Below are 288,358 nucleotides of genomic sequence, written 5' to 3'. Positions count from 1 at the left end.
ATGATCTGCTAAACCAGAAAGCATTCTCAGAACTGTTTTTGTGCATAATGTTTTTGCAGAAGCAATCTCATTATCTTGGCCTAGTGGCTGGGTGATCCAGTTTGACTGGTTTGATTCACAATCGAATAGAACAAAAGAGGTCACCTAAGGCATGGAGTTATGTAGCCCTTGGCTGCATTCAGTGGGAATCTAACACATGTCAGTCAACACACATAAAAGTTGCTGGTGAACGCAGCAGGTCAGGCAGCATCTATTGGAAGAGTACAGTCGACGTCTTGGGCCGAGACCCTTCGTCAGGACCCTTCGTCAGCATCTATAGGAAGAGGTACAGTCAACATTTTGGACCGAGATCCTTCGTCAGGATGAATGGTCTCGGCCTGAAACGTTGACTGTACCTTTTCCTATAGATGCTGTGTTCACCAGCAACTTTTGTGTGTGTTGCTTGAAATTCCAGCATCTGCAGAATTCCTGTTGTTTGTGTTTTTACATGTCAGTCAGATGAGCTTGAGCCAATGGGATTGAAATGCTACATTTGAACTGATAAGGAAAGAGTATAAGAGGGGCTTTAGATGCAAAGGGTGAGAACTCCGGAGGCTGACTATTGCAAGGAAGAACCCCATGGCAGAGGCTAAGAGAAAAAGGATTGATCGTTGTTCGACAGGAAATCCCCTATTTTGGTGTTATAAATTGGAGAAGTTGTCTGAGTGAGCATTGGTACAGAAGGAACAGAAGAATTCATTTTTAGTTGTTGGCATGTTGTTTGTACAGAGACAATGAGGTGAAAACTTCAATTAATTAAGAGTTGTGTAGTGAATTGCCTAACCTAGATCAGTTGATGATTGTTTAATACTACCTGATTTGCAGAATTGCTCCAGAATTTTGTGTGCGTTGCTCAAGTTTTCAAGCACCTCCCGAATCACTTGTGTTTAAAATGTGTTTGGGATATTTTTGCGTATTCATGTAGTTACTTTAATGGAGATGCTAGCTTAAGTTTGTAAAGCCACAGCTTTATTAATTGCTTGACTTAATTAATGAAGAAAAATGGCATGTACAATGGTTAAAAAAAATCAGACTAAGAATTTGCAGCTTGGTCTAATTGACATGAAAGAACAGCCTGTGTTCCAGCTTTTAATCTCTTTTGCATATGCTCTACAGGGCACTTTGATAATGTGAGGATAATGCACCCACAGAATATATAAATGTATGCAAATATAAATGCCTATTCTGCTTATGAATTCTTTGCTGGCAGTGCTATCTACAGCTGCAGTTATAACAAACATTAATTTCAATAATGTGGCTTTGGGCTGTGCAGAAAGAGGGTTTGTTAATGTTGAATGATAAAGGTGAATTCATCTTAGTCTGAGCATGTAATAGATAAAACTTTTAACAATGTGTGTAGCAAAGACTAAAATTCAAGAATGAAAAATGAGATTTGTACAAATTTCTAACTATTATTTGCTTAGATATTCGATCAATTAGCATCTAGTTACCATGGGAAAACAGCATGGAATTGTTTTGATCTGGAATTGATCATGCTAGTGATCATATCTGGGTGAAATTGCAGCATGTTACTCAAGTGCCATTCGTGGTTATTTGCACAAAGACTTCCTGGCTCAGGAGAACACCAAATGATGTCAATCCATGGGGCTCAAGGCCATGTTGAAATTCAACTATCTGTGCTCTTCCTGGAGGATGCGAGTGACTGCAGCAGATCTCTGTCAATTTGCTTCACAGCAGTGCTTTGGAGTGGTCAGCAGCCATGGTGAGATGCCATCTCTGTTGGTTTCAGTAAGCAGAAAGTTTTGACGTACATGTGATAAATAACTCGGAATTTTTCCTCAACAGTGAAGGTTTCCATTCCCTCACATGGCTATGGCTACTCCAAAGGATTTCCTTGTGGCCAGTGCCAGTTTTCTGGGAAGCATGCATGCTGGAAGCACACATCAGTGGGAAGTTCTCACTTGCTGGATATTTCCAGCAGCCTGCACTGCCCGAAGTGTTGGATCATAGGGACATGGGTTCCCCTCTACCCCTGTGGCTGATATGGCAATGCATTCTTTCATCTTTCAAATTGAATGGAGATACAGCATGAGCCATGCAAATGTAAGAATTGTTTTAGGGAGCCCCATTCATTCTCAAAAAATAAAATCCCCTTGTCTGCATCAGTTAGTGTGGCCTGCAGTGTGTGCCAGCAGGGTACAGAGACTACATCATGATGTGTTGCTTGTGGAAAGAAGTTTTGCTAGACTGCCCTCTGTGATCTGCTGCTTATCAACACATAGCTTGTGAGGATAAAAAATGACTTGCCATTGCGTGACTGAACAGGGTTTCTCACACCTAGGGGAAGCAATTGTGACCACTCTCTGCCAGGTTCTTCTTATGCTGGTACCACTGTGTCTCCTGCTCCTTCCTCTTTCCTAGCAGACTGGATCTTCCTGATGGCATTTATCTCAGTGATAAAAATAGAACACACGAAGAGTGCATCACAGTATGCATCCTTTGTCCCATAATGCTGTGTTGACCTTTTAACCTACTCCATGACTAATCAAACCCTTCCTTTCTGCATAGCCCATAACCCACCATTTTTCTTACGTTCATGTGCCTATGTAAGAGCTCTTAAATGTCTCTAATTTATCAACCTCTACCATCTCCCCCACCAATCCATCCCAGTGTAAAAAAATACCTTTGACATCTCCCCTAAACTTCACTCAGCTTAAAAGGATGTCCTTTGATTTTAGCCATTTGTTTCCTGGGGAAGATACACTGGCTGTCCACTCTATCTCTGACTCTTATAATCTTATACACCTCTATCATCTCACCGCTCATCTTCTTCTCTCCAAACAGAAAAGCTCTAGCTTGCTCAACCTTTTCTCTTAAGGTAGGATCTCTAATCCAGGAAGCAGTGTCCCGCAAATCTCCTCTGCACCCTCGCTAAAGCTTCCATATCCTTCCTATAATGAAGCGACCGGAACTGAACACATACTCCAAGTGTGTTCTAACCAACCTTCTTAACCACCTAATCAAATTGTGTGGTAACTTTGAGGGATTTATGGATCTATGGACCGTCATTGATTGGAGTACTGTGCCGGGCAATGGGAGCATTTTCGCACAGGTCCAACAAAGAGCTTGGAAAAAGTAGCAAGTCTTTTTGACGGGAGTCGTTGGTTGGAGTACTGCACAGACGCAACAGGAGTGTTCACGCACAGGTCCGACAAAGATTTTCAACAGGAAACCCAGTCTCTATAAAAGAGAGGTACTACCTAGCAGAGCAGTCATCATGGGAGCAGTTATCATCAGAGTAGTCTGAGGTAGGGTAGGAGGTTTTGGCTCAAACAGGGCTTCGGCGAGAACAGGAGGAGGCTAAATAAGTTCGTTCTTTACTATTTATTCAACTCTAGAGAGAATGGGGTATGCCTACAGAGCTAGCGTTCTGTTCTGGGTGTCAGATGTGGAATTTCCAGGAGACTCCCAGGTACACCAGCACCAGGTGCATCCAGATACAGCTCCTTAGGGACCATGTTAATGAACTGGAATCAGTTTGTTACTGAAAGTGAGACAGTGATGGACAGGAGATACAAGGAGGTAGCCACCCTAAGGCTACAGGAGGCAGATGAATAGGTGACTGTCAGGAGAGGGAAGAGGGAATGTCAGATAGTGGAGATCACCCCTGTGGCCATCCCCCTCAACAATAAATACTCCATTTTGAGTACAATTGGGTGGGATAACCTATCTGGGGGAAGCAACAGTGGCACTGAGTCTGGCCCTGTGGCTCAGAAGGGTAGGGAACTGAAGAGGAGGGCAGCAGTTATATGGGACTCTATAGTCAGGGGGACCGATAGGCGATTCTGTAGATGCAAAAAGGAAACACGGATAGTGGTTTACCTCCCAGGCAAAAAATAATACAGGAAGGAAGTTTGGAAGGAAGTTGAGAAGCAGGACCTCAAGGGTAATAATCTCAGGATTACTGCCTGTGCCAGTCAACATAGGAGTAAAATAAGGTGACAGATAAATGTGCGGCAGAAGAATTGGGGCAGCAGGCAGGGATTCAGATTTCTGGATAATTGGGACCTGTACAAAAGGGACGGGTTACATTTGAATCCAAGGGGGACCAATATTCTTGCAGGCAAATTTACTAGAGCTGTTGGGAGTGGTTTAAATTAATATGGCAGGGGAATGGGAACCAGGATGATAGAGCTGAGAATGAACAGCAGATTTATAAATAGATGATAGGTGTAACATGAATGTATGGAAGGACAGGCCAATGATTGGGTACAAATGTAGACAGAGCAAAGAGTTAAATTAGGGAGAGATAGCCTGTGGTATGTCAAATGCTGGATGAACAATGCTGTCTTTGGAGCACTGCGAGTCTGTGTCTTCAGTGTTGCTTTGCTCACGCTTGAGTGCTTGGTGGCATGTGCCGGTGCTTTTATTTTGCCGGTGTGGGGGCAAGGGAATTGTTGCTTGCTGCTGATTATGTGCAGGAGGGAGGGGAGTTGGGTGGGGGACCTTGGGGTTCTAACATTTAACTATCATTCATTCTTTGGGGCACTCTTCTGTTTTTGTGGATGGCTGTGAAGAAAAGGCATTTCAGGATGTATGTGGTATACATTTCTCTGACATTAAATGTACCTTTGAAACCTTTGAATCCTATATGGTAGCAGCAATGAGTGGGAAGTTGGATAATTGGGAAGCTTTTAAAATCCAACAAAAGGCAACTAAAAAAAAGATATAAGAAGGGAAAAGATGAACTATGAGGGCAGAGTAGCCAATAATATAAAGCAGGATACCAAAAGCTTTTTCAGCTATATAAGGAGTAAAAGGGAGGTGAGAGTGTAATGGAGGATTAATTTAACAGGTAATGGGCATCTGTCCTCACCAGAAGACACTAGCAGTGTGCCAGAGGTCTGTGAGTGCCAGGGAACAGGAGTGAGTGTTATTGCTATTATGAAGGAAAAAGTGCTAGGGAAACTCAAAGGTCTAAAGGTGGATAAGTCACTTGGCCCAGATGGACTACATCCCAGAGTCCTGAGAGAGGTTGCTGAAGAAATAACAGATGCATTACTCATGATCTTTCAAGAATCATTTGATTTTGGCATGGTTCCGGAGGACTGGAATTTTGCAAATGCCACTCCACTCTTTAAGAAGGAAAGAAGGCAAAAGAAAAGAAATTGTAGGCCAGTTAACATAACCTCAGCATTTGGGAAATTGTTGGAGTCTATTATTAAGAATGAGGTTTCAAGGTACTTGGAAAGTACTGATAAAATAAGTCAAAGTCAGCATGGTTTCTGTAAAAGCAAATCTTGCCTGACATATCTGTTAGAGTTCAATGAGGATATAACAAGCAGGGTGAACAAAGGAGAGGTAGTGGATGTCATTTACTTGGATTTCCAGAAGTCATTTTATAAGGTGCCACACATGAGGCTGCTTAACAAGATAAAATCCTATGATGTTACAGGAATGATACTGGCAAGTGAAGTGGAATGGCTGACAGAGGCAGCAAGCGGAAATAAAAGAGACCTTTTCTGGTTGCTTGCCACTGACTGGTAGTGTTCCTCAGGGATCAGTATTGAGACCACCGTTTTTCACATTGTTTATCAATGATTTGGATAATGAAAGTCTGTGGAAGATACGAAGATAGGTGGAGGGATAGGTAGTGCTGAAGAAACAATGCAGTTGCAGCAGGACTTAGACAAATTGGAAGAATGGGCCAAAAAGTGGTAAAGTGTTTGATAATGCATTTTGGTAAAAGGAACAATAATGCGGAGTATTATCTAAATGGGAAGAAAATTCAAACATCAGAGATGCAGTGGGACTTCGGCGTCCTCATGCAAGACTCCCAGAAGGTTAACTTGCAGGTTGAGACTCTGCTAAAGAAGGCAAATGCAGTGTTTTTATTTATTTCAAGGGGAATAGAATATAAAAGCAATGAGAAAATGCTGAGCCTTTAAAAGACACTAGTCAGGCCACACAACAGTTTTGGGATCTATATCTCAGAAAAGATGCATTGTCATTGGAGAGTCCAGAGGATGTTCATGAGGATGATTCCAGGAATGAAGGGGTTAACATATGAGGAGCGTTTGGCAGCTTTGTGCCTGTACTCACTGGAATTTAGAAAAACGCATGGGGATCTCATTGAAACCTACCAAATGTTGAAAGGAGTCGATAGGGTGGATGCGGAGAGGATGTTTTCTCTGTTGGGGGTATCCAGAACTCAACATCTGCATGCCACTTTGGCTGAACAGAGGAGCACTTTTAGTGATAGACTAAGACAACTGCGCTACTCCAAAGAGTGCTATATGAGATCATTCTTATCCTCGGCCATCAGGCTCTATAATGAGACAGCCTACAGCCAGGGAAGTGATGACCCCTTCCTGTTTGAGGCAACTTATTTTTTACTCTTTCTTAATTCTCTTCTAATATTTATATATTTGTATATTTGTAGCACTTGTAATGCTACTGTGATACTGTAATTTCCTTTGGGATCAAGGAAGTATCTGTTTATCTACCTATCTAATTAGTTAGACATGGCCTACCACCGACAAAGCCACGTTGACTATCCCTAATCAGGCCCTGTCTATCCAAATACTTACAAATCCTCTCCCTCACTTATGTATCTTTTGTCTTTTAATGGATAAACCTTTAAAAAAACATCAAATATAATAGATAAGAAACATCAATATACGTAATGTAATTGACAAGAGGGAAAAAAATTAAAAGGGATCTGAGAAGTAACTTTTTAATACAGAAGGTAATGAGTTGATGGAAGATGTTGCCAGAGGAAATGGTTGAGGCTGGTAGTTTAGTATCATTTAAGAAACCCTTAATGGCTTGTCATATGAAGACTGTTTGATTGCTCTGGGCCTATATTCACTAGAATTCTGAAGAATGAAGGTGACCTCATTGAAACCTATCGAATGGTTTAAGGCCTCAATAGAGTGGATGTGGAGAGGATGTTTCCTATCATGGGAGAGTCTACAGTCAAAGGATGCAAGCTTAGAATAGATGGGCGTCCTTTTTGAACAGAGATGAGGAGGAATTTCTTTAACCAGAGAATCTGTGGAATTCTTTACCATAGGCAGCTGTACAGACCAAGTCCTTATTTATACTTAAGGAAGAAGTTGATAGATTCTTGATTGGTCATAGCATGAAGGGATGTGGAGATAAAGCAGGAGCTGGGGCTGAGAGGAAGACTGTGCCTAGTGGAATGGCACAGGGATTGGAGGAACTTAGCAGTCCAGGCAACATCTATGGAAAAGAGTAAACAGTTGACATTTCAGGTCAAGACCCTTCATCAGGCCTCAACATTTTGTGGCTTAGGGTTTCCAGCATCTGCAGGTTTTCTCATGTTTGTGCCACAGGGATTGGTGCTTGGTGCTGGCTCTTTTCTCTGCTTAATCTTTGCAATGGTGTTTGTCGCCTATCCTGATGATTTGGTTGATAACATAGTAAACTGGATCAGCAAATTTGCAGAAGACACCAAGACGGGAGTAATGAACAGTGAGGAGGACTAATGAAGTCTGCAGCGGTCTCTGGACCAGCTGGAAAAAAGGGCTGGAAAATGGCATATGGAATTCAGCGCAGACAAGTGTGAGTTGTTGCGCCAGGACAAACCAGGGTAGGTCTTACACAGTGAACAGTAAAGCACTGAGATGTGCAGTAGTCAGAGGAATATGGGAGTACAGATCCATAGTTCCTTGAAAATGCTGTTACAAGTAGATATGGTCCTGAAGAGAGCTTTTGTCCTTCATAAATCAGAGTATTGAGTACAGGAGTTGGTATGTTATGTTGAAGCTGTATCAGACGTTGGTGAGGCTAAATTTGGGGTATTGTGTGCAGACCATGGGAGGGTTATGAAGGGTTATAATTCAGTTATGAATTGATGGGAATCGGCAGAATAAGAGTTCAGCATGGACTAGATGGACTGAAGGGCTTGTTTCCGTGCTGTATTACCCTATGATTCTATGTTAAACTTCCCGGCAAACTGAATTTTGTGAAAAACTGAAGTCCATCCACAGTTACAGAATCTATAGAGAATGGATGTGATAAGGTAAAGCTTTGGACCTCGATACAGTGAAATTTCATGCCTTACTTATTTCACAGAAATTACTGAATGACATCCAGGCATTACTTGAAGTTCAAACAACCTCCCAGGAGAATAAAACCCTTGTACACCAGAGAGTGCCAAAAAAGCATGCATAGATGAAATTGACTTTACATTGGAATTTTATAGATTATTACTGTAGTTTTTTTTTCTTCAGTCGTACAGCTGCGATTAGTTATAAACAGGTGGTAGACTTTGATAAGAGAGCAGTCTAGCACAGCTGGGCTATGAAGAAAATGAATCGATTAAAAGTGCTTGGCAAAACATTTTTCTGTAATAGGTGGTAAGAGATACAATGACACTTTATAACACTAATCTTTTGTTCGTTTTAAATGAGGAATCTGAATGGCTCTACATTAATTACTTACATGGAAAGGAAAAGATGGTGCAATAATGATTTAGTTAACCAAGCATTGCCTCCTTGCACTGGCATACACTATTTTGTTATTGTCTGCAAAGGTCACTGAGCAGAGAACTTCATGGTACCCTGCAGTCTGCAGATTTTAACAAAAATCATAATCTGTGTTTATTTACAGTGAAGTGAAGTGCAGAGCTCCCGTGTCATGTTCCCTGTGTACTATTTGCCTGCTGGAGATTGTGGCAGTCGTAAACACCAGTGGAGGAAAGAGGCAGAGAATAAAAGCATTTGTGAAATAACAGATAAGGGATAATGCACTGACTTGTGTAAAATGCATTGGCTGTCCCAACTCTTCATCATTCATGTACTGGCAACACAATCTGTAAATAATCACAAGATAAATTTGTAGGAGAAAGCGTGGAGGAGTGATTCATGAGAATAGATACACTCCTTTACTCATTTGTAGTGTGATTAAACATGCACACCTTACATTCACATTTATAATGTAATGTTATTAGTTCAAATTATTCATACTTTGAGCATGACCCTATTCTCATCCCATGGCTGCCATGAGGTTTTGTAGTCACAAGGTTCCCAGTGATTTCTGGGTCTCAAATTCACAACCATTTTTCATGGCAAGACCACTCTAATAGTCTTTAAAACTCACAATTATCAAAGGCCTTTTCAACTATTTCTAATTTTTTGAAGCAGTGTTCAGGGGGAGGAGTAATGAGTGCTCCTCGCCAGGAGTAAAATATATAGTACAATTTATGCCCTTACAAATGAGAGGAACAACACTGATATTGAGTTGAGGAGAAATACATGATTCATTGGTGAGCTAAGCATGGTATTGATATTGCAATATTTACCATCCTGAATGTGGCTAAATCATTAGGTTCAGACTGAATATTTCCCAGGCTTTTGAAAGAATCAAGGAAGGAAATAGCAGAGAACCTGACTATTATTTCTCAGTCTTCCCAAGCTATGAAGGTGGTGTCTGAGGATTGAAGGACCATTAATTTTATACCAGTTTTTTTTAAAGGGCTGAATAAATAAGGTAAACACAGATTCATTAAGTTAACTGCTTTGGTGGGTAAGTTATTGGAATCAATTCTGAGGGACAGTATAAATTTTCAGTTAGAAAGGTATTGATTGATCAGGGGCAATCACCATGGATTGTTGAGGAAAGGTCATGTTTGACTCATGAATCACTTCTTGAAGAGGTGTCGAAGTATGTTGATGAGAACAGTGCGTTTGATGTCATTTACATGGACTTTAGCAAAGTTTCTTATCAAGTTTATAATAATGAGTTAGGCATAATATCAGTGGCGGTGCCAGAGGGTTTTTCTTGCTGGTGCTACAGTGGGGCTGAACTATTCAGTGATAGTGCTGAGGGATGTACTGTATGGTAATATGTATTCGCAAGGTCAGACACGTGGCGTTCAAAAGTCAGTTTTAAGCATTATGTGCCTACTATAAATGCCTCTGTTGATTCACAAGCAACAGCAATTGATAGATATAATATAGAAGTGAACTGTGACAGTGTCAACAGCATCGGAGACAACCCGGGCTACACAGAGCGTAAACAAACAAACCAGCAGAGCATCCGACCCACAGCGCACAACGTGAATCACGCACCAATCCCACAATCAGCGTCAAATGCGTGCTTTTCAACTGAAAAACACAACACTAACCCACAATGTCCACTGCTATTCGCATTATATAGACAGACAATGCCAAAAGATACACCGTTATTAAAGTCAAATAAGGCAAACAAAAGATGCAAGGCTTTACCAGGAGTTGGACAAATCGTACTCTGACCATGCAATACCTCAATTAATTCGGCTACTGAATTTGAAACAAAAATCAACAGAATCACCACTTGGAAGTCTAAGCAAAACCAGTAGGCTTAATAGCAGTAAATGTAATATTTTAGGATTTGCAGGAAACATAAGGACTATGGGGTATCCACCACAAAATAATAATAATAATAATTTAGTATTGGCCCAAATTTTTAAAAAAATCAACTGCACTCACCGTTGATGTTTGCAGAGAAGCACAATTCATCTGTTGGCGAAAGCATCAATAATTTTCTGGATGTCAAGTGCTTTGGTCCTCCAGCTGTCTATGGCCAACAGGGCCAAGTTGCTGTTCCAAGCATCGCTGCTGCTATTCCTTAGGTAGTTTTTGAGGTGTCTGGGGCAAGAGAAACTCCGTTTGCATGAGGCAGATGTCACAGGTAGAGTCAGTGTCAGTGATATGCAGATTAGTTTGTATAAATCTATAAATGCATCACGATAGGGTCTCATTAGAGCTAGAAATTCCACTGTGTCATTCACTGTCTGTCCTTGTTTTTCTTTTGTTTCCAGCAGATGCCGAACCGGATGTAGCTCTGCAGTCAGGTTCACTTCAGTCACTCCATAGTATTGGGCCATTGGCCAAAAACAATTCTTGTCTAGGAAGAAATTTTGTTTGGGACTCAATGCTGAGACTCCAGTCAGAACACTCCCAGTCTCAACTGAGATCTGACTTTTCATTTTAGTCAGAAGTCTGTCTATAACCAAATAGAAAGAGTGCTTGCGAAGGTCATCAGAGGATGTGATAGGTGTGCGTTCAGTTTGGTCCTCAACAACAAATTCATGTAGGTGGCAGGATGGTTAGGCCTGTCTCCGTTCATGAGGTCTGCTCTGTATACCGGCCTTGATGCACAGGTCCCTAGCTGTTGCCTAAATTTCACTCCATGATTCCTCTCCCTGTTTTGCTGAGATAATAGACTGAGCCAAGTCCACAGCGGATGAAAGCCCCAAACTGGGAGATTGTAGCTGGTCTGACACGAACATTGGTGACTTGGAATAAATCCTCAGAGTGAGAAGTAAAGCAAACTGCTTCTCAATCAGTCCATTTACAGTTCTGGCCTCCGCCTTCCTCCGTGCATTTGGTTGACCCATAATATCCTGTAGTGATTTCCTTATAGCCCACAAAGCTGTATACTGCCATGCCCAGTGTGTATTTGACAACTTCTTCAACTCCACGGGCTGTGCAGTTGATTCCAGTTCTCTCTGTTTCTTCATGAAAAGATCGTGGCCAACAGAGTTTGTAAAGAAGTTGTAAAGCAGTTGCACAGTTTCAAAAAACTTACCAGCCCGCTTGTTGTAATTTGCTCACAACATCCACTAAAACAAGGTTGAGTCTGTGAGCATGGCAGTGTAGATATAAGGCCTGCGGGACCTCTTTCCTGAACCACTCTTGTATCCCGTTATTGCACCCGGACATCACTGCCGCCCCATCATAACACTGACCTATACTTGTGTTCTTATCAATAACACACTGGGCGAGTGTCTATTCAATGCTTTTAAGGAGCGACTCTGCGTCCAACCCTTCTGCTGGAGTGAAGTGCAAGAATTCTTCAAGCACTGTTTTGTTATTCAAATACTGCACCACCACTGATATTTACTCCTTTTTACTCAAGTCTTGGCAAAATGTCCAGCCTCCTTGATTTCTGCACTTATTTGATGTCTGCCCATATCTGGCATAATACCCATAATTTCATTTTGGATATCGTGATGGGCGTTTTTTTCGCATTTCCAGGATTGTCCTTTTTTTTTTAGCTACAGTCTTATCAAACCGTCCAATTACACCGAGCAGCTCAACAAAGTTTCCCCAGATACATCATCCTCCTGGTGTCCTCGCTGGGCAATGCCTTGGCATGCAGTATAGCATAGAGACTCATTCACTGCTCTCATATACTCACGATTTTCTTGGACAATCTTTGCCTGTCCTTCGTCAAGCATATTTCCCAATCTTGAGCCGTCTTGTTTTCTCAATCTGAATTCGGCCCGTGCCTACATAGCAAACTGATGAGCTGCACTTACATGGTGGGTTTTGAAAGCTGTTGTAGCTTTCCGCCAGTTGCGGTAACCAGTGACAGTGAAGGTAGACTCAGAATGGAACCCACATCCTTCACACAGGAAATGCCTGCATGTGAAGCAGAATGTAATATCTTTCGTGATCGAATATTCCAGCCAGTCAAACCAACCAGGAATAAAACTCCTTTGCTGATTGCCAAACTGTTCCGAGCAACAAAGGGTACTTTTTCAATGCTGGCCGACAGGGTCCTTCCTCAGGCTGCTGGCTAACATTGCTAACAGTATTCCCACTAGCACTAAGAGCAGCTTCATCCATGTTCTCTTCCGAATCCCGCTCCATTTCTTGTTCCTCTACTTCGCCCTCACACTCCTTCGATGAACTGCTGTTGTCCTCATCCCCACTTACTTCTTTTTGCATGTCTCTTTCATTTAAGACAGGCTCAGGCTGGGACACCACGGATTCCTCTGGATGAGGTCTTTTTCTCGCTAAAAATTGATCCATTTTTCATGCCAGCCTAAATAATGCACGTGCCAGGCCCACGCTAGCTTGTAAAAGCACAATGTGTGTGTGTGGCATCTGTTAGTCTCGCAAGACCATGGATCTACGCCTGGATCCTGCACAATGTATGTATACTATCAATCTCCCGCGTGAGTGAGAGTGAGTGATATCACCACCTTAAGTGATCTTACATCAGCTTAACTGATCTGAGGACAGCAACGGCAAGGCATTGACAACAAACGAATAAGCAGAAGTGTGGAGTGGATCTGGCCTTAGGCCAGCACAGAGTTTATAACTTTATTGCTGCGTGTGTGCTATGGTAATTGGGGGCGCTGTTTCACTAGATCAACTGGAGAAACACGCTGTATTCAAAACTATACAGAGAAAGCAAAGCAGCTGCAATTTTTATGTCAAATTTCAGTTAATTTCTTGGTGGTGCTATGGTAGTGCTATTGTATTTTCTGCTGGTGCTATAGCACCAGCTAGCACCACCTCAGTGCCGCCCCTGCATAATATCAATGGGATCCACAAGAAAGTGGCAAATCAGATCCAAAATTGGGTCCATAGCAGAAGCAAAGGGTATTTTTGTGACTAGAAGAATGATTTGTTAAAAGTCAGTACTTGGTCTCTCACTTTATTATTGTAATTATTAATGATTTAGATATACATACATGGGCCATGGAAATAAAGGTTTGCAGATAATACAAAAAGTGCCCATTGGTTGACAGAATGGTAGGGATCATTGGGCTGGTTAGTTGGGTAGAAAAGTGGTAAATGTGATTTAATACTGAGAGATATGATGCAATTGGGGAGGTACAAGGGAACAACAAAAGGTACTGAGAAGTGTGGAGAAACAACTAGAACTTAAATATAACAGGACAGTTAGATATAGTGGATAAAAAAGTGAGCTGGATGCTTATCTTTAGTGGAATATGAGTTGGTTTAAGTGCAAGGAAGTAGTGCTAGTATTGTATACAACATTAGATAGGGCATAGTTTAAGGACTGTGTGCAGTTTTGAACACCATATTAGATGACAAATATAATTTCCCTGAAAATGATGTAGAAGAGATTCATGAGCATATTGAGCAGTGCTGGAAAAATAATATTATAAGGAATAAAGAAAAACATCTTCCAACAAACTACTCAGGGTTACTCCTTTCTAATTTCACAGCAAGATCCACAGCAATTTCCTACTTAGCATGTTTGAGGTTTTGAGGCAACTGACAAAGAGCCACATCTCAAATCTGATGACTGGGCCCAGGCTTCATTCTTCAGTGGAGTTACTGTGCTGCCATCAACTGTATTAAACAGATGCATGATAGACCTGTTTGCTCAAAGAAACGATGGAAGACAATGTCTGCAATTGATGCCAAAGGAGAGAAGAAGCTCAGTCTATGCACAGTGTTGTGACCAATTGACCTGCCTACTCAATACTTTTGGAATTGAATGAGCCCATAGAGATTCACTGATAGCAATGATTGCCGCAGGAAAAGACCAAAATAAAGTTTTAGTTTGTGACAACCATTTATTTCTTACTAACAAGCCCTCGGTCTTATCCGTTTTGTCCCTTGTGTGGTCCAGTTTCTAACTATCTAGTGAAGAAAAGACAGCCATGCATTCATTAGGTTAGCTTTCCACTGTTTGTGTCATTCAAGAAGACAAGGATTTTATGAGGGGTGATGCCGGAGTAATGGACTGTATACAGTGAAAATAGATGGCGCTTGTGTTGATCCAGGGAGGGCGAAAAGATTCAACTGATGTTTCTGTTTATCAGGTAGCTGCAAAACTGAAGAGGCCCCAGAAGAGTAAAATGGGTGGAGGTGGGAGATTAGAAGGGGGTAAGGGTGGGTAGGGGTCTTAGCAGTGGAACAAAAATGTTTCTAGTCACATAATTCCAAAATTTTTAACAAGAGTTCAAATGCCAATGTGGAAGTTGGAGAATTTAAATTTAATTACTTTAAACAATCTGGAGCACAACGGAGCTATCAGTAAGTGCTCTGCGAAGCTACCAAAATGCTCCTAAAATTTATATCGTTCATTAAGAGCCACCTACCTGCTGTTCATAAAGAAATTAGGTCAAGTATGACAGCAATGTGGTTAACAGCTGTGAAATAAAGGTCTGTTCAGGCATAAAATTAAAACCAAATCTGACCATAGCCAAAATGAATGCAATCTAACCCCAGCCATTTCATAGCCAACCTGTCTATAACCAGTCCCAACTCAACAACATAATCGCTGGCATTCAGAGTCCAACTTAACCATGGTCCATCTCACCCCACTTGAGCATGTCCAATCCATACCTAACCAGACAACAACTGTTTTGAACCCGACATGAGTTTGGCCAATCCTAGTCCAATTACTTCTATTTCTTGTTTACCTAACCTGAGGGCATGTTCGGATTATACACCTGGACATTGATATTGAATCCACATCTGAAAAAAGACACTTGCACCTGGGCAATGGTCTCCATTTGTAAAATTGTCTATAATAAACCCCACTGCTGGTACTGAATTAAGCATTAAATTGATGTACAGTGTCTAATCCCTGGCCCAGTGTTCGGCTAATAAAACCACCATGTGCTGACATTGGGCTAAACTAACTTGGGTACAGTATTGAGCTGGCATGGCATAGCCCCACTACAACTCAAGTATTAAGATGGAACATAACACAGCCTGACCCACACGTAGCTCGTATACAATAGAAACAGCTCAGTTAGCCAGGCCCACTCTGAAATAATCCAAGAGCAACATGAGATAGATGAAAATTCTGATATTCCATCGGATGACTATATCCCAGGAGTGGGTAATGGGCTGGAATGATGTGAATGTTAGTAATCACTCTGAAACCTAAATCAAAAGATGTCTGTAGATAGTCTGGGAGAAGGCCCAAGGGCTTCCATGCTTAATTTGGTGTAACTCGACCATAGTAGAATGATAGAGATCATGAAAGTGTTAACATGTAATGGTGCACAATTGCAATGTTCTGCCCATTTAACATGAGTGCTTACCTCTTATGCATTTTAGTCTTTTTTTTTTCATACAGTCAGAGAAAGAAACAGCCTTGGGCAGGCCTTTTGGCCAACCAGGACTGCACTGACCATCAGGCACCCATTTGTATTTATCCTACCCTGGCCCAGTTTATTCTTCCTGCATCCCGGCAGATTCTGTCACTCATAAATCACCAACCTGGAGATTGTTTGGAGGTACAAGGGAACAGCAGCACCAGAAGGAAACCTACAAGGTCACTCAGAGAATGTGCAAACTCCAAACAAATAGCAACAGATGTCAGAATTGAAGTCAGGTCACTGAAAATGTGAGGCAGCAACTGGGTGTGCCACTGAGTCAAGTGTTTTCTTTATCTTCTCTTGACTTTTAATAATGGTTGGCAGTTGAACTGAAAGGTGCATTAGCACCACCAACTGGACTGAAGTGTGGTGTAGAGCGGTGATCCCCAACCTCCGGGCTGCGACCGATACCGGGCCGCAAAACACGCAAGCTAATTAATTAGGTGCCGCCCGGCGTGTAAATGTTGGCCCAGGTCAGAGGAGATTGCCACATAAGAGTCGGCTGGGGTAATATACTGTGTCCGGTGCTGCTGATGCAACCTTCTATATATTGGCGAGACTCGACACCAACTGGGAGATTATTTCGCTGAACATCTACGCTCTGTCCGCCAGAGAAAGCAGGATCTCCCAGTGGCCACACATTTTAATTCCACATCCCATTCCCATTCTGATATGTCTGTCCACAGCCTCCTCTACAGTAAAGGTGAAGCCACACTCAAGTTGGAGGAACAACACTTTATATTCCGTCTGGGTAGCCTCCAATCCGATGGCATGAACATTAACTTCTCAAACTTCCGCTAATACCCCACCTCCCCCTCGTACCCCAGCCGTTATTTATTTATTTATATACACACATTCTTTTTCTCTCTCTCCTTTTTCTTCCTCTGTCCCTCTCACTATACCTCTTGCCCATCCCCTGGGCTTCCCCCCCCCCCGCCTTTTCTTTCTCCCTGGGCCTCCTGTCCCATGATCCTCTCATATCCCTTTTGCCAATCACCTGCCCAGCTCTTGGCTCTATCCCTCCCCCTCCTGTCTTCTCCTATCATTTTGGATCTCCCACTCCCCCTCCCACTTTCATATCTCTTACTAGCTCTTCTTTCAGTTAGTCCTGACGAAGGGTCTCAGCCCAAAACGTCGACTGTACCTCTTCCTGGAGATGCTGTCTGGCCTGCTGCGTTCACCAGTAATTTTTATGTGTGTTGCAAGATATATGAATAATTAAGTTTGGTAGGCCCAATTCTAAGCCATGTCAAACTAATTCCTTCCCTTCTTATTTTACTCCCTTCTCCCATAAACCCAGCACTCTGTACAGGTGTCTCCCCTTTTGTCCATTTAACCACAAGTATTGCCATACCCCCTAATTCTTAACTGTTACCCCCTTTCTTTAATTCCTGCACATTGAACATCTCTCTTAACCTAACCTTGGGGTTACGGATGACATATCTCTCTGTAACTGGTTGATCAAGATGGACAGCTGGATACTCAACGGACAGACTACAGTGGATATAGAAAGTTGCTCACTCATGTCAAGTTCAAGTTTAATTGCCGTTCAACCATACATGATACGCATGAATACAACCAAACAAAACAGTGTTACTCTGGGGCCAAGGTGAAAAACACAGTACCAACAGTCACACACAGCACGAAGCACATAGAAGACTGAAAGCACATGTAAGATACCAATAAAATGCAGTCACATGTAAAATATGGTCCAAGACCCTAAGGCTATGGAACATTACAGGATTCTGCAGTCGAACACAATACAACCTGTCTTTTGTTGAGTGAACATTGGCGGGCAGCACCGACCGCAGCTTAGACACTGTGCCACACTGCCTCCAGTAGAGTGCAATGTCTCTGATGCCTCTCTCTTGGGTGGCTGGAAATAGGTGACACCGCCGCTTGGGACCTAGTCCTTGGTATAACTGAGACCTCACAGTTCCCCCACCATCTGCCCTTGCCATCCGTCAACAAATCAACGAATCGGTCTTGTACGCCATGCAGTCTGATTAGGTACTTGTGCTTGTGCTCATTCTTTCCCAGAACAATCACTCATGTGAAACTGATATGGTGACTGTTACAATGATTCCTGAAAGCCACATATGACCTCATTGAGGGTCAGTGTTGATCGCTATAATGGCTGCTTGTGGGTATCATTAAACCTGGCAATGACCACATATTGGAACTGAACCCCGATCTTATCATTAAGCACACTGAGAAGGATGCAGCTCCTCTATCTTTAAAACCTCAATGGTTGAATCTATTATTGATCCATAAGACCAGATAGAAACAGAATTAGGCTATTTGACCTGTTGAGTCTGTTCAACCAATTGATGATTTCAATAATAAAAAAAATATTTTTATTACAAATAAATAAACTTGATTTATTATACCTCTCAAACCCATTCTCCTGCCTTCTCCCAAACAAGAGAAAATCTGCAGGTGCTTGAAATCTGAGCAATACACACAAAATGCTGGAGGAATTCAGCAGGCCAGGCAGCATCAATGAAAAATTGTACAGTCAACTTCAGCAGAACTTAGTCAAAGGGTTTCAGCCTGAAATGTCGACTGTAGTTTTTTCCATAGATGCTGCCTAGCCTGCTGAGTTCCTTCAGCATTTTGTGTGTGTTGCTCTTGCCTTCTCTCTGTAACTTCTAGTGTCTTTTCAAATCAAGGGCCTATTAACCTGTGCTTTCTATCAACCTCTACAGTGATCTAAATTAATTACAAATAAAGGCATCTGTTAGTCTTGCGGGACCATGGATCTGCGCCTGGAAAGCCTTCACTCTCCAGGGCGCAGGCTTGGGCAAGGTTGTATAGAAGACTGGCAGTTGCCCATGCTGCAAGTCTCCCCTCTTCACGACACCGAGGTTGTCCAAGGGAAGGGTAAGGGCTGATACAGCTTGGCACCAATGTCGGTGCAGAGCACTGTGCGGTTAGGTGCCTTGCTCAAGGACACAACACACTGCCTCAGCTGGGGCTCAAACTCACGACCTTCAGGTTGCTAGTTGAGTGCCTTAGCCAAATATAAAACACAAAATAATTGGTTGCATAAGTAATCACCCCCTTTAATAAGACACACCAAACCATCACTGGTGCAGTCAATTGGTTTTGGAAATCACATAATTAGTTAAATGGAGATCACCTGTGTGTAGTTAGAGTGTATCAATTGATGTGTAGTAAAGATACACCTTCATTTGGAAGGTCCAACTGCTAATGAGTTACATTCCTTGCATAAACTACACCTAGAGGAGAAAAGAACATTCCAAGAATCTCCGTGAAAAGCACAAGCCAGGAGATGAATACAAGAAAATTCCCTATTCACTGAATGTTCCCTGGAATACAGTTACGTCAATCATCAAGAAATGGAAAGAATATGTCACGGCTGTAAATCTGCCTAGAGCAGGTCATCCTCAAAAACTGAGTGACTGTGCAAGAAGGGGACTAGTGAGGGAAACCATTAAGAGACCTGGTCACAAGCTTCATGTATGGTTGAGGCAGTTACAAGTTTCATTGGCTGAGAAGGGAGAGACTGTGCATACAACTGTTGCCTGCATGTTTCATCAGTCACAGCTTTAAGAGAAAGCCATTGTTGAAAAAGATTCACATGGAATCTCAGCTGGAGTTTGCCAGAAGGCATGTGGGAGACTCTGAAGTCAGCTGGAAGAAGGTTCTATGGTCTCCTGAAACCAAAATTGAGCTTTATGGCTGTCAGACTAAGTGCCATGTTTGGTGTAAGTCAAACACTGTACATCATTGAAAACACACTGTCCCGACCGTGAAACATAGTGATGGCTGCATCATACTGTGGGGATGCTTCACTACCCTGGAAGGCTTGTGAAGGTGGAAGGTAAAATGAATACAGCAAAGTACAGGGAAATACTGAAGGAAAACCTGATGAGGTCTGCAAGAGAAATGCAACTTGGGAGAAGGTTTGTTTTCCAGGAGGGCAATGACCCCAAGCATAAAGCCAAAGCTATACAGGAATGATTTAAAAAGTGCAAAGTCAGAGTGGGCAAGTCAGAGTCCAGACCTCAATCCAACTGAGAATTTGTGGCAGGACTTGAAAAGGGCTGATCACTCATGATCCCCATGCAGTCTGATAAAGCTTCAGCAGTTTTATAAAGAAGAATGGAGAAAAATTGTAGTGTCTGGATGTGTAAAGCTGGTAGAGATCTATCCTCACAGACTCAAGGCTGTAATTGCTGCCAAAGGTGCATTTACTAAGTACTGACTTGAAGGGGAAGAATAATTATGCAATCAATTATTTTGTGTTTAATAGTTGTAATAAATTTAGACAAATTTGTAGAAATGTGTTTTCACTTTGACACGAGTCTTTTCTGTGGATCAGAAAAGCCAAATTAAATCCACTGTGATTCAATGTTGTAAAACAACTAAACATGAAACTTCCAGTGGGGGGGGGGGGGGTGAATACTTTTTATAGGCACTGTAGGGGACAACAAGGCTTTGTTTCCAGATGAGCTCAATGTCTTTTCTTTTCAATATTTTTAAATTAATTTTCTACATAAGAGAATACAGTGTTCAAGAAAAAAGAAATATGTCAAATACATTATACTGAATCGCACATACAAGTTCCTTACACTATATTCATACAAATTAATTAATTTATAATATTGAAATATAGTAAATTTATTACATTGAAAAAAATCTAGCCCACTACCAAGACCTAAGCTGATTAATAAAGAAGAAAAAAGAAAAAAACATATATTAGCCATAATCTGTGCTTTAACAGCAAATCAAAGGTTTTGAAAATAGTTCAGAAAAGGTGCCCACAATGTTTGAAAGTCTTGATTAGATTCAGAAATTGAACACTGAACCTTCTCTAAATTTCATTATCATTTTCAAAATCTTTTTTATTAGTTATTATTAAAGATCAACAAAAAATACACTAAGGTAATTAAGTCATGATCTGAGACAACAATCTCTTTAGATTCACAAGATCAAACTAGTGGAATAATTTGGCTATCAATAAAAAAGTAATCAATTCTGGAATATGTCTGATGGACATGAGAGAAAAATCAATATTCCCTGTCTACTGGATGAAAAAAATGCCAAACATCAACAATACCACATTTCATTAGAAAAGATTTAATAAACACAGCTGATTTATTTGGTATCACTAGTTTAGAAGATGAATGATCTAAAGGTGGATCTAGACAACATTTAAGATCTCCTCCCATCACCAATGAGTACAGACTCAGATTTGGCAAAAATGGAAAAAAAAATGTGCAAACAAGCCTGGGTCATCTATATTCGGAGCATACACGTTGGCAAATACCATTAATTTGTTATCTAGCTTCCCTGATACTATAACAAAACACCCATTAGTATCAGAAATTACTTTACGTTGAACAAAGGAAACTTTATTATCTATAAGCATCGAAACTTCTCTGGCTTTGGCCTGAAACGAAGAATGGAAATGAGATTCTCTCCATCGATTAAAAAGGTGTGAATTGTCACATTTACGTACATGAGTTTCTTAAAGAAGAACAATTGGTACCTTAAGTTTTTTAATATAGGCAAAAATCTTATTTCTTTTCACAGGGTGACTTAGCCCTTTCACGTTAAAACTAAGTAAATTAATACTTTGATCCATTTTAAAACTATTTATAAGAAAGGTTAAAGTAACAGTCAGAGGAATGTATATTAAACTCAAACAATAAACCTTGAGATATGGTGACTAGGCAACAGGGTTGACTAAATTTCCAAATCAGCTTCAAGAGAAAAGAACACCCTATCCCCCTCCTTCCTCCCAAAGAGAGAAAATTGGCCGAAAGGCAGCTGACGCCTACCTCCACTAATATCATCCCCCCAGAAAAGCCTGCTGGAACTGCTCCAAACAATTCAAGGTTGATTGCTGTTCCAACCAAGACAAAGCAAAATGCAGTAAAAAATAAGGTTATACAGTTTTACCAAACAAAAGAAGCAATTATTCATACTGAAAAATATTAAACAGTTACATTTCTAAGTCTAAAAATTTCTAAGCCTCTTCGTTCTGAAGAAACCATTTCTTTGAGCCATCTTGCATTGCAATTCTCAGCTGAGCCGGATAGCGAAGAGAAGGCTTGAAGTTTTTGCTATAAAGGTCCACCATAACTTTTTTAAACTTAACACGTTCTTCCATAACTTCCGATGAGAAATCTTCAACAATATGAATCCTCTGACCCTTGTGGTCAATCATACCTTTCCGACGGGATTCACGAATCAAAAGGTCCTTTATTTGAAATTCATGCAAGCATATAATGACGATCTTGGTCTTGATTCTGAAGTCAATCTCTAAATAGCTGATCTGTGAACTCGATCAATCAAAGGTAATGACTGTATAATATCAAGGAATAATTCTATCAGAAGGTTTGCAAAGAATTCCTTTGGATTATCTCCTTCTGTTCACCCTTTAAGTCCCAAGATTCATAAGTTGTTTCTCCTACTTCTATTTTCCAAATCAATAATCTTCTGTCTCAGTTTTCCATTGGATTTGGATTGTTTTTCATACAGCTTTTGCAGATCATCAGTTCTCTTATCCAATATCATTATAATCTCTTCATGCTCTTTTATCCTCTTATCATGCTCGATTAAAGTTTCTTGAATAACATCCAGTTTTGTACCTATTTGTCTAACTTCAAAGCTGATTTGTTGTGAATCGGCTGACGCTTCTTTTCTGAACTGATGAAACTCCTCAGTAAGCTTTTGCGAGTCTGTAGAAAGCTTTTGAAGCAAGCCCATAATAGATTCCAAAGCTTCTTCGTTGGTTGCCATTGTAAGATAACAACAAGTTTAACAGTAATATTTCAAAAGGTTGGAGACAAAAAAAGAAGTAAACTAGGAACACTGGGAAAGACCTGTTACCCCATCAGCGACCATCAGGCAAGTCTCAATGTCTTTTATGGTTGCTTTGACCAACAAAACATGGAGAAATCTTCATGAATTCCCACAGCTTACAAGAACACTGTGATTTCAGTCCCTGAGGCTTATGTAAGAGCATCCTCCAGGAGGGTGAGCCATAGGAAAGCATCCAGCCCAGATGGGGTAACTGGCCAATTACTAAAGACCTGCACTGATCAATTGGCTGGAATGTTCACTGATATCTTTAAATGCTCACTTTGGCAGCTTGAGGTACCCATCTGCTTCAAACAGGCTTCAATTATACTGGCACCTATGAAGAACGTGGTAACCTGCCTAAATACCTATCATCCTTTACACTTATTTCCACTGTGATGAAGTGCTTTGAGAGTTTGCTGCTGAAACATGTTAACTCCTGCCCGAGAAGAAACATGCATGTGCTCTAATTTACCTACCATCACAACAGGTCAACAGCAGATGTCATTGAATTAGCTCTTCACTTACCCTGGAACATGTGGACAGTGAAGATGCATACATCAGGCTGCTCTTTCTCCACTGCAGGTTTGGCATTCAATACTATCAATCCCTCAAAACTAATCAGTAAGCTTCAAAAGCCCTGGTTAAAATACCTCTTTTTGCAACTGGATCCTCAATTTTCTCACTTGAAGACCCCAGTCAGCTCAGATTGACCAAAACATCTCCTCCACAATCTCCATCAGCACAGGTGCACCACAAGGCTGTGTGCTTAGCCTCTTGCTGTACTTGCTTTACATTTACGACTGTGTGGCTAAGCACAGCTCCACTACCATATTCAAGTTTGCTGATGACACCACTGTTGTAGGCGGAATCAAAGGTGGTGATGAATCAGCATACTTGAGAAGATGATTTGTAACCCCCTTTGATTCTGCCTATAACAGTGTTGTCACTGGTTCATTCACAGCTTTAGGTTTGGGAACGTACAGCAGGTTTTTATAGACACACACTCATCCGCACAGCTTTTAATGAAGTTGGTAGCAAATGCCGATACTCATCCAGATTTGAAGATGAATCTCTGAACATAGTCCAGTTCACCAAGTCAGATCAGTGTTATAAGTGCTCCTGTACTTCCCTTTCTGGTTCTCACTACTGGTGCTGCAGTCTTCAGTCTCCATCTATACTCATGGAGTAGAAGGACAAAGCTCAGCATGCTCTTTGCAGCCCAAAAGCCATCTCACATCCATTTTCCCTACCATCACAACAGGTCAACAGTGGATGCCATTTCACTGGCTCTTTACTCAACCCTAGAAAATCTGAGGGAAGATATATACATTAGGATGCTTCTTATTGACTACAAACTTGCATTGAACACTGTCATCCCCTCGAAACTAATCTCTAATATCTACGCCCTGGGCCTCAGCATCTCCTTGTGCATCTGAATCCTTGATTTCCTCACTTACAGACTTCAATCAGTTCTCCTCTATAATTAACATCAGCACAGGAGCAACACAAGGCTGTGCTTATATCCTTCTTCTACTCTCTTTGCGCTTATGACCCTATGGCTAAGCATAGCTCCAGTGCCATTTAAGTTTGCTGATGACACCGCTAATGATAACATCTCCACCTTGCTGACAATCAACACTGGCGCTCCACAGGGATGTGTGCTTAGCCCACTGCTCTACTCTCTCTATACCCAATACTGTGTGGCTAGGCATAACTCAGATGGCATCTATAAACTTGCTGATGATACAACCATTGTTTGCAGAATTTCAGACAGTGAAGGAAGGGTGTACAGGAGTGAGCTATATCAGCTACTTGAGTGGTGTCATAGCAACAGCCTTGCACTCAACATCAGCCAGACCAAAGAGCTGATTCTGGACTTCAGCAAGGATAAACTGAAGGAACATGAACTGATCCTCATAGGAGGATCAGAAGTGGAGAGAGTGAGCAGTTTCAAGTTCCTGGGCGTTAAGGTCTCTGAAGAACTAACCTGGTCCCAAAATATCGATGTAGCTATAAAGAAGACAAGCCAGCAGCTATATTTCATTAGAAGTTTGAAGAGATTTGGTTTGTCACCTAAAACACTCAAACTTCAATGGATGTACCTTGGAGAAAATTCTGACAGGCTGCATCACTGTCTGGTATGGGGGTGCGGGTGGTGCCTCCTGCACAGGACCAAAAGAAGCTACAAAAAGTTGTAAAAGTAGTCAGCTCCTTCTTGGGTACGAGCCTCCGTATTATTCAAGACATCTTCAAGGAGTGGTTCCTCAGAAAGGCAGTGTCCATTATTAAGGACCCCCATCACCCAAGGACATGCTCTCTTCTCTTCTGATGTCAACAAGACCAAGGAACTGATTATGGACTTTAGGAGAGGCAAACCAGAGGTCCATGAGCCAGTCCTCATTGGAGGATCAGGGGTAGAATGGGTTAGCAACTTTAAATTCATGTGTGTTTCTTTTTCAGAGGACCTGTCCTGGACCCAGCATGTATGTGCTTTTGTGAAGAAAGCATGGCCACGCCTGTTCTCCCTGAGGAATCTGCAGAAACTCTCCGGAAACACCAATGGCTTTGTACGGAAAATCCTACAAAAGGCTATGGATTCAGCCCAGCTCATCATGGGTGAAGTCCTCCTAACCATTGAGCACATCTACTTGAAACGCTGTCTTATGAAAGCAGCATCCAGCATCTGAAATACCCACCACCCAGGTCATATTCTCTTCTCGCAGTTGCCATCAGGAAGAAGACACAAGAGCCTCAGGACTCACACCACCAGGTTCAAGAACAGTTACTACCCTTTAACAATCAGGCTCTTGAATTAAAGGGGACAACTACATTCACTTGCCCTATCACTGAAATGTTCCTATAAACAATGATCTCACATTAAGAACTCTTTATCTTATTATCTCATGTTCTCATTATCTATTACTATCTATTTATATTTGCATTTCCACAGTTTGTTTCCTTTTGCACCTGGTTGATCTTTCATTGATCCTGTTATAGTGACTAATCTATTGATTTGCTGAGGATGCCATGAGAAAATGAATCTCAGGGTAGTATGTGGTGACATATCTGTACTTTGATGATAAAGTTACTTTGAACTTTGAATTTATTTCTTTTTCTGGGTTGTGCTTTCATGTAAGTTTAGTGGCGTGTACTTCTTATCTGAATTGCATATGCTTGCGCGGAGTACTGAATCCTGTTTTCAATGATAAAAGTATATCTTTAGATGTTTTATCTAACTGTTGTGTAAATTTTTATGTCTGTTATTCCTCTTCCTCCTTCTGTCCTAAGTAGTGTTAATCTAAGCGTGCTCAAGCGCATAGTGTTATAAAAAAATTGTCATTTCAATTTTTTTTTAATTTCCCAGATTGGTTTCAGACCAAGGTATTATGCCAAAAGAATATGTTAAAATGGTTGTAGCAAGTGTGCTTATTGCCTTTGTTATATTTTTACTATTGAGCTCTATTTGGTAGATTTTCTTAAGCCTTAAAGTAAATTCAGTCGAAAGTTTTCCCTTTATTGCGAATAATCCATTTTATTTGCTTGATGATGTCCCAGATACTTACATGTTTCACATTCATCCATTGGTTGTATTGTATCCTGCTGCTCTGTTTTCTATTCTATTAACTCTATTGCACTTTTCTTTATGTTTAATGTTCTACACTTAGCTAGTCCAAAGTTCATGTTTATATCCTTAGAAAATTGTTCTACTATTTGAATTAATTGATTTAGCTTTACTGATGAAAGAGCATAAAATTTCAAATCATCCATATTTAGAAGGTGTGTCAAGTTGTCATTTGTTTTGTTGTTTCTGATTTGGTAACCAATTTTCATCGGACTCTGTAAATTAGAGAGTGGGTTTAAATCTAGTCAAAACCATAGTAGGCTTAGAAAGCCACCCTGCAAAACGCCTTGGTTTATTTTGATAAAGATGGTTGTTCTTTATTGGTTGTTAATAGGTATGGTGATTATAGTATGCCAATGCTTCATCAGGTTTTGAAGGAACTTCACAAGTATTGGGTGTAGTTTATATATATATATATATATATATATATATATAAAACTTCTATTAACCATGAGTGTGTGACAGAGTCAAATGCTTTTTGGCAGTTAATATAACATGAAAGAGTTCTGCTTTTCTGCCAGGCTTGACTTAGAATTATAGAATCCATCATCAGTTGTTTTTTATATTGTTTCATAAATTTATTGCATCCTTTCTTCTCTTCTGTAAGTATATTGTAGTGATCTAAGTGAGTGGTGATTAGCTGTGAGATGCAAGATGTTACAATTTTATGTATAGTTTGAGAACAAGTAATAAGCTGATATATTTTTTTCCTTTAGGTAATAGATACATTTTACCTTCTTTCAAAAATTCAGTCTTTTTCAGGATTTTTAGGAAAATTGTTGATATGTATTAACAGGTAGAGACGACAGCAAGTAAATTTTTAACAACTATGAATATTATCACTGCCAGTACTTTTACAGTTGTGGGTATTTTTTATAATAACTTTTAGCATATCCATTGGAGCTTCAGGCATTTGCATTTTTTCAATTGTGTGAGTGTGTTCTTTTTCCTTCCTAATCCATCTTGTTTCTTGATTGTGTAACACCCTGTCTGACCAAATATTAGACCAAAAATTCATTATCTCTGTGTTTCTTGATAAGTCTATGCTAAGATTAGTGGCATTTCATCATGTCAAATTTATTTTCAATGATCTATATAAAACATTTTGCATTGTGTCTGAACTGATAATTCAGTTTTCTTTGTTTGGTGCATTTCATGTACTATATCTATTTAGTCTGGCTTTGTATTTTCTTAGCTTTTCTCTTTAACTTTCTAGCTCTGGTTATCCATTTTATACTCCATTAGGCAGGCTACTTCTGCTCTTAAAGTTTCAATTGTGTTTCTAAATCTCTTCTGCCCTTTTTTTTCTCTTTTTATTACTCAGTTTTAGATTTCTACTAATGTGTGCCTCTGTTTTGAAGCCATTGCACTACACTGCTGCTAATGCTGCACAGTATGTTACTGTGTGTAGTTCTTCAGATGTTTCAAGTTTTCCTAACTATTATGGTAGTATAATATTGTTGAGAGTATTAAGAATTGTGTCAAATTTTGATGACATATTTTATTCTGGTATGCAGGGTCTTCTTGTTGGATCAATACCCATTTATTCTGAAGGTGTGGGGTCTTAAATATTAGGACTTGCTTTCTGTAATGCAGTGTTTTCATCAGCATCCTGCAAAGGCTCTAAACCTGAGCTTTTGCTGTTACTGTCAGGTTTGTGGAACAGTTGAAGTTGTGGTACTTTCATTAGTGCTTTGATGGGTTTCATCTTCATTATTTCCTTTCATAGCATTGCAGTGGTCTCTAGGTTGGTTTCTTTCTACTTTTGTGCAACATTATGTTTTATTTGGTTTAACATGTTTATCAGGATTAAGTTTTTTTTACTATCGCTCTACGTTGATCTGCAATTTGATGTGCATTTACTAGCATGAAGGATTATTGTGCTATAAACTAGTGATGAAGTTTGTTCCATTTAGCTGTTATGTCAGTCTTAAGTTCTGTTACTTGATAATATACTTATTGCAGTTGTTCTAATGACCATTTCATGTGTGTCCTTCTCTTAATGGCTTGAGTGCTCTCAGCTGTAAGTGGACTGATCCTCTGAGAAACCCTTGCAGCACTCGCAGCCTGTTGTGATGGTGGGCTACTTTAAATGCTAGCTGTATCCTTTTTTGCATTTCCTGGTGCCTGCCTGCCTATTCAGCAGTGCACCACTAATAGCTTGCTTACTTTCACACACAGCACTTGCTCCAGGCATGGCCTAATGATCTACAGGCAATGGCCATATGACTCTATTCAACAGCCATCTCCCCATTTCTAAAGTATTACGTTTTATACCCACAGTCAGGTTTTGGTTTCAGTCTGAGTAGAGCACCACCCAATCTGGGTACAAACGTGCCTGAATTTGTTTCTGTTTTGGTGGACAGGTGGTATTTTATTTCCCACCTGCCCTGCATATCTGTGCATCTTTTCCCAATCCACCGTCTCGGGATGAACATGCTCAATGAGGGACTGGAAACCCCTCACAGGTTATTATTATTATTATTATTCTTTTTTGTATTTGCACAGTTTGTTGTCTTCTGCACACTGGTTGCTTGCCTGTCCTATTGGGAGTGGTCTTTCATTGACTTTATTGTGTTTCTTGTATTTACTATGAATACCTGCAAGAAAATGCACTTCAGAGTTGTATGTAGTGATATTCATCTTCTTTGATAAAAAGTTTACTTTGAACTTTGATTAATTGCACCTCTGGGCATCTATCCTCTGCTGTTAACTCACTCCTACAATGATAGTGAATTTTGGAATATTATACCTGGAAATAGTCTTCTTCCTTCTAGAAGAGGTCCTTCATGCGGACCACCACCTTGTCATAGGGTTTGGAGGCTTGCATGCCTCAATAACCTGGAGAGCTATGTAGGCTGCAGTCAGGGCCTTGTGCTTTGGCTCTCTTAGAAGCATCACCCATGCCAAATAGGTCAAAGGGTAAAGACCAGATGAAGAGTTGTCCACCGGTCCTCCAGGTTCAGGGATTCACCTCAGGGCTAATGGCCCTGACTGGTCAAAAAACAATTGTTACAGAAACAGTAATGAAAAATTCTCCTATACAGACAGAGATGGAGGATCTTTATCACTGCTCTAAACACCAGTGGAATAAAGGGCAGTAAGTCAGTAAGTTCTTGAAGAGGTCCGCTTTCTTGTTTTCACAACAGTTATGTTGTTAATTCATTTCTTTCACAGCAGCAAAAGCTACACATGTACTGCACACTGTCATTGGCTCCTTCTAATGAATTGCACATTTAGAAACAAAATTGCTGCTATGTTAGCAACAGTCAATTTCAAATATAGGCATTTTTTCCATCTTAAGCAAATTGTGAATTTTAATCTCAAGGTGCTTCTGATTGTGCCAACTTTAATGATTGATACCCATTCTGAATATCACCAGTCATTACATCAAATACATGGGAGTATAATTCACATTCGTGAAGCTATTGGCACAAACTGGTTTAGAATTATGAATAATGCACCCTATGATTGAAGAAGACAGCTGTGGAAAAGGAGAGAAAAGAAAGTAACAATGGCTATTATTTTAATATTTAGCCATATTTTAACGCCATTATTGATTAGTTTTAACATTTGTAAGAATTAAACATTGCTTGCCACAACTACTAAACATCTGGCTTTATAATTTAAAATGGTTCTGTTTTGATTAACCCTTTGTTCTATTGTTTCATTTTATCTATTAATAGAAAGTAATTAAAGTAGACAGAATGGCGAGGAGAAATGTTTAAACTAGTCATGAATTCATTAAAATAAACTTAGAGACACCCAAGTGTATAATTTAAATTGCTTGGATTATTTGCTAGCTTTCGCCAGAAACTGAAAAGATTTATTTAGGTTCAACAATAGAGACAAACTTATGACACGTAACTGAATGGAACATTTCTTTAATTCGGGTAAATTAAAATACTTGAATCTCACACTTCATCAATATTCCACTTAATTTTATTAAGTGGATTGAAATAATTACAATACACTTAGTCTTGAAATAAATTTAACACCAAAACAGCTTAAAGGCAGAACAAAATGCTGTGTAGTTTCAGGTAATGTGATAGATGTTAATATAGCTTTGGAGTAAAATTGACCTGGGTTTACTTGTGCCAGGGGCTAAAACATTCCACGCAGAAGTCTTTGGTAGCTGTTGGGCTCACGTAGTAGAAGAGGATAAGTAATGCGCCTCTTGACATATTGGCATCAGCCTGACAGGAAGCCTTGGGAGGGTGTGTGGAGTGAGTGCCAGTGAATGAGAGGTTAGCAGGTGGTGTAAAAACTCAGAATCTCAGCAATTATGAAATGATTGAGCACTCCATAAAAAGGGTGTTATTTATTGTGTTTGAACCGTAAAGATGCCTGATTGGTTCCAAAATGGCATCTGAATCCTGTGCGTTATGTTTGTATTTTCAGTCACACCAGATGGCACATTGTTAAGTGCAGCGATATGCAGAGCAGGCTGGCAACAATGCCAATCAGCATGCAATGCTGATATGATACTGGCACTGCAATGGTGGTTGGACATCAACTCTCCAGCCAGCACTATTTCTTTATGATGGACAACAGAGCTCATTTAGAAACCTCAAGGACCCACTGTCCAAACCAATCAGAACTAGTTAAAAAAGATGAGCACCTTTTAATTGGTTCTATTGATTCTTGCAATGATTCTCTAAGTATTTTGCCACAGGGTTATTTAAATGGCTGAAGTTTCGCACAGTCATATGCAAATGACCTCAGCAAGAAGTGGATCACAAGTAGCCACCTCTGTGATGCTTTGAAGACTTCCCCTGTTTTGCTTTACCTATCAAAATTCAGTTTAGATATCCATCAGGCATCTTGGATAATGGAGTATATGTTTCCGAAGTTGGATGGTACAAACTTTAAGCTCGGAACAAGAAAGAAAAATATGCACTTGATCTTGACCTCCCATCACTTCTCAGGATTTGGCTTCTTCTTGAGATCTGCAGCTCTACTCTGGCCTCTCAGATCCTGTGAAGGTCTAGCTGAATCAGATGGCAGTGACTATGCGCCCTTAAAATTTCCTTTGGCTTATTGTTCAGATTTATATCATTGAACCCTTTCCTAGGGTGCTCCTTTGTTCATAACAAACAATCATACAGGAAGCTTTGATGCATGATCCACACTTTTTGATGTTTATCTATATGATCCCTTCCACATTTCATTGCATCCCTTTCCATCCAAAATGCCCACTGTTTCATCCATGATCCCACGGTCAGACCATTGTGTGCTCTCAATCTATCCACAGCCAAATCCCCGGGACCTGACAGGGTGTTCCCTCGGACCTTGAAGGAGACTAGTGTTGAAATTGCAGGGGCCCTGGCCGAAATATTTAAAATGTCGCTGTCTACAGGTGAGGTGCCGGAGGATTGGAGAGTGGCTCATGTTGTTCCGTTGTTTAAAAAAGGATCGAAAAGTAATCCGGGAAATTATAGGCCAGTAAGTTTAACGTCGGTAATAGGTAAGTTATTGGAGGGAGTACTAAGAGACAGAATCTACAAGCATTTGGATAGACAGGGACTTATTAAGGAGATTCAACATGGCTTTGTGTGTGGTAGGTCATGTTTGACCAATCTATTGGAGTTTTTCGAGGAGGTTACCAGGAAAGTGGATGAAGGGAAGGCAGTGGATATTGTCTACATGGACTTCAGTAAGGCCTTTGACAAGGTCCTGCATGGGAGGTTAGTTAGGAAAATTCAGTCGCTAGGTATACATGGAGAGGTGGTAAATTGGATTAGACATTGGCTCGATGGAAGAAGCCAGAGAGCGGTGGTAGAGAATTGCTTCTCTGAGTGGAGGCCTGTGACTGGTGGTATGCCACAGGGATCAATGCTGGGTCCATTGTTATTTGTCATCTATATCAATGATCTGGATGATAATGTGGTAAATTGAATCAGCAAGTTTGCTGATGATACAAAGATTGGAGGTGTAGTAGACAGTGAGGAAGGTTTTCAGACCCTGCAGAGGGACCAGCTGGAAAAATGGGCTAAAAAATGGCAGATGGAGTTTAATACTGAGAAGTGTGAGGTATTGCACGTTGGAAGGACAAACCAACGTAGAACATACAGGGTAAATGGTAAGGCACTGAGGAGTGCAGTGGAACAGAGGGATCTGGGAATACAGATACAAAATTCCCTAAAAGTGGCATCACAGGTAGATAGGGTCGTAAAGAGAGCTTTTGGTACATTGGCCTTTATTAATCAAAGTATTGAGTATAAGAGCTGGAATGTTCTGACGAGGTTGTATAAGGCATTGGTGAGGCCGAATCTGGAGTATTGTGTTCAGTTTTGGTCACCAAGTTACAGGAAGGATATAAATAAGGTTGAAAGAGTGCAGAGAAGGTTTACAAGGATGTTGCCGGGACTTGAGAAACTCAGTTACAGAGAAAGGTTGAATAGGTTGGGACTTTATTCCCTGGAGCGTAGAAAATGAGGGGAGATTTGATAGAGGTATATAAAATTATGATATAGATAAAGTGAATGCAAGCAGGCTTTTTCCACTGAGGCAAGGGGAGAAAAAAACCAGAGGACATGGGTTAAGGGTGAGGGGGGAAAAGTTTAAAGGGAACATTGGGGGGGGGCTTCTTCACACAGAGAGTGTTGGGAGTATGGAATGAGCTGCCAGACGAGGTGGTAAATGCGGGTTATTTTTTAACATTTAAGAATAAATTGGACAGATACATGGATGGGAGGTGTATGGAGGGATATGGTCCGTGTGCAGGTCAGTGGGACTAGGCAGAAAATGGTTCGGCACAGCCAAGAAGGGCCAAAAGGCCTGTTTCTGTGCTGTAGTTTCTATGGTTTCTATGGCTCATGCAGCCCACCTTCCCCACCATCATGACCTAATGAGATGACCTTAGGTATCAAATGAAAACACAGGTACATAAACCTGGTCAATAATCTCAATTTACTAAACTTAGAATATTGTATATTATTTCAGGGCAGCAGTAATCCCTGCCCTCCGAGGAAGGCAAGCATACCAAATGTCCTTTTTTCATTACCCTGTCCACTTGCATCACCACATTCAGGGAGCTATAGATTTGCACTCTGAGGTTTCTCTATCTATCAACTTTCCCAAATGGTTGCAACTATCTTTTCAATATGGCCTAAGAGTTTGACCTATCAGACTGCATTACCTCACACTTGTCTGGATTAAAAATTCTATCTGCTTCCTCTTTGCCCAACATTCCAAGTGACCTATGTCCCACTGTATCCTTGGAAAATTGATGTCTACACCAATTTTTGCACTAACCTCAAACTTACTAATTATACTCCCTATATTTTCATCCATGCCATTTACATACATAACAAACAACTCTGGTCTAGGCACCAATCCCTGTGGTACACCATTTATTATAGATTCCCATCAGAAAAAAATGCATATACAACACTATCCTCTGCTACCTATCAAATTTATTCTGCATCCAGTTTGCCAATATACCTTGAATTTCTCATCCCTTAAGCTTCTGCATCAGCCTACCATGAGAGACCTGGTTAAAAGCCTTACTAAAGTTGCTTTAAATCACATACGTCTCTCTGCCCATGTCATTTAGTTTACAATTACCTCCTCAAAATACAATTATGTCTTTGATGGTCTGGCCCGTGCCATGTAGCTCTAAGGCTGTGTTAGTAGCTGGTTCCTCTAGCAGTGCTGAGGCCATGTTAATGTTATCATGAGCCATTCTGGTAGGTCCCCTAAACAGGAACACTACAATCCATAAACATTCTGTCTCCACAGTCCTTCAAAAGCAGGAACAGAAAGAAGAATGATGAGGGTGTGTAGGAAGGTGGTACATATATGGTATTTTGTAGACCAAATAACAACAACCTCTCTTTGGATTTGGTTCAGGCCAAAGACCCAATTTTTAAGGGGGACTTCTGGCAGCTAGTGATAGGCCTGGTGACCACACACCCAGTATGTGCCATTAACAGAATTTTGACGGTCACTTGTGCTATAGATATTGCACGTACTATTAACCAAGTCTAGTCCTATCCTTGATGGTTACAGTAACATACTATCCCCGTGAAGCAGCTTCAGAGCAGGGGAGAAGTGTGCAATCGTTGTAGGTAGGTTGATACTATTCTTCAAAACAGTTGCATTAGCAAGAGTTATTCCCATGGACAGTGAAATCCCTTCTTCCTTTATAGTTCCAGTTTTGTTATCAAAGTAAAACACAAAATCAAACTCACAACTTAGGAGGTTTTGGCTGCCCTGGCAATTCATCTTCCAGAAGCATAGGCCCTCTCTGCTGTTCGTCCATCATTGACGTCGATGAGGACCTCGACACCATTATGATGGTGTCGAGACTAGCACGTGATTTGGATTTAAGTGAGGGAGAGTTGCGCAGCGTCAGCCTCACTCTCTCTTCCCAATTCCTATCTGGATCCAGTGGCAAGACAGAGTCTAGAAGGCTGGAGATGGGACTAGGTGCAGTGGATGACCAGGACGTCTTCTGTGTCTTGTCCTGCTCTACATGTTCCACGACGCTTGCAGAGACTGCCTTCTTGACCATTGGACCTTCCATTGGTCTCGTCCGCTCAATCCACCGGAGTCTGTCTTCACATGCTGGGATAGACAACTCCCTATCTCACCGAGAGTTTGAGACCCGTCGGCTACCCTCACCTGGTTTAGCCAGCTTGTCGAAGCCATTGCCCGGGGTGTGGTTGCTGTTGCATGCAAACAGCTACGGGGAGCCACAGGTGAGAGCTGAGTGCCAGGTGGGGACCAAAGGTGGACTAACCGCCCTGAAAAGGACGTGACATGTCCCCCCACCAGAGGTGCTACCCCTCCCTGACACCCCATACCCCCCAGGCCCTCTCTACAGCTCACCCAACAACCTGACTGGTTAGTACATGATGTATACCCATAATTAAGGCAAAGTATTAGGAGTATTAGCATCATGAGATACTTCTGCACTTCAGCAGAAAATAGATGCCCAGGTTACCCAAAACTTATAATGTATAACGATTGCTTAAAGTGACAAACAACAAAAATCAAGAGTTCAGTCCATCAGTCCTTATCATCAAGGTTCTTCTAGCTACCTGTCCCCTGGTCTGGTGGCACTGCTGGCTTAACCTGCAAGCCGTTTATTCACGTTGACTTTCCTTGGACCTTTAAAGGGGTCAGCAACACTTGGAATAGACCTTCCCAGTGGGGGTTCAGGCAGTTCTTTCATCAGCAGGCCCAATCTCCCAGCTGGCACTCTGTAGCCAGCACGAGATTCCAGGCTTCAAGTACCTGTTGATAGGAACCTTTAAGAGATTATTATAGTGCTGCACAATACTGCAACATGCTCTCACTCATAACATGGATCGCCTTCTGTTCATTTAAAAAGGGCGGTGATTGGCATGCATATGAGACGTCCCAATGCTATCTCATGCGAAGATAGGCCTGTTGTGCAGTTGGAACATAGCATGTTGTCACTAGGGACAGCGGAGGTGCCTCTGGCCACTATAACTTGATCTTGTCATGCAAGTTAGCAAACTGTTTTTCAGCGCTCTTTTCTGTCCTTCAGCTGCTTGAAAAATTGAGGGTGGTAAGGGCAGGTGAAACGGTATTTACACTACCAGGCTTTTGTCAACTCCTCTATAACTTTACTGATAAAGTGAGAATTTTTTTCAAAAATCCCAGACCTAGGAATAAATTATCATAATAAACAAATTAGAAACAGCTACAGCATCATTTCACTGAGTTGGGAAAGCTTTTACCCATGGGTGTAACAAATACAAAAAGAAGTACATAATCACAACCCATAAGGGTAACTGCATCAAGTGCATTTGGAGATGCAGAAATGAATTCCAGGGGAGGTCCCAGCAGCAAGTACCGGTAGTACTGACAGGATTATGTATTTGGCAAATATTACAGTTGCTGCTATTTTTCCTGCTGTGGTCAAAATTCAATTATACCCATCACACTTTATAGTCCATAAAGTCTATTCAGCCACTGACCATAATGTTGTAATTGTACTAGTTCATCAAAAGAATTTGTAAAGTATTGGCAGCCTGATCACACTGGAGTGCTAGATGGTCATAAAGATCTGCTCTTGCTGCCTTAGCAAAGGAGTCAGGTCGTTTGTTCCCTCTGGTTATTTCATCTTTGCTGTTAGTATGAGCCGCATAGTTTATAACATCAATTGCAGTAAGTAATTGAAAAGCAGGAAAAGGTTTATAGTTAATTCACTGTGTTTTATCAGAGTTCTGAAGGGGTGAGAAACCCATACACTTTCCATAATTATGAGAAGGTCTGCAGATGCTGAAAATCCAAACCAATGCATGCAAAATGCTGGAGGAACACAGCAGGTCAGACAGCATCCATGGAAATGAATAAACCATTGGTTTCAGGCCGAGACCCTTCTCCAGGACTGCGAGGTAAGGGAGAAGAGGTTTCCATAATTGTCCATTGTCATGTGTTACTCATAAGTCATAACGAGGATCACCAGCTACAAGGATGCAAGCTTTTGTTAAGGTGAAAAGGTTCAGCTGCTTGAGCAGAATAGGAGGGAAGATAGCTGTGTTGCTTCAGCTGCTATATGCGGTGCACACACCATATATCCACGAGGACTGTTTCCATTCTCAGCTCGGGAAGAAAAGCCTAAGCAGAACATGGCAAAATGTCTCAATGATATCATCCAATAGCACTTAAATCGCCACAGTAATGAAGTGTTTTGAGAGATTGGTGATGAAACACAACAACTTCTTCAGGGTTTTTGATTTACTTTTTAGCTGGTTCAGCCCAACATAGTGAGTCAAAGGGCCTGTTCCTGTGCTGTACTGTCCTATGTTCGATGTCCTAATTCCTGCCCGAGAAGCGAATTGGAAGATTAGAGATAGAGAGGGTTAACGACTTTCAATTTCTAGATGTTACCATTTTGGAGGACCTGTCTTTGACAAACTTCTGTAGATGTGTGCTGGAGAGTCTATTGACGAGCTGCATCACTGCCTGGTATGGAAACACCAATGCCCTCAGGACTCACTTCACAAGGTTCAGACACCGTTATTACCCCTCAACCATCGTGCCCTTGAACCATAGGAGATAGCTTCACTTGCTCCATTATTGAAATGATCCCACAACCTATGGACTCACTTTCAAATACTCTTCATCTCATGTTCTTGATCTTTATTCCTTATTTATTTATTATCACTTCTTTTTGTATTAGCACAATTTGCACAGTGGTTGAACACCCAAGTTGGTGCAGTCTCTCACTGATTCTATTATGGTTATTATTCTATTCTGGATTTATTAAGTAGGCCAACAAGAAAATGAACCTCAGGATTGTATATGGTGACATGCATTTACTTGGATAATAAATCTACTTCGAATTGCGAAAAGCCAAATAGAATGACATACAGCATTACATCATTTTACAATGGGCAGAATTAAAATTGTACAAGTTCTTAAGTACAGTTTGAGAAAGAATTATTTAAAGTAAACTGTGTTGTCTATGGTGCTGGTGAGAGTAGAGGCAGGAACTGTTAGCAAAGTTGCTTTGGCACCAAGTGCATTTTCGAGCCCAGTAACCAGGCCATCCACAAATAAAACATACCCATCCCTAGGGTTACCCCTATTGTGTCCACCATCCCACTTCCATGGTTGTTAACATGAATCAAAGAACTATAACATCATACATTTAGAATAGCATTATCCAAATTATATCTATGCTGTTCTAGACAAGAATAATACCAGTCACAATTGGGTCACATGAGCCATATGTGTATAAAGCAGGTATCCTTCACATACATGAGGAGTAAAATCTCCTCAAGTTAAGTGTTATATTAATGTAATGTAATGTTAAATCTGAGGTTTACAGTGAAATTTTAAGAAGTTAATCTGGTAATGATTAGCCAAAATTTGGTCGCTGTCAATTTACTTAAATATAAGACAAAGTAATAAGTTAAAATAACAAATGTGAAAGTTTGCAGATGTTGGAAAATCAAGTAACACCTACGAAATGCTGAAGGAACTCAGAAGGCCAGGCAGCATGTATGGAAAAGAGTAAACAGTCAATGTATCATGCCAATACCTTTCTTCAGGACTGGAGGAAAAGATGAGAAGTCAATGTAAAAAGTTGGGAGCAGGGGAGGAAGAAGTACAAGGTAGTAGGTGATAGGTGGAACCAGGAGAGGGGAAGGAGGTGAAGTAAAGAGCTGGTTGGTGGAAGAGATAATGGGCTGGAGAAGGGGGAATCTGACAGGAGGTAACAGAAGGCCATAGAAGGGAGAGACAGGGGTGGAGCACCAGAGCAAGGTGATGGGCAGGTAAGGAGACAAGTTGAGGGGAGAACTGGGAATGGAGAATGGTGAAGGTGTGGATGGAGGGGGGAGAGCAATTACCAGAAGTTCAAGAAACCGGTGTTCAGACCATCAGGTCCGAGGCTATCCAAACGGAATACAAGGTGTTGCTCCTCCAACCTGAGTGTGGCCTCATCGCGGCAGTAGAGGAGGCCATAGACTGACATATCGGAATGGGAATGGGAAGTTGAATTAAAATGGGTGGTTACTGGGAGATCCCACTTTTTCTGGAGGAGGGAACATAGGTGCTTGGCGAAATAGTCTCCCAATCTACATCAGGTCTCACCGATATACAGGAGGCCATGCTGGGAGCACCAGACACAGTACATGACCCCAACAGACTCACAGGTGTAGTGTCGCCTCACTGGGAAGGTCAGTTTGGGGCCCTGAATGGTAGTGAGGGAGGGATGAATGGACAAGGGAGTGACATAAGCGATGATACCTGCATAAAACAGAAAGTGGGAGGAGGGAAAGATGTGCTTGGTGATAGGATCCTGTTGGAGGTGGCAAAAGTTACGGAGAAATAACATTCAAATTGTATAGGACAGCTATCACAATACTTTTAAAACAATGTACAATATTGTCTAGAGGCTGTAGTGGAGCAGCTGGGAAGTCTCACACAGGCATTGCCCTCATTCCCCTTAACAGCTTTAATCCTTTGATGTCACTGCTTTTGGCAATATCGTAAAACACTTGCAATTTTACTTAACTCTTTCATCTCACACAAGTAACAATATATGTTTTCTATTATCCTAGGTTGCAATTTATTTACAATAAGATTTATTAAGATGGGTGTTGCCACTTCCAGAGTTAATCTGGATCACTTTTGAAAACATTTATGCACGTGTTCGACAGATTCATTAACATCATTGTCTTTTGTACAACACTGTGTATCTTGTGCCAATCCTGCAGTGTGAGCAGAATATTTTCATTGAACTCCAACTTGATCAGTTCTAGTATATTTAAATCAACACATCATTCATCCCGTCTGAAACTCCCTGCCTCCTGTTTCCCGGAGTGCTATTGGGAACCATCACCCGAGGCAAGGCACTGGCTGATACCAGCCTCACCAAGTACCGAAGAGGCGCAACTTGGCATGGGCCTTGTTGAAACCATGCCTGGGGAAGATGGGTACAGCAGGTTATAATCATCTATTCATCTTCAGACTCTGGTGCCAATTGTATTTTTTTGAAATAGTGAGGTAGACATTACTATCTTTTCTTTCTGTGTCTTTTCCTTCAACTTCTATTCCCTTTGTCTGCTTTTTCTTTTACAAGATTCATTTAACTATTTTTGCATTTCTCATCTATATTGAGCAAACAGAGTCTTCTCACAGTTTCTTACTTTAACAATATATCTGCAGACACTCACTTAGTCCATTCTACACATACAGTATCATTGATGCTTTCTGGTCCACGCTACTGGAGTCCACAGATGTGGACAAGACACACACACACACACACACACACACCCCGGGCCACAGCAGATTGTTCCTATATTGCCTGTGGGATCCAACCCAGACCAGAGCACCCTTTTAATAACATGATCGGGAGGAATCAGACCCGGACCGTGGCACCTTGTTTTTTTATGCTGCAGCTTTTCTATGGCGGTGATAAAGCTGTTACCATAACTTGACTACTCCACACAGGATAAAATTTGCATTCCAACAGCAGATTTTGCCAATTGTTCAAATATGAGCAGCCTAGGATTTAGGAATGAACAGCTGCAAGGGCTGAGTTCCTTTCTCCTGTATAACAAGGTCAAGGGCTAGCCATTGCAATGGAACCTCCAAATAAATGCCGTCGCCGATAACTGGACCCACACACATTTACAACTCAGTGATACTTTATTTTACTTGTGCACAAGGAGACAGCCAGGTTACCACACAGCTCTGAAGCCAAGATGGAAAAATGTTATTTTTACACTGAATTGACTTATCAGAAACAGATATTGACCATTTGGTAAACTGTGCATGTTTGAATTCCTATTTGCAAGATTGCCATTCACAATAAAAGAGTTAAAAGTCCATAGAAACTACAAACTAACAACTAGTGAAGCGCTGAAGATAGTAAAGCAATTATGCCTTAGTTTTGGGTCTATTTGGCATCCTTTTGCTACATTCCTGCCTTGTCTGTCTCTGGCAACACCTACTGTGTAAAGGGATGTTACACATGCTCATCAAAGACTTTTCTAGAAAAGTTCTCAGTTCAGAGACCCCACTTGTCTGGGTTGACTACAACTGCACCTGGCTATCCTTGCTTGAATGTTGTCTTTAACTCTTGCCTCAACTGAGCATAAGTCTTCTCCCTCAGGATTTTCTCCAACAACTTCCTTATAACCAGTGTAAAGCTCACTGTCTTGCAATTTCCACACTCATTAGATTAGATTAGATTATGAGGACATGCAGTCGTCTTTTATTGTCATTTAGTAATGCATGCATTAAGAAATGCTACAATGTTCCTCCAGTGTGATATCACAGAAACACAAGACAGACCAAGACTAAAAAACTGACAAAAAACACATAAATATGACATATAGTTACAACAGTGCAAAGCAATACCATAATTTGATAGCAGACCATGGGCACGGTAAAAAAAAGTCTCAAAGTCTCTCGAAAGTCCCAACATCTCACGCAGATGGTAGAAGGAAGAAAACTCTCCCTGCCATGAGCTTTCAGTGCCGCAAACTTGCTGATGCAGCATCCTGGAAGCACCTGACCACAGTCCGAATCTCAGTCCGTCCAAAAACTTCGAGCCTCCAACCAGCCTTCCGACACCGAGCACCATCGCTACCGAGCGCATCGACCCCAACCCCAGCCGCCAGCAACAGGCAAAGCTGAGGATTTGGGGCCTTCCCCTCCAGAGATTCTCGATTGCACAGCAGCAGCGGTAGCGAGCCGGGCATTCCAGAAGTTTCTCCAGATGTTCCTCCGTGCTTCTCACATCCGTCTCCATCAAATCAGGATTGTGCATGGCCCCTATTTAACAATTACGATATCATTTCACTGGAGAGGCCGCGTGCTCTGCGTCCCGCTGCCACCTTCTCCTCCCTCCCTCTATTGCATGTCCAATAGCAGAACCTTGAAACTGGCATTGTTTTTCTAGCTCTGACATGGCAGGTAGGCAGAGGAAAACATTCAAGAATGTGCTGAAAATGCTACTGAAGAAATATTTTTGTCATGGTTCCAACCATTAATTCCCCATATTCTTCTAATTCCCTTTGACTGCAGCACACCTGTTTCTCATCTAGACCTGCAGCATAAATATCCCGGCCTTGCATCCACTCATCACCAGATCTTTGTTTCAGTCAGTGTGGTAATTCACGTTCCTGGCCGCTTAGGATTGTGTATTCTAAGTTTTACTTCAGTACTGAGGTTTACCTGTGTAACTCTGTCTCTCCATGTCAAGGTAAGTATTGCCTGCCATTTGCCTTTCCATTTGCCGCTCCGTGTCAAGATAAGTATTGCCTGCTGCCTGTTTCCTGTTTGCCGTTCAGCTTTCACCACACTCACACCCTTGTCTGCATCCTAACTCTATCTCCAGTGTCCTGCATTTGGGTTTACCTGTTCTCTGCAACAGTTCTATCCTTACTGGCTCCTGGAAATCCCTGGCTGTGACCAATCAGAATAGAGAAGGAGCAATCAGAATGTTATTTGGAACCTTAAAGCCACACATTGGGGGCATACAGAGGCCCATGTAAATGACAGAAAAAATTATCAGCAGCTCTGATAAGTTCCCATCTTCCTGCCTCATCATTGGAAAAATCATTGGTTCCAATATCATCTTCATTAGCTACTTCAAAATGCACAAAACCAGAATGGAAAGATGTCATCTTTGATTCTGAAGGAGTGCTGGAGGAGAAAGAGGGGTGAGGAGGTGGAGGGGGGTGAAGAGATAGTCATAGCGTATAGACATAAAACATATAGAAGTACAGACATTTTTTCGGCATCTATAAATTGACATTGGATTGAAATGCACCAAAATATTGCAGTAATCTTGCAAGCTGAATTCCAGTCTGATTAGCACTGTTCAGTCATTTGAATTCCAGTAGGTGTCAGGCTTCTGCACATGCTGAAGTCAGCATTGAATTTCTGACTGCCAAATTTTAATAGGTTTTTTGATTGCCTCCAAATGTCGGAGATCTTTAAAAACGATTAAATGTAATGTCAACTTTGATAGGAGGCTAAGCTCTGCTGCAGCTCTGCTCTGTGTCAAAGGCTATTAAACATTCTAGAAATGGTGCTTCTGCACTGCACCATCTGAGGCCTGCTTGATGCCAAGACCTTCTACCAGATTTGTAGATGTAGAGGACCCATGAATTCAGTGCAAGTAGGTGCAAGAGCGTGGACATAGTAGACTGCCATACTGGGCAACGGGTAAGATTAAGGACTCCAGACAGTATGCACCCAATTTAGGTGTATATTATTTAGTTTCATCCTTGAATTATTTACATCTTTGTCCTAGTTACAAGCAAGGGAACCTGTAATTCTACATGTAATTATTTCACTTACTGCAAAATAAATGCTTTACAAATGTAGTTCAATACATAGACATTATTATTCATGTATCAACATATTACATTATAGGAATCCAAAAAATACTTTTCAATCTTTGTGATGCGGGACTAATTGGTGCATCTTGAGGACAATAGTACAATCACAAAGAGAATGTGCAGTCTCCATACAGATGACAGTTGAAGTCAGGTTCAAATTCAGTTCTTGGAGGCTAAGGCATTAACCATCTTATCATACCTTAAAGAAGTAATTAAATTTGAGGGAAAGGCATTTCCCTTTGAAATAAATGAACAAACATTTATTCAAAGAAAAATGCATGTTGTCCACTTAAAGACTGTGATAGTTAGGATATTAAATAGAAAGATTTACAACCATGCCATAACCAGAGTAGCATCTGCAGGTCTTTGTTGGTAAATTGAGATTTACTTAATTATTGTTGTGCATTTTTTTTATGCTTGCTGCAGCTGAAAGAATCAACCTTTTGATATTTATTAGACCAGTTAACTGGCTCATTAACTGCATGAGAAATGCTAAAGGTTCATTATTTCAGATGCAAGATGATTGACTACATTTTTGTTCTAAAATCAAACTCATGTTCTTCAGAGTTACATATTTCAAAGCTAAGGATTCTGACATTAACAGGTCATTAACTATGATGAAAAGTGGCTATTTCATCCATCTAATAAGAAAATGAAAATCTGCTCCTGTATATTCATTACATTTTTACAGATCTCCCATTGCTCTTCCTTCCACCACTACACACATATGCCTTTGCTCAATTTTCTATAAGTAATGTGAAACAGATCCCATTGACACCTGACATTTTGTCCCAAGTGACTTTACTATTTCAATGCTCTTTTACTACTTTTTCTATGACCTATGAATTGCAGTTTCATAGCTGACTCACACTTTCAAATATTCATGCAAACTTTCATGGAAGAATTATCAACTTATCTCCCAAACCATCACACCAGAGAACATTATACAAAAAATTCCCATGAACATAGACTGAAAAGGGAAAGAGTAATAAATTATCCAAAAATAGGTACCAAAGGCGGTCTATGGATGTGGTTGTTCTATTCAATAAAGAAACTACATCAATTGTGGGTTAATGGGGAGTAGTTATAAGGACATTAAACTTCTTAGTCTGTGTAATTTGTTGTGAACAGTGAAGTGGTGGGATATGCTCAACAAAAAAATAAGAAAAATGGAGCCAAGATGACGATGGCCATTTCTCAATGTTACAATCAGATAGATGGTACAGGAACCTGAAGATCCACACTTCGAGGTTCAACAATAGTTTCTTCCTCACTGCCATTATAATATTGAACCAACCTGAAAAACATTAACACTACTTCTGATAATATTCTCTTCTTCCAAATTTCTACAGATGTACCGTGGAGAGCATTCTAACTGGCTGCGTCACTGTCTTGTATGGGGGAGGGGTGGTGTGGGGGGTGCTACTGAACAGGATCAAAATAAGGTTCAGAGACTTGCAGACTTACTCAGCTCCATCATGGGAACTAGCCTTCATAATATCCAGGATATCTTCAAAAAGTGATGCCTCTAAAAAGGCAACATCCGTTATTAAGGACCCGCATCACTCCAGAACGTGCCCTCTTCTCATTACTACTATCAGGAAGGAGGTACAGGAGCCTGAAGGCACACACTTAATAATTCAGGAACAGCTTCTTCCCCTCTGCCGTCTGATTTCTGAATGGATATTGAACCATGAACACTACCTCACTACTTTTTAATTTTAATTTTTACACTATATTATATAAATATAATATATACTTAAATTAAATGTTTTGTATATACACATATATACGCACTTACTGCAATTCACATTATTTTCCTCTATTATTAAGTATTACATTGTACTGCTGCCACAAAGACGACAACATTTCATGACATATGCAGGTGATTCTAATTCTGATTCCTTTCTCTCTCGATCTTGTTCTAGTACTATTATTTTTATTTTGTGCATACAAGTTTTATGTAATTTATATTAACTTAAGTTCATGTTTACCTTTGTTTGTCCTTGTCTTGTAATGTACAGTGCTGCCACTGCTGCAAAGAGCTAATTTTCATGGCATGTATGTTTGTCAATGACAATGATAAGTCTGAGCTTGAATTTAGATGGGAAGCACCTTCCATGGTTGGTCTGAAGTATGCATGGTGAAGACTGCACCACCATGATTTGAGCAGGATCTGGCAGCAGATCAAAGAAACTTCGGCTTTGAAACACCATTGGAAAATGGGACAGCTTTTAAAGCCCCCCACTCAGCTTTGCCAACCGTAAAATCTGTGAGAGTTCTTGTGTCTCTGAATATCTCTGTCTTTCACAAACAATTAAAGCACAATTACAAATCAAATAAATATGTCCTTAAGTTAGTATTCTTCCCCAAAAATATAATGTAAAATACAATAAAATAGCCTAAAATGCTTATATATAACTAAAATGTTTAAACTAAACAAAATCAAAATAATCTTTTAAAAAAGAAACTTGTCTTCTCTTTTGATTTGTATTCACGGCCTTCCAGTCCCCAGTAAAATCAATAGAATCCCAGATCCTAGTTCAGGTTTAAGCTAATACAAGGTCTGAGTGTTGACTCCCCAGTGCAAGAGGTGTGTATTCTCAGTAAAGCTTGATTTCCAATCTAGGCTCCATGGGGATTCCAGCAGCAAAGTTCCAACTCTGCTTGTGTAGTACATTCCATCACCATGATTCTGTTAAAAATCTACCCCCATGTCCCAGTGTAGTGTAAGATTTAACAAGACTGAAGTTGAATACATTTTTAACAGTTAAGCCAGAAAGGGGAATTTGATTAACGAGTCATGCCAGCAACCAGTGGTGTTCTGATGAAAACTGTTCATCCATGGAGTACTAATGAATGTTTTACATTGTCTCACATTCAGCCCTTGAGGGTTGAAGTCATTTTGTGCCAACCTTTATACTCCTTTATACTCCTGTTTTTGACTGAAGAAACTGACTCATTTTCAGCTGGGACATCAGGGAATCCGTTCAATAACGATGGCACTAAAGCAAGGATATCTGCTGCCAATTTGCAACATCAGGATCTGAGTTCCAATGCCTAGGAATGTTACCAGTCTTGTCAATAGTTATTCCCTGGATAATCCTAGCTTGGTATTACAAAACCACTCACTGAGGTGCCCACAAATGTATCAAATGACTTTTGATTCATGGAGAACCAATAAATGTTGCCTCTCTTTTCATTAAAAGTGAAATAAGCATGCGGCATGTAATGTGGTAGGATGTTAGGTGTTTGAGTGGGGTAAGCCAAAGGCTTACCTAGATGTTAATGTGTTTAGTCCTACCAATTGGATGTAACTTGATGTGGAGAACAGCCTTTTCTGTTATAGGTTTCCTGAAGTTTCTCTTTCATGCCTCCTCTGTTAATTATCTGTGTATAGCAACTGATTGTCACAAACAATCACTTCTCTCTCAAAGCCTTCCCGAAATTTGAACAGATCAATTAAACTCTCCTCTCAATAGTCTCTGCTCATATGAAAAAGAATATACAGTGGATGTCAGTTAACTGGGCCATCAGTTAATCGGAGCAGTAGCTTACTGGGAACAACTCTTAAAACTGTGCTGAAAGTGAACAGTTTTTAAATAACTTCAGTTGCGCATGCACTGGTCTTCAAAAAGCAGTGATTTTTGTCACTGATAGATAGCAAGAAATAAGCAGTAATATAATATGGAACTGTTTTGCTCGCTGCGGTTTCAAGCTTTCAGGTTTAGAGATGCCAGCAATGGGTCAGAATGAAAATGAAATGATTTCACTACTTCAGTAACTTGGGACCTACAAAGAATTTCAAAGTATCAACAACCACCTCGAATACTGCAATGACAATGAAGACTTGGATAGTGCAATTGTTGAAAGCATTGTATGAAGACAGTCCATTATCTGCACTAGGTGTCTGTGCTGATTTTGTTCATTTACAGTCAATCAAAATAACGCAGCAACGTACACTGGATGAATTCCTCCATCAATTACAATTAGGAGCAACAGTTTTATAGTACTGTTGTAGTATTGTTAGTGTTCTGATTTGTTCTGTAATTCATTTAAATACAGAATTTGTTACTCAGTGAAATGGTAGCTTGTCTTTTCTTTAAATATATGTTTTTAACTATTTTCGTGAAACTTCAGCCAACTGGGACAGGCACTTAGTTTGACCAAAATGTACTGGTTCTGATCTGTCCCAGTTAACCAGAATCCACTGCATTATGAGATTTTGTTAATAATAAAAATAAACTGAAGGGCTATGTGGGAGGAAAGGGTTGAGATTTTGAAGTAGGTTGAAAGGCCAGCACTATATCACCAACTGAAGGCCTTATACTGTGCTGTACTGTTCTATGTTTAATGATCTAACTTTAACAGTTTATTCCTGACATCATTCTGGCACAACACTGCTCTCTTCCTGTCTCCAATGCCTTCCTTGTAAAGGGTTATGGAGAGCTGCAGGCAATACTAATTGTGACCAAACCAATGTCTTTGCACCAATTCAAATGTATTTCTTTTGTAGTAAATTATATTATGACACATTCACTGATTATGTCACATTAAATTTTGATGGGATATATATTAGAAAAAATTACAGTGCTAAGAATTGCAAAGAACTTGCAGCAAGGAAACATGCCTCTTGGCTAGAATGGGATGAATATATTAATAATGTACAAGCACTTTGTATAAATGAATGGGCCATCTTATGAGCCTGTATTTTTGATAGCAAGCCTCAATTTTTGATCATGAAAATTAAAGATTCAGACTGGCATTGCAAATACATTTAAAATATTTCATATTTTCTTACTAATGTGTCAGCTGTGGGTTAGATGTTAAAATGGAATGCTTACAGACTTGGGCCCTACTTCAGAGGTCTGAACAGAAAGTTTTAGCATACACTACAGTGAAACATTGAGAGAATCCTGTACCATCTTGTTGATGCCATCTTGCAAGGAGATGTTACATTATTGTCTAAGTGGATGCATATTTTCACAATGTTATTTTGAAGATATGCGTAAAAGTTATCCCCGTGTCTTTTCCCTCAGCCAACATCAGAGATAACAGAGTACATAGGGAAGACCACACACCACACACCTGTTTGGGAATGTGGAACACGTGTGCAGCAATAATGGAGATCAAAGTCTAATGAACTTAATTGAGGCCAAAGCAGATTTCTTATTCCATTCTCATAAGTATCCTGGCCCACGTCCCAAAGGAGAGCCATCTGATCATCTAGGTGACTTTAACGCTAGAGTGGGAAGGGATACAATCATCTGGTGAAGTGTGATCAGCATTCAAGGAGTAAAGAAGACCAACTCGAATAACATACCATTCCTTTCAAAGTGGTTGCAATATTACCCCATCAGAATAAACACTGTTTCACAGAGCAGCATTGCTCAGGAGCAGGCCCTTCAGCCCACGATCTTGTGCCTAAGTGAATCCCTTCTGTCTACACATCGTTCATATTTCTCCATTCTCTGCACATTCCTGTGCCCATCTAAGAATCTCTTAGACATCTCTGTTGTACTATTTTATCTACCTCAAATACCACCCCGGCAGTGCATTCCAGACACTATCACTCTGTGTGAAAACCCTGCCCCTCTCATCTCATTTAAACTTAGGCTCCTCACCTTAAATGTATGGGGGGGGGCAAGATACTGACTGTTTATCTGTGTGTCTCCTACTCCTATGAACTGGCGCATCTCAGGAGTGTGTGCTTAGCCCACTGCTCTACTCTCTATGTACACATGACTGTGTGGTTAGGCATAGCTCAAATACCATTTATAAATTTGCTGACGATACAACCATTGTTGGTGGAATCTCAGGTGGTGACGAGAGGGTGTACAGGAGTGAGATATGCCAACTAGTAGAGTGGTGCCGCAGCTACAACCTGGCACTCAACGTCAGTAAGACAAAAGAGCTCATTGTGGACTTCAGGAAGGGTAAGATGAAGGAAAAAATTCCAATCCTCATAAAAGAAACAGAAGTAGAGAGAGTGAGCAACCTCAAGTTCCTTGGTGTCAAGATCTCTCTGAGGATTTATAATCTGGTCCCAACATATTGATGTATGCGCTAGGGTCCATGTACATAATATCAAGACAACAGCTATACTTTATTAGGAGTTTCAAGAGATTCAGCATGTCAACAAATACACTCAAAAACTTCTATAGTTGTACTGTGGAGAGCATTCTGACAGGCTGCATCACTGTCTGGTATGGAGGGGCTACTGCACAGGACTGAAAGAAGCTGCAGAGGGTTATAAATTTAGTCGGCTCCATCTTGGGCACTTGCCTACAAAGTACCCAGGACATCTTCAAAGCGCAGTGTCTCAGAAAGGCAGCGTCCATTATTAAGGACCTCCAGCACCCAGGCCATGCCCTTTTCTCACTATTACCATCAGGTAGGAGGTACAGAAGCCTGAAGGCACACACTCAGTGATTCAGGAACAGCTTCTTCCCCTCTGCTATCCAATTCCTGAATGGACATTAAAACTTTGGACACAACCTCACTTTTTTAAAAAAATATACAGTATCTCTGTTTTTGCACATTTTTAAAAACTCTTCAATATATGTAATTGATTTTCTTGTTTATTTATTATTATTATGTTTTATTTTACTTATTTTTTTTCTCTCTGCTGGATTAGGTATTGTATTGAACTGCTGCTGCTAAGTTAACAAATCTCACGTCACACATCGGTGATAATAAAACTGACTCTGATCCTGATCCTGACTTCTGTCAGATTTCACTACTTCAGAGAGAAAAAAATGAAAGTTTGTCCAAACTTTCCTTATAGCACATGCTTTGTAACCCAGGCAGCATTGTGATAAACATATTTTGCACTCTGTCCAAAGCCTCCATATCCTCCCTATAATGGAGTGATCAGAACGAATGCAAAACTGAAGATGCAGCCCAACTAGAATTTTATAAACCTACAACACAACTTCCTGAACTCAGTGCTTCAGCCAATAAAGGCAACCATGCCATTGGAACCACAGCAACAGTCTCTTGAATGCAGCTATGTACCTGGGCCCCAAGATCCCTCTGCATTCACTGTGTCCTGCCCCTTTTCATTTATCATTATGTTGATCCGAAAGCACAACATCTCACATATGGCTGGATATTCCATTCTATCCTTTGGCAAACCGCTACAGTATCCACAATATTAGCAATCTTTGTATCATTAGTGAATTACTAACTCACCAAGTCATTTTATATCTATCACAGTTGGCAGAGGTCCCAGTACAGGTCACTGCAGAACACCACCAGCTACTGTTCTTCAGACAGAGTAAGTCTCATCATCTGCTACCCTCTGTCTACCTTCATGGGCAAGCCAGTTCTGAATCCAGACAACCTAGGTATTGTTGATCCTGTGCATCTTAATTTTCTGGATGAACTTACAATCAAGGGAGCTCTCAAATACTTTACTAGAGTCCATGTACATAATATTCACAGTTCTATCTTCGTTGATCATCTTTGTCATTTCCTCAAAAATTTCCATTGACTTAGTAAGTCATGACTTGACCTGCATAAGAACACATTGACTGATAAGCTCATGGTTTTCCAAATGCTCATAAATCCTATCCCTAAGAATCTTCTCCAAAGGTTTCCCTTCACTGATGTAAGATTCATTGGTCTATAGTCTCCAGGCTAATTCCAACCTCCCTTCTTGAACAACAGAACCGCATTTAACTGCTTTTCCATCCTCTGGGATCTTATCTGTGACAAAGAGGACTTGAATGTCTTGATCATGGCCCCAGCAATTTCATTTCTTGCCTCTCTCAATAGCCTGGGGTATTTTTCACATTGCCCTGGGGACTCGTCTACCTTAAAATGTTTCAAGAGAACTAACACTACCTTTTTCTTTACCTCAAAATGCCCTAGCATATTATTATGCTCCATACTGATCTCTCTCCATGTCCTTATCTTTGGTAAGTAGAACATAGAACATGGAACATAGAATAGTACAGCACAGTACAGGCCCTTCGGCCCACAATGTTGTGCCGACCCTCAAACCCAGCCTCCCACATAAGCCCTCAACTTAAATTCCTCCATATACTTGTCTAGTAGTCTCTTAAACTTCACTAGTGTATCTGCCTCCACCACTGACTCAGGCAGTGCATTCCACGCACCAACCACTCTCTGAGTAAAAAACCTTCCTCTAATATCCCCCTTGAACTTCCCACCCCTTACCTTAAAGCCATGTCCTCTTGTATTGAGCATTGGTGCTCTGGAGAAGAGGCGCTGGCTATCCACTCCATCTATTCTTATTATCTTGTACACCTCTATCAAGTCTCCTCTCATCCTCCTTCTCTCCAAAGAATAAAGCCCTAGCTCCCTTAATCTCTGATCATAATGCATACTCTCTAAACCAGGCAGCATCCTGGTAAATTTCCTCTGTACCCTATCCAATGCTTCCACATCCTTCCTATAGTGAGGCAACCAGAACTGGACTCAGTACTCCAAGTGTGGCCTAACCAGAGTTCTTATAGAGCTGCATCATTACATCGCGACTCTTAAACTCTATCCCTCGACTTATGAAAGCTAACACTCCATAAGCTTTCTTAACTACCCTATCCATCTGTGAGGCAACTTTCAGGGATCTGTGGACATGTACCCCCAGATCCCTCTGCTCCTCCACACTACCAAGTACCCTGCCATTTACTTTGTACTCTGACTTGGAGTTTGTCCTTCCAAAGTGTACCACCTCACACTTCTCAGGGTTGGACTCCATCTGCCACTTCTCAGCCCACTTCTGCATCTTATCAATGTCTCTCTGCAATCTTTGACAATCCTCTACACTATCTACAACACCACCAACCTTTGTGTCATCTGCAAACTTGCCAACCCACCCTTCTACCCCTACATCCAGGTCACTAATAAAAATCACGAAAGGTAGAGGTCCCAGAACAGATCCTTGTGGGACACCACTAGTCACAACCCTCCAATCAGAATGTACTCCCTTCACCACGACCCTCTGCTTTCTGCAGTCAAGCCAATTCTGAATCCACCTGGCCAAACTTCCCTGGATCCCATGCCTTCTGACTTTCTGAATAAGCCTACCGTGTGGAACTTTGTCAAATGCCTTACTAAAATCCATATAGATCACATCCACTACGCTACCCTCATCTATATGCCTGGTCACATCCTCAAAGAAATCTATCAGGCTTGTTAAACAGGATCTGCCCTTCACAAAGCCATGCTGACTGTCCCTGATCAGACCATGATTCTCTAAATGCCCAGAAATCCTATCTCTAAGAATCTTTTCCAACAGCTTTCCCACCACAGATGTAAGGCTCACTGGTCTATAATTACTCGGACTATCCCTGCTACTTTTTTTGAACAAGGAAACAACATTCGCCTCCCTCCAATCCTCTGGTACCATTCCTGTGGACAACGAGGACATAAAGATCCTGGCCAGAGGCTCAGCAATCTCTTCCCTCGCCTCATGGAGCAGCCTGGGGAATATTCCGTCAGGCCCTGGGGACTTATCCGTCCTAATGTATTTTAACAACTCCAACACCTCCTCTCTCTTAATATTAACATGCTCCAGAGCATCAACCTCATTCATATTGTCTTCACCATCATCAAGTTCCTTCTCATTGGTGAATACCGAAGAGAAGTATTCATTGAGGACCTCGCTCACTTCCACAGCCTCCAGGCACATCTTCCCACCTTTATCTCTAATCGGTCCTACCTTCACTCCTGTCATCCTTTTTTTCTTCACATAATTGAAGAATGCCTTGGGGTTTTCCTTTACCCTACTCGCCAAGGCCTTCTCATGCCCCCTTCTTGCTCTTCTCAGTCCCTTCTTTCTTTCTTTTTCAATCTTTTTATTAATTTCAAAATATAGAAACAAAACACAGCTATAGTTCAAATAGTAGGAGATATATTGTTACACTTAAAAAAAGTAATTGCAAAACCAAGTAGTGTAAATTAACAAATTTCCCAAACATGCAGAACTAACCACGGATAATACAAAGCAAAAAAAAACTGAAAAAAAAATCATGAAAAAGAAAAAAAAACAAAAAAAAACAAACCCCATCCCCAAAGAAAAACAAAATTAATTAGCCTCTTCTTAAGCTCCTTTCTTGCTTCCCTATATTCCTCATTAGACCCATCTGATCCTTGCTTCCTAAACCTCATGTATGCTGCCTTCTTCCACCTGACTAGATTTTCCACATCACTTGTCACCCATGGTTCCTTCACCCTACCATTCTTTATCTTCCTCACCGGGATAAATTTATCCCTAACATCCTGCAAGAGATCCCTAAACATCAACCACATGTCCATAGTACATTTCCCTGCAAAAACATCATCCCAATTCACACCCGCAAGTTCTAGCCTTATAGCCTCATAATTTGCCCTTCCCCAATTAAAAATTTTCCTGTCCTCTCTGATCCTATCCTTTTCCATGATAATGCTAAAAGCCAGGGAGCGGTGGTCACTGTCCCCCAGATGCTCAGCCACTGAGGGATCTGTGACCTGACCTGGTTCATTACCTAGTACTAGATCTAGGGTATGGCATTTTCCCTAGTCGGCCTGTCCACATACTGTGATAGGAATCCATCCCGGACACACTTAACAAACTCTGCCCCATTTAAACCCCTGGAACTAATCAGGTGCCAATCAATATTAGGGAAGTTAAAGTCACCCATGATAACAACCCTGTTATTTTTGCACCTTTCCAAAATCTGCGTCCCAATCTGCTCCTCTGTATCTCTGCTGCTACCAGGGGGCCTATAGAATACCCCCAGTAGAGTAACTGCTCCCTTCCTGTTCCTGACTTCCACCCATACTGACTCAAAAGAGGATCCTACTACATTACCCACCCTTTCTGTAGCTGTAATAGTATCCCTGACCAGTAATGCCACCCCTCCTCCCATTTTTCCGCCCTCTCTATCCCTTTTAAAGCACTGAAATCCAGGAATATTGAGAATCCATTCCTGCCCTGGTGCCAGCCAAGTCTCTGTAATGGCCACTACATCATAATTCCATGTATGTATCCAAGCTCTCAGTTCATCACCTTTGTTCCTGATGCTTCTTGCATTGAGGTACACACATTTCAGCCCTTCTACCTTACTGTCTTTACACCGTTTATTCTGCTTCTCTTTCCTCAAACCCTCTCTATATGTTAGATCTGGCTTTACTCCATGCACTTCTTTCACTGCTCTATCGCTCTGGGTCCCATCTCCCTTGCAAATTAGCTTAAACCCTCTCGAACCATGCTAGCAAACCTAGCAAATACTGATGCAAAGTTCTCATTTGGGACCTCGCCCAGTCTGCATTCAAGTAAATGTTTTTTCTTTATCCATGAGTGATCCAATCCTCCCTCCAGTTACTCTTTTGGTATTGACATATGTATAGATGCCTTCTGATGTCAATGGTTCAATCTAGAGATATAGGAGTTGGAGCAGGAACTAGATGAAATCTGAACCATTCAAGAGGCTGAAGGGATGCAGGTCACAGGAAACTGGGTGACAGTCAGGAAGGGGTAAAGGATCCAGTATATAGTACCCTTGTGGCTATCCCCCTCAACAACAGATATATTACATTAGATACCGTTGGGAGGGGATGAAACAAAAGAAGAATGTCACAGCAGTCGGGTCTCTGGCTCTGTGGCACAAAAGGGATGATGGAGGAAAGGTGCATGCTGTGGTGATAGGGAATTTGTTAGCTAGGGGAACAGAAAGGAGGTTCCGTGGGCGAGAACGAGATTCCCGAATGATATCTTGCCTCCCAAGCGCCAGAGTCTGAGCCATCTTGGATCGAGTCTTCAGTATTCTCAAATGGGAGGGTGAATAGGTATGAACATGGGTAGGACAAGTGACAAGGTTCTATACAGAGAATTCAGGGTGTTAGGTGGTAAGTTAAAGGGCAGGATCTCCAGGGTTATGATCTCAAGATTGCTACCCATGCTACGTCCTAGTGAGGCCAGAACTAGGAAAATTATACAGTCTAACATGTGGCTAAGGAGTTGGTGTAGGAGGGAGGGCATTAGATTTTTAGATCATTTGGCATTAGGCTCGCTTCCAGGGAAAGTGAGACCTGTATAGAAGGGATAGTTTGCACCTGAACTAGAGGGGAAGTAATATTCTAGCAGGAAAGTTTGCCAATGCTGCAAGATGGGGTTTAAACTAGAGATACAGTGGGATGGGAACCAGTGTACCAGAACATTTAGTGGTGAGGTTGTGGAGATAGATGTTGTTAATCCTCAGACAAAGTCAGGAATCAAAAGGTTGAGTATGGTGCGACTAGACTCCCGAGCTGTGTATATTTCAATGCAAGAAGTAGGATGAGCTCAGGGCATGGATCAAAACCTGGAATTATGGCATTGTAGCCATTAGTGAGACTTGGTTGCAGGAAAGGTAGAATTGGCAGCTCAATATTCCAGGGTTCCATTGTTTTACATGTGATAGAGTGGGACGGATTAAAGGAGGAAGGTTGGCGTTACTAGTCAGAGAAAATATCATTGCAGTGTTGTGTCAGTACAGACTGGAGAACTTGTCTAGTGAGGCATTTTAGGTGGAACTGAGAAATAAGAAAGATATGACCACATTAATGGGGCAATATTACAGACCACCCAAAAGCCTTAGGGACTTAGGGGAACACATTTGTAAAGAGATCACATACTGTTGCAAGAAATATAAGATTTTTATAGTCAGTAATTTTAACTTTCCTCATCTTGACTGGGAATTCCATTCTGTAAAAGGACTAGATGGGATTGAGTTTGTCAAATTTGTGCAGTATAGAGTGTGTAATACTGGATCTGCTATTAGGGAATAAAACAGTGTAGATGACAGAAGTTTGTGTAGGGGAATACTTTGCATCTAATGATCATAATTCCCTTAGTTTCAAAGTAAATATGCAAAAGCATAGGTCTAGTCTGTGGGTTCAGATTCTAAATTGGAGAAAGGCCAATTTTGATGACATCAGGAATTATCTGGCAATAGTGGATTGGGACAGGCTGCTTACTGGTAAAAGTGTACTTGGTAAATGGGAGGCCTTCAAAAGCAAAATTTTCAGAGTACAAAGCTTGTATGTGCCTGTCATAATAAAAGGCAGAAAGCAAAGATAGCAAGTAAACAGCCTTTATTTTCAAGAGATATTAAGGCCCTGGTTAAAAGACTAAAGGAGGTGCATAGCAGGTATAGACAGGTAGGAACAAATAAGGTGCTTATGGAGTACAAGAAATGTAAGAGAATACTTAAGAAATAAATCAGGAGGGCTAAAAGAAGGCATGAAGTTGCTCTAGTGGTCAAGGTGAAAGAGAATCCTAAGGGGATCTACAGGCATGTTAAGAGCAAAAGGATTGCAAGGGGCAACAATGGTCCACTGGATGGTCAGAAGGATAATTCGTGTGGAGCCAAAACAGATGGAGAGATCTTAATTTTTTTTTGCATCAGTATTTACTCAGGAGACAGACACAGAATCTTTAGAAGTGAGGCAAACGCATCACCTTCACAGACAATGTACAGATTCCAGTGGTGTTGGTGTTTGCTGTTCTGAGGAAAATCGGGGTGGATAAATCCCCAGAGCCTGACAAGGTGTTCCTTCAGACTCTATGGGAGGCAAGTGCAGAAATTCCTGGGGCCCAAACAGAGATATTTAAATTATCCTATCCTTAACAATTGGAAAAATACCCGAGGATTAGAGGATCACCAAAGCTTTTCCACTGTTTAAAAAAGGCTCTAAACATAAACGAGGCAATTAAGGCTAGTGGGTCTGACATAAGTTGCGGGAAAGTTATTGGAAGGTATTCTAAAGGACCAGATGTACAAGTATTTTGATAGACATGAGCTGATTAAGGACAGTCAGCATGGCTTTGTGCATGGTAGATCATGTTTCATCAATCTTACAGAGTTTTTTGAGGAAGTTACCAGGAAAGTGGATGAAGGCAAGGCAGTGGACGTTCTCTCCATGGACTTTTGCAAGGTCTTTGACAAGGTTCCATATGGGAGGTTGGTCAAGAAGGTTCAGTTGTTTGGCATTTAAGATGAGGTGGTAAATTGGATTAGACATTGGCTTTGTGGGAGAAGCCAGAGAGTGGTAGTAGATGGTTGCCTCCGACTGGAGGCCTGTGACTAGTGGAGTGCCGCAGGGATCAGAGCTGGATCCATTGATGTTTCTCGTCAATGTTAATGATAATACGTGCAATTGGATCAACATATTTGTGTATGACACCAAGACTGGGGCTGTAGTGGAGTGTGAGGAAGGGCATCGTGGCTTGCACAGGGATCTGCATCAGCTGGAACAATAAGCTAAAAAATGGCAGATAGAATTTAATGCAGACAAATGCGAGGTTTTGCAATTCGGTAAGACCAACCAGAGTAAGTCTTACAGAGTGAATAGTAGAGCACTGAGAAGAGTGGTAGAACAAAGGGATCATGGAATACAGGACCATAATTCATTGAAAGTGGTGTCACAGGTAGATAGGGTTGTAAAGAAAGATTTTGGCTCATTGGTCTTCATAAATCAATGTATTGAGTAGAGGAGAAGATAAGATGTTGTGTTGAATATGTATAAGACATTGGTGAGGCCTAATTTGGAATATTGTGTGCAGTTTTGGTCACCTACCTACAGGAAAGATATAAACAAGGTTGAAAGAGTACAGAGAAAACTTGCAAAGATGTTGTTGGGTCTGGAGGATCTGTGTTATGAGAAAAGATTGAATAGGTTAGGACTCTATTCCTTAGCATGTAGAAGATTCAGAGGACATTTGATAGAGGTATACAAAATTATGAGAGGCATAGATAAGGTAAATGCAAGCTGGCTTTTTCCACTGAGGTGGGATTTCAACCAGAGATCATCAGTTATGGGTAAAAGGTGAAATGTTTAAGGGGAACATGAGGGGAAACTTCTTCACTCACAGGGTCATGAGAGTGTGGAATAAAAAAACCAGCACAAGGGTGGTACATGCAAGCTCAATTTCAACATTTAAGAGATGTTTCAATAGGTACCTGAATGGTGGGTGTATGGAGGGCTATGGAGACTGTACAGGTCAATGGGAGTAGGCAGTTTAAGTAGTTTTATCATGGTCTAGATGGGCCAAAGGACCTGCTTCAGTGCTGTACTTCTCTCTGACTCCATGAAAGCTAATGTGCTAAATGCCTTTTTCACCACCATGCCTATCTACAATGGCACCTTCAATAAATTCTACACTTGTACTCCTTGGTCATTGATTCTAATATAATTCCTAGTGCCCTACCATTCATTGCAAATATCCTACATTGCTTTGACTTTCCTATATTTCACTTTTACCTCTATTAAAATCCATTTGGCACTCCTTGTCCACTTCCCTAAGTGATCATCATCCTGCTGTAAGTTACACTAACCTTTTTCACTATCAATAAAACCTTCTAATTCCATGCCATCTGCAAATTTACTGATCAAGCCTTGTGTATTCACATCCATATAATTTATATGAGTAATAAAGAGAGTCCCAATACCAACCCCTACTGCATTCCACTAGACACCAGCTTCCATCCAGAGAAACAACCTTTAACCAACACCCTCTGCTTCCTACTTCCAAACAAATATTAAATCTAACTATCTAGCTCTCCCTGTGTATTATAGATTCTAACTAATCTTCCAGACCATCCTCTCATACAGTACCTTGTTGAAGGTCTTGAAGAAGTCCAAATAGACAGCATCAATTGCCCTCTCTTCATCTATCTTTCTGGTTACCTCTTCAAAATACCCTAAAAGATTCAGCAAGCACAACTTCCCATGCATAAAGCTATGACAATGCCTTCTAATCAGACTGTCTATCCAAATGTTGGTAAATCCTGTCCCTCAGAATTCTCTCCAGTAACTTCCCCGCAACTGATGTCATGCTGACCAAGCTGTAGATCTCATGTTTGTGCATGCTTTGCATCTTAAAAGATGTTAAAATATCAGCCACTTTCCACACTTCTGGAACTTTATCAGTGGCTAACAATGAAGTAAATGTATCTGCAACGGCCACGGCAATTTGACCTCTATCTTCCCATTAAGTCTCAGGATGTAGTTGATTAAGCCCTGGAGATTTATTCATCTTAATGTGTTGTACTGATGCAAATACCTCCTGCTGGTAATATGAAATTCCTCCAGAATATCTTCCCTTGTTTCCCTTATTGTTTGAGTAACTATGCTTATCTCCTCAGTAAAAACCAAGGAGAAATAGTCAATTAAAATCTCAGCCATCTCCTTGTACATATGTAGTCTTGCTGATCTCCAAGGGCACCTACCCACTCCCCAGCTATCCCTTTATTATTATAGCTATAGAATCTCTTGGGACTTTCCTTATCTATCAGATCCATCTCATACCCTCTCTTTGCTCTCCTGATATCACTCTTAAGAGTATTCTTAATCTTTTTATAGTTATCAAGGGATTCACTCGACTCTGACGTCCTAAACTAAAAAACATTTCCTTCTTTTTCTTGACTAGAGCCTCAATATGTATCAAGTTTTCCAAAATTTTACCCTTCATCCAAACAGGAACATGCTTCTCCTGCACTTTTGTTAACTCATCATAAAATACATACATTTCTAGGTTTAAAAATTTTCAAACAGTATGTGAAGAGTGCAGGTATATGTGATATTGAGATAATGGATCAGCCACAATGGTATAATAATCTCAAAGTGTCATGGTGTGTTCCTACTCTGGTTTTAGAGGTTTTTATATTTTTATATTAATGGCACTGGTGATATTTTGAGACTTGACTGGGATGCTTCAGAACTTTCTGTGTGTCTACTTCTATAGTCCATAGAGTATGCTTCATTTTATCTCCTAAAGAGCAGCAGCCACACTGAAAATACAAAAACGAAGAGATGCTCAGCCTCTGGGAATAAAGAGAAAATTGCAATTACATTCCCTGTGGTAGATAGTAGGAGATTTCTCGACAATTCATAATCATACATCATCTATTTTCTTGAAATTGGTCATTATAATGGAGCCTTTGTTGTCTCCTGTCATCCTGTCCTCTTCTTGGATGAGGAAGATGAAGTATTCTCAAATGGACATGCTGTTACCTTCTGAACGAAGGTTACTCGCCTTCCCTGAGTGTTCTGTTTTCTTATACTTAAACTATCAAAGTGTTCTGTCCTTATCGTCACTACAATGAACATCTTAGCAGCTGAATGCTAGTGGGAAAAATCAGTGGAGGAGAGTATCAGGACAAGCTGAAGAAAAATGTAAGGAGTAGCACCAACCACTATGCATATCCCTTCTCCAGCCCACATACCCCACAACTCCAATAGCTGAGAGTGAGAGTGAAGAGTCCTCAAATTTGGACGAGTTCAGAAATATATTATCATTCCGTGCTAGCTCCTGACTACATTTAAATTCTAACCTTGATCAATAGGTCCAAAATGAACCTCCCTCAATACAGAATGGGTTCAAGCAAAACTGTGATATTACTCTACCTCTCACTTCAATCTTTTGCATTGGATTGTTGCACATTTTTCCAGTCACTTCACTGATGTGAAATTAATCCATAGAATGATTAGAAACTGTTCAGTCTTTTCTGTTTCTATTCCAGAATTGGATCATCCAAACAGACAACAGGTTGCAGCATGAGGATCAAACAGTCAGTCCTCATTGTTTCTGTACCTGAAGTATCCAGAAGAACGGGTTTTACTCAAATCATTCAGAAGACAATAGACTTCTATCATTCAGGTAACCTTGACCAGAGTTGATCAAAATCCATGGCAAGAGCTTAGAAAAGGTGAATCACTTTCAATAGCTTGGGAGCTGCATCTCAGTGAGGGCAGACATCAAGATGGAATTCACCACTGACTTCAGCATGTCGAAGCAGCCTCTGAGCTGTTGAGGAAAAGAGCATGCAGCATCATGCTTATGGTCTGCCAGAAACAATGTAGTGCTGGCTAAGGTCCTGCATGGCGGCAGCTATCAAGGTCTCATCAAAATCTTCCAAATCCAACAGTAATGTACGCAAGCCAATGTCAGCGCCCTCCTGCAACTCAAAAAGTGCAAGAGGAACTCAGCATGTCAGGTAGCTTCTATGGAAGGAAATGGACAGTTGATATCTTGTGTCAAGACCCTTCATCTGAACTCAAGAGTCCAGAAATGCCAACAGTCCGTTTCCCTCCATAGATGCTGCCTGACTCACTGAGCTGCTCTACTGCCTTGTGTGTTGCTCCAGACTCCAGGCAAAATAGACCCTTGTGTCACCAGCATCTGCTGTCTGGCCAAATTCCCGAATGTCAAGGCTTTGATCATGTTCAACCAGCTCTGAAGGGTGTGCCACATTGTTCACATTTCTGATATCAGACTGCTGAAATAAACATACCATGCTCCATCATGGCAAGGGTTTTTCCAGGAGAAAGGTCTTCCGGACACGTTTCCTTCAATCAACCACTGTACAAGTTAATTTATTATCTCCAACCCCATGATCCTTCTATTTTTGTCAATGTTTTTATGACCCTTTATCCAATACATTTTGAAAATCCACTGGTACTCAGTTTCTACTCATTGTATCCATAATGATATTCCATTTGAAGTCTCAAGCTTGATTTCTCATCAATACCCCAGCCAACTGGCATCTTACTGCATTGTAAACCTTAATATAAAGTGAAGTATTAGAGTAAAGGCAGGCTGAAAGTTCCAGAACAATGTATACAGCAAGATATGACAAATTGCTCATTTTCCTGATGATGATTGGTATAGAATCTAAGAGTGTGGTCCATAATCCTGTTGCTTATTTATGTGGCAACGTTCAGTTACAATACTTGGTTTTATCATTAGGTTTCTTCCTCCAATCAGTAGAGGATATCATGTCCCTGTTTCCCTCTCCAGTTTCCAGCATGATAGCCAATAACTACTGAATGTTCAAACAAATGAGGTGCGATAATTTTCAAGTCCATATTCCAGTAATTTCTAGAGTAGTTAATTATTGATAACTATTCCTCAGACTCTTGATAGATCCTGCCTGCCATCTAATTTTCAGCAACTTTGTGAATTTCCTTGAGACCATGATTATGGCATCCAATATTAGGCCATTGTTTTCCAAGTATTTCTGATCTCATTTCATCTCCAGATTCTCCCCCGACAGCGTTCCGACTCACCACACTCCTACCATAACTCCTCAGTAAGATCCACAAGCAGAATTGTCATGTTAGTCACTTAGTTTCGGTTTTGTCCATGAAGTCAATATTTAAAAATTTGATTCTCTTTTCTTTCCTTGTCCACTTTACATACATTGGCATTATATCTGACAAACTTCCTCACTTTGTAGCAGTGCACTGGAGGAACTTGGTAGGTAAGTCAGCAACAACGTGCGATTAGGTTGAAGTCTGTCATCTGATCTAGGTCACTATCCGACACATTGAGTTCCTCCAGTGCCTTTGTGTGTTGTTCCAGATTTCCAGCATCAGCTGTCTCTTTCATCTGAACTTCATCACTTTAGCATTTTCTTGGCACATATGACCCCAATTTCATCATGGATGTTCAATCCTTCTGCATGTCCATTCTCCAATATGATAGGCTGAGGGGCATTTGCCTTTTGGAAATGAAAGAGACCATAGATGGTAGAATCTTGAGCATAAAACAAACTGTGGGAAGAACTCAATGGGCCAGACAGCATCTGTGGAGGAGATGGACAGTTGTCATTTTTCGGTTAAGGACCTTCATCTGAACTGAAAGAGTCGAGGGGTACAAAGAAACATGCGGGAGGGTGGAACATGAGCTGGCGAGCAGTAGGTGGTGAGTCTGGGTGAACAGATGGTTGAAGACCTGGAAAGCTGTAGAAATCATAGAGCAGAAGCAGTGGCCAAGGGTCTCACAAAATTCCCATCAAAGAGAGGAGGAAAACTTCCTTAAAGTGAGCATGCCTAGAAGAGACTTTGCAAAGTAGTAGTTAATGAGGACAGAGCACATGACAGCTACTGGAATATGGAGTAATCAAACAAACTCAAGGAACTCAATGGGCGAGGCAGCATCTATGAAGGGAACTGGATGACTGATGTTTCAGATTTGTTTTTTCCCTTGAATAGAAGGCCTACCAAATCCTAACCATCACTACCCTGTCCTGACTAGTTGGATGATACTGATGAAAGGTCATTGATCTGAAATATTTACCGTTTCTCCCTCCATAGATGCTGCCTTATCGGTAGGTTAGTTAGGACATTATTTTATGCAACAAGACTTAGTTAAAAGACGTGTTCTCATTGATGCCTTATTGCATCTCTTCTTGAGCGCTCAGACTTAGAGTCACTTAGAAGATTGAAATGTAATTTGTATATGACTGCCGAAACCAATTCAGGACTTCAGCAGCCTCCCTGGGAAGCCAACAAACAGAAATCACCATGTATCTTTTGAAGCAACCAGGATGAAAGAAAGAGGTGGATGGGTCATCATCGTGAGAGCTTTCACAGAAGCTGAATGGTTTTGATGATAAGCACTAGCAGGTAATTCATGTCAGAGGCAAATTTGATGTCCTATCACATACTGAGTGCAGAGACAGGCTGCTTCACTCACCACAGTTGTTATGAACAGATTGATAAAGCAAGCTAACTCCTCTCTGTCAGTTGCACAGGCAGCAGGAGAATGTAAGCACAGTTACATTCACTTCTGGAGAGTTGAGATTATGAAGTAAGGTATTTCAAAAGTGCACTACAATCTGTATTGATGATTTTTAATTTATACATCCAATGGATAAAGGAAGGGAGTGGATTCAATTTTAATTTTACATAATAGCTGATATTACTCTCCACTGATGCTCATAAAGTTTACTTCTCATCAGCATACATTGATTCTCTCTCGCCTATTGCATACCCGTCATAGTATAGTACGTCATCAGTTTAATTTTCTAAATGCAGGGATAATGTGACAGGACACCCCGGAAGAACTGACAGTAGATAAAAGCAATATTAATCACAAATTTTATCCCAAAACCCAACTGTTCCTGCAGCTAAAAGTGATAGGTATGCCTTAAGTGATTAAGCAGTTAATTTTAATGAACGCATAATGACTCTGATGCAGAAAGTATATCCATTGTTCTGGCAGTACAAATGTATAAGGTTTGTTTCCTTCTCATTCTTCTGATCAGGAAGCAAATGTGGATCTATCTAAGGGAAGGGGACACAATTCATTGGCTTGCCAACCCACTTGAGTTCAGCTGTAAATTGTGAGTAGAAAGGAACATAGGCCTTTTCCTGTGCTGCATTGCTCTATCATGAGTGCAATGACCATAATGCCAATCCAAGCTAATCTCATTTAGCTGCATGTGGTCCATAATCCTTGATTCTCTACTTCTTTGTGCATCCTTCTAAGTGTCTCTTAAGAATCGTTGTTGTATTGCTTCTACCATCTCATTGCAAATAAGTAATTTAGACCTGTGTGATGTCCTGAGCTTAAACTTCTGCCCATAATTTATCGAAAATTCACAAAAGTGACTTGAATCAAAAGTTTTAAGTAAATTTTATTATCAAAGTACATATACCTCCATATACAACCCTGAGATTCATTTTTTGTGGCCATACTCAACAACTTATAGAGTAGTAACTATAACAGGATTAATGAAGGACTGACCAGTGTGCAGACGACAACAAACTGTGGACATGCAAATATGAATAATTAGCAATAAATAACAAAAGCATGAGATGAAGAGTCCTTGAAAGTGAATTTATTGATTGTGGGAACATTTTAATGATGGGTCAAGTGAAATTGAGTGTAGTTATCCCCCTTTGTTCAAGAGCCTGATGGTTGAGGGGTAGCAACTGTTCTTGAACCTGGATTCCTGAGGCTCCTGTACCTTCTACCTGTTGGCAGTATCAAGAAGAGAGCATGACTTGGGTGGTGGGGATCCCTGATGACGAATGCTGCTTTCCTATGACAACATTTCATGTAGATGTGCTTAATGGTTGGGAGGACTTTACCCATGATGTACTGGGCCAAATCCAATAGTTTTTGTAGGCTTTTCTGTTCAAGGGTATCAGTGTTACATATCAGACTGTGATGCAGCCAGCCAATATAACTTCCACTACACATCTATAGAAGTCTGTTGAAGATTTAGATGACATGCTGAATCTCTGCAAACTCCTAAGGAAGTCGAGCTGCTGCCATGCTTTCTTCATAATTGTACTTACATACTGGCCCAGGAGGATGGCTCTGAAAGAATAACACCTAGGAATTTAAAGCTGATCCTGGGATTTTAAAGACAAATGATTGTGTTTCATTGTTGTATCAGGCTGTAAACTATTACTTTAAGGATTTCAGTACTACTGCCTTGGTGAACTTCCTTTGGGAAATTACCCCCAAAATACTTTTTAAATCAAAAATGAAGAGATTTGTTTTGAATATATAAGAAGGCTACAGTATAAATCTCTCAGCAGAGCTTTTTCAATAATATGATATTTGTAATAAAGGAGAAGAAGGTGAGGACCGGCAGGAAAACAAGAGGTGAGGTCACATACAGCCTTTATGAACACGGAGATCCCCTTACGAATAAGTAGCACTTGTGCAGAGAACAAGGAACAGATGAGCTAAATGACCTGTCAATAGAAAATACAGGACAAAGCTGATATGTGATATGTGAGATCTTGCATTTAGGAGCAACTGGAAAATCAAAAGACTACATAATAAATGATTGGATACTAAATATGGAGGAACAGATAGAGTTGGAACTCTTGTCCATAGATCCCTGAAGTTAGCTGGACAGGTAGATACAATGCAATACAGGCAGTGCAAGGATGTCTCCAGCTCCTGATTCACTCTCTCAGTTAGGCCGTTAAGTTGGGAGTGGAAACGAGAGGAGAGGCTGGCTACGGCTCCCACAAGAGAACAGAAGGCTTTTCAAAAATGGATGACAGTTCACGTCCCTCGAGCAGACACTGTGTTCTGAGGGAAGCTGAAAATCTGCTGGACCATGAGAGTGCTAATGTGAGCTTAGGGAGAGCAATAAAGTAGGCTGTCATGGAGAATCGGCATAGTAGTTTAGTGGTTAGTAAACACTTTCTTAATACCAGCAACCACGGTTCAATTCCTGTTGCTACCTATAAGGAGTTTGTATGTTCTCCCTGTGATTGTGTGGGATTCCTCCCACAGTCCGAAGTCATACCAGTTGGCAGGCTAATTGGTCATTGTAAGTTGTCCTGTGATTAGTCCAGGATTAAATCAGGGGTTGCTGGGCAGTGTGGCTCGAAGGTCCGGAAGGGCTTATTCCACACTGTATCTCAATAAATAAAAAATAAGTGCAGGGGTAGAACTTGCCACCCTTCTAGATCACAAAACAAAAGAATCCAGCCCCTGCTGGTGAGGTTGACAGACAGATAAACCGTCCAGATGAACTCGAGGGGGAGCAATATCCTTGCGGGTAGGTTTGCTAGCATGGTTCGGGAGGGTTTAAACTAATTTGCAAGGGAGATGGGACCCAGCGCGATAGAGCAGTGAAAGAAGTGCATGGAGTAAAGCCAGATCTAACACATAGAGAGGCTTTGAGGAAAGAGAAGCAGAATAAACGGTGTAAAGACAGTAAGGTAGAAGGGCTGAAATGTGTGTACCTCAGTGCAAGAAGCATCAGGAACAAAGGTGATGAACTGAGAACTTGGATACATACATGGAATTATGATGTAGTGGCCATTACAGAGACTTGGCTGGCACCAGGGCAGGAATGGATTCTCAATATTCCTGGATTTCAGTGCTTTAAAAGGGATAGAGAGGGCGGAAAAATGGGAGGAGGAGTGGCATTACTGGTCAGGGATACTATTACAGCTACAGAAAGGGTGGGTAATGTAGCAGGATCCTATTTTGAGTCAATATGGGTGGAAGTCAGGAACAGGAAGGGAGCAGTTACTCTGCTGGGGGTATTCTATAGGCCCCCTGGTAGCAGCAGAGATACAGAGGAGCAGATTGGGAGGCAGATTTTGGAAAGGTGCAAAAATAACAGGGTTGTTATCCTGGGTGACTTTAACTTTCCTAATATTGATTGGCACCTGATTAGTTCCAAGGGTTTAGATGGGCAGATTTTGTTAAGTGTGGCAAGGACTAATTCCTGTCACAGTATGTGGAGAGGCCGACTGGGGGGAATGCCATACTAGATCTAATACTAGGTAATGAACCAGGTCAGGTCACAGATCTCTCAGTGGCTGAGAATCTGGGGGACAGTGACCACCGCTTCCTGGCCTTTAACATTATCATGGAAAAGGATAGAATCAGAGAGGACATGAAAATTTTTAATTGGGGAAGGGCAAGTTATGAGGCTATAAGGCTAGAACTTGCGGGTGTGAATTGGGATGATGTTTTTGCAGGGAAATATACTATGGACATGTGGTCGATGTTTAGAGATCTCTTGCAGGATGTTAGGGATAAATTTGTCCTGGTGAGGAAGATAAAGAATGGTAGAGTGAAGGAACCATGAGTGACAAGTGAGGTGGAAAATCTAGTCAGGTGGAAGAAGGCAGCATACATGAGGTTTAGGAAGCAAGGATCAAATGGGTCTATTGAGGAATATAGGGAAGCAAGAAAGGAGCTTAAGAAGGGGCTGAGAAGAGGAAGAAGGGGGCATGAGAAGGCCTTGGCGAGTAGGGTAAAGGAAAACCCCAAGGCATTCTTCAATTATGTGAAGAAAAAAAGGATGACAGAAATGAAGGTAGGATCGATTAGAGATAAAGGTGGGAAGATGTGCCTGGAGGCTGTGGAAGTGAGTGAGGTCCTCAATGAATACATCTCTTTGGTATTCACCAATGAGAAGGAACTTGATGATGGTGAGGACAATATGAATGAGGTTGATGTTCTGGAGCATGTTGATATTAAGGGAGAGGAAGTGTTGGAGTTGTTAAAATATATTAGGACGGATAAGTCCCCGGGGCCTGACGGAATATTCCCCAGGCTGCTCCACGAGCGGAGGGAAGAGATTGCTGAGCCTTTGGCTAGGATCTTTATGTCCTCATTGTCCATGGGAATGGTGCTGGAGGATTGGAGGGAAGCGAATGTTGTCCCCTTGTTCAAAAAAGGTAGTAGGGATAGTCCGGGTAATTATAGACCAGTGAGCCTTACGTCTCTGGTGGGAAAGCTGTTGGAAAAGATTCTTAGAGATAGGATCTCTGGGCATTTAGAGAATCATGGTCTGATCAGGGACAGTCAGCATGGCTTTGTGAAGGGCAGATCATGTCTAACAAGCCTGATAGAGTTCTTTGAGGAGGTGACCAGGCATATGGATGAGGGTAGTGCAGTGGATGTGATCTATATGGATTTTGGTAAAGCATTTGACAAGGTTCCACACGATAGGCTTATTCAGAAAGTCAGAAGGCATGGGATCCAGGGAAGTTTGGCCAGGTGGATTCAGAATTGGCTTGCCTGCAGAAGGCAGAAGGTCGTGGTGGAGGGAGTACATTCAGATTGGAGGATTGTGACTAGTGGTGTCCCACAAGGATCTGTTCTGGAACCTCTACTTTTCATGATTTTTATTAATGACCTGGATGTGGGGGTAGAAGGGTGGGTTGGCAAGTTTGCAGATGGCACAAATGTTGGTGGTGTTGTAGATAGTGTAGAGGATTGTCAAAGATTGCAGAGAGACATTGATAGGATTCAGAAGTGGGCTGAGAAGTGGCAGATGGAGTTCAACCCGGAGAAGTGTGAGGTGGTACACTTTGGAAGGACAAACTCCAAGTCAGAGTACAAAGTAAATGGCAGGATACTTGGTAGTGTGGAGGAGCCGAGGGATTGGGGGTACATGTCCACAGATCCCTGAAAGTTGCCTCACAAATGGATAGGGTAATTAAGAAAGCTTATGGGGTGTTAGTTTTCGTAAGTCGAGGGATAGAGTTTAAGAGTCGCGATGTAATGATGCAGCTCTATAAAAATTCTGGTTAGGCCACACTTGGAGTACTGTGTCCAGTTCTGGTTGCCTCACTATAGGAAGGATGTGGAAGCATTGGATAGGGTACAGAGGAGATTTACCAGGATGCTGCCTGGTTTAGAGGTAATGCATTATGATCAGAGATTAAGGGAGCTAGGGCTTTACTCTTTGGAGAGAAGGAGGATGAGAGGAGACATGATAGAGGCGTACAAGATAATAAGAGGAATAGATAGAGTGGATAGCCAATGCCTCTTCCCCAGGGCACCACAGCTCAATACAAGAGGACATGGCTTTAAGGTAAAGGGTGGGACGTTCAAGGGGGATATTAGAGGAAGGTTTTTTATTCAGAGAGTGGTTGGTGCGTGGAATGCACTGCCTGAGTCAGTGGTGGAGGCAGGTACACTAGTGAAGTTTAAGAGGCTACTAGACAGGTATATGGAGGAATTTAAGTTGGGGGCTTACATGGGAGGCAGGGTTTGAGGGTCGGCACGACATTGTGGGCCGAAGGGCCTGTACTTTGCTGTACTTTTCTATGTTCTATTAACCCCAAGTCTAACACCTCCTTGATGTACTCTTTCAGGATGAGATATTGAAAAGAGCCAGACCCAGGGAGGATTAGTATCGGGTAGGAAGTTAATAATGCAGTTGTATGTCCAGTGTGGAGGCAGGGAGGTGGCTTGTTTTTGCTGAAGAACTTAAATAGATCAGCATATTCAGCCTGAATGCCAGACAGGTCCACACTAGCAGAAGGCATAGGAGGGGATACACTGATAGGAACTTGAGCTGGATTCAGGCAGGTAGACAGGGATCCCAGTTCTCACACTTTAGCGACTAATCAATCCATGGGTTTGGTCGGGATAGCCAAGGAAGGCCAAGCACCAACAGCAGTTCAGGTAAGTCAACCAGATAGAAGAGCTGTTCCCTATGATTGCCTTCTAGCACAAGTTGGACAGGTTTTTTGGAAAGGCGGACTTTGCTAGTGCCCAGAAGCCAACCGTGCAGAGCCTTGATGTTGATATTCTTTCTCAGTTGCTGAGTCAGAACCAGAAAGATATCCATGAGGTTCCCATTTGCCATAGAGTCAATAAATATGTGCGATCTCAACTTCAAGGTAGCTGGGAGGATTACAAAATTAGGAAAGAATTGTTGCAGCAAGAACCGACCCGTCGGAACTCATCCTTCTTGCTGACGGGTATCCTCTTTTAAGGGGAACTTGGGATATAAAGCCCGGAATTGTCCAGGATCACCACAATAGAGGCAGGAACCTGTTCTCCTGGACTGATCTCATTCCTCCTGAGGTAGGTCCATGCATCCCACCTGCAGTGGCTCTTCATTGGACTGCGTACTGGGTGATGCAGAAGAGGATGCAGATAGATGGAGATCTAAGGGGTAGGAAGCTTGGGGCAGTCTTTCTCCATGCCTCTCAGTTTGAATGGATAGATTAATCAGGTCACCCAGGTTGTCCGGCTCATCACATACTACGGTCTCATGCTCGACCTTTGCGCTCAATCCCTGCTGGTAAAAAGTGGTGAGGGATCTCTCATTCCACCCAACATCCACCACAAGTGAGCTGAGTTTTACTGCACAGTCCGTCACAGTCCTTCTACTTGGTGCAGGTCTAAGAGTTAGCTGGCAGCCTCCTGACTCCACAATGGAAGATCAGTAACTCTTTTGAACTCAATAACAAATTGCTGAAATGACTGGGCTGTGGGTGAACCTTGTACCTATAAAGCATTTGAACTGGCTGAGTTGTGTTCCACCTAAGAAATTCACCATCATGCTAGTTTATGCACATCATCACCAAATGGACCAGACTGGGCTTGGAAAGTCAGCTGACACTGGGTAATAAAATTCCCGCAACCGGAGTATCTGACTGGTCGAGAAATACTTGGTTCTGCCCCAGACTCAGTTACCGGAGTCAAGGTATTAGTGGCGAAGATTGATGGAGAGGCTGAAGAGAAGGATCTGGGAGCGACATTGACATGGTTAAAGATTGCTAAACACCTGCAGGTAGAGCAGTAATGACTGTCACCCAATTCTGGCTGTTGGTTGTAAGCTGCTGAATCACGACTGTGAGAGCAGTAATCACTGCCACCTGTCTGTGGAGAGTGGCTGAACCAGAACCAGCACTGTAAGGGCTGACACCCGTTCCTTCAGCTGGAACTGCGCTCGCACTCTGAAAGTAGCTGTCGTATTGCTTGAGAAATGGTGGCCTACCCAGCCTCTACTGACATTGATTTCTTCTCTTCAGGAGAGAGAAAAACCAAAGGTCCATGAGCCAGTAATCATTGGAGGTTCAGAGGTAGAGAGGATCAGTAACTTTAAATTGCTGGGTGTCACTATCTTAGAGGACCTGTCCTGGCCCATCATATAAATATTATTGCAAAGAAAACATCTCTACTTCCTCAGGAGTCTGCGGAGATTAAGCATGTCATCAAAAACTCTGGCAAACCTCTATAGATGTGTGGTGGAAGGTGTGCTGACTGGCTGCATTACAACCTGGTATGGAAACACTAATGCCTTTAAGCGGAAAATCCTACAAAAGGTAGTGGATTCAACCCAGTACATCAAGGGTAAAGCCCTCCCAACCACTGAGCACATCTACATGAAACATTGCTGTTGAAAAGCAACATCCATCATCAAAGATCCTCACCACCTAGGCTATGCTCTTTTCTAACTGCTGCCATCAGGTAGAAGGTACAGGTGCCTCAGGACTCACACCACCAGGTCAAGAACAGTTACTACCCCTCAACCATCAGGCTCTTGAACAAAAGGGGATAGCTATGCTCATTTAAGGATGCTGTTATATTGTTATTTCATGCTCATTATTTATTGTATATATTTATATCTGCATTTCACAGTTTGTTTACAGTTTACACTTGCCAATTACTGTTCTATAGATTTGCTAAGTATGCCTGCAGAAAGGAAATCTCAGGGTTGTATGTGGTGACATGCATTTACTCTGATAATAATTTTTTTTAGTTTTCAATATTGGAAAGGTTTCAGTAAGAATCCCCCTTAATCTTCTCAACTCCAGTAGGTACAGGCCCAGAGCAATCAGAAGCTCCTCACACATTATTACACTATTCACTCCTGGATCATTCACCTGAAATGCTTCTAGATCTTCTCCAATGTCAGCACATCCTTTCTTAGAAAAAGGAGCCTATAAGTGCTCGTAATGCTCCAAATGCAGTCTGGCAAATGCCTCATAAAGCTCCAACATTGCAGCCTTGTTTTTATAGTCTTGTCCCCTCAAAAGGAACGCTAATATTGCATTTGCTTTGCCTACCACTGACTCGACCTGCTAGTTAACCTTTAGGGAATCCTGCACGAATCTCATTGCAGCTCTGACTTCTTTGTTTAGCAAATAGTCCATGCCCTTATTCCTTCCACCAAAGTCCATGACCACATAGTTCCCTACACTGACTTCCATCTGCTCCTTCTTTCCACATTCTCCTATTCCGAATCCTGCAGACTCCATGCTTCCTCAACCCATCTTTGTACCATCTGCATCAATTTCATCATTGGTACATAACATGAAATGAAATGGTACCAACAATGATCTCTGCAGAATACCACCAATCACCAGCAGCCAAGTAGAAAAGACTCCTTTTATTCCCACACCTACAGTGGAATTCCAAAACATTTTGATTTGCAATGTAGTATCTCAGTTAAATTGTTAAACAGCAGTATGAATACTGTAATTCTACTAGATTATTTCAAATTTAGCCATTTTGATAGTGGTCTCCTCTTGCAATTTTATTAAAAGTTCAGAAAATTATTACATTTTATGGAGTAGATAGAAGCTGAGAGACCATTGGAGTGGAACTACTCTATGGAACAAGTGGAAAAAAGTTTAATCCATGTTATCTCCACTCCAGTAGCAAGGGTTCTCCAGTCTCAATCATTGAGCTTCTGTGCACATTTGGAACTTGTGCATACATGTGTTTGAAGACCAAGCTGAGACATTATCAATTTCTTTACTGATGTGAGAAAATGTGCTTTACACTGATCATCTGCAAAGCCAAGGTTGTCTACCAATCCTGGGAATAAACGTCCCAGATGAGATCATGTTCCATATCACAAGAATCACTTCTCATTAAAATCACGTATTGACGGTAGCATTCACTGCAGCTTCAGTGCATCAACATACCATTTGGCCTCCTGCCGAAATGAGTTCCTGAAGATCAAAGTTCAAAATAAATTTATTATTGAAGTACATATATGTCACCATATATAACCCTGAGATCTGTTTTCTTGCAGACATACTCTCAATCTCTAATTTATAATAATACTCATGGATTTTTAGAGAGCAGTGATCCTTTTCCTACATCAGGTACCCCAAAGCACTGAAGGAGGCACAGCATCAGAGTCTCAGTCAGGTTTAATGTCAAAGGTATATGTTGTGAACCTCGTTGTTTTGTAGCAACAATGCATTATAATACATAATAATAAGAAATACAGATAGATAGACAGATAGATAGATAGATAGATATACTTTATTGATCCCGATGGAAATTGGGTTTTGTTACAGTCGCACCAACCAAGAATAGAGCATAAATATAGCAATACAAAAACCACAAACAATCAAACAACAAAATGCAAACTATGCCAGATGGAAAAAAGTCCAGGACCAGTCTATTGGCTCAGGGTGTCTGACCCTCCACGGGAGGAGCTGCAAAGTTCGATGGTCACAGGCAGGAACGACCTCCCCTGCCGCCCAGAGCTGAATCTCGGTGGAATGTGGCCAAAGTCCAACAGTAAAAAGTTCAATATCCGGTCTACAAACACGTTTCTCGATCGTAATATGACCCGGATTTCACCATCTGTTGTTAACCAGAACAGTAAGCACCCAACTCCTTTACGCTTACCGCTGTCAGTGCACTTCCGGTCAGCCGGAACGGTCTGGAAGCCGTCCATGGAGAAGTTTTGATCGGATATGTCCTCATGTAGCCCCGTTCCAGTGAAACACATAACATTGCACTCCCGAAATGTTCTCTAAATACAGATTAAAAATGAAATTAAATTATTGCAAAAAGAGAGCACATGGATTCACTTTCAATTCAGAAATCTGATGGCAGAGAGGAAAAAGCTGTTCCTGAAACGTTGATTGTGTATCTTCAGGCTCCTGTACTTCCTCCTTGATGATAGCAAAGAGGAGAGGTCTTGTCTTGGGTGACAGAAGCAACGCCTTTATAGGGGTCCCCGATGCAGGGGAGGCAAGTGCCATGATGGAACTGGCTGAGTTTACTACCTCCTGCAGCTTTTTCCCCCTGTCCTGTGTCATGACCCCTACATACCAAATGGTGATACCGCCAGTGTTGGCCTTGCAAACTGCTGCAAGTCTATCTGATGGCTGGCAAATTGGTTTTGTGTTTCTAAAAGAAACATAGCTTATGGTTTGAGGCAACAAAGAGAGGCTAGAATGGCATATATTTAGTTACAGTGCTATGGCCTTCTTTTCAAATATGTCAGGAAAACTATCTGCTGCACTCTTTATGATGTTTGCATTGAGGACCCATCAAAGCAAGATATTTTAATGTTTGCTGGAGTGTGATTAGAGGCGCAAACTTTAGCCAGTAGCAAAGTTATCAAATAATAGATATTTGCTACAAAAAATGATCTCCTTATCACATTGGCCTTGTTTATTTATAGCTCTCATATTCCAGTATGAACAAAACTATAAGTGATGTAAACAGTTAATAGTAAATTAACACTGAAGCCACCAAATAAATAAAGGATTTTGAATGAGTAGAAAGCAATGGCTTATCTGACACTTTCCATTGAATGCATTGTTTTTAATTCCTCAGAAAATGCAGCCAAACCATCTGGACCTGATGTTATGCAGAAGAGAAACTACAATGGAAATTCTGATTAATTCTGATTCAGGATTTAAAGCTGCATAATTAACTGCCGTCTTATTAATTGAACACATTTCCAGTTTGTTATAATAGTACATTGCTTCTGCATATTCATCTATATTTCTAAGGTGAGAATAATTGGGAGCTTTTTTAAAAATTGTGCAATATACTATCTTATACATAAACAAATAAATAAATACATCAAGAACTAATTTAAACTCTCTCTATTAGATGCTACTCAGCTACTAGATATGGGTTACAGGAAATAATATAACAGATAATGACCACAGTTCATGTTAAGGAGAATGCCACTTAGAAAATATCAATTGCTTCCTATATTAGAACCTCCCAAGCTGCATCAATTTAATAATATTGGGATTTACACAATTATTACCAGAAAGTCATTATTCACTTCAGACTATACTTACTGCCACACAAATGAAGCTCCCAATCTGGTGGAATTAACGCTGCTATTTCCTAACCTCAATCAAGACCATCTGCTACATTATAGATCATTCTCTACTTCAACATTTAACCGTAACCCAGCTGCAGCTAAGCAGATTTGTGTACTTTTTAACAGATGTTTTAATATAAGCAATGTAGCTGGTGAACAGAAAAAGGATTTCTCTTGTAGATCTATGTTCTTTGTGCATAATCTCACTCTGCTCCCAAACTGAAAAACATTGCCAATGTATGTTCATAATGTCTGCAGATTCCAAATTGGTTTGCAGCATAAACACACACTTGCTGGTTATTTATCCTCATTTTGATTGCACATTTTTCTCCACCAAGCAAAATGGAACAAAAGCATAAGAATATAAGGCTGCAAAAATACCATTTAATTCAGAAGCTCATTCCACAACCACATTAAAACAACCAGCTGAGTAAGATTTTGATTTTTAAGTGATGCTAAGTAGATATTCCTTTATTTCCCTGGTTAATCGGTAATTCCAAATCTTCATCAATCTTTCAATTTAAATCTTTTTATTCCGATAATTAAGTGACATCTATTTTTGTTATTTTCCATTTTTTTTTGCCTTTTTTCCTTGCTATAATAATCCTGGTTTACTTTAAAGTGTGTTGCACACATTAAAGGTGTTATTCAAGCGCTAGTTATTGTTGTTGATGTAAACCATTTATGAAATTACATTGTAAATGTGTACCATAGGTGCAGAGCTATATCTGAATAGCAGCTCTCACTTATTGAGATTCTACACTAGGGTGCAATTTTGAATTGTTATCACTATAATATTTTATATATTTTGTTTTCCCCCTTTTCTGTGGTTTTATTAGACTATAAAGTTTAATTTCCTCTAGATACTCTATCATTGACCACCCCTTTACATTTGGGATCCGTGACGTGCATTGGAATTTAAATATAACCACATTTGAAGAGCCATATTAAATCTGCATTTTCCCTGCACTTATTGCACAGAATTACTGGAAGGACCCATATCACTGCTATTTTGCACACACTCTTGTATGGAATGAATGGTAAAAGCAGTGCGATTAAATCAGCATGAAACCTTGGTTGTCTAGACTTTTATATAATCAATACTAAAAGCTTAAAATGCAGATCCAAGATTAAGTTCATTAATGAACCAATTAGGTAAAATGAATTTATATCAGATACCATCATCGCTGTAGATTAACAAACAGATCACCCTGAGAGAAAATAGGCTATAAAGTCATTTGTAACTGCAATAACAGACAAAAACAAAAGTATTCACTGTGGACACATGGCTGCCAAGACTTCATGGCACAGAATATTTCATCATTAATCTGCCTGTGTCTCTGTTGTTGAAGACTGCATGATGGGGGCCATTCACTGTATACAGTTAGAGAGCCTCTGGAATGGTAACCAGACAAATACGGGTACATTTGATAGAAGGAGGAAATGAATGAGGAAGTGGACATTGATGATCCCTTGATTATAGTTACACTGCTTTTTGTAGGAGCCCCTAATTACAATTTTTTAAAAAATCTGAGGTCCTAGTATCTTTTACAATCCAACGTAGCTCCCAGAGAGAACTGTAGGATATTTCAAATTCTGTGCCTGGGATGGCCTCAGCTATGCCAATAGTACCCCTTGTGTAACTGAAGATCTTTTCTACCTCCTATCATGTCATGATTTCATTAAAGATGATGCTAGATATGATAGAGGCTAATCCCCAAAATGCCAAGTTACTTCCATCTGAAAAGTGTACATTTAAGCGCCAAGAACTTTGATGTCATTACAGCAGCCTGAACAAAAACTATGTTAAGTCAAAAGTTTATTTCTATAAGCTCAATACTTCTGATAAAGAATATTGAGAAATAAATAGATGTGGAGGTAGTGTCATTAAATATATTCAAGATGGACATTAACAGATATTTATATTGCAGGAAATTCACTACAGCACCTTGTGTGTCATAAGAAAATATGGTAACTTATCTATCCTGTATAGGGTTATAGTCAGTCTTGATTTTTCAACTCTTGATTCTAATAAAAATGCCTACTTGTTCATTAACTTTGTTTAGTTTTCTTTTTTAAACTGAACAAAACTAGAATTAAATATACAATCACTATCGCATTTTGGAATTCCAAAATAAACTAAAATGCCATCTCCTAGTGAAATTATAATCATAATTTAGCAAATTGAACGTGAGAATGAGATTTGTGATCAGTTCCTATGACTGGCCATTTGATTACTATGTGATGGGACATTTTGTCCCAACAGTCAGGACCTTGATTCCCAAGATAAGGACATTTTACTGACTCTGATATCAAAACTTTCCCATGATCTTACTTTTATTTCTTATCTCCACTCCTCACTAGCCTGGTCTTACCTCATCACTGTGGTGTTACACTATGAGCTTCGGCAACAGAGAAGTGTACAACATACAACACACATAAAAGTTGCTGGTGAACGCAGCAGGCCAGGCAGCATCTCTAGGAAGAGGTCAACTTACAGTTTACCTGCACATGGTAAACAAGCAGAGAAATACTTCAGGGAGAATAATCTCTAAGGCTTTTAGGAAAACAATTATTTCTGATTTTACAAGTATAATTGACAACACAACCACTTCACCCATCTGTTCATCTTAACAGTAAATCTGATTGACTCATTTTTAGCTTAATTATGTTTCTTGTATATTTTCCAAATATGATAACAATGGTTACCATAGGTCAAAGGGTATATTTGCTATTAAGGGAATTATTATACCCAGGAAGAAACAAAGCATAATTTCCCCAAGAGAGCTTTAACATCTTGTTTTTCTTGGATACAATGATGCCAAATGATGCCCAGTTATGCTTAGGATATCTACCTTGAATGGAATAGAAGTTTCATTTTCCACCTACTCACCTGCTCCCTGTTGGGGAAAGATGTACAAAAGCAGCTATTAAGTCAATTAAATACCAATTGCTCTTGCTTGAACATGTTTATCTGTTAATAAAGGCCTTTTGAAGCAACAAATGTACCTGTCCTCCTGAGATAAAGCAGAAGCGAAAGTGTTATTTGACCCCTAAATTGCTGGATTGAAAATGCTTGTTAGTCTTTGGTTCTTAATTTGGGAGAAGCTCAACAATCAATGTTATCAGGAAAATGCTGGTAAAATATCAGCTTATAAAATATATGCTTATGAAAGTATCAGCTGCAATTTTCTGTTTAAGTCATTGTAACATAATAAGTTGTGATTATTTCCCTCAGTGAGTATGTTTTCAATAGGTACATTTAATGTCAGAGAAACATATCCAATATACATCCTGAAATTCTTTTTCTTCAGAGAGATCTACAAGAACAGAGGAGTGCCCCAAAGAATGAATGACAGATTAACATTAGAACATCAAAGCCCTCTCCCATGCACAAGCAGCAACAAGGCAAAAGCACCCCCGCAACCACCAGTAAAAAAGTATCAGCGCCCTCCACGGAGCATGCAGCAAGTATGAATAAAGACACAGACTTGCCATACCCCAAAAACTACTCGTTCACCTGGTAATTCGACATTCTCTCTCTCCCTAATAATGGAAAAAGAGATGTCCTCATCTCACAGCGAGAGGGGAAACAAAACAAACAACTCACTGATTTATAATGCTAACAGTCTGTTGCATCGCTTTTTCCGAGCTCTGCACCCTGAGAGTCAGCACCAGAAAGGCACAGCTCTCAGGACACACAACCCCCAGCAGCTAACCTGCTGCTCCTGATGTTTCATGTTTTCCTGCGACATTTCATTCAGGGACACCAGCCTAGAAACAGCACAAATCCAGGGCCATGAAAATCCGGAGCCCTGAAGGCACACTCTCCTTCAAAACGTGGCTGGTTGTGAGACCCTGAGAGCAGGTCCTATTTCTACAAAGAACTGAAGTCAGAGTATAACTCCAGGTTAGGGTCTTCAAAACATGTTAGGTAAAACTGGGATACATCTTTCATGAGGTACACTTTAAAACAAGACAATGCAGAAAAGTTGGAGATGCATTGTAGTTATATCAAATTTATGAAACAGTCAGATCATACATCACTATTTTTAGTCTTTAAAATATAAATATTGACTAAATCCACATTAAGAGGCACAACTCCAACGTTCTGCATTTACCTTGCATGAGCAGCAAACTCTTCATTATGAATCTGACCTTTTCAGCGAGTAAAGGAAGTTTTCATACATTTTCAGGAAAGAATATTTGCTTGCTTACCCAATCTGACCACAGTGGTTATCGCTTAACTATCCTCAGAAATATTCCAGCAAAGAAATCAGTTCCGAATTCAATTAGGGATGGATAAATGCTAGTTTGCCACTGACATCTACATCCTGTGAATGATTAAAAATAAAGCAGCTGCTTTGCACTGATGAATAAGCAAAGATGGTATATTTTTAATTATAGTTATTGGTGCTTACATAAACCAACAGTAATCTTTGTCCAATTGATGATTGCTGGAAAGAAACCATCAGCACCTTGACTAGAAGTCTGTAATTTTTGCAGTACATGCTCCATTAAGTCCTGCTCTGACTGATCAATTATGAACATGTAGATTAAAGTATATTGGCATTTTTGTGAACTGATTAAGAAGACGGTCATATCTCAGACAGCTAAGGAAATTTCAGGAATCAGTTTCCACCATACAGTAACTGCACAGAGAACCTTCACGGATAACAGTGGAGTACTTTATATCAAAGCCTACAACTACAATCATAACCTACAAATTAGCATTTAATAGTGATATTTACCTTATTTGCAGTATTATGCATTTTGTTGAATGCACCACAGAGTAATTTCAGTACATACTCTTGATGGTGCGCACCACAGCCACAACACAGTGATAGAACACACTGTGGATACAGTACATTTTGCAAATAGTGCACACTGCAGTCATGTTGCATTTTACTGACAGAACTGACAACAGAACGATGATACACTTGTAGCAGTAAACTCTGCCTCCGATCTACTTCTGTGGCTACAGTTAGAGAAAGAGGTGTTGTCCAGTGGAAAGGTAAATACACTAAGGTAAAATTTATCTCCAAGCACCTGCATCGCAAGACAATTTCATATACTGCCCTTTACCAATTTGTACAATCATTGAATAGTTGATACCACATCTCAGAATAGGATTAATTCCAAATTCCATCAAGTGATATATCCTTCATTGCTGTCATCCACATTAATATAATTTTCCCAGATACATTTCATTCTTTATTCAAAATAATGGCCAGGTTTCTCCGTCCATGTTGAGCTCCTGCTTTCATTACTACCCAACATGCTATTTCATGGCTGATCCTGCACATCCAAAGTGAACAAATCCTCAGCAAGCACAACCTGTGTGACATCTCCGCAGCCCCATCTTTCTCAGATCCCACCGTCAGCTCCTGGGCCCTCGGAGGCTCCATCTTCCTCTCACCCCAACCCTCCCCTTTCCATTGACACACCCAGCCTCCCCCCTCCCCCCTCTGATCCCAGCTCTCATCCGTGCCGGGTCTTTACCATCCCCTCCGACTGTCGGAGGCAGAACGCTCTGTTCTCAGTAAGGGCCTCACGTTTGTCCCCCTTCGCCCACACCTCAGTGAGTTCCATGTTCGCCATGATGCGGAACTTTTCTTCCGCCGTCTCCGTCTCCGAGCCTACTTCTTTGACAAGGACTCTTCCACCCCCACCGATGACCCCTTCTCCCGTCTTCAACCCTCCTCTTCTTCATGGACACCCCGCTCTGGTCTTCTGCCTGCTCTGGATCTCTTTATCGTTAATTGCCGACGGGACATCAACCGTCTCAACTTCACCGCACCTTGTCCCCATTCCAACCTCACTCCTTCGGAACGCTCTGCTCTCCACTCCCTCCGCACTAATCCTAACCTTATTATTAAACCCGCCGATAAGGGGGGTGCTGTTGTAGTCTGGCGTACTGACCTCTACCTTGTCGAGGCACAGCGACAACTCGCGGATACCTCCTCTTATTTACCCCTCGATCGTGACCCCACTAAGGAGCACCAGGCCATTGTCTCCCACACCATCACCGACTTTATCCGCTCAGGGGATCTCCCATCCACTGCTACCAACCTTATAGTTCCCACACCCCGGACTTCCCGTTTCTACCTCCTACCCAAGATCCACAAACCTGCCTGTCCTGGCCGACCTATGGTCTCAGCTTGCTCCTGCCCCACCGAACTCGTTTCTGCATACCTTGACACGGTTTTATCACCCCTTGTTCAATCCCTTCTGACCTATGATCGTGACACTTCTCACGCTCTTAAACTTTTCGATGATTTTAAGTTCCCTGGCCCCCACCGCTTTATTTTCACCATGGATGTCCAGTCCTTATATACTTCCATCCCCCATCAGGAAGGTCTCAAAGCTCTACGCTTCTTTTTGGATTCCAGACCTAATCAGTTCCCCTTTACCACCACTCTGCTCCGTCTAGCGGAATTAGTCCTTACTCTTAATAATTTCTCCTTTGGTTCCTCCCACTTCCTCCAAACTAAAGGTGTAGCTATGGGCACCCGTATGGGTCCTAGCTATGCCTGCCTTTTTGTTGGGTTTGTGGAACAACCTATGTTCCGTGCCTATTCTGGTATCTGTCCCCCACTTTTCCTTCGCTACATCAACGACTGCATTGGCGCTGCTTCCTGCATGCATGCAGAACTCGTTGACTTTATTAACTTTGCCTCCAACTTTCACCCTGCCCTCAAGTTTACCTGGTCCATTTCCGACACCTCCCTCCCCTTTCTAGATCTTTCTGTCTCTGTCTCTGGAGACAGCTTATCCACTGATGTCTACTATAAGCCTACTGGCTCTCACAGCTATCTGGACTATTCCTCTTCTCGCCCTGTCTCTTGCAAAAACGCCATCCCCTTCTCGCAATTCCTCCGTCTTCGCCGCATCTGCTCTCAGGATGAGGCTTTTCATTCTAGGACGAGGGAGATGTCTTCCTTTTTTAAAGAAAGGGGCTTCCCTTCCTCCACTATCAACTCTGCTCTTAAACGCATCTCCCCCATTTCACGTACATCTGCTCTCACTCCATCCTCCCACCACCCCACTAGGAATAGGGTTCCCCTGGTCCTCACCTACCACCCCACCAGCCTCCGGGTCCAACATATTATTCTCCGTAACTTCCGCCACCTCCAACGGGATCCCACCACTAAGCACATCTTTCCCTCCCCTCCTCTCTCTGCATTCCGCAGGGATCGCTCCCTACACAACTCCCTTGTCCATTCGTCCCTCCCATCCCTCCCCACTGATCTCCCTCCTGGCACATATCCGTGTAAGCGGAACAAGTGCTACACATGCCCTTACACTTCCTCCCTTACCACCATTCAGGGCCCCAAACAGTCCTTCCAGGTGAGGCAACACTTCACCTGTGAGTCAACTGGGGTGATATACTGTGTCCGGTGCTCCCGATGTGGCCTTTTATATATTGGCGAGACCCGATGCAGACTGGGAGACCGCTTTGCTGAACATCTACGCTCTGTCCGCCAGAGAAAGCTGGATCTCCCAGTGGCCACACATTTTAATTCCACATCCCATTCCCATTCTGACGTGTCTATCCACGGCCTCCTCTACTGTAAAGATGAAGCCACAGTCAGGTTGGAGGAACAACACCTTATATTCCGTCTGGGTAGCCTCCAACCTGATGGCATGAACATCGACTTCTCTAACTTCCGCTAAGGCCGCACCTCCCCCTCGTACCCCATCTGTTACTTATTTTTATGCACACATTCTTTCTCTCACTCTCCTTTTTCTCCCACTGTCCCTCTGAATATACCTCTTGCCCATCCTCTGGGCCCCCCCCCCCACCTTGTCTTTCTTCCCGGACCTCCTGTCCCATGATCCTCTCGTATCCCTTTTGCCTATCACCTGTCCAGCTCTTGGCTCCATCCCTCCCCCTCCTGTCTTCTCCTATCATTTTGGATCTCCTCCTCCCCCTCCAACTTTCAAATCTCTTACTAACTCTTCCTTCAGTTAGTCCTGACGAAGGGTCTCGGCCTGAAACATCGACTGTACCTCTTCCTAGAGATGCTGCCTGGCCTGCTGCGTTCACCAGCAACTTTGATGTGTGTTGCTTGACATCTCAAAGGACATTTGTAGGTTGGGAGGGTGAGTGGGAGCTGGGCAAAAAAAATATAAACTGCCCAGAAAATAATTGAGCATAATGACGGCCAGCTAAGCCCAAACATCAAGTACTTCCAATATGCAAAAATAAACCTCAGAAAATAATAAAATATATTCAAACTAATGAAAAGTTTAGAATCAGAACAGGTACTGAAATTACATTTGCTTCCACTGTTGTTTCTCTCCTTTCAAATGAATGAAAGTGCTATTGCTGTGTTAGGTGAGGCCTGGTGCAGATTTTCCAGGTGGGTGAGAAATTCTCTCAAATTCTGACTCTGTTTAAGCTCCTCGAGGAATCCAAATTGGCAAAACACATTTGAAAAAATCTGTGAGAAATAATAGCAATTTTGGGACTTCTGCACAGATGTCTTGAAGTTGTGGTTAGGTAGTGAAAAGACAGCATTAGCATAGGTACTTCAATACTAAGCTTTTGCTTCACTTTCTGTGTCTGAAACAACCTCCCGTTTCATCACCTTTTTTTTATCACTTCCTCCTTTGAAGACAAAGCAAGAACTTCTATTCAGACAGTCTGTGAACATCCAAAGTGTTATCTGACTTACTGTAAATTCAGCTTGGTATGACAATTGTTCTAAACGTGACAATAGGAAACTGCAGAGTTGTGGATGCAGCTTAACACATCACAGAAACCAGCCTCCCTTCTGTGGACTCTACTTATTCCTCTTGCTGCCTCAATAAAGTAGCCAGCATAATCAATGACCCCACCCACCCTGGACATTCGCTCTTATCCCCTCTTCCATTGGGCAGAAGATAAAAAGTCAGAAAGCTCATACCACCAGGTTCAAGAACGCCATGTACCTCACTGTTAAAAGATATTGAATGGTATCCTAGTCTTCATAATCCACTTCATCATGAACTTGCATCTATATTTTAAGTGCACCACAATTGGTCCGCAGTGGTTACAATTTATTCTGCATTGTTATTGTCTTAACTTGTTCTACCTTATCCACTATCTAATAATCTGATCCACATGTAAGAGAAGCTTCTCATTGTATCTTGGTACATGTGGCAATGATAAGCTAATTCCAATTCCAATTCCAATTCCAATTCCATGCCAGGATTCTAGGGATAAGGTTAACCACTAATGGCTGATCTATTTATCCTTTTATATAGAACATGGAACAGTACAGCACAGTACAGACACTTCGACCATGATGTTCCAACTTCTTAACCTACTCCACAGTCTATCTAATCTTTGGCTCCTACATATCCCATAATACTCCATTTTTACCTTTCATCCATGTGCCCTTAATGTATCACCCTCATCCACAACCCCCAGCAAGGCATTCCAGACACTTACCAGTGACATTTCCCCTAAACTTTCCTCCACTCAGCTTCAAAGGATGACCTTTGGTATTAACCATTGCTACCATGGGAAAAAAGGTGTTATGTGAACTCTACCTATGCATCTCATAATCTTATATATCTTCATCAAGTCACCACTTTGATCCTCCTTTGATCCAAAGAAAAATGCCCTTGCTTACTCAACCTTTTCTCCTAAGACAGGTTTCCTGATCCAGGCAGCATCTTGGTAAGTTTTCTCTGTACTCTCTCTAATGCTTTCACATAGTTTCTATAATGCAGTGAGCAGAAATGAATACAATATCCAAGTGTGGTCTAACCAGAGCCTTATAAAGATGCAACATTGCATCATGGGTCTTAAAATCAATTCCCTGACTAGTGAAGGCCAAAACACCATATGCCTTTTTAACCACCCTATCAACTTTGAGGTGTCTATTGACTGGGGTGTCAAGATCCCTCTGTTTCTACACACTGCTAAAAATCTTCCAATCCTTCCATTAACCTTGTACCTTGCCTGCAGGTTTGACCTGTCAAAGTGAATCACCTCACACATTTCTAGATTGAACTCCAACTTCTTCCTCAGCTTATCTCTGTACCCTGTCTATGTCCCGTCGTGGCCTTCAGCAATCATCATGTCATCTGCAGATTTACTAGCACAGCCTTCCACTTCCTCATCCAAGTCATTTATAAAAATTACAAAGAGCAGAGGTCCCAGAACATATCCATATAGAACATCTCTAGCCTCCAGGCAGAATATGTTCTATCTAATACCATCCTCTGAGTTCTATTGGTTAATAAGTTCTGCATCCACACTGCCAGGTTTCCATGGATTCCATGCGATATGACTTTCTGAATGAGCCGTCCCATGGGAAACCATGCCAAACACCTTGATAAATCCATTAACTTGCATACGCTGATCTACTTTCATCAATCTGTTGTGCTACTTTCTCAAAAAAAAGTCATTAATGTTCGTAAAGCATACCCTACTCTTCACAAAACCATACTGACTATCCCTAATAAGACTGTGCCTTTCCAAATACTCATAAATATTGTCCCCAAGAATCCCTTCCATTAGTTTGCCCACCAATGATATAAGACTCGCAGGTCTATGATTCCCACTTCACCTATAGCCAGTGAGGATGAAAAGATCATCTTCAAAGTCCCAGCAATCTCTTCTCTCACTTCCTGTAGTAAACAGGTGTATTTCCATCCAGCCCTGGGGACTTAACTATCCTATTGTTTTTTGATTGATCTAACATTGCCTCTACATGCTCCAGCAAAATAGTCTGTTCTATGCTGATGTCACATTCATCAATGTCCCTCTCACTGGTGAACCACTGATGCAAAGTATTCGGTAAGGAATTCCCCTACTCTCTCCAATTTCAGATACATGCCTATTCCTTTATCTCTGAGCCATGCTGTCTTTACTCCTGTCATCCTCCTATTCTTTATGTCTGTGTAGAACTCTGTGGGATTTTCCTTAATCCTACTCGCCAAGGTCTTCTCATGTCTCTTTCTAGCTCTCTTAAGTCCATCCTTCTTTTCCTCCCTGGCTACCTTCTAACTCTCAGGAGCACTTACTGGTCATGTTTCCTAAACCTAAAGTATGCATCCCTTTTCTTCTTCACTAAAAGTTCTATCTCTTGTATCAACCATGATTCCTTCACCCTACCATCCTTCCCCTGCCTCAATGGGACAACCTATCCAGTACTCTATGCATGATGCTTTCAACACAACCTCCACATTTCTGTGAAAACATCTGCTCCCAATTTACACACCAATAGGCCTGTCTAATACTCGCGTAACTTGTTCTCCCCTAGTTAAATATCTACTTATAATGTCTGTTCCTATCCTTGTCCATGGCTATGCCAAAGGACAAGGAGTTATGATCACCATCTCCAAAATGCTTCCCCACTGAGATATCTGTCATATAACATGATTCATTGTCTAGTATCAGATCCAGTATGGCCTCCCCTCTAGTTGCCCTGTCTACATATTGTGTCAGGAATCCTTTTTGAACACACCTAAGGAATTCTGCCCACCCAAACATTTTGTACGAAGGAAGTGCCAATCAATAATTGGGAAAATAAAGTCACATGCCAACAATCCTATTATATTTGCACCTTTCCAAAATCTGCCTACCAATCCGCTCCTCGGTGTCCTTGTTGCTATAGGGGTGGGGGATTATATAATGCTCCCAGAGTGATTGCACCCTTCCTGTTTCTGACTTCCACTCACATTGACTCAGTAGGCAATCCCTCCACAACATCCTCCCTTTCTGTAGCTATGATACTATCTCTAATTAGCAACAAATCTTTCCGATGAAGGGTCTCGGCCTGAAATGTCCATTGATGCTGCCTGACCTGCTGAGTTCCTCCAGCATATTGTGTGTGTGTTGCTTTGGATTTCCAACATCTGAAGATTTTCTTGTGTTTGTGATCTCTGATTAGCAATTAGCCTTCCCTCTCTTTTAACATCCTCCCTATCTCTCCTCAGTCATCTAAACCCCTGAACATCAAGCAGCTAACCTACCCTTGAGACAGTCATCACTCAGAAGTGGCCATAACTTTGTAATTCCATGTACTGATCCATTCTGTAAGTTCATCACCTTTGTTCCTGATACTTCTTGCATTGCAATCCCTCTGCTGTTTATTGTATAGTGATATATTTTTAAGGGGACTTTCTTTTCGGCTATCAACTCTATTCAGAGAACCTAGCTAGCTGGGTCTCCTTTAACATGCTTCCTTGCCAACTCGTTTTTTTTTTCCCTCTTACAGTGACAACTTCCATCGTTTCCAGGCTCATAATGGTTTCCTGACAACATCACCACTCCACCAACCTGCTCTGATCACCCATCCCCCTCCCACCAATCCTTCAATTCAACCTTCCCACATCCAATAATCACCTAATCACTGACCCCACCGGACAGTTGATTACAGTCGTCTCCTGATTCACTCACCGCCCTGATTGGCAATCACAGCTTCCGCCACCATAGATCACCGGCACCCATTCCTTATCCCAGTCTACTTTCCAAACTATCTGCATCTTGGGTTTCTTACAACAGTGACTTCTTGGGTTCTTTTACATGATGGTCACTGGGGCAGCGTGCAAATGAAAGGAATTTCTTATCATCTCAGACGATAATGAAGTGCTTTGCAGAGTATCAATGTCCAAAACAGTTGTGCTCTCTACTGATGCCAAGGAAATTCTAAGTAGCAAAATATCAGTCATTGAAAGTTCTCTTATTTTCTCTTAAGTATCTGTTAAGTTAGCAAAACTAGCTAAACAAATTAACCTCTGTAACAAGTACATTAGCAAATGGAAGACACTTACAATGAACACCAATTTATTTCATAATATAAAATTGCAATTATGTACTACTGACATGGTTATTCAATGATTCACTAATATTATAGGCTTTGTAAAAGATAGCAATTCTAAAGGATATTGACCCAATAATGACATGATTATACTGTTAGAATAAAATACACTGAAAAATTAAGAAAAACATTAGCATTATTTGTATTCATTTATGACTATTTACCATTAAACAAAATGTCTTGAATTTGTTTTTGTACAAAAAAGCACCACAGCAAACCTTTTCGTTAAAAAAAACACAGCTGGGGTGATCAGAGGCTTAAGCTGCATCATTCAACATAAATACATTATTGTACAACAAATATTTTTTCATGGAGAAACACAAAAAGCCAATAAAACATGAATAATAGTCCAGCATCAGCAAATTTCAGGAAGACCAAGGGGTGGTGTTCATTAATCATTTTTACTGTGTGCTTTCACAGAGATCCCAGTACAAGTCCCTTTTAAAACTAAAATCATTTGTCCCCTCATTGTCTCATGGACATGTTTGTGAAGGAGCGTGAGGGGAAATCATAATGGAACTGTACAAAGGGTCAAAAATTACATAAGAGCATTAAGGTCTAATCTATTAATCTACTTTTATTGGGCTAAATAGCTGGATGATTTGTTATTCTTATGAAATTATGGTTTGTCAGGTATTAACATATCAGTAATAGGATTTTTTTGCTTATTGCTTATAAGCAATTCTGTATAAGCTGAATAAAATCATCTCAGTCTGTTCATGATTCAATTGTTTGCTGTATTCAATATAGAGCAATTCAGATATAGATGAGTGAAGAAGATGATTTGAGATAGAGACCCATGGGATAGATAGATTGTGCTCAACATGCCAGCCTGAAGTTTCATTTCTTACCATCAAGATTTAATGGAAGCATTTGCACTTCAGAAGGGAAGGAAATAGGTGGAGAATCTTAGCAATTTCCAGTTAAGTGGTGAGTTAGAAATAGGAGGTATGTGTTAAAGATTATCATTAAAAGTAACAGTAGAGATATTAGAATACTTATATTTTACATGCAGTGCAGGTACTGAGCCAAGGAAAGCCTCACTATACACAGTCACAGGTGGAATGGATGAAATGACAACTCATATACTGTGAATTTCTATCAAAATATGAAATTAATGATTATCGGAGAAACTTAGTAACCTCCTGAGGTTTACAGAATGCTGTACACGCTACACAGTTGAATTGAGTTTTTTTTTGTGAATAATGAACTCACAAAGTTATGCAGGATAGAAACAGGCCCTTCATGCCAACAGGTTCACATTGACTGCAGCATTCTCCCTGCTCGTCCCAATTGCGTGCATTAGACCATATCCCTTCCATGGACCTATCCAGATGCCTCTTAAATGTTGCAATTGAATGCACCTTAACTCCTTCCTCTGGCAGCTCATTCCAAATATTCACTATGCTCTGTGTAAAGAGGATACACCTCAGATATCTTTTAAGTCTCTCTCCTCTTTCCTTGCATCTGTGTCCTATAATTTTGGTCTCCTCAAACCTTACCCATACCTCTTACGATTGGTTAAACTTTCATGAGGTCACTCCCTCATTCTCCTTCACTCCAGTGAATAAAGATCATGTGTGGCTAACCTCTCCCTAGTCCAGATAGCATGCTCATAAATCTCACCCGCACCCTCTCCTGCTTGAAAATGTCTTTCCTACAACAGGGTAACCAGAACTGTACATAATACTCCAAGTGCAGTCTCACCATCTACTTATATAACTACAACATAATGGCGATGCTCTTAAACTCAGTTGAAGCCAGCACACTGAATGCTTTCTTCACCACTTTGTCTACCTGTGTGACGGAGCACTCGTATTTCCAGGTCCCTCTGTTCCACAACTCTTGCTAGTGCCCTCCACTTCTCTGTATAAGTTCTACCATGGTTTGTTTGTGTTTCAGTGTCACCAGCTTCCCTATCAAAAAGACGACTTAATTTAGTATCAACAAACCTGCTATTTCTGCCACTGTACATTCACATCTAATGAAACACAGACAGTCCCAGCACTGACTCCTGGTACACCCCACCTGTCACGAGCCTCCAGCTGGAGAATCGACCATCAACCATCACCCTATCATTGAGCCATTCTGAAACCATTCTTCCACCTCTTCTAATTTTCCAGATCAGCCTGTCATGCGGAACCGTGTTAATGGCCTTACTAAAGTCCTTCACAATAACAAATATGTACCCCAGGCTACTGTGGGAGGCGAGGGAGGAGATTACTGAGCCTCTACTATGATCTTTGCATCATCAATGGGAATGGGAGAGATTCCAGAGGATTAGAGGGTTGCGGATGTTGTTCCCTCATTCAAGAAAGGAGGTAGAGATAGCCAAGGAAATTATAGACCGGTGAGTCTTACTTCAGTGGTTAGTAAGTTGATGGAGAAGATCCTGAGAGGCAGGATTTATGAACATTTGGAGAGGCATGATATGATTAGGAATAGTCAGTATGGCTTTGTCAAAGGCAGGTTGTGCCTTATGAGCCTGATTGAATTTTTTGAGAATGTGACTAAACACGTTGATGAATGTAGAGCAGTAGATGTAGTGTATATGGATTTCAGCAAGGCATTTGATAAGGTACCCCATGCCAGCCTTATTGAGAAAGAAAGGAGGTATGGGATCCAAGGGGACATTACATTGTGGATCCAGAACTGGCTTGCCCACAGAAGGCAAAGAGTGGTTGTAGATGGGTCATATTCTGCATGGAGATCAGTGACCAGTGGTGTGTCTCAGGGATCTGTTCTGGGACCCCTGCTCATCGTGATTTTTATAAATGACCTGGGTGAGGAAGTGGAGGGATGGGTAAGTAAATTTGCTGATGACACAAAGGTTGGGGGTGTTGTGAATAGTGTGGAGGGCTGTCAGAGGTTACAGCAGGACATTGATAGGATGTAAAACTGGGCTGAGAAGTGGCAGGTGGCGTTCAACTCAGATAATTGTGAGGTGGTTCATTTTGGTAGGTCAAATATGATAGCAGAATATAGTACTAATGGCCCTTGGCAGTGTGAAGGATCAGAAGGATCTTGGGGTCCGAGTCCATAGAACACTCAAAGCTGCTGTGCAGGTTGACTCTGTGGTTAAGAAGGCATACGGTGCATTGACCTTCATTAATCGTGGAATTGAATTTTGGAGCTGAGTGATAATGTTGCAGCTATATAGGACCCTGGTCAGGCCCCACTTGGAGTACTGTACTCAGTTCTGGTCACCTCACTGCAGGAAGGATGTGGAAACCATAGAAAGGGTGCAGAGGAAATTTACAAGGATGTTGCCTGGATTGGGGAGCATGCCTCATGAGAATAGGTTGAGTGAACTCGGCCTTTTCTCCTAGGAGTGATGGAGGATGACAGGTGACTTGATAGAGGTGTATAAAATGATGAGAGGCGTTGATCATGTGGATAATCAGAGGCTTTCTCCCAGGGCTGAAATGTCTAGCACAAGAAGGCACAGTCTTAAGGTGCTTGGAAATAGGTACAGAGAGATGTCAGTGGTAAATTTTTTTACGCAGAGAGTGTCAAGTGCGCGGAATGGGCTGCCAGCGGCGGTGGTGGAGACGGATGCGATAGGGTCTTATAAGAGACTCCTGGATAGGTACATGGAGCTTAGAAAAATAGAGGGCTATGGGTAACCCTAGGTAATTTCGAAGGTAAGGACATGTTCGGCACAGCTTTGTGGGCTGAAGGGCCTGTATTGCGCTGTAGGTTTTCTATATTTCTAACAAATAATGTGTCAAATGCATACTGACCTAGCCTAAAATATTGGATGCTGAAGATAGTTATTGTATCAAGGAAATTTTTCAGGTACTTACAAGCACATTTGGGCAATGAAATAGAATACAGTGTGGTGCTACTGGAATAGGTTTGGGCAATAAAATATAAACTATACTAGGATATAATAATCTCTGCTGAAATAATGGAATGCAGTGCTGAGTAGAGCCTGATTTTGTCCACTGATGCCAAAAGCATGTGGTGGCCAGACCATCTGGCCTTAGGCATTTTTGATTCTTCTGAATACTTTACTTGAATACTAAATGGATGAACACCAGCACAGTTACTGGATTTGGTTATGAATTCAACTTCAGCTTTCTTGTTGGATAGCTTTTTTGAAAAGTTGCACTGAACATTTCAGACTACAAAGTTTTGTTTGTCAGATGCTATATTCACTTTTAATCTGACTGAAGCAAATGAAAGGTCAATCGTAATTCTCTTTTTTCCTATTACCAATACTTTCGTTATATGTGAATGGGACATTGACTCTGCCATGTATAAAATCCCTCACATCAGAATGGAATCATAACCCTGTTAAGGAACAGAGATCACTAAAATTCCCCTTCAAACATCTTCACCGTGCATGTGGAGCTAGTCTGCATTTCATAAGGGTATAATCCCCAGAATTACGGTCTTTTCTTCTAGACTTGTTAAAACCATCTTGCCATCTCCTCCATCTTATCTCCTCCATCTCCATCTCCTCCACCATGCTTGGTTTTCCTTTCCACCATTTGGTCTACCCATAATGTAGTGATACTCTTAAAAAGTTTTCCTTATCAGAGACTGTTCCAATTTCCTTCAAATCTAACATCAACAGCTACTCATATAAAGCAATCCACCCTTACAAACTATCACTCCACTCAACTTCCTTCATGCTTCCAAATTCCTTGAGAATGTTGCATTCTGTCACCCAGCCCCAAATTCTTGAATTAATTAATAATAATAATTATAAGTTTATTTTTACAACACCATCCATACATTACGGTGTAGGCTCAAAGAGCTCTACTTAGATGGTAAAGATAAATCAATATAATCATAAAAATATGAGACAAAATTAAAAATCTTAAGTAAAAATAAAGCATTATATGGAATAGAATGTAATTAGCCTTTATGGTCTCAATATTTACTTGTCAGATTTACTTTGTTTATATCCCCAACAGTAATTTAATTCTCTGTAGCTTTAGTAATATGAGTTCATTTGTATCTGTGGCACCTCTGTCAGCCTAATTTGAGTCTTTTATCTGCATTTCTTTCTTCACTGGATTTATAGAGAATAACAATGTCTATTCTTTGTAATTCAATGTATAAAACATTCAGAAACTAATGCTGAAATCATTGCAGAACAATAACATAAAATGCTTGATGGTAGGTAATAGCATTTATAGAAACACATTTGTGGCATTGCATGTGTAAATCGAGTCATTCAGGGCCTGGTAATATTCGATGTACTGAAGTGAAACCAGAATCAGAGAGCATATCAAGTCGGATGGAAGAGCTGAGTTACACTGTCTGCTTTGTATTCCTCTTTGGCTGGGGAAATATCTGGCCTTTAAGTACAGTTGCTGTCAAGCTGTTGATTCATTAATATTACGAAAAAGGGTTTTTGTTACTTTAGAAACCTTTTAAACTTTACTTTATATTAAACTATAGTTATACTATATGGATATTATCACAGGTGACAAGAATGATTCAGATTAGCATCCATCAATTCAAAGGGCATACAATACAATTCTTTAAAATATACGTTTCCAAGTTTCACAAACCACATCACATCTCAGTGATTCTTTTTCTATAGAATTTAAACCCGCAACAAATTAATATACCACCATATGGGCAATATATTTAATCTCATCCACATTACGCAATTTGCCAGTTTCTTTCCTCAAAAACATCTGTGAACCTAATTAACGTTGTTAGATCAATAAAGCAATAACGCCTGTGTTCAGCTTTGCAGGTCTCATAACTACCACCATTTGGGAATGAGAATTGACAGCTCTTCTCTTGAGTTACTGCATTTATTATTGGATAGACGCTCTATGACAAGGAAAAATAAAAAGATGAGAAGTCTAGATGACCTGATATTTGCACTTGAAGAATGACCCATGGTAGTGGTATATCGCATAGCCAATGACAAAGGTCTAAAAGAGACAAGGCCCTGCAGATTTATGAAGCAAAGTAAAATCTGGTAAGGCTGGAGATAACATACTTGCATGGGTAAAGAATAGGGTGAAAGGCAGGAAGGGTAAAAGAGGGTATTTTTCATGTTGAGAACCAATGATTAGTGGGGTACTGTAGGGTTTTGGAGTATAAAAGCAGGGAAGACTGAATGTAATATATAAGGTACTAGTAAGATTCCACCACCAAGCATATCTTTCCCTCCTCCCTAGGGCATTTTCCACTTGTGCAGTGATCACTCCTTACACGACTCCCTTGTTCACTTGTCCCTTCCCACTGATCTCCCTCCTGGTGCTTATCCTTGCAAGCGGAGCAAGTGCCACACCTGCCATTACACCTCCTCTCGCACTATCAATCAGGGTCCCAAACAGTCCTTCCAGGTGAGGCAACACCTTACCAGTAGTTGGGGTCATCTCCTGTATCTGATGCTTCCTGTGTGGCCTCCTATATATTGGTGAGAACCAATGTAGGTTGGAAGACTGCTTTGTCAAACAGCTGCACTCCTATCCGACAAGTCAATCCATGGCCTCCTCTACTGCTGCAACGAGGCCACAATCAGGTTGGAGGAGCAACACCAATATTCACTTGAGTTGCTGTATTTATTATTGGATGGATACTCTATGACAAAGAGAAATAGAAAGAGGAGAAACCTAGACAACCTGATATTTACACTTGAAGAATGACCCATGATAGTGGTATATCGCAGTGCCAATACCTGATGGCATTAACATCAATTTCTCAAACTTCCAGTAATTGCTCCTCCTTCACCATTCCCCATTCCTGTGTCCCACTCTCACCTTATCTCCTTACCTGTCCATCACCTCCATCTGGTGCTTCTCCTCTTTCCCTTTCTTCCATGATTTTCTGTACTCTCCTATAAAATTCCCCCTTCTCCAGCCTTTATCTCTTTCACGATTTAACTTACCTGCTCTTTACTTAACACCCCCCCCCCAACACTTCCCCTCTCCTGGATTCATCTATCACCTCCCACTTTGTACTTCTTTCTCCCCTCCCGCCACCTTCTTTTCCTGGCTTCTCCTCTTTCTTTCCAATCCTGATGAAGGTTCTTGGCCTGAAACATTGTCTGTTTACTCCTTTCCTTAGATGCTGTCTGGCCTGCTGAGTTTCTCCGGCATTTTTTCTGTGTTGCTTTTGATTTCCAGTATCTGCAGATTTTCTCATGTTTGTGATACTAGTGAGAAAATATCTAGAGTACTGTGAATTATTTTGTTGTGCAGATATTACTTCATTGCAGGAGTTTCAGAGAAGTCTCAATAGCAACATACTGGATGTAGAGGAACTGTCCTTTATGGAAAGGTTAAACAGATTAGGATTCACTTAGAAAGAGGTTCAGTCAACGTTTCGGGCCGAGACCCTTCATCAGGACTAACTGAAAGGGTCTTGGCCCAAAACGTTGACTGTACCTCTTCCTAGAGATGCTGCCTGGCCTGCCGCGTTCACCAGCAACTTTTATGGGTGTTGCTTGAAATTCCAGCATCTGCAGATTTCCTCGTGTTTGAGGATTCACTTAGGTTTAGAAGAAAAGGAAACTTCTTACGGAAATATTTAAGTTTTCTAACAGCTAAGCACAGTAAGTGCTTTCCCACATTACCTCTCATGGGATAATCCCAAAGCAGAGGTGTGGTTTTACAATGGGGGGGGGTGATGTAGGATGCCCATTTAAGACTGACATGAAAGGACTTCTCTTAGAGAACTGTGAGCCTTTGAAACTCCTTGCCACAGAATGTTGTGGGATAGCCAAGACTGAAATAGATGTCTAATTGGAAAATGAATCATAGGAGAAAAAAATAGGAAAGTGGACTTAAGTAAGGTCAAAGCAGCCATGGTAATAAATGATAGAGGAGGCTCAAGGGAAAGAATGTCAAAAAACACAGGATAGGATGTTAATACCTCATGTGGCAATGGGTCGTGAGCACTTGCTTACGACGGTCTTGATGTTGGGAATGGCACAGGGTTGTCACACAAGGTTTTCAAGTGGGCATCCTCCTTCCTCGATGTTTCACAGATTAGCCCATTACATCTCCGGAGGGCTCGACGATGACTTCTGGCATCCCAGAGTCACCCCCTCCCTCCCCCATTGTGTCCCCCAATTTCTTGAAGCGATCTTGGAGCCCAGAAGAGGTCATTTTGCTTGATCTAAAGCCACTGACTGCTTCTTTTTACCATCTCTGATGTGGCTCTGATATTTTGCCGTAGAGTCTGACCATTGATCCCTAGCTCCTTCAGAAATTTGACGGTGGATATGGCTATAAAACCCCTACAACCCAACTCCTTGGGACAAGCTTTGTTTTTCCAGCTCCATTGCTGAGCTTCAGCTGCCATCATTCCCACAATGTTGATTGAGAGGTTGCAGATCCTGGGCCTCTGTACCTCCCTCCGCAATTAGATCCTCAGCTTCCTAACCGGAAGACCACAGTCTGTGCGGATTGGCGATAACATAACCTCCTCGCTGACGATCAACACTGGCACACCTCAGGGGTGTCTGCTTAGCCCACTGCTCTACTCTCTGTATACATATTGCTCTATGGCTAGGCTTCGCTCAAATGCCATCTATAAGTTTGCTGACAATACAGTCATTGTTGGTAGAATCTCAGGTGGTGACGAGAGGGTGCACAGGAGTGAGATATGCCAACTAGTGGAGTGGTGCCGCAGCAACAACCTGGCACTCAACGTCAGCAAGACAAAAGAGCTGACTGCGGACTTCAGGAAGGGTAAGACAACGGAACACATGCCAATCCTCATAAAGGGATCAGAAGTGGAGAGAGAGAGAGCAGATTCAAGTTCCTGGATGGCAAGCTCTCTGATGATCTAACCTGATCCCAACATATCAATGCAGTTATAAAGAAGGCAAAACAGTGGCTATACTTTTTTAGGAGTTTGAAGAGATTTAGCATGTCAACAAATACACTCAAAAACTTTTATAGATGTACCGCAGAGAGCATTCTGACAGGTTGCATCATGTCTGGTATAGAGGGGCTACTGCACAGGACCAAAAGAAGCTGCAGAAGGTGGTAAATCCAGTCAGTTCCATCTTGGGTACTAGGTCACAAAGTACCCAAGACATCTTCAGGGAGTGGTGTCTCAGAAAAGCAGCGTCCATTCTTAAGGACCTTCAGCACCCAGGCATGCCCTTTTCTCACTTTGACTTTCAGGTAGGAGATACAGAAGCCTGAAGGCACACATTCAACGATTCAGGAACAGCTTCTTCCCCTCTGCTATCTGATTCCTATATGGACATTGAATCTTTGGACGCTACCACAGTTTTTAAAAAAATTATACAATATTTCTGTTTTTGCACATTTTTAAAATCTATTCAATATACGTAATTGATTTACTTGTTCATTTATTATTATTATAATTGTTTTATCTTACTTATTATTATTTTATTTCTCTGTTAGATTTTGCATTGAACTGCTGCTACTAAGTTAACAAATTTCACGTCACATGCCGGTGATAATAAACTTGATTCTGATTCTGATAGATCTTCATAGCAAAGCCATTTCCACTCATATGCTTTGGCCACTGAATCCTCACACGGGACTATAAGTTCCACAATGTAGATAACCTGTAATGAATTGGACCAGAGAACCAAGTCTGGCCTAAGGCTGCTGGTAGCAATTTCCAGTGGAAAGGCAAGTTGTTTATTGATATCACTAGCATTTTTCAGTCTCAGGTCCTGTTTCTGGCTTTGGAGGGAGAATAATTGGTCTTTTCGCTCCCTCCCCGATGAATGCTAATGGTTCCTATCCTCGTGGTCCTGATTGCCACTGCCAGACTCCTCAAGGCCTGGTTGTGATGCTTTGTATGAGGCTGGATTTGTAGCTTGCAAGGGTATGCTTGAGGGTTCCTGGAATTGGGCACAGGACGTAAGTTGGGTCCTCACTGAACCACTGGTGGAGGTTTTTTTTGTGAGGGAAGCATATCAAATGTAGTTCTGATGAGAAAGCCAAGTCTGTTTGCTTCCATCTCCCATATGTTCTTCCAGCTGATTTTTCTCCTCTCACTGCTTTCCTACCACATACTGCTTAGCTAGGGAGACAGACTTCACACTTCTGTTTGACTCTTCTTGTTGCCGTACTTCTTCGACAACCATTTTTCTTTGTTCTGGAAATTTAGCCTTGTGCCAGGTGGGTTCACTTGCTGCCTGACCAAAGCCTCCCCTGCCCAGTTGGACTTGCCCCAAAACGTCTCTATGCCTAAGGGCTGCTGTTGCTTGCTGCACTACATCAGCAGAGGTCCATTTCTGCTCAGTTGATGATGTCTGTGCAGCATAACTGATGGTCTTGTCATGACAGCCTTTGAGTGTCATCTGTGGACGTACCTTAGAACACTTGAATTCCTCTGTAAGGCCAGTGATAGGTAGTTCAAGGACTCCTTCACCATAGAGACTGATGTTACTGAGCCGCCTTGGGACACCAAGCTACTTCTTTACGAACGACATGATGGTTCCCTCAAACTTCTTCATGGTTGCGAGTGGCACCCCATAGACAGTGAGTGATCACATCACCCGGGGTAGGAGTTCAAACTGTAAGCACCAGAGCTTCAGCTTTCCAGGCAACATGGTCTTGTCGATGTTATCCAGGCCACTGGCAATGTGTTGATTTAGTTGCCACACCTGCTCTTTGACTGTGAGGTTGGCATTGTACCATCAACCTCGGCTTTTGACAGGCTACTCAGACACTGTTGTAATTGGGTCATCACCGATAAAGAACTTTATGTCTATCAGCATTCCCTTGACTATGGAGATGCTTCGTAACTTGCTGGGTTTGATTTTCATTCTGGTCTGCTTGATATTTTCCTGCAGCTTTCCAAGTAGTCATGGTGCATGCTGTAGTAGTGGTCATTGTTTTTATATTGTCCATGTACGCCCCAATGGGGGGGAAGACAAAATCCATCATGTGTCCCTTCACTGCCTACCACCCATATTGAAGCCCTGATATTGACCATTGTGGAGGCCGAGTGCAACCTGCCATATTGCCTACTTCTAGCTTCTACCATGTTGTGGTAAAATCTGCTGTTGTGAAGCACAATTTCAGGTCTTGGAAGTACAACTTCACCAGCATTGTGATGGGCTCTGATAGCTGGAAAGTCAAATGCTTCCCAGAGGAGTGCACGAGGAACGGAGCCAGATGCATTGGCAAGGTCCAGGAAGATCACAGAGAGATTTTAATTTGTCCTTCCTAGCTGCTTGGCTCTGGCGCCATGTCATGCTCCCAGAGAACCCTGGAATTCCTGCTTTCTCTACAGATGTATAATTGTACTTGTTTCTCTCCAGGTAGCTGGCCAGCCTCTGTGCTATTACAGTGAAGATGAATATCCTCGTCCAGTTCCTTCTTAGGGAAGATTAATTCACATTTATGCCCTGACTGTTATGCATTCATAAAGAGTTAATTCCTTTATTCAGAGTTTAATTTGATCAATGGTTTAAACTTACTTAGTAATCTTTGTAGGAAAGTTATTTAACAAAGTAGAACAATGCTGAAACCAGTTAAAATTCCAATGTAATAATTCAAAAGAACAGTAATTAGAACTTGCTCGACCCGTAAATTTGATTGCTGATGAAAGTAATAATACACTATCAATCTCACACACACATAGATCTTCTCATTTTTACCTCTGCTTCCACTATGTCTCCAATACAACCTTCCCACTAGTCTTTTCTTAACAATCCCGCAATTCTTTCATTGTTCCTACTTATACATTTTTGAACTAAACATCAGCTCATCCAACACACACAAAATGCTGGTGGAATGCAGCAGGCCAGGCAGTATTCATAGGAAGAGTTACGGTTGACGTTTCGGGTCGAGACCCTTCGTCAGGACCAACTGAAAGAAGAGCTAGTAAGAGATTTGAAAGTTGGAGGGGGAGGGGGAGATCCAAAATGATAGGAAAAGACAGAAGGGGGAGGGATGGAGCCAAGAGATGGACAGTTGATTGACAAAAGGGATACAAAGCTGGAGAAGGGAGAGGATCATGGGACAGGAGGCCAGGGGGAAAGAAAGGGGAAGGGGAGCACCAGAGGAAGATATAGTGAGAGGGACAGACACAGAAAAAATAGAGAGAAAGACAAGGGGAAAAAAAAAAAAATCAAAAGTAAATAAATAAATAAATAAATTAGATAGATAGATAGATAAATAAATAAATAAGGGATGGGGTACGAAGGGGAGGTGGGGCATTAACAGAAGTTAGAGAAGTCAATATACATGCCACCAGGTTGGAGGCTAACCAGACGGAATATAAGGTGTTGGTCCTCCAACCTGAGTGTGGCTTCATCTTGACTGTAAAGGAGGCCATGGATGGACATATCAGAATGGGAATGGGACGTGGAATTAAAATGTGTGGCCACTGGGAGATCCTGCTTTCTCTGGCGGACATAGCGTAAGTGTTCAGCGAAATGGTTTCCCAGTCTGCGTTGGGTCTTGCCAATATATAGAAGGCTGCATCGGGAGCACCGGACGCAGTATATCACTCCAGCCGACTCAGAGGTGAAGTGTCGCCTCACCTGGAAGGACTGTTTGGGGCCCTGAATGGTGGTAAGGGAGGAAGTGTAAGGGCATGTGCAGCACTTGTTCCGCTTACAAGGATAAGTGCTGGGAGGGAGATCGGTGGGAGGGGATGCGGGGGACGAATGAACAAGGGCGTCACGTAGGGAGCGATCCCTGCAGAAAGCTGAAAGGGGGGGGGAGGGAAAGATGTGCTTAGTGGTGGGATCCCGTTGGAGGTGGCGGAAGTTACGGAGAATTATATGTTGGACCCGGAGGCTGGTGGGGTGGTAGGTGAAGACAAGGGAAACCCTATCCCTAGTGGGGTGGTGGGAGGATGGGGTGACAGCAGATGTGCGTGAAATAAGAGAGATGCGTTTAAGAGCAGAGTTGATGGTGGAGGAAGGGAAGTCCCTTTCTTTAAAAAAGGAAGACATCTCCTTCGTCCTGGAATGAAAAGCCTCATTCTGAGAGCAGATGTGGTGGCGACAGAGGAATTGCGAGAAGGGGATGGCATTTTTGCAAGAGATAGGGTGAGAAGAGGAATAGTCCAGGTAGCGGTGACTGTAGGTTTATAGTAGACATCAGTGGATAAGCTGTCTCCAGAGATAGAGACAGAAATATCTAGAAAGGGGAGGGAGGTGTCAGAAATGGACTAGGTAAATTTGAGGGCAGGGTGAAAGTTGGAGGCAAAGTTAATGAAGTCGACGAGCTTAGCATGCATGCAGGAAGCAGCGCCAATGCAGTCGTCGATGTAACGAAGGAAAAGTGGGGATGGATACCAGTATAGGCTTGGAACATGGATTGTTCCACAAAGCCAACAAAAAGGCAGGCATAGCTGCGACCCATACGGGTGCCTATGCCTACACCTTTAGTTTGGAGGAAGTGGGAGGAGCCAAAGGAGAAATTATTAAGAGTAAGGACTAATTCCGCTAGACTGAGGAGATTGATGGTAGAGGGGAACTGGTTAGGTCTGAAATCCAAAAAGAAGCGGAGAGCTTTGAGACCTTCCTGGTGGGAGATGGAGGTATATAGGGACTGGACATCCATGGTAAAAGTAAGCGGTGGGGCCCAGGGAACTTAAAATCATTGAAAAAATTCAGAGCGTGAGAAGTGTCATGAACATAGGTGGGAACGGATTGAACAAGGGGGGATAAAACAGTGTCGAGGTATGCAGAAATGAGTTTGGTGAGGCAGGAGGAAGCTGAGACAATGGGTCTACCTGGACAAGCAGGTTTGTGGATCTTGGGTAGGAGGTCGAAACAGGAAATGTGGGGTGTGGGAACTATAAGGTTGGTGGCAGTGGATGGGAGATCCCCAGAACTGATAAGTTTGGTGATGGTGTGGGAAACAATGGCCCGGTGCTCTCTAGTGGGGTCATGATCGAGTGGTAAATAAGAGGAGGTATCCGCAATTTGTCGCTGTTCCTCGGCAAGGTAGAGGTCAATACGCCAGACTACAACAGCACCCCTCTTATCAGCGGGTTTTATAGTAAGGTTAGGATTGGTGCGGAGGGAGTGGAGAGCAGAACGTTCGGAAGGAGTGATGTTGGAATGGGAACAAGGTGTGGTGAAGTCAAGACGGTTGTTGTCCCGTCCGCAGTTAGCAATAAAGAGATCCAGAGCAGGCAGAAGACCAGAGCGGGGTGTCCATGAAGAGGAGCAGGGTTGAAGACGGGAGAAGTGGTCATTGGTAGGGGTGGTTCTTGCCGAAGAAGAGGGCTCGAAGACGGAGCCAGCGGAAGAAGAGTTCAGCGTCATGGCACACGCAGAACTCGCTGAGGTGTGGGCGAAGGGGGACAAAGGTGAGGCCCTTACTGAAGACAGAGTGTTCTGCCTCAGAGTGGAAGGTCGGAGGTGATGGTAAAGACCCTGCACGGATGAGAAGTGGAATCAGAGGGGAGAGGGGGGAGGATGGGGGTGGTAGAGGAGAGGGGAGGGTTGGAGTTAGAGGAAGATGGAGCCTCTGAGGGCCCAGGAGCTGATGGTGGGATATGAGGGAGACGGGGTTGCAGAGTGGTGGTGGGAGAATGGGAAATGTGAGTCACAATAGCAGCACATGAAGACCCGGTCTGGAGTCGCAGTTGGAGGTTGCGCCATCGCTTTGAAGGTGTCCATGGTATTCTGGTTCTCCCTCCCCCTTTCTTTCCTCCTTGGTCTCCCGTCCCATGATCCTGTGCCTTCTCCAGCCTTGTATCCCTTTTGTCAATCAGCTTTCCAGCTCTTAGCTCCATCACTCCCCCTCCTGCCTTCTCCTATCATTTTGGATTCCTCCTCCCCGTTCCACTTTCAAATCTCTTACCATCACTTCTTTCAGTTAGTCCTGACGAAGGGTCTCAGCCCAAAACGTCGACTGTACCTCTTCCTAGAGATGCTGCCCGGCCTGCTGCGTTCCACCAGCATCTTGTGTGTGTTGCTTGAATTTCCAGCATCTGCAGATTTCCTCGTATCAGCTCATCCATCTGTTATTCTGCTCCCTCATCTGGCAGTTAGCTCAGCGTAATTTCTACCATTTCCCCTCCAATAGTCAAGAAACTGGAAGCTTTTAGATCAAAAAGTCCACTCCTTTGCTTTCCTTCCACTTTGGTCAAAAACACCTTTGCTTGCCTACTCAATACTATTTCCTGGAATCATTTGGTAGAATTACTTGGCTGTGCTGCATAATCTCAGAATTACATGATTTTTATGAAAAAAAGTTGTAGATAATAGCATTATTACTTCAAATTAACTTCATTTGTTGTACAGGAAATTATTGGACTGTAAATTAGTCATTTTGCAATCACACCCTTAGTCAACATTCACTTCCATTGACCAAACTGAAGAGTAAAATTGATGGAATAAAACACTATGATGATTTTTAAGCGAGTCATGCAATGGCTAGCGGTATGTTGACCATGGCAATGTTCTTTGCTGTTCCTAATTAACAGTTGAGAAGATGTAAATGAGCTATCTTCATTTGCATATTTGAGCTTCCTTCAGATGATGTTATGTAAGGCAATGAGGTGGGTTAGGGATTTGACCCAGCAGGTGAAGGAGTATTTCAAGGGGTGGAGTTGAGGCTTCAGCACTGTTAAGGAAACCTTGATAAATTACTGCATTATGCAGATGACGCAGATTACAGCCTAATTGAACAAAGAGTGAAGATATTGAGTATTTAAAGTGATGACTGTGGTTTCTGTCAACACATTTGAGGCTACGTCCACACTGCGCCGAATAATTTTGAAAATGCCGGTTTCGAGTAAAAATGAAAGGCGTCCACACTAAGCGTTTTTCAAAATATCTCTGTCCACATTAGATGGATATTTGGGCAAATCTCCTCCTACTGGGCATGCACAGGACACACAGGAAACAAGCGAAGCGGAAACGGTATACTTGGTGCATGTTTGTCCAGTTACAGAGTGGATAAACTTAAAAGGAATTGCTCTTGGCTCTCGCGCAGGAGGACTTAAAACTTAAAAAAAACAAATACTGGAGTGTATGGAGGCAACCGACAGGGAGTTCACGGACAGTATGACCCGGCTGACGACGAGCATTGAAAAACTGACTAACTCTGTTGCATTCATAAAGCTGGAGTATCCAAGACTAGAATCGAGACGTGATTTCAAGACTGAGGCGAGAACAGGGTTCTTGATTAGATGCTAGATGAGAACCTGACGAGATCAGATGAGAATCCAAACAAAACAGAAATCCTGAACGTAGTCGCAGACTGAAGCAAAGTTGAGCTGACGGTTGATCACCATCCCTGAGTTCAGGAACTCTTTAAATATCCAAACCCTGGTGCTAAAACATGGCTGCCAATTAGTGGAGCAAGCCAGAATCTTTAAAGGAACTGCGCCAGCTACCCATACTCTGGAGAATTGGAGCGTCTAAGCCCCAAAGGTTGGTGCAGTTGGATGCGTACCATAACAGCCAATCTCATTTTCAGAGTTATGCTCATCCTTTCAAATAAACAGTATAGTACTGAACTTCTGACTTCCAGGCTGCAGAGTGTACAAAGGCTTTGTGGAGCCTGGAGACCAAAATAGTCGATACTGTCTTGAAAGTTCAGCGGTTTGAAGGCTGTTGGGAACTGCTACAAGGTATGGTCATGTTGGAGGTTCGAAGAGGTAAGTGCTTATTTTTGCTCCCATTTTTTAATGAAGATAATTAGGATAGATTTATGAAAGGAAGTTTAGGAAATCCAGTAAGAATTCCCTAAGATTGAAACTAACTGATTAGATAAAGGTAAATCAGTGGATGTGTGGTATTTGTACTCTCAGAAGGCTTGTAAAACAGTGACACATAGGAGAGGAGGAGGAGGATTTGAACTAGTGAGATTCTTCATGGATTGATCCTAGTACTTCAACTGATACAATCCATATTAATGAATTAGATGAAAGGTCTCCAAGTCTGCCAAAGGTACAAAGTAGTCAGGTGGTGTGGGTTTCACAGAAGAAGTAGAAAATCTTCAGAAGTATATAGGTAAGATAACTGAACAGCCAAGAACATGGCCGGTGTTGGAGATTATAGGAATATGTAAGATTATCTATTTCTATTGAAAAATAAAAGAGGAGATTTTTCAGATGGCATTCTTGTGCTTGCAGTGGTTCAAGGGAAGTTATTGTGCGAGTAAAACAAGCAGTTCAGGAGGCAAATGGTTTGTTAGTCATTTTTGCAAGAGGATTTGAATACAAGTATGACTATCTTACTGTAGTTATATAGGGCCAGGGTGAGACCAGACCCAGCATACTGAGTACATTTCTGATCTCCCTACCTAAGGAAGAATATCTTCTCGATGGAGGGAGTCTTACTAAAGTTCGGTAGGTTTATTCATGATATAATGGATTGGGGGGGGGGGTGCAGAATGAGTAGCTATAGTTAAGAAGAATGAGAGGTGGTCACATTGAAACACCAAAAAAAACCTCTTATTGAAATTCACAGATTGATTTCTGTAAGCAAATATTCTTAGTCTAAGGGATCACTGTCTCAAACTAAAAGACTGGACATTCAGTGCAGAGAATAAATTTTTTCACCCAGAGGATGGTGATTCTTTGGAATTGTCTGCTCAAGGAGACTGCAGAGGCCCAGTCACCAAATGTATAGAGGATGAAAATGCATATTTATGGATTTCAAGGGATCAAGGGATTTGGGGTTAATATTGGACTATGGCACTGGGTTGAATGATTAGCCATGTTATTAAATGGTGGAGGTGATATGAGTGGCTGAATGACCAGCTTCCATTTCTTATTTTCTTATATTTGTACCCCTAGAGTATCAGATGGATTTCAGATGGATGAGGCTGGCTACTGATCAATGAACAGATAACCTCTCTATTTCCCACTTAACAGCAAAGGTAAAGTAGTGAAAAGTATTTATGCCTCGGACACCACCCTGCAGAACCCCTGCATCGTGCTTTGTGACTGAAAGAATCAATCTCAAATTATCACAGTCAGGGGAAAGGTAGAATTGTCTAACATGAGGCTGTGTCCTTTAACTTTTAATTACTGGAGGTGAAATGGAAAAGAAATAAATGGTCAGTAGGCACTTCATTAGAGACTTTGTTAGTATTCTGACCACCATACTGAGCTGGCTGCCGTCTGTTATTAGGTTATTTGATGTAAGAAGCCAGCAAGAGTGGATGGGTATTGAATAGGTCTAAAGTTCCAGCCCTGCATCATCTCCACCACTAGTTGCATGTGACAAGTCCTGGTAAGTGCTGCCAGTTACAAGTACAACAGTGACAGGAGGTGAAAGTTGAACCCAAACAATGAGAGAGTATTTTCCTGCCTGCTACGCTGATGTCTTGTCTCAATGATTTGAACAGAAGAATCCAATTTGTTTATTTTCAAGAGCAAAGTAATTTGCAGAACACAACCAGAAAGAAAATCATGCCAATATTTAGAAGGGCCATGCAAAATACATCTGAGTTAGAATGTACTTTTATGTGTCAGAAGCATGGAATTGAACGCTCAATTGGATAGTGCTAAACTGTATAATTACACTCTATAAACAATTTGTAATTCATGTGCTTTCAGTATTGTATCCACCCAACAATCTATCAGTTCAACAGTGGCATTTAGATCCAGTGTAGGGTCTCAGCAGAAATTAATTAATCTGTTCTCTTTTTCCTATCAGACCATGTCAATCAAAGTATAAATGAAGCCAATCAGGAATGAAATTGTTTTGCTGATGAGTCAATAAACTCTGACATTAGCTTCATGCTATGCATTTTCTGAACATCATCAAAGGTTCAACATACTGTAGCTCTGAAGGACAAATTAGAAACAACCATGACAAAGCACTCTAAAGCAAGGGTTCCCAGCCTTTTTTATGTCATGAGCTAGTACCATTAAGGAAGAGGTCTGTGGACCCCAGGTTAGGAACATCTACTCTAAAGGTTTACAAAAAGAATCAAAAAAGACAAAGAGTCAGAAAAGACTCTGGTGAAATCTGGAGGACAGGCTTATTTTAACAGATGTAGGGAAACTAAATTAAATAAATTATTTTGCTGTTGGCACCATATTTAAAGTGGAATTGCAAATCAGCTAAATAGTAATCTATAAAATTTCTAAGAACCTATGTCACTAAAATTGCCATTCACTTAAAGCAGTCAAGCCGTTCTGTATTTCTTCTATTTTTCATGAAAATCTGTCATCATGATCCTTTATTCCTCACTCATCCCCTCCCTCTTTCTCCATCATTCTTTATCTCTCTCAAATACATTCATAACTTTAAATACCTCTATTGGATCACACTTCAACACATTTTGCATTTTTTCCAAGACGAAAAGGAGTTCCAGCCTGGTTCCTGGAAGATGTAACCACAGATTTTAGATTCCATGCATGTAAATCTCATTGGCATCCACTCCAGTGCCTCAGTATTATTATGAAAATAAGGTGATGAGAAATCTTTGCAGAACTCATTGTGGTTTAATCAAAGATTGATACTAGTTTAAAATAACTGTGTTACTTTTCAATTCCGTAACCTCTTTTATTAATGTCTTTTTCATTGTCTTATTAACCTATGGTTTACCATTTAGAGATTTGTGCTTTATGTCCTGTAATTTGATATCTCTTTGGTTTAATGATCATTTTGTTCTCCTTTACACTTCTGTACTGACGAATGACAATAAACAATCTTGAATCTTAAATCTTTTCAATTCTACTTCGGTGCTTGTTTCCCAAGTAATATTGCTCCTACTAAAAAATACATGGCTACTCATGTTGAAATTTATTTTCTGGCTACCTATACTTCCTGCAAGATTATATAAACTTTCTTGCTTTGCCCCAAAAGCAGATGCCCCTCTGAGCTCTGTCTAGGGCAGAAGTTGTTGGGTAGACAGACAAATGAAAATAGATTAAGGATTTTCTCAAGGCCTTCTTGAATGAATTCAGTGCTGCTAACTCTGGGGAATCATTGGAATAAGGCCACTGAATGTGAAGCAAAAGCATTTAGAATGGTAAAGAAAACCCCACAAGTCTATTCACGTTGAGCTAACTACTGATCTGCATAAGTGGTAAAAGCAACATGCCACCTTACAAACTGGCTACTCGTTTGCCCTGTGTGGTGCCTCCTACCTGTCAGAAGGTCCTTCATTCACCACAGCCGTCACATAGCCAGAGTGAAGCAGGTCATTTTCAAACCCAAGGGAATGTCTAAGTCTAAAAGAAGGAACGTTCTTCTATAGGAGCAGGCATACAGAAGAACAAGGAGCAAGAAAATGCCATCAGTGATTAGCTGAAAATTGTACGTATGCTTTGATTTACTAGTTTCATTTGGAATGTTTATTTTGTAATGGGCTTCAATTTTGTATTGCTATAAAGTCATGCAGTCATACAGCACAGGAACAGGCATTTTGGCCCATTGAGTACAGGCCAACCACTCAGTATCCATCTATTGTTGGTCAGGGCCAATCATGGACATTGTGTTCTGGCTGTTCATGTGATACGTAACACAAAGCTAATCCATCTATACCTAATCCCATAGTCACTTGTGCTCCTCACAGTTTCTACTCCTCAGCTACAAAAAACGGCAATTAATAGCCGCACACTAGTGTCTCTACGACGTGGAAGAAGATCAACGCAGCCAGAGGAAACACACGTGGCCGTAGGAAAAATATGCAATCACAGGATTGAACCCAGGTTGCTGAGCTGTGAGGCAAGCCTTACTAAACAATATTAATGGAGCTAAGTAGATGCCTTTATGGACAATGACAGAAGGAAGGGGTTGTGTTTGTTGGAGCACAGACAAAATAACAGGATTGTCTGCAGATGTAAGTTATCTCCAGAAACTAACTGAAAGAAAAATACAGGAGGTGGGACACATTTTGTCAACTTCATTTTACTTTCAGTGAGGCATGAACATGGTGGAAAATGACGTATGCCATTCACATATAACCCATAATGAATTATGTAAACAACAAAGAATGCTTAATCAAATGACATATTTACTATATGACTCATATATTAATGAAATATTAAAAACACTACAATATTCTCACTTTTTCAGCCTCTTTTTTTCCCTTTCTTCCTCATCCAACTGTTCATCATCGCGTCAGTGGCATGGGCTAAGTCCTCATCATGGAAACATTGTGCAGCCACAAAGGACTGAGCTTATGCCCAGCAGGATTGGCCCACGGCACCCCTGACAACAGAAACATTGTCGCAGAATGCCAGCATTCCGCCATTTCACACTTTACTCAGCCATGTCTGTCAATGCGTGTATATAGTCCATAAGCGCATTAAATGATTACAGTCATAAACACCAGCCTATGATTCAAGCAGTCCAGTTTAGCTTTCTTTTAAATGCTTCTCATGTAACCCTAAATCATTTTTTGGCAATATTAGCTAGGTTCTATTGACATCACACAAAACCAGTTTCCTTTTATTCACCTGACCTTCAATACTGTTCGGACATTCCAAATAATTAAAAGTTGCCCAGATGTTCTAATTTCAACTTTGATTTTCTGCTCCTGTTTTCTCCTTATGTTATATTCGGTGGTGAATCTTTCCCGGTTTTCTGAATGTAGAGTCCTATGCACATTGTAGGAACTCTGTTCCTCTATCTGCTTTCCCTATTTTTCAGCCCAATTAATTTACTATTAGCTAAAAGCCCCCATGATTATTATTCTTTGCTTTTTCTTCAATTCCTTAATTTGTTTGTATATTTCATCTTCCACCTCCATGCCATTATTCAGTAGACTGTAGACTGATCCTATTAGTGTGATTGATCCTTTTCGTCTTTATCTCAATCTATGTGAATCCAATTTCTTTCTCATTGATGGCTGTGTGCTTTTTTAATTTCACCATTATTTTATCTCTGCTAAGTCCAGCTACTCCAGCTTCCCTTCTTTTCATCTCTATCTTTTTCTCAATATGTTATTCCCTGATATCTTTTGACTTCTTACTTTTCATTTATTTGTAGCCATTTGTCAGTAATCCAACTATGTCCGATGTGTTACTACATATCATTGTCTCCTTTTCTGCAGCTTCAGTGCATGCTTTGCTGTACCAGTAGTTTAAATCAGTTTAATGGCTATTCAACTCATTTTATTTTAACTTTTTGTTTCACTTTCCTTTTCTATAACTCTTCCTATTCGTTGACAGTTATGTCTTCCCTTACTTTGGTCTGGCTTAAGTATTGTGTAGTTTGTAGTTTACTATGCTTGCTTTTCTCTAAATGCCTCCTTCTGTCATTCTTAGATTAAACTTCTAATTTCCCTTCCACCTTAATAGCATACCCTTTAATACACTCTTCCCTGATTGAGTTCTGCTGTCACTCACTCAGGAGTCCTTGTTTCCCATATAAGGCTTTACCTATTGCTCAATATCCCTGGCCTATTTCTCACCATTTCAATTTGTGTAAAGTACAGGCAATAAACATGAGATTATTGAGCCTCTGGTCTTGTTTTTCAATTTATTCCCCTAGCACCATCAGCAGGACCTGAACCCCTTCCTATCAGTGCAGTTTGTTCCAAATAAACCACAGAAAGTATTTCTTGCTTTTCCATATTCCACCTCCATGCTTTATTCTGGCATTGAGTAGGCAAGATATCCTGGGAGGTTTTCATTCTCAAAGTTCAAAGTTCAAAGTAAAATTTGATTATCAAAGTGCATATACACTACTATATATAACCCTGAGATTAATTTTCATGCAGGCCTTCACAGAAAACACAAAGAAACACAATAGAATCAATGACAATTTGCACCAAACAGAAACAGACAAACAACCAATGTGCAAAAGACAACAAATTGTGCAAATACAAAAAAAAGTAATTAAGTATAATGCTTCGCTTAAGAACATGTTCTGTTGTATTTCTACTGCTATGCTGTTCCATATTTTATTTTACCAACTTTTCTGCAAAATCAGTGTGTTCTGTTACTTAAGCTTCATAGGTGAGCATTTTGGCTTCTGGTAAGATAAAGAGTCGTTCGCTCAGTTTAGGAATGTTGTGTCAGCCAATTGGGGTTGTCTTGGTAACGTGCTGTAACAATCTGTCCAGTGGGATGTTGTGGAATATTCAAGAGAGCTGTGAAGAATCAGATTTCTGAGGGACAGTGGTTTGGCTTTGGGTCATTTGTTGATAGGTGTTGGAAGAGAAGGAGGTGTGGAGAAGAGCACAAGGAAAGACACTCAGAGAATCCCACCAGGAGGGGAAACCCAATGACAAGAAGTGCTTTATGCAGATGAATAATTCCAAGGAGGAAATGCCAATACTTCTGAGTTAGTCTGTTTGTTGATAACATTCCTCGAGAGAAGTTTGAACTGTGACTGATGATGTTTCAATACCATAGGTTTCAATAGGGACATTTAATGTCAGAGAAATGTATCCAATATACATCCTGAAACTCTTTTTCTTTGCAGACATCCATGAAAACAGAGGAGTGCCCCAAAGAATGAATGACAGTTAAAATGTCAGAACCCCAAATCCCCCTCCCCCAGCAACCCCTCCCTTGCACAAGCAGCAGCAAGGCAATAAACCCCTACCCCACCCCACCAGCAAAAAAGCATCGGCAGCACCCACCTCCCCCCACTGGGCACTCATGTGTGCAGCAAGGTATCAATAAAGACACAGACTTGTAGTACCCCAAAAACTACTTGTTCACCAGGTAATTTGACATACCACAGACTCTCTCTTTCTTCCTAATAAGGGTAAAAGAGATGTCTTGAGTAAAGCGATACACCCAACTACTGCAGAAACACTCTAATGTTTATGTGCACATTTTGACTGGTTTAACTGTAATGGGCCCTTTTTTTCTGTTTTTCTGTTAAATGCTTTTTGAAGTTGAAATATCGGTAAATATACTTCCACATTAATTTTATGCCAGTGCAAGTTCTGTTAATTCCTGGCAAAAGATAACTTTGCATGGGGCAGCATTTACACAGCATTCACCACAACTTTTGTTGCCTCATCAGAATATTCCAACTTTCCTGTTTGGTTAAACCTGAATAATACCGAACCAGCTTATTGAAGGTGCCCTTTTCATCATTACCCGTGTGATGCTGAGTCACATGATGTTTAGCCAGAGTTGGCTAACAAGCTTGGTTTATTACGAGCCACAGTGAGAGGGATACGTAAGGAATAAACATTGAAAGCATAAGACGTAGAGTCCTTGAAAGTGACTCAGTAGGTTGTGGAATCAGCTCAGTGTTGGGGTGAGTGAAGTTATCTACTCTGGTTCAGGAACCTAATGGCTGAGGAGTAATAACTGTTCATGAAACTGGTGGTGTGGGACCTAATCACAAACAAGAGAAAATCTGCAGACGCTGGAAATCCGAGCAACAAACACAAAATGCTGCAGGAACTCAGCAGGCCAGGCAGCATCTATGGAAACGAATATTATTGACATTTTGGGCTGAAACCAGGACTGGAGAAAAAAAGCTGAGGAGTAGATTTAAAAGGTGTGGGAAGGGGAACAGAAGGTGATAGGTGAAACCTGAAGGGGGAGATAAGAAGTAATGAGATTGGAAGTTGACAAGTGAAAGATTCAGAAGGCCATTGAAGAAAGGAAAGGGGGGAGGAGCACCAGAGGGAGTCGATGGGTGGGCAAGGAGATAAGGTGAGAGAGGGAAAAGGGGATGAGGGGATAGGAAATGGTGAAAGAGTGATGTAGGGGGCATTATCAGAAGTTCAATAAATCGATGTTCATGCCATCAAGTTGGAGGCTACCCAAACAGAGTATAAGGTGCTTTTCCTCTGACCTGAGTGTGGCCTCATCACGACATCACTCAGCCTGAGAGCAGATGCGACAGAGATGGAGATTGCATTGAGAGAAGGGGATTGCATTTTTACAAGTAATGGGGGGAAGATGTGTAGTCCAGGTAGCTGTGAGTGTCCGTGGGTTTATAATAGACATCATGGGATAAGCTATCTCCACAGAAAGAGACAGAGAGATTGAGAAAGGGAAGTGAAGTGTCAGAAATGGACCAGGTAAATTTAAGGGCACGGTGGAAATTGGAGGCAAAGTGGATGAAGTTGACGAGTTCAGCATGAGTGCAGGAAACAGCATCAATGTAGTCATCGATATAGCATAGGAAAAGTGCAGAGTGGTTGCCAGTGTAGGCTTAGAACATAGACTGTTCGACAGAGCTGACAAACAGGCATGGATAAGTGCCAGGAGGGGAATCAGTGGGGAAGGACTAATGGGCAAGGAGTAGCATAGAAAGTGATTTGCTGGGGTTATATATTATGTCTGGTGCTCCCACTGTGCCCTCTTGTACATCGGTGAGACCCAATGTAGATTGGGTCACTTCGCCGAGCACCTATGCTCGGTCCACCAGATACTGCCTGTCCTGCTGAGTTCCCCCAGCATTTTGTGTGTGTTAGTGTGGGAACCAAAGGCTCCTGTACCTCTTTCCTGATGGCAGCAGTAAAAAGAGAGCACAGCCTGAATGATGAGGTCCTTGTAGATGGATACTGCTTTCCTGTGGCAGTGCTTCTTATACGTGTGCTCAGTGGTGGGGAGGGTTTTATCTATGATGCTCTGGGTTGTATCCACTACTTTTTGTAAGCTTTTCTACTTAAGGGCTTTGGTGTTTCCATACCAGGCCATGATTCAACCAGACAGTATTGTTACGTACCCCGCAACGGGTTAAAAGAACCAGCAGAAATGGAGCACGTCTTTAGTCTGGTTTTGCTGTTAACTAATGCTATTTTTATTAGTAACTACGCAAAACAATAATATAAAATCAGATAAATCAAACAAGTTAACAGTGTTACGTGTATATATGTGTGTAAATATAGCTCCCAAACTATCGAGCTTGCGAGTAACAAGGCTTAGAGTCTTGAGATGGTAAAGTATGGAAGTTCAGTTCATCCACGGACTAGGTGATGAGAGAGAGATATTTGTAATCCAGGGTAAATGTCGAGAGAAGGCAATTATGTCGATATTCCACAGATTCCACGACAGCAATACAAGATAACAATAGTAGTAGGTTTTATCTCCGAAGTTGTTCCACTCCGCACTCGAAGTATCACCGACAGTGATCTTCAATGAATATCCTTTCAACACAAGTGGTACCACACCTGAATTCAGCTATAGGACATCTCAAAGTGGTGGCCACAGGATACTCACAATGGAGTCCACGTATGGATTATCACCAACAGTAGCTTATCACAAAGGGGACCCCCTTCAAGGGAACCACCACCCAAGCAAGGGTCGACACACTGGTAGATTCCACAAGGTTACCCCAAACACAGAACATGATAGCCACTTAATCAGTTCCATGACATACGAAATAACTCCAACAGTGATTTGCCACAGGGGTGCCTTTCTTCAGTGAACTACCACACCCAAACAAGGGTAACACACAGGTGGTATTCACAAAGGTACTCCCCTCACCAGAGAACCCACGCCTGTGGATTAACTACATGACAGTCACACCTTTGTATTCGAATGAACTCAAACTCAACCTTACGGGCTACTTAGGATAGAGTCCAAACAGTGACCTCTTTGTCACTAGGTTTCTTCTGTTTCAAACCTTCCTCTCCCCTCTTCTCTTCTTATAAAGTCACCAAATGTGACCACAAAAAGGAGACAGTCTTCTGTGGTAAAGTTATCAACCCAGGTAAGGGTTGAAAAAACACTGATAACTTCCCACCGGTCACCCCTTTTCCACACTGCGAGAGCCACTGATCGATTCTCCCGATCAATTCTCCAAAACCCACCTTTCTGTGGGCGCACAAAGCATCATCCAGTGTCCAAAACCATGTGTGTCTGTCTAACAACCAGCTGACCTTGTATTTATCAAAACATGCTGAACGCCAGCCGTCCATCAAATAACGCCGCCCTCGGTCACCATGACGACTCATGAGCCGCTCGTTGCTCTCTCTCTCTAAGAACTCACAAGCAGGCAGCGTCCTTGTATAAGTGTCAGAGTCTTAGTTGATATGCTGGACCTTCGCAAACTGCTAAGATAGTAGAGGTGCTGCCGTACCTTCTTTGTAATGGCAGTTATGTGCTGGACAGACCCTCTGAGATGACCATGCCAAGGAATATAAAGTTGTGCATTCTCTCCAACTCGGATCCAATGATAAGGGTTGGTTCATGGACCTCTGGTTTCCTCCTCCTGTAGTGAATAAACAGCTCTTTGTTTTTGCTGACACTGAGCGAGAAGTTGTTATTGTGGCACCATTCAGAATCAGAATCAGATTTAATATCACTGGCATAAGTCGTGAAACTTGTTAACTTAATAAAATGAAATACATGATAAATAAATATAGAGAAAAAGCTGTTACCTTAGGTATATATATATATATATATATATGTTTTATTAAATAGTTAAGTTAAAATAAGCAGGCAAAGAAAAACAGAAATATCTAAGTAGTGAGGTAGTGTTCATGGGTTCAATGTCCATTTAGAAATTGAATGGCAGAGCGGAAGAAGCTGTTCCTGAATCACTGAGTGGGAGCCTTCAGGCTACTGTACCTCCTTCCTACAGGTAAGAGTGTGAAGAGGGCATGTCCTAGGTGGTGGGCATCCTTAATTATGGATGCTGCCCTCCTAAATCACTGCTCTTTGAAGATGTCTTGGATATTACGGAGGCTAGTAGCCATGAAGGAGCTGACTATTTTTATAAGTTTCTGAAACTTTCTTCGATCTTGGGCAGAAGCTCCCCCAAACCAGACAGTAATGCAGCCAGTCAGAACGTTCTCCACGGTATATTTGTAGAGGTTTTTGAGTGTTGACAAACTCCTCAAACTTCTAATAAAATATAGTTGCTGCCTTGCCTTCTTTGTAGATGCATCAATATGTTGTGACCAGGTTTGTTCCTCAGAGATATTGACACCCAGGAATTTGAAACCGCTCACTCCCTCCACTTCTGATCACTCTCAGCAGACTAGTTTGAGTACCCTTGTCTTACCCTTTCTGAAGTCCACAATCAGCTCTTTGGTCTTACTGATGTTGAGTGTAAGGTTGTTGCTGCGACACCACAACTGGTATATCTCGCTGTTGTATGGCCTTTCATCACCATCTGAAATTCTGCCAGCAAATTATAGATAGCATTTTAGCTGTGCTAGCCACAGTCATGGTGTAGTGAGAGTAGAGCAGTGGGCTAAGCACACATCCCTGTGGAGTGCCAGTATTGATTGTCAATGACTGTCAAAGGGTTTCAGCCCAAATGTCAACTGTACTCTTTTCCTAGATGGAATCTGGTCTGCTGAGTTCCTCCAGCATTTTGTGAGTGTGTTGCTTGGATTTTCAGCACCTGCAGATTTTCTCTTGTTTGTTAATTGTCAGCGAGGTAGAGATGTTATTTCCAATCCGCAAGGATTGTGGTCTACTAGTTAGGAAATATTGTAATGTCAGTATTATTAAAAGTAAGTTAATACTAATTATGATAATGGGGGGGGGGTTTACTTCCCTTCTTTTACTTCTGGTGTGCTTTGTATATAGTGCGCCTGCCATGCCGTACGGGTTGTGAAAGCCTCTGTTATATACGTAACGGTTTTGAAGTTCGAGATAAAGTTGTTTCTTTGGCATGAAGTTGTTGAGTGTGCCTTTTTCAAGGTAGAAGTTACCACATATTTTTGGCGATGAGGTGAACTGGTTTTGTGAACATATCGGCACGTTTTTTGAACAAGAGCTTCGTGTTTCAGATGGCGACGTTTGGAACTATCGGTGAACTTCTGGAAGGAAACGAGGACTGGCCGGAGCATGAGGAAAGGTTGGAACGCTTTTTCTGTGCTAGTGAAATTACTGAGGGGGCTAAGAAATGCTCTATTCTCCTGAGTGTGTGTGGGGCAAAGACTTACAAGCTAATAAGGAATTTAGCCGCACCGCGGAAACCGGGGGACATTCCATATAACGAACTGGTCAAGCTCGTGGGGGACCACTGCAATCCGAAACCTTCTGTGATGGTCCAACGGTGTAAGTTTCACAGCCGCTTCAGTAAGCCAGATCAGTCTGTGGCTAATTTCGTGGCCAAGCTTCGGCAGCTGTTGGAGCATTGTGATTTCGGAGCGGTGTTGGAAGACATGCTCCGTGATCGATTGGCAGCCAGCATTAATAATGACGGCATACAACGCTGTCATTAGGGGAAACCCCACTGTTGACTTTCAAGAAAGCCTTAGAGATTGCCCAAGGCATGGAGATGGCTGCTAATAATGCCAAGGATATCCAGAAAGGACATGGGGGGGTCGCAGTCAGTGGCAGTGCCCCAAGACTGGTAAACAGGCAAAGCGGGTGGAATGTTTCTGATGTGGAGGGCCACACTATGCAAATGATTGCAAATTCAAAGACACTGTCTGCCATGCTTGTAGCAAAAAGGGACACTTAGCTAAAAAGTGCAGAAGTTCAAAGGGTAAGATTAAGCCTGGGCAGGGGAAAGCTCAACAGACTCAGGCAGCCACACACCATCTAGAAAAAGCAGATGAAGAGGCAGCGTGTACCTACAACATGCTTGGAGTGGAACCACCTGAACCACATTATGCCACAGTCACTGTCAGGAGAAAAGACATTAAGTTTGAGATTGATTCAGGGGCTACTGCATCGGTCATTAGTGAGGAGACCTAAAGGAGGATATGGGGGTCCAACCTGTCTCCCATCAGACCGTCAAAGCTCAAACTTAGGACCTATACGGGGCAGCCCGTACCTCATTTAGGGGTGTTATATGTGGACATCTCAGCCGGGGGTCAGAAGGCTGAAGCTAATGACCGATGCAGTAGCCCCTGAATCAATCTCAAACTTAATGTCTTTTCTCCTGACAGTGACTGTGGCATAATGTGGTTCAGGTGGTTCCACTCCAAGCATGTTGTAGGTACACGCTGGGCTAGTGATAGCTAGGGGCAGGAAGCTAGGCTAGTGATAGCTAGGGGCAGGGGGCCCAGTCTTTTGGGTCGCGATTGGCTTCGCAAAATCTGGCTAAACTGGCATGAAATTAAGTATGCACACACGACGGAGGACATTCTGCAGCGGTACAGTGACGTTTTCAATGACGAGCTGGGAACACTAAAGGGCGTGACAGTGAAACTCCATGTGGACCCTGAGGCTACACCACGTTTTTTTAAGCCCTGGTCGGTGCCCTATGCCATTAAAGGCAAAGTCGAGGAGGAGCTGGAACGTTTACAGAGGCTGGGCATTATTGAGCCCATCCAGTTTTCAAGGTGGGCAGCTCCCATTGTTCCAGTTTTGAAGGCAGACAAAATGGTGAGGATATGTGGGGATTATAAGCTTACGGTGAATCAGGGCTCTAGGCTGGAGGAGTACCTATTGCCACAGGTGGATGACCTGTTTGCGACCTTGTCAGGGGGTAAGCTGTTCACAAAGCTGGACATGAGCCATGCCTACCAACAGCTGCTGCTCGATGAGGATTCAAAGGAGTACATCACTATTAATACACAGAAGGGATTATTCAAGTACAATCGCCTGGTGTTTGGAGTAGTGTCCAGCCCTGCCATTTTCCAAAGGACAATGGACACTTTGCTGCAGGGGATTCCGCACGTAGCAGTGTACCTTGACGATATTTTGATCACAGGGGTTCCGGAGGTGGAGCATCTGGCTAACTTAGAATGGGTACTGAAGAGGCTCTCAGTCGCAGGGCTGCGGTTGAAACGTGGAAAATATGTGATCCTGGCATGACCTACCTGGGACACAAGATCACAGTTGAGGGGCTTTGCCCTGTGGAGGACAAAGTGAGAGCTATTAAGGAGGCCCCAAGCCCAAAGACCATCACGGAACTCAGATCATTTTTAGGCACGGTGAATTATTATGGCAAGTTTCTTCTTGACCTCTTAAGGGTTTTGACCCCACTATATAAGCTGCTTCACAATGACACTAAGTGGCAGTGGGGTGAAGAGCAGGAGAAAGCTTTCAAGGAAGTGAAGGAACTTCTCCACTCAGCGAAGCTGCTTGTTCACTATGACCCAGATAAGGAGATCACCCTTGCATGCGATGCCTCGCCCTATGGTGTCGGGGCAGTTCTCTTACATGTAATGGAAGACCGTTCAGAGAAGCCTCTTGGTTTTGCTTCACGTACCCTGACAGCTGCTGAGAAGGGATATTCACAGCTAGACAAAGAAGGTCTGGCCATTGTTTTTGCAGTCAAACGCTTTCAGCAGTACCTTTATGGACACGTATTTACAATTTATATGGACCGTGAACCACTGATGAGCCTGTTCAGTGAGACTAGATGCATCCCACCGCTAGCCTCAGCCAGGATACAGCGTTGGGATCTTATATTGTCAACCTACCGGTACACTATAGTGTACAGAGCGGGTGGGGATAATGCAAATGCAATGCACTGAGTCGACTACCTTTACCTAAGACACCTGTTGCTACATAGTGCCTTCATAGACTGTGTTTTCATTGGAGAGGCTGTCAGAGACACCTGTAAAGGTGACCCAGATCAGGCAGTGGACAGAGAGGGACCCAGTCCTGTCCCAAGTCAAGATTTTTCTTTTACAAGTTTGGCCCAGAGTTGTGGAAGGAGAGGAACTGAGGCCTTATGCAGAACTCAGTCTGCAGGATGGCTGCATTTTCTGGGAGGCAAGAGTCATCGTGCCTCCTCCTGGCCATTCACAGATTATAGAAGAAATTCATGAGACTCACCCAGGAGTGTCTCGAATGAAAAGCCTTTCAAGATCCAACGTTTGGTGGCCAGGAATGGATCAGGGTCTGGAGAACAAGGTAAAATCATGCACGAAATGTCAGACTAATCAGAATATGCCACCACCAGCTCCTTTGCATCCATGGGAGTGGCCAGACCACCCCTGGTCTAGGCTGCATTTGGACTTTGCTGGCCCTTTTATGGGGCAGATGTTTCTTGTCATGGTAGATGTGCATTCTAAATGGATCGAAGCTCACATCATGAGCAACATCACAGCCCCCTCAACCATAGACAAACTCAGGCAAGTGTTTGCAGTACACGGGTTGCCTGACACGCTGGTCACTGATAATGGCCCAACGTTCACCAGTGAGCTGTTCAGTGAGTTCATGCAGCAGAATGGCATTTGTCACATTCCGATGGCCCCTTTCCACCCAGCCTCAAATGGTTTGGCTGAGCGGGCTGTTCAGACAGTGAAGGAAGGCCTGAAGCAGAAGACAGGGGACTCTCTTAGCACTTGGCTTTCACGTTTCTTGTTTAAGTACCGCCGCACGCCACAGATTATGACTGTCCGCACTCCAGCACAGATGCTGATGGGGCGTAGGCCCAAGTCAAGATTGGACCTGCTGCACCCGGACACGAAGGCAAGAGTGAGACAGACTATGGTGGAAGCATGTCCACCAGTGACTTTGCCAGAGGGCGAGATGCTGGCAGAGGGGTCGGGGTCCCCTGAAGAGGATGGACATTCTCATGCAGACACACAGAACCCTCTCATGCCCCCAACACCAGATCCACCCAAAACACCATCACCAGCGGTGCCTGCTGTGTCACTGGGGGTAGTGCACAGATCACAGCGCACTCATAAACCTCCTGACAGACTGAATCTTTGACAGGACAGTTCTTTTTTTGTTGTTGTTAGATTGAATGTTGAATCTGTCACATTTTCCAGATGTTTTGTATTGATAAACTGTTGCTGAGATACTAATATAAGTTTTCAGGAGTACGCAAGTAAATAACACCACTGTTTTTGTTTCCTAGTTGTTTACATTTGGGGATGTCAGATTTTAAAGGGGGAGAAGGGTTGTAATGTGAGCATTATTAAAAGTAAGTTAATACTAATTAGGATAATGCAGGGGTTTTACTTCCAGTGTGCTTTGTATATAGTGCCCCTGCCATGCCGTACAGGTTGTGAAAAGCCTCTGTATTTACATAATGGTTTTGAAGTTCGAGATGAAGTTGTTTCTTTGGCATGAAGTTGTCGATTGTGCCTTTTTCAAGGTAGAAGTTACCACAGGAAGTCAAGGGTCGAATTGCAGAGGGAGGTACAGAGGCCTAGCTTCTGTAGCTTTTCAGACAGCCAGATGTTCAGTCTCCCTCCTACATGCCAATTCACCAGCACCTTTGGCTCGGCCTACAACCTCAGGTGGTGTCATCAGGAAACTTGAAAATGGCACTGGAAATGTGCTTAGCCATATAGTCATAAGTGTAACGAGAATAGAGGAGGGGTATAAGCACACAGCTTGTGTTGCTCCTTTGCTGATGTTGATTATGGAGGAGATGTCGCTGCCAATCCAAACTGACTGGGTAAGTGAGAAAATCGAGGATCTAGATGCACAAGGAGATATTGAGGCCCAGGACTTAGACATTAGCGAAGTGATTAGTTTCAAGGAGATGATAGTGTTGAATGTTAGGTTGTAGTCAATGAAGAGCATCCTGGTGTATATATCTTTACTCTCCAGATTTTCCAGGGTTGAGTGAACAGCCAGTGAAATGGTATCTGCTGTTGACTTGTGACGGTAGGGAAATTGAATGTAAAATGGCTTTTGGGGGGCAAAGAGCATGCTGAGCTCTTAAAAATTCAATGGAATCATTATTTGGAAATGGAACATGATGCAACGTTGCCCCAAAGTTTCAGCCATACAACTGAGGATGAATTTCTGCACCAAGGCTGCCATGACTGGGAAAGCACATTGGATCGGATTCGTCCTTTCTCTTTTTATATTGTGGAAATCACCAGTTTTGTCAGTTCTGTTGAAGAAACATTGGAAAGGTGCTTTGATGAGAGACTTCATGTAGGTCTGTAGCGTAGAGGGAGGGATGTGGTTGTTTGGTGATAATAAACATGTAACTTTCATAAATTATAATAATGTTGCTTTGTTCTTACCCAGCTACTATTTATTTATATTTATATGCCTCACTAAAATAAATTAAACTTGACATTTACATTTCTTTCACCTTCACCCCATTTTAGCTTATCTTTGAAATCAGAATCAGGTTTAATACCACCGGCGTATGCCATGGAATTTATTGTCTTTATGGCAGCAGTACAATGAAATACATAATAATAGTTTAAAAAGCCATGAATTCCAGTAAGTGTGTGTGTGTATATATATATATAAAGTTGTGAAGTAGTGTTCATGGGTTCAATGTCCATTCAGAAATCAGATGGCAGAGGGGAAGAAGCTGTTCCTGAATCTTCCTGATGGTAGTAACGAGAACAGGACATGGCCTGGGTTATGGGGAATCCATAGTCATGGATATCAGCTTTTGAGGCATCGAGCCTTGAGGGTGTGATGCAACCAGCTGGAATGCTCTCCCTGGTATATCAGTAGAAATTTGCGAGTGTTTTTGGTGTCATATCAAGTCTCCCCAGACTCCAAATGAAATATAGCCACTATCTTGTCTTTGTAACTGCATCAATATGTTGGGTCCAAGCTAGAACCACAGAGATGTTGACACCCAGGACTTTTGATCAGTCTTTCCACTTCTGATCCCTTTGTGAGGACTGCTGTGTGTTCCCTCATCTTACCCTTTCAGAAGTGCTCGAGCAGAAATGGAATACTCAGTTTGGAAATACAGGCATGCAACTGATTAAATTAATTAATTGCCTGCATAATATAATACTTCCTGATTTCAAAAAGAGGATAAAATAATACACCATTTCTTTCTAATTGTTCTGCTTCTGATTTCATCCTTTCACTTTGCCTCTTCCATGTAGGTAAATTAATCAACTTCTGTGTAACAATTGACACTCATCTGTTTTCTCATTTTCTTTATTAATAGTTGTCAGATCAGCAAAATTGGTTCATTGAAATGATAAATCAAGCTGTCACATACTCATATCAATACAGTATCTACAAATGCTAAAATGGTAAAATCCTTTACTGGAACTCATTGAAAATAGATGCTTCTTTTCTGATGACTGCGTGCGCAATGTGTGTGACCAAAATCATCTATTTTTTTTAACCTCTTGCCAGAGCTTATGCAAAAATACAAATAATTTCAAAGTTGCAGTTTCAAGTGGATGAAAGAAATTTCTTTGAAAATACTTCTCACAAGTAAAACAAGCTTTGCTTTTCACTATATTCAAGGCATCACATTGAAAATCTGAAGGCTATTTATCCTCTGACAGATATTAACAAGATTCAGGATTATCTGAAGGAGGAGGGGATTTTTGGTAGATGCCTTATTAATGCTGTATTTTAATGTAGCTTTAAGGAACAGAAGTAGATAGGGAAAGAATTTCTCCTGGATTTTGGTAAATTGACTATCATTAGTTCGAATGTTACAGATTTATATACATGTAGATTGTAATTCTCCAGAGCCATTGTCTGTGACTGAAATAAAACCTTACAAGCTTGCTATTCTATTTGATCCTGAGCAGTATTTCCTATCCTTTATCCTCTCCATCACCAGGGTCACCAACCTCCACCACTGTAATAAACCTATCTTTATTTCCTTTTTAGCTATTGCTGGAGCCCTTAGTTATCTTATCTCCAACAGTGCTCTGCTGACTGGTCTTTATTTCACACCAACCTGATAAACTGATTCACCCACCACTCTATGTTCACTTACTTTTATTTCTGTAGCTCAGTTTTGTCTTCATATTAAAATCCTCATCCACTTGATCTTCAGTATTCCACATTTAGCAGTAGCTCCTTCAGTTGCCTGCGTCCTGAGCCACTGAATGCCAATCCATTGCACTTAGGTAGCTGAAGGGATGGAGCAAAGGACATGATGGATGTATAGCAGTCTATTTCTGGTTGAGATTATAGTACTAGAAAGGCTCCAGCATCTTTGGAAGGACTTGAAAATAAAACTGAAAAATTAAATTGGTGACAATTGAGGTATGGGGGTCTGTGAGCAATGGACTGCCCATATTCAGATGTCATGGCAGCTAAGTTAGTGTGTAAGCGTGGAGTGTAGCTGCCCAGCAAGGAAGATGTTGGACTAACTGACTTTGAACTGAATTTCAGCAGCAGATGCACTGTGTTAGGGCTAGAGCTGGATGCATAGAAACAATAATATTAAGCTTGAGATAGCGCTGGGAAGGGGGATAGAATTGGCGATAGGAGCAGGGCTCAAGAGATGCTGATGAGAGGTTGAAATGCTGTAGTCTTTGCAGATATCCAGTATAATCTGACTTCTTTGTGTGGTACCTGTGAGGTAGATTGCAGCTGAGGACTAGGAAGAGAACAAGGGGACACTCTTGACAACCGTCAGGTCAATATCTACTGAAAAGCAAGCAGGTGGTCTGACCATGATTGGATAGGTTCGACTTCGGTAATCTATAACCAATTTGTTGAATGTTTTCACTAGTGGCACTCTCCTCAGCTACCAAGTCCTAAATCTTTCCTTCCCACATAAAACATAAAACTTGTATACAGCTTACTAGTCCCCAAAGGTATTTGTTAAAACTTGAACTTGCTCTTTGATCAGCTGGTCTGTCAAAATGCCATATTGGAGCAGATCTTCCACTTAAGGTCCAGCAGGTCTGCTTGAACACATTCTGAGATGCACTCTTCTGCTGCAGACCTCAGGTGGACATACATCATGACAATGCATTAGGGAGCCGGCGTACTGTCCTGGCTAATATTTAGTTCTCTCCCTACAAAACTGAAAAGTGAGCATCTGGTTAAGACCATGTTGCAGAAGATTTTTTTTTGACCAGTGACAGAAAGATTGATAACTAAAAGAAACTAAAAGGTTGTTGGAAAAAGAATCAATAATAATTAAGCAGCAGTTTCAAAATTCCAGCACTGGAATCAAATGATCTTCTGTACTAAGATTCCATGATTGCTTGTCCAAGGCTGCACAGAGGCCAATTAACATGAGAGATGATAAAGCAACATAGTAATGGAGACTACCATTTATGAATTTGATTAGGGTTGTTTCAGTGCTGTGGCAGTAGCAAAATATCTGACTGGAGATTTATCAGACTTTTCTGCAAAAGGCTTTGAATATGTATTTATGAAGTCATTTCCTGAAATGGATGTAGAACTGCCCAACCAGAAGCCACTGGCCACCACCAAGTGCTATTTCACATAGCTTCTCAACTTTGATCACAACAGTTGATTCTACAATTTTTATTTACTTATCAGGATTAGACAATAGGCTTTTGGTTATCCAGATTTCCCTCTTTTTGAGCTTTTCCCAAAATTAGGTATTTCATTTTGTAGTACAAAAATAATATATTTTGTTATTTTTTTTTCTCACATGGTTTTGGGCTTGGAAGTTAACAATAGGACCACGGTGTTTGTGGCACATCTAATTTCCGATTATGTATATTTGATTTCCTTAACCCTATACCTATTGCACAAACTCTTAAAAATTCTCTCAAAACATTGTCGTGCAATTGAAACATCAGGAAGTCTATCTGGTTTACAGCCAAAGCCATACCTAATTTGTCAATATTAGAAAATCAGATATCTGGTCTCAATTAGAGATGCCATAGGGAGTTAAACATATCACACTTATAAAGACCATCTTTGAAATTCAGATGATGGCTATTCAAGTTTTGTTTTAGTACTGACAATGCTTGAAATTGTCACCCTACACAGTTGATTTTATAAATTCAAGAGTTCTTCACCATGCTCACATATAAAAACAATGGTGCATGTCCATGGTAACTTCAACTGAGAAGAGAAACATACATGTACACTAACCCCTTGCACCCTGCTAAACACAAAATTTACAAACAAAAGTTACAACAAACTGCTCAAGACCAACTTGTGCTCTAAATTTAATTATCATAACTTGCTTCACGTGACAAATTTCTCCCTCCAGCACATATTTTCATTTACTTTCCTGTTATAGCACATAGCCTGTGAGATGTGTTCTTCCAAAGGAGCGATATGCTTCTTCCCCAGTGGCATTCAGAGTTTGCAAGTTTATCTTGTTCCGAGCTCTGTATTTCAAATGCGACTTAAATTGTGCATTATTTTGACATATAGGAATGCATCCAAAAATATATAAGGGAAGATTAATAACATTTAGAATAGATCTTTATACACTTCTGTAAATCTAATAAATTTTTCGCCTACAAAACATTTCTGAAGCCTTTAAATGTTAAAATCATTTCTCAAGCAATCTACTCAATTTACGTCAGTATTATCTACTACTGCCTTTAGGGGAAAGCCGGACATGTTCATGAAATTTAAATGAATGTGACTTGGTTTACCATAAATAAGAAACAAATATTTATTTATCTTTGAAAAATTAAATCCATACAGATTTTCTGCTCTGTTACCTCTTATAATAAGCTGCTGAGTTCTGCACTAGATTTTATTTAAAATAAATATGAGACTTTCACAAATCGATAAAAAATTAATAGTATAAATCCCCTTAACATTTGAGTTGATTGATGCAAAATAATATTTATTATCCCTTTAAACATGTAGTCCATTTCAGTTTTCAGTATAGTTTGCAGAACTGCAGGACAACCTATTACTAAATCTCCATGAGGGTTTGTCTACCTTTGAAGACACAGCCTTGGTCCTTAGGATGTCCTGATGAAGGGTTTTGACCTGAAACATCGACTGTTTTTTTCCCTCCATTGATCCTCCCTGAGCTGCTGAGTTACTCCAACATTTGTATGAGCAAGTCTCTACTTTGTCTGTTACTGTCATGAGTGTCTTAAACCAAGGTTCACAATTTTTGCCCAAAGTTGCAGATGAGGGTCTATGCTGATATGGGGTTCACCTGAAGGAAAAGGGCTGGATGAGGTGTGGATAATGTTGCTGAAATGCATTGCGATATTTGCCAGCAGCCATTATCAATGAACTGACAGAAGGTGAGACAGAAAATAGAGGGGAACATCATGCATTTTTATGGTGGAGGTGGAAGAAATTTTTAATAGCTCAGCACCAGGAAGCAGGCTGAATCTACGACTGACCTTCTTATACCCAACAGCAAAATCCTCACAAGTTCAGTCACTGCCACATGATGAGAAGTAGTATAGCATTTTGAACTTGCACATTTGAAATAGATGCCATTATCAAAAGGAACACTTGGATGAAATGCACTGTCCTGAACGGGGGTGCATTTCTAAACTTGCAAACTCTGAACGCCACTGGGGAAGAAGCATATTGCTCCTTTGGAAGAACACATCTCGCAGGCTATGTGCTATAACAGGAAAGTAAATGAAAATATGTGCTGGAGGGATAAATTTGTCACATGAAGCACAAAAACAAAAAAAACAAAAAAAATCCAGCGAGAGGCTGTTCTGTGAGCGAAAACATCTTGTTAAATCCACTCGCTGGATTTTTTTTTTTGTTTTTGGCACCATTCTTTGTAAACTCCAGAGTCTGTTGTGCGTAAAAATCCCAGGAGATCAGAAGTTTCTGAGATACTCAAATCACCCTGGACGGCACCTAATTAATTAGCTTGTTTATTTTGGCTTTTTTCTTAACAGCTGCCGGATGCGCTCCGGTGTGCTCCGGCTAGCACTGCACCCCTGGCCTTGAAGATGATGTGGGTAAACATCATGATACAATTCCACCCTTCTCATAGTTTTCGTGAATAATTTCAGTAAACCACTGTATGAGGAGTGCATTGTTACAGTCCGATCACAAACTTGCCACTGATTATCCTTAAGCACGTCAGAATATTGGTTGTTTTTTTTATGTATAGTTGTCATAAATTCCATTCTATTTCTTTAGTTTTCTGTTATTGACTGAAAGAAAATGAATTTCAAGGTGACATATGCGTACTTTGATAATAAATTTACTTTGACTTTAAGACTTTCATTCATACCATCTTTCAAAGTCACTTCTGAACATCGCAAAAAAATAATAGGGAGAAATTGGCAACAGTTTGCTTCACACTTTACTTTCTGACTGCACACTTCAGCAGAGGACCCAATATCACAGTTGATAAATGTAAATTAAAGGCAGGCTGCACCCCTTAAAGAGGATATGCACTGCAAGAAATGTGAAAAGATTTTTGTGACTAACACTTCGTTCACCTGACATCTCCCTCATCCCAGAAACTTTTCTAACTCCCAAACTGTAGGTGGATTAAGTAGATATTTGTTAAGCTGCCTGCTTCCCTTACCTGTCGAAGCATTTGGATATGAAGGGTGTAAAGGAAAAGAAGAACAATCAATAGGAGGCCAACTCTCAGACTGAAAGTTCAATGCCAACACTGTGGCTGGAAGAAATAACGAAATATTCAATGAATGCTGCTCCTTTACAGGATCAATTGAAATGGTAGTCTTTTTTTCCTGGACAAGGGCGAGGGTAGGCAAGGAGAGTAAATGCTGTACTTTTGGTCAAGTCTCAACAAGACTGGAACAAATGGAAGGGAGTTAGATATCACTATAATGGAATAGTAATTAGCTAGAATGTGTATACTCACTTGACTGATTCCTGAACCTGTCCCACAGCCCACCAGGGTCCATGGTTGTGATATTACCACTGTCAACCCATGTTCCTTTCCATAAGAGATTCCCAAATTTATAAGCAAACCAATCAACAAAGGAGGATGGCAGTGAAATGGGGAAGACACAGTAGATGGCATAATCTAGAAAAATAAATAAATGCTAGAGTAATTTTGCTTTGTTATTCACCAGTGAATACTGAAACAAAGTATTCAAAATACTTCATTTCAGTACTAACCAGTGAGAAGAACCCATGATGATTGCCAGGTCAGCGTAAAATAGGCTAATATGTTGGAACATGTCAAGATTAAGAAAGAGGATGTGCTGGAACTTCTGAATATCATTAGGATAGACAAACCCCAGGGGCTGGATGGACTATACCTTAGGTGACATGGTTATGTAGTGGTTAGCTCATCACTTTACAAAGCCATAGATCACCGATTGGGATACATTTCCCACCACTGCCTGTAAGGAGTTAGTACATTCACTCCATGACTGTGTGGGTTTCCTCTTACATTCCAAAGACATACGGGTTAGGATTAGTAAGCTATGGGCATGCTATGTTGGTGTTGGAAGTGTGGTGACACTTGTGGTCTGTCCAGCATAAACCTCACTGATTTGATTTGATAACACATTTGACTGTCTGTTTCAATGTGACAAATGAAGCTAAACTTTCAAAGCTAATCTTTAAATCTTTAGGTTACTATGGGAAGTAAGGGAAGAGATTGGTGTGCCATTAGCGATAATCGGTGTGTCCTCACTAGTCACAGGAGTAGTGCCAGATGACTAGAGAGTGCCAAATGCTGTTTCTTTGTTTAACAAAGTTAATAGTGATAATCCTGGGAATTACAGGCCAAAGAGTTTTACATCGGTGGTGGGAAAACTATTGGATAGCATTCTCAGAAAAAGGATCTACAAACATTTAGAGAAGCATAGCCTTATTAGGAATGATCACCATGGCTTTTTGAGGGGCAGGTCGTGCCTCATGAGCCTGCTTGACATATTTGAGGAAGCAACAAAACAAATTGATGAATGTCGGGTAGTGGAAGTGATGTATATGGAGTTTAATAAGGCATTGGACAAGGTTCTCCATGGTCGACTCATTCAGAAAGTCAGGAGGGTGGGAGCCATGGGAACTTGGCTGCATGGATTCAAAGTTGGCTTGCTCACAGAAAGCAAAGGGTAGTAGTAGATGGAACATATTTTCCCTGGATGTCCTTGCCAAGTGGTATTCCATACTGATTTGTTCTGACACCCCTGCTCTTTGTGATTTTTATAAATGATTTGGATGAGGATGTGGAAGGGTGGGTTAGTAAGTTTGAAAATAACATGTAAGTTGGTGGTGTTGTGGATAGTGTAGAAAGTTGTTGGAGATTCCTATGTGGCATTGATAGGATGCAGAACAGTTCTGAAAGTGGCAGATAGAGTTCAATTGGAAGAAGTGTAAAATGATACACAGTGGAAGGTTGAACTTGAAGGGAGAGTACAAGGTCAGTTTCAAGTTTCACATCAGATGGATCTTGGAGTCCACATCCATGGATCCCTTTAAGTTGTCATACAGGTTGATGGGGTGATTAAGATATTTTGGCCTTCACTAGAATGAAGACTGAGTTCAAGAGTCACAAGATAACGCCACAGCTCTATAAAACTCTGGTTAGACCACATTTGGAATATTGTGTTCAGTTTCGGTCACTTCATTATAGGAAGGATGTGGAGACTTTAGAGAGAGCACAGAGGAGATTTACTAGGATTAGAGAGCATATCTCATGAGGAAAGGACGAACTAGCTGGGGATTTCCTCTTGGAGTGAAAGAGAATGAGAGGAGTCTTGATAGATGTATATAAGATGGATAGAGGCAAAGAAAGAAAGGATGCAGGTGTATTTTCCCCATGGTGCCAAGCGCTAATACAAGAGGGCATAATTTAAGGTGACAGGAGGAAAGTGTAGGGAGGATGTCAGCGGTAGTTTTTTTTTATTCATAGTAACTCACATTAGAGACATTTAAGAGATTCTTAGATAAGCATATGGATGAAAGAAAAATAGAGACTGTGGTAGGGAAAGATTAGAATGATTTTGGAGTAGGTTAAAAGGTTGGCAAAACATCAAAGGCCAAAGGGCCTGAATTGTGCTGTACTGTTCTATGCTCTGTCTTCTTTGAACTCAGTAGGTCAAGCAGCATCTGTGAAGACATGCCAGGGGTATTCAAGATTGTCCTTCAATACATATGTACAGTCTCCTCAATTTTTAGAACCCTTATTGACACTGATACAGCCATTGGTTTTGCATTAGGCAAAACAAAAGGTAGAACCAATCATGGATCTCTAATGTTTTTTTTATTTTTAAAATGTGTCATTTTTAGCATAAAGAAAAGAAGAAAAGCTGGAAATTGGGAACATCTGTGAACTGTAAATAGTTGAGGATAGAGGTTAAAATGTAGAGTTGTCAGGGAGAAAGATCAGAAGGCAATAATGTGAAGATGATCAGAATGGAAGATAAACACAAAAACAGAATATTTTTCACAAAACCATCTGCTGTGCAGGGAACAATTACCAGTATTCTGAAGTTAAAGAGGTCAACATTGTCATGGCAGTTATCCCTAGAAAGCAGGATATTTTTCTTAAGGTAAGAATGTAAATTGTGTGGAAAATTCAGTCATTTCATGAGAATTTGTCATTGAACAAACATGGTGCATCTGAGACCATTGGAACTGATAGGAAGTGTTAAAGTCAGATCAACAACACTTCTGCATCCCTCGGAGTACTTTGCCACAGGTAGCATCAAACGTCATTTGACTCATTGGAACAGGTGCATCTGTCAACATAATGAGTGAACAATTCTTCAACAATCTTCACTGTCACAAAGCTTTACCTCACCGAGGGAGTGCCAAGACTTTTGTTACAATACTACTGCATCTTTGAGAATTCAAGGAAGGTTTTCATCATAAATAGCTTCCAAGTTCAAGAGTATCAACTTGACATTCCATATATTCTCAGATGACTGTGATTCACTTCTAAATGTTGACACAATTTCAGCTCTTCAAATTTGAGAGATCATACACACAGAGCCTAATAAAACTAGTATCACTATTTGTGAAGAAGAACTTACAGAGTAGCTATGTGAACATGAATGAAGGTGCAGATCTGCAATGAAGTTAGATATTGTTCTGTCCCTGTCCTTAACAGCTACTCAATCACAAAAAATGGAAACAGATCATTGAAATGCACCCTCTAGTGATATTGCACATACACTGCAAGATATGCACAAAGTTTGTGACAAAGTCGTGACTGCATTTACCTCAGATCTTATGTTGCTAGGTAATCCTGCGGTTGCTAACAGTAGCGATAGTACATAATGCTCATGCAGATCACAAAGAGGTTGTGAAATGAAACAATGCTTAAAAGAAAAGAGTTAGTTCCCAAGAATAGGTGTTTTAATTGAATACAAAACCATAAGAGCGCATAGCTGATGCTTAAACACAGGCTATGCATTGAGAAAGTGAAATCCCTCCTGGGTTACAAAATGGCTGAATACACATGAGGCCCCTCAAAACAATGTGACTGCAGCAGCAGCATCTTGCACACCCGGGAATCCCGACATCATTTCAACTGCTTGCCTTGCCTGCATGAGAGAACAAATTGAAGGTTATTCTCTATGCACAGAGAATCTCAGTGACCTACCTTATGAAATATTGTTTGCATCTGCAGTAGTAACAAGGAAAAGAAGAAAACAGATTAAAGTTGAGACATTTTGACATTGCAGTGCTTGTTCTCCTTAGGCTCCATTTGCAGCTGCCACAATTTTCAGATTTCAGTAACAGCTTTTTTTTTGTGAAGCAAAGATGTCTCAGTGTTAGTTCTCATTTAAGTTTAGGCCAGAAACTTGTTCCCTGAAGACAATTAGGCAATGTTCCCTCTAATCTTATTTTAAAGCTGCATAGACTAACCATTGCTCTGAGCAGGAAATGTTTACGTGGCTTGAAAGCTGCTCAGCTTTTTAAATATTTCTTGTGATATGCTTACCATGAATATTTAGAATTGAGGTTGAAATATCAACAAACTTTTGATTTTATTTATTAATTGAAGGGTATGATGAAACACAGTACAACAAAGAAAATCCTTTATGTTTCATGAAACTTTTCTCATGTCTTTATTAGAAATCCATTGTCCATTAACACTGTCCAGATTAATTTTGCATCCGGATGAAAGATACGTCTTCATCTTCATTACATCATCTATTCTCTTAACTCATCGTCAGGAAATCTATTATCCAAGTTATTACACACACATTGAATGAATCGAATGATAAGCGCAGCATCAGTGTCAGAACTTATAGATGCAAATTGGTCTTTCACTTTGTCACTCCAATAAATGATATCACCAAGATACTGTGACAGTAACTGGTTAATTTTTGCTTTTGCATACTGTAGTGCTTCAACTGTATTCAAACAGCTTTTCGCTGGGAATTTACAAAGAAATACCAGATCTTCAAAATATTGTTAAGGACAGTTAATGCTACTCAGCATTGTGGATTGGTCAAAATCTTCAGGCAGCAGTTGCTGATTGGATCATTACATTCATTAACTTTGCAATACTGGATCAAAACTTCATAATTCCTCATTAAAGCAGCAATGGCAAAATGTCTTGATAACCATCTTACTTTGTCTAAATGACACAACGTCTTTTTGGTTGACATCTTCTGGATAGATCATAAAACCATCTTTTTCATTTCTTTTATGTCTTTTACATGTGTTTCTCATCTGGAATGTGATTCTGAAACTGTTGAAGCCTATGTTTTGCTGTTTGGCGATTGTTCGGGTGCTTCAGCGCTCTGCAGTCTCCAAGAGGATCTGGGGAGACAGAGGTAGCATGAGCAAATCTTGTGGGGAGAAGGCTGCAAGACCGGGGTGCAAGCCAATGTTTGGCTCCGATTCACTGATAATAGCTTCCACTGTCCACTGAGCAATGAGGGAGATTGAAGCGTCAAAGCGAGTGCAGAGGGTGGGCGCCGGCTGCTTGCTTTGTGGTTGGGTGCTCTGTACAGGATAGGGGTGAGCCTGCCACTACGCCCAGAGAGCATTACCCAGGTTTTTTCTGCGTTATGGGTGTGGACTTGGAAAATAGATTCTTTTCTTCAGTCTTATAGTTTTTATATTTTACGTTTTTTTTTTTGCCCAATCTTTTTTCTTGTTTTCTTGTGTGGGAAGGAGAATTTAGGGGTCAAAGTGCCTAATCCGTTTTTTTCCCGTTTTTGTGCGGGAAGAGGGAGATCGACATTGATGTGCCTGATCCACTTTGTTTGTTTTTTTTTGTGTGGGAGGAGAGATTTGGGAGTAGATATGCCTAATCAATTTTGTGTGTTTTTTTTGTGTGGTAGGAGGGATTTAGGGTGGCGGTGTTTGATGTGTCTGTTCTGTTTTTGTTTGTTTTTTTTGTGGGAAGTGGGATTTGGAGGTTGATGATTATGCTGCCTTTCTTTTCTTTCATGGTTTCTCGACTACCCAGAGAAATGAAGAATTTCAGAGTTGTATTCTTTGATAATAAGTGAATCTTTGAACCTTTGAACATCACATTCTGTGACATTAGCTCATTCTTCTATCTTTCCTTTTTTTAACAAATGACCATACAATAACCATTGTATACACTGTTTGCAGCGTGCTTCTATATTTTGCATAATTGCTACACTTTTCCAATTATTACCATAATTTAAATATTATATTAACATTATATAAAATGAAAACTCCAGGTGCGTTGCAACAGAGGCTATGTGAGTGGGAGCATTTCAACTACTGCATGGCCATACACCCGCGCAGCTTGGAGAGAACAGTGCACACAGGAGTTGTTGCCTCTACTTTGAATCTTTATTGTTCCTTCCTCTCTAGCAGCTTGCCCTCTTGCAAGGAATCAGCTCATATCAGTGCAAACTTTCAAATTAATGAAGGATGTACTGTATATCGCTGCAAGCCAGGCCTCTCTCTCTTTTAATTTCTGAAACTTCATATAACATTGAATTTAATGAACTAGCATTTGCAAATGAAATATACAGAAGATATCATCTATCAACTCATCTGTTAGTAGTTTATGATCCTTTTAAATAGTGCTGCTCATGAGTCATTCATTTTCTTTAAGAAATCTTCAACTGTGCATTGTTCATGAAGTTTGAAAGTGGCAGAACTTGCATTAAATCATCATTCCACACCAAATGGCATCATAATCTGCCTGATCTGCATGAAGCTGAAAGTCAGTAGGTGAGTACTGTAAATCACTTTACTCCATCCAGAATTACATGTGCATCTCACATACAATTTTCAAGAACATAAAGCTTGAAAATAGTGAAATAAACATAATCAACATTTCATGCCACCATGCACATTGCAACAATAGTTTAGCAACAATCTGTATTTTGCATTTGCTAATTCTATGAACCAGCTGAATTTAATTGAACGTTAATGTATGATATGCAAGGACTTTAAACCTTTGTTTGTTACATCTGTTGAATAGCAAGATACTTGAGAGAAGGGTTGTTACAGTGCCACGTGAACCTTTGGTCTAACTTGGAGAAACTTGTTTTAAAGGATGAATGTTTTCCGTGGAAGCAATGGTAGACTGGCCTTGTGTCCCAGTGACCACGTGTCCAGGAATTGAAGAAGGTGATGTATGGTCTGGAATACGCTCTTTTACCAAGAGAGAACAGAATTTTAAAATGCCACTTCCTGACACTGTCTCTATGTGGCTGTTGATCTAATGATGCCAGAGACCTCAGTGGAATTTCATGACATATGAAATGAAAATCTAAAATACTTATGTATGCTGGAAATCTGAAATAGAAACAGAAAGTGTTGGAAAAATTCAGCAGCAAAAGCAGAAAGAAATTTCAGAAAGTAAAGAAAGATAGTGTTCAGTTGTTTCAGATTGAAGTACTTTAGTCCATTTTCAGCATTTTCTGATTTTTTTTCCATGAAATTCTAATTGGCATCCCTACCAATCCATCAGAGGGAGAACAAGGAAAATCAGTCACACCAAGCATGCCAAGGTTCAAAATTAATGCCAATCTCATTCTTAATTGGTACCTAAAACATTAGCCCTTGTCTAGCAAAAGATGACTTTGATTTACAAATAGACACATTATAAAGCACAACTACTGTATGTTAAATTGGAAGTTGCCAGACCATGTTTAATGCACTTCAATATCCATCCCAGGTGTTGGAATCTGATGGGGCATTCTGAAGTAAGTTTGAAATTACTTTTTCAAAGACCCAGAAACGAAAGGTGGGTGCCGAGGATGTGTTGCCAGGGTTGGCAGTGGAGACAACCACAATAAGGTGTTTAAGAGGCTTTAGGATAGGTGCATGAGTGTGCAGAGAATGAAGGGATGTGGGCTTGTGAGGGCAGAATGGACTAGTTTAGTAAGGCGTTTAATTACTAGTAGTTTGGCATAACATTGTGGGCCAAAGGAACTTGGTTTTTCAAACCCATAGGATTATCAGGTGACTGGCAAAGACCCTATCCCCATACTTTATTTTTCTATGTTCCAATAAGTACCCATCAAGGAGTCTTTCCTCCTGAGTGCTACTTCTGGGCCAACCTGGCATCAGCAATCTTACCCCTAGTCTTGTTCCCCAGCAATGATACATTTGTTAACAAGATGCTGGATAGAGGAACTTCCATTGGTTGCCGTTTCATCCTGACTTGGTGTCTTCACCTGTTCAGTTTCTTTTGGCTATGGTGATGTAGTTTTGTCTGTGTAGATGTGCAGTACTTGCATGCTGGAGAGCTAAGTCTGTTGAGCCCTCCAGAAGATCTTGAAATCGCTAATTCATTAAAATGGTTCAAAATTACACTGCTTAAAGGGAAATTACAGGGTGCAGATTGTAGTAAGTGTAATTCAGAAGAGGTATATTTAGAAGTTTTGTTAGCAGCCCACAGGATGTCACCATGGTTTACTGGCGCCACTTTGGCAGATACCATCATCAAAGATCCCACTTACCCCAGACATTCTCTCTTCTCTCCTCTTCCATCAGACAGGAAATAAAGAGCCCAAAATCAGGTGCCACCAGGCTCAAAAAAGAGCTACACTGACTTAATAAGAGTACTGAATGTTCTCTGGTACAATACAATGTATTCTTGACCTCACACTTGACCTCATTATGATCTTGCTCCTTATTACCTACCTGCACTACACTTGATTCTGTATTCTGTAATTATTTACCTTGTACACTTTGTGGCATATCCAATAATTATTTTTAAAAAACAGTTGGTACATTAACGTTCTTTAGAATAGGTGGTAGCCCACAAGTGAACACATCGAGGAGGCGTGGAAAATACGTTTTGACTTCTCATTTGCTCATCCCAAAAATAACAAACTTCTAAGAATTAAAGGTTTTTAAAGGCTTTATAGTCTGTTCTAGATTACATGCATTAGGTTACAATGCAGTTACAACACAGAAAGAGGACATATAATAAAAACCAGTCCTTTGCTGTACCTGTGCTAGACTTGAATCTCCCATCTTTTTCATCTAAATTGATCAGTGAGCCCCTCTATTGCTTCATTTCTCAGATGTTTATCTATCTTCAGAGAAAACGAGACCCAGTCTGTTTGTCATTTACTGATCTGAATAGCCTTGATTGCAACTAATTTCAGGATTGCTCGCCTCTTAAATGACAATTTGACTGAACTCCAATAAAAGTGATGTCCTGACATTACAATCTCTGTCTCAAAATAATAGCATTTTTAAAACTTCTTTTTTCTTTTCATTTGCGTTTGTGCACTTGATGATGAAAGTAACACAATGTATTCCACAATTCCAAACTCATTGGCAATCATTCCACAGGTGCCTAAATGCATAATAGTATTATTCATTTTCTGATGTGAAATTGGAACCACAAGTAAAAAATATCTCAAGTTACTATTCACAATTAAACAAAGCTGTGAATGAAAATTAAGTTTCAAAGAGGCAAAGCTTACTTAAATAAATGTAGCAGTGAATCAAGCGCTGAGTGTTTGCTTTCTCTCATCAGCATTGTAAATTGGCATCATCTTATTTGAGCTGCTTTTTAAGTAAATGTACCTCATCAAAAATGGTCTACCCCATCTGAAATAAAAAAAATCTGAGCAAAGACATAATTTAGCCAGTATACACATCCTCAGACCTTCCAGAAAATAAGAAAGCATTTTCATCTTAAAAATGCAGCAGTTAGTGCTAGCCCTGAAATTACTTTAAGATGCAAAGCGAGTTAATTTAAGCATTATGTGGTCATGCCTTAATCTAAGTGTGAGAATAGGTCACAGGAGTAAGTTATAGAAATCATAGAGTTATTACAAGAAGAAAAAGTCCATTTAGTTGATCTAATCAATTCTTTATGGGGCAATCTCATTAGACCTGTTCTTCTCCACTTTCCCCATAGCTATGGCAAGTTGTTTTCTTAATTATCTATTTAGTTCTTTTTTGAAAGGCATGATTGACTTGGTTTTCACGCTTTTATAGAGAATGAGTTCCAGATCTTACCCAATCTGCCTTAAAAAGCTCCATCTCCTTGTATCTTTTGTCCATCACTTTGAATTGATTTCTCCAAACCTTGGACAATTCATTAATGGAACTAATTCTCTTTATTTAAACCCATCATAATCTTGTACACCTCAGTCAAATATCTTCTCAACATTCTGTCCTCCAAGGAGAATAATGATAACTTATCTGTCTTTCCTTGTATCTAAGACCCCTCGGCCTTGGATTCAATTAGATCTGTTTTGTATCTTCTCTGAGACCTTCACATCCTTACAAAAGGGTAATCGCCAGCATAGAACTAATAATCCTATAATGGACGTCAGCAGCTGCGAAAGGTCAACTGGATGATCTTAAAGATGTTTTTCTTCAGTAGTCTATAATGATTGAAACAGGAAACATACGTATTAATTAGAATTTAGACACTTGCAAGCAGGAGGTAATGTAACACAAACATGATAGCCACAATGGAGGATTTAGTAGTGAGGTTTTCATAAAGCCTGTTTTAAGAAAGCATTTCAAGCAGTTGTCTAGTGTAGAGTGTTGCTGATCTACTCAAGTTGTAAAAAATGATTTTGCCTTCATTTGTCCCGAGTCTCAATGAATCTTGCTTACAATTCCTATAGCAGCTTGATATGCTCAAATTGCTTCACTTTTTTTATAATTCATTACACCTGTAGGCTGCTGAACCAGCTCCTTGGGTCTGTGCCCAGTCTATCTAAACTCAAACTTCCACAGGGTTTTTGGTACCACTGCACACATTGCTATCGTCACAGAATTTTCGGTCAGTTTATAAATAATACAAATTTCCAATCTATCGAATAGACATTTCCAATCAGTTATCCTGCAACTGGTAATAAACCCATTCAAGCTAAATAGTGACAAGCCCCTGGATGAGTGAGCAAATTTCTTCACCATTGTTCCAAAGCCATGAGTTTGAATCCTCCCAAGGCAGCTGGGCAACTCAAGTAATTAATTCAAACTGGAATTAATCCTGACGACAAAACAATGGATTGTTGTAGAAAACATAATGTGGGTTAGTGATGTTCTTCGCAGGGGATAATCTGCTGCCCTTACTGAAGCTGACTCCATGCAGTCGATTCTCCTTAATTCAGCCAGCGATTAAGTGACACCACTTACTTTAAAGGAGAGAGGTAGTTTTCAGATAATTTACAGTTTTTAGAATTAATTCAGTTAATTTAAATTCAGTTAATATTAATTTATTTCTGTTTTAAATTAATTTTAATGTTTTAAATAATATTTAAGTTTTAAACTTTTTAATTATTTTAATATTTTATAGCATAATTCAGTTAGAATGTTATGGATATTCAAAAGCATTCAATATCTTTTGACATGTTTAATTTCTGATTAGCCTGGGTGTATTTCTGAGGTTGAACTATGAGTATACCTGGGTCTCTTTGAACTTTAACCCTACTCACTATGTTACAGTTAAACCAAGAACCTCACTTTCCTGAAGAGTGCAGCAAAGAGGAAAAACTCACATATCATAAACACAAAAGATTTTGCAGAAGCTGGGAATTTTGAGCAACATACGCAAAATGCTGGAGGAACTAAGCAAGTCAGGCAACGCCCATGCAGGGGAATAAACAGTCGACTTCTTGGGTCAAGATCCTTCATCAGGAATAAAAAGGAAGGAGGCAAAAGTCAGAATTAGAAGGTAGGAGGAGGGGAAGGACTACAAGCTGGCAGGTTATAGGTGAGACCAGGTAAAGGGGAAGGTGAATGGTGGGGGAGGAGAGATGAAGTAAGAAGCTGGGAGGTGATAGGTGGCAGATGCAAAGGGCCAAAGAAGAAGGAATCACATAGGAGAGGATAGTGGACTATGGAGAAAGAGAAGGAGGAGGGGTACCAGAGGGTGGTAATGGGAAGTTAAGAAGAAGAGAAGGGATGAGGAGGGGATCTAGAAGGGGGAATGGTCAAAGAGAGAAGAGTGGGGGAGAAATTGCTGAAAGCTAGATTAATTGATGGTCACGCTGTCAGGTTGGAGGCTACCCAGTTTGAATAAGAGGTGTTGCTCCTTGAACTTGAATTTGGCTTCATCATGACAGTAGAGGAGGCCACGGACTGACATGTTGGAATGGGAATGGAATCTTTAATTGAAACAAGTGACCATTGGGAAATCTGGCCTTTTCTGGCAGGCGGAGCGAAGGTGCAAAACAAAGTGGTATCACCGGTGTAGTGGAGGCCACACCAGCAGCATCAGATACAGTAGATGACCCTGACAGACTCACAGGTCAAATGTCGCCTCACCAGGTTGGACTGTTTGGGGCCGTGAGAGGTAGGGCGGGAGGGGGCGTAGCACTTGTCCCACCTTCAGTGATGAGTGGCTGGAAGGAAGAGTGACTCCTACAGAAAGTGGAAAGCGGGGGGTGGGGGGAGGATTAGAAAGATGTGCTTAGTCGTAGGATCCTATTGTAGATGGTGGAAGATATGTAGAATTATGTGCTAGATATGGAGGCTCCTGGAGTGATAGGTAAAGACAAAGAGAACCCTATCCTTATTATGGTGGTGGCTCACATATTTCCATATTATATTCCATCTGTCATGTTATCATGCAACCACTCAGCTTGTCTGTAGCTCACTGAAGATTCCTTACATCTCCTCTGTACTCACAATTCTCACCTAGTTTGGGGTAACAAACACCCCAATAACCTTGCAACCAAGTTTCCCAGAGCCACTGTTCATTCCAACAGAAGAGTGAAAATTTTTAAAAATAATATCAAAAATCAAAATAGCAAATGCTGGAAATACTATGGCAGTCAGGTGGCTTAGCTGATCAGCTGAAGAGACCCTTCATCAGAATTGAGAAAAAGTGATGAAAGGAAAAGTCATTTTAATTTTTGCAGAGATGATGTTCCTTTAACCTGTTCTCACTCCATCGCTTTGTATTGTTCAGTCCCTCCTACCATCTTCCCTGCAATCTGACAAGAATGCAACAGTGTGGGAATGAAAAGTCACTGTCATCACTCTGTGGTTAAAACCTTCATTGTCACCGTGCAAATCCTAAGATGACAAGCCGACAAGAGAAGTGAATATGACTGGGACAGGAGTAATCAACAGGAGAGTTCAATTCACTTTGGAATTCAATTTCTCTAACAATTTCAGCATAGATTAACATGAATAGAATAGTGCCACGCCATTTTCCTTCTGTCCTTACATCACAAGACATAATGTGACAAGAACCAATTAAAACTAAGTACATAAAGTAAGAAGGGGCAAATAAATGCATAGATATCTATATAAAGAACAAAAGCATTCATAAATGCCAACGCTGTGCATGAGGAACATGGTTTTCATATCTTCACTGAAGAAATAACAATGGTAATCATCAGCAAGCACTTACTCCAGCCACTTACTGCAGCATTTTCTCCTGGTGGGGAGTTCCATTATAAAGAACGACTCAGTGCCAGTGCAATGAAAGACTGCTGCCTCTGCACTCATCTACCTTTTTATTTTCTCCAATCACCATGAATCATGCAACTGGTCCATCAAAGCACTTTACTTCTGCTTTCCCACTGTGGTACCTGATTCTATTTTAGTCTCTCTGGATCGTTTGAATATATTTTTACCTGTTAAGAAAAAATAAACTGGCCTTTTCCTCGTTCAGTGATAGCCATGAACTATTTTGTAAATCTTTCTCTTATATTTCCCAAATCATGTGCTAAATAAAAAGCAGTAGGTGATGTCTCGCATTTGTCAATTACATTTTATGTAAGACTTCACCTTCACAAACTTTTGCCTAAAAACCTTTTGAAAAAGTTAACTGACCTATGAATATAATGGCATTGAACAGTGGTTCAGGTGTAGGCATTAGCAATCTACATTTCCCAAATTTCATCAGCAGCTTAAGGGAAGGACTAATCTGAAAAGAATGAAGTGTCAGTGAAGCACACTGTTGATATGTTTTAAATTACAGTAATATTAGCCTTTAGCATTTATAGGTCAAGTCAGAAAATGTGATTAATTTTAAAGTATTGCCCGTTGATGCTTGGGAAAAAAAGAGACTGATTTTAAAGCCCCTCCGCTAATTGGGAAGGGTAAACTCAAAAAGTCTTGGGAGTAAGCCAAGGCTGGAAAATAGGAACTGTGGCAGATTTACCAAAAGGATTACTTAATTGCTTCTGTTTGGTTCCCACCCAGTAACCGGCTAAACTGGCAGGCTGACTATCTGCTGGGTAAGAAGAAAGATAGCAGGATATCATGAACATTTACAACACAGAAGGAGGCATTCATTCTGTGCTTGAAAATAGTTGTTGTTAAACCCAACATCCCTACTGGGGCATAGGCCATCAACAGTAGCTCACCAAAGTCCTCTGTCCTTGCCCAGTCTTTCAAGTTGTGCCTGGTGTAGCCCAACTACTTGGCGTCAGATCACCTAGCGTTTGTGACCGGCCTCTAAAAGGTTAATTAGTTTTCATGGCTTCCATGAACTTGTGGCTTTTAACTCATGCCTTCATACATCTTCCAGGTAAAGGTCCTTCCTCCCCCAGGGATGTCATCTTTGGAGTTTCTTTTGGCATTTTTATAGCTTTGACTATTTTATGGGAAGCAGTTGCTAGCCCCATGCCCAACTCTCCTCCGTTCACAGATGGACTTAGGACAGCCATGCTGGAGTTAAATTGAAATTAGGCTTTAGGTTAATTAGCACTTAGACCCTAGCCCTGTAGGTTACTATTCCGCAAGTGTTCATCCAAGTACAGTTTACATATTGAGAGTTTCTGTCTGCAGTATTTTTCAGACAGTGGGTTCCAGAGCTCAATCTTTTTATCATGTACTGTAAATTTCAATCTTTGTCTCTTTGTGACTGACCTCTCTGCTAAGGAAGTACACCCTTTCTGGTTAACCTGTCTAGATAACTTATAATTGCATTTATACCTTAATAAATCTCTGTTTAGTCTCCTTTGTTTCAAAGAAAATAGACTAGCTGAGCCAGTTTTTCCTCATAGCTGTATTTCTCTAGTCCTGTAATGCCCTTGTAAATCTGCTTTTCACCCTCTGTAATCCTGTCACATTCTTTCTATAATACACTGGCCAGAACAATACAGTACTCCAGCTGAAGTTTAACTAATGGTTTACACAATTTTAGCATGATCACCTTTTGCATTTGATCTCTCAATGTCATTGTCTTGGTGATAGTCTTTGTTAAAGGGGAAAGGTGAAAAGAGTTTTGGTTGAAGGTTGCTGGGAGCCACAGGTGGTGGGGAAAGTGGACACTTGTGATAAAAGAAAAGTGTCATTTAATGAATGAGTTAAGTCTGAGATTATGGCTTTAAGGGGAACGTCTCTGTGGGAATGAGAAACACAAGATATTCTGCAGATGCTGGAAATCCAGAGCAACACACATAAAATGCTGGAGGTAGGGGAATGTGGGTGCCAGAGATTACAAATGGCAGAAGGAAAGTTGATTGTTTATATTTGAGAGACTGGGATTACATTTGTGATGCACCTTCATGCAACAGTTCTTACCTCCCTTATTTAATGCCAGCATTTGTCTGCCTGGGATTTCCTGCAACAACCATCACATTTAAACTGGGCTTCATCCCCACTGTGGAAATCTAGTCTAAATATGTTAAAGTGTTTACATGCCCTTTGAGCGGCACTCACAACTCACAAAACCCTACGCCATAAAAATGACAACAAATATGCATAGGCACGAGGAACTCTGCAGATGCTGGAAATTCAAGCAACACACATCAAAGTTGCTGGTGAACGCAGCAGGCCAGGCAGCATCTCTAGGAAGAGGTGCAGTCGACGTTTCAGGCAGAGACCCTTCGTCAGGACTAACTGAAGGAAGAGTTAGTAAGAGATTTGAAAGTGGGAGGGGGAGGGGGAGATCCAAAATGATAGGAGAAGACAGGAGAGGGAGGGATGGAGCCAAGAGCTGGACAGGTGATTGGCAAAGGGGATATGAGAGGATCATGGGACAGGAGGTCCGGGGAGAAAGATGTGGGGGGGGAACCCAGAGGATGGGCAAGGGGTATATTCAGAGGGACAGAGGGAGAAAAAGGAGAGTGAGAGAAAGAATGTGTGTATAAAAATAAATAATGGATGGGGTACGAGGGGGAGCTGGGGCATTAGTGGAAGTTAGAGAAGTCAATGTTCATGCCATCAGGTTGGAGGCTACCCAGATGGAATATAAGGTGTTGTTCCTCCAACCTGAGTGTGACTTCATCTTTACAGTAGAGGAGGCCGTGGATAGACATGTCAGAATGGGAATAGGATGTGGAATTAAAACGTGTGGCCACTGGTGATCCTGCTTTCTCTGGCGGATAGAGCGTAGGTGTTCAGCAAAACGATCTCCCAGTCTGCATCGGGTCTCGCCAATACATCTCCCCTATTTCATGCACATCTGCTCTCACTCCATCCTCCCGTCACCCCACTAGGAATAGGGTTCCCCTGGTCCTCACCTACCACCCCACCAGCCTCTGGATCCAACATATTATTCTCCGTAATTTCCGCCACCTCTAACAGGATCCCACCACGAAACACATCTTTCCCTCCCCCCCACTCTGCTTTCCACAGGGATCGCTCCCTATGCGACTCCCTTGTCCATTCGCTCCCCCTCATCCCTCCTCACTGATCCTCCTGGCATTTATCCTTGTAAGCGGAACAATTGCTACACATGCCCTTACACTTCCTCCCTTACCACCATTCAGAGCCCCAGAAGGTCCTTCCAGGTAAGACGACACTTCACCTGTGAGTCGGCTGGGGTGATATACTGCGTCTGGTGCTCCCGATGTGGCCTTCTATATATTGGCAAGACCCAACGCAGACTGGGAGATCGTTTTGCTGAACACCTACGCTCTGTCCGCCAGAGAAAGCAGGATCTCCCAGTGGCCACACATTTTAATTCCACATCCCATTCCCATTCTGATATGTCTATCCACGGCCTCCTCTACTGTAAAGATGAAGCCACACTCAGGTTGGAGGAACAACACCTTATATTCCACCTGGGTAGCCTCCAACCTGATGGCATGAACATTGACTTCTCTAACTTACACTAATTCCCCACCTCCCCCTCGTACCCTGTCCATTATTTATTTATATACACACATTCTTCCTCTCTCTCTCTTTTTTCTCCCTCTGTCCCTCTGACTATACCTCTTGCCCATCCTCTGGGTTTTTCCCCCCTCCCTCTTTTCCTTCTCCCTGGGCCTCCTGTCCCATGATCCTCTCATATCCCTTTTGCCAATCACCTGTCCAGCTCTTGGCTCCATCCCTCCCCCTCCTGTCTTCTCCTATCATTTTGGATCTCCCCCTCCCCCTCCCACTTTCAAATCTCTTACTCACTCTTCCTTCAGTTAGTCCTGACGAAGGGTCTCAGCCCGAAACATTGACTGTACCTCTTCCTAGAGATGCTGCCTGGCCTGCTGCGTTCACCAGCAACTTTGATGTGCATTACAGATATGCATAGGCTGAGTTGGGTTTATATACTCCACAAACTCATTTGAATCCACCTCCCCCCTTGCTGACCCTCCTGTGCTCTTATTAAAATCAAAGCCCATGGCATTGGCAGGTTTCAATATTAGGTAATCAACTACTTAATGAGGGAATTTAATTAAAATCGTGTCATTGCACAGTGGTTCCTACATTTCAGTGAGCAGTAATCAGTGATAATGGATGCAAGGACAATGGTTAGCCCAGCAAATGGAAAACATCCTTTTAATTGCAGTTTCTGTAGATTGAGGGAATTAACTGGCATTGAATGGTACAAAATCAAATGCAGAATTGCTATTAAAGGTTTTACTTAGTGGAATAGCAATTATATTTAACAAGAGCAAAATTGCTGATAAAATAATGAAGTAAAGAAGTTCCACTGATCATGTTAGTCCAACAGAATTAAAGTTCATTAGTAACAAAAACAGCTTATCAATTGAAATGATCAATAATGGATAATTTTAATTACATTCCCTTCATATGACATACTTTAACTTTTTTGTTTAATACATAATACAAATCATGAGAATAGATATGTTTCCAGGATAAGACTATCTATAAAATGAGACTATTTGGAAGGTTAGGGTTCCAAAAGATTCAATGAATATTTGTGCTGAGCTTATATCCATATGTTGTAAATACGAGGAAATCTGCAGATGCTGGAATTTCAAGCAACAACATAAAAATTGCTAGTGAACACAGCAGGCCAGGCAGCATCTATAGGAAGAGGTACAGTCGACGTTTCGGGCCGAGACCTTTCGTCAAGGCAGTCCTGACGAAGGATCTCGGCCTGAAACGTCAACTGTACCTCTTCCTATAGATGCTGCCTGGCCTGCTGCGTTCACCAGCAATTTTTATGTATGTTGTAAATGCTGTCTTTTAGGAAATACTGCATGCATAAAAAATAAACAAATGCTTCATCTCAGCATCTTACCAACCTTCTGAAGATAATTGAGAGATAAAACTAATCCTCTAAATCAAGCAACTTTATCTTTGAATGCCTAATCGGGAGATCACAGTCAGTGCAGATTGGAAATAGCATCTCCTCCTTGCTGACTATAAACACCAACACACCTCAAGGATACGTGCTTAGCTCACTGCTCTATTCTCTCTACACCCATAACTGTGTGGCCAGGCACAGCTCAAATACCATCTAAAAATGTGTGGTTGACACAATTATTGTTGGCAGAATTTCAGCTGGTGATGAGGAGGCGTACAGGAGTGAGATAGATCAGCTAATTGATTGATGTTGCAACAGCAAACTTTCATTAAATGTCAGTAAGTCCAAGGAATTGATTGTGAACTTTTGGAAGGGGAAGTCAAGGGAACACACACCAGTGCGCATCGAGGGGCCAGAGGTGGAAAGGGTGAGCATTTTCAAGTTCCTGGATGCCAATATCTCTGAAAATCATCTGAATATCTGAACATCTCTGCTCTGGGTGTCCTAGGTCCAATGTATTGATACAAGTGCAAAAGGAGGCATGACAGAGGCTATATTTCATCAGTAGTTTGAGGATACTTGATATGTCACCAAAGGCTCGAGCAAATTTCTACCAATGTACTATGGAGAACGTTCTAACTGGTTGCATCATTGGAAAAAAACTCTGCCAGCTCCATCGTGGGCACTTGTCTCTTCAGTATTGAGGACTTCTTCAAAAGGCAATCCCACAAAAATGCTGCATCCCTCATTGAGGATGCCCATCACCCAGGACGTGCCTTCTTCTCATTGCTATGGTCAAGGAGGAGGTACAGGAGTGTTAAGACACACACTCAGTCTTTTAGAAGCAGCTTCTTCCCTTCCACCATCAGATTTATGAACGGACAATGAACCTAATAAAAAAAAAATCACAATTTTTATTGCTTTTCTCTGCACTATTTATATATTATATATATATTCTCATTGTAATTTACAGATTTTTAAATTTTCTATGCTTTACAATGTACTGCGGCCATAATATAACACATTTCATGACATTGTCCCTGACATATTTGTCCAGTCTCTACTTCTATATTTTCATCTGGAAATACAGGGCATAGTCTCAAGGTAAGGGATCCGAAGGTAAGGACAACAATGAGAAACAGTTTTTTTAAATTTCAGCAGCTCTTTGGGAATTCCCAATCTCTAGTGGATTATTCAGTATTGAATCTCTCTGAGGTTGAGGGCAACAGATTTTATACACTGATAAAAAAACCTTGAGAAGCTGGGCTTGAGGAAAAGAACCAGTCAGGATCTCAATAACTGGCCAGCAGTCTCAAAGAGAGAATATCCTAATCTTAGCAACACACACACACACACACACACACACACACACACACACACACACACACACAAAATGCTGGAGGAACTCAGTATGCCAGGCAGCAACCTAATCTTATTTCATATGCTCGTAATTTGCTCTTAATCCATAAACTGCACTAATAAATATCTGGCAAGGTTTTAACTTCAATTCAGTTTGCTTCTATTTATATGAGTTAGCGTGAGTTTTGCATGACTGTATCAAATAACTACCCCTGGTAGTTCTGATAGACCGCCTTAAAATCTTTGAGGAAGGAATATATGGAATTTAGATTTGCATAGCAACTTTCAAGAGTACGGAGTGTACTAAACTAATCCTGAACTGCAATCACTTTCCTCATGTTGAAATTACAGCAACCTGGTCATAGCCTTCTGCTGCTGTAATCATGTTCATGGTCTGCTGCTGTAGCCCATCCACTTCAAGGTTTGACGTGTTGTGCAGACAGACGTGTTCTTCTACGCACCACTGTTATAACATGTGGTTATTTCGGTTACTGCCACCTTCCTGTGAATTGAACCAGTCTAGCCATTCTTCTCTGACCCCCCCCCACTCCCCCCCCCCACTAATTAGGTGTTTTTTCCCGAAGAACTGCCACTCACAGATTTTTTTTTTGTTTTCGGCACCATCCTTTGTAAACTCAATAGACTGTTGTGTATGAAAAACCTAGAAGATCAGTAGGCTTTGAGATACTCAAACCAAACCACCCTGTCTGGCATCAACAATCATTCCACAGTCAATGTTACTTTGATCACGTTTCTTCACCATTCTGATGAAGAAACTGGTCGGTCTGAACAAAGACTGAAACCCTTGACCATGGCTGCCTGCCTTTATGCATTGCGTTGCTGCCACATGATTGGTTGATTAGATATTCACATTAATAAACTGGTGTACAGGTGTACCTAACAAAATGGCCATTGCCTGTATGTTAATCACTATATGATTTGTTTTGTTGATTTGGCTGAAGTGTAAATATGGCAAGCACAGCTGTAATAAGTCTCTCCCTCCCCTTTCCTACAGAGTAATTTGTTGGGATCTTTTATTTTTATCAGGGAGAAAGTAAGTACATAAGAAATAGAAGCAAAAGTAAACTATTCAGACCTTTATTTGTTACACCACTCCACATGATCATCGTTGATATTTTACCTTAATGCCACCTTCCTGCAATAGCCCCATATCCATTGATTCCCCTGATATTTAAAGAAAATTACAAATCTCTGTCTTGAATTCACACCCCTCTTGGGTGGAGAATTCCAAGATTTCTTTTAAGCTCTATCCTGTTTAGCTGACTCTTTATTTTGAGATGGTCACCCCTGGATCTAGACACCACAGATATGGAAACATCAACTTTACATCTTCCCTTTAAAATCCTATTTCGTTGGCACTGTAGCATAGCAGTTAGTGTAATGCTATTTCAGTGCCAGCGACCCGGGATCAATTCCACCGTTGTCTTTAACGAGTTTGTTCGTTCTTCCTATGACTGTGTGTGTTTCTTCTGGGTACACCGGCTTCCTCCCATATTCTAAAGACGAATGGGTTAGTAAGTTAATTGATCACAATGGACGTAAATGGAAAGTGCAGGATCATTGGGCTGGAAAGGTCTGCTACTGTGCTATATTTCAAAATAAATAAATAAACTAATGAAAAAAGTAAAGATGGATAATTGATAAATATGTAAATGTACATTTTGACCTTTTAAGCTCCATCACTATTCTTCTAAATGCAGAATATGTAGGTCCAGACTGTTTAATCTTTCCTCAAATGTCAATCTCTTCATCCTTGTGATTAATCTGTTATATTTTCACTGAATTCTGTCATTATAAGTTTACCTATTCTTGTGTGGAGAGACCAGAGCTATACACAGTACTCCAAGATGCTAGAGAATTGGTGAAAGATGCCTGCATAATCAAACTCTCCTTCCCTGAACGCAGATGTATCATTTTCCTTCCTAACTTTTTTCAGTTCCTGCATGTTAGAAGTAGAAAAAGCCCCAATTTATCATCTCCATTTTAAACGCTGCAGTTTCTGTGATGATTATACATAGTAAGTGGTTGCCCAAATAGTACAATTGAATTGTATAGTTCAATGATGGATCCAATTACGGGGCGCATTGCACAAAGGCATTGATTTTTACTCAAAGATGTAAACGCTGAAGGGCTCTGAAGGAAATGACCTAAATCAACCCAGTATTTAAAGCAATAAATTACAGCAAAGTGTTCACATAACTCAACTTTACTGTCATGAAGAGCAAAATTAAATATTGTAGATCTTTAAAATAAAGGAAGATGCAACCCATCATATTTTTCTCTGCTCCTGAAACTCATGCTTTTAATGGCATGGAGGAAGAAATTTGTCTTCATTATCTTGATGGTATTACCTTATTTAATCATGTATACATATCAAAATAGTTGATGATCATTTATATTGGTCCTCCATGGTGGACCCTTAAGCTAGCATAGCATCTAAACTTTTGCTATTTGATGGACCAGCTAGTAAATTATGAGCTAAACTGGAAAGTATTTCGGACTTGCGAACACATTGATGCAAAAGGAAGGATAGAAGGGGCCAGAACTGCTGAGGGAGTATATTATTAGGTCAGATCCCACCCAACTTAATGCTGGTCTTGTTTTAGAAACTCTCCCATTGAAGTCCCACTTGACAATAAATTAAATACTAAAAATGTGCATATATAGGTAAAGTATTTGTGTAGATATTGTTAATAATATTCCAGAAATCATTCAAATCCAGATTTGTTGTTGCTTCATTGTTGCTTTGTACAAAGAATTCAAATTATTCAAAACATTAGTTATCAGTGAAGCATAGTCACATGTTAAAAGCTGGTGACCATTTGCCCAGTTAATGTATTCCATAGATTCATTAGACCTACATGTCCTAATCAAAAATGAATTAGCAGGCACAGATGTTTCAGGCATCATTTGGCAGCTGGAACTCATGTTCATCAGTATGCTCTATCACCGTGCACTCCGAGAAAGCAGTAGAAGTCAATTTGAAAATTACCATAATATTGTAAAACAAACTGGAATGTGTTTTAAATTGGATGCCAAACGAAAATGAATTATGATATATTTAAAATTTAATTATAGAAGACCTTTTCTCTATCCCCTACTCTTAATGCCATTATTGTTTAGATTTGACATTGACTGCATATCTGTTTTGTTTGCAATGTTCATTTATAGCAAATCTCCACACACTATTAATGCATAGAGTGGCTAGAATTTTAGAAATAATCTACTTTGTTAAAAGGCAAAGGGAAACCTAGCATGGTAATAATACTGATAAATCACATGATTTTGATTTATTCCTAAATTTTTGTGCCTAAATCCATCCAGGTATGGGTTTGGATAAGCAAGAAGAAGTTGAGCAATTCATTTCCTAAACTGCAATGCAAAATATAGATGATTCTTTTGCTAATTTCATAGATACTCTATTGGATCATGAAAACGTTGGAAGGTGCATAGTTAAAGGTCCTGTTCTGAAAATCAAAGGTCCAGTGTTAACCTGAAGCAATGTGTCAAGTGGTTGCTTGATGGGCAGGTTCATCTGCTTCAACTATTTGCATTAATCCTATCTGATTCAGCAAGTGGCAAAAGGATAAGAGATGCCTGATGCATGAATCGCACCAACATTGAGCAGAAGTGGAGAGAGTGAGCAGTTTCAAGTTCCTGGGTGTCAAGATCTCTGAGGATCTAACCTGGTCCCAACATATCGATGTAGTATAAAGAAGGCAAGACAGTGGCTATACTTTATTAGGAGTTTGAAGAGATTTGGCATGTCAACAAATACACTCAAAACTTCTATAGTTGTACCGTGGAGAGCATTCTGACAGGTTGTATCACTGTCTGGAATTGAAGGGCTACTGCACAGGACCGAAAGAAGCTGCAGAAGGTTGTAAATCTAGTCAGCTCCATCTTGGGTACTAGCTTACAAAGTACCCAGGACATCCTTAGGGAGCAGTGTCTCAGAAAGGCAGCGTCCATTATTGAGGACCTCCAGTACCCAGGGCATGCCCTTTTCTCACTGTTACCATCAGTGAGGTACCGAAGCATGAAGGCACACACTCAGCATTTCATGAACAGCTTCTTCCCCTCTGCCATCCGATTCCTAAATGGACATTGAATCTTTGGACACTAGGTCATTTAAAAAAAAATATACAGTATTTCTGTTATTGCACATTTTAAAAAATCTATTCAATATATATAATTGATTTACTTGTTTATGTATTATTATTATTTTTAAAATTTTATTTATTATTATTATCTTTTCTCTACTAGATTATACATTGCATTGAACTGTTGCTGCTAAATTAACAAATTTCCCATCACATGCCGGTGATACTAAACCTGATTCTGATTCTGTCCTTTTGATGCAATGTGTATCCTTAGAGATTAAGCTCCCAGCCATAATCTTCCTTTAGCCATGATTCAATGATGCCTCCAACATTATACCAAGCAATCTGCAAATGTGCAACAAGTTCACCTACTTTATTCCATATAAATGTAGCACCTTCAGTGCGTAACACATAGGAGCAGAATTAAGCCATTCAGACCATCAAATCTGCTCCTCCATTCTATTGTGGCTGATCCCGGATCCCACTTAACCCCATACACCTGCCTTCTCACCATATCCATTGATGCCCTGACCGATCAGGAAACTATCAACTTCTGCTTTAAATATAGCCATGGACTTGGCCTCCACCGCAGACTATGGCAGAGCATTCCACAGATTCACTACTTTCTGGCCAAAAAAATTCCTCCTTATCTCTGTCCTAAAAGGTTGCCCCTCAATTTTGAGTCTGTCCCTTCTAGTTCTGGGTACCTCCACCACAGGAAACATCCTCTCCATATCCACTCTATCTAGTCCTTTCAACATTTGCTAAGCTTCAATGAGATCCCCCTTCATTCTTCTAAATTTCAGTGAGTACTGACCCCAAGCTGCCAAATGCTCCTCATATGCTAACCCTATAATTCCCAGAATCATCCTTGTGAACCTCCTCTGAACTCTGAAATATGGGGCCTAAGACTGTTGACGATACTCCAAGTGTGGCCTGACTAGTGTCTTATAAAGCCTTAGCGTTATCCCCTTACCTTTATATTCTATTCCCATTGCAATAAATACCAACATTCCATTTGTCCTTGTAATGCCCTGGTTAAGATCTTTACTGCTACGCTGCAGGTAGTTCATTTTAGCAGTTCTGTAAGAGCAATCTATTCTGCTTTCAGCCTGTTTGAGTTTCAGCTAAGATAGGGGGCTTTGTTGTTCAGTTTAAGAATGTTGTGTCAGCCAATCAGCATGATGGAATTGGGAGAAGTTTCTAGAGAACGCTGGATGGAGAGTGTGTTGGAGATGGATACTGGTGTGGGTCTGGGTCTTTTTGGCAGGAGTTGGGAGAAGAAAGGAGAGCAGATGGCTCAGGATGCTGTCTCAGTTGCACAAGGTGCTTTGTGCAGATGAATTGCTTCAAGGAGGAAGGAACTATGCTCCTGTGGGGGAGCCTGTTTGTTCTAGATCCATTTCGAGCAAAATTCTGCAGGTAGTGTGTGCTTTCACACAGAACATGGGTCCAGCACATGAGTTAAAGATAACTTCAAGATGAGCTCCAACTTACGTACTCATTTGGACTGGGTTAACTAAAAGACCTTTCTGATTTTTTTTTTCTTTTCTTTTTCCTACTAACTGTTCAATAAAGCTGACATATATAAATATACTTTCCTTATAACTGTATGCAATGTACAAGCTGTTATTTCTTGCCAAAGCTAATTGCAAGGGAACAGTATTTACACTGTACTTACACAGACCGGGGTTTGGGTGAGTGAGACATCCCAACCTCCTGTGTTTGGTTGGACCGAAGTCATATCTACCCCAGACAAATGGAATCTGAGAAAGGAGGCTTTCTCACTGCTGAGTCCGCTGGTTGTTAGCAAGGGGCTGGTGACTGCATCTATAGAGATGCTCAGTAAAAAGGGGTTTTACCTTCCTTACCACAGACTCAACCAGTAAATTAATCTTCTAGGAGTTTTGCACGAGGACTCCTAAGTCCCTCTGCACCCGTGATGTTTGAATTTTCTCCCCATTTAAATAATGCTCTGTACTATTGTTCCTTTTACTGAAATGCATTAATTATACATCTCCCAACATCGTATTCCATCTGTACTTTGTCTGACTCCGACAAATACCAAACCACTGAGGTTAGATTAACTGGCCTATAACCTCCTTTCTTTTGCCTTCCTCCCTATTTAAAGAGTGGGGTTATATTTGCAATTTTCCAGTCCTCTGGGACCATGTCAGAATCAAGTTATTCTTGAAAGATCATACCCAATGCACCAATTATCTCTTCAGCAACCTCTCTCGGGACCCCAGGATGTAATCAATTTGGTCCAGGTGACTTAACCACATTAAAACCTCTGTGTTTACCTAGCAGTTTTTCCTTTAAAATAACAATGGTACTCACTCCTGCTACCTGACACTTACGGACCTCTGGCACACTGATAGTGTCTTCCACGGTGAAAACTGATGCAAAGTACTACTCAAACAACAGGAATTCTGCAGATGCTGGAAATTCAAGCAACACACATCAAAGTTGCTGGTGAACGCAGCAGGCCAGGCAGCATCTCTAAGAAGAGGTGCAGTCGACGTTTCAGGCTGAGACCCTTCGTCAGGACTAACTGAAGGAAGAGTTAGTAAGAGATTTGAAAGTGGGAGGGGGAGGGGGAGATCCAAAATCATAGGAGAAGACAGGAGGGGGAGGGATGGAGCCAAGAGCTGGACAGGTGATTGGCAAAGGGGATATGAGAGGATCATGGGACAGGAGGTCCGGGGAGAAAGATGTGGGGGGGGAACCCAGAGGATGGGCAAGGGGTATATTCAGAGGGACAGAGGGAGGAAAAGGAGAGTGAGAGAAAGAATGTGTGTATAAAAATAAATAATGGATGGGGTACGAGGGGGAGCTGGGGCATTAGCGGAAGTTAGAGAAGTCAATGTTCATGCCATCAGGTTGGAGGCTACCCAGACGGAATATAAGGTGTTGTTCCTCCAACCTGAGTGTGGCTTCATCTTTACAGTAGAGGAGGCCGTGGATAGACATGTCAGAATGGGAATGGGATGTGGAATTAAAATGTGTGGCCACTGGGAGATCCTGTTTTCTCTGGCGGACAGAACGTAGGTGTTCAGCAAAGCGGTCTCCCAGTCTGCATCGGGTCTCGCCAATATATAGAAGGCCACATCGGGAGCACTGGACGCAGTATATCACCCTAGCTGACTCACAGGTGAAGTGCTGCCTCACCTGGAAGGACTGGCTGGGGCCCTGAATGGTGGTAAGGGAGGAAGTGTAAGGGCATGTGTAGCAGTTGTTCCGCTTACAAGGATAAGTGCCAGGAGGGAGATCAGTGGGGAGGGATGGGGGGGACGAATGGACAAGGGAGTCGCGTAGGGAGCGATCCCTGCGGAAAGCGGGGGTGGGGGGAGGGAAAGATGTGCTTAGTGGTGGGATCCCGTTGGAGGTGGCGGAAGTTACGGAGAATAATATGTTGGACCCGGAGGCTGGTGGGGTGGTAGGTGAGGACTAGGGAACCCTATTCCTAGTGGGGTGGTGGAAGGATGGAGTGACAGCAGATGTGCGTGAAATGGGGGAGATGCGTTTGAGAGCAGAGTTGATAGTGGAGGAAGGGAAGCCCCTTTCTTTAAAAAAGGAGGACATCTCCCTCGTCCTGGAATGAAAAGCCTCATCATGAGAGCAGATACGATGGAGACGGAGGAATTGCGAGAAGGGGATGGCATTTTTGCAAGAGACAAGGTGAGAAGAGGAATAGTCCAGATAGCTGTGAGAGTCAGTAGGCTTATAGTAGACATCAGATACAAAAAGATCTAGAAAGGGGAAGGAGGTGTCAGAAATGGACCAGGTAAACTTGAGGGCAGGGTGAAAGTTGGAGGCAAAGTTAATAAAGTCAACGAGCTCCAGGCAGTCCTTCCAGGTGAGGCGAAACTTCATCTGTGAGTCAGCTGGGGTGATATACTGCATCCAGTGCTCCTGATGTCGCCTTCTATATATTGGTGAGACCTGATGCAGACTGGGAGACCGCTTTGCTGAACACCTACGCTCTGTCCGCCAGAGAAACCAGGATCTCCCATTGGCCACACATTTTAATTCCACATCCCATTCCCATTCTGACATATCTATCCACGGCCTCCTCTACTGTAAAAATGAAGCCACACTCAGGTTGGAGGAACAATACCTTATATTCCGTCCGGGTAGCCTCCAACCTGATGGCATGAACATCGATTTCTCTAACTTCCGCTAATGCCCCAACTCCCCCTCGTACCCCATCTGTTACTTATTTTTATACACACATTCTTTCTCTCACTCTCCTTTTTCTCCCTCTGTCCCTCTGAATATACCCCTTGCCCATCCTCTGGGTCCCCTCCCTCTTGTCTTTCTTCCCGGAGCTCCTGTCCCATGATCCTCTCGTATCCCTTTTGCCTATCACCTGTCCAGCTCTTGGCTCTATCCCTCCCCCTCCTGTCTTCTCCTATCATTTTGGATCTCCCCCTCCCCCTCCCACGTTCAAATCTCTTACTAGCTCTTCCTTCAGCTAGTCCTGACGAAGGGTCTCGGCCTGAAACGTCGACTGTACCTCTTCCTAGAGATGCTGCCTGGCCTGCTGCATTCACCAGCAACTTTGATGTGTGTTGCAAAGTACTACTCATTAAGTTCATCTGCCATTTCTTTTTCCCTCAGTACTACCTCACCAGCATGATTTTCCAGTGGTCCAAAATCAACTCTCACCTCTCTGTCACTCTTTAGATAACTGAAGAAGCTTTTAGGATCCTGCTTTATATTGTTGGCTAGTTTGCCCTCATATTCATCTATTCCCTTCTTATAGCTTCCCAATCATCTAACTTCCCATTCGCTTTTGCTACCTTATCGGCCCTTTCCTTGGCTTTTATGCAGTCCTTAACTTCAGAATCAGAATCAGAATCAGCTTTATTATCACTGGCATGTGACATGAAATTTGTTAACAGCAGCAGCACTATAATGCAATACATAAGAAAAAAAACAAAATAAAATAATAAATAAATAAATAAATTGCAGTATACATATATTGAATAGATTAAAAATTGTGCAAAAAAACAGAAACTCTATATATTAAAAAAGTAAGGTAGTGCCCAAGGTTTCAATGTCCATTTAGGAACTGGATGGCAGAGGGGAAGAAGCTGTTCCTGAATCGTTGAGTGTGTGCCTTCAGGCTTCTGTACCTTCTACCCAATGACAACAGAGAGAAAAGGGCATGTCATGGGTGCTGGACATCCTTAGTAATGGATGTTGCCTTTCTGAGACACTGCTCCTTGAAGATATCCTGGGTACTTTGTAGGCTAATACCCAAGATGGAGTCAATTAAATTTACAATCCTCTACAGCTTCTTTCTGTCCTGTGCAGTAGCCCTCCCATACTAGACTCCCTTGTCAGCCATGGTTGCCTACGCCTGCCATTTGAGAACTTCTTCTGTGAGACTTACCAGAGAATTAATATCCTTTGTCAATCAAGTTTCCTTAAACTTGGGAAGTTCACCCTTCACCCTAATAGGGATATGCGGTTCCTGAACTCTTGATATCATAGTCTTAAAAGCCTCCAACTTGCTATTTGTTTCTTTCCCTTCAAACATCCAATTAGAACCACAGAACCATAGAACACTGCAGTACAGAAAACAGGTGATTTGGCCCTTCTAGTCTGTACTGAAACATTATTCTGCTAGTCCCATTGACCTGCATCCAGTCCATAACCCTCCAGACTTCTCCTATCCATGTACCTAAGCAATTTATTCTTAAAACTTATGAGTGAGCCCACATTTACCACGTCAGATGGCAGCTCGTTCCACACTCCCACCACTATCTGAGTGAAGTTCCTCCTACTGTTCCCCCTAAGCCTTTCCCCTTTCACCCTAAAGCCATTGACCTCTTCTAAATGCTGACTGATTCCCACAAAATTATAGCTGTTCTATTCTTTCCCATCACTGTCTTAAAATTAATAGAATTATGGCCACCAAAGTCAAAGTGCTCCCTGACTGCCAATTCCATTACTTGCCTTACCTCATTCTTTAAGATGAGATTCAATATTACATCTTCTTGCATAAGGCCCTCTATATATTGTCTCAGAAAACTTTCCTGGACACATTTCACAAATTCAACCGCACACAGGCTTTTAAAACTCTTGGGTCACCTGGATAATACTGGGAAACTTAATGTCTCCCACTAATACCACATCATTGTTCTTGCAGCTACGAGCAATTTCTCTACACACCTGCTCTTCAAGTTCCCGGTAACCATTGGGAGGTCTATAACATATCGCTACTAGAGTGACTCTCTCCTTCTTGTTTCTAAGTTCTTCCCACTAGACGAACCCCCAAGGATGTTGAAGAATTGTTGTTATCTCCTCCTTTATCATAAGGTAACACTCCATCCTTGCTTACCTATATCCATGTGTAGCCCCCTGGCCAACCTCAGGGTCGCTCCGCTCACTGTCGTCTAGGGAAACAGCCTTCGGCCCCGCCAAACTGGGTAATTAGTTTGTGTGGATGCTGTGTGATGTACCCCACCCCGCCCAAATAACAGACAATACACCAGATACGATTAAATGATTTACAGTTTATAGATATTACTGGAACTATATTAAGAGAGAATAAAATATAAAAAGAAAATAAAAGGTGCCACACTTATCAAAGTTCAATCTCTTCGTGCACAAACAGTTGGAGCTCAGGATCCTTCTTCTTCACCCTGCAACCCCTCGGACCACCTCGACCGGCCGCCTGGGGCCAACAATGGTGGTCGACCAGACGCTCCACACGAGTCTGTCTCTGTCTCCTTGCCGAATGCCCTCCTCGGGGTCCGACCCCGTTAGTGGGCATCACAGCACCTGGTCCATCCTCTGTCTCTCTCTCCCGCCTTCTCCCCCAAAACCCCACGCATACTGTATCTTCAAATACACCAAAAGCATAACAACTATCCCAATTGGTTCGTAACATATTCTTATCACACTCTAATCCAAATCAAGCCACTAGCGCAAAAACTTTCTCAGCGTTTAACATAACAAAGAAACATTCCCAAGTATAACATAACAAAGAAGCCATTTTAATGAGCCTACACAGTAATGTAAGAGATGAAACCTCCTTACACATGCTACACATGTATCCTGGAATACTGAACTGCCAGTCCTTTGCCCTAGAAAATAAAAAATGGAATTAATGTAAGGTTAGAATAAATAAGTTAAGGGATGTACCAAACCATACCAGCCTCGGGGGCTTAAACACTCCAACTCTCTGGAGTTTGGATTGCTGGCACAGTTCCATTAAAGATTCTGGTCTGCTCTGGTCATCTTTGGTGCCAATATTTGGATATTTAAGGAGCACCTGAACTCAGATTTGATGCTCAATTACCAGATCAACTTTGGTTCAGTCTGCAATTGCGTTTAGCATTTCTATCTCATTTGGATTCTCATCTAGTCTCATCAGGATCTTATCTAGCACCTAGTCAAGAATCCTGTTCTCATCTCAGACTCACAATTAAGTCTCAATTCTAGACTGGGATTCTCCAGGACTTGAGTCCTAACCATATTCTCCCAGGCCTCTCGTCACAAAATGGGTGGTTGATGGTCATTAGAGACTCAATGGACCTTGTATTTTTCTATGACTTTTTGACTCTATAACACTTCAATTGGCAGAAGAGATCAGGAGATATTCCATTTCACTCAAGGTTTCAAAGCTTATAGTGATCTGTTTTAAGTTGTATGATTCGATAGAGACTAGACATTCTGTCCACAAATATAAAAATGAAAATAAAAGGCTTCCACCACTGTGTCTGTGAGGCAAAGTGGCACAGAACCAAACAGATCAGTAGCACATTCAGCAGAGAATTGCCTACAAGCTGTTTTGCATTCTAGAAGGCATTATTTGATCAATTTGCATTTGATGTACTCAAAAATATCCAAAATCCTGACTCCTACCAATTAAATGGAAAGGACTGTCCCAAACCTTCCGTGAAATAACTGAGAGAGTAACTCAAAGCAATACCCAAATTGAAAGATTTGTCTAATTTATTGTTACTGCCTTTTATCATTTTGTCAAAGTTTTGAGTCCCAAAGTATTTAACTGCATGAACCCAACTTCTGAGTAGTATAGCTGCTACCTCAACGTCAGGACAGTGATATAGTGTTCACTGTCCTGACACATCATCATTGCTCCTCTATGATGTATAGATGAGATTTGGACCTCAAAACCCCTCCAACCATCTCACTCAAATTAACAAACCCTGCCTTTGAAATGTGAGATACAGAAAAGTTGAATATGATAGTGTCACAGTCTGGACCGTTAATTCCCCATTTTTTCCTAATTCCCTTTGATGATGGCACACCTGGTTTTCATCAAGACCTGCAGCATAAGAAGCCCGGCTTTGCACCCACTAGTTGCCAGATCGTTTGTTTTGCCAGTGTGGTAATTAACACTTCCCGGCCGCTTAGCATTGTGTGTACTAAGTTTTGCTTCAGTATCAAGATTTATCTGTGAAACTCAATCTCTCCGTGTCAAAATAAAATCCCGCCTGTCTCCTGCCTTCCTTCTCTCCCTCCTGTTTGCCATTCAATACTTACACCTGCGTCTGCATCCTAACTAAAACTCCGTGTCGGTGTCCTGCGCTTGGGTTCACCTCATTCGTTGCAACAGATAGAGGGATATGTGGATTCTGAGATTGTCTAAACTGTCCAATTTATCACTAACATCAGTCTACCCACCATCAAGGATATATATACAGCAAAGTTCTGAAAAAGGGCTGTGACATCATGAAGGATCCCATGCATCTTGCTCATGGACTGCTGGTCTCACTCTCCAAGCAGTAAGGCTGGTCATCACCTCCACCCACTAACCCACTCCTCCACACCTCCCAGCACCACTACTTTATCAGTTCCTGTCAGATTTACCTTATCTACAGCCACTCCTGTGCCTAGCATCACTTTGAAAACATACAATCAATCTATATATATATGCTATCTTACGTATTTATACAGTTACTTATTGTGTTATTTTCATTATTTTATTCCTTATCTTAATGTGTTTTTTTTGCGGTGCTTCGGATCTGAAGTAACAAGTATTTAGTTCTTGATGTTCTAGATGTTGTGATTGTAGTACAAATGCAGCTTTAGGCAAACATTTTAATCTTGTTTGCTCAAGCATTTATTATTCAATTTCATTGTTCAAGTATTTATAACTTAAGTGATCATTGTTTTCACATTCCTGTACTTAAATACCAGAAGATATGACTTCACTGGAAATCTGTGACCATTTCTTTCACTTTCATGTATGGAAGTTAATTTTGTTGACAGCCCTTGATCGAGAAGCTTGAAGCAATTTTTTTGCTGCAGCCAAGCTAAATATTTTTGTACCACTCACTACTTTTTTGGATACGTCAAAGAGAGCACCAGTCAACCTGCATGGTTTTAAAGAGCTGCTTTGCACTAAATACTCATTTTTGTGAAATTATACACTGAGCTATGCAGACTGTGACATGTCGGCTTTCAGACTGATTAATCACCCCCAGTGTTTCTGTCACATTTACATCTCTTGATCCAGGCTCATCAAAATGGACATTCTACTTCATAGCAGACAGCAAGATTTTAATTAACTAGGTTAAAAACAAGTTAGTTCTTCATTCTATATTTCTGTATTAGTTGATTATATTGAATATAAATCTTCAACCACCTATTTCTGTATTTTCAACTCACGTCCATTTGCAATTGCCCTTGAGAATCTTTTCCCCATGCATGACTAGGCACTCAGAAGGATTACAAGTAAAACTATCGATAAACAGTATGGCAGGCGCTGTGTTTTTGCAGATGGCTTCTTTCTAGATTTTCTTTTTATTTTTAGTCAGCTAAAAATAGCATTGGTAATGCCCCAAATCATTTTCTGTTGATAAAATATTTTGAAATGTGATTACCGTTATCATGCAAGAAGTGCACCAACCAATTTGAACAAAGCAAACTCCTTAAAATTTGATAATGATCAAAAATTGTTTATTAAATATGTTGAGAATGAGCTAATTATTGCCATTAATATCAGGGATAATTTTTTGTCCTGCATGAAAACTAATTGATGGCATAATTTACAGTACATTAATTTGAGAGAGCAAATATCTTCTGGAAAATGATCCATGCTCAGTCCTGCACTGTAGATTTAACACAAGTTTTTATTCCAATTCCTACAGTGCGACTTAACCACACGCTGTAACTTACTAACTTAAAGTTAAGGTTAATTGTAACTGAGCCATAACAGGGGGCACTTACACCAAGCCAGATGCCACAATACACTTAGAGATTTACAGCATGGTAACAGGCCCCTCCAGCTCAACCAGCCCACGCCGCCCAATTGCATCTGCATGACCAATTGAACTGCTAATCCATAAGTTTATGGAAGGTGGGAGGAAACAGGTGAACCTGGAGTAAACTGACACTGTCACAGGGAGGACATTCAAACTCCTTACGGACAGTGGCAGGAATTGAACACAAGCTGCTGGTGTTCTAATAGTGATACGCTAACCACTATGTTACTGTGCCACCTCCAAAGGAGATCATTGAAGCATATGAGGACAGTGAAGTGTTTTCCTATTAAGAATGAGTCATGAGGCTGTAGGATCATACAGCATAAAGCAGGCCCTTCAATTAACCATCTCCATGTTGACCATCAAGTACTAATCTATATTAATGATTAAAGTACAACAGTATAAGTCCTGGAACTGCAGATGTATCTGTAAGAGTACACAAGGATGCTGATTCGTATAGATCAAAACAAAATCCAGCTTCAGATCCTAAATTGGCAGATTTCAGTTCAGACTGTGTCATGTTCCTACCCATGACTCAGTATTTTAAAAGCTAAGCTAGAGAAAGTCAACCAGTGTTCATGTTTCTAAAGCCCAGTTTATACTTCTGTGTCAAATGTACGCCGCAGGTACCCAAAAATGTAACTCATGCGTCGTGGTGACGCAGGCCGCAACAACTGTGCTTGGTCCGCTTGGTAGCATCGCATTTCCGGTTGCTTTTCTCCACCACGTCTGCACACTGATGCGAAATAAATGGTTGGAGACGATGAACCAAATCGTCAAATCTACCTGCCGACATCCGAAAATATTTGAAATACATTTCCTCGTCCATGTCGCTCACGAACAAACTCAACACAGTGGCATAGAAATGCCACCACCAATTAGCATCTTGGCGGTGAATTGCAGAGTGACGCAGACACAACTGTGCATGCTCGCTATGGCGTAGGGCTGCGCAAAAGTATAATTTAGGCCTACGGCGTAGCCTGTACGCACAAGTATAAATCAACCTTTACTACCACCATCAATGATCAATAAATACGCTTAGAGGCCACTTCTGCATCTGCTCGTTAATGCAAATATCCAATCAGCCAATCGTGGCAGCAACTCAATGCATAAAAACATTCAGACATGGTCAAGAGGTTCAGTTGTTGTTCAGACGAAACTTCAACCGGGTAATAATTGTTCGTGCCAGATGGGGAAGTTTGAATATCTCAGAAACTGCTTATCTTCTGGGATTTTCACATGCAGCAATCTCTAGTGTTTTACAGAGAATGGAGTGAAAAACAAAAAAAAAAAAATCCAGTGAGTGGGAGTTCTGTGAGCAAAAATGCCTTATTAGTGAGAGAGGGCAGAGGAGAATAGTCCCAATTAATCTGAGATCCCAGACCAAGGAGTTGCTACTATTTAGATGCAATCTGCTGAAGAACTCAGTGCATTGAGGAGCATCTGTGACAGAAAATGAACTGTCGATGTTTCAGGCTGAACCCTGCGTTAGGACTATCAACACATTGGGGGGAAACCACACTTCATTTAATTCCTTTCATACCACAGATGCTGCTTGACCCCCTGAGTTCTTCCAGCAGATGGTTTGTTGTTCCAGATTCCAGCACCTCGCTCCATTGTGTCTCTATCAGTGCTATTTAATGTTGTGGGTGTTGCCCCATTCTTCCTTGAGAATGCTTCACTTTTTACTGTAACTTCTGTGGGAAACTGGAGATCACTGAAGATTATGGTTATATATCTCTCAGTAGATTCTGACAACTTCCTGCTTGAATTACAGCAAAAGAGCAAACAAACCTGTATGACAATTTAAAGCCCTTATTTTCTGCATGATGATTGTGTTGTTGGAAACTGTAAATCATTGCAACTGATTCAGAATAAGGCCGTTCATTTAAAAATTAATCTAAGACATACCAGTTTGCATGTCTGCTTAGTTGTATAAATTCAAGCAGAGACAGTTTACTTATTTACAAGTTTACTTGTAAAAACATATGAGGGTGAAATTCACAGGTGTTGTGGTTAGCACACTCAGCTAAGGTTGAATTGTGTGATTTATTTTTAGCTAGAGACTTTATCTTACAAGAAGGCAGATTGGAGAGCCATGTATGGAGATCAGTATGTGCAATTCATGGCAGTTCCATCAATGTCTCCCTGATTAAGTCATCTATAAATGTAGAGAGTTAAAAACTGGGACTAGAGCTTCAAAAAATTTAGTGTTAATATGTAATAATTTGCTGTGTTAGCATTAACAGCGCTAACAGATTTTTGCCCATATCCTAAAAGTCCTCTAGGGAGTCATCCAGTTTAATACATGTTAATGCTCATACTCAGCATTAATGGGTTTTTGGCCTATTAAGAGCTCATTAAGCACCAATTAAGGTTAACACGCACTATGGCTGAACCAAATTAACAGTTACCAAAGTAGTAGTGGTGTTCTGCATTCTACACATTGCCAGAAAGAAAGGAAGATATATTCGAATATAGTCAACGTCAGTAAAATCTATGACACTGAAGGAAGCAGCTTATTTTGGAAATGTGATTGGCTTGTCAGGCAATATGATGATGCTTTATCTTCATTTCATGGATTTTCTTCCTTTCCTATTCTAATTTTTATCAGTGGTAGATTAATTATAAGTTGTAGATATCACCAAACAAGAAATAGTTCTCCCCAACACACCTCAAATCATAGTGGAGGATTTCAGTCAGGCTTCGCAGTTCATCAGATGTTATTATCCTCTTTGTTTCCTTGAACTCTTTTTCACATCTTTCTGTCCATTCCCACTTTGGTCCTATTTGTAACAGTACATTCAATGGATGCACACTGTATCAATGTTTGGGAGAAACCGGTGGTAGTAGTTAACAAGGCCCATGCATGCTTATTTTGTAACACATTCTCTGGCTTAGATGTCTGTATCACCGCTTCAGTCTTCTCTTGTGACTTATGTAAGTCATGCTTGTTAATGACATGTCCACAATATGAGATTTCATTCTTGAAAAGCTGACATTTCACTCTCTTTGCATGCAGACCATACTCATTCAGCCTGGTAAGCACTTAACCAAGGTTCTGGGGGTGCTCTTCATTGTTTTTGCCAGTCACAATGATGTCATCAAGTTAACTGTGTTCCTGGGATACTTTGGAGCACTTGGTTCATTGTTCTTTGCCAAATTGCTGGAGCTACTGTGACGCCAAAGACAAGATGATTATACTGAACAGTCCCTTATGAGCCTTATGAGTGTTGATTGTAAGGAACTTCTGATAGGTTCCTCAACCTCCCTTTGCGGATAAGTTTGTGGCAAGCCAATGTTTGAAAACCCTCACCATCTGCCAACGACGCAAAAATGGCTCACTTTGAAATCCCCACATATGCAAATGGCTCTGGCCTTCCCTTTCTTGACTACCAGGACAATGGGCATGTCCCAGTCGCTCCAAACAACCTTGGAGAGAATTCTAGATGCCTCCAAGCTTTGCGGTTCTGTATCCACTTAGGAGGGCTAATGGTGCCTAACGGTGGCTCCTTTGCTTGTATCTACGAAAACAGCGCTCTTTCTGTCTTTAATATCTCCATTTTTCCCTTTCAGGGTTCTTTTAAAGACCCCCACCTGGAGTTACACGCTGACTGACACCTATGGACTGATTTTGAAGGACTCTTCATCCCATGTTCTCAATATATATTGTTTATTTATTATTATTATTAATATTATTATTATTTATTTTTTCTTTTGCACTTTTATTTTGTTGTGCTTTGCACACTGGGAGTTCCACCATGTGGGGGATGATCTTTCATTGATTCTATTATGGCTGTTGAATATTTTGAGTGTGCCTGCAAGAAGACAAATCTCAGCATTGTATATGGTGACATATATGTACTTTGATAATAGATTTACTTTGAACTTTGAACTTTGAACTGTGAACTGTTCGATGCGTAAGGTGCATTTTGAATGAAATCAAGTTGATTGCACCTTTGGATGAGCTGTGTTGTCTGCAATGTGCAATTTCCTTCATGGATCTTCTACTCGACATTCCAATATAGTTTTCCAATGGAAAGAATAGATATGAAGATTCCAGAAGTGCCAGTGGAAGATGTTTTAACTTAACTGACAGGATTGAAGATCTCTGTAGTCTGCACTGTGAAAAAAATGTGGTCAAGTCAACTTCTGCTTCACTTACTAACCCGTTCCAGCTGTTCTACATTTGTCCTGAGGCAACTTCAAGATGAGGATACAGTATTCTATTGAAACTACCTGATATTCCTCTGGTTAACTAGTTTGGAATGAAAATGAGATGAGCTTTTCAGAGGTGAAGGGTAATGAAAGCGATCTCCAAACTCTTGAATTCTTCCTGTAATTTTCGTCAGCCCTTCAGGTTACTTACCTGTAATCTTTTTCAGTGGCTGCTCCATTGCTAGTAGTAGTTAAGGAGGCTGAGAGAAAGGGACTTATATTAATAGTGCTCATCATGCTGCATGAATTAGATGAGGAACACGTTGTTATGAGTACCCAGAGTCGTCAGGTCCTGTAGTGCTTTAAAAGACGTGTTCACTCCCATCCTATCAGTCGGGAAAACCACATCAGGCACGTTCATTTTGTGTATGAGTACAGAAATATAATGCTGCATATTAATGCCGTTTTCCCTGAAGCCTCCCATGTTGCTTTTATTTAGGTAGGTCATTGTGCCTGCAGCAGGTCTTGACCAAATGTCTACTGGGATCGTGGAACCACACATTAAAATCATGATCCCTCTTACTACAGAACCTGAGTCCAAGGAGTACTGCAGTACAAGCCTCAGATATTCATGAACGTATCACTGAGGCTTTATGGTAGACACAAAAAAGTGATGGAAATGTTCAAGAGTTCAGGGAGCATCAGAGAAAAGCAAAGTTAATGTTTCATGTTCAAGACCTTTCATCAGAACCGGACAAGATTCAAGATTCAAGATTGAGTAATGTCATTTCCAGTGTACAGGTGTAAAGGAGAAAAAAATACTTGTTAATCCAGATCTGATGCAGCACAGAAAAAACACAATAAGATAAAGAACATAATAAATATAAATACATAAAGTAGCTTATATACAGTACACAGATTGATTATATCAGCATAAAGTGATGCTGGGCACATCAGCGTTTGCTCATGAGGTGACTGACAGGAAACGGTAAAGCAGTGGTAGTTGAGAGTGTGGAGATGTTGATCAGCCCTACTGCTTGGGGGCAGTGACAGTTTTTGAGACTAGTGGTCCTGGCATGGATGCTATGTTGCCTCCATCTTGATGGGAGTGGGACAAGCAGTCAATGTGCAGGGTGGGTGGGATTCTTCATGATATTTCTGATCCTTGTCTGGCACCTTTTTGTACTTACATCCTTGATGGCAGGTAGGCCGATGCCGGTGATGCTTTGGGCAGTTTTGACGACCCTATTGTAGAGCCTTCCTGTTCACCGCAGAGCAGTTTCTGTACCATGTAATGATGCAACTTGTTAGGTGTTCTCTTCTGAGCATCTGTAGAATGACATGAGCATAGATGTACATAGTCCAACTCTCTTCAGCCTCCTCATGAAATAGAGGCATTACTGAGCTTTCCTGATTGTGCAGAATGTGTTCTGGAACCATGAGAGGTTGTGCAAGATGTGCACTCCCAGGAGTTTGAAACTGCCCACAGTTTCCACTGCTGTGTCAGCAATATAAAGAGGGATGTGAGTTCTCCTGAAGTTACTAATCATCTCCTTTGTCATGTTAACAGTGTGGAAGAAGTTATTTGTCCAGCACCAGGCCTCGAGCTCTTCCACCTCCTCTCAGTAAGTCGTCTCATCATTGTTAGTGATGAGCCCCACCACTGTCATGTCATTGGCAAACTTGACAATGTGTTTACTTGGGTGTTTGGCCATGTAGTTTTGTGTGAACAGAGTGTAGAGCAATGGGCTCTGCACACAGCCGTGGTGGGCACCCATATTGAGGATGATTGAGAGGGAGGAGTGGTTCTGCATCCAGATTATCTGAGGTCTTTTGGTTAGGAAGTCCAACAGTTGCACAGTGGCTAAACAAGGGATAAGTGAGTAAGCAAGTTGTCTTTAAATTTTAGTGCAGGTAGGAGTGGGATAGATAGGACAAAGGGAATATTTCTGACAGGGTTTCTGATGGGGGCAGGGTTACAATAATTAAATGTCGTTACAATGTTTGGAAGTTGCTAAATTAAAGAGGGAAGTTAAATAAGAAAGAGTGGCACATAGAAGCTGTATATACAGATAAGGGCAGTGAAAACTGTGTTAACATTACAGATAGCGAACCCACAATAAAAATGGCCAGTCTTGGTATGTCACTGAAGACTCACAAATTTCTGTTGATGTGCTATAGAGAGTATACTAACTGGTTGCATCACCATCTGCTATGGAGGGGCCAGTGCACAGGATCATATAAATCTGCAGAAAGTTGCAAACTCATCCAGCTCCATCGTGGGAACTAGCATCCCCAGCATCAAGGATGTCTTCAAAAGATGATCCCTCAAAAAGGTGGCATCTATTAATAAGGAACCCCATCTCCCAGGACATGCTCTCTTTCCATTGCTTCCATCAAGGAAGAGGTACGAAAGCCCGAGACACATATTCAGTGGTTCAGTAATTGCTACAGTCCTGATCAGTTATTCCTGGGGTCCCTTTAAATTTACTTTGTGTCACGATCAGGACTGTTGACTCCTTGTTTTCCTTAATTCAATGTTTCCCAGCGTTTCTTGGGCTCTGTAATTAAAGGCACTTGAGTCTCAGCTGAATGAGCAGTATTTAGTGTCGGGCCTACAGCTACTCAGGCTAGATTGTCATTGGATGTCACTGAAGCATGTGCGAGCGGGTCACCCTGCCGGAACGAGCCAAGTTTCATTTCCAGAGCTACTCAAGTCTTCTTGCTGAAGTGAGTGCCAGTAAATCGTTTCTCCTCACTGGAGCCAGCATGTTAAGTTACCTTGCCTGATCGAGCCGCTAAGCTACTTTGCTGGAGCGGGTCCGTCAAGTTAACCTTCCAGAGTGAGGCTAGAGCTGCTGTCTGTAGTTCCTGGGCTGTGTCAAGGGCTTGCCACTACCTAGAGCCATTCCGTGTCAAGTTATGAACTGTCTATCATTGTGTGGTACCGTCTCTTTGTGTCCTTGTCTCCGTTGAGTAGGTATGGCCATTTTGCCACTACTATGAGTTAGGAATTGTCTCCTCGTGTCCTCATTTCCACTGAGTAGGTCCGGCCATTTGCCGCTACTCTGAGTTGGGGAATCCTGTCTATCAGTGTTCTGCATCCTGTGTCTAAGAGAAGAGTCCTGGCTCTATGTCCTGTACCCAAGGAGGAGTCCCGGTTCAGTGTTCCGTGTTCTGTGTCTAAGAACAGTCCCAGCTCTATGTCCTGTGTCCAAGGAGGATTCCCAGCTCAGTGTTCTGCATCCTGTGTCTAAAAGAAGAGTCCTGGCTCTATGTCCTGTATCCAAGGAGGAGTCCCGGTTCAGTGTTCCATGTCCTGTGTCTAAGAGAAGAGTCCTGGCTCTGTGTCCTGTGTCCAAGGAGGAGTCCTGGTTCAGTGTTCCGTGTCCTGTGTCTAAAAGAACAGTCCCGACTCTATGTCCTGTACCCAAGGAGGAGACCCGGCTCGGTGTTCTGTGTCTAGTGTCTAAGAAAGGTCCAGGCTTCGATGTTCCAAGTCCAGGTTTCTGATGTTCCGAGTTCCAAGTCCAGGCTCTGGTGTTCCGAGTTCCAAGTTCCAAGTCCGGGTCCTCAGTTCCAGGTTTTGAGTTCCAAGTCCAAGTCCGAGTCTAGCCACGCTTATTCCCGCTTCTGCTTTGCTCGCTCCTTGATCTCCCTCCGAACAATCCTTACTTCCCAGCTTTCCTAGTAACAATTAATAAACTCAATTCTTGTTAACACTACAAAACATGTTTGTGTCCTGCTTTTGTGTCCACCCATGCTCCAGCACTTGTGACAGTAATAGCTTCTTCCCCTTTGGCATCAGATTTTTGAAAGGATAGTGAACCCATGTATACAACCTTACTTTTTTTTTGCTGCTCTTGTTTTGCACGATTTACTTAATCTATATACTGTGGATTCTGGTTAATTGGGAACCATTGGGAGCAGTACATTTTGGTCCAATTAAGCAGCTGCCCCAATTAGCTGGTTTAATGCAACTAGTTATAAAGTTATTAACAAAAACAAACTAATTTTAACTGAGTAGCAAATTAGGTATTTAAATGAAATACAGAATAAATTAGAATACTAATACTACTACAACTATAAAATTATGTGTTAGTTCCAAATTATTATGATGGAGGAATTCATTCAGCGTACGCTGCCATGTTCTTTTGATTGCCTGTAAATGAACAAAATCAGTGCCGACACCTGGTGTAAATAATGGACTGCCTTCATACAATACTATTGATGATTACGTCCCACAAATCTTTATTTTCATTGCAATATTCAAGATGATTGTTGATACCTTCAAATTCTTTGTAATTTCTAATTTTCTGAAGTAGTGAAATCACTTAATTTTCACTCTCGGCCATTCCTCACTTCTGCATGCCTGAATGCTTGAACCCACAGTGAGCAAAAACAGTTCTGAATTGTCTTACTGCTTATTTCTCATCACCTATCAGTGACAAAAATCATTGCATTTTGAAGACAAAGACACGCTCTTTAAGAGCTGTTTACTCTAAGTATGGTGTAGTGTCTAACGGCCATACAAGTCCATGCAACAGATACTAGTTGGAAACTGTTCAGCACCTGTCTCCTGTCCCAACTAAGTGGCATTGTGTCCCAAATAAATGAAGGGAATCCCGGCTATTTTCTCATTTGGCTTTTGATATTTAGGAGTTGTCCCAAATAAGTGGCTGCCCCGATTAAACAATAGCCTAATTAACTGGAATACACTGTATATTTATATATTTCATATTGTAATTTATAGTTTTGATATTGTTATGTATTGCAATGTACTGCTGCCACAGGACAACAAATTTCATGACATTTGCTGGTGGTATTAAACCTGATTCTGATTCTGTTTCAGTTCTGTTGCTGACAGAAAAAGCGAGCTTCTTGAAAAGAATAAATTCAGTTCTGAATCATGAAGACTATGCATGACCCTCTGAATATTTCCAGCATTTTCTGTTTATTCTTACTTCTGATTTTCAGTATCTGCAGTTTTTTCCCTTACTTTCAATTACTTTTGTTTTAAAGCAACCTTTGATTGCCCAAGTGCAAACAAAAGGACTGAGGCCAATGCCAGGAAAGATTCTACATAACTGAGAGTGCAGCAGATATGATCTTGGAGAGAAGTGATGAGAAGGACCAATGACCTTTATGATTTCAGGAGAACAAAAGAGAGAGAAAAAGATTAATATGGAGGAGGTATGATGCACAAACAGAATATTTCTGTAATATTCTTGGACTGAGAACTAGATTCAGTACTTGACACATTTTCTCATTGGAGAACTTTTGGCTGCAAAAGCATGAATATTATTTCCAGAAGAGCATGCTGCATGCGCATTGCCTTCATTGTAATTAGATCACCATTTCATTTCAGTGTCATCAATTAATACATTCAGTGGCCTTATCTAAAATGACTCTGAAGTTACTGGTCTTTCATGCTTAGTTATAAGCAGACAGAGTAGGGTCATTTTCACCTGCTTCACTTGATTAGTTAAGCAGGGGAGCTGCTCACTGGCAGAAATGTGTCAGAATTTATTTCCAAGTCTGTCAGATGAATGGAATCCTTCATCATACTTAATTGTGTTGCTGGTTACTTTGTTGAGCACTTTAAGCTAATGAATATTTCGGATCACTGTAAACACATATAAAAATAGATGTTCTATTAGTTTATCAACCTCCATTGTTATTTGTCTTTTAAAAATCAGTGCAAATTAACTGGAAGCACAACCCTTAAATATAACTTACTGTTAAATGTTCAATAGTGTTGCCAGGACTGGAAGTTATCACTTCACTGCCCTCAACCAGCCCTCTCTTCTCTGCCAGCATCAACATTCTCATGATAACCCAAAATTAAACCAGTTCCATAAGCAGCTCCATCACTGTCCACATATCCTGTGGCATATGATTCATTTCTGATTCTCCAAAGCTTCCTCTCTATTTACATAAAACTAATTGCAACAGTAAGAGAATACTCTGTGCTTGTATGGATAGCTGCAGTTAAAGCACACAGGAGGCTTGGTTTAGAACCGTCTGTGATCTGCAATCTATCCATCTTCTTGAAATCATACTACTTGTAACAGCAATGTAAACTGTATTCTGGAATGGAGTTTAAAGCTGTTCACGCCTCCAACACCATGAATGGACAAGAAATGCCATTCAATCTTCAAGGAGTGATGCCTCATTCAGTTGGCATCCATCATTAAGTGACCCCCCCCCCCCCCCCCCAAACCCAGGACATGCCCTCTTCTCACTGCTACAGGAGGAACAGCAGCCTGAAGACACACACTCAGCAATTCAGGAACAGCTTCTTTCTGCCACCCAATTTCTGAAGGGACCTCAAACCGTTGAACACTACCTCACTACTTTTTTATTTTTATTTTTGCACTGCTTATTTACTTTAACTATTATATATATATATATATATATATATACTGTAATTCAGGTTTTTTCTCTTTTATTATTTATTTCTTTGTACTGCTGCCACAAAGACAACAAATTTAATGACATATGCAGGTGATATTAAACCATATCCTGATTCAGAAATAACATTGCATATTAATTTGGAAATCTACAAAGGTTCTTTTTTGTCATTGGTCAAAATCCTAGAATTTACCAAGAATGTTGTTTACCATGCAGCCTGAAAAGCCTCAAGAAAATGCTTTACCATCATCTTCTCAGGGGCAATTGAGAATGAGCAGTCAATTTACAGAATTGTTGGTACAAGCTGGGTTCCAAAAATAAACAAGTTGTGTAAAAGGATAAACAAAAATCAAAGTTATGAAATGTTACAGTGATTTTGTTAAAATATAGTATGAACAAGATTCAAATCTTTTTAGCTCACTTTCAAAAAATCTATTCCCTGGGAGACTTTAACTGAAATTAGTGATGCCAGTTATTCATTCCCTGCCTTCTAACTACTGGGGCTGAGTAACAATAACATTGTGGAGTCTGCAGCTTTCCCAAGTACTTGCAGCTTAATCATACACTAGATTCAATTTATTGCAAAAATACAGGCAGAATATGTAGTGCACATTTCAATAAGAATGAAAGGGCAATCACTTATTAATTTTTGAGACAGTAATTAAGGGTGTATGATTTATGAACATTCTAATACAATATGAATGCAATTTATTCTTGAATTGAGTAATAACTCCAGCCCTTGCTACAAAATACAAAAGCTACTAAAACGCTACAGTAATTGTTATGACATTTCAAAAACACTAGAATCTGTTATTTTCCATCGTGACTTTTTTGGAATCTGCTCAATATTGTCACCTTCCAAGAGAGAAAACTTTTCCTTCACCATCACCAAAATTGATTAACAGATTAAAGTTTGAATAGATGGAATGAAAATTATGTCTCAAGTCTAGAAAGTGGAGGATTCAAAATATTGCAAAGTCTCTCTGGTCAATAGGGACAGAAATGCTGGAGATATTCAGCAGTTCAGACAGCATCAGGAGAGATGGAAACAGGGTTAGTTTTCAGGTCAATGATCTATCATTAGAATTGGGCATATTGCTACAGTATAGTACCATCGGCTAATGTTTCAACAATTGAGGGCAAGTGGATAATTTAGTAACTGGATCTGCCAACAGAAATTCATACAGACCACGGGCGGTTGGTGTGAATATTTTGCTCACTGATTATCTGTTCACCAAAAGTTTGAAATCCTGTGGTGAGAACAAAATATGTTAAGATAAACCACAATGCAAAATAAAGTTGCATCTATGGATGTTAGAAATAAAGTACATTTTCTTCGTAGAAAATAAATTTCTTCAATTTTGATTTGCCAATCACATACCTCGTGCAAGTAGCACTTCTAACATGACAAACAACACACTAATGATGAATGTCCTTGGATTATTTGCTCATGAGAATAAAATCCTCAGTGAAATTCAAAGGCAAAGAAAGAGGACAGTGAGCAAAACCAGTGAGAGTAGCGATAAAGCGATCTTTCATTTAACCTGATTGTGACTTCAATCTGCAGTATGAAATAAACTGCACAACATTTGTGTTGATTTAGTCATAATATATATAAAAATCAATATACATTGTTTAGTTAATGGAACATACCATTTTATGTACTGCAATACAACATAATGATCTTCCCCATGCAAAGCAGTTCATAACTGGAACTAATAGATTCAGTAATGAATTTACCAACATCCTTTGTAAGCATGCATGAGAAAACATGAGTTTTATGATTAACAGTGGACAATACAAAATTAATAAAGAAATAAAATACTTCACCAGCTGAAAATCTGAAATCAACAGAACATACAGAAATATTCAGCAAATCAGGCAGCGTCTTAGATGGAAAAATGATTTTAACGCTTCAGCCCAGTAATTTGCTTTCAGAACAGCATTGCATTATTTCTGTTATCTTCAATTTAATTGCAAGGGAGAGAAAAGCCTTTCACAACTTATAATTTAAATTGGTATAAGTAAATTTTTGTGCTTATGTAAAGTATCTGTGAAGGATATTAATGAAGGTCAAATGCTCTGTGTCAGAAGGGCCATATTATCGCAAATTGATTTTCACCTGTATTTAGTAAGCTAATTTTTTTTTTGTTTTCACCAAAATGAGTTCCCCTCAGGAAACTTACAAAATTTGGCAAACACAAGTTTAAACAGCAAAACTGCAGAAGTTGTAAATGTGAAGTCAAACAGAAAATGCAAGAAACACTTAGCAGGTCAGGTGGCATCCGTAGGAAAAAAAAAGTCCTGACTTGATACTCTTTCCTAGAACTGGAAAGGGAGAAAACAAGTTAATTTTTAGTAGAACAGAAGATGGTAGAACAAAGGGAATGTCTCTGATAGGGTGAGACTAAATGAGTTAATTTGTTAGTTAGAATTATATTATGCTTTTTTTCTGTTCAGTTTGATGATAATAGAAAGACAAAAACCAGGCTAATATGAGTAATCCAGGCAGAGGTGACCGGTTCTGATACAGACAGAATAAAAGAGCGGGTAGCTCAAAGCTGGAGAAGTTATTACTGAGTCTGAAAGGCTGCAGTGTTGCTAGAATGCTAAGGGAGTAAGGTGGAGGACAGATGACATGCACTCCAGCTGAGAGGGAGGGTGAATAATGTATGCAATAAGAGGACTGGATGGGTGGTTTCTTAAGGTTGTTATAGCCAGAGTTCTATTGAGGATAAGCTCCCACTGCCTATTAAATGCTCTCAATGCTGTGCGACTCAAATAGCATCTGACAACCAATACCAGATCCTGACATTCACGCGTGGCCTAAATACTAAGCCTGGAGGAACCGTTTCTACAGACAGGAGAAGGGGTGAAGGCAGGTCACTGGTGCCTTAAAATCAGTCGCTTCAGGCAGATGGGGCTCATCAGCCGTGGTTGGCAACTCATCTAGGAGAAGGAAAACTCTGATCTCAAACCTCCATTGCCTTGCAGTTATAGCCACTCATTGGGAAGGTTTCGGGAGTAAACCCTAAGGGGAAAGTCAGGAGCCAGAGTTCTTAAGGCTGTCGTACATTGAAACATCACTATGTTCTTGCTGACGATTGTGGGAAACTAAAAGATTATGACTTCACTTTTAAACTACAAAGTTTAATTTTTTTAAGATTTAAAAAAAATTGCGGAACTGGAGCCAAATTTGTAAAGAATACTTAATCACAGGATATAGGTTTAAATTAACAACTTTACCTAATTGCATAGGTAAAGGAGCCCCCAATTATGAGGTTAAATAAAACTGTTTTACAACTTTTAGTTCCAGGTCTACCCAAATTGGCCGATCACTCTTATCAACCCAGTATAACCAAAAAGACATATATAGCACATTAACAGCCCAATGATACATTCTAAAATTAGGCAAAGCAAGACCTCCATTCTTTTTCAATTTTTGTAAATGACATTTACTAATTCTTGGTCTTTTATTACTCCAAATAAAAGATAAAATAATAGAATCAATCCGATCAAAAAACTTCCTAGTCAAAAAAAACAGGAATATTCTGAAATAAATATAAAAATTTTTGTAGAATCATCATTTTAACTATATGAATACGACCAACAAGTGAAAATGTAAGTGGACTCCATCTACTAAATAAATACTTTGTAGAGTCTACTAAGGGAACAAAATTAGCTTTATAAAGATCCTTATATTTTTGAGTAATTATAATACCTAAATATCTAAAAGAGTCTGAAACTTTAAAAGGAGTATTATCATATATAGAGACAGAATCATTTAAAGGAAACAATTCACTTTTACTAAAATTAATTTTATATCCTGAAAAACCTCCGAATTCATTAAATAATTTTAGCAGGGCAGGAATGGATTCGTCAGGGTTAGATATATAAACCATTAAATCATCAGCATAAAGAGAGACCTTATGCATGGTCTCATTCACAAATATCCCATGGATATTTTTAGCCTCACGAAGAGCAATAGCAAGTGGTTCTAATATTAAATTAAACAACAAAGGACTTAATGGACAGCCTTGCCTTGTCCCCCGTGAAAGCTGAAAAAAAGGAGACCTGCAATTGTTAGTAACAACAGTAGCAATAGGGGCTTTATATATCATTTTAATCCAATTATTAAAATTAATACCAAAGCCAAATTTCTCTAAAACATTGAATAAATATTTCCATTCGACTCGGTCGAACACTTTTTCGGCATCCAAAGGTACAACACATTGTGGAATTTTAGAAGAGGATGAATATATAATGTCAAGTAGTCTCCGAACATTTGAAAAGGAATAGCGGCCCTTTATAAAGCCTGTTTGATCATGGGGAGTTGTTCTTTATTGCATATTATTGGTTTTCCTTTGGAAAGATTTATGGTTTAAGTGTCTCTGCTCAAATGATCTCTGGACATCTTATGACTGACGGAAGAAGATAAGGCGATTTGTTCCTTTAATACTTGGTAGCTAATTGGTAGTTTTTCCTACTAATAGGACTTTTTATATATTTTTCTGTTCTTTTATAACATTTTATAATTGAATTTAAAGCTTTTTTAGGGAATTAATATTAAACTTAAACGTGGCGCTGCTTTTTCTCTCTAAGAGATAACATTATTTTGGTTCTTTCTTGTTTATCAGTCGATGGAATGTAAATACCTTTTTTTCCTGAGACTTTATTGTCTTTTTCACAAGGTCACTCTACTTTTTTACTAACTGGGGGGAGAGAAAGAAAACATAGACAGAGCAGTCAGCAGCTTTGAATTCTATCGTAGATCGCTTGCCTTTTTCGGGTTTTCGGGTGTGGGTGGGTGGGTCTAGAGTTATTTTTCTCCTATTGGGTGGTTCCGGAGCATGCGTGTTTTTTATCTGGTTGTATTCTTCATCACCGCCATCTTTGATCATCCTGCACTGGTATGTGCTTTGTGCATGTATAAAGTAGAATTAAATTATAGTATGCTGTTCCAACGGATTAATATAATAAGCTGGAATGTACGTGGTTGGAATCATCCTACTAAAAGAAAGAAGACTTTTAAAATTATTAACAAGTTCCAACCTGATATAATTTTTGCTCAAGAGACACATATCAGAGTGAGGAGATCAAAATAGATTTTATAGATGGTGGAATGGTTTGCAATTCCACTCTACTTCTCAGAGTAAAACAAAAGGCATATCTATTTTCATTAAACCTAATATATTTATTCAAGAGGATATTGAATCAGATTCTAATGGTAGATTTTTAATTGTTAAAGGAACAATCTATAACAGAAAAGTTGTTTTGGTTAATTTGTATGGTCCTAACTTAGATGATCCTTCTTTTTTTAAAACGGTATTCGCTTTACTGCCTGACTTAAATGAATATATGCTTATAATGGTTGGGGATTTTAATTGTTGTTTAAATCCTATGATTGATAAGAGCTCAACAAATCGGCGACTTCCAAATCAATCAGTGTCATTTATTAATTCCTTTTTGATTGATTTTGGGTTGATTGATTTGTGGAGGTATCTTCATCCCGACAATAGAGAATATTCTTTCTTCTCACACGTTTATAAAAAATATTCAAGGATTGATTATATCATAATCGATCCCCGCTTCTTGCCTAGTGTTAAAACCTGTGAATATGATGCTATTGCTATATTTGATCATGCACCTCTGAGTTTGTCTTTTGAAGTTGATGATGTCACTCTTGCCTGCCCACCTTGGCGCATGTCTCAGACATTATTGCAAAACTCTGACTTTGTCACTTTCATTGAAACCCAGATAAAAGAATTTTTCTTTTTAATGATATAGGGGGTATGTCTAAATTAGTTATATGGGATGCATTTAAAACATTTTTACGCGGTCAGATTATTTCTTATTCAGTTAAACTTAAAAAACAAACTATAGCAGAATTAGATAGAATTTCAAAACAAATTAAAGATTTAGATAATATTTATGCAATTCCTCCCAATACTGATTTATTTAAACAAAGGGTGGAACTTCAATCACAATATAACCTGTTATTAACTCATCCCATTGAAGGTTATTTGATTAAGTTAAAGAGCCAATTTTATATGTCTGGAGATAAAAATAATAAACTGCTTGCATCTCAATTAAAAATGGCTGCAGCCAAAAGGCAAATCATGAAAATTCGTAGGAAAGATGGTACCTTAGCTCAGGAATATGAGGAAATTAATAAGATTTTTCAGGACTTTTATGCTGAGCTATATAAATCTCAATGTCCGTTAGATTCCTCTAAAATGAATGCTTTTTTACAAAAGGTTGTTTTTCCTAAAATCTCGGCTGAGGATCAAAAAATTCTCGATGCTCAAATTACTGAAGCCGAAATTCATAAAGCTATTATTTCAATGCAATCTGGTAAGTCCCCAGGACTTGATGGCTATCCCGTAGAATTTTATAAAAAATTTGGAAAGTTGCTCTCTCCGTATATGTTGGAAATGTTTAAGGATTCTTTTGTGAAAGGTGACTTACTCTCTACTTTTTATGAGGCCTCTATTTCTTTAATTCTTAAAAAAGATAAAGATCCTACTGACTGCTTCATATAGACCTATTTCATTACTGAATGTTGACGCTAAGATTTTGTCAAAGATAATGGCCAATTGGTTGGAGAATATTTTGGGTAAAATTATTTGTAAAGATCAGACAGACTTCACTTTTAAAGATGCAACACACTTCAGTAACAATTTGTCATGTGGTAACTGTTCATACAGCTGACAACAGTTGTGGAGGGACAGACAGCCACTGCAAGTCTTATTGCTTTGATCAGATCTAAATATGATTGGTCTGTAGTTCAAAGCTTCAGATTGAAGCTCTTAAGGAAATGTGAAATAACACAAAGGAGTAACTTGATGTCCTTCCTGAAAATGCTAAATGTGAGCTGGTCACTGCTTTCAGAGCGTATCAGGATGTGACCTATGTGTCACTCACAGTTCTGTGGGGCTAAATGATTGCTACACTTGAGCAGTGATCTGGTCTGCATTAACAATTAGATGCTGGTGCTGATGAACAGATTATTTTCCTACAGGATCATAAATATCACATATTTCAACTTATCTCTCTTCTGCAGAAGTAGAGACCTGCCTCCTGTAATCATGTACCACTTCAGTGTGAACAAATCCTGCTCAAAGTGCACATTGGAACTCAGTTTGAAGACAGGGATGAAGACAGCAGGGAACAGAAGATTATTCAGCTTGCTCAGATTTGGAGATTGAAGCAGTTGTGGAGTGGTCTGGTTGCACCAATGTCCACCTGGTTCCCTGAGCCACATGGTTTGTTGGTTCACAGCAGTGATGTCACTCTTTAGGAGGTCCATAAGAGACCATAAGATATAGGAGCAGAATTAGTCCATTGGCCCATTGAGTCTGCTCTGCCATTCCTGATTCAATATTCTTCTCAAACCTATTGTCTAGCCTTCTCCCTGAAGCCTTTGATACCCTTACTAATCAAGAAGTTATTAACCTCGTCTCTAAACATACCCAATGACATGGCCTCCTCAGCTGTCTGAGGCAATGAATTCCACAGATTCACCAGCATCTGGCTAAAGAAATTCCTCTTCATCTCTGTTCTAAAGTGAAGTCCTTCTATTCTGAGGCTGTGCACTCCGGTCTGGCACTCTTCCATGATAGGAAATATCCTCTTCACATCTAATCTATCTAGGTTTTTCAATATTTGATAGGCTCTAATAAGATCCCGCCCATTGTTCTAAACCCCAGTGATTACAGCACATCATACTCTCCTCATATGTTACTACTCTTATTCCCAAGATCATTGTGAACTTCCACTGCATCCTTCTCACTGCTAGCATATCCTTCCTGAGATAAAGGGCCCAAATCTGTTCATAATACTTCAAGTGTGGTCTGACCAATGCCTTATAAATCTCAGCATTACATCTTTGCTCTTATCTTCTAGTCCTCTCTCAATGACAGCTAAAATTGCATTTGCCTTCCTTACCACCAACTCAAACAACAAGTTTCCCTTTAGGGAATTCTACGCAAGGACTCCTAAGTCCCTTTGCACCTCTGATCTCTAAATTTACTGTCCATTAAAGTTACAAGTGTTGTGTCTATGTATAATTACATATATATTAATTAAAAAGCACACACACAGCAGGTAGCTTTAACTGGTGTATTCACATTGCAGTGTGTGAGAGAGAGAGAGAGAGAGAGAGAGAGAGAGAGAAACAATGTACATGTGTAGATTACACTGCATACACAGACAACAGATCAATATGAAGAGCTAAGGGGGGAATTGCTCTAAAGGAAATAGATCCATACATTGCACTTCCTTCCCCTTTAGATTAACGCAACATAGAACTGTATATGTACAACACATTCAGTTTCCTTCCGTAAACCCATATTACAAATAAACATGCTTTCACAATAACAGTCCATAACTAACTTCAGTTCTAAAGATTCAGTCTTTTGGGTAGCGTTTCTGGACCTGCGGAGAGGCATCAGGTTTGGAAGGTGTCTTGTGAATGACAACATTCTCATCATGCCTCTGGACCTGTGGACGGGCATCAGGTTTGGAAGGTGTCTTGTCTACGGCAACACTTTTGGTTTCCAGTGTCACGTTGCTGTCAGTGACATCATCATCACTAAGAGGTAAGTCCGGTGAACATCTAGTTGGATGCATTCAACTCACGTGTGTTCTTCAGTTGAGCATCCAGTATCTGGTCCACATGACGTCTCCATATCTGATCTCCAATAGACACTGTGTACATCAGTGGTCCAGTTCCTGTAGATACCTTGCCGGGCGTCCACTTGCCTTCTTGGTAATCATGAGCTAGGACTTTCTGTCCAATCTCGAAGCTCCTTGCTGCTTCATTTGGCAATGACCTGTACTGTTTATTCTGCACATCCCTACGTAGATCTGGTTTCAGGAAGTCTATGTGAGATCTCAGAATCCTGCTCATGAACAACATTGCAGGTGTTTTATTTGTTGTCACATGAACTGAGTTCTGATACACAAAAAGGAAGTTGTCTACCTTGTGCCATAGAGAAATGTCTTCCTTGTCCATTGCTTTATGAAGATCTGGATAAACCATTCAGTTAACCTATTCAAGATTGTAAGTCAAGATTCACAACGTCTAGCACACGTAACTTGTGGTGAGAGCTGCATACCATCACAGACTTTAAAACCAAACCTTGTGGTGCTGCCAACATCACAGCTTCTCTCCCAGATGAGCTCAATCGCTTTTATGCTAGGTTCGATGTAGCTAACTCAGAGCCTCAGAGGAAAGCCACCACTACAACCTGCGACCTGGTCACCTCTGAGGCTGAGGTACGCAGATGTTTCCAACGAGTGGACAATTGCAAGGCTGCAGGACTGGACGGCACCCCAGGGTGAGTACTTAGGATGTGCGCAGCACAACTGGTAGGTGTATTTACAGACATTGTTAATCTCTCCCTCTCCCAGTGTAGAGAGCCCTCCTGCTTCAAATTATCCACCATTCTCCCTGCAACAAAAAAGACCAAGGTAACATGCCTGAACGACTGGTATCCTGTCACACTCACCTCAATAATAAGCAAATGCTTTGAGAGGCTGGTCAAGGATTACACCCGCAGCTTTCTACCACCCAAACTGGACCCCCTACAATTCGCCTACCGACACAACTGATCGACAGATGACGCAATAGCCACTGCTCTATGTACCGTTCTTACACATCTGGAGAAGAAGGATGCTTATGTGAGAATGCTGTTCTTGGACTACAGTTCAGCATTCAACTCCATTGTTCCATCTAGGCTCGACAGGAAGCTTAGAGACTTCGACCTTGACCCTGCCTTGTGCAATGAGATCCTGGAATTCCTGTCAGATCGCCAGCAGGTTGTAAGAGTGGGCTCCTTTATCACCACCCCTCTGACTCTCAATACAGGAGCCCCTCAGGGTTGTGTACTGAGTCCCCTCCTTTACTCCCTGTACTCCCAAGACTGTATCACCATGCACAGCTTCGATCTACCAATTAAATTTGCCAATGTCACCACATTAATTGGCCTTAACTCAAACAATAATGAGGTGGCCTACAGGGAAGAAGTAATCTCTCTGATACAGGGGTGTCAAGGAAACATCCTCTCCCTCAATGTCGCAAAGACAAAGGAGCTGGTTGTCGATTACAGGAGGAATGGAGATGGGCTAACCCCTATTGACATCAATGGATCTGGGGTTGAGAAGGTAAACAGCTTCAGGTTCCTCGGCATCCACATCACCGAGAACCTCATGTGATCTGTACACACCAGCTGTGTGGTGAAAAAGGCACAACAGCGCCTCTTTCACCTCAGACGGTTGAGGAAGTTTGGTATGGACCCCCAAATCCTAAGAACTTTCTACCGGGGCACAACTGAGAGCATCCTGACTGGCTTCATCACTGCCTGGTATGGGAACTGTACCTCCCTTAATTGCAGGTCTCTGCAGAGTGTGGTGCGGAAAACGCAGCACATCTGTAGTTATGAATTTCCCATGATTCAGGACATTTACAAGGACAGGTGTGAAAAAACGGCCCATAGGATCACTGGGGACCCAAACCATCCCAACCACAATCGATTGCAGCTGTTACCATCCGGGAAGCGGTACCGCAGCATAAAAGCCAGGACCAACAGGCTATGGGACATCTTCCACCAGGCCATCAGACTGATGAACTCATGCTGATTTGAATGTACTCTATATTACATTGACTGTTCTATTTATTCTAAAGTATTATAAATTACTATGATTGCACATGGCACATTTAGATGGCGATGTAAGGTAAAGATTTTTTTACTCCTCATGTATGTGAAGAGTGTAAGAAATAAAGTCAATTCAATTCATTTCATTGCTGGGTGGTGAGGAGCTGACTTGAAATGTGATGCCATTTTTCTTCATGAACAGTTGGAATTCTTTTGTCATGTATTGTGGTCTGTTGTCACTCACAATTTGTTCGGGTATCCCATTTCAGGTGAAGATAGTCCTCAGAGCAGAAACTGTCTTTGCTGATGTGGTTGACTTCATTGGTATAACCTCTAGCCATTTCAAATGAGCATCCATAGCAATCAGAAACATGGAGTCTATGAACAACGTCAATATGTACTCTTTGCTATGGTGATGATGGCCTCTCTCATGGGTGTAACAGTGCCTGTGGGGGTGCATTTTGAACTTCTTGGCATCCCAAACAGTTTTTGGCCAAGTCTTCTATCAGTTTATTTATTTCTGAACAGCACACTTAGCTCTGGGAGAGATTTTTCATCTTGACTGTACCCAGGTGTCCATCAAGCAAATTTTTTAACACTCTGGTGCACAGTTTAAAGGGAACCACAACACAAGATTCACACATCAGCATTCTTTGACATACAACAGTTGGTCTCGTCTAGCTGAGAACTCCAGAAACATAGGGCTACCATGAGCTGTCCATCTTTGCATGGTGATTTCAGAGACTTTTGGCAATGTTGGGTCATTCCTTGTTTCCCTTTGTATTTTGGAATTTGGTACCAGTCACTAGTCCACCAATGCGGAGTGGAACACTTCTGCTGGGTCACATTATGAAGAGTTTTTTTCTTCAGTTGCCAACAATGGAAGATTTGACAATCCATTGGCATTGCTGTGTTGTTTGTTACCCTTGAACTCTATGTCATCAGGGTGACCTCCTAGGAATAGTTCCCAATGTTGTAACCGGATAGCAGTCCTCACTGGAATTCCCTTCCTGGGATTGAAAATGGACGCAAGGGGCTGGTGATCTGTCACCATTGAAAACTTTTATCTATAGAGGTAGTGGTGGAACTTCATTCTCCATACTAGACTAAGGGCCTTCAGTTGATCCGTGTGTAGTTGTGTTGGGTGCTTGTCAGTAATCTTGAAACAAATGCAATCGGGCATTCAGACCCATCTTTCATAATGTGTGACTAAAGGGGATGCATCATACACCAGTCTGATGGGCAGGGATGGATCATAATGGGTGAGCAGTTCATTGGGTGTTACTAGTCTTTTAGTTTCCTTGAATCTTTTTTCAGATCTTTCTGTCCATTCCCACTTTGCTCCTATCTGTAACCATGCATTCAATGGATACAGCACCATAGCAATGTTTGGGAGAAACTGGTGGTAATAGTTTACAAGGGCCAACTATGACCTGAGTTTCGGCACATTTTCCTGTTTGGGTGCCTGCAGCACTGCTTCAATCTTCTCTTGTGACTTATGTAAGCCATACTTGTCAATGGCATGTCTACAATATGAGATTTCATTCTGTAAAACTCACATTTCTCTCTCTTTGTGCACAGACCATACTCAATTAGCCTGGTAAGCACCTTACCAAAGTTCTGGAGGTACTGTTCATCATTCTTACAAGTCATGATGATGTCATCAAGGTAACACTGTGTTCCTGGGGTATCTTGGAGCACTTGGTCCATTGCTCTTTGCCAAATTGCTGGAACCGATGCAATGCCAAAGATGAGATGATTATACTGGAACAGTCCCTTGTGAGTATTGATTGTGAGGAAATTCCTGCTTAACTCCTCAATCTCTATTTGCAAATAGGCTTGTGACAAGTCAATCTTTGAAAATCTCTGCCTGCCTGCCAAAGAAGCAAACAGATGCAGAATACGCAGCACTGGGTTGATGCTAACCTTGAGATCCCCACGTATGCGAATGGCTCTGACTTTCCCTTTCTTAATGACTGGGACAATAGGCATGGCCTAATTGCTCCACTCAAACTCAGACCCAATTCCAGACGCCTTCAAGCTCTGCAGTTCAGTATCCACTTGAGGACATAAGGCACTGGATGCGCTTTATGGGATCTTGATGTTGCTGTTTCATCCAGTTCAATTCTGGCCTTTATGCCTTTGAGCTTACCAATCCCCTTCTCAAACATCTTCTCATTAGCATTAAGCAGGTGTGCCAGTGTCTGTTAGTGCTACCATTTGGGCGCCGTAGCCTGTTGATGTCACACTGAGAGCTTTGTCTGAGTACCAATCTAGTTGGATTTTTCTGAACCATCCACATCTGAAAAGTGCTGAACCTTCTCTTTTCACTGTATAAATCTAACTTGTGTTTGGCCTCCACATATCACATTTACTTTCACTTTTTCTTTGGGAGACACTTATTTCATCTGTGTAAGTCTTCAGCATCACAGGGGTCTTCTACAATGGCATGTTAGAAAGCCCTCTTTTGTAGTCAGCCTCTGGAATTCTGGACAAAGCTGACTCTCTGTCCAGTTCCATTTAAAGTTTTACACCAGACACATCTATTGTGATCAGATGATTTTGTGATCTGCTTCAGTTATATTGTGCAGTTCTAGGCAGGACAGTTCACCTTTATCGGGCTGTATGTTGTCTGATAATGTTTTACATTTGGCAACTTTATATTTTTATTTAGTTTTGTGTTTGAGACTTTTCGCTCGGTTATGTTTTTGATCTACCTTGCATACTCTCTCTCTGTGACTTAATCTGTGACATTTTCTTCAGATTTTTTCTTTGAACCAACAGTCATCTGCATCATCGGAGGATTTGCCATATCAATAGCATGTTTGGCCTTTTGCTCCATTCAGGGACATTTTGTGTATTTCACATACTAATCTTTTCTGTAGTTCTGCTGGATCCTTTGCTGCAGTCTCTAACAATATTGCAATGATTAATGCCCATTGTAAAGTTGGGTCTCATTCAGATAGTATCCTCTTTTAAGTGCTTTGACTATAGATGCCACATTCAGACCTATCACTTAATGCAGCAGAAAATCCATTTCTAAAGTCACAGTACTGGGAAAGTTGGTGCAGTTCTGTAATGTATTTAGAAATGCTTTCATCTTTTGACTGGTTTGTTTTGTAAAATCTAAATGCCTCAGTTACTACCAGAAGTGTAGGGCTCAAGTGATTTTGTAAAATTGTAGCAATTTTATCGAACATCTTGCTTGCTGTTTTTCAGGAGTTAACTGGTTGCGTAAGAGACAGTATGTTCTTGCATCCATTAAGCAAAGAAGTGCAGGGGCTTTCTTTTGCTCCTCCACATTATTCACATTACAATACAGTTCAACCCTCTCGATATATGGCTCCCAGCCTTCATTAGCGTGATCAAATTCATCATCTTCCCTACTGAATCCATCACCACTTTATTTTCACTTGAAATTCAGTGCATCTTTCACTATTACTCACGTGTCCTTTTGCTTTCTCGTGCTGTATAACTCTTGTTGTTTTGTCCCGTAACTCTCAGCATGGTTTGTGGGAAATGGCTTTAACTGGTGTATTCACGTTACAGCGAGAGAAGAAGAGAGAACAATGCATATGCCTGTGCACTGACAACAGATCAATATATAGTGCTGTGGGGGTTGAGGTCATTGCTTTAAAAGAAATAGATCCATGTATTACAACACTGTCACCTCCCATTAGGGCCTCTCAGGTACTGTGCATAAACAGGTTCTGTGTAGACTTCAGCGAAAGGCAACAATCTTCCAGCTGCCAGTATCCAGCCACTCTAGAGCAACTGTAATAGAGCACCTGGAGCATTTAAAAAATTTACCTACTAGGGTTGTCAGACAGGAAGACGCCAGCGCATCTATCTTGAAAGACAAATGTCTTGATTTTCAGTTCATCTATTATTGAACTCATTTTGTTTTAAATTATTTCAAGTCTCCAAAAATGGTAATCATGTTCTCTTTTAGCATAAATAACTTTCTTCTACAGACTTAAGCCCCACTGTATTGGCAGGTGCTGATTTTAGTGCATATTCTTTGAATTGAATTGATTTGACTTTATTTCTTACATCCTTCACATACATTACATCTCTGTCTGAATGTGCCTCAGGTAGAGTGGTTGAATACAGAATAAAATCAAGCACATCACAAGAAGGTGTTTTGAGCATAACTTGATCATCATTCCACGTTAAGTAAGGTTTTTCATAAAAATATGTGCTGTAGACCACATAATTGAGAAATACTTTGACTAATCTGTAGAAGCCATTGTTTTTTCAAAAATAATTCATTTTGATCATTCTCAGTCACGAAATCTATTGTGACCCTACTGTTCTTCTTCAATTGTGCTTTAAAAATACCACTGGTAACCTCTGAAAATGAGACTCCACATACAGGCTGTAAATCTGTTGACTAGTACTAAATAATGACTATATTTCTCAGAACTAGACATAACCCAGGAAATAACAGGTTGTTGAGTCTGAACTCAGTTGTGGGAAAGTTACTGGAAGGTATTCTAAGGGACTGGATATATCAGTATTTGGCTAGACATGGACTGAGTAAGGATTGTCAACTTGGCTTTGTGCATTATAAGTTATGTCTAACCGATCTTATTGAAATTTTTAACAAAGTTACCAGGAAAGTGGATGAAGGCATGGCCTTTGGTAAGTCATTTGACAAGGTTCTGTATGGGAGGTTGGTCAAAATGATTCAGTTGCTCGGCATTTAAGTTGAGGTAATGAATTGGATTAGACATTGGAAGTGGTAGAAGATGGTTGCCTCTCTGACTGGAGACCCATGACTAGTGGTGTGTCACGAAAAAACTCTGCTTTATTAGAATTTTGAGGAGATTTGGTGTGCCATCAAGGGCATTTGCAAATTTCTATAGGTGTCATGAGGAGCTCTCTGACTGGTTGTATCACAGTCTGGTGATACACAGAATCACAAGAGTCTGCAGACTCAGCCAGCTTCATCACAGGCACTGCCCTCCACACCACTGAAGACATCTTCAAGAGATGGTAACTCAAGACGGTGGTGTCTATCACTAAGTATCCTCACTATCTGGAACATGCGTCTTCTTATTGCTACCATCAGCAAAGAGGTGGAGGAGCCTAATGTTACATACCTCAAGGAGATCTTGTGAGAATGATGTAATAGTCTCTTGGAGGTCACCTGATGTAATTTTCCCACCGATGTGAGGTCACGTGATGACATGTTCACCACGGGTATAAAAGGGTAGACCCCTGGTGACGCATTTAGTTTTCCAGTTGGAACGTCATTGAGATACTCCGCTCCGCTGTGTGTTTGCATTATGACACAGTTTTGATTTTAAACTGAGTTTTATGTTCTAATGTAAGGTACAGAAATCTGAGCGGGCATTTCGACCAGTCGCTGTCAGGTTTGTTAATGTATCTTTTCGGTAACATTAGAGAGTGAAGACAGGACCCTGAAGGAGACGTTCGACGGGTTTGGAAAGGATCAACCATTATTGAATTCATTCAAGAAAGAGTGATCTGCATGAGATAGCCTCTGCTAAAAATGGCAGAAAGGCTGTGCAAAATTATTTTACGGAGGAGGAAGGTCAGTGCCTTTAAACCCGTTTTATTCCCGTCATCATGAATCCTGTGGACGAGGCAGGATCTGACTGGGAGTGGCAGTGACGTCTTGTCTTCAAGGAATTCGTTACTTCATGAAAGTCTCTCCTAATTAAGGTTAAGGTTTTCATTTTTTTTCATTGCTTATCAGGGTTTAATAAATGTTTGTTTGTTTATAAATCCTGACTCAATATATTCATTGTTGCTGATCACGTGGCACTAAAAACTCACACATGATTCAGGAACAGCTCCTTCAGATTTCTAAATGGTCCATGCACCCATGAAATCCAACGTTGCATTCATACTTAGTTATTTTGAGTGAAATACACTCAGTGGCCACTTTATTGGCCACTTTATTTGGCACCATCTGTACTTAATAAAGTGACCACTGAGTGTATGTTCACAGTCTTCTGCTGCTGTAGTCCATGGTCATTTCAGTGAGAATAGGCGGAGGCTATAAGGCAGTTTCTATAACAAAATTAATTTTCTCTTTCTTTGTCTATGAAGACATAGCTAGAGCTGTGAGAATAGAAGAGAGGGAGGGAACATCGACTCAGACCATGAGAGGCCTGCATCAGACATTTTTATGCCTTACAAGGCGCAGATTGGAAGTCTGTATGGGGCGCCACTCCTCGCACAGACACTAGAGCAATGTGTGGTTAAGTGCCTTGCTCAAGGACATAAACACTCTGCCACAGCTGATGCTCGAACTAGCGACTTTCAGAATACTAGACGAATGTCTTAACCACTTGGCCCAACACAGTAAGAATAGGTCCAGGGTTAGTGGTATGTTCTTTGTGTGAGATGAAGGAACTCTGGCAAAGCACCAGTCTCTCTGATAGCTACATCAGCATGAATTGCACTGAGCTACAGCTCCTTGGAGATCCTGTTAGGGAAATGAAACTGTAACTGAAAGACCTTTGGCTCATATGGGAGAATGAGGAGATGATGAGATGACCAGTGGTGTGCCTCAAGGATCTGTTCTGGGAACCTTACTCTTTGTGATTTTAATAAATGACCTGGATGAGGATGTGGAGGGTTGGGTTAGTAAGCTTGCTGATGACACAAAGGTTGGGGGTGTTGTGGATAGTGTGGAGGGCTGTCAGAAGTTACAGTGGGACATTGATAGGATGCAAAACTGGGCTGAGAAGTGGCAGATAGAATTCAACCCAGATAAGTGTGAAGTGGTTCATTTTGGTAGGTCAAATACTATGGCAAAATATAGTATTAATGGTAAGACTCTTGACAGTGTGGAGGATCAGAGGGATCTTGGGCTCTGAGTCCATAGGACGCTCAAAGCAGCTGTGTAGGTTGACTCTGTGGTTAAGAAGGCATATGGTGTATTGGCCTTCATCAATCGTGGAACTGAACTTAGGAGCTGGGAGGTAATGTTGCAGCTCTATAGGACCCTGGTCAGACCCCACTTGGAGTACTGTGCTCAGTTTTGGTCGCCTCACTACAGGAAGGATGTGGAAGCCACAGAAAGGGTGCAGAGGAGATTTACAAGGATATTGCCTGGATTAGGGAGCAGGTTGAGTGAACTTGGTCTTTTCTCCTTGGAGTGATGGAGGATGAGAGGTGACCTGATAGAGGTGTATAAGATGATAGAGGCATTGATCGTGTGGATAGTCAAAGGCTTTTTCCCAGGGCTGAAATGGTTGCCACAAGAGAACACAGGTTTAAGATGTTGGGAAGTAGGTACAGGGGAGATGTCAGGGGTAAGTTTTTTACTCAGAGAGTGGTGAGTGCATGGAATGGGCTGCCGGCAATGGTGGTGGAGGCGGATATGATAGGGTCTTTTAAGAGATTTTTGGATAGGTACATGGAGCTTAGAAAAATAGAGGGCTATGGATAAGCCTAGTAATTTCTACGGTAGGGACATTTTCGGCATAACTTTGTGGGCCGAAGGGCCTGTATTGTGCTGTAGGTTTTCTATGTTTCTATGTTTCTATGATAGGTTGGAGCTCCAGTAATGTAGTCACCCCTATGTCACAGGAAGAAGGTACTTGGGTGATTGTAAGGAGAGGGAAAAAGAATAGGAAGCCAATGCAGAATACCACATGGCCATTCCCCTCAATCATAACTAAACTGATTTGGATACGGCTGGGGGGGTTTTGGGACAGGCCTACCTGGAGGAATCGGCAGCAGCCAGGTCTCTGGCATCTAGTCTGGCTCTGTGACTCTGAAGAAAAGTAGGGAGAAGAGTACTGAAGTAATGATAAGGGATTCCGTAGTTCGAGGAGCAGACAGGAGATTCTGTGAAGGTGAAAGAGACACCCGACCAGTATGTTGCCTCCCAGGTGCCAGCGTCAGGGATATCCCAAATCAGGCCACAGCTTTCTAAAGGAAGATTGTGAGCCACCAGAAATTGTGGTATATATTGGTGCCAGTAACATGGATTATAAAATCTATGAAATGGAGACACCTCTTTCTCCCTTATCAGGGAGAGAGAGAACCTGTGATATGTCAAATACCAGGTGAATGAGTAGTCTTTGGTGTACTGCAAGTCTGTGTCTTTGCTGTTGCTTTGCTCACGCTTGAGTGCTTACTGGCGGGTTCCGATGCTTTTTCTTTGCCTGTGGCAGGAGGGGGGAACGTTGTTTGCTGACGCTTACGTGCGGGAGGGAGGGGAGCTGGGGGGGTCTTTGGGTTCTAACATTTAACTGTCATTCACTCTTTGGAGGGCACTCCTCTGTTTTTTGTGGATGATTGCAAAGAAAAATGCATTTCAGGTTGTATATTGTACACATTTCTCTGACATTAAGTGTACCTTTGAAACCTTTGAAAATAGTGGAGGTCCTGAAGAAAGAATATAAGAAGTTAGGTAGAAATTGGAAAAGCAGGACCTCCAGGAAAACAATCTCTGGATTGCTTCCAGTGTCATGTGCCAATGAGGGTAAGAATAGAATGATTTTTCATGTGAATGCGAGGGCTGAGGAACTGCTGCAGGAGACAGGGTTTCAGATTTCTGGATCATTGAGGTTTCTTCTGGGGGAGGTATAACCCGTACAAAGAGGATGGGTTGCACCTGAACGTGAGGAGGACCAATTATCTTGCGGGCAGGTTTGCTAGAGTTGTTGGGGAGGGTTTAAATTAATTACGCAGAGGGGTGGGAACCAGAATGAAAGGGTTGAGGATGGGGCAGTCTTTCTACAAGTAGATGCAGTGTGTAGTGAGACTGTGAGAAATGACAAGCAGCCAAAAGGGTAATTAAGCCAATGGGATAAGTTGAAGTCTAACATGAGGCAAAATTGAAAAATTGATGAATACAGGACTGGAGGTGTTCTATTTGAATGTGTGCAGTATATGGGATAAGATAGATGATTTACTATAGCAGTGCAGATAGAGATTGGCAGGTATGAAGTTGTGGACAACACTGAGTTGTGGCTGAAAGAAGATCGTATTTGGGAGCTTAAGATCCAAGGGCACACATTATATCAAAAGACAGGCATGTAGGCAGAGCGGGTGGGGTAGCTTTGTCAGTACAAAATGAAACCAAACCCTTAGAAAAAGGTGACATAGGATCAGAAGATGTAGAATCCTTGTGGGCAGAGCTAGGCAGTCAGCAGGTTGGGCAACACCTGTGGGAAAAGAAACAGCTAACAAGTTCCAGAACGTTAACTCTTTCTCTTTCTGCAAATTCTGCCTGATCTGTTATGTGTTTCCAGCATTTGCTTATGTCTTGCTTTGTTTGTGGAAAACAAGTAATTAACTAGGACTGCTTACCTGGAAATACTGTTGTCAAATGATTCAGGAATGGAAATGTCAGAAAATGGGTCTGCAAATAGTTTTGCATTACTGATAGATCAGTAATGTGTGGCAGCCTAACAATTGCTCCGTGTGTCCACTGCTACAAAATTTTTGAAAAACTTCTCAACCATTGTTTTCAAAATCATGAAAAAAAGGCACATGAGCCATCAATATTATAAGTTTACTGATTACCAGGAAGGCAAATGAATTGTTGATTTAAGCCATGAAAACATCAAGACTTTTTTTTTTTGCTAGCATTTTAATTTCCTACAATCGTAGCTTTGTTTTTGAAGTTAATAGAATTGCTTGAGTATACTGCTTTAAAGCATAATCTTTAAGCAAAGCTTCCCACAGGATCAAATGAAAAAAAATTATAGTTGAAAAGTCTTGAAAAGTAGCAAAGCCATTCATTTAACTCTCAATATCTCTTATAACAGGTTTGTACCCTATCTCTTATTCTATCTCTCTGATGAAAAATCAATTTGTTTATTTTTTAAGTCTCCTCCTAGGTCATTGAACCCTGACCTGCACTTCCAATCCTTTTCATCCTTCCTCAATTCACTACTCTCAAACCAGCTCCCAGCAAATAAATGCAAAGATATTTCTTGGATTAGATGTGGGAAGCTGCAGATCAGCCATCCTATAAACCTCTAGCCCAATGTTCTTCTTATTCATCTATCAACTGTTGAGAATAGCGCTCTCTAATTTTCTTAAATGTATTTAGTCACAACATTGTTTAAAGTTAATAATATTTATTTATTTATTATTTATTTATCAGTCTATTTATTTATTTGCTGATCTAAAATATAGATAATCTGATCCTTCTCAATTTTTTTGTGTGTCTTTGCAGTGTGCATATTGGATGCCATGCTTGTTCAGCATGACATTAAAAGATTTCAAAATGGTGCTTTCTGAGTGTTAAAACAACAGTGGACGTTCAGAGATTAGGATAGATGTTTTTAAAATCTGTCCTTTCTCCTTTCAGGGTTGTATTTTATTTCTTTTTCATGTGAACGAGGGAGTGTATTGGATGAGGAGATGAACTTGGTGTATTCACAGGGATGTGACTGTGTGCACACAGGTAAATGTGCACATATGGATGTATATGATTAGAGTGTACACTGTGCATAAGTCAGTATGTTGGTTGAAGTGAGTGTGTGTGAATCGATGTACAAGCAAGTACAACAGTGGCTATGATAGGGTGTAAGTGTCCATATTAACCAGAATGCTGTATGCAATGATGTGCCCATGTATTTGTTTTCATTGTCCTGCTTCTCTTTGTCCTGCTTTGAATGTGATGTTGATGTATATGCTATCTCTAATCAAGGTGGTTTATCTAAAATGTTAATCATTCCCTTAGCTAAGTGCGATTGAGCTCTTAAGTGCCTCCAGTATTTTCTATTTTTTTTTAACAACCAACATTTGGTATTTCTTTTTCATTAAGTTTTTATTTAAACAAAATTATTTGTTGTTATAACCACAATTGATGTTTAACTCAGTATGTAATTTGAATTCTCCCATCTATCTCATTATCTTAAATATAATGTATTAAACGGACTGTGTGAATCAAGTCAATAAAGTCTGTTAAACACAAAACATTAAGTTGCAATAATCAGATTTAAGGTTCCATTAATCCCCTTTGGCTGTGCAGAGTCATTAAACAATACTCCATTTAGCTTAATTTTCCGTGTAAATCAAATTTCTTTTCATTGATTATTTTCAGGTAACAAAAATTCTAAATTGTAGCTACATGTCTGCTTCTATAATGGTTTGAGATGTGATGTGCTGTATATCAAGATAGTGATGATTAATGGTAAGGTACTTATACTTTAGCCTCCTGCAAAACTGCTATTAAACAAAATTGATTAATATCACATCCTACCATCAGCAATCTTTTTGAATGTCTTAACTATGTCTTTGTACTTTTGTAAGTCTCAGGCTAGATGGGCTAGCCTTGTTCCAATTTACCTAATAAGCTCTAGGAAAATTATTTTATATCTTTAACTGATACACACATCCTAATTTTTTCTGTTGTTTTATGTTTTCAAGATCATACTGCCTTTAAGTGTTGAATAACACAGAGAAGTTTGTGTCTGGTTCACAGAAGGGATTTAGATTTGCCTCTGGAATGAGAAAAGATAATGGGCAGGAAGAATCTTTGTATTGAAAATAACTAAATATGCAATAGAGCATATTACAGTGTTTAATTATTGAAGGAATGTATATTGAAAATGTCATCTAGCAAGATGTTCAACATTTAATATAAGATATGGTACACTGTACATACAGGGATTAGGAAAAAAAATATAAGACCTCCTAAAGAATAATGCATGGTAACTGATCCAATGTTATTACTTTTATTTTAAACATGAATGATTTTTTGAACTCTAGATTGATTAGCTGATATAGATCCTAGCAGTCCAGCCCAAATAGGATATGTGTCAAGTTGAGATAAAGCCAGATTGGCTACTATCATGAATGAGTTACATTCTAATGTGGTATGATCATAAGAGGCACAGAGAGGGAGAGAGAAAGACTGTGCAGGTGTGTGTGGGGGGGGGGTGGCAGGGGTGCAATGAGGGAGTGAGGAGGCTGCTATCAAGTGTAAAGATGAACAATAGTTTGCTAAAAAGATAGTATTTCACACGTTTTAGTTAGCTGTGGACTGGCTCTGTTTGGATTGGTTCTTAACGAGGCCCCAATTTTATATCCAGGCTACTTAGATCATTTGAAGGAAAGGTACTTCTCAGAAACTTATTTTCAGGATCTGGGCAACGCTGAAAGAACCAGCAGTTATTGCCCAACCCTAACTTCCTGTGGGATTGTTCTGATGTGTTCCTTTCTTGAACCAGAACAATCCTTCTGTTGAATGTTAAGTCAACAGTGGGGTAGGCAGGGTGTTCCAGGATTTAGCTCCAACAAAGGTGAAGAATCAGGAGGGTACATGTCATCGAAGGAAAACTGCAGATGGTGATGTTCCTGCTGTGCTGGTGCTGAGTGGTAGAGATCATGGATTTGAAAAGTGCTGTCAGAGTACTCTGAGCCCAAGCAAATGTAGCACATTTAGTGAAAGATACAAGCTGTAGCTACTGTACATCAGTAGTGAATGGAATACATGTTAGCATGGTTGATGGGATGCCAATCAATCACACAGCTTTGTCATAGATGATGTTAACCTCTTGAGAATCTGTGGAACTGCATTCACCCATGCAACTTGATAGTATTCCATCATATGCCTGTATTTTACTTATAGAGCATATAAAGGCTTTAGGATGTTAGGAGATAGATCAGTCGCAATTCTGACCTTTACCTGCAGCCATTGTATTTTCAAGAGTCTTTAAGCAGAATCATAATTGGAGGGAAATATATTATCAAATAATATGCAAATATATCATCAGATACCTGGCATGTATTTCAAAAAGGAATGTCAGAAAGAATGTTGGAATCGGTTTATCATTGTCACTTTGCACTGAGACAGAATGAAAAACTTTTCTTGTGTACTGTTCATACAGATCAGATCATTACATAGTGTATCAAGCTAGACAAAGGTAAAACAATAACAATGCAGAATAAAGTGTAACAGCTACAGTGAAGATGTAATGCAGGTAAACAATAAGATGGGTTGATAGTTTAGGAGTTGTGAGGTGACATGCTCCTTCAATCATGAACACTTGACTGCTGTATGCTACTGGCAAAGACATGCCAGGTTCTCAGTTCTGTGCCAGATACTCCTTCACTTTGATCAGACATACTGTAGACCCTGGGCCATGGACTCCCAGAGTCTGTAAAGCTGGTACATTTTTTTTTATCAGATGACTATGTGTTTTGTGTCCTTCTTGGTAACCTCTTGCTGTAATAGAATTCATAATTAACTACCTGCTTCAGGAATTTTTGTGACATGTATTTGAACAATGTGGCCAATGCATCAGAGATGACAATGTGATTAGCTCGTTGATGCTGGGGCTGTTAATGCTGCTTTACTTATCCTGTCAGGATTTGAAGACTTACTTGCCAATGTTTTGAACTGCCCACTGTAGGTAATCCAACCACTCCTGTTCAGAAAACTGTGAACTTTTTGCTTGGTTGAGATGTTGTTCTTCAAACTCTCTTTCCCTCATATGGTCCAGGACTGTAAAGAAGACATGGAGAGGATGAATTTCATCATCAATATCTGCAAAATAGATCCTGAGATATGGAAAATTGTCCACATTTCCAAGATCCCATCATGGATCTCGATTGTCAAGTCTTGGGAAATGTGATGGTATAGATTGGTAAGCGGGTTTAGTTTTACATATATTTCATGTCAGGCCTGTTCCTTCTCACAGGCTTTAGTGAACGAGTTGATGATAGCTTACAGCTTACCATTTGAAACTTGCATTTGCATGCTTTGCCTGAAAACTGCAACTCAATGACTAGGGTTACCGTGACCTTGGTTTTGGAGTTCAGTGGTATACATTGAATGGGTTCCCAGTCATTCTACAAGTTCATTCACTTTGGTGGGAGGCTTATCTGATGGTTAATGGCAGAACAGTGCTCAACAGATAAATAGCTGATACCAATGTAAGGATTGTTTAAAATTCTATCAGGCAAAATTATACACAATAGTACTTAAAAATATTTGAACACTTTCAGTATTTCAATCCATTTTGAATTGCAATAGCCACTATACAGAATGGCATTTGAAAACACATCCAGCACCTAGTTACTGGCATGCAGCATGTCTTTAGTTTAGGTGACATTTGTGTAGCCAAATAATATTCAGATATTAATAAAAGAAAGACACACAAGGATGAAGAAATTGAAACACTTTTCTTACTCCTAATTAAAATTAAATGAATTAGAGGTTTGCCTTAGCTCATTGGTAACAGTCTCAACTCTGAGTTAGACTGTGTGAAATCAAGCCATGCACTTGAGTATATAGACCCGGCAGCCACTTGAGCACAGTCCAGAGGAAGAACTCAACTGCTGGAGTGATGCCTGATGAGGATTTAAACTGAAGTCCTTTTCATGTTCTAAGATGGATATAATTAAGCATGACTCAGTGAAATGTAGGGAACTTTTTTCTGGGGGTTGTCCAGTATTTTTTCCTCACCTCCTGCTGAAAGTAAGTTACTGCAAGTGCTGGAAGTGTGCAATAAAGGAGAAAGGAGGAAGGGGGGAAAAGAACAAAAAGAAAAGTCTATGCGGAAGTTAGGAAGTATTCAGAGACAGAAGAGCTGATAGCATGGGGTGAGAAAAGTTGGTCTAGGAGATACCAATAGAAGAAACAGTATAATTATCTGGGATTGCCAATAAATATAGACAATGTTCACTCTGAAAGTGTGAAATGTGAGCACTGGTAATGCTAATTCTTTTAAACGTCTCAAGTCAATGTAAAAACGCAAACACGAGGAAATCTGCAGATGCTGGAATTTCAAGCAACACACATAAAAGTTGCTGGTGAACGCAGCAGGCCAGGCAGCATCTCTAGGAAGAGGTACAGTCGACATTTCAGGCTGAGACCCTTCGTCAGGACTAACTGAAAGAAGAGCTAGTAAGAGATTTGAAAGTTGGAGGGGGAAGGGGAGATCCAAAATGATAGGAGAAGACAGGAGGGGGAGGGATGGAGCCAAGAGCTGGACAGGTGATTGGCAAAAGGCATATGAGAGGATCATGAGACAGGAGGCCCAGGGAGAAAGAAAAGGGGGAGGGGGGAAAGCCCAAAGGATGGGCAAGGGGTATAGTGAGGGGGACAGAGGGAGAAAAAGGAGAGAGAAAAATGATGTGTGTATATAATTAAATAACAGATGGGGTACGAGGGGGAGGTAGGGCGTTAGCAGAAATTTGAGAAGTCAATGTTCATGCCATAAGATTGGAGGCTACCCAGACGGAATACAAGGTGTTGTTCCTGCAACCTGAGTGTGGCTTCATCTTTACAGTACAGGAGGCCGTGGATAGACATATCAGAATGGGAATGGGACATGGAATTAAAATGTGTGGCCACTGGGAGATCCTGCTTTCTCTGGCGGACAGAGCGTCGGTGTTCAGCAAAGCGGTCTCCCAATCTGCGTCGGGTCTCGCCAATATATAGAAGGCCACATCGGGAGCACCGGACGCAGTATATCACCCCAGCCGACTCACAGGTGAAGTGTCGCCTCACCTGGAAGGACTGTCTGGGGCCCTGAATGGTAGTGAGGGAGGAAGTGTAAGGGCATGTGTAGCACTTGTTCCGCTTACAAGGATAAATACCAAGAGGGAGATTGGTCGGGAGGGATGGGTGGGGGACGAATGCACAACGGAGTCACGTAGGGAGTGCTCCCTGCGGAACACAGAGTGTGGGGGGGAGGGAAAGATGTGCTTAGTGGTGGGATCCCGTTGGATGTGGCGGAAGTTACGGAGAATTATATGTTGGACCTGGAGGCTGGTGGGATGGTAGGTGAGGACAAGGGGAACCCTATTCTGAGTGTGGTGGTGGGAGGATGGGGTGAGAGCAGATGTGCGTGAAATGAGGGAGATGCATTTGAGAGCAGAGTTGATGGTGGAGGAAGGGAAGCCCCTTTCTTTAAAAAAGGAAGACATCTCCCTCGTCCTGGAATGAAAAGCCTCATCCTGAGAGCAGATGCGGCGGAGACGGAGGAATTGCGAGAAGGGGATGGCGTTTTTCCAAGAGATAGGGTGAGAAGAGGAATAGTCCAGGTAGCTGTGAGAGTCCATAGGCTTATAGTAGACATCAGTAGATAAGCTGTCTCCAGAGGTAGAGACAGAAAGATCTAGGAAGGGGAGGGAGGTGTTGGAAATGGACCAGGTCAACTTGAGGGCAGGGTGGAGGCAAAGTTAATGAAGTCAATGAGCTCAGCATGCGTGCAGGAAGCAGCGCCAATGCAGTTGTTGATGTAGCGAAGGAAAAGAGGGCGACAGATACCAGAATAGGTTTGGAACATAGATTGTTCCACAAAGCCAACAAAAAGGCAGGCATAGCTAGGACCCATACGGGTGCCCATAGCTACACCTTTAGTTTGGAGGAAGTGGGAGGAGCCAAAGGAGATATTATTAAGAGTAAGGACTAATTCCACTAGACGGAGCGGAGTGGTGGTAAAGGGGAACTGGTTAGGTCTGGCATCAAAAAAGAAGCAGAGAGCTTTGAGACCTTCCTGATGGGGGATGGAAGTATATAGGGACTGGACATCCATGGTGAAAATAAAGCGGTGGGGGCTAGGGAACTTAAAATCATCAAAAAGTTTCAGAGCATGAGAAGAGTCTCGAACATAGGTAGGAAGGGATTGAACAAGGGGGGATAAAATCGTGTCAAGGTATGCAGAAATGAGTTCGGTGGGGCAGGAGCAAGCTAAGACAATATGCCTACCTGGACAGGCAGGTTTGTGGATCTTGGGTAGGAGGTAGAAACGGGAAGTGCAGGGTGCGGGAATTATAAGATTGGTAGCTGTGGATGGGAGATCCCCTGAGCGGATAAAGTCAGTGATGGTGTGGGAGACAATGGCCTGGTGCTCCTTAGTGGGGTCATGATCCAGGGGTAAATAAGAGGAGGTATCTGCGAGTTGTCGCTGTGCCTCGGCAAGGTAGAGGTCAGTACGCCAGACTACAACAACACCCCCCTTATCGGCGGGTTTTATAGTAAGGTTAGGATTAGTGCGGAGGAAGTGGAGAGCAGAACGCTCAGAAGGAGTGAGGTTGGAATGGGAACAAGGTGTGGTGAAGTCAAGACAGTTGATGTCCTGCCAGCAGTTAGCAATAAAGAGATTCAGAGCAGGCAGAGGACCAGAGCGGGGTGTCCATGAAGAGGAGGAGGGTTGAAGACAGGAGAAGGGGTCATCGGTGGGGGTGGGAGAGTCCTTGCAAAGAAGTAGGCTTGAAGACGGAGCCGGGGGAACCATCAACTCTGCTTTCAAACGCATCTTCCCAATTTCACGCACATCTGCTCTCACTCCATCCTCTGGCCACCTCACTAGAAATAGGATTCCCCTTGTCCTCACCTTCCACAGCCTCTGGGTCCAACATATAATTCTCTGTAACTTCCGTCACCTCCAACAGGATCCCACCACTAACCACATCTTTCCCTCCCCCCCCCTTTCCGCAGAGATCGCTCCCTATATGAATCTCTTGTTCATTCGTTCCCCCCCATCCCTTCCCACTGATCTCCCTCCTGACACTTATCCTTGTAAACAGAACAAGTGCTACACATGCCCTTACACTTCCTCCCTTACCACCATTCAGGGCCCCAGACAGTCCTTCCAGGTGAGGCAACACTTCACCTGTGAGTCGGCTGGGGTGATATACTGCGTCCGGTGCTCCTGATGTGGCCTTCTATATATTGACGAGACCCGACGCAGACTGGGAGATCGTTTCGCTGAACACCTACGCTCTGTCCGCCAGAGAAAGCAGGATCTCCCAGTGGCCACGCCTTTTAATTCCACTTCCCATTCCCATTCTGATATTAACTAATTTCCCTCGGGATTAATAAAGTATGACTATGACTATGATTATCCATGACCTCCTCTACTGTAAAGATGAAGCCACACTCAGGTTGAAGGAGCAACACCTTATATTCCACCTGGGTAGCCTCCAACCTGATGGCATGAACATTGACTTCTCAAACTTCCGCTAGTGCCCCACCTCCCCCTCGTACCCTATCCATTATTTATTTATATACACACATTCTTTTTCTCTCTCTCCTTTTTCTCCCTCTGTCCCTCTGACTATACCCCTTGCCCATCCTCTGGGCTTCCCCCTCCCCCTTTTCTTTCTCCCTGGGCCTCCTGTCCCATGATCCTCTCATATCCCTTTTGCCAATCAACTGTCCAGCTCCTGGCTCCATCCCTCCCACTCCTGTCTTCTCCTATCATTTTGGATCTCCCCTCCCCCTCCCAATTTCAAATCTCTTACAAGCTCTTCCTTCAGTTAGTCCTGACGAAGGGTCTCGGCCTGAAACGTCGACTGTACCTCTTCCTAGAGATGCTGCCTGGCTTGCTGTGTTCACCAGCAACTTTTGCGTGAAGTCAATGTAAAATTTGGAAAGATTTCACACACCTGGTCAGAGGATAGTGGGCAGCTCCTCAAACTAACATTGGGTTTGTTGGAAACAATATTGGAGGTCACAGACAATATGTGGTATGAAGCCACACTTCCTTTGAAGGAACAACACCTTGTATTCCGTTTAGGTAGCCTCCAACCTGATGGCATGAACATTGAAATCTCCAACTACTGGTAATGCCCCCCCCAACCCCCACCCTCATCATTTCCCATCCCTTTTTCTTTCTTTCAACTTATCTCCTTGCCCACCCATTGCCTTCCTCTGGTGTTCCTCCCACCCTCCTTTTTTCTTTCTTCCATGGCCTTCTGTCTCTTTCACCAATCAACTTTCCAGCTCTTTACTTCATCACCCCCCTCTCCAGGTTTCGCCTATCACCTGCTGTTTCTCTCTCCCCTCCCCCTACCTTTTAAATATACTCCTCAGCATTTTTTCTCCAGTCCTGCCAAAGGGTTTCGACCCAAAACGTCGACTGTACTTCTTTCCATAGATGCTGCCTGGCCTGCTGAGTTTCTCCAGCATTTTGTGTGTGTTGCTCGGATTTCCAGCATCTGCAGATTTTCTCTCGTATGCGTGGTTATAGTTTTCATTTAATGCACATTATCAGATTACTTACTTCAGTGACCTTCCTGATTCTTGCTATGCACAAATTTGTTCTTATATTCCTACATTACGATTTTGATGGTACTAAAAAAGCTTTCTATGGGGTCTGAAAGATGCTTTATGAATATGCTACATGAATTAAAATTGTTTTACATTCAGTAGCTACTTTATTAGGTACTGTACTTATTAGGTACGCCCTGTACTTAATAAAATAGCCACTGAGTGTATGTCATGGTCTTCTGCTGCTGTAGCCCATCCACTTCAACATTTCACACGTTGTGTGTTCAGAGATGCTCCTCAGCATACCACTTTTGTAATGCTCGATTATTCGAGTTACTGTGGCCATCCTGTAGGCTTGAGCCAGACTTGTCATGCCCCTCTGACCTCTCTGATTAAGAAGATGTTTTTGCCCACACAACTATTGCTCACAGTTATGGATTTTGTTTTTATTCTTCACACCATTCCCTGTAAACTCTGGAAGCTGTAGTGCATGAAAATCTCAGGAGATCTGCAGTTTCTAAGATACTCAAACTACCCTGTATGGCACCAGCATTCATTCCAGGGCCAAAGTCACTGAGATCACATTTCTTCCTTATTCTGATATCTATTCTGAACAACAACTGAACCCCTTGAACATGTCTGCACGGCATGCTTTTATGCATTGTATTGCTGCCACTTGTTTGACTGCTTAGCTATTTCATTAACAAGCAGGCATACCTAATAAAATGGCCACTCAGTGTATGTGTTCATTATCTAACATTATTGACTCACATTTTAATCATGTGAAAATGATGGAATTAAAAACATTTTAGCTAATTATCCGTAAAAATAATATCAAATACAAGAACAAAGAATAAGGCCAAAAGAAGTTGCCAGGACAATTGACAACTAGAATTAAGCAATTGGTCCAGCGGTCTGTGAAAAGGCAGGTTTATATTTTAGGAATTTCCAAGATAAACTGCCAGCTTCTGTTTTCCTGTTGCACAAGCAGATGCTGAGAAACCTTCTGTATACTTCTATCATTTTTGGCTTTTCTCGTAGAATGATAGATTTGTGGAAGGGAATTATGAGGCAATAATCCAATCAAGTGAGTTCAAATGATGTGCTTGGCTAGGAGATTGAATTCCAAGCAGTTTATGAACAGTTTGTGCAACCTCAGACAGGATTATCAGCTTCAGCTTCCTCTCATATCTCTGAGCTTTTCTTTAATACATTTTTATATATTAAAAGGTTTTTTCTTTAGCTGTTGAATGTGATTGTGAAGCTCGGGCAATGGGATACAAGAGTGTTGGTATTACAGCTGATTATGAAGTTCAACCTGAAGGAATACTGCAGTGCTCAGACTCAGACTCCCTACATTACAATTCTGTTTTCCTCATTATTTTAACTTGCATTCAGTCAGGCACTCTATAATTCCTATGCATTGAATAAACTGGAAATTATAATGAGACTGATCTTCTATGATTTATAAGAGGAATAATAGCGAGGGACCCAACATTTTATTTATCTTGCATTTTAATTCTTTTGAAGTGTATTCATTATTATCTGTTTAACCCTCTTGCAGAAAAATCAATAGCTAATCCACTCATTTAAGTTATTCCATGTACAATAGTTCATTGGTATGTATTATTGTCATCATTCTTTGTTCTATTATTGTAGAGCATATCCAGAATAGTGATTTTATTTTTCACTTTGCATTGAGCCAGGTGGAATAGGCGTCCACAGATGAAACAGTGGAGCCTGGTCCAGGCAGTGAAGAGCCATCCGGTATGGCCAGTGGATACAACTAATTGTCAGAACATTCAGTTATGGCCCAAGTGTGGAGAGAGAGAGACACTCAAGGGGGTTGATGGTTCACTGATTTTAATGAGGACTGTTGCGGAACTTAAAAGAAAAGGAAAGAATTAAATGCTGGGCCAACAGGACCGCTAACTAAACACTTAAACTGAAAGTTAAGTGCAAATACTGCGGCTGGAAGCAATACCCAAATACAAAATGAATACTGCTCCTTTCTGGTGTCAGTCGAAACGGTAGTCCTCTTTCCCGGAAAAGGACAAGGGAAAGCAGGGAGTGTAATGCTGCTGTGCTTAAGGTCAGGTTTTGACAAGACAACAACAAAAAGAAGGGAGTTAAATACCACCATAATAAAACAGTAATTAGCAGGAACGTGTATGCTCACGAGCACAATAGCCGGATTTGTTGTGCAGCCCACCTTTGTGGGGTGGGGTGTTACGCATAGACACTGCTGCGAAGTCATTGCAGTGACAATAATGTCCTGAATGAGTCCATGCTCTGTGAGAGTTCCAGGATCATCAGCAGACACAAAATGACATGAATATTGTGAACACTCACCATGCCATTACATTACATTGTATCACGCATATTGTTTTGTAATATTTATTAAAAACAATTATTTTTAAAAATATGAATTTTATTACACAAGGATCCAAATAGCATAAGAAAGTAATACTTTAAATCATTTCTGCAGATCCTTCTTACATGATCTCTAAAGCAGTGTTCTATTTATGGCAGTTCTGTCTGGTTTCAATTAACATTGTTAGTTATGTTCTTTTATTGAAGCACTTTGCTTTAATATTTGCAAGGGAATACTTAGCATTGTCATTGATGTCAAGTGATGCGGTTCCAGTCAAGCTGTTGCAGAATAAGGTCCAACAGTGTGGCACTCATTTTGGAGGGTAGGCAGGCTTGCAATTCAACAGCTTCTGAATACAACATGTTTTCCAACTTAATATCGAAAGCTCATCCAGCTGGCTGCAAACTAGCTCCTACTTCTTTGCATTGTGCAAAGTGCAGGAGCGCACTAGTTTAGATGAAGCTGCAAATAGTGATGTAGTATCTCAAGTTCTCTGAGAGCTGAGGCCAAGCTCCAGGCCATTCATTAAGGAGGGAATTTGATCTGGGCCCACCCAGAGCTGGGAGGGACTCAAAGGCAGGAAAAGCTCAAAGCCAGGATTTAACCAGTTTCACACTATTCCATATTATGAGCTAGAGGTAAAAAAATACATCAGAAATAATAGCTTTTTTTAGAGAATCATTTTGCAATGTTAATAAGAAAAAGAAACAATAATATATAGCAATAAATTATAAAATAAACATTTTCTTGAAGTAACAAAATATCTTAGTATGTTAAAGTTTGAGAAATTCTGAAAAAGAATGCTACACACCAGTTTTCGCTGTTATAATTGGAAGAAGTTTTCCAAGCAATGGGAATTTGAACTAGTCCTTCTCACTATACAGTATGTTTATTAACTTATTATTATTTCAATCAACAAAAACTAATGTATTGCAAAATTGTTCACTTTATGGGGAACATAAAAACTAGAAAACAATCATAATCAAAATCTGCAGCCAAGAGGAAACAATTGTAATATCAATCAGTGGTCTCGCTGTGGATGGACTATTCCAATCATTAGTCACACTATTTCAAAGGATATACTTATTTCATAACATATATATTGTTTTTTTTTTCTCTCTGTCCCTATGCCAATGTATTGTTGGATGTTTCAAAGGTATGTACTGTATATCTGAATTCAAATGTGCATTTGGTTGTTAACTTGGTTGCTGACTGGTTGCTAATTTGAGTAGCTGGCTATTTTTGGCTGCCCTATTACATTACACTTCCTTGCAATGAAGCCTTTTTCAGAAGTCAGTACTTATATTTGTAAATTGTACCTAAATTAGCAGTTTTTTGAAGACAATTCTCCTTTCCTGGGCTCGTGAGGTCCTGCCCAATGTTGGCACAAGATATTAGCTGATTAAACAGCATGTTTAATACTGTTTAATCAGTATTAAACATGCTGATGAAGTTAAGGTGGCAGAGTTGGGATCTGGGCCTGCTGTGCCCAAAACAAGAAGGATAAAGTCAGATGTATGATTCAAAGATTATCTGACATTGCAGGACTAACAGTGCCATGCCACGCAAATTGGAGCTACCCAATACTTGCGGCCTACAGCAAATGCTCAGACCTCAATCATTTAGGTTCTACTTCGGATATAAGCTCAGACTGCTGCCTTTATAATTGTGAATTTCAGTGTCCATAAAAATCCACTAATCTGTTCTCCAACAGATCATCACGGTTGCTGAGGTACCATCCAAGCAGAGTGACAGTAAGATTAGTGGGATATGAACCTACTGCTGCCCATCAGGATGACTGGACTTGTGATCCAACAGTAGTTAATTATCCATTTTCCTAGCAACCAGCCAGTTCACACTGGCCCCACTCTTGCCAAAAGATAATAGTTAGATGTCAAACCAGTTAGGCCTAGAGCAATTCGAGCCTGCCCTCTGAGGCCATCTGCAATCTCTATGAGAAGAAGCTAACCTTCTGCCAACCATGCTGAAACCAATGGGCAGCTCTGCAGTAGGACAGTAGTATGCTATCTGGCCGGAATTCATTCAGAAATGTGATTTGGAATACTTAATTTGTGTTAGCTTTTAGTCTTCTACTGCAGCCAAATGGATGTAGTGATGATAACAGGATGAAGATAAAATCTGGAAATCGTTAGTGATTTGGGCTATTGGGTTGTGTTTACTGGCATCAAACTCAGATGAATTAATTATCAGCACACTATTGACACACACGAAATAAACGGACAATCTAGTTTATTTCGTCCTATTTTCTTTATTTAATTTATTCTTCCTGCAATGTGTGGTGCTTGAAGGTTATTTATTATAGCAGTTTACACAGGTAAATGACAGAGCAACAGCTATAAATGGAACATTGCTTATTGAACACCATAAGTTCACAGCTGATGCCTGTGTCTTGTACAACAATGTTATGCACAGTCCTTAATGGTACCCCTACACTTAAATTCACTATATCACTTCCTCTGTGAAAAAAATCCTAATAAACCAATAATAATTTATATCAGTGTACAGTTTTAAATGTAAACAAGAATACAGTAAGATCATTCAATCTGTTCGTCCTTTGGTTCACTAAACTCTTCCCTGAAGGTCACACTTGACAGTTTTGAAGAAGCTATTCCAAACACTGACTCCCTTAAATCATATTCCCACTCGGCCCCATACATGTTTCATCTCTCATACCGTTCATGTTATCCATTACAACTTAGATATTCTTGAATACTACCATGTTGAAGATGCTTCATGCGTACAAGGCTCCCTCGGTCGACATCTTCGGAAAGACATTAAAACCGTAGATTTCATTCTTTTTATGTCTTTTATGTTTGTTTTTCATCTTGGATGTGATTCTGGAGACTGTGGTTTTCTGTTTGGAGATAGTTTGGGTGTTCCAGCGCTCTGCAGTTTCCAAGAGAATTCTGAGGAGCAGAGGTAGCAAGCGCAGGAAGGTTGCACAATTGAGTGCAAGCTGATTTTCTGTTGTATTTTGCTGATTAAAACTCCCATTGTTTGCTGATTAAAGTGACAAGGGAGATTGAAATATCAAAGTGAATATGGAAGCTTAGAGATTGTTTGGGTGTTCCAGCGCTCTGCGGTCCCCAAGAAGGTTCCAGGAGACAAAGGCATCGTGCATGAACTTCGTGGCAAGAAGACTGTAGGATGGGGCACAAGCCAGTGTTTCACTCCATTTCTCCGATTAAAGCTTCCATTGTTTGCTGATTAAAGTGACGAGGGAGATTGAAGCATCGAGGCCAGCACGGAGAGTAGGTGCCAGCTGCCTGTATTTTGACAGCTCTGCTACGGAGAAGGAAAGGTCTGCCGTTATGCCCAATGAATATTAACCAGGTTTTCTGCATTTTGGATGCGAACTTGAACTACTTTTTTGTCTTATAGCTTTTTATATTCTGTGCTTTTCACCCAATCTTCCTTTTCCTGTGTGGGAGGAATTTTGGGGTTGATGTTCCTATACCATTTTTGTTTGTTCTTTTTGTGTGGGGAGGGGAGATTTGAGGGGTTGATGATCATGCTGCCTTTCTTTTCTCTTTTTGTTTCATGGCTAACCAGGGAAGAAGAATTTCAAGTTGTATACTTTGATAATAAATTAACCTTTGACAATTATGGATTGAGAACAAATATTGACACCCTGTGAATGTGCATCACAATATCTTGCTCATGTCTGGTTTACAGATAAAATTGCTCCTAAAAAGCACAACTGATAATAATAACAAATAATGTTTAGAAAGTACAACAGTGATCTCAATCATGTTTCATAATTGGTACTTTACTGAAAATCATGAACTTTGGCCATAACAATTTTCACATTAAAGGTCTCCATCCCTGCACTTCTCCCTTCATTCTAACTTGTGTCCTGTCTTCCAATCTGACCTCCTGAATGCATCCGACCTTCTTCTTCCCTGTGGTCCCTTCTGAAGTTTCAATTTCCTCTGGCATTTCTTTTCAGGCTTTTAGCCCTGCTGTCACAATATTTAGCCGAATTTACTGTGATCTATCAAGGTACGCTGATACCCTGAGAGCAGACCACCATGGGCTAGAGGGACACCAAGAAGTCTCCAGCCCACAGACTCTGACTGACTGCAGTTCCAATAAGAAGGGTATTGCTGTGGCTATAAGACAATGATTTGATATTGTAAGAGTTAGTACAGCCTAGGATTTTAGTGAAAGGAATCTACTCGGGTAATTGTGGTGATAATGTGTGGGCAATGATGCAACTTATGCTGAACCCTTTGCTTCTCACCTTGATTGTGCTGTGCACCTGATAGTGATTCAACTGTTGCCCTGAAGTTCATATGAGCCAGCTCTCTCATATTCTCTAAACTGGTGATAGACTCATCCTCTGAGTTGGTAAGCATTGAGATCTGTGAATGCCCAATTGTTCTAAGATGGCCAAATCACTATCCCAGTGATGCCATTAACTTAATCTGGTCATGACAGAATTTTATTAACCCAAGTTCTAGACATCTCTCCTCAGAACCATTACACCCTACTCTGATTGTCTGTCATGAGAAGAAAGTGCTGCTGCTACCATTTCTGAAGGCACCTGCAGAGATAATGAGATCTCATGGAAGCTTGTAATGATTCTTTCTTGGTTGATACTCAGAATTGCGCCCTCAGTGAATCTGCCTCTCATTTTGAAACACCATTTCCATGCTGCAGACTGATCTGTTCATCTCCTCCAGAATTCGATATATTAAATAGTTTAACCTGAATGCTAGTCAACACACTGAATTCCTATAGTGCCCAAACTAAAAGGTCTAGAAGTATCTTTCGGCTCTAGTCTTCAGTCTGACTCTGTATTCACCATCTGTTTCCTTGGATCCCTGGTGTATGTGGCAAACTATACTTCTTAAAAATCACTGAAGGCACAAATTAAAAATCATAGTCATTGAGTTGTACAGAACAGAAACAGGCCCTTTAGTCCATCACACCAATGCCAGTTATCAAGTACCAATACTAATCTCATTTATCAATACTTGATGTGTTGCCTTGGCCATTCAAGTGTTACCAATTTGCTTCAATACTTTCACGTTGTGTTACTATCTAACTTCATCTGTACTTTGGAGTGCAAGTAGTCACCCCAGCATCCCATACATCCCTGATTTATTGTCAGATTATATGGTTATGATCTTGTTTTATCTGAGACAGGATGATTATCATTTTGAAAAGCGTATTGGGCAGATCTTAGGAAAAATTATTTACAATGGAACTCTGATAATCCATTCTCTGAATGTAAAAATCTAGAAGATTTACCTGACTCATCAGGTAAAGTTTCCTTTAATCTCAACTGGTCCTTTACCTTCTGCTCCTTTTAAACTAATCAGGCTCCCTATCGACAAGCTTCTTCTAAATGTCCAGGGACCCATATCCCACCCTCCTTTTAATCACTATGGCCTGTTTCCACATTTTCCTTTCAAATGCACTGGGTGAACTGGAAATTTTATCATAACATTGTGTGGTATCCTAAAAGTCAATTGGAAATAACATCCTTGTCTCCAGAAAATCTGTTGGTTTGGGGCCAGGATTCCCCATATAGAGTATTACAGAAGTATTATCAGGGTTGTACTGTGAAAATTTATAAGGGGAAAACTGGGTGATGAAACTCCTAGGACTAAGGGCACAAACTTGGTGGATGGAACGGCCTCCCTTTGTGCCATCACAATTTCATTCTGGCATCTTCACACTTCCTTCTCAGTTATGAAGAAGGGTCTTGGCCTAAAACACCAACTACGTATTCATTTCCATAGATGCTGCCTGACCTGCTGAGTTCCTCCAGCATTTTGTGTGTGTTGCTTTGGATTTCAGAAAAATCCATTCCGGAGAAGGAAGCAAATCTAATGCTAGAAATCTTCCATGGCCGCCTCTGTTACAATTTACATCACAGACTGTGACTCATTACATGCATGACTGTCCTGAATCATGGTCCATATCAGCAGAAAGCAGTTTCTGTTGCCTTTGAATCTTTCTCAGTCCTAGTAGCTCAAGTGTAGTTGGTCCCAGAGACTTCCTACTTAAATTCATTTTTTGTTTTTTTTTAATGTCCACCCTAAATGCTCTTGAGAAGAAGTGAGGAACTGCCTCCTTGAGCAGCCGCAGTCCTTCTGGTGAAGATACTCCCAAATGCTAGTGGAGAGCGAGTTGCAGGATTTAGCCCAGCAATAGTGAGGGAACATAAACATGTTTCCAAATTGAGTGCTGGTGTACCCATGCACCTGCTGCCCTCATCCTTCTTGTTAGTAAAAGCAACAGATTTGAGAGATGCGATTAGGGCACCCTTGCCAAGTAATTGCAGTACACTTGTAGATAGTACAGATGGCAGCCACAGTGCAAGGAACTGTCAAAGACTGAAGGCATTATGACTTCTGTCCTATTGCTGGACATTGATGTGAATGGTGAGCTATGTAAGACTAACACTAACTGGTTTCTGACTGACAGGTTGCTGCACCTCTCCTAGCTGATAAATTGTACCTGCAAAGGGCACACTATGCAGTCCAAGGGAAACCTCAATTCTGGAAAATTGAAAAAGCGTGTTCTCCTTGCAGGCCGGTGGCAACAAGGAATGAAATCAATTGGGGAGTAATAGTGGGTGGAAAGTCATAGGATGTGTAAAGTCCCCAGCTCTGGCCTGGAAGGAATCCTTGTGTTTAAGTTCACTTTGACACTTACATTAATCTTAGGTTATATGGGACAGGAAGCACGTTTCAGTCTTAACTTCATTGCTGAAAAAAATGCTCTTTCTCCATCTCCAAGAAAAGGAAAGTCTTTTGTGCCTGGCAGGATGACATCAGCAGCAAGACAAAAAGAAAAGTTAACTCCAGAGCCAGGCTTAATGTCCAGAGCAAGGTGAGGGAGCTAAAGAATTCTTGGTGGACTGAGGAAGCCCTGGAAATCTAGAGATTGGCGGGCTCTGGTAGCGCAAGATTGTTCTGCAATGGCATGAAACAGTCATATGGTCCAAGTTACTGTGGATTAATGGATAGGAAGAACTTGCTAAAGGATTAGCAGGATATCAATGACTGATGGAGAGAGCACCTTCAAGAACTTCCTAACTGTGACAGCGCTGCTAAACCAGAGGTAACCAATCAAATCCTACAAGGACCTGTGAGAGAAGACATGGAGAATCTCCCAGTATGAAAGAGTTCATTGATGCCATCGGGAGCCTGAAAAACAACAAAGCCACTTGTCTTGATGGGATCCCAGCAGAGACCCTCAAAGAGAATGGGCAAGCACTCCTGCACCAAGTAGATGCCTTGTTCCTGAAGGTCTGGGAAAATAGGAACAACTGCCCTCAGAGCTTAGGGATGCTTTAATAGTGATCATATTCACAAAGGGAGACAAAGCCGATTGTGGCAACTACAGAGGGGGCTGTCAGCAACAGAAAAGGTGCTTGCGTGCATCCCTGTCAATTGACTCCTTCCACTACCTGAAGTATTCCTTGAAACACAGTGTGATTTCTGCCCATCTAGACGTACCATAGACATTAGACATGATATTCATGGCATGCCATTATAGGGAAAATGCTATGAACAAAGACAACCCTTGTACTTGGCATTCATAGATTGACAAAGATATTTGATATAGTGGACTGCCAAGCTCGCTGGCATATACTATCAAGACAAGGTTGTCCAACAAGTACGTTTGAATACTGAAGCTATTGCATGACGGCATGTCAGCCACAGTACTTAGCAATAGTGGGTCAAGACAAGGGACAGATAGGGCTGCATTATCACCATCTTTATTGCTGCCACCCTCCAGCTCACTGTACAAGACCTGTCACAGGGAATCCCAACCCAGTACAGGATGGACAACAGGCTTTTCAACCTCAACCGGTTCAAGGCCAGTGTCACCACTATCATGGAATTTCAGTAAGCTGATGGCAGTGCCTTCAAGGTACACAATAAAGAAGACCTTTGATGTGTCCTGAATGACTGTTCCAAGTCATATAGGGGCCTGGGTCTGGTTCTGAATATATAAAAAATGACACACATCCTGTCCAACCAGTCATTTATTCAGCCCTCCATAAAAGTTGATGATATTGCCCTTGAAAATATAGACCACTTCCTCTACCTTGGCAGCATTCTCTCTTCAAAAGTAGACACTGACCACCACTTGAGTTATGCTACTGGAGCCTATGTAAGATTAAAGAAAAGAGTCTTTGAAGATTGTGACCTACAGAAAACAAAATCTTTTGGCCTATACTGCAGTCATCCTTCCTACATTACTGTATGAACCCGAATCATAGACCACCTAAAATAGACACCTGAAAGCTCTGGAACTGTACCAGCAAAGCTCCTTAAGAAAGATGTTGATGACTAGCAGGAAGGACAGATCTGCACTAACACCAGTGTATTGGAGGAAGGCAACACGAGTAGCATCTCCACCACAATAAAGCAACAGCAACTCCAATGGATAGGACATGTCACCTGGATACATAACTCACACCTCCCCAAGCATTTTTTACTCTCAGTTGAAAGAAGGTCAGTGAGCCCTTGGTGGGCAAAGGAAATGCTTCAAAGATAACATCAATATCACCCTGAAGAAATTCAACATTACATCTGAAAACTGGGAAAACATTGCACTCGATAGATACATCTGAAGGAAATCTGTTCAAGGGGAAGCTGTGCTACTTGAGATCGACTTCTGCTGTGCCACAGGGAACAAATGGCAACTGTGAATGGAAAGACAGAACAACCAAAAGAACCAACCACTAACCACAGCCACCACTTACTCTTGCAAACACGAGGAAATCTGCAGATGCTGGAAATTCAAGCAACACACATCAAAGTTGCTGGTGAATGCAGAAGGCCAGGCAGCATCTCTAGGAAGAGGTACGGTCGATGTTTCGGGCCAAGACCCTTCATCAGGACTAACTGAAAGAAGAGCTAGTAAGAGTTTTGAAAGTGGGAGGGGGAGGGGGGGGATCCAAAATGATAGGAGAAGATAGGAGGGGGAGGGATGGAGCCAAGAGCTGGACATTTGATTGGCAAAAGGGATATGAGAGGATCATTGGACAGGAGGCCTAGGGTATCTGTCCCCCACTTTTCCTTCGCTACATCAATGACTGCATTGGCGCTGCTTCCTGCACGCATGCTGAGCTCGTTGACTTCATTAACTTTGCCTCCAACTTTCACCCTGCCCTCAACTTTACCTGGTCCATTTCCGACACCTCCCTGCCCTTTCTAGATCTTTCTATCTCTATCTCTGGAGACAGCTTATCTACTGATGTCTACTATAAGCCTACTGACTCTCACGGCTATCTGGACTATTTCTCTTCTCACCCTGTCTCTTGCAAAAATGCCATCCCCTTCTCGCAATTCCTCCGTCTCCGCTGCCTCTGTCCTCAGGATGAGGCTTTTCATTCCAGGACGAGGGAGATGTCCTCCTTTTTTAAAGAAAGGGGCTTCCCTTCCTCCACCATCAACTCTGCTCTCAAACGCATCTCCTGCATTTCACGCACAGCTGCTCTCACTCCATCCTCCCGCCACCCCACTAGGAATAGGGTTCCCCTTGTCCTCACCTACCACCCCACCAGCCTCCGGGTCCAACATATTATTCTTCGTAACTTCCGCCACCTCCAATGGGATCCCACCACCAAGAACATGTTTCCCTTCCCCCCCCACTGCTTTCGGCAGGGATTGCTCCCTACGCGACTCCCTTGTCAATTGGTTCCCCCCCATCCCAATCTCCCTCCTGGTACTTATCCTTGCAAACAGAACAAATGCTACACATGCCCTTACACTTCCTCCCTCACCACCATTCAGGGCCCCAGACAGTCCTTCCAGGTGAGGCGACACTTCACCTGTGAGTCGGCTGGGGTGATATACTGCGTCCGGTGCTCCCGATGTGGCCTTCTATAGATTGGCGAGACCCAACGCAGAATGGGAGATCGTTTCACTGAACACCTACGCTCCGTCCGCCAGAGAAAGCAGGATCTCCCAGTGGCCACGCATTTTAATTCCACGTCCCATTCCCATTCTGATATGTCTATCCACGGCCTCCTCTACTGTAAAGATGAAGCCACACTCAGGTTGGAGGAACAACACCTTATATTCCGTCTGGGTAGCCTCCAACCTGATGGCATGAACACTGACTTCTCAAACTTCTGCTAATGCCCCACCTCCCCCTCGTACCCCATCCATTATTTATTTATATACACACATCCCTTTTCTCCCTCTGTCCGTCTCACTATACCCCTTGCCCATCCTCTGGGTTTTCCTCCCTCCACCTTTTCTTTCTCCCTAGACCTCCTGTCCCATGATCCTCTCGTATCCCTTTTGCCAATCAGCTGTCCAGCTCTTGGCTCCATCCCTCCCCCTCCTGTCTTCTCCTATCATTTTGGATCTCCCCCTCCCCCTCCCACTTTCAAATCTCTTACTAGCTCTTCTTTCAGTTAGTCCCGACGAAGGGTCTTGGCCCGAAATGTCGACTGTACCTCTTCCAATAGATGCTGCCTGGCCTGCTGTGTTCACCTGCAACTTGGATGTGTGTTGCACCACTTACTCTTGTCCACTCTGCACAAGAATATTTGGATTCCAGATTTGCCTCTACACCCACCTGAGGACCCACCACTAGACAACCCCTTAGAAGAACACCATATTCGACGAGTGATTACTCTATACTACACACAGGCAACCTCACACTTGATTCGTCCTGAGAGTCAGGTAACCCAGTTATTTCCAGATCACCATCGATGGTATGACATGTTGACTATCTCGCTTCTCCTCATTTCCAGCATCTTATTCTGCTCTGTCATGCTTTGATATTCTTTAGTACTTCTGAAGAATGCAGCAACTTTAGAGAGCTCTTAAAAATATATTCATGTGATCATTTCATTGAAAAGAAATGAAATATGATCCAGAGGAGTCCCATTCATACTCTTCTGGAGTTGCACGAGTAGAATCCACACAATGAACACTATAAAGCTTGAAATGGCAAGTAATTTAGATGCTATTATATTGGTTTGTTGTTTTCTCAAAGTCAGTTAAAAGCAATCAGTGAACAACTCACATGCCCTGTCTGGAGTAAGTTTTTCAGTGGTTTATAGGCGTATTATCAGAGTTTTACTATAAAAAACTATGAGGAAAAAAACTGAGATGAAACTATAGGGACTCATTCTACAATCACGGCAAATAGAATGGTTTCCTTCTGTTCCATAGCAATTCTATTATTCTATGATTCAGTGATTTCTCTGGACAAAATGTTACACTTCAATTATGCTACATGCTCCAGAGAACCTGAAGGAAAAAAACTTATAAAACACTCAAGGCCTTGTTCAGATCAGAGGACAATGATTTTGTTAGATCCCTGCGTAACATTATCAGAGTAAGATCCATAAATACTGGCTATGCTACTGATTCATTCCAGTATTTTCAATTTTCCTTCAGATTTCTAGCATAAGCAATATTTAGATTCACATGTCGAAGGTAGACTGAATCACCTCCATGAAAGTACGCTACCCTGACAACAATTTGCTCCTTGATTTCAGAGATCGAGTAAGACAACTGTCCTGTCTCCTCTCTCCACAGTAAGTGTCACTGAATCTGAGAGGGTTTGTAGCAGACACAAATTCATATATCTCTTTGTAAATGATTGAAAAGTGTTCTAAGTCAGAATGGGGACAACATTACCTTTTTTGTATTATTCTTCATGTACTTGTATTAGCATTTTCCAGAACTGTTAGGAATGCCTATCTTTGCATCCCTAGACTGCATTTTGGGAAATCTGATCATCTGGCCGTCCCCCTCCTACCTGCATACAGGCAGAGGTGAAAGAGCAAGGCACCAGAGGTAAGATCAACAAACAGGTGGTCGCAGGAAGCAGAGGAGAAGCTACAGGATTGCTTTGAGTCAGTGGATTGGGCCACATTCAAGGATCTGAATGAATATGCCACAGATCAGAACCTAACCAGAAATCGTGGGGGAACCAAGGAATGTACAATTTGCTGAGGGTTGTCTTGGTGGCATTCATGTCTGAAGATCTGGGAAAGTACAAGGGGTCCATGTACAGCCTCCAGAAAGACATCCCACATATGAAATGACAATTCTGTACCAAACTTGAATCACAGAAGGATTGTTGACAGCTGCGGCAGGGCTATCATGTCTTATGAAGTAAAACCAAGTGACACACGTGGCAACAAGTTCTCACTTCCAGATGAGCCCAATGCCTTTTATACTTGCTTTGCCCAACAGAGCATGGAGGTAACTTCATGAACTCCCACAGGCCACGACGACCCTGTGATTTCAGTTTCTGAGGCCAATAAGAGAGCATTCTTCATGAGAGAGAAGACACGAAAAGCATTTGGCCCAGTAGTACTTACATCCACTGTGATGAAGTGCTTTGAGAGACTGGTGATGAAACATATTAACTCCTGCCTGATAAGTGACTTGGATTTGCTCCAATTTGCCTACCATCAAAACAGGTCAACAGCAGATACTACTTCAATGGCTTTTCACTCAGTGCTGGAACATCTAGATAGTGAAGATGCATACATCAGGAATCTCTTCATTGTGGTGGAGATACTGCTTGTGCTGCTCTCCTCCAAAACGTTGGTGTTCGTGCACATCTGTCCTTCCAGCTGATTATCAATATTTTTTGTAAGGCTCTGCACATCTGGACACTGCAATTTTTCCCCATCCTTCTCTTTACCAAACTGCTCAAGCTCTATCAGATTGCATGGGGGATTGTCAGTGTACAGTCCTTTTCCAATTCCAGCCACAAATTCTCATTTGGATTGAGGTCTGGACTCTGACGGCCACTCCAGGACATCAACTTTTTTTGTTTTTAAGCCATTCCTGTGCATCTTTGGCTTTATGATTGCGGTCATTATCTTTCTGAAAAACAAGGTCTCGGTGGCCTTCCTCACTAGCCCCCTTCTTGCACAGTCACTCAGTTTTTGAGGACGGCCTGCTGTAGGCAGATTTACAGCTGTGCCATATTCTTTCCATTTCTTGATGATTGACTTAACTGTACTCCAAGGGATCTTGTATCCATCTCCTGATTTGTGCTTTTCAATAACCTTTTTGTGGAGTTGCTTGGAGTGTACTTTTATCTTCATGGTGCAGTTTTTGCCAGGATACTGACTCACCAGCAGTTGGACCTTCCAGATACAGTTGTATTTTTACTACAGTTAATTGAAACACAATTGGCTGCACCAGTGATGATTTGGTGTGTCATAGTAAAGGGTGTGACTACTTATGCAATCAATTATTTTGTGGTTTATATTTGCAATTAAGTTAGACCCCTTTGTCGAAACCTGTTTTCACTTTTACACTTCTCATTTTCTGTTGATCAGTGTCAAAAAAGCCAAATTAAGTCCACTGTGAGTAAACGTTCTAAAACAATAAAACAATGTAAAACAATGTTGTAAAACAATAAAATATAAAACATGAAAATTTCCAAGGGTTGAATACTTGTTATAGGCACTTGTCCCCTTGAATCCCATACCTCCTTACTTTCCCTGTTACTATTGGATGGTCTATAAAAAACACCCAGTAGAGTTATTGACCCCTTCCTATTCCTAACTTCCACCCACGGAGACTCCGTAGACGACTCCGTAGACAACCCTTCCATGACTTCCTCCTTTTCTGCAGCAGTGACACTATCTCTGATCAACAGTGTCATGCCCCCCACCTATATTTGAGATTTATATATATATTTGAGATTTTCAACGCTATCAATGAAAACTGCCATGGCAACATCCAGTACCATTCTTAATTTGTTTTCAGTTGACTCTATTGCAGGCAATGTGACAAATAAATGGTGGATGGATCTCCAATCATGTTATAGCTGTCTCAGCCACTCAAATCCCCACAATCCTGGCCCTCTTGTTTTTTAAAACATACAAGCCCAATACAGCTTGTTGATTGTTGTATTTCAGTTACAAATGTCATTCCCACAGGAGTTATCTCTCCTCCAATATAAGTTCTCAGTTGAATATCTGCAGGCTTCAGTGCTCGTTTTGAAACTGCAACTTGACGTTTTATCTTTTTCTCTTCCCTGTACAGTCTATTTATTTTTGTCTGCTGAACATGTTCTTTGTATGTGTCCTACTTTGTTGCACTTTCTGCAGGTTTCACCGTTAAACCTGAATTGATATACCTGAGCCCTTGCCACAACAGTAATCCAATTTATTTAGCCAGGCTAGTTTCTGTTTAAATGTTGCTGTTTGTTTCATGCTCAGCTTCATTCCTGACTGCAACTCCACTACATCTCTGTCTGCTGTTTCAACTGATACAGCTATTTCAACTGTTCTTTTAAATGTGAGTTATTCTTCCGTTATGAGACATCTTGAAATGGTTTCTTGTAAGATTCTACAAACTAAATACTCTCTCAATGCATCATTAACCCTATCACTGAAATGACAATGCCCAGACAACTTCTTCAATCCAGCCGCAGGAGATGAAAAATTCTCCCCATCCTTTTGAGTCCACTTATGAAACCTAAAGCATTCTGCAATCAACAATGGTTTTGGTTCTACTGTACATGTTCCTGCATTGCGTTCATGATATCAGCAAAGCTTGCTTCAGCTTGTTTGATTGGAGCAGTCAAACTTCTAAGCAAACTCTCTGCTCTTCCTCCCAATGTACTCAGCAACACTGGCTCTCACTTCTCATCAGCTATTCCATTTGCTTTAAAATATTGATCAAATTACTCTGTATAGAATATCAAGTAATCTCTTGTGCAATTGAATGCATCTATCTTTCCAATGTAGCCAGCCATTTATGCTTTTTTAAATTAAGTTATGATTATTATCACCCCAGATTCACTATTTATGAACCGATAAATTTGTATTTCGCCTTCTTAAAAAAAAACTCAACATTTCTCTCTTCCCATTCCGAAGAGAAATAAGCTTCACATTCCTTTACTCGGCCATTTCTCAAAGCACTTTTTTAAAAACTCAGATGTCTCACTGCACTTTCATAGGTAAATAAGTTATCTTGGGCTCATTCAACAACTTACTCATCACCACTGTTTAGTTTTGTAGCTCCAAGTCATAAAAACTAAGTAGAAGGAAAACACGCAGCTGGGAGATAACCTGTGTGCACTTGTTTTTACTTTAAGCAAGCCACGCGTGTAGCACATGGTCACGTGATGACATATGCCATTCATGTACTTTTATGTATATTACTGTAATATTAAATACACAACACATCTCACAAACATTTTTATTTGGAAATGAACTCTAGTTACTAAAATTTTCTGGACTCTGGGAAGGTTCCAGTGGATTGGAAGACAGCAAATGTCACGCCACTGTTCAAAAAAGGATGTAGGCAAAAGGCAGGTGACTATAGGTCAATTAGTTTAACATCTGCAGTTGAAAAATGCTTGAAGCTATAATTAAAGAAGAAATAGCGAGGCTCTGGAAAGAAGTGGATCGATCAGGCAGACACAGTATGGATTCAGCCAAGGCAAGTCCAGTTTGACAAACTTACTAGAGTTCTTTGAGGATATAATGAGCACAGTGGATGGGGGAGGGGGGACTGATGGGCATTATTTACTTGGATTTCCAGAAGGTGTTTGATAAGGTGCTGCATAAAAGACTTATACATAAAATAAGATTCATAGAGTTGGGGGTGATATATTAGCATGGATAGAGGATTGGCTAACTAATAGAAAGCAGAGAGCTAGGATATATAGGTGTTACTCTGGGTGGCAAACAGTGGTGAGCAGTGTGCCACAGGGGTAGGTGCTGGGCCCGCAACTGTTCATGATATGCATTAACAAGATGAAAGAGGGGACCAAATATGAAAGAGTGTATCTATGGTTGCTGATGATACTAAATTGAGTGGAAAAGCAAATTGGGTAGGAGATACAGAGAGTCTGCAGAGAGATATAGATAGGTTAAATGAGTTGGCCAAGGTCTGGTAGATAGAGTACAATGTTGGTAAATGCGAGGTCATCCAGTTTGGAAGGGAAATGAGAAAGCAGATTATTATTTAAATGGTAAAAAATTACAGCATCCTGCTGTGCAGAGGGACATGGGAGTACTTGGATATGAATCACAAAAGCAAATGGAATGTTGGCCTTCATAGCTAGAGGGATTAAATTTAAAAGCAGGGAGGCTATGCTGCAACTGTACAGGGTACTGGTGAGGCCGCACCTCAAGTCCTGCATACAGGTTACTTGAGGAGGGATATACTGGCTTTGGAGATGGTGCAGAGGAGGTTCACCAGGTTGATTTCAAAGAAGAGGAGGTTAGACTCTGAAGAGAGATTGAGTCGCCTGGGACTGTACTCAGAGGAATTCAGAAGATTGAGAGGAGACCTTATAGAAACATATAGAAGTATTGAAGGGATAGACAAGATAGAAGGAATGTTGTTTCCACTAGTAGGTGAGACTAGAACTAGGGGGCATAGCCTTAAGAGTAGATTTAGGATGGAGATGAAGAGGAACTGCTTTTCCCAGAAAGTAGTGAATTTGTGGAATTCTCTGTCCAATTAAGCAGTGGAGTCTACCTCAGTGAATATATTTCAGAGAAAGTTGGATAGATTTTTGCATAGTAGGGGAATTAAAGCTTATGGGAAAAAAGCAGGTAGGTGGAGATGAGTCCATGGCCAGATCAGTCATGATCTTTTTGAATGGTGGAGCAGGCTCGGCGGGCCAGATGGCTTAGTCCTGCTCCTATTTCTTATGTTCATACGTTCTTATGTTCTAGTTCAGCTGATGACCAGTGGAGCCATACTGTGTCCAATTTTAATTGCTTTGATCCAGCTATCTGAAGCACCTTCAACAACTCCAAAAGACTGAGGTTTTATAAAATACTGAAAGGCTTTTATTCGCTGTACAATAGGACCTCCACGGTGAGTGTCTGCCCCCGGACGGAGGGGGAGGGGCAAGGCGAAACACCTTTATACAGGACACTGTGGGAGGAGCCACAGGGGCAGTCAGCAGAGGGGCGTGTCCAGACAGTTAACCCAGTCACAACATATTGATGTATTGATGTGGTTAGAGAATTGGTTAGCAGACAGGAAGCAAAGAGTGGGAATAAATGGGACCTTTTCAGAATGGCAGGCAGTGACTAGTGGGGTACCGCAAGGCTCAGTGCTGGGACCCCAGTTGTTTACAATATATATTAATGACTTGGATGAGGGAATTAAATGCAGCATCTCCAAGTTTGCGGATGACACGAAGCTGGGTGGCAGTGTTAGCTGTGAGGAGGATGCTAAGAGGATGCAGGGTGACTTGGATAGGTTGGGTGAGTGGGCAAATTCATGGCAGATGCAATTTAATGTGGAAAAATGTGAAGTTATCCACTTTGGTGGCAAAAATAGGAAAACAGATTATTATCTGAATGGTGGCCAATTAGGAAAAGGGGAGGTGCAACGAGACCTGGGTGTCATTATACACCAGTCATTGAAAGTGGGCATGCAGGTACAGCAGGCGGTGAAAAAGGCGAATGGTATGTTGGCATTTATAGCGAGAGGATTCGAGTACAGGAGCAGTGAGGTACTACTTCAGTTGTACAAGGTGTTGGTGAGACCACACCTGGAGTATTGTGTGCAGTTTTGGTCCCCTAATCTGAGGAAAGACATCCTTGCCATAGAGGGAGTACAAAGAAGGTTCACCAGATTGATTCCTGGGATGGCAGGACTTTCATATGAAGAAAGACTGGATGAACTGGGCTTGTACTCGTTGGAATTTAGAAGATTGAGGGGGGATCTGATTGAAACGTATAAAATCCTAAAGGGATTGGACAGGCTAGATGCAGGAAGATTGTTCCCGATGTTGGGGAAGTCCAGAACGAGGGGTCACAGTTTGAGGATAAAGGGGAAGCCTTTTAGGACTGAGATTAGGAAAAACTTCTTCACACAGAGGGTGGTGAATCTGTGGAATTCTCTGCCACAGGAAACAGTTGAGGCCAGTTCATTGGCTATATTTAAGAGGGAGTTAGATATGGCCCTTGTGGCTACGGGGATCAGGGGGTATGGAGGGAAGGCTGGTGCAGGGTTCTGAGTTGGATGATCAGCCATGATCATAATAAATGGCGGTGCAGGCCGAATGGCCTACTCCTGCACCTATTTTCTATGTTTCTATGTTTCTATATATATATGTGGTTTACCACACTATCATTCGGCAAAATAAGTTCACTAAACAGTTCACAAAATGGAGGTTTCGAAGCAATCTCACAAAATGATGGCCTTTTTCTTCCACATTGTGAAAACAAAGCTATTTGGTTTGTCTACTTCCAATGTCCTTGAGTTGTTCCAGTTAGATATTTTTATTATATTTTAATTTCTTTATGGCCAACAATCTGAAACTTTCACTGGGATTCTTCTTAAATCATAGAACAAAATAGTAAAGCAGTGAAAAAATTAACAGAAGCACTGGAAGTATTATGTAACTGTACATGGTCCTTGTTTCAATGTCCATTTTGTTTATGGAAAATATACATTTTTTGCCATGGGGAGTGGTAGCCAGTCATAAATCCAGGGTTTCTTTACATCTCTCCTTTTATTTGACTTCTTACATGTACCTTGCTCTGCATATTGTACGTGCTTGATTGGATTCTCAACCGTTTTATTCTCACTTGATACAGAGGATAACAATTTGCACTTCAAGTGCTGAAAATTACACATTTCATTTTCAAATATGTACTGTGATTTATACCCTGGTCCAGAAAAACATTGCTTTGTTTGACAGTACACATGTATATAGTTAAATGACGTTAGACTTGACTTGACTGATTCCTTTTTTTTAGCCCTCACCAGATCTGACTTAAGTGAATACAGCTCCAGAAATTGGTTTGCACATACTTTGCTCGGAGGGTTCAAGGAGGAGTAGTGATATGGTGAACCTGCTGGCAAGTTCAGAAGCATTGAGCCCCCAGGTCAGGAATACAGTGTATATTAAAGTTGGTTATTAAAAGGTAATTGTGACATTATAACACTGAATTGTTCATTAGGGTCATGTGATTGACTGCTCTCAGGGTTTGTAGGAAATCTTAACAAAATTTTGCTGGGTAAACCTGGGAGCCTCTTAACCAAAACAATCTTGCTGTACTATGATGCTGAAGTGTGAATCCATAAACTTCCTCTCCCATAAGGTTAGAGTACAAGATTCCTCCCCTACAGGTTCTGATGCAGGCTCTCAACCAGAAACAGCAACCATCCCCTGGCCTCCAAAAGGTACTGCTTGACTCTTAGAGTTCCCCTAGCAGTTAGTTGTTGTTTTCTAAATGTATAAAAGTTGTCATAGTAAGAAGTTTCTTGTTATACTTGATGTTGCATTTTGTGATCAAGTTAATGAAAAATCTATGATAATTGAAGGCAATTGAATAATTTTAGCAGATGATGCTGCCAATTTAGATAAGAAGCCTCTTTTGTATTACACCCCTTAAATCAGTTGTTCACTAATCATCAGTGCTCAAGCAATATCTTTAATGCTTTTCTGCACTTGCTACTCTTTGTGCTGTTGTTTCACTTCCATCACTCCTATGTGTGCTTGTGTATAATCTACAGACTCATCCCCAATCCCTGAATATGTCCTGTCCTGTCAGCAGGTCAAAGCCACAGCAATATTCAGGTGGCAGATGTTCTGAATATTGACTCCAGAAGAATTATCATACCTGATCAGACTTGTGCAAGGAATTGAATTCTACCACACTGAGTGACAATGTAGCCTAAGAAATCCCTTACTCCAGTATGATCATTTCACCAGTGAACCATCTTGTTTTATCAAGGGGAATGGGAGCCTTATGCCTTATAAGGCACAAAACAAAAGACTGTGTGATACACCACTCCTCACACAGACAGTAGGTGGCCGTTGATTCACAAAGAGTTCATTCACCCTTTGACAGGTTTTGTTTTTAGTCCTGCTGGGTGCCTACACACCCTCCTCCCTGGTTAACCAAAGTGCACCAGGGGGTGTGCCAGTTGAGTCACTAACAACCCAACCCAAGTCAGGTAGTACTGGGCTACATGGTATCAGTAGCAAGGCAAGGCCCTGACCTGACACCAGTCCCCTAGGCCTATGTCAACATAGTAGTAGTAGTAGAATGGGAGAGCCTGCCAGGAGTAACTTCAAGCATACAACTTGATAAAGTTACTCCACTGGAATATCTGCCACCTAAAAAGCAGAATCTACAAGGGGAGAGTGAGTGATTCTACAATCTATGGATCAGAGCTCTGCATCTGTTGTAGTAAGTACCCACCATACCAGTTCATTGAAAAGCACTCTCCCATGCTAGCTAGGGATTGGCTTGTTTAAGAAGCACTGCAACCCCTCCCACTAATTGCCCATCAGCTGATCACATCACTGATCCAGTAGAGTATAAATCTGAAGTGTTGAAAGCATGCATTCTCTTTTCAATCACATGGGCTAAGGGTCATGATCAGTATCATGGAAACAGTAAATATCAAAGTGTGTTGCAGTGAAAATGGGCCCAATTTAGATAAGTGTTTCTAAATGAGCATAACTTGAAGATTGATCAGAAGATGAATATGATTAAAAGCAACTATAAGAGCGAGACTACCCCACCTCCTATGTGAGAGGTGCTGAGTCTGACAACAGTGCAGGATTTGGAAGCTTTGCCAACCTACTGGTGGGCCATGGGTTGCCAGTTCACTGGACACCCGTGGGGTGAAACTGGGATGACACATCATATTTGTACTTCATGAGGTAGGGTTCCCTAAGAGGAAGGTGAGCCTGAGGAGTGCTTTTCTGGCCTGAAGATCTGAAATGCGAGGAATACTAGAGTGAGCTGATACAACAGGGAAATAGATGTCCTGAAAGGACTGCTGTCCCACCACTCGATTAACACTACCTAAAGAGTGCCACCCGCTTCCCATGGAGGTGATGAATCGATATGCAGAGTGACAGCACCAGTTAAGGTCAGGCAATCCTCAAACTCTTAGGCTCAGGTTTGCATCCTCAGGAAGCCAGAAGCACAGTAGAGGAAGGGACTAAAGCCCTTCGCCAGGGTGCCTTGGTCATGGGTGTGTAGGATGGTGATGGTGACCCACCAGAGGGTCAGAGGTTAACCTCAACCTTGGTAGGCTATTTAGTTAAAGCTGTACTTCCTCATTTAAAGGGAGTGGTGCTGCCCTTATTGGGGCCAGTGATAGGGAGTACTGTAAACACTGCCATCAGGTTATTGAGGGATTAAAATATGTGGGGAAAGGCCCCTGTAGTCGGGGGTGCGCAAACTAGGCAAGCAGCCTGGGGATGAAGGTCCCCATGTGACTTGTGAGGAAATATTTTTGCCATTGCTCAGGGCCAAGGTGCTGAAGGAGCAGGTAGATGGGGTTACCACTCCCACTCTTCGTGCCATGTGAAGGGAGCACTGCAGGGGAAGAGAGGTAAGGTGATTGTTAAGGAAGGAGAATCATTCTCCAAGCCCTTCCATGATATGGGTTCCTACTGTCCTCCGCAGGACTCCTTGCAAGCTGCTCAGGGTTCCTTATATTGCTCACTGGCGGACTTCAGCGGCTGCAGGGGTGGGGTAGTGGGTGGGGTGCCTTCCTGGTCATTGGCCCTGAAACTTCATATAATAAAGTATGGATGATTTGAGTGTGAAAAATGTGTGAGGTATGGCCACACATGAGTTCCCTATAAAGAGAGAAAGAGTATCTGCATGTGTATATAAGTGAGTAGAGGCATATGTTAATTCAATCTGTATTGGAGGGTGCTTGAATTAATCCAAGCAGAAAATTTTGTCACATGATGTAAAATTCTATGAAAAGTGCATGTGCGGAGCCCCGTCCATCCTTTTTTTTCCCCCTTTGGTCTTTGAAATATGTGCTTACTGTGTTCCAAGTTTGTTTCAGGTTTTATTCCAATAATTTGAAAAGCTACAGAAGGAAAAAAGGTGTGTAGATGGATTTGTGTTTTGTGTAATCTGTGTTTTAATTTTATGTCTATTTGTTTCTCTACTTTGGAATCAGATTCAGAGAGAGAGAAACCTGGGTTCCATACTGGCCTTGTGGAATTTGAGTTAAGATATTGGATGTCTGTGCATCTCCATTCTGGAATCAAGATGCCCGCATTTCAGAAAGAAATTGGCATTATGGGAAGTAGGTGTCTATACTCAAATTGTGAATTTGAAATTTATGTTGTTGGAGGGAGATTGGAACACCCTTGGAGTGATATGAACCACTGCTTTTCTTAACAAGAATGTTCCATAATATAATATTAAAATAAATATATTGGGTATTGTCAACACATTAATTGAGTTTTAGGTCTGTTGGAAATAAATTTGGGAAAGTTTTCTTTTTATTCTTTCTTTTGGAAGGTAAGTTGAGACATAATCATAGTGTGTGTCTTATAAAATGCAAATGAATAGCCAGGATTCAGACCCTTCCTGTTTCCTAGAATGCAAATGTAGAATGTGCTTGAAGTCCAGCATGTGCCAGGTAAAATGCAAGTCAGAGTTCACCATTTCTGGCATTGAGAACCAAAGGGAGAAGGCAAACTAAGTGAGTAAGCCCACTAACAACCTTATTACAGAAAACTTAAATACCAACTATCAACCTTATGATTGAAACAGACCAGTAAATGAAAAGGAATGGGAGTGTGAATGGAGAAGACACAGAAGGAGCACAATAGAAAGCCATTAATAACATGTTGAAATATAATGGTGTCATGGTCCAGTCCATAAAATCAGCATTCCGGTTCGTGGTCCGGTCCATATCCTTATTCCAGGTTTTCCAGTTTTCCCCAGTTTCTGTTGAGGCAGCTGATTCTCATTTGTGCTGGTTTCATAAATAGCTTCAGGATTCAGCCTCTGTTTGCTGGATTTTTCCTGTCCATACCCCCGTCTGAATCCCTTCCCATTCCTTCTGTTACCTTGCCTGAAGCCTTGCCTCGCCTGAAACCTTGCCTGTAACCCTCGCCTGCACCGCTATCTAGTTCAATTGCCGGAGCAAGATAAGGAATTGTCTATCGTTGTTTTGAACTGTCTTGGTGTCCATGCCTTCACTAGGTAGGTCTGGCCGTTTGCTGCTACCTGGTGTTGGGAACTGTCTCGTTGTTTTCTGCATTCTCTGTAATGAGTCCCGGCCCTATGTCCTGTATCCAAGGAGGCATTCTGGTTCTGTGTTCCATGTTCCTGTCTCTTCCTCGGCCAGGGCTCTGCGTTCCTGTCTGTCCCTCGACCAAGACTCTGCGTTCCTGTCTGTCCCTCGACCAAGGCTCTGCGTTCCTGTCTCTCCCTCGACCAAGTCAAAGCTTTGGGATCTCATCCAGTTCTAGCTACGTCAAAGAACCTTGTCCTGTCCAAGCCACGGCTTTGTGTTCCCGTCTTGTCCATGTGTCTCATCCAGCCTGGTGCTGGGGTTCCTTTGTGCTGTACAGGAGTCTCACGTCCCATCCTGTTGCCACTCCTCTTCCTGTAGCCACGTCTTGTCCTCGGCTAGTTCTGGAGTCCGACCCGGAGTCAAGTCCCAGATTCTGGGTCCTTGCTCAGTCTCTGTCTCGGAGTCCATACCCAAGCCTTGTCATCTCTTTGCTTAGATCTGGGGTCCGAACCCGAGTCAAGACCCAGGTTTTGGGTCCTTGTCTAGTCTCTGGCTCGGAGTCCAATCCCAAACTCCTAGTTCCAAGTTCTATGTCCTGGTTCCGCTATCCTAGTCAAGTCCTAGCCCAAGCCCTGTATCATTGTCTCATCCAGGGCCTGTGTCATGTCCAGCATCCTTTCTTCCTCTCTCCCCTTGCTTCCTTGTCATGCCTAGTCCTGTTCCTAGTACTTCAATGACTGTGTCTTGCATTTGGGTCGGCTCCCAGCGCCCCCATTATGTCAAATGCTAATTATACTTTTTAATGGAGGCTGGTTCTGGAAGGTAAATAATTAGTTATTCTGATCAGACTAGAAAGATATTGGAAAATTAGATGAGAAAGATCTGAGGTGAGGCAGAGACATCAAGTTCCACAACCTTGATGGTAAGGTAGAGTGAGGACAAGAGAAGAAATTGCACACAGTGACTGAAGGCAGCCAACCCGGCCTGAATGAGGACTGAACACAAATCAGCTGGGCCCCTCCAGTGATTGGGCCAGCGAGCGAAAGGTCAGTCCAGGAGAGGTGCCACCAGGGTGATGTCCTTGCAGCTGTTTGGATAGAGATACCCCAAACCCTCCTGTAGATCGATTAAAGACACTGAGAGGCTGGTTACCAGATCATTATTATAATCTTCTGACAGCCTGGAATGTGAACTGAGGCAAGATTACCTTGCTGGTGGCCCCCTGCCCATAGAGTAACTACTGACAGCCACTAGTAATAGTTTTAGCTATCAGAGATTGAAGGGGTGAATAGAAGAATGTAATTAACGTGTAATGGGCCAGCAGGGAAGGATGCAGCATGCACACAAATAACGAAACTGCAGTAAAGACTACTGGAAATCAAGGAGACAAGGATGTCTAAGAAGAAGATGTGATCAAATTTCTGGAACGTTTTATTGCCATATCTGCTCAGTCTAATAGATAGCCAATTAGGAATGATAGATAGTGTAGATGCAGCTACACATAGGGATGTGACGAGCAATTTTACTGCCCTGCTTAATCAGATCTTCCTCAAAGTTTGGCCTTCCCAGGACAGATTTCTGCCCAGGGGCCAAAAGAAATATATGTTAGGAAGTATTCTGGAGTTATGAGAATATAGCAAGAACCAATCTTCAGTTCCTAAATGTAAATTGCAAATTGCAGGCAGTAAATTGAAGTTAAAAGCACACCTTTGCAAAATAGTGGTAATGAGATGTTCACATATGCATCAGCTAAATATTAAGATAACGGGGTCCTGGGAGGTTGGTGGACTACTGCAGTACACTGGGTAGCAACCGGCGGGCTGATAATTGGAGGTATCATAGTCTTACAATCGTAACCAGTACGTAACCTGTTGCACTAGAGGTCCCAACACACTAGACCACTGCTATATTACAATAAGGAATGCCTATCATTCTTTTCCGAGGCCACATTTAGGCAAATCAAACCATTTGGCTGTAATCCTACTACCTGCATATGGACAGCACCTAAAGAGCAAGGCTCCAGAGATCAAAACAACTAAAACATGATCACAGGAGGTAGAGGAACAGTTACAGCCTTGAGTCAGTGGACTGGGCCATGTTCAAGCACTCATCTGAATGACTGCACCAGAGTTGTAACAGACTTCATTAAAAGAGCTGTAGATATGTTCAGGGTTTACCCCAATCAGAAGCCCTGTCTGAACCATGAAAGTCAGAACTTGCTGCGGGTCAGATCAGAGGCATTCAAGTCTGTAAATCCAGAATTTTGCAAGAGGTGCAGGTATGATCTCCAGAAAGCCATCTCACAGGCAAAGTGAAGGTTCACACAAGACTGGAATCAATGAGGGATGCTCGACAGCTGTGGCATGGTTTGAAAGCAATTACCTCCTACAATCAAATCTAGCATCTTAGGAGACAGCAGATCTTCACTTCTAAATGAGCTCAATGTCTTCAGTGCTTGCTGTGTCCACCCGAACATGGAGGAACCACTGTACGTCCCCATGCCTCCTGATGATCCTTTGGTCTCAGTATCTGAAGATGACGTGAAGCCTGTCTTCAAGAGAGTAAATTCAAGGAAAGCATCTGGTCTGAACAGAGTACCCAGCTGAATATTGATGATCTGTGGTGACCAACTAGCTGGTGTACTCACGGATATCTTCAAACTCTTGCTCTGGCAATGTGTGATACCCATCTGTTTCAAGCAGACTTCAATCATACTTGTGCCCAAGAAGAACGTGGTAACCTTCCTCAAGGACAATCAGCCAGTGGCACTTACACCCATAGTGATGAAGTGCTTTGAGAGGCTGGGGTTGAAATATATCAGCTCCTGTCTGAGTGGTGACTTTGATCTGCTCTATTTTGCCTTCTGAAGCAACAGGTCAACAGCAGATGCTATCTCATTGGCTCTTCACACAACGCTGGAATATCTGGACAGCAAAGATGCATACATCTGGATGCTCCTTATTGATTACATCTCAACATTCAATACCATCACTCCTTCAAAGCTAATCAGTAAACTCCAAGCCCTGGGCCTCAAGACCCCCTTGTGCAAATGGATCTTTGATTTCCTCACTAGCAGACCCCAGTCAGTTTGGATTGGCAAAAACATCTCCTCCACAATCTCCATCAGCACAGGAGCACCACAAGGATGTGTGCTTAGCCCTCTGCACCACTCACTTTACACCCATGCCTGTGTGGCTAAGTACTGCTCCAGCACCATATACAAGTTTTCTGACGACACCACTGTTGTGGGTCTTATCAAAGGTGGTGATGAATCAACATACAGGAGGTAAATTGAAGCTTAAAAAGTTCAGTGGTTCAATTTATTATCAAAGCATGAATCTATATTCGAGATAGTGAAGAAAGAACATGAAAACTGTTCAGAAAGAACCATCAAACACACCCCACACACACAGAACAGCAGCATCCTGATCATCATCCCTGCCCCCTGCACAAAATGGAGCAGGAATATCGCCCCCCCATCCCAAAAAATAATCCCACCCTGCACAATAAAACTAACAGACCACTAACAGAACCAAACACCCTCCCCTCGCACGACGAAATGGAAAAGGAACAGGCAATTTAAAAAGCACAGAACATTAAACTCTAAGTCTGAAGAAGCCCACAGACCATAACCACAATCGTCCAATCTATAAACACAGAACCACAATACCATCCTACGATATCACTGATGCTTATCAAAAGAGAGGGAAAGCATATGAGGCAGAGGGGCCTACCTGCCTGCCACAGCGAGCCGCACAGCAATAGGCCACTCACAGATTCCTTCTCTGGCGGCGATCTAAAGGCAGGCAGTTGGCACAGAAGCTCTCGTTTGCCTTCTGCGTTTGCCTCGATATCTCAATCTTCCTTGACACTTTAACTGATCCTTTAACTGGTGAAATGCAGTTGAATATCAGCTCACTCCCCGTCTCTATGTTTATTTGCACCGAGGCTATCCGAGTATGCACTCGCTTGCTTTCCGGAATTTTCTCAGTGGATCCAAAGCACTGGATCACACAAATGATTTTCAAACTGTAAACCGCAGGCTCTAACAAACCCAGTGTGACCAAGTTATCAGAAGATTGATGCTGATAAGAGAGATAAGAGAGAGACACATGGGGGGAAACATTCAAAATGCTAATAAGAGAGAGACGAGAGAGATTAACGAAAAGAAGACACAGTTCCGCGTATTGTCAGAGACCGGTTGCTTTGAACCTGAACTGTTTGAAGTTTGATGGACAGGCAATACCCCAGCAGGAGGATAAAAGGAACAGGTTTGCTAAGGCAACAGACATACCACAACACCACGAGATAACGAGACCCTGGAAAAGCAGTGTTCCCCCACAAGTTGGCGCGAGTTTTGGAGGTCTGGAGCGGGACCAACCATAGACGCACAGGGTGAGAAGGTACGATCGGCGGGAAACTGGTGTGTGTGTCCACCCTTGCCTGGGTGCCGGGTTCACCGCAGAAGAACGATTGTATCCGGAACGGAGGGGTCACAGTCGGTGACCTCAGAAGACATTGAAAAGGGCTTGCGCCGAAAGCTAACTGCGAGGAATATCAAAGGTCTGTTGAATCCGATTTGAATATCAGCGTTCGCTCTCTCTCTCTCTCTCTCTCTCTCTCTCCCCAACGGCACGACAGTGATTACTGCGAACTGAAACTGAACTGAACTCTGTGTCACTTGAGACTGATCACTTTACCCCTAGACTGCAATAGAGCTTGATTGATCCTATTACCCTAGTTCTGTGTACATGTGTGTTTATTCGTTGCTAACCTGTTGCATTTATATCCTTACTATTAGAGTACTGTGTTACTTATTTCTTTAATAAAACTTTCTTAGTTCCAGTAATCCAGACTCCAACTAAGTGGTCCATTTCTGCTGGTTTGGCAACCCAGTTATGGGGTACGTAATACCAGAAACACATCTAAGGTGAAAACCAGGCATAAAACAAATAAAAAAGACATTTTCGTGAGCTATCTGGAAAATCTTGATTTAAGGGAGCATTGTACCTTGATGCCATCTTGACCGGAAACTTGGTTGAGTGGAGTCATTACAACTCCCTCTCACACAATGTCAGCAAGATCGAAGAACTGATTGTAAACTTCAGGAGACGGAAACCAGCGGTCCATGAACCAGTAATCATCGGAGGATCAGAGGTGGTGAGGGTCAGTAGCTTTAAGTTCCTGGTGTCACTGTCTCAGAGGACCTGTTCTGGACCCATTATATAAATGGAATTGCAAAGAAAGTGTGACAGTGCCTCTAGTTCCTTAGGAGACTACAGAGATTTAGCATGTCATCAGAAACCTTGACAAACTTTGATAGATGTGTGGTGGAAAGTTGCAGTGCGTGTCCATCTTACCTGTTCATTGAATGCTGCTGTCTGGCGCTAGCTAGGGATTGGCCTGTTCAAGGAGCATTGCATCCCTTCCCACTAAATGCCATTTAGCTGATGATGTCTCGGTGCCGGTAGATTATAAACCTATTGCACTGAAAGCACATACTCTCTTTTCAAACTCAGGGTCAACACAGTTGGGGGGTCAAGACCGGTGCCATGGAAACAGTAAGTAGTGAATGTGTGCAGCAGTAAAGGGCACACTTTAGATAAGTATTTGTCACTGTATGTATGTAACTTCAATGGGTTACTGAATATTGAGAGTCAGTCTTGTCCCGTAAATAAACAGTTAACTTACTTACTGGTGGTGAGTGTCTTCTGTCCCCGCTTACCGATCCCACTAACCCAATTTCACACAACAGCATCTCATCACATCCTTTTGTGAATGGGGGTGGATAATCCAATGGCTAACAGAAGGAATAGTCAGTGGTGCTCTAATGTCAACATCTCTCTGAACAAAGACGCCACAATGTCATTGACTGAATACTTACAACCATCTTTGAACAGTGGATGCTCCATTTCTGCTTTCTTCTGAGCATCCATCATCAGCCAGTAAGGTTCATTCATTTTGATTACAAGAAGTGCCTGAATTCAAAGGATTCAGCAAAGGTCCTGGCTCTGACTAAACTCTAGCTGAAGTACTTGGCATATCCTTCCAGCCACTCTAGTACAGATGCAACATTGCAAAGCTCCATCAGTCCACATAATGCAGGGCAGATACAATCCCACAGGTTTTCACCAGCACAACTTGGCCCCAAGTTTCAGAAAAGAATGGGTCCATACAAATACAAGCAGGTTACACTTTACAAATGAGTTGCGATTGACAGATATTAATTGAGTATTAGAACATGCCCTTCAAAATACTGAGAATGACCTTTTCCATTGCTTGTTTTTGTTTGAGGCTGTCTAGACACCACTGCAGGTTTATATACTGCGATGCCCTAACCATCCTCCCTGCTTTAGCAGCGATCTTCCTTCCAGCGGTTGGCTTAACATAGTGATGTTGATGATTGCACGGAGATGTTTATGCACTTTGTTCCCAAACATTCAACATGTGACAGTCTGAGTGAAATGGTGGTAATGGGATGAGAGCTGGATGAATGTTTTGTGATTACTTGCAGGAAACTGGGACTAGATCTGCATGATGTTAGCCTGTGATTGTAAACAAGCTGTATATTGAGCTTTTAGACTTGTTTTTCATTGGGAATGAATTCCAGCTGCTATTGCTGACTGCAGAGGGCAAAGTTAGTAAAAAGAACCTGTAAAAATTTGGATAAATTGTATGCTTAAATGAATAAGTAGTCTGAATCAGGAATAATCAATAGATAATAGTTTTAGTATCGTCGTTATGAATAGCTAAACCCAAGCACAAATTTTCTTAACAAACCAGGTGTACATTTATTGCTATATGAAGACATGATTTTTTTTGTGCTTTACGATAAATTCCATAGCAGATAGTCTCAGAGCACCTGGATATTTCCACATTACAGAATTTATTCAAATATATTAATACACAAAAGAATTCCAGAAACAAATATTAATTTAATTCTGTGTACATAATATATTTTGCTGCAACTTAAACTATAAAAAAATGAAGAAACTTCAGTGTACTCAATTGGAAACTCAAATCTAGAGGTTCTGGGAATATCTCCAACAAAGAGAATGAAAAATATTAGGAATTTGAAAGATGGAACATAAAGTAATTTTCACTTGTGCCAGGAATCCCAATTCTTTTGTCATAAATTTCTCCTTGTCAATCACATGCTCTTTATGATTAGGTGACCAGAATTCAGCTCAGTATTGCACTAGAAATCTGGCCAACAATGGAGGCACTCCTGAATTGTAATCTACAGATAGCTCCAATCGTATGCTGCCAATTCCCAGTGCTATTTTGCTATTACTTCCTTTGACCCCAACAGTCACTCTGCTGTCAGTCTGCCTGTCTAATATCAAGTTCTGGATAAAGCAAACTTTTCTCCAGTTAGAAAATGGAATGTTTTAATCTATCAATTTCAACTTTTTCCAGAATTTTACTCACTGCTTGCAAGTGCTGCTGATAGTAAGGAATGCAAAGGGAATATTGACTATAGTTTCATTGGGTTTGGAGTATAGAGTAGGGATGTCTTAGCATAACAGTAAGTGGTATTGATGAGATCACATTGAGAGTTCTGCCATCAGAACCCTTCCCCTCCCACTGAAGAAAAATAAAGTTTCATGTGAGCAGTTCAGAGAATGTTCAGTAGAATGACTTGTGTATGGGAAAAGATTAAACATGTTGAGACTCACTGAGATTATAAGAAGGGAAGGAGAAGTGAATTATTGTAACACTTAATATCCTTATCGGCCAAGTCAAGGTAAACACTGAGAAGGTATTTCTTCTTATGGGAGAATCCAGAACCCAGAGCGTATGGTCAGATTAATATTCTGTGTTTTTCACCAGATCCTTCTCATTTTTGTGCAGGGGAGGGGATTTGGAAGCCAGTGTTCTCGTGGCATTTTGTGCAGGAGAAGGGGGTTTGGGAGTCGCTATTCCTGTTCTGTTTTTGTTTGTTTTCTTGTGCAGGGGTTGGGGAGTTTGGGGGTTCATGATTGTGTTGCCATTCTTTTTTTCTTGGTTTTGTGGCTATCTGGAGAAGAAGAATCTTAGAGTTGTATACTTTGATAATGAACATTTGAATCCTTTGAATCCATTTAAACTGCATTGAGAAAGATCATTTATAAGGTTGTGAATCTTTTGAACTCCTTTTCACAGGGAGCTGTGGATACCTTCCTAGGGTATATTTAAGGCTGAGATGCATAGATTTCTCATCAGTCTGGTAATCAAGAGCTATGAGGAAAATACAGGAAAGTTGACTTGAGGAAGGTTGATCAGCTGTGATCCAGTTGAAAGGTGGAGTAGGTCTGCAGAGCTGAATGGCTAAGTGAAAGAGGTAAAGGGCTGAAGAAGGAATTTGATTGCATTGGTTCTCTGGATTAGGCTTTCCATTCTAGAACATCTAAATGTCCTCTTTGTTCAAAGAACAGAGTGTCTCTTCAACCACCATCAATACTACCCTCACCCACATTCCTTCATTTTCCACACATCTACCCTCCCTCCATTCTCCTGCCATTATAACAGGTACAGGTTCCCCTTGTACTTGCTTACCTACCACCCCACGAGCCTGATCATGAGCATTTATTCCTGAAAATGGTAGAAGTGCACACATGCCACGGCACCTCCACTGTTACCGACATTCAGGGTCCAAAGCAGTTCTTCCAGATGAGGCAACACTCCACCTGTGAGTCTGTTAGTGTCATGTATTGTATCCAGTGCAGCCTCCTCTACATTGGTGAGACCCAATTCAGATTGGGGATCCGCTTTGTCGAGCACATTCACTCTGTCTGTTGCAAAGGAATGGATCTCCCAGTAGCTTCCCATTTCAATTTGACGTCCCATTCCCATTTCAACAAGTCGGTTCGTGGCCTCTTCTTCTTCCACAATGAAGCCAAACTCAGGATGGAGAAGCAATATCTCATATTCCGTCTGGTTACTCTACAACCTGATGGCATGGACTCTGCTAGCTTGGCATTTGTTGAAGGCAATTTTGTTGCTGGTGTTGAACTCTTCTCAGTACACAGCAGACGCTAAATAGTTAAAATGGGAAAGAGTCATTTTTAAAGTGAGTTAAAGAGTGGCAGATTAATCTTTTCCCAAGAACTTTACCAGAAAAGTTATAACAAATGTCCACAGTATTATATATTAAAGAAGTGAATGTGGCAATGGTGAAAAATAAAATCGCAATTGCCATAAAGCTACTCATTATAAATCATGTTATCTGATCAAGTATGCTGTTTCCCAGTCTCGGTTGATCTTCTTGATTAAAAACAAAGTCCTTGGAATCAGACAATCTTCTGTTCCCATAGCAACTTTCTTTTCAAATATTTAGTTAATATAGTGTACATTTCTGGATAGTAATGAATGTACATATTTTATTCATATACAAATATTGTGCACATTTAATTTCGAATAATTTCTGAGAAATTAAAGGCAATTGAACCCTTGTATCTTGAGTGCATTCATTCTATGTGCAAGAATAGTTCAGTTTTATATAATATCTTCACAATTCAGTAATCATTGTTTCCAAGTGGTGCTTGGGACATGCATTCTAAAAGTAGAGTATAATTAGTCTATATGGTAAACTTTCACATGACAGTGGACCAACAACATTTTATATATAGTACGAGTTTGAAACCCCAAAATGTCAAAGTCTTGTAGACATCTATGAAATATGAAAATAGTTTAATTTCTAGCATATGCATGTTTGGAGCCCCACATTATTACATAAGTAAGGTATTGCAGTAAGGAATTGTATGTACCAATAGCCTTTTTTTCTAAGTGATCTTATATAATTTTTAGATAAGCATTAAAATTAGATAGTCCTCCTTGTTAAGCAGCCTATATTATTCACTTGTTGTGAGACAAGTGACCAACTTACCTGATCTTTGCCAATATTCAGAGAATGCTGACCTCAACATTAAAAGAATTTGCTACCCTCACTTGAAAAACTCTGTGTAGTCCTTAATGAAGTGAGAAAATTATTCTCAATTTAACATCTCAAGGAAAAGACAGAAGTCTTTGGGTACTATTCTGAACAGGCAACTCACACAAATGTTGAAATCTTGAAGAAGAACACCTTAGGATAGAAATTAGTCACAAAAAGCATTATTTTCCAGAAGCAAATTTACAAAAAGCCTATGCTCCAAGGAAATGTGAAAAATCTCCACCATCATAGGGTGGTGGTTGATTTAAATTCTAACAAGTGGCCTATTATCTTGTGTCCTCTTGAGGAATCATTCACAGAGGAAATTACATCACTTAATACAAGGAGTGCATTTATTAAGTGCACTATCAATACTCCTGTTGAGTCCATAGCAAACCTGTGCTCAACTCTTTTCCTGGTTCCAGATTACTTTTTTCTTCCTGCACTCTTGGAATTTACTTAGAGGCCAATACCAGTGAGAAAATAAGATGAAAGTTGGATAAAGCATTCCATTTACAATAACAAACCTTTCCCTTCACACATGGTCGCAGTGTGCATAATATGAGAAATCTATTACCAACTAACCAAGTGATGCTCTAGGCCAAGTTTCAGGTGAGGTTTGAGTTTGCTGGTTTAGACAGAGATCTGTGTGTGCTATCAGAAAGAAAATGAAGCTGGGAAATATTCAGATTCCATCACCCTGAAAATGAGATGATACCGCCAAAAATTAATACTTATTTGAATGTAAAACCTATTTATTGGACAAAATATCTGATTATAGTTTCAAAAACTAAATGAACAAATCCTTATTGCACAGAACAAATAGCATAGCATCCTTGAAGAAAATAACTAAGGGCCTTCAAAGTAACAAGACATTCCACAGTATTTCAGAGGGGAAATCTGACATTGCCAAAGAAACAAACAGAATACACTGACTTAATTGGCAGGTGGGGTAGGGAGAAGCATGAGGTGGGGCTAATGTGGTGAAGGATACAGAGGTTAGAGAGAACAAAAATTTTAGGGAGACATTCCCAGAACTTTGAGCCTAGCTAGAGCCAAAACAGTTAAAGATCAAATCACAAGACAGCCTCAGGGAAAATATATAGTTATTCATTATTTGCATAATACAGAATACCAATTTTCAAACATAAAGTTAATAACTATTTTCTTATTTTGACTTGGTCTGTTTTGTGTTTTGTGATCTCACACCGGAGGAAATATTGTATCATTTCTTAATGCATGCATTACTAAATGACAATAAAAGAGGACTACACATCTTTATAATCTAATCTAATACATTTACTTTGTAGATTGCAGTCATGATTTTAATCCTTCAGTGTGGTGGTCTGGAAATTACCTTATGTTGGTCTGATGTATGCAGAAAATGGTTTTGGAGTACGGATGCCCAAGACCTGACCAATATTGAGGATGGGATCTTATTATCTTGAAAGTTTGAAGTTAAGGAACCTACTGAGCCGCAGCAGGCACAGTTACTGATGAAGAATACTTGAGTTTCAAACTGCTGAATTGCTGGTAGTAGTCTTCAACCAATCTTGAAAGTGAGGAACAAGTTAGGGGATGATTAAGAGATGAGAAGTAGTGATTAGAGTCTTTCTAATGCTTCAGAAAATCAAAGTGCAATCTCATAAATTTGCAACTTCAGTTTTCAATAATAGTTGTTGAGAAGAGTCTTATGATTTACCATGTGTGTAATTGAGTGTTCATTTGGAAATCATAGCAAAAGCATACATTGTCAAAAAGCTCGAGAAGCTAGTATTCATCTATGAAAGCTAATTAAGGTATATAGACAGTAAATTAGTCTAGGCTAAGAAGAATAGAAACTATTTTGTAGCATAATTATTAAAGTTATTGTCACTTTAGGATAATGAGTGAAATGATTTTAAAACAAAATGTTATCAATAATGAAGTTACTAAAGTATGCATGAAATTATTGATTGGCCATGCATTGTTAATTATTCAAAAAGACTGATTGGTCCCATTTATAGATATTGCATTGTTCACAGGTTAACAGTGATGATAAAATCACATGCAACTCAAATTTATAATTTTAAATACTTTATTTTAAGATTAGGGAAAGAAAATAAACTTCTCCTGAAATGCTATTTTCAATAATGGGGTCATATAATTTTTAAGATAGGATTTCTCCTTTATTTCTGTCACTTACAACAACTTAATTGTTGATTCATTAAAATTTAAAGAATGGTTATGAATCAGTTGGTTTCAGGTTATGTAGATTATTATTGATAATGCCAACTTCTATGAATTCACATTAGTAATTATTTTCAAAGCTATTATTTTAGACTATTGATTGAAATTAATGCTTTATGTACGTTAGTTATTTCAAAATAGAATTAGAAAATTGTAGAGCCATTTAGTAATCATACATTTTAAATATCCCCATGTGTATAATCTATAGCTGCATCTTCAAGCCTTTTCTAATTAATATATAAATGGTACTGTACTTTGGCAAATCTTTCTACTGTTTTGATTGTAATAGGGTTAATATTTATAGCTGTCTGTATTGCTTCCTTTGGTGACAAATTATAAAGCCACCAATCAAAGTAAAATTAAGCAAAAAAAATCTCTCTATTCCCTCTCAGGTTTTTTATGTATCTAGGATTGTATCATTTGTAAATTACCTATAGTTCACTCTTGGCATTGATTTAGCAAAATGTTTTCAAGATGTTGATGACCATTGTGTTACATTCGAAAGTTCTTCACCTACACCAATACCTTTGTTATATTGATTTGAAGACAAAATAAGTTCATTTAAATCCAGGAACAGTATCATTTGAACTAATTTACCATCAAATACAACCAGGCCTGTCATTGTAGGTTTGCTGTTACATTGTGGTGGGTCCCCACACGGCTTCCCGCTGACAAGAATCATAGGGATTCAACTAATTTGTTGAATGAGAATGACTTGGCACTGGTACAGCATTATTCATCACAAAATTGCTCAGCATTTGACAGTTACGCTTTGCTAACTACTGAAATAAATATGGTGCTAATACTAAATTACAGTACGTTCCTGGGTAAGGGCTTGACAGGCATAAACTACTAAACACCGTTTTGAGGGGAAATCAAAAACACAGGTTCAGTGGCTCAAAAGAAGAGTGAGTACCACTTTCCTGGACTAATTAAATACTATATTTCCAGGATTAAGTAAAGAAAAGGCACCAGGAAAATTAGTAAGTTGCATTATTATTACCACAGGTGCCATGATGTGGTATAATGCCATCTATAAAGATCTTTTAATTGCACCAATGCATTGGCATAGTACCAGGGAAAAGCTACAGCAGAATGCAGAATGAAGTGTTACAGTTACAAAGAAAGTGCATTGCAGATAGGCAATAATGTGCAACACCATAATGAGATGGATTATGATGTCAGGAGTTCAATATATCTTAATTGGGGAACATTCAATAGTCTTATAACTGCAGGATAGAAACTATCCTTTGTGCACGGTCTTGCGAGCTTTCAAGCTCTTATATTGCTTGCCCAGTGGGGGTAGGGGGAGAGGGGGAAAGAAGATCCAGGATGGGTGGAGTCTTTGGTTATGTTGGCTGCTTTACCAAGGCAGTGAGAAGTGAAGGAAGAGTCCATGGGGTTGGGGGGCTGGGGAAGATGGTTTCAATGATGTACTGAGATGTGCCCACAACTCTTTGCATTTTCTGAAGGCCTTGGTTAGAGCAGTTGCTATAATAAGGCTCAATGCATCTGGATTGGATGCTTTCTATGGTGCATTAAAAGGGACATGAAGTCATAGAACACTACAGCACAGGCTTTTGGACCACCTAGTCTGTGAGATACTATTAATCTGCTTAGTCCTATTGACCTGCACCTAGACCATCACCCTCCATACCCCTACCATCCATGTACCTATCCAAATTTTACTTAAATATTGACATTGAACCCACATGCATCACTTTTGCTGGCAGCTCATTCCACGTTCTCATCAATCTCTGAGTGAAGAAGCCCCCCCCTCATATTCTCCTTAAACACTGTACCTTTCACACCTAACCTTTGACCTCTCATTCAACCTCAGTGGAAAAAGCCTGTTTCATCTACCGTAGCTATACCCTTTGTATCTTCGTATACCTCTATAAAATCTCCTTTCAATTTCCTATGCTGTAGAGAATAAAGTCCAAATCTATTCAACCTTTGCCTATAACTCAGATTTTCAATTCCTAGCAACATTCTTGAAAATTTTCTCTACACTCTTTGTCTTTCTGATATCTTTCCTTTAGGTAGGTAACCAAAACTGAACACAATTCTATAAAAATTAGGCCTCACCAACATTTTATATAACATCAACTTACCGTCCCAACTCCTCTACTCAATACTTTGATTCATGAAGGCTAATGTTCCAAAAGTTTTCTTTATGACTCTACCTACCTGTGACACCACTTTCTAGGAATTATTTATATGTATTCCCAGATCTCTCTTTTCTACTGCACTCCTCAGTGTAAGGTACACCATTCCCCTGGTTTGTCCTCCCAAAGAGCAATGCTTCACGCTTATCTGCTCCAAATGCTATTTACCACTTATCAGTACATTTTCCAGCTGGTTCCGATCCATCTACAAGCTTTGATAGCCTTCCCTGCTGTCCAGTATGCCTCCAAATTCGGTATCCTATGCAAATTTGTCGATTCAGTTTACCAATATTATAACCTAGATTGTTTATATGGATAACTAACAATAACAGACCCATCACCAGCCGCTGAGGCACACACCGTGAGTCACAGGCCTCCAGTCAGAAGTGACCATCTACTAACACTCTCTCAAACAAGAGAGAATCTGCAGGTGGTGGAAATCCAAACAACACACAAAATGCTAGAGGAACTCAGCAGGCCAGGTTAGGCAGTCCTGCCAAAGGGTCTCAGCCCAAAATGTCGACTGTACTTTTTGCATAGATGCTGCCTGGCCTGCTGAGTTCCACCAGCATTTTGTGTGTGTTGCTACCACCCTCTGACTTCTCCTGTGAATCCAATGTCTAAAACCATTTAATACCTCAACCTGAATGCAAAGCAACTGAGCCTACTTGACCAATCTCCCATGAGGGACCTTATCAAAGGCCTTGCTGAAGTCCATGTAGACAACATCCACTGCTTACCTTCATCAACTTTCCTGGTAACTTCCTTTGAAAACTCTATAAGATTGGTTAGATATGATCTAACATGCAACAAGCCATGTTGACTACCTAATCAGCCCCTGTCTATCTATACACTCAGTGACCATCTTATTAGATACCTCCTGTACCTAATAAGGTAGCCACTGAGTGTATGTTCGTGGTCTTCCGCTGTTGTAGCCCATCCACTTCAAGGTTTGATGTGTTGTATATTCAGAGATACTCCTATGCACATCACTGTTGTAACATGTGGTTATCTGAGTTATTGTTGCCTTCCTATCAGCTTGAACCATCCTGGTAGCTCTCCTTTACCTCTCTCATTAACAAGGCATTTTTGTCCACAAAACTGCCACTCACTGGATGCTTTTTAAAGATTGTTGTGCACGAAAATCCCAGCAGATCAGCAGTTTCTTAGTTACTCCAAGCACCCCATCCACAATCAATAATCATTCCATGGTCAAAGTCCCTTGGATAACAACAAATGAATTTCTTGACCATGTTTCCATGTTTCCATGCATTCAGATGCTACCATATAATTGGCTGATGAAATATTTACATTAATAAGCAGGTGTACAGGTGAAACTAATAAAGTGGCCATTTAAAATTTACATCCGGTCCCTTAGAATACCTTCCAATTTCTGACCCATCACTGATATCAGTCTCATTGGCCTACTTTTAATGGCTTATTCTTCGAGCCTTTCTTAAACAATCGAACAACGTTAGTTATCCTTCAGTTCCCCAGGACCTCACCTGTGGCTGAGGACATTTTAAATATCTCTGCTAGGGCTCCTGCAATTTCTGCATTTGCCCCCTACAAGTTCTGAGGGAAAACCTTGCCAGGCACTGGAGATTTATTTACCTCAGTTTGCCTCAGGAGAGCAAACACCTCCTCTCAGTAAACTATATACAGTCCATAACCTCACGTCTATAGACTCTGTCAGTGTCTTTCAAAGAAATACTGAGACAAAAAATCCATTTAAGTCTCTTCCATCTCTTTTGATTCTATATGAAGATTGCTATGTTTTGTAACTCCAAAAACTAATTAAAAGGAAAATGCAGGAACCCAGGATAACATGTACTTAGTTTCTTTTCTTTTAGTGAGCCTTCACACATGATGTGGTGGTGTAATGACATTCATGTACTTTTTACATATAACCCATAATGAATTATATACACAAAGAATGCTTATTCAATGATATATTTATAAAAATTATTCAAATATTACTCTTGATTATCCAGGGCAGCAAACAGTATGGAGAGAAGGCAGGAGAGTAGGGATGACTGAAAGAATTGGATCAACCCATAGTTGAATGGTGGAGCAGACTCAATGGGCCAAATGTCCTACTTCTGATCCTATATCTTATGGTCTTACATATTAAATACACTACACTCCTCCCTGCTTAGCTATGAACAACTCAATGCAGAATGCATCTCAACTCAAATATGTAACATATTGGTCTCTAGTCATCTTAAATATATACAGTATACTATGTAACATAACTACCATATAGACGTCCATAGCATTGTAAAATTTAAATTGTCTCATTCAGGCCTAGAGATTTAATCATTGTGGAGGACTTTTTACTCTTGTGGGACAAAGTCTTTCCTGACAAGGATGAGTGGTCACTCTGCTTGGCAGTTGAGACTTGTGGCCTTGAAACAATGTCAGTTTTGGGGCCTCTTCTGTGGTGGTTGTAGGAGTTGACACTGGGATTTCAGGAAGTAGTTCTGACAGATCTAGGCACATTTCTTCTCTTACATTTGACTCTGCTCTCCTGAACTGATGCATGTGCTCTCTCCAAATGACATCAGATGCAATCTCCACTATGCAGGAGAGTGGTCTAGTTTGATCCTTAATCCTTCCAAGTACCCAGTTTTGATCATCTCCATAGTCCCTTTCCAGGCCTGCTTGTCCAATAGTGAAACATCAGACCTCTGTGTTTGAGGAGCCTTCACTTGTCTCAGCTGTTTGGCCTGCATTCTCCTTCTGAGATTGGATTTGAGGAGATCCAAGTGTGAGCACAAGGGATGAATCAGGATCAGCGTAGCTAGTGAGTTTTTGGTTCGGAGTATGCTGCATTGTGATATGCAAGGAGGAAATTAGTGAGATTCTGATTCAGTGACATTGTCATGTGTTCTGCAGATGTTGTACGCAGTGCATACTTTAGACTTTGCACATACCTTTCTGCCATGCCATTTGTCACAGAATGGTACAGTGCAGATATAATATGTCTTATTCCTTTCATTTTCAGGAATTGCTTACTCTGTTCTGCATCAAACGGTGGCCAATTGTCACTGCCAAAGTGTACCGGAGCACCAGTCCTTGAGAAGAGGTTTCTCAACAGATCAACAGTGTGTGAGGCTACAGGGAACACTTCTGGCCACTTTGTAGCTGCATCCATACCCGGTTTAAGATGGCACTGGTGAAGCACAGCAACGACTTCCAGCCAGCAAACAGAACACAAACTGACTGTATTAATCACACTTTCACTCAGATATGATCACCACAATCAATAGCCTGCAACTTCTCTTTTGGATTCGAGCTGTTGAACCACCTGTATGACCCGGCATTTTTGTGGTGTAAACTGAAGTCCTGAAGGTGCAGGATGGTTGCAGTGTAATGTGTATGGGCCGCATCAAGGCAGTTTGGCCTAGGCATCAGAAAGTGAACTACAGCAATGTTTGGCCATTGCTGGAGTGGACTCAGAGGCAGCGAGTGGACTTAGTAAGATGTTTTCACTCACAGAACAGCCACTGGCTGAATTTTTTTTTTGTTTTTGGCACTATACTTTGTAAACTCCAGAGTCTGTTGTGCATAAGAATCCCAGGAGATCAGCAGTTTCTGAGATACCCAAATCACCTTGGGTGGCACCTAATTAATTAGCTTGTTTATTTCGGCTTTTTTCTTAAAGAGGTGCCTGACGCGCTTTGGCTAGCACTGCAGCCTTGCTCGGAGGCGATTCGATGTGGCGGAACTGAGGCGAGGTAAGCGGAGGATATGCACAGACTAAGTGGCAGGATCCCAGCCTGGGCTGGGGAGCAAGAAAAGATCTGACGTTTGATCAATTTAAGCACCAGGCCGAATTTGAAAGATCAGGCAAGGGCCGAATTAAGGCGGTAAGCCCAGGCCCAAAAGCATATCAAAGCAGCAGTATCCAGGTCCGAATGTAAGGTACAAACCAAGGATTAGACGATTTAAGCGCACACCTACCACCCCACCAGCCTCCGGGTCCAACATATTATTCTGCGTAACTTCCGCCACCTCCGACGGGATCCCACCACGAAGCACATCTTTCCCTCCCCTCCTCTCTCTGCATTCCGCAGGGATCGCTCCCTACGCGACTCCCTTGTCCATTTGTCCCCCCCATCCCTCCCAACTGATCTCCCTCCTGGCACTTATCCGTGTAAGCGGAACAAGTGCTACACATGCCCTTACACTTCCTCCCTTACCACCATTCAGGGCCCCAAACAGTCCTTCCAGGTGAGGCAACACTTCACCTGTGAGTCGACTGGGGTGTAATACTGCGTCCGGTGCTCCCGATGTGGCCTTTTGTATATTGGCGAGACCCGACGCAGACTGGGAGACCGCTTTGCTGAACACCTACGCTCTGTCCGCCAGAGAAAGCAGGATCTCCCAGTGGCCACACATTTTAATTCCACATCCCATTCCCATTCTGACATGTCTATCCACGGCCTCCTCTACTGTAAAGATGTAGCCACACTCAGGTTGGAGGAACAACACCTTATATTCCGTCTGGGTAGCCTCCAACCTGATGGCATGAACATCGACTTCTCTAACTTCCGTTAATGCCCCAGCTCCCCCTCGTACCCCATCTGTTACTTATTTTTATACACACATTCTTTCTCTCACTCTGCTTTTTCTCCCTCTGTCCCTCTGAATATACCCCCTGCCCATCCTCTGGGACCCCCCCCCCCCGTCTTTCTTCCCGGACCTCTGTCCCATGATCCTCTCGTATCCCTTTTGCCAATCACCTGTCCAGCTCTTGGCTCCATCCCTCCCCCTCCTGTCTTCTCCTATCATTTTGGATCTTCCCCTCCCCCTCCAACTTTCAAATCCCTTACCCACTCTTCCTTCAATTAGTCCTGATGAAGGGTCTCAGCCTGAAAAGTCGACTGCACCTCTTCCTAGAGATGTTGCCTGGCCTGCTGCGTTCACCAGCAACTTTTATGTGTGTTGCTTGAATTTCCAGCATCTGCAGAATTCCTGTTGTTTGCAGATTTAAGCACACAGACCAGTTTGAGAAGGACAGGGTGTCAGGGCCGGAGGCGAGGGTTGGGCTCGCTTAGCCTGCTACTCTGTGAGTATTAAGATGGGTAAATCCACAGGGTCTGATGGGATTTACCCCAGGTTATTGAAGGAGGCAAGGGATGGGATTGTGGGTTCCTTGACCAGTATCTTTGTGACTTCTTTAGCCACAGACGAGGACCCAGAGAACTGACCAGTGGCTAATATTGTAGCTCTATTTAAGAAGGAAACAAGGGAAATTCCTGGGAACTATAGATGGGTGATTCTCATGTCAGTTGTAGGGAAGTTGCTGGAGAAATCTTTTAGGGGTAGGATATATGATCATTTAGAAACCCATAGCCTAAGTAGGGAGAGCTAGCGTGGCTTTGTGCAGGGCAAGGTGTGCCTACCAACTTGATTGAGTTAATTAACAAGGTGACAACAGGAAGAGAGATTGTTAAGGGTAGGGGAGTGGATGTTGTCCACATGGATTTTAGTAAGCCGTTTGACAAACTCTCAGAGGCTAATCCAGAAAATTAAGATGCATGGGATCCATGGTGAATTGGCCATTGGGATTCAGAATGGGCTTGAGCATAGAAGGGAGAGAGAGAAGGTCAAGGGAATTTATTGAGCTGGAGGTCTGTAATTAGTGGAGTTCCGATCTGTGCTGCTTGGACCTCAGCTGTTAGTGATGTATATAAATGACCTGGATGAACATATAGATGGGCCGGTTGGTAAATTTGTGGATGATTGGTGGAGTTGTGGAAGTGTGGGAGACTGGCAAAGAATACAATATGATATAGATCAGTTGCAGATGGAGTTTAACACAGATAAATGCGAGGTTTGCACATCGGTGGGACAAATGTAAGCAGACAGTACACTGTTAAGGGCAAGGTGATTAACAGTGTTGCTGAGCAGAGAGATCTTGGGATACAAATTCACAACTCCTTGAAAGTGGCTACACAGGTTGATAAGGTGGTTAAGAAGGCTTATGAATTTTTTGTTTTTATTAGTCGAGGCACTGGGTTCAAAAGTCAGGAGGTTATACTATATCTTTATAGAACTCCAGTAAAGCCACATCTGGTGTATTGTGTACTATAAGAAGGATGTTGAGGCTTTGGAGGGGATGCTGAAGAGGTTTACCAGGATGCTGCCCACTTTAGAAGCTGGATAGACAAGTTCTTTTCTCTGGAACATCAGAGGCAGAGGGTAGTTCTGACAGAGGTTTACAAGATTATGAGAGGCATAGATAAAATGGACAGAGAGTATTTGTTCCCCAGGGTTGAAAAATCCAAAACCAGAGGGACTGGGAGGGGGTAGGTTCAAGGGGGACCTGAGGGGTAAGTTTTTAACTCAGGGAGTCATGGATGCCTGGAATGCAATGCCAGGTATAGTGGTGGAGGCAAATACATCAGAGGCTTTTAAGAGACATTTGGATTGGCACATGTATATACGGAAGATGGAGGGATATGAACCTGGTGTCACCACAGTTCGGATATGGCCCAAGTGTGGAGTGAGACACACTGAAGCAGATCGATTGTTCACAGACTTTAATGCAAACTGTGTTAAAGGGAATATAAAACAATAAATGCTGGGCCAAACAGGGCCATTAACTAAAACTCTCAAAAGGAAAACGAAGCCTACACTGCAGCTGAAAAGAACATCGGAACATTAAACAAATACCGCTAGTCTTTAGAGTCAGTTGATTTTGAAAGTCCAATATCTCAGGAAAGACCGAAAGCAAAACGGCAGCAAAGCATTGCTATGCTCTGTCCAAGTCTCAACAAGCACTATGCTGACAAGAATGAAGTTAAATACTATCATGATTAAATAATAATTACCCGACACGTGCAAATTCACAAGCGCAATTGCCGTATCTACTGCGCTGCGGAATCCATTGTTGTGACACCTGGTGTAGGTAGGAGGGATTAGTGTTTGGGTGGTTTTGATTTCCTTTTCAGCTGGTTTGGCACAACATTGTGGGTTCCTGTGCTGCACTCTTCTATGTTCTATGTTTACTCGTCTCTGCAATGAACTGGAGGATGTGGTCTGCAGCTAATGTGCTCCTGAATTGGTTGTAGTGATGATTGGCTTCATAGCTGTGAACTCACTTTTGTGAACTTCTGTTCTGAATGTTATTTGCTTACTTTTATTATTTGCACAATTTGTTTTTTTTCCTGTACATTTGGATGTTTGACAATCTTTATGTTTCAATGGGTTCCATTAGGTTATGTTGTTTTATGGCTGCATGTAAGCAGGCAATCTCAAGGTTGTATATAGTATATATATTTTGATAGTAACTATACTCCTAACCTATCTTTGCCTTTGTTTTCTGCGGAGCATCAAGAAAGTTCACCTCTGTCCCAGGATACTGACGGACTTTTACCACTGTACCGTTGAGAGCATACTCACCAACTGCATCTCTGTGTGGTATGGCAATTGTCCCATATCGGACCGCAAAGCACTCCAGCGTGTGGTGAAAACTGCCCAGTGGGTTGTTGGCACCCAATTGCCCACCATTGAGAACGTCTACCATAAATACTGCCTGGGCAAGGCAAAAAGCATTAATAAGGATGCACTCACTCGAACCATGGACTTTTTACTCTCCTCCAATCCAGTAGGCCCTACAGGAGCCTCCACTCCTGCATCAGCAGGCAGTGACCTTGCTGAACCTCACATCACAGCGCTAAACAGTGTTGCACCCATATTGTACTGTCTGAGTACTTTTATATTTGTGTGCTGAAGCACTTGCTTGTTATTCGCAGTTATTTTGTAAATAACACTATTCTTTGCATTTCTGGTTAGATGCTAACTGCATTTCATTGGCTTTGTATCTGTACTCGGCACAATGACAATAAAGTTGAATCTAATCTAATCTAATCTATAAGTTTTGAAGTTTACCAAGAAATTGGTGCCCATGAATGATCCAGCAAAATCCACATGAATCATCTCCCAGGGCAATGCAGGTCATTTCCAGGGATGTAGAGACACTGCCCTTGGAATCTTCTCGTGTGTTGGCATTCCAAACAGTGCATGGCAAACTACTCCTTCTGCTGATTTATCCCAGGCCATCAGTCAAAGTGTTGAGCCAATGTTTTCATTTTGACCATGCCTCGATAACCAGCCTGTAGCTCTCAGCTTGGATAGTAGAACAACTTACAATCCCCATATAAGGCAACCCCCATCAAGGGCAAGTCTTGTCCAGTGCTCTAAAAATAGGGAACTGCAATTTCTGTGGCACATTCCAGCCATTTTGGGTTGCCATGTGGACCTGAGAGTGTAGGATCTTTTCGGGTTTCTCTTTGGAACATCTCTGCCATAATATGCAGAAAATTAGGGAGAATATGTTAAGAGGAATGTCCTCTTTTGCAAATTTTTCAGATATTTCCTTTTCCAAGGGTAAATGGGACAACCCATTAGCACTTTCATGATTACATGATAAAATAGCCTGTAATCAGCATAGTTTTCTCAAGAGAAAATCTTGCCTAACATATCTGTTGAAAATCTTTGAAGAAATAACAAGCAGGATAGACAAAGGAAAATTGGTGGAAGTTGTGTACTTGGATTTTCTGAAGGCCTTTGGCAAGGTGCCACACGAGGTTGCTGAACATGTTAAGAGCCTATAGTATTACAGGAAAGATACTAGCATGGATAAAGCAATGGTTAATTGGCAGGAGGCAAAGAATGGAAATAAAGGGAGCCTTTTCTGGTTGGCTGCTGGTGACTAGTGCTATTTCACAGGAGCCTGTGCTGGAACCGCTTCTTTTTAAGTTTGGTGCCATTAATTTAGATGATCAAATTGATCTCTTTGTTGCAAAGTTTGCAGATGACACAAAGGTAGGTGGAGGGACAGGTAGTTTTGAGGAAGTAGAGAGGCTACAGCGGAACAGGTTAAGAAAATGGATAAAGAAGTAACAGATGGAAGATGAAGTACAAGGGGTCTTAGGCGTCATTATGCAGGATTTCCTCAAGGTTAGTTTGCAGGTTGAGTCAGTGGTGAGGAAGGCAAATGCAAAGTTTTCATTAATCTCAGGAGACAAGAATATGTAAGAAAAATGTAATGTTGAGGCTTTGTGAAACTTTAGAGTGTTGTGAGCAGTTTTAGGCCACTTATCTTGGAAAGAATGTGCTGATTCTGGAGAAGGCTCAAAGGAGGTTCACAAAAATGATTCCAAGATTGAACAGCTTGTTGTATGAAGAACATTTGATGGCTTTGGGCCTGTATTCACTAGAATTCATAAGAATGAGGGGTGACCTAGTTGAAACCTATCACATGTTGAAAGGCCTCAAAAGAATGTATGTGGAGAGGATGTTTCCTATGGTGGAAGAGTCTAAGACTAGAGGACACAACCTCAAAAAAGAGGGGTATCCTTTTAGAATGGAGATGAGAAGATATTTCTTTAGTGGCAAGTGGCAAATCTGTGGAATTTGTTGCCACTAGCAGCTGTGGGAGCCAAGTCTTTACATATATTTAAGGGAGAAGTTGATAGGTTCTTGATTGGTTACAACATGAAAGGATACAAGGCGGCAGGAGATAGGGGCTAAGAGGGAAAATTGGATCAACCATGACAAAATGGTGAAGCAGACTCAATGGTCCAAATAGCCTAATTCGTTTCCTGTACCTTATGGTCTTATGGTCTTATTGTTGTTCTCTTGAATTCGATCTTGTAATTGAGTCCTCCAAGAAATAGAGCCCATCTCTGCATATGACTGAGCACCTGGTCCACAGCTTTCTGCCACAGTAAAATTGCAGATACTACTCTAAAAATAAGACTATTATAGCAATAATGCCCTTTGTGAGTGTTTATAATGAGAGACACTTTGGACTCTTCTTCCATTTCCATCTGTAGGTAGACCTCTGCTAAATTAACTTTGCTGAAGTGTTTCCCTCAGAAAGTTTCGCAAACATATCCTCTATCCTAAGGGTATTGATCTATTTTCAGTGCTGGATTAATAGTGACCTTAAAATCACCACAGCACCTGACAGGCCTATTCTTCTTGGCTACTGGGACCTCAAACTTGGAAAGAATTCCTTCAGCCTCCATGCGATCTAGCTCACTGGCTACTTTATCATGGATGCTATCAGAAACTGGATGGGCATGGCCAAACTTGGGTGTGGCATTTTCATCTAACACTATTTTATCCTTAATGCATATGAGTTTTCCAATGCCATCCTAGAATACTGCTGTGATACCAACCAGTAACTTTCGTAATTTACCTTCAGTTGACTCTATTGCAGGGGATGTGGCATTGTAATGGTGGATGGATCCCCAATCAAATTGTAGTTGTCTCAGCCAATCATGGACCCATAAGGCTAGCCCTCCTATTTTAACCATACAAGATGAATGTGGCTTGTTCATTGTTATATTTCACTGTTATAAACATCATCCCCACAAGAGTTATCTCCTTTCCTGTATAAGTTCTAAGTTGGATATCTGCAGGCTTCAGTTCAGTATCTTTGAAATGCCATTCAAACTCATTTTGCTTCAGTTAGGAGCCATTTTGAATGCTTTCTTGTAAGATTTCACAAACTAAATGATCTCTCAGTGCATCATTAACCCCATCACGGAATTGACAATGCTCAGACAAGTTCTTCAATTCAGCCACAGAAACTGAAATGCAATCAACAATGGTTTTGGTTCTAAATGTTCCTGTATTACGTCCATGATATCAGCAAAGCTCATTTTGGCTGGTATGGCTGGAAGAGTTAAAATTCTAAACTAATTGTATTCTCTTCCACCAATTGCACTCAGTAACATTGGCATTCACTTTTCATTGGCTGTTTAATTTGCTTCAAAATACTGCTCAGTTCATTCAGTTTATGTACGTCATCCATTTATCAGTTGTGCAATTGAACATATCTATCTTTCTGATGTAGCCAGGCATTTATACTTTTTAAAAAAATTGTTATTATCACCCAGTCCTTTTCTTTTATGAACCCATGAATTTTGTGCATTTACTGCCTTTTTTTTAAACTTGACCACCTTCTCTCTCATTCTGAAGAAACACATGGTGTGTTTTGTTTTTAACTCAAACGTCCCCTTTTCCATTTCCAAAGAACAAAAGTACGCTGTGGTTCAACAGGTGGGGAGTCATCTTAGGTTTGTTTTTAAATGATCTTGTTGCCACTGTTATGTTTTGTAACTCCAGAAACTAAGCGAAGGAAAAATGCAGGAGCCCGGGATAACGTGTACTTAGTATCAATTCTTTTAGCAAAGTGAGCACATATGATTTGGTGACATAATGACATACAGTATGCCTATGCCATTTGATATAGGTGGAAGAGTTCTATGTACTTCTTACATAGAACCCAAAATGAATTATGAAAACAAAGAATGACTAACCAGCAATATATTTTCAAGATTACTGAAATATTAAATACACTACAGAGATGACTGTCTGACCTTCAAGCTGATCAATTTTGTTCCTTGCTATCCTGTTGCTCTTAAAATTTCTGTAAAAGCCCTTGGGATTCTCCTTCATCTTGTCTGCTAGAACACCCTGATGCCTTCTTTTAACCCTCCTGAGTTTCTTCTGAGGTGTTCTCTTTTATTCCTTTTAATTCTCAAGTACCTTGTTTGTTCCTTTCTGCCTTTACATGCAATGCCCTCTGTTCTGATACCATGAAAATTAGCTTTTCACTGATTTAGAGTCTCAACCCAAGGACCAGACCTATTCTTTTCCATAATTATCTTGAAACTAATGACATTATGACCATGCCATGCCAAATGATTTTGACATGCCAGATTTTTGTTTTGCCTGCTGAGGAAGTAGAGGTGCTAGTGGTCGGATCAGTATAGGCTATTGGTGATGTTTATTGTTAGGAACCTGAAGCTCTCAACTCTTCTTTATTTCAACATCATTGATGTAAATTGAAGCATGTGCACCACGCCTGTTCATGGCCAGTTTATTTGTTTTGCTGACATTGAGGGAAAGGTTGCTGACATGACACCATTTCAATAGGAAGTGAAAAATCTCTACAGAAGCTGGAAACCTAAAATAAAAGCAGAAAATTCTAGCTATACTCAGCTGGTCAGGCAACATCTATGCAAAGAAAAATATGGTTAGTATGTCAATATCATGAGAATCAGGAGACAAGGCAAATCAGTTTCCAGTTCCAGAGAATGTGGGGATGGATCATTTCATTCCTCTCCCAACCTCACTGCAACTTTAAAATAAATTGAGTTGATTTCTCCATAGAGGGAACTTGTTTTCTCTCTTCCCAAGTTCAGAAGAAGTGTCTTCAACTTGAAGGGAATGGGACAACTCAACTCATTTAATGGAAATTCGTATCTAAATAGACCACTCCATTTTGCAATATTTGCATACAAATTTACCAGGGGTACACTAAGATTAGAGTCAGCTGTATCATCAAGTAACTCAACCCAGGTACAAACAGGTACAGGTACAATCTCTGGGAAGTGTTCACTGAGATCTTTAATCTCTCACTTTGGCAGAGTGCGGTACCCATCTGCTTCAAGCAGGCTTCAATTATGGAGGAGCGTGGTGACCAGCCTGAATGACTATTGCCCAGTAACACTTACATCCATAGTGAAGAAGTGTTTTGAGAGGTTGATGATGAAACATATCAACTCCTGCCCGAGAAGTGAGTTAGATCTGCTCCAATTTGTCTACCAGAGCAATAGGTTCTCAGCAGTTCCCACCATCTCATTGGCTCTTCACTCAAACCTAGAACCTCTGGACAGCAAAGATGTGTAGATCATGATACTCTTTATTGACTACAGCTCAGCACCATCATCTCCTCAAAACTAATCAACAGGATTCAAGACCTTCGCCTCAATACCTCCTTGTGCAATTGGATCCTGGATTTCCTCACTTGCAGACTTCAGCCAGTTTAGATTGGTGACAATGCCTCTTCTACAATCTCTATCAGCACAGGTGCACCACAAGGCTGTGTGCTTAATCTCCTGCTCTACTCACTTCACACCTATGACTGCGTGGTTAAGTACAATCCAATGCCGTTTTCAAGTTTGCAGATAACACCACTGTCATAGATAAATCAAAGGTGGTGCTGAATCAGCAGATAGGTGAGAGACTGAAAATCTGGCTAAGTGGTGCCATTAGAACGACCTCTTACTCAATATCAGCAAGATCAAGGAGCTGATTATCGACTTCGGGGAAGAAAACCAGAGGTCTGTTAACCAGTCCTCATAGGAGGATCAGAGGTGGAACGGGTTATCAGTTTAAAACTTCTTGGCATTATTATTTTGGAGGACTTGACCTAGGCCCATCATGAAAGTGCAATTACAAATAAATCATGGCAGGGCCTTTACTTCCCCAGAGTTTGCAGAGATTTGACATGAGATCTAAAATTTTGACAAGCCTCTGTAGATGAGTGGTAGCTGCATCACAGCCTGGTATGGAAACACTAATGCCTTTGAATGGAAAACCTTATGAAAAGTTATGGATACTGCCCAGTCCATCACGGGTAAAGCCATTCCCCCACCCCCACCATTGAGAGTATCTACATGTTGTCGCAGGAAAGCAGTATACAGCATCAAGAACCCCCACCACCCAGGTCATGATCCCTTCTCACTGCTGCCATCAGGAAGAAAGTATAGGAGCCTCAGCACTCATACCACCAGGTTCAGGAACAGTTATTACTCCTAAGCCATCAGGGTTTTGAAGCATAGGGTAAACTTCACTCAACTTCACTGACCCCATCATTGAAATATTCCCACAACCAATGGACCCACTTTCAACGACTCTATCTCATGTTCTTGATATTTATTGCTTATTTATTAATATTATTATTTTTTTGTATTTGCATAGTTTGTTGTCTTCTGCACTGAGCCCATTTTTCCAGGTGATGCAGTTTCCTCACTGTCCACTACAGTCCATATCTTGTTGTCATGTCATCTACAAATTTGCTGATCCAGTTAATCACATTATCATTGATATCATTGATATAGATGAAAGTATCAAAGGACTCAGCACCAATCTCTGTGGCATATGACTAGTCACAGGCCTCCAGTCAGAGAGGCAACCCTCTACTAACACCTTCTGACTTCTCCCACAAAGCCACTGTTCAATCCAATTTACTATCTCATCTTGAAAGCCGAGCGACTGAATCTTCTTGATCAGCCTCCCGTACAGGACCTTGTCAAATGCCTCACTAAAGTCCATATGGACAACATGCACTGCCTTGCCTTCATCTACTTTCCTGTGTCAGGCCTTGGAGGATTTATCCACTCTGATTTCCCTCAGGGTAGCAAACACCTCTTCCTCTGTAATCCATGTAGTTGATGCCACTTTGTCTCACTTCTACAGACTCTGTGTCTGTCTTCTGAGTAAATACAGATGCAAAGAAATCATTTAAGATCTCCCCTTGCCATTCTTGTCTTCCAGAGGACCAGTTTAACACTTTCAGAAAACATATCTTCAATGGCTTCAAGGAACATGTAGGCATTTAGTATGTTTAATTCCAAATACTACTACTATGTCAACTCAGGCCTAGGGGTTTGCCATCCCTGTCAGCTCAGGACCTTGCCTTGCTACTGATACCACGTAGCCCAGTACTACCTGACTTGGGTTGGGTCGTTAGTGACTCAACTGGCACACCCCCTGGTGCACTTTGGTTAACCAGGGAGGAGGGTGTGCAGGCACCCAGCAGGACTAAAAACAAAACCTGTCAAAGGGTGAATGAACTCTTTGTGAATCAACGGCCACCTACTGTCTGTGTGAGGAGTGGCGCGCCACACAGTCTTTCGATCCGCGCCTTGTCAGGTATTAATTCCAAATAAATGTAACAATAAAGGATTCTTACATTCTTACAATAAAAGGCTCTGCAATTGGATACTAGACTTCTTAACAAAAGGGCCACATGGGCAGCAACATCTCTCATCCCATTATGCTGAGCCCTGGCACTCCCCAAGTCTGTGTGCTCAACCCGCTGCTGTTCACACTGATGACGCACGACTGTGTCACAGGATCCAGCTCAAACCGTGCCAATAAGTTTGCAGATGACACAACAATAATTGGCCTTATCAAGAACAATAACGAGATAGAGTATAGAGAGGAAGTGGAGTGGCTGGTGGATTGGTGTGAGAAGAACAACCTAAACCTAAACATGGAGAAGACAAAGGAAATCATTATGGACCAAAGGAAGGTGCAGGCAAACCACCCCCCCTATGAGAATACATGGCTCCTCCATAGAGGCAGTTAAGTGCACCAAGTTTCTGGGAGTTCACATCACAGATGACCTCACATAGTTGCTTAGTATCATCTCCCTGAACAAGAAGCACAGCAGTGTCTTCACTTCCTTGAAGATTGAGGCAAGCAAGCCTCCCACCCGGCTCTTAACTGCATTTTACAGGAGCACCATTGAGAGCATCCTGACAAGTTGCATCTCCATCTGGTATGGGAGCAGTTGAGCATTGGACCAGAAATCTCTACTGTAAGAACAGCTGAGAGGATCATAGGGGTCTCCCTACCTCCCATCAGATTCATTTATCAGGAGCGCTGCATACACAAGGCCCTTAACATTATTAAGGATCCCACCCATCCATCCAGCATCCTCTTTGACTTTCTACCATCGGGCAGGAGGTTATGATGCATAACACAAGAATGGTCAGGATGAGAAACAGTTTCTTCTCCCAAGCTATTAGGCTTCTGAACTTCTGGTACATTGTATTGGAAGTATCACTGGTTAATCTGTTCCGTACCTCATGATATTTAATATTAATACACTTTAGTTTGTTATTTATGTGTGATTCAACTGTAGATTTTATCCTTACCTTCTTAAGTTATCGTATGTTATATATTTTACATCCTAGTTAGAAGAAACATTGCCTCATTCCTATATACATTCTATACATATGTAGTTAAATGACAATAAGTTATTTGATTTGTGTCAATAACAGATACAACCATTTGCTAATAGAATAATAGATCATAAAAAGGAACAGGTCTGTTGTAGCCATGCTACTCCTTCAGAAGTGTATGCCAATGATTCCAATTTGCATATAACTAAAAGAAAACTCTTTGTCTAGGAATAAGAATAACTCTGAACTATTCCTAAATACTTTGATGATACATTACTGCCCTTTCTTTGTGAATCACTTTTTTCAACAACTGACATTCAAGGTGCAATGAAGTTGAACTTACAACGAACATTAATACTCAAATTCAGATATAAGGTATTGATCAAAATTTTGCCTAAAGTAATAGAAAAAAGGCATTAACATGAACTTCTGGCAGACTCTTAAAGTATTTTATATGGGATTTCCGCAGTTTAACACCAGCATTAGATTTCAAGGCTTAGGTGCACTTAATATGACATTTTATATAGTGTGCACATAACATAAATATTCCTCCACGTGCCCTCTATTGATTATGATGTTTAACTCTTTTACTGAAAGGTAACTCATGATCTTCTCTCTGTTATATTGTAATAATTAATGCATATTTCAAGAAATTTGCACTAACATTCAAAAATGCAAAAAATTGCATTTGTCCTGTCATTTTTGAAATATAAGAACATCAGATGACTAATATTATGCCTGTAACTGACATAAACAGAGAAAGAAAATGGACCAAAAATTCATGCCAACGTGCCTCGAAGAATAAAGAAGCTCTTAAATGAACTTTCAAATAGATTGAGAGCTGAATGTGAATAGTGAAGTAGCTATTCATATGAACACAAATAGTTGGAATTTAACAATCTGAATTCTTCTCTGAAATCTTGTGGTGCAATTGTCAACAAGGTTTATAGGAATATAAGAAAGAGTGGCTGGAGCAGATAATCAACCCCTTGAGCCTGTTCCATCAGTTCATAAGATCACGGCTGATCCTATCTTGACCTCGATATCAGTTCAGTTGCCCATTCTCTCACCATATTCCTCTATTTCCTTGCTGTTTGAGGGTGGTAACACAGATCAAAAGGCAATTCAAACTAATTTTGTTCTGCCTCCAACAATCACTGGGGTAAAATCAATTCACCGATTTTTCAGAAGATGATAAACTCAAACTTCTCCCCATCAAAACATGTTTATTCCACTGACGTACAGACATTAAATGAACCACCTTTCTAAATCTATCAGATCATTAATTTAGATCAATGGAGATGGATATAGTAGAATCAATTTGGGGTGGAAGAACAGGAGCTTGAGGAAGTTACATTAATCAAATAGTTCCACATGAATTTTTTGAATTACAAAATAAAAAAAAATGTTCAGGGTAAACTTAAACAACTTGTAGTTGACTCTAGCTACAACCACCTGCATTATTGGGGAAAAAATTCCTCCATGTGATTTATGTTAATCTAGCTTTAAAGTATGTATAATTTTTAACATTAAATACCGAAGTACAAAGGCTCTGCATATGGGGTTACTATCAGTACAGACAAGGATGGTTTGGTTTTCTTGGGTTTCCTTCCTCTGAGCCTCATAGTCTTAGAAAGTAAGATGCACATGTGAATATAAGCAACTTAAAGCTAAAGGCTAAATCTGGGTAAGGCCATACAATATGGTGGTTATACTGGTACACAATATCATATAATCTCACACAAAATGCTGGAGGAACTCAGCTGGTCAGGCATCATCTATGGAAAGGAATAAACAGTCGATGTCTCAGGCTGAGACCCATCATCATGAGTTCTGTTACTTTGGATTTCCAGCATCTGCAGAATCTCTTCTGCTTATCATATAATCTTCAGTGGTTTCTTATGATAGTATGTGTTTCATTATTTGTAGCACGGCTATTTATATTTTTATTTGTGGCACTTAACCTTAATAAACCAAAACTTGATTGAGCTGATATTCTGAGTAGTACTACTTTGTAAGGCCTGATGAGTTTCGCCTCACCTAGATGTGATTAGGCCAGCTTCGCAGGATGGCTGTAAGAAACAGCTCAAAGAGAAACAGTCAAACATCTCATGTTTTCCAAAACTTTGGAGATTTTTTTCTTATTGTTTGAGCAAGTTTAAGAGTGAATTCTGTTAAGTTCTAAGCCAAACTTTGAGAATTGCTACTATGGCTGCTTGCATTTTTATACATGTTTAAATCAGTTAATATAAATAAGCATAAGGTGCAACCATTTTTGACTTCTATATAATCAATGAATATGTTATGTGCAGCATGCATTTGCTAAGGTGTATGTTGATTTAATTCTAAATTGTAGAGGTGCAATATGTAAGCCAGCTGGCATGTCTATGGAAGGTACAAATGCTGAAAGGGTACCACTAATCATTTGTTCATCTTTGTAGTTATGTGGCCAAGTGGTTAAGGCATTCCTCTAGTGATTTGAAGGTCGCTGGTTTGAGCCTTGGCTGAGGTGGCGTGTGTGTCCTTGAGCAAGGCACTTAACCACATGTTGCTCTGCAACGACACCAGTGCCAAGCTGTATGGGTCTTAATGCCCTTCCCTTGGACAACATCAGTGGCATGGAGATGGCATGGAGAGGGGAGACTTGCAGCATGGGCAACTACTGGTCTTTCATACAACCTTGTCCGGGCCTGCGCCCTGGAAACCTTCCAAGGTGCAAACCCATGGTCTCATGAGACTAACGGATGCCTATTATTATTTGTAGTTACACTGAACTTAAATTTTCAAATTATTAGGGGCCTACAAATGCATAGCTGGAATTTACTTACTATTTTAAAACAATGATGAACAGATATCAACATTTCATCATGAATCCTATTTACTACTACATTTCACACATTTGTTAGTTTAAAAGGATGAAAAATAACTGTCATGCGGTGTCAGGTTGACCTAAATTTAAAAGTTTTCTGAAAATGTTTTCTTAAGCCTCTAGTGAAATCTCATCTGATTTCATATCCTAATTGCAAACTGTAGTTTGTATTAATGTAAATAGATACCATGGGGCACTAATTTGCATATGAATATAACATACTTTGACATTTTAGTGATTGGTCATTCTGAAGGTTGTGTCAGATGAGGACCAGGAACTGTCCCTCCCCAATATTTGAAGACTTGGTAGTGGTACAATATTCATTCAGTCATGTATGTAACCATTTGCCCAGTAATATCAAAGAAGCAACATTTAAGCAATAGTGTTTTTGTACTTTAGCTGTTTTTCTTAAATTTCAAACTCTTTGATGGGTTGGTGTTAAAATGTTGCATCACTGGGCTAAATAATATGAACTGTTGAAGGGGACAAAAGTTGCAAGGAATATTCTTTAGGTATTTTAGCTACATCTATCACTCTCCCTGAAATGTTAGCTGGACATCATATCAAAAAGACCCACTTGTCAGCTCCTGCTTCACAGGCCAGTCTACCAGTCTGCCACAGGAATTGCTGATTTACTTCAATGATTCACAAATTACATTAGTACTGAGGATAGCGCCAGTGAATTCCTATACTGAAGGTTAACGTAGCTATCAAAGTTCATGTATGCTATAATTCATCCAAATTCTGCAGTTACATATATAAAAAATGTTTGTCATACATGTGCTGTTAAATTTTATAGCACCTTTTTTGATTTCATGCACCCCCAGTGACTTCTCCACTGCAATGAAGAGAAATCATTTAAACTGACGTGGATTTTGCTTACTTTTAGACTAATACTGAAAACATTGCTTGTCTCTGTGAGAAATGGGATCAGAATCAATTTTATATGACTGACATATGACATGGAATTAGTTGTTTTGTGCCAATAGTATCATGTATGATATAAAAGTAAACAACAGGAATTCTGCAGATGCTGGAAATTCAAGCAACACACATAAAAGTTGCTGGTGAACGCAGCAGGCCAGGCAGCATCTCTAGGAAGAGGTGCAGTCAACGTTTCAGGCCGAGACCCTTCGTCTCCGCCGCATCTGCTCTCAGGATGAGGCTTGTCATTCTAGGACGAGGGAGATGTCTTCCTTTTTTAAAGAAAGGGGCTTCCCTTCCTCCACTATCAACTCTGCTCTTAAATGCATCTCCCCCATTTCACGTACATCTGCTCTCACTCCATCCTCCTGCCACCCCACTAGGAATAGGGTTCCCCTGGTCCTCACCTACCACCCCACCAGCCTCCGGGTCCAATATATTATTCCCCGTAACTTCCGCCACCTTCAACGGGATCCCACCACTAAGCACATCTTTCCCTCCCCCAGCTCTCTGCATTCCGCAGCGATCGCTCCCTATGCAACTCCCTTGTCCATTCGTCCCCCCCATCCCTCCCCACTGATCTCGCTCCTGGCACTTATCCGTGTAAGCGGAACAAGTGCTACACATGCCCTTACACTTCCTCCCTTACCGCCATTCAGGGCCCCAAACAGTCCTTCCAGGTGAAGCAACACTTCACCTGTGAGTCGGCTGGGGTGATATACTGCGTCCGGTGCTCCCAATGTGGCCTTTTATATATTGGCGAGACCCGACGCAGACTGGGAGACTGCTTTGCTGAACACCTACGCTCTGTCCACCAGAGAAAGCAGGATCTCCCAGTGGCCACACATTTTAATTCCACATCCCATTCCCATTCTGACATGTCTATCCACGGCCTCCTCTAATGTAAAGATGAAGCCACACTCAGGTTGGAGGAACAACATCTTATATTCCGTCTGGGTAGCCTCCAACCTGATGGCATGAACATCGACTTCTCTAACTTCCGCTAATGCCCCACCTCCCCCTCGTACCCCATCTGTTACTTATTTTTATACACGCATTCTTTCTCTCACTCTCCTTTTTCTCCCTCTGTCCCTCTGAATATACCCCTTGCCCATCCTCTGGGTCCCCCCCACCCCTGTCTTTCTTCCCGGACCTCCTGTCCCATGATCCTCTCGTATCCCTTTTGCCTATGACCTGTCCAGCTCTTGGCTCCATCCCTCCCCCTCCTGTCTTCTCCTATCATTTTGGATCTCCCCCTCCCCCTCCAACTTTCAAATCCCTTACCCACTCTTCCTTCAGTTAGTCCTGACGAAGGGTCTCGGCCTGAAACGTCGACTGCACCTCTTCCTAGAGATGCTGCCTGGCCTGCTGCATTCACCAGCAACTTTTATGTGTGTTGCTTGATATAAAAGTAAATAGTGCAAAAGATTCAGAGAGCAATAAAATAATTGTTGCTTAGCAAGTATTCTGGCCTTGAAATTAATTTTATGCAAATATTGATTCTCATATAGGTACGTTAAAAATGTAATTTTGAAATACTTCTTTATGTTTAACACTTATGATGTTTCATCTTTAAATTTAGTTGTATTTATAGTTTCCAATCTTGAGTTGACTCAATAACTCAGTCAAAAAATGTGTTTTATGAATCTTGATACTCTGTCTGCAAGAATTCTTTAGTGAGATCCGGTACTCATCCAGCTATCATGATCTAGAGATTGTTTTGAACTGAAATAATTATTTATTTATTGAGATACTGTGCCAAGTAGGCCTTTCCAGCCCTACGAGCTGCGCTGCCCGGCTACCCCTGAATTAATGATAGCCTAATCACGAGACAATTTACAGTGTCCAATTAACTTACCAACAAGTAAGCCTTTGGACTTCAGGAGGAAACAGGATCACATGGAGGAAACTCATGTGGTCACAGGGAGAATGTACAACCTCCTTGCAGACAGAAGCAGGAATTGAACCTGGTCTAACCACTGTGCTTCTGTGCCGACTAACATGATAGCAATAGTCTACAAAATAAGTAATGTATCCCCACAAAGGTTACCAGATCCCATGTGAACTATCTTCAAGTCAACCTAAATTGCCTTTGACTTACAACTGTCCATTAGACTCCAGGAACAATTGAACAGGATATGTTTGTCCATTGGCATCGTTGATGAAGACCTCGACACCATTGATGGTGTCGAGACCAGCGCATGATTCGGATTTAAGTGAAGGAGAGTTGCTCAGCGTCAGCCTCACTCTCTCTTCTCAATTCCCATTTTGATCCAGTGGCAAGACAAGAGTGGAGTCGGCTGGAGATGGAACTAGGTGCAGTGGATGACCAGGACGTCTTCTGTGTCTTGTCGTGCTCTACACGTTCCACAACGCTTCCAGAGACCGCCTTCTTGACCGTTGGACCTTACATTGGTCTCGTCCACTCAATCCACCGGAGTCTGTCTTCATATGCTGGGATATACAGCTGCACTGAATAACAGGATTCACTAGTGTAGTGTTATAATGGGCATCAGGAGTCTTCATATCAGAATGTATTTGCATTCAAATTGTATTTAATGCTATCTGTCTATGAGAACATAATGACATAGCAATGTGATTTGATGTATATTTCTTTGTTAACACTCTAGCATGCTGGGTCTGAAAGTGCTGAAGCATTCCCTATGTCTGTTAAGCATTAATGTAGTAGTTAGTGGAAGATATTCTTCAATATTTAAATTCACAAAGGGGCTTTCATTTATTATTGTTCTAGGATATTAGTGAAACTTTTAAGAAATTATAAAAATATGGTGCAATACAATCCAAAATGAATTACCTTATTCAGAAACAGGAGAAATTCTGCAGATGCTAGAAATCCAAAGCAACACACACAAAATACTGGAGGGACTCAGCAGGTTAGGCAGCATCTATGGAAAGGTGGGTCTTGGCCCAAAAAGTAGACTGCTTACTCCTTTCCATTGATGTTGCCTGGCCTACTGAGTTCCTCCAGCATTTTGTGTGTATTGCCATATTCTGAAGGTAGATTTTAATCCAGTGTTGCAACAATTTGGAAATTGTTAATTTAAATCTTCATTTCCAGAAGGTTCATCAGTTTTGTGTTGGATATGAGATCTGCATGTATTTTTCATAAAACAGAAGAATTAACTCTCATATCAAAGTGAGTGCACCTGCATGCTTGCCTTCAGCAGTTGCTGTACAAGGACTCACTGATATCATTGGACTTAGCTTTTTCCCAGTCTGTTCTTATTTTGTTAATGACCTGCCTTTCTGTTTTAAAACTAAATTTTAAATTCTAGAAAAAATAAGGGATGAATGGTTACCATGGTGATATGGAAAAATGGAGTTGAGTTTGCATCATTGGAAAATTGGAGTGACTGAGTCATCTTCTCGCGTTCCTAATTCATATTTTTACAAGCAGAAGTGCGATTCAGAAAGCGGAGAGGTCAACTGCCTGAACATGGCAGATCTATCTACTAGTGAGAAGCTTCCTGCCAAAACAATTACAAAATGGCATTGTCTGATGTTTGAGAATGGAGTTTTGACTGGTGAGGCAGTCTGGTGAAGATTAAACACCTAGATAACAGCTCAAAGAAAATACTAAGTCACAATGGGATCTCAGATGATATTTTGGAAGTAATAAGGCCTAATCTTCCCATGTAGAAAGAATTACTTTTTTTCATGCATACCATACAGCATCCACTTGTGAATCCCGTTTCTCCTCCTACTGCTTACAGTCAGGATGAAGATGCATTGCTTTCTTTGCTCAGGCCAGAGTCAGGGATCAATGATCAAGTGGGTGGAGAGTTGCCTCAATTTCAAACAAATAGATGTTTTACAGGTACTTATCAGAAAAGTGGCATTTAAAAAATTGTCACAATATAAAAATACTCTACCTCCTCCTCCTGCATTATTTCGTTCTAGCTTCTGTCCCGTTCCTTTCCAGTCCCGATGAAGGGACCTGGTCTGAAATGTCAACTGTTTATTTCCCTTGCATAGATAGATGATGCCTGAATTGCTGAGTTCCTCCAGCATTTTGAGTGTGTTTTGATAAAAATAAAAGGATAGAAATGCTTTTCCCTATCCTTGTTGGTGAAGACTATATAGTTGCCATTGGTAAGCTGTTAACGAATATGGCAGTATTCCTTCCCATATATTTTCATTGATGAACTGGCTCACAGCCACTTACGGAGTGATATTGTTAAGATCTCACGTCATTTACTAGCAGAGCCATAACTCAAAAATATGTTTTTTGAGACCTTGAATTCTCAGAATGCTACAGTGTTGTTTAGACATAAATTAGTGATACACCTGTCCTCACCATTCATGACAATAAGATTGAGGAGCAGAACAGTGCCACTCTGTGTATTGAATCACCACCATTTAATCAAGGTTTATATCCTTAACCTAGTGCTCCCATCTTCTCCCTATAGCCTTAACCCCTTTACTAATCCATAACTTATCAATCTTTGTCTTGAATGCACATAATGACTTGACCTCCACAGCCCTCTGTGGCGACAAATTCCACGGATTCATCACCATGTGACTGAAGAAATTCTTGCTCATTTCAGTTATGAAGGAATGCCCACTTATTCTGGGGCTGTAAGTTCAGATCCCAGATTTTCCTACTAATGAGAATATCTTATCCACATTTACTCTATCCAATAAGTTTCAATGAAATGTCTTCTCATCTTTCTGAACTCCATCAGGTGCAGATCCAGAGACATCAAATGCTCCCCATATGTTCATTCCTGGGATCAGTCTTGGGAACCTCTTCTGGACCCTCTCCAGGGTTAAGTACCATTTCTGGTATGTACTGGTATGGAATTAGCTATCGCATTGACCAGTAAAAGTAAATTCTGTACAGTTTAAGCTGATTCTTGTCTGTTTTGTAACTTCAAAACATTAAACTAATTTAAAGAAATTCACGGGAGTCTGAAAATACGAGTGTAGTTTGAGCTTACTTCTAAGCAAAGCATGCACTTATCACATGGTAGCATGATGATGTATGAAATTAATGTATTTTTACACATAACTTGTAATTGTTTAAATTTAAAGTAATGCTTAATCAACCAATATGCCTATATATACACAAGATTACTCAAACATTACTTAAATATTAAATACACAACAGTTCTATTTCTTCCTTCTTTTACTGAAGTGCAGAAGACAACACAGGGCATGGAACGCAGAATATTCAACAATACAGTGTAGTACAGACGCTTTGTACCACAATGTTCTGTCAACCTTTTAATCTACTCTACGATCAATTTCCTTCCCTCCTATCTAATCCTCCATTTTTCTCTCATACATGTGCCTATCTAACAGATTCTTAAATACCCCTAAGGTATCTGTCTCTACCACTACGTAGCAGAGCATTCCATGTACCCAAAACTCTCCGTGTAAAAAACTTATCTCTGACACCAACATCTGCCCAACCCCCATACTTTCCTCCTATGACCTCAAAATTGTGCCTTTTCCACCTGGGAAAAATAGTCTTCGGCTAACCACTCATTCTGGGGTTCCATGGTAGCTTAAAAAAAGCGCGACAATATTATAGTTTCCGGTTCCTTTTGAAACGTCTAAACCCTAGAACATCCAGCAGCCATTTTTTCCCTTGTGACAGCTAAATCTCTGTAATGACTACAATATTGTAGTTCCATACATCGGACCATGTTCTAGGTTCATTACACTTGTAACTGATACTTCTTACATTAAAAAAAACACAAAATTTGTCTCACCCTATTAACTGCAATTCCGCCTTATCAATGACCGATCACTCTTTCTACATGCTGTACGTCAACTGCTCCTTCGTCTAACCTATCGATCTGAATCCCATACCCCTAACCAAACCAGTTTAAACCTTCCTAACAGCTCTAGCAGGTCTGCACACAAGGGTATTGGACCCCTTGAGCCACAAATTATCCAGCTGTGGCTCTAGTTCCCAAACGCAGTCAGTAAGGAGCTATAGTTTGGTGAATCTCTTGCAAATATAATTTGTTGGGAGACTGGATATCTCCCTGAACTCCCATATCTGAGATGAAGAACACACCACTGACCATGTCCCTATTTTACTATACTAGCAAGGCACTAATAGATAAAAAAAGGAAAGAAACTTACCATAAACCTAGCAACACACATCAAAGTTGCTGGTGAACGCAGCAGGCCAGGCAGCATCTCTAGGAAGAGGTGCAGTCGACGTTTCAGGCCGAGACTCTTCGTCAGGACTAACTGAAGGAAGAATGAGTAAGAGATTTGAAAGTTGGAGGGGGAGGGGGAAGGGGAGATCCAAAATGATTGGAGAAGACAGGAGGGGGAGGGATGGAGCCAAGAGATGGACAGGTGATAGGCAAAAGGGATACGAGAGGATCATGGGACAGGAGCTCCGGGAAGAAAGACAAGGGGGGGGGACCCAAAGGATGGGCAAGGGGTATATTCAGAGGGACAGAGGGAGAAAAAGGAGAGTGAGAGAAAGAATGTGTGTATAAAAATAAGTAACAGATGAGGTACGAGGGGGAGGTGGGGCATTAGCGGAAGTTAGAGAAGTCAATGTTCATGCCATCAGGTTGGAGGCTACCTAGACGGAATATAAGGTGTTGTTCCTCCAACCTGAGTGTGGCTTCATCTTTACAGTAGAGGAGGCCGTGGATAGACATGTCAGAATGGGAATGGGATGTGGAATTCAAATGTGTGGCCATTGAGAGACCCTGCTTTCTCTGGTGGACAGAGCGTAGGTGTTCAGCAAAGCGGTCTCCCAGTCTGTGTCAGGTCTCGCCAATATATAAAAGGCCACATCGGGAGCACCGGACGCAGTATATCACCCCAGCTGACTCACAGGTGAAGTGTTGCCTCACCTGGAAGGACTGTTTGGGGCCCTGAATGGTGGTAAGGGAGGAAGTGTAAGGGCATGTGTAGCACTTGTTCTGCTTACACAGATAAATGCCAGGAGGGAGATCAGTGGGGAGGGATGGGGGGGACGAATGGACAAGGGAGTTGTGTAGGGAGCGATCCCTGCGGAATGCAGAGAGCGGGGGGAGGGAAAGATGTGCTTAGTGGTGGGATCCCGTTGGAGGTGGCGGAAGTTACGGAGAATAATATATTGGACCTGAAGGCTGGTGGGGTGGTAGGTGAGGACCAGGGGAACCCTATTCCTAGTGGGGTGGCGGGAGGATGGAGTGAAAGCAGATGTACGTGAAATGGGGGAGATGCGTTTAAGAGCAGAGTTGATAGTGGAGGAAGGGAAGCCCCTTTTCTTAAAAAAGGAAGACATCTCCCTCGTCCTAGAATGAAAAGCCTCATCCTGAGAGCAGATGCGGCGGAGACGGAGGAATTGCAAGAAGGGGATGGTGTTTTTGCAAGAGACAAGGTGAGAAGAGGAATAGAGAGAAGAGGAATACCATAAACCTACCTAAGCCTCTGCCTCTTACTACTGAAGCTCCTTCAGCCATAGCCTCAAATGTTCCTTTCTGACACCTGCCCACTCAGACAATGGCCACCCCCACAGTGGTTACTCCATTGAAACCTGCCTACTTTTTATATCCCTCTGCCAAATGCCTAATTACCCTGGGCTTTGAGGTGCACAGAATATCCCAACTGGCCTCTCATTTTTTTCAAATCTTGCTCCCACAATTCACAAGCCAGTGACTCCTCATGATCTTAGGCACACACAAGTTTCACCTTCAGAATGATGTCAGATCGCCAGCAGGTTGCAAGAGGAGGTCCCTCACTTCCAACCCTCTGACTCGCAATACAGGAGCCCCTCAGGGCCACGTACTGAGCCCCCTCCTTTCTACAGGGGCACAATTGGGAGCATCCTGACTGCCTGGTATGGAAACTGTACCTCCCTTAATCGCAGGACTCTGCAGAGAGTGGTGCGGACAGCCCAGTGCATCTGTAGTTGTGAACTTCCCATTATTCAGGACATTCACAAGGACAAGTGCGTAAAATTGGCCAGTAGGATTATTGGAGACAGAAACCATCCCAACCATAATCTATTCCAGCTGCTACCATCCGGGAAGCAGTACCACAGCATAAAAGCCAGAACCAACAGGCTCCAGGACAGTTTCTTCCACCAGGCCTTTAGACTGATGAACTCATGCCGACTTGAATGCACTCTATATTACATTGACTGTTCTATTTATTATAAATTATTATTAATTACTATGATTGCATACTGCACATTTAGATGGAGATGTAACGATTTTTACTCCTCATGTATGCGAAAGATGTAAGAAATAAAGTCAATTCAATTCAATATCTCACTCTATGTAACTCAATTAGTTTGAAGGACCAAACTGATAAAAGAGCATGGAGATTTAGATGTGTAACAGCAATACAAAATACTATTTATTCAGTCAATACTGATTGTGTTGTACCCCACCTGCTTCAGCTGGAGCAATAATTTGAGGAGTAAGCACCATTTAAAGTGAGCATGCACTTTGTAAAATGCAACAGCATTCCAAATGCAGCAAGTGCCAGAAAATATGGCGTCAAGTTCTTGTAACTAGTTAGTTATAAATGAATGACACAACATGGGAGAGAAAGAGTTCAATGGATTGCAGGAATTGCATTGAAGATCTTGGTGAAGAAAGGTACAATACTTTGTTTCTACTGTGAGGTGTGATGGGGGTACCTTTTGGTGGTTACGTTATAATCCGGCTGATCAGTGCATTTCCCACAAGAGCCTGATGTACATCTTCTGTCATCCACACGAATAAGATGGCTGGTGCTGAAATGTCACAAATGCGTGGATTCTATTGATTATTGGTTCCTGTAACAAGCAGGTACTACAGAGAAAAAATGTTATAGCCATTAGCCATTTTTTGTCAAAGAAAGGGAACTATTGTATATGATAGTTATTATGCATTGTACTTTCTAACCATTTGTTTGCAATTTCTTTCAAGCTGATTACAGTAGAGCAATCATTTAGTTCCAGACTACAAATCCTGTTCAAATACCGTCAGAAACAATCAGATAATACATGGAGCCTTAGTTTGTTACATGCCTGAACCTGTAAAAACATTAAGAAGCTTATAAATATCTTCTAAACTGTGGAGCAGAAAAAATCATGCAAAATAACAGAAAATTTTCATCCTATAAATATTTTGCAGAATTACTTTCTCGTTGACTTTATGATAACATATAAAATGACAATTTACTAGTAACATTTATTATTAACTTATTAGTAGTTCACATGAACAGAAGTAAAATACCAATAATTGATTACGGAGTGTCCGGCTCTGCTTACTAATAGCTCCTCCTTTGAACCAAAGACCACTTCTGAGAAATGCCAAATTGACACATATCATTGCACGTCACTTGCACCCACTTCCCAGACATACACGTTGCAAATGGAGACAAAAGCGACCACAGACGCTGGAACCTAGATCAACAAACCGGACGTGCTGAGCTTTTCCAGTAGCTTGTTTGTTGGTGCTAATGCTAAAGGCAGCTTCAATAAGTTGGAAATTATCTCTCAACTGCAGCAATCTTAATTGAAATAATTTTTGACAGGTCTAATCAGGATCTACTGGTTGTGAACTAATAACACAAAACTGCTGTAAATCACTTTTGAAGAACTGTGAGACAGTGTGTGTTAATTCATCAGTAGCAACGAGTCTCTTTTGTTACAGAGATAAAAATAGATGAATGAGACTGGTTACTGCTGATTAAGATTGCAAGCAACACAAAACAAAATGTAGCTCAAATGCTTATATGCCCACACAAAACAGTGAAAAATATCTGTATCAAAATGCATCATTCAATAAGCACACATAAGCAGAAAAACAAATTGAATTTAGAATTTTATTTCTCTGTTACCTGCATTCTAAGTTTTAACCTCTGGTTTCCACGTTGTATGATATCTGTTTCAAAAAAGGGATAATTGCATTTCAGTGAAGTGCCATATTATACTAACTTCAAAAGATTACACCAGTTGGTTAACTAATTCTTATATAATATCTTTGAAGGATAAATTCATAATTACTGTAATTATGAAGTGCAAAATAGAGCTGAATAACACTTCCTCTGGGACTGTCCAATTTCAAACACCCACTGAAAAATGAAAGTGCAAATATTCGTAATCAAAATGTAATTTTCTAAGAAATAATTGAAAAAAATTGTGCTGTGTTTGTTAATGAATTGAATTCTTTTCCAATAAGAACAATGCCTGCTTTAGGTAATTAATTGCAGTTTTGGTTTGAATCGTCATATGCTGTCTGCTTGTGCCCTAGCAACAAATGTAAGGAAGGATGTGTGCAATGAGGATATGCTGAATCTTACACTGTACATTGCAGAAGTAAGTGCCATTTGTGTAAAACGGCAAAGCCATTGAGCTTAATGTGAAGCCGATCCATTGCACATGCCATGCTCCATCAAACAGCTAATTAATGAAAGAAACATGGTAAATGCAAAATGCTTGTTCCACATTGTTGTGAATAAAAGTTGCAAAGTAGAGAATGCATCAAGAGAATCATAACATATATAGGATTAATTAATTACCCAATATACATAAACTTTGTTACATGTTAAAATCTTAAAAAAATGCAATTTGACTTGTTGCAAAATTTGGAATTCATTATTCTCTCCAAAAAAAAGTGTTAGATACTGTCTGTTATGTTTTATACCTTCAAAACAATAAACTAATTCAAAGGAAGACATGGGAGTCTGAAATGTGAATCTAACAGAGTTTACTTTAAGTGAAGCATGAACATATCACATGGTAGCATGATGATGTATTCAATTCACATATTTATGCATATGACCAGTAATGAATTATTTAAATGAATGAGAATGCTTAATCAGCCAACATATATACAAGATTATGCAAATATCACTGAAATATTAAATATAATACACTCCTCTGTTTAGCTATAAACTCCAAATCAATAGAGAAAGCTTCTCAACTATATACACAGTATTCTATATAACACAACTACTATATAAACATCTACAGCATAGTAAATTTTACATTGTCCCATTGAGGTCTAAAGATTTAATCACTTTGGAGAATTTCTTACTTGTGGGATAACACTTTTCCTGACAAGAGTGGTCAATCTGCTTGGCAGGTGAACCGTGTGGCAGTGATTCAAACTCAGTTTCTTCCTCTAGATTGTGCATCTTGATCTTGGGAAGGTGCATTTAGTTCAATGAAGCATTCTCTTATTAATACCTCTATTGCTCCCTTTACAATCTGATCTCTCCTCTTGGGTTCCTCGTCCACAACACCATCTGACGAACTCTCTGTTTTCATATCTCTGTTGACCCCTTCCTTTCTCGCCTTCCATTCATCCAGCTGGGTTTTGGTCTTTGCATCAACTTTTACAAACAGCATTTTGTCTCCCACTTGAAATTCATGCAGTAACGTTAATGCACAAAGAGTACATTCTATTTCTCTATACTCACAAAGCTAAATATTTACAACTTTTCTGAAGGTGCTTGAACTTTCTACCAGCTTAAAAACAAGCTACTTTTTGCAAGTAGCTGTCTAATTAGCATATTAGAAGCTTTCAGGTCAAGTCAAGCCACTTTTTATTGTCATTTCGACCATAACTGCTGTTACAGTACACAGTAAAAACGAGGCAGGAGGGAGAAGAGTTTGCTTGAGGGGTGCGTGGGGTCCTTCATAATGCTGTTTTCTTTGCGGATGCAGCATGTGGTGTAAACCTCTGTAATGGTGGGAAGAGAGACCCCAGTGATCTTCTCAGCTGACCTCATTATCCGCTGCAGGGTCTTGCGATCCGAGATGGTGCAATTTCCGAACCAGACAATGATGCAACTACTCAGGATGCTCTCAATACAACTTCTGTAGAATGTGGTGAGGATGGGGGGTGGGAGATGGACTATTCTCAGCCTTCGCAGAAAGTAGAGACACTGCTGGGCTTTCATTGCTATGGAGCTGGTGTTGAGGGACCAGGTGAGATTCTCCACCAGATGAAACCCCAAGAAATATAGTGTTCTTAACGATCTCTACAGAGGTGTCGTCAATGTTCAGCAGAGAGTGGTCACTCCATGTCCTCCTGAAATCAACAACCATCTCGTTAGCCACTGCACCTCCTCTTTATATGCTGACTCATCGTTCTTGCTGATGAGATCCATCACGGTCGCGTTATCGGCGAACTTGATGATGTGGTATGAACTGTGTGTTGCAGCACAGTCGTGGGTCAGCAGAGTGAACAGCAGTGGACTGAGCACACAGCCCTGGGGGCCCCTCGTGCTCACTGTGATGGTGTTGGAGACGCTGCTTCTGATCTGGACTGACTGGATCCTAGGAAGTCTAGGATCCAGTTGCAGACAGAGTTGCTTAGATACAGTGGCTATAAAAGGTATTCACCCCCCTTGGAAGATTTCATGTTTTATTGTTTTACAACATTGACTCACTTTGGATTTAATTTGGCTTTCTTTGATACTGATCAACAGAAAAAGACTCCTCTGTGTTAAAGTGCAAACAGATCTCTACAAAGTGATCTAAATTAATTACAAATATAAAACACAAAATAATTGATTGCATAAGTATTCACCCCCTTCAAGTCAGTATTTAGTAGACTCATTTTTGACAGAAATTATAGCCTTGAGTATGTGTGGGTAGGTCTCTGTCAGTTTCACACATCTGGACATTGCAATTTTTCTTCATTCTTCCTTACAAAACTACTCAAGCTCTGTCAGTTTGCATGGAGATCATGAGTGAACAGCCCTTTTCAAGTCCAGCCACAAATTCTCAGTTGGATTGAAGTCTGTATTCTGACTTAGCCACTCCAGGATATTAACTTTGTTGTTTTTAGGCCATCCCTGTGTAGCTTTGGCTTTATGCTTGGGGTCATGGTCTTGCTGGAAAACATATCTTCTCCCAAGTTGCAGTTTTCTTGCAGACTGCATCAGGTTTTCTTTCAGGATTTCCATGTGTTTTGCTGCATTCATTTTACCCTCTACCTTCACAAGCCTTTTAAGGCCTGCTGCAGTGAAGCATCCCTACAGTAGTACACTTCACAGTAGGGATGGTGTGTTTTTGATATTGTGCATAGGACGAACATAGCATTTAATCTGATGGCCAAAAACTTCCATTTTTGTTTTATCAGACCATTGAATCTTCTTCCAGCTGACTTCAGAGTCTCACACATGTGTTCTGGCAAACACTAGCTGAGGTTTCATGTGAAACTTTTCAAAAGTGGCTTTCTCTTTGTACTCTCCCATAACTGATGAACAGTTGTCATATGCACAATCTCTCCCATCTCAGCCAACGAAGCTTGTAACTTCTCCTGAATTATCATAAGTCTCTTGGTGGTCTCCCTCACTAGTCCTGTACTTGCATGGTCACTAAGTTTTTGAGGATAGATTGTTCTAGGCAGATTTACAGGTGTGCCATATACTTTCCATTTCTTGATGATTGACTTAACTCCAAGGGATATTCAGTGACTTGGAAATTTTCCTGTATCTATCTGCTGCCTTGTGCTTTTCAATAGCCTTCTCGCAGAGTTGCTTGGAGTGTTCTTTTGGCTTCATGGTTTAGTTTTTGCCAGGATACTGACTCACCGGCAATTGAACCTTCCAGGTACAGGTGATTTTTACTACAATCAGTTGAAACATTTTGACTGCACATGGTGATTTCCATTTAACTAATTATGTGACTTCTAAAATCAATTGGCTGCACCAGTGATGATTTGGTGTGTCATATTAAAGGGAGTGAATACTTATGCAATCAATTATTCTATGCTTTATATTTGTAATTAATTTAGATCACTTTGAAGAGATTTGTTTTCACTTTGACATGGAAGAGTCTTTTTCTATTGATCAGTGTCAAAAAAGCCAAATTACATCCACTGTGATTCAATGTTGTAAAATAATAAAACATGATAGCATCTCAGATCAATGAATACTTTTTATAGGCACTGCAAAAAAAGGGAAATTGGACTTTTTAAACTGGGGAGCCGAGGCCATCAACTTTTTTTGTTGATGTTTCTGTAGCAGGCAATTTCTTTTTTATGAGGTCAAGTTGCTAGCTCAACAGTCAACCCAGCACAGATGGAAAGCATGCCTGGGGAGCTGACTGGGTTCGAACTCAGGAGCCTTCACTCCGAAGTCCGGCGCTAATGCCACTACACCACCAGCCAGCAATAGGCACTGTATGTTGCCTATAAAAACAGTTGAATTCAAACCACTGTTTTTGTCACTTTCATGATTCCTCTGAGCAGCATGGTCCTTCCTTGGTCCAATATGTTTTCCAACCAGTGGCACAGAGGCTGGCACCAACACGTGTTTGCCCTCTGTTGGGGAGCAGTTCATAGTAAACAGTGTCATAAATTTAATTCTCACAGGAGCTATCTTTTCTCCAGTATAGTTTCTTTGTTGGCTGTCTATGGGCTTTAGTTTAGTATCTTGGAAATGCTTCTCAAACTTATTCTGTGAGGCAGACACGTTGGGCCAAATGACGAATTCTGCTTCTTAGTCCCATGTGTTCTGTATTGACTGAAACAGCTGAGGCAGTGTCCAATTCCATTTTAATTAATTTGTCATTCACTTCTGGCATAAGCTATATTGTTTGTCTATTGTTAATTTTCACATTGTAAATCTCAAGGATACACACTTCTGTGTCACTCTCATCATTATCAGATTTTTCATCTCAACATTGCAGATTCGTGCTTTTTCTGAAATTGCAAGTTGACCTTTTAGCGGTTTCTTTTCCTTGAGCAGTCCATTTATTTTTTTCCGCCTGACATGTTCTTTATATTTTTTTAATATTTTTTTTGCATTTTCTGCAAGTTTCCCCTTTAAACCTGCATTTGTTGGTATATGTGAGCCCCTGCTACAATGGTAACACATTTTGTTCAGCTAGGTTGCTTTTTGTTTTGATGCTACTATTGTATTCATGCTCAGTTTCATGGCAACTCAATTGTGTCTCTGTCTGCTCTTTCCATTGCAACAGTGATTTCACTGTTCTTTTCAATGTAAGTTGTGCTTCAGTTAGGAGCCATTTTTGAATACTTTCTTTCAAGATTCCACAAACTAAATGATCTCTGAGTGCTTCATTAAGCCCATTACCAAAACGCCAATGCTTGGACAATCTTTTCAATTCAGCCATGTAAGCTGAAATGGATTCTCCTTCTTTTTGATTCTGCTTATGAAACCTAAATCATTCTGCATTTAAAAATGGCTTTGATTCTAGATGTTCCTTACAATATCAGCAAAGCTCATTTCTGATGGTTTAGTTGGAGCAGTCAAACTTCGAAGCAAACTCTATGCCTTTACACCCAATGCACTTTACAAAATTGGCACTAATTTCTCATTGGCTATTTCATTTGATTCAAAATACTGTTCAAATATTTCACTATATATTAACTAATTACCCATTGTGTAATCAAACTCATCAATCTTTCTGATGTAGCCAGCCATTTCTGAATTTTTAAAATGATTATTATCAGCCAGTACTCACTCTTTATGAACCCTGAATTCTTTTGTTTACAGTATTTGTTTAAACTCTTAATCTCTACATATGTTGGGATGTGTTTTTTTATTTTTTTTCATTTAAATGTCCACTTTAACAGGCCGGTAGCCATCTTGGGTTTGTTTTTAAAATGTTATGTTTTGTAGCTTCAAAATATTAAACTAATTCAAAGGAGCACATGGGAATCCGAAATACAGGTCTAACTTCAAGTTTACTTTAAGCAAGGCGTGCAGCTATCACGTGGTAGCGTGATAATGTGTGCAATTCACAAATTTATATAGAACTCATAATGAATTATTTAAAGAAGCAGGACAGTTTAATCAACCAATATATATACAAGATTAATCAAAAATCATTGAAATATAAAATACACCACACTGCCTTATTCACAGAACTCTAAATTAAATAAAGCATAAGGAATAAATCTTGATTTATGAAATGCTTCGTTGCCGTAAAGACTGTTTATTCCTACAGTTCAAGTTAAAGTTTATCACTATATGACTGCTCATATATACAACCAAACAAAACGATGTTCCTCCAGACCATGGTGCACCCATCACACACAGCACATAAACCAAAATATTATATTATAAATAAGTTAATAAAATGTAATTCAAAATGCATGTAGTAAAGCGCAGCACAGTGGGGGCGGGCATCTGGCGCTTGGCCGGGGGCCGTGGTCGAGTGGTCGGCGACCTGGCCCAGCTACCCCACCAGACTTAGTCTGGTGAGGAGGGTGTGAGGACACCCAGCAGGACTGAAAAAAACAAGACGTGACAAAGGGCAGATGAGCTCCTTGTGAGCCAATGACCATCTTCCGTGGAAGAGAGTAAAGCCTCACCACGTATCTACGAATCGTACGCTATGCACCCAGTTAGAAGAGACATGATGAACCTGGGCGCTGCACCGTGTGCCTGGACCTGCCCAAAGCCTCTGCCTAAGGAAGGGCCGAGCTCGAGGAAGCTGCTGCGGCTGGAGGCCGACACGGCCTCGGGCTCGAGCTTGGCGGGGGTGGCGGCGGGCGGTGCTAAGGCAGCCAGCGAGAACAAACTGGAGGAGAGGCTGTACTCGGTGCTGTTGCAAGATTGAAGAAGGTGGAGGTGCATAGCTGCCAACACCGGATTTGGGACGGCACCCACTGACTGACTGAAAGCGCAGCACAGGTAGACGGTAAACAGTAAACAACTCACTGTCCTAGTGACGAGACTTCGATGGAGGCAGGGTGTTTATTAGTCCCTCAGTCTGAGGGAAGAAAATGCTACTCAGTCTGGCAGTTCTAGTCCTGATGCACCTGTACCACCTTCCTGACCGTAGTGGGTCAAAGAGATTGTGAGATGGGGGTAGGGATCCTCAACAATGCTTTGGGCCTTTTGTCTGCAAAACTCCCAGCAACAGTCAATTCCATGTTTTATTCCTCTGTCATATTTTAAGCAATTGGATTTAATTATTATACCCTTCATTTGGAATTATAAAGCCATTAGGATTACTAAAAAGCACTTGTCAAAGCCCAAGGAAGCAGGTGGTTTTGCCCTACTGGACATTAAAATGTATTACTGTGCTGCCCACCTATCCATTCTTGCATGGTGGAAAAAAGGCCCACCCTCTACCTCAGACTTGTGCCCAGCATGGTTACTCACAGACCGAGTGCTTTGTAAGAAGTCTTCCTTACCAGCTCTCCATAATAGCCCCATTGCAGTTAATAAGTCATATTTTAGTAACAGTTTCGTGGTTGGCAGCACTATAAGAATTTGGAAGCAGATTTGACTACACCTTAAAGCCCCAAAAACTTATATTAACACTCCAATTTGTGACAATCATTCCTTTTTGCCTGGCCTGAACATTACTGTTTTTTCTACCTGGAAACAGAGAGGCATCTGTAGTGTAGGTGACCCATACATTAATGGAAACTTTGCCTCATTTGCACAGTTACAAGCAGCTTACAATATCCCTGCATCTAGTTTTTTTTTAGATATTTACAAATTCGAGATTATGTTAGGACATACATACCTAACTTGGAAGTTTTAGACATTTATGAGTCCCTGGAGGTAATAAATAAATTTGATCCTGTTACTTGTAGTGCGGTATCCTATTTTTATCAGATCCTACATAATGGAGCTCGGGTGAATACTACAGGTCTTAAACAGGCATGGGTGGATGAACTGACAGAGGAGGTCTGGGATGAGTGTTTAAAGAGTATACATGATTGTTCGGTCAATGTCAGACACAGACTTATACAGTTTAAAACAATACATAGACTTCATTATTCCAAAGTAAAGTTGCACAGTTTCTACCCTGATGTTCCACCAGTTTGTAATAGATGTAAATCTGTGAACAGTAACTTGTCACATTCATTCTGGTCATGTTGTAAGCTTTATGCATACTGGTAAAGTACCTTTCACTGTTTCTCTGAGGCTTATGGGAAGCGGTGGGAACCAGACCCGCTCATAGCCATCCTTGAAGCAACAAGCTCCCTATCTTCAGCCAATAAGTATGAAAAAGCGGCTGTATTGTTTGGCATGGTGATTGCTAAGAAGTTAATCCTGCAAATGTGGAAAATGCTCTCTGTGCCTACGTACGATCTGTGGCTGAGAGAACTGGCAAATACTTTACATTTGGAGAGACTGAGACTATGTAATGAGGACAGAGGGGACATCTTTGAAAGGATATGGGGCCCTGTATTGGACTTTCTTTCGGGGTGAGGACTGAGGTATTTTGGTGCGGTGAACCTCTGCTGTGTATGTTTACTTTTGCCTTTATATTTTTCTCCCTTTTGCTGTTCAATAGTTAATTAGATTTTGTTAAGGTCGTGGTTTTTGTAGATGTGCTTTTTTTTGTTTTTTTTGTTTGTAATAAAAAAAATAAAAAGAATATGAAAAAAAAAACAACTCCCAGCAACTGTCACATATAGAGGGCAGGGAGACCCCGACGATTCTCTCAGTGGTTTTACTGTCCTCTGTAGGGTCTTGCAGTCTGTTGATTTGCACCTTCCATAACACACGATGATGCAGGGTGCTCTCTGGGTGCTCCTATAGAAAGTTGTTAGAATGGGGGCAGGGAATCTTTGCATGGCTCAATCTCCTCAGAAAGTGTAGAAACTGCTGTGCCTTCTTGACTAGTGTGAAGGTGTTGTGAGTCCAGTCTGTTACATGCACATCAAGGAACTTAGTGCTCCTCACTGTCTCCACAGCAGAGCCATTGAAGTGCAATGGAAGGTCGTTGAGCTGTGCCTTCCTGAAGTCCACAATCAATACTTCTGTCTTGTGCACGTTGAGATTCAGGCTGTTGTTCTCACACCATTTGACAAGTCTCTCTACCTCCTCTCTGTATGCTGGCTCATCGTTGTTGCTGATGAGGCCAACCACACTAGTATCATCAGCGAACTTGATGATGCAGTTTGAGTTGTATCTGGCAGTGTAGTTGTGACTCAGCAGCCTGAGAAACATCAGATTGCGCACACAACCCTGGTGGCCACCAATGCTCAACCTGATGGAACTTCAGATGTTGCTGCCAACTCAAACTGAATGGGTCACTGTCCTCGTTGAATCCTATTGAGGGCAGTGTACCCACCAGCCTCTGAGGGATGATCATTTTATATGCCAAAACCTGCATTGGTGACCCCTATTCTCTAGGATGATTCCAAAGTTATAAATCATGTTGGCCAATGCAGTCACTTTGGAACTGCCAGAGTTTGGGGGGCAAAATGCCATTACTCTGTTTGTACAAACTGAGGCTCTGTTTGCTCTGTGATAAATTTCCACCATCAACACCAAATTCTCCTATGTTGCTCAGCAACTCCACAGCTGTGAGAATGGTAAGTCTGCTTGAACAGCTGCCTGAACAAAATAAATACTGATTGCTGAAAACTCACCTTCTACAGACTTCTGGACTCTCGGAGTCTGAGTGCACCAAACAGTTCCTCTTCTTGCATGGTCTCAGCAATAGTAAGCCTTCAGAGTTAATGAACACGCATGCTGTCTCTCCTGGGAAATCACCATCCTTGTAAAATAAATCTTATGCAGCATGCAGTTGATCAAGTTTGCATAGCCATCACTAATGCACCTGAGAAAACTATAGGGAGCTTGCTAAAATGGCTGATAGTATACATTCAAACACAACATAGTTTGTGAAAACCAATGAAATACCTTAGGAACAACTTTTCAATTCTCTTTCCAATTCAACAAAATGGACCTTCTAGCCATTAAAGTAAGAAATGCAATCATCCTTCGTGATGAAGCGGTTAAATTATTTAAGTCTATCATTGGTAGTCCAAAGATAGCAGTAATTGGATGAGGTTGTAAGTCTATGTTTAGGACCGTTGAAATAATATCAAAAATATCTTTCCAATATTTCTCCAACAAAGGACATGACCAAAACATGTGGGTTAAAGAAGCTATCTCGGAATGGCACATATTGGATTAATATAAGAGTAATAACGAGATAGTTTATCTTTGGACATATGAGCCCTGTGCACTACCTTAAACTGTATCAACCTATGCTTAGCACATACAGAGGATGAATTCACCAACTGAAGAATTTTTTCCCATTTTTCAGTCGGTATATTAATCTCAAGTTCTCTTTCCCAGTCAGCTTTAATTTTATTAGAAGCATCAGGACATAAATTCATAATTATATTGTGCTTGAATTTGGAGAAAATTAGAAGTGCAGTTTATGACCCCTCCATTAAGTTTGAAAAAACTTGGAGGCCATTCATTCAGCATTTTCACTTGATGTAATTTGATCATTTCCAAACTTGTCTTATCTCTCTGTACTGTTGTTGGAGGGGAATGGAGTCGTCGACGCTGAGGTTTTCTTCTTTTCCATTTTTAAGTTGTTAGTTTTGCCCAAGTCTTTTAGTTTAGTTGATTAATTCTGTATTTCTTTGAGGATGGGTTTTTTTTTTTTGGTTTTGTTTTTTTTTCTTTTTCATGATTTTTTTTTCAGTTTTTTTTGATTTGTATTATCCGTTGTCAGTTCTACATGATTGGGAGCTTTGTTAACTTACACTATTTGATTTTACAATTACTTTTCCTAAGTGTAACAATATTTCTCCTACTATTTGTATTATTGCTATGTTTTGTTTCTATACTTCGAAATTAATAAAAAGATTGAAAAAGAAAGATAGTATACATTCAACTTCGCAGCAGTGCATCTTTCCTCCTCCTTTCTCTACCTCAATAAGCTCAGTCAGCAAAGCCCCTAAGATAAGGTTGTTCTCAGTTGTGAAATAGAGGACACCAGGCTTGTGCTTTTACCATGCTCACTTTGGTATGAATGCTAGGAAGTACTGACCATCTTGCAGCTTTGACAGTGCCAGCGCATCGGAACATCAGAGGTCTGTGAATACTCTGGGTTCCAGCACCCTGGGCCATCTACTGTTCATTACAGACACCCTTTCAGGGCAATGCTTCCTGTGTGACACGGGTGCTCAAGTAAGTGTACTGCCAGCATCACCTATTGATGAAAAGGCAAAGAGTGATGAAATCTGGCTGGAGGTCTACAACGGCAGCAAGATCCAGACTTACGGGACATGATGGGTGACACTCTGCTTCAATGGGACACATGGGACTTCGTAGATAGACCTCTGCTTGGTGCAGACTTCCTGTGTGTCCTAGGACTGTTAGTCAATCTTAAGAACTGCCAGCTTATGGATGTAAAGGACTTTGGGTCATTACCCTGCTTCCCCAGTAAGTTCCCCATAATGACTCTGTCAAGTGCATACAGCACCACATGTGAAGTTTACTCGACTGCTGGGTGAATTCCCAAAGCTCCTTAAGCCCACTTTCTCCACTACAGTCACTAAACAGGGGGTCGACCACCACATTTCTACAACTGGCCAAACAGTCCATGCCCATGCACGTGGACTGAGCCCAGAAAAGCTAGCAAACTGCAAAGGCAGAGTTTGCCAACATGGAAAGACTCAGAATTGTACGCCAGTTGAATAGCCTCTGAGCTTCACCCCTCCATATGGTCACTAAGGTTCCTGCCCATGTGGTGATTACTGACGCCTTAATGAGACCACCAACCCCAATCATTTAACGATCCCACACATTCAAGATTTTTCAGCATGTTTAGCTGGAAAGTTAATTTTTTCCAAAGTCTCTCTAGTTAGGATCTACCAACAGGTGCCTGTATACTCACAGGACATTCCCAGAACAGCTGTGATTACCCCATTTGGCTTTTTTAAGTTTCTGCACATGCCATTTGGACTGAAAAATGCAGCACAGACTTTCCAATGGCTGATGGACTTTGTATTAAAAGAATTAAATTTTCTTTTTGTTTACCTGGATGACATGCTTGTCGCCAGTGCGTCCAAATCTGAACACATATCTCATCTCTGATACTCCTTGAGTTCTTAAGCCAACACAGGGTGATTATTAACATTGCTAAATGCAAGTTTGGGTTGTCAACCATCGACTATCTCAGCCACCACATCTCTCCAGAAGGTATGAAGCCCCTCCCATCAAAGGTGGTCGCCATTATGGATTTCCCACCACCCACATTACTGAAAAATCTACAAGAGTTTTTAAGCATAGGGAAATTTTATCACCGCTTCATTCCGCGAACTGCTGAATTTATGCTTCCCCTGTATAGTACGCTTAAATGCAATGTCCCGAACCAAGTGTTTGTCTGGTCAATGGGCATGCCCAGGGCATTTGATGATACTAAACAAGCTCTTTCTAGCGTGACCCTACTGACACACCTGAACCCCAATGCACCCATAGCTGAGGGTGCTCTGCATGAAGAGTTGGTTGGAAGCGTGTGGCAGCTGCTCACCTTCTTCAGTCGGCAGCTCCATCTCCCTGAAAGGAAGTACAGCACAGTTGTCCGTGAGCTTCTCGGTCTCTGTCTGGCTGTCCGCCATTTTCATTTCTTCTTGATGGATGCAATTTCATAGTGTCCATTGACTACAAACCTTTCGTGCATGCGATGTCCAAAATATCAGACCCTTGGTCTGCATGGCACAATGCCATCTGGCCTACATATCCAACAGATATACAGCACATCAGAGGGAAAAATAATGCACTGTCACGGCCTGCCATTGAGGCCGTATACATTGTGGTTGACTACACAGGCATTGCAGCCGAACAAGTTACTGATCCAGAGGGTCCAGGCTTACCGAACTGCAGTCACGGGACTGCGAATGACTGACATTAAGTTTGGGGAAGCTGGGGTTCTCTCCTGTGCGATGCTTCAACCTAGCATCCTCACCCCACAGCGCCTGCAAACAGGAGATGGACTCCTTTCGACTCCACACATGGCTCTCGTGTCTGGGCCAGAAGGCCTCACGGGAATGTTTGCATTAAAGTTTATGTAGCACGGCCTCAGAAAAGTCATGAGAGATTGGATTGCAGCCTGCCTGGAGGGCCAGTGGGCAAAAATTAACTGTCATATTCAGGTGTCACTGGCACCATTTGAGGTCCCTGAGCAATAGTTTGATCATGTCAATGTGATCCTTGTTGGTACTCCTCCCATCTTCCCCACTGCGATTTTACGCACCTTCTTACCATGGTGGACCACACCACCAGGTGGCCAGAGATCATCCCTCTAGCATCGACGACAGCTGCAGATGTGGCTCGGATGTTTATCAGCACCTGGGTTGTTCAGTTTGGCACCCCAGCTGATATTTCATCTGACCGCGGTCCTCAATTCAATTCAGACCCCTGTGCTTCCACGGCCCAGAACCTCGGCGTTTAGCTACATCACACCATGGCGATTCACCCGTAGTCCAATGGCCTATGCGAGTGGTTTCACTGCTCCTTAAAGGCTGGCCCGAGGGTTTCCCTGACCGATGCGTGTTGGCATGATCACCTCCCATGGGTCCTGCTGGGGCTCAGTACAGCTCCAAAAGGAGACCTTCAGTGGTCTGCAGCTGAGCTGGCATACGAGCAGTTGTTCCAAGTGCCAAGTGATTTCATTCCTGACACCATGGCCACCCGGTCGGCTCTCAGCTGTGTTTCACCCTCCTCAGTGAATTCAATTTCTTTTCACCCAGTCCTACCTCCCATCATGGCATACAGCACTCTTGGGTACCTGTTGACCTATGTTCTGCCTCATTTGTTTTCATCCTGTTAGGGCCCCTTATGATGGCCCATTCTGCATTTTGGAACGAGGAGAAAAGGCTTGTATCATAGATAAGAAGGGTAAGCGTAAGCCTGAAAGTATTTCGATAGATCGCCTTAAAGAGGCCCACCAAGATCTGGAGCACTGTACTCCACTGCCGTGCCCCTGGCGTCACAACATGACCATGAGTGTGTCAATGCACCTCTGGATGAGCCAGAAGCACTTGTGGTTCCTCCACCCATGGACCACAGGACCCGAACCGGGCGGCTCCTCCGAGCTCCAGACAGGCTCACAATGCCAGCTTTAGTGAATTCTGGGGGTCGGGGCCTGTGTCCGGTAACGTAATTGGGAGAAATGTACATAACTCACCAACACTGACATTGAGTTGGGGTTTTGCTCTAAGAGGTTGGTCAGATATGATGACGTTATTGCGCAAAATGTTTTTAGCGTGCTTTTGTGTTTAGGTTTTGGAGTTCAATAACATGTGTTTCGGGTTTCATTAAACATAAAATGCCTCACTTTGTTTTACTTGCGAAAACATCCACACGAACCTTTGCAGTCAGCCATGGCTTCTGGTTTGCCCTGGCAGGGTGGTGTTTCATCATGATAACATCCTTAAAGCACTTTCCTGTGTAGCCAGTTACTGATCCCACATATTCATCAACTGTGACATTGTGATCATAGGTAGCTGCCTCCCTGAATATGCTGCAGTCCATGCTTTTCAAACAGTCCTGAGCGCTGAAGTGTCACCAGGTCCTGCTAAATCCCGCAAACTGGTTTGACTCATTTAATTAGTGGTCTGTTTGCAGATATTAGCAAAATGGATAAGTGGGCTGAGTTTCCAAGGTGAGGATGGGGGACAGACTTATAGGCTCCACAAACATTTGTGTAAATTAGGTCGAATATATTCTCTCCTCTGGTTGCGAAGTTGACATGCTGGTAGAACGATGGCAGGACTGTTTTTAAGTTGGTGTGATTTTTTAAGTAGCTTTTAAGTAGTGGATATGGCCCAGTCCAACATGGGTAAAGCCCTCCCAACCATTGAGCAGGTCTCCATGAAATGCTGTTGCAGGAAAGTTGCACCCGTCATCAGGAACCATCACCATTCAGGTCATTTTCTCTTCTCACTGCTGCTATCAGGAAGAAGGTACAGGTGGCTCAGGACACACACCACCAGATTCAGAAATAGTTACAACCCCTCAACCATTAGGCTCCTGAACCAAAGGGGATAATTTCACTCAACTTCACTTGCCTATCATTGAAATGCTCTCACAGCCAATGGACTCACTTTCAAGGACTCTTCATATAATTTTCTTGATATTTATTGCTCATTTATTTATTATTATTATTATTACTTCCCTTTGTATTTGCACAGTTTGTTATCTTCTGCACTCTGGTTGAAAGCACTAACTGGGCAGTCTTCCATTGATTCTGTTCTGGCTATTATTCTGTACATTTATTGTACATGCCCACAAGAAAGTGAATCTCAGTGTTGTATATGGTGGCATATATGTACTTTGATAATAAAGTTACTTTGAACTTTGAAGTCACCAGCATCAATGAAGACACCATAGGGGTGAATGTCTCCAAGGTTGCAGATGATGCCATTGAGCTCCTGCAGCATTTCCCCAGCATCAGCATGGGGTCGGGGGGCAATAGTCACAATGACAGTGAACACCCTTGGTAAGTAGAGGAGCATGCACTTCACAATTAAACACTCTACCGGCTGTGCCATTATACTGGGGCAATTAGTCTACTAACTTGGACATCTTCGGAATGTAGGAGGACTTGGTGCCAGAATGCATGATGACCCCAACACACTCTTAGGCTGTGTTGATTGTGCATGTGACATGACGCTGTAATGACATGTACCAATTATGTACTTTTACTTATAACCTGTAATGCATTATGTGAACCAAAAAATTGCTTAATCAAACAAAATACTTACAATATTACTGAAATATGAAACGCCGCTCCTCCCTGCTTAGGTATAAACTCATAAACTACAACTCAATGTAGAATACATCTCAACTTATATAAATAGATAAATATATATACATAAACCTACAGATACACACACACACACACACACACACACACACACACACACACACACACACACACACGCACACACACATATATATACACACACACACACACACACACACACACACACACAAATATATATATGTGTGCATATGTGTCATTGTATATAGTCTCTATAGCAGTTGTATTATATGGTATACTATACTATATAGACATACACAGCACAGTAAATGATAAATTGTCACATTCAGGTCTAAAGATTTAATCACTGTGGATGATTCGTTACTCTTGTGGGATGACATCTTTCCTGAGGGTGGCGTTGGTGGAGGGTGAGTGGGTTTAGTGGTCACTCTGCTTGACAGGAGAGACTTATGGCTGTGAAACAATCTCATGTTCTGGGGTCTCCTCCATGATGTAGGAATTGACACTGAGACTGCAGGAAGTGGTTCTGACAGCTCAGGACAGATTTATTCAAGATATACTGACATCCTGAATAGTACATGGCAAGCTTCACTGAAAGATGTGTGACTGCAGTGTCCAATGTTATGATTTTCTGTACCTTTGAAAAGCCACTTACACTGCCTTGTCCATTGCCATTTCTATCCTATCTGTAGTAATGAGTTCAATGGGTGGAGCACTGTAACCAGGCTTGGCAGAAATCTGTCATAGAGATTGACAAATCCTAAAAAGGACTGCAAATGTGATATGTCCTTTGGTCTTGAGGCATCCAACATTGCTTGAATGTTCTCAGCACAATTGTATAATCCTTGTGCATCAATGGAACTAACCACAGTAAGTCATGTCGAATATAAAGAATTCATACTTATTGCATTGTGCTCTGAGCCCATAATCTTCTAATCTTTTTAACAATATCTTGAGATCTTGGAGATGTTCCTTGTCATCCCCACCAGTAACACTGATGTCAACCAGATAACACTGAGTGCCTGGGTAGCTTTGCAGCATCTGGTCTGTAGATTTCTGCCAGAGTGCAGATGCATATGCTACTCCAAAAATAAGCCATTTATAGTGATAAAGCCCTTTGTGAGTTTTTATATTGAGAAACACTTCTTCCATCTCCATCTTGATGTAGGCTGCAGCTAAAGCCACTTTGTTGAAGTGTTTCTCTCCAGAAAGGTTTGTAAATGTATCCTCTATCCTGGGCAGAAGGTATAGTTCTACTTTCAGTACCAGGATGATAGTGACCTTAAAATCACCACAGAACCTGACAGCCTGTTCTTCTTGGCTACTGGGACCACTGGTGAACTAGTGTGACCCATGGGTTCCGCTCAACCTTGAAAAGCATTCCATGCGATTTAGCTCACAGGCTACTTTATAATGGATGTATAAGGAACTGGATGGGTTTTGTAAAATTGGTAGTGGGCATTTTCATTTTACACTTGATATGTTTATGTTCTCCAATGCCACTGTTGAACACCGCTGTGCCATCATCCAATGCCTTTCTTAATTTACTTTCAGTTGACTCTACCTCCTAGGATGTGCATGCAAATGGCGGATGGTTCTGCAATCAATCT

The sequence above is a fragment of the Mobula birostris genome, chromosome 3 (genome assembly GCF_030028105.1).
Source record: "Mobula birostris isolate sMobBir1 chromosome 3, sMobBir1.hap1, whole genome shotgun sequence".
In the NCBI taxonomy this organism is placed as follows: Eukaryota; Metazoa; Chordata; class Chondrichthyes; order Myliobatiformes; family Myliobatidae; genus Mobula; species Mobula birostris.
This window is presented reverse-complemented; position numbering follows the sequence as displayed.